Below are 244,770 nucleotides of genomic sequence, written 5' to 3'. Positions count from 1 at the left end.
AGACACCAACTTGTCTAAAAGACTCGCTATTTAATCTGTGGTAGTAAAACCTCAAAAAGGGTTCTGCACACTGGAGACATTTACCTTCAGAGTAAAAGCTGTGCCTCACTGCTGCAACAAACATATTTCAAAAGGTGCAAGTTTTACTTTGAAGGTGAACATTCTCCAGACAAGTTGGCCATTCAAGCTACGGGTGTCCAAAGCAGTCTGCTAGAGGCCAAAGCACTTGCAAGAAGGTATTTGGTGCAGTGCTCGTTTCATGAATGCATTTAGAGAATTTGACCAGACATTGCTGTGTCTGTCAGACATGTCATGCAGTCTTCTCCTTAGAAAAAAGTCGACAATTGGACCAGGATGGTGACAACGACAACACTCAACTTGAAGATTCAAAACAGGACTTTACAATCCAAAGGGGTTGAAGCAGTATAAAGCCCAATGGCTCACAGTAGCTATATCTTGTGTCTTTTGTATATACATGTTTTATACTGTCTATTTATGCAATAGCTTTGCATAACATATTTGTGCAAAAGCATTTCAGAAAGGGGAGGTGGATAAATAAATGGTGCACTCAAACTGTGACAGCCCAGTCTGATCTCCAGTGGTTTTATGATGTCACTCCTGCTGTGCGTACTGAGAGAACAAAGCCACTCCCATCAGTAATGCAGTAAACAGTAAAACTTTCAATCAGAGATGGCAGTGAAACATCCTGGATTAAGTTACACTTTGAGCAACAAAGTAGAGTTTAGGTCCAATATTTACTTTTCTTTAAGCTCTGTTTTGGTCTCCATTGGGGTTTGAGATGATATTCGTTTTTTTCTTAGCCGTTAAATGCGTCGCTGTATTCATTAACAGCGCCTGTCTGCTGTTCGGTGCCAGGCCCTGTGAGAGTAACTGGTGTTCAGAGTGTTTTTCGTGTGGTTCTTTGAAAATGGACGCCTGCTGTGGCTGAAAATGATCAGATGAAAGCTGTGAAAATGAATCAAAGCAGTAAAGTTGTGGGGTGTAAAACCCAAGGCAAAAAAAGGCTTCTATGGAAATCATGGGATACTTTTTGTGGGTTTGTCACCTTTTGGTAGCCAGTAGGTAATTTAAACAATATTTCATATAAAATGTTTAATCTTTAATTACATTTCAAGTACAGGCATCATTCTTGAGGCATCGTACTTTGCACTTCCTGTTATATACCGTAAATATATACAAATTGTGCGTGTGACCTGTCCCGTCGTTACCCTGACTTGTCAGTAAGAGTGGGCTGTTGGCTAGGCTTTGACTGGCAGAGAGCCTGAGAGCCATCTTCATCTGGGCCAAGCGGCTTTAGCTCTTAACCCACGGGCAGCTCTCTCCCCTCCCGTCCCTCTGCCTGCTGCTGCTGCTGCTTCACATGTGGCTCTGGATACTAGAGTTCACCAACTGTTTCACACCTATGTTGATGTGCAAAAACATGCAAGCACATTCAATTTAAACGTATGTTTTCTACAAAGAAAGTATGCACGCACACTCTCACGCAAACATACAAACACATTTCTACGCATGCAGACTTCAGCCCACTGTAGTAGTGAACTTTTTGATGCCCTAATCCTGCAGATTAAGGCCAAAGAGAGCTGGGTTGAAATCCACTTTTACTTTTTCCCTGATCAAGCACAGGGCCTGTCCTACTACTGTTAGCTTCAGTCAACTCTGTCACCCAAGTACTGAGGTGACATCTAAATCGTCTTGCACCTGAACGAGGGGGAACCTGATGGGGTTGGCATAAAAAAAACTGGAAGAAAGGAGACAAGCAACACCACCTGAGGGATTTCAGCATAGGAAATATCACCCTAATAAGTGTAGTTACCAATCATTAATGCACACAAGCTCATTACTGGCGAAGCGAGGCATGGCAGATTAAAGTTAATAATTTATTTGGCTAATTAATTAAAAAAAAAACAAAAAACTACAGCATCAGAAAGATTTAAAGATTTAAGAGCCTCGCCTCTCTTTGCCCCTCTACCTTCTAAAAGAAAAACTCACAAAAAAAACAGATAAATAAATGAAGAGAGGGCAGCTCAGTTAAAAATATAAAACACAGATGTGATGAACAACTTAAAATATTTTGTCAAGCTAAAACACAATTAAATAAGCCAAAGCAAGACAGCAGTAGGGTAGGGTCACCATTAAACAGCCAAACAACCACGGGAAATTAATGTGGTCCACAAATGGTAGGAGCACAATGCCAGAACAGACTGAACGATGGGCCATAGGTGCCACTTAAAGCAAGCTTTGATTAAGAAGCTAGGGGACAGTTCATGTTCATGCTGCGTTCACAAGATAAGATAAGATAAGATAAGATAAGATAAGATAAGATAAGATAAGATAAGATAAGATAAGATAAGATAAGATAAGATAAGATAAGATAAGGTAGAACTTTATTAATCCCTCGGGTGGGTTCCTCTGGGAAATTCGATAAGAACTGCTTATTAATTAGCTTATTTATTTATTGGAGGGATGTAGGATGTTCAGCTCATGAAGAGAGAGAAAAATTCCTTCATTGCTTGCAGGCTACCTTTGGTACTATCAGCTGCACTGGCCCTACGTTACAGATTTATGACTAATATGGTGCTCTGGGAGCAGTTTGTAGGATGGATATATGACAGAGGTGTTTTGAATTTGTCAGCAACCTGGAGCCATTCAAAGGTGGAAAATATCTTTAGACCTTTTCTTCAAACCATCTGCCTGCTATCACCTACAATTTATCACCCTAACCCTAACCCTAAAAGCACCACACAGCTTCAAGAGGCCTGCGTCAATAATATGACCTGGCTTCCTGCTCTGGGTCAATAAAACTACAGGAGTGGTGAGAGTAAAGCAAACTGGTAAAGCTGTGGGTTGGCGTTATTCTGGGGTCAAACCATATCCTGACCAGTATTTTCCTTATATGCCTGCCCTCTGTCCGATCCTATTGTATCACAACAAGCAGTTACCTTATTGTAACCTAACCTATGCCCTTACCTCACATAAGGCAGTTGTATAAAAACCTTTTTGAAGGGAAGAGCAGCAGGCTTGATCAAAGCTGCAAAGTTCAGTAGAAACCTGCTCCTACATATAGTAAATGCTAAATGTGGGGCGACCGTGGGTCAAGAGTTGGGAGTTCGCCTTGTAATCGGAAGGTTGCCGGTTCGACCCCCGGCTCGGACAGTCTCGGTCGTTGTGTCCTTGGGCAAGACACTTCACCTACCGCCTACTGGTGTTGGCCAGAAGAGCCGATGGCGCAATATGGCAGCCTCGCTTCTGTCAGTCTCCCCCAGGGCAGCTGTGGCTACAACTATGGCTTGCCTCCACCAGTGTGTGAATGGGTGGATGACTGGGTGTGTAAAGCGCCTTGGGGTCCCTAGGCAGGACTAGTAAAAGCACTATACAAATACTGGCCATTTACCATATAGTAAGTGAACATGTTTTCCCTTGTTTGAAATTATTGTTATTCCTTACTGAGTAAAGGCTATCTGCTGTTGCCACTATTAGATGCTACACTAATGACTGCATATGGAAATAATCTAGACCATTTCATTTCTTATCACTGTGTGTTTTTTCTATTAATGGTGGTAACTGATGACAAATTATATGCTGCCAATTTCATGATGTACTAATCGCAATTTCAACAAAGGGAGAGCAATTACTGAACATACAGCCTCTCTGGGACTGCAAAACATCCCCTTTTCTTTGTCCTTGAGAGTCTTTAATGAATCTTAATGAATGAAGGGGGATTTTGAAAATGAATTTATTCACAGTGGCTGAGGGATGAAGTGGCAAGAAAGAAGCCCAGTTGATGAATTATGCGCAAGGCCAAGCTAATAGTGTAATTGTGTATGTTCCATCTCTCCAAGGGAGGCCAAATTTCACGTGCGTCCAGAGCTGCTGCTGGCACACACTGCTGTTTAATGCAGCAGCTGTAGCACAGTACAAGCAGTTTCCCACGTTCGTTAAAATCAGGCTCTGCGATGCCACATAAGTTAGCCATTTGGTTTCAAACCTTTTTCATTTTCTTCATGCCTATGGCTATAAGCCGTATGTTTTTTTGTTTTCATGGACTTGTCCCCCAGATGACCTCAGATCCTTGCATATGGGATTCGAGAAAATATGCCTGAAGGGATTTAATAAAAAAGAGGGGTCACTATTGAACAGTATGGCTTTCACATTTTCACACAAGTATCAAGTGACTTGTAAAAGGAGTTTCTCTCTGCTGTGCTCTCTGGATGAAATGTTTGTAGAAAATGAGCTTGAGAGAAAAATCTGACAACTTCCAAGTTGCAAAAATATTTGCTCAGCTTTAATTTTACGACAACACAGGATCATGAAGCACACTGTAAGAGGAACTTGCACAATTCACACAGAACTACTATGTGGTTGATTTACAGTTGAATGGTGTCAGATGTTTGGCTGCACAGACTCTCTGCTTTTTATATTTTATCTCTGCTGTCTGGAAAAGAATGTGAAGGCATTGTTGATATGATATGATATATCACTGAAGAAAAAGTATCCTATTTCTCTTTGGTAACACTGGTATATTGTAGATGATGCAACAATCCAATCATGATTTATCACTCCACAGGCAAAGCTAATAAGAGCTGGATGGCAAAAAACAGCTGAAGTTAGCATGGTAAATCTGGAACAGGTCAACAAATCCTTTTTTTTTTTTGCATATAAATATAAATTAAAATGATGTTCAGGATATGAGTAAGGATCTCTTTTTTGCTCTCCTAATATTTTCATGAGACAGTTATGAGACTACACGCCAGTGTATTCCTGCTGCTGACTTTCATCAGAAAGGGCAACAATGTGGATGCAAAAAGGATGATGATGATGTTTGTATGACAGACAAGGATGCTAGAGATCTGCTGTTGTAACCTCTAGAAGGATCAACTGAAAGATGAACAAGTAGAAGTAGTTCAGGAGTCTAAGGACTGCATGGTCAGCAGTAATTGCGTCAATGAAAATGTAAAAAGCATCAGCATAGCAAAGCAGTTTCATAGCACTGATTAAAATTCCGATATTAGGATAATAGTCATAGAAAGGCCCACAGCCATGCTTTCTGTATGTGGGAGTCAACCAACAGGATCAATCATCCTAACCAATATGGTTATGACCATAACTACCTAACAGGATGCAAGTGTATGTTTATTTCAAGCTATCACATCATTTTACATCTGAAATAAATATCAGTACTGTGAATCTTATGTTAATAACCTGTTTGTTGACTAGCTTGAGACATTAACACATCATAAATGAAGCTGATGGGGCTCTTTATGAGTAGAGGGGGAATGTAAACATTCTTTAAATGAACACTACAATCCAGAGAAATGCTCTGAGTGAAATCTGAGCAATAAGTATGAAAGCCTGTTTCCGCCACAAAAAAAACAAAACAAGTATCCATAACTCAAAATTTTGACTTATTAACTAGAAATTTCGAGTTACTTTTCTCAAAATTTTGAGTTAATTACTCGAAATTTCGAGTTAGCTCTGCCAATCAGTAATCTACGTGAATGAGGTCACTTTCTTGTTACCCGGAAGCATATGGCGCAGAGTAACGCTCTCTCAAAACGGGATTGCAACAAAATGGCGCTTTCGCGAGTACGTTTGCCGATAGTAACGCAATGTGATTTAGCTAATGACACGAGGATTTCATCATTTTTTCAGCTAATACTGGTAGCTTAGCTGTAGCATTTGTACCTGAGGACTTCAGCTTCTGGGTAACAAGGAACTGACGTCATTCATGTAGATTACTGATTGGCAGCGCTAACTTGAAATTTCGAGTTACCTTTCTCAAAATTTTGAGTTAATAAGTCGAAATTTCGAGAAAATAACTCGAAATTTCGAGTTATGGATCCTTTTTTTCCCTTTAGTGGTGGAAACGGGCTTCCATAAATAAAAGCAGTGATTCTTGCGTCTTGTGGAAGAATGGACGCCTTGCCAGGGTGTTAGCCCATCGGTCTTTAGCTAATAATTTCAGTGAACAAATAAACTAAATATGTTTATTTTTTGTTTGGAAATCTGCCACAGATAGAGAGCAATAACATTAACATTTGGTCTGCACAGTGTGTTGCTGCAAGAAATCTTTGTCCTCAAATAATCTTTCGTCTATTTATGATTCAGCAGCATCAATCCCACAACAACATAATCAGCCCCAAAATATCCTGAATTGATCTGCTTTCGTCATTTTTTTCTCTAATCAGTGTGGTTAAGCTTTTTTTTCCCAACCAGAAAAATGCCAAATGGTGTAATCCTAGCAGTGCAATCCTCTCAGAATGGTGACGTGTTGTGCAGATTGTCTGAGGGATCAGTGAGGAGCGGAGGCAGGCATCTCCTGAGGTCACTCTAAACTTTGCAGGCGTTATGTGACGTGCAGAACATTAATGAACAGGGATTTATCTGCATGCATTTATCTCTCTACAGGCATTTTCTACAAATTAGCTGTGGAAGTCCTGTGCTTCCATCGTATTAAGTAGTAAAGCCCAACAACCTTTATTCTTCCAGTGGTGCTACATACCTTTATAAAGCCCACAAACTTCAGCAATGCAATTAAAATAATATTTGAAAGAAGAGTTTGACTGGAAGTATAATGCTATTTTCATGCTCCAAAAAACCCCAAATATTCATCTGACCCATCTTTGCATAAATATTAAACATGCAGACATGTTGTATATCAACTGACTGTTAACACAAATATCTACTCAGTCACATGACAGCATGTGGCATGGTTGCTGTTGCCAGATGGGCTGGTCTCAGCCTTTCAGTAACTTTTGGTCTACTGGGATTTACTCAGACAGCCATCTCGAAGGTTTCGAGTGAACAGTCAAAAAAAGAAAATATCTAGTGAGCAGTAGTTCCCTGTGCCTTGTTGATGCCAGAGGTCAGTGGTCAGACTGCTTCGAGCTGACCGGAAGACGGCAAGTGTTTCCAGCCTCATATTACCAAAGCGTACCTAACCTCTTCAGCCCCAAGCCTAACTGATCTCCTGCCTTTTGCCCCTGTATCGGGGGCGTTGGGGCTTAAGAGGTTAAGTGTCTTACATATCAGATTGTTCAAGGAGCTTGGAATGAAAGTGACTGGACTTCTTTAAGTTTTGCAAAGTAATATTAAAATAATAAAATAATTGAATTGAATTAAAGAGTTGTACCTTCAGAGGGCTGTTGAGCCACTACTAATCATGTGTCTCAACACATGAGCAAAGAAAAAAAAGGCATGGGTCATTATCACCAGAGGTTTCAGGTGAAACCATTGTGAGAACTTGCCTCACTTTATCATGTGACCTACTGAGATCACCTGATTTATGATGGGGATGTACAGCTGAGTTTTGTCCTATCCAGGTGTCTCTTCTGTGACATGTATTTATGGAGCGGCCGTTTGGTTTCTCCTGTGTAGAGGTCTGAGCACTCCTCGCTTGGGATGAACTAGTCTTTGTCTGAGGGTGTGGCTTTGTTTTGTCATGCTTGGAGAAAAGTCCCCATGACTTTCTCTGATAAACATGCCACGTGATGGATGACAATGTTGTTCTGTTTGCCATTCTGTTTCTCCCTAGTTGGTGTCTGACCTTGTTTCCTGTGCATCTTTGCTGGTTTGATTAAAGGCCCAGTTGGGATAACCACATTTTAAGAGCTTTCTTTATTTTCCCTCCCTGCTCCTTACAATGACCTGGGTGACTGCTAAGTAACACAAATACATATCAGACTGTTTTCATTTCAGCATCTAAAATGAAAATAGATCAAGTAAAATGAAACTTTCAATGTAGTTTCATTATTTATTTTCAAGTATAGTTGTTATGCAAACAAAGCCCTGCAATAAACCTTTCAGTGTACGCCTCACAACGTGGATATCCCAGTGGTCTGAAATGTGATTTCTCTGATTCACATCCATCAGATTATTGTTGTTGGAAGCATTTCAATGCATTTCTTCCTGGGCTGGATTTTATTACACTGTTCGGGCCTGTAAAGTGTGACTCAGTCCGTCCTGCAGCTCTGTTATAGGTATTTACTGAAGCATTCCTGCTGTGCTGGCTACTGACCAACAGATGGCGACATAGACTGTGTCTGTCAGTTCTTTGACTTTTGAATTTTTACATTTTGTAATTAGAGGGGTTTATTGTGTACACGGGTATTGTGCTAAGTCCTCAGTAAGTGTGTAGGTGACAAATTTAATTCAATTTAAATTAATAAAATACGAACCCTTAATCCCTATAGCAGTGAGAACTGGTGCTGTGGCTTGGATGCACTGGTCCCCTAAAGGAAATGGGTCAGTGAAAATCAATATATAGTCAATCTAGGTGATTGTCTACATGAATCCTGTGACCTTCCCAATGGAAGTCATGCTTCAACTACAGGGATCCCGGAATGCATGTTTTTCCTGCATAAAGGATTTTGTTTCGGTGTCCTCGAAAAGTTTTAAGCCACCCCAAAAGAAAATCCAGTTATAGACCGGATTTGGTCATTCGATTGCATACGATGGAACAGAAGAGATCACTGTTTATCTAATTGGCAGAACTAACTAGAAAATGTACCAAATTGTGTCAAATAAGATAACACACACATTGTCTTTAATGTGCGAGGACCAGCCACTCTTACAGCCAGGGGTAGTCACCTCCCCAAAGGAAAGAGCCTGTATGAAAATAAAATGAATCACATGTGACAGCCTTTGCAGTCACCAGATCACTACCTAACTGGATACCTTTAGGAGATTTTGTACCAGTGCATTAGACAACAATCTCCACTTTTTCAACAAAAAACACTAAATGAAGAATTATCTTGTAAAAGCATAGACTTCCAGACGTTTGGAGAGTCTATGCTGAGGCCCGTTGAAGCTGTTCTGATGAAAAGTTGTCGCCCAACACTTAATGTTGCCTTTTGCTTTGTCACCTGCAGCAGTTGCTTCTCTTCCTGCATTTTTGTCCAACTATCCGAAAAATTGTTTTTTTTTTTATCTGCTTTCTTTGAGATTCTGACTTGATGTTCTTACCGTTTCGCTCTCATTACATCTCGTCTGGGAGGATTCTTGGAATTGATATTAGCATAATGCTGTGAGAAATGTTCCTGAGAAGTATTTTATTGTTGTGCTGCTTCATGACGTACCAAAAGGGCCGATACCCACAAAGCCTTATTTCATCACCATAGGCAGTAATATTTACGATTATTAATATTATAACTAATCCGCAATGTACGGTTTTTGGTTATTTTCATGATCTGCATTAGAAAGTCAAATCCCTCAGTGGATATAAATAAACCATGATGCTGAAGAAGATCAATATTTTCTGTTGCAGCATCGTACCATTTTTGGTCTTATTTTGTCAGATGTAAACTGGAGCAGCTGTGGTGCTTGAACCTGATGCAAGCACGCAAGAAGCATTGCTGCACATGGATTACGTGATCAGCAACTCTGTTATCTAAATTGTTATCAAATGGAAGGGAGGGGAAATCAAGTTTAAAAAGAAATATTTCATAGTTAATTTATAGTGACACTATAATACTCCTGAAAGCCTGGTAAAACAAAGATCCAAAAGTACAGCATCATTTAACTCGTTTCAGAGTTGATTAATTTTAGGGACTGAAGGGAGGTCTGCGGTCTAACCATGAGTTTGGAATTAACCGCAGGCTTTCCTGTCAGACCAAAGGTGAAACGGAAATAATCCGGCACGGCAAACATCAACATTTACGAGCAGGTCCAGGGCCAACTACAGATTTCACAAATGTTTAAAAACATCTTTCCTAATGACTGGCTTAAAGCCTTATGTAACCTCGGCACCACACAGTAATCACAGTCATATTTTTTGTGCAGTGCTGTTGCCACAGCGTCGGTATACTCAGATATCTCCTCAGTGGGTGGCTGCGAGGAGGAGCAGGGACCCCTGCTGCTCGCTGAGCTAAGTAGAGCCAGATTGCTGTGAGCAGCATGGGAAGAAGACAGTACGTGTGAATTATTAGATGACCCTCCAGAACAGCCAGAGACATGAAATCCTCTCCAGATGAGCCTTCTTACTCTGCAGAGAGCAGATCACAGAACCCTGGTTTCTATGGCAACAGGGAATCGTGTCTGACACGGCAAGCAGCACACGTTTTTTGAGGTGTTTTTTTTTCTTTCTCTCTGGTTCTTCGTACTTTTTAATCTTCTGTCAGACACATGCCTCCGCTGTGATGTCCTGAGAAAGGAAGGAAAGCTTCTGCAAAAGAAAAAGCACGAAAGGAGGGAAAATAGACGAATGCCCAACAACTTTAGAGCTCACCAAACAACATGTCTAATTATCTTAATCTGTAAAGAGTGTAAAAACAAAGTGCTAAATCTCCCCAAAAGACAAATAAGACAATTTGTGGTCACGATGGCTTGCATCTGTACTTTATTTAGGCTGGTTTCAGTGGCGGAGAATATATTTCAAATGTACAGCACTGAGCTATTTCAGAAAATTTCTATTTCATTCCACTTTTTACTTCTCTATAACTGTTGACACTGCTGCATTTAGATATGGTTGTTTTCTTGAGATTGTATCAGATCAACAGCAGATAGTAGGGTGTTTAAATAAAGTTGCGATTAGACTTTATTAATCCCGAGAAGGAGATTCATAAGCCACCCACGACGATGCATCATAAAATAATTAATATTAGCCCCAACTCTTCCTGCTGCACCATTTCAGAATCAGAATCAGCTTTTTGGCCAAGCATGCATACAGGTTCATAGAATCTGACTTTCATTGCTCTAAATGTGGTGTACACATGTTCAAACAAAAAACGGATATTATGTGTCAGTGAATTTGACAGACAGTGACAAGCATCTTTTTTTATTATGGTATAGCGACGGCACACGCTGTGTTATTTGCCTGATGGGACAAATAATAGAGTCAATACTTGGCTGTAGAGTCCATATTTGTCTGATGTCTCCTAGTGAAATAAACAGGTTCCTCTTGGATTGAAGTAAATTTCATTTTAATGTTGATCCTCTTATCTAAGTGGACAGCTTTACTTCCCAACCCACTGTCATTGAGCATTTTTACACCAATGAACGAAGCCAATATCGTGTGTGTATGAACCTGAAATCAGATGAGGCAGACAATTCAATTGTTTTTAAATTTAGTACTATATTAGTCATTAAAGTGATGGAACTTGTTGAAAACAGATTAATACAGTGTATGTGTTTTATTTAAGTTTGGTATGGAGACAGCACATTAATGTTTCCTGCATGTTTTTTCCATTAGTCACAAAACATTTAAACATATTTTATTTTCATTTCAGTCTCATCAGCATCTCTACAGATGAGGCATCTGGAGAAAATGCAGTTTGACTGTGAACCTCAGTTCATTTTTCCTCAAAGGAGCGTGCAGTGTTTGTAAAACAATGCATAATGCACCCACCTGTAACAGAATGCCATTTGACATATAGGGATGTAGATTTAGGGCACACAAAGAAAATAGCAAGTAGCTGAATGTCAAATTATTTGTAAGGTAGTGATTATTTTAAATATTTTCTATGCATATACCGTGTAAAGCATAAGGCTTTCCAGTACCAAATAACATGAAATATGGGAAATGCTTTAAAGAACAGTAGCAGTGGAGGTTACTTCACAAATACCAACCTGTTATTGCAGCGCTGGTGCAGTTCAAATCCACAAACATCCAAATATACGAGTTTGATGATGGGACATCTGACTCAGAATGACTCAGTCCTGGAGCAGCGGCTACATCACTTGGATTGAATGATGAGAACAATGCTGTGTTCCAGGTTCATGCACTGAATTCTAGCCAAATTGGATAAGTCATGGTGGATTCATTCAGTGCGCTTTGTCACAAGTATGTTGTCTCATCAATAGCCTGAGTAAACCCAATAAAGTAGAAATTCAGCTAAAAAGAAGAGTCATCTGTCAGAAATGTATTTTCTTTGCCAGGTGAACTACTTTCAAACAGAAAAAACTCTTTGAACAAGCCTTAATTAATTTTTACTGCTTATGTTCTTATCCAGGCTCAAAGAATCTGTTTAAGGAGGGTAAACCTATTAGGAAAGTCATTCTGAGTCACTGAAATGACTCATTATTTGTTATCTTCACGTTCCTGTTGTAAATGATGTTTTAATGCAGGAATGTGTCTGCATCATAAACCCAAACTGGGAGCTGGTTCCATAGTAGAGGAGGGCTCTGTCTCCCATTTTACTTTTAAAAAATCTAGGACATACAAGTAAAGTCCATTACACACCATTGCAAAAAAGCAATACAAGCTTGCGAATTTGATTTCATTGCATTTTTGTGAAGAATTCATCCCCATAAAACTCAGCGTGAAAAACTGAAGCCTATATCAAGCGATGATGAGCTGCCCCTGGTGCTTGTAAACATGAAAAATGAAGAAACTGATATTCTGGGTTCATCCAGTTATCACGAGAAGGCAGCAGCAGGGAGAATTTCATGATTTGATCCAGAAGTTGAAACTGTAACATTTGTTTCCAAATGCAGTGATCGGTAGAAAAAAGAAAAGTAATCACATGGATTTTATGTAAAATACAACAGGTTTTATGTGTCCGATGTGTAAAGTCTGCAGTCTGAGTAAGATAAGATAAGATAAGATAAGATAAGATAAGATAAGATAAGATAAGATAAGATAAGATAAGACTTTATTGATCCCACAACGGGGAAATTTTTGCGTCACCTCAGCTCAGGTACAGATATATGAAGGAAATACAAAAATACAAATAAGTACAATCAATGAAAAAAGTAAGATAATACACTATATACAATGGTAGCATACCCAGTATGTGATTATGGATATAGTTGGAAATATGGAAGACATAAACTATATAGCTTGGAAGGTCATGGAAGGTCCATTATGCATGAAGTGGTGACCGTGGATGTTCACAGTGTCCAGTGACTTATGACATCGTGATTGAGGAGTTAGAGTCTAACTGCTGTTGGGATGAATGATCTGCGAAAGCGCTCCTTCCTGCAGTGAGGGTGTTTCAGTCTCTGATTAAAGGAGCTGCTCAGCCCACTCACATACTCATGCAGTGGGTGATGTGGGTTGTTCATGATGGATGTCAGCTTTACTAACATCCTCCCCTCACCAACCACCTCCACAGACTCCAGGGGACATCCCAGCACGGAGCTAGACCTCCGCACCAGTTTGTCAATCCTGCTTCTGTCCCTGTCCGTGCATCCACTCCCCCAGCAGGCCACTGCATAGAAAAGGGCAGATGCTACCACAGTGTCATAGAATGTCCTTAACAGAGTCCTGCAGACTCCGAAGGACCTCAGTCTCCTCAGCAGGTGGAGTCGACTCTGGCCCTTCTTATACAGGATGTCTGTATTTGTAGTCCAGTCCAGTTTATTGTTGAGGTGAACACCCAGGTACTTATAAGAGTCCACTATCTCAATGTCTTTCCCTTGGATGTTCACCGGTGTTGTAGGGGGTGACTTCCTCCTTAAGTCTATGATCATCTCCTTTGTCTTGCCGGCGTTGATTTGAAGTACGTTGGTCTCACACCAGCCAACAAAGTCACTGATGACCCCCCTGTATTCCTGATCATTCCCGTCTGATACGCATCCAATGATGGCTGTATCATCTGAGAACTTCTGTATATGGCAATCGTCCGAATTATAACAGAAGTCTGAAGTGTAAAGGCTGAACAAGAAAGGTGAGAGAACCGTGCCCTGTGGTGCCCTCGTGCTGCAGATTACCACCTCGGACACACAGTCATGGAGCCTCACATACTGTGGTCTGTTGGTAAGGTAGTCGATGGTCCATGCAGTCAGCTGTTTGCCTACTCCGGCTCCCTCCAGCTTCCCTCTCAGTAGTGCGGGTTGGATGGTGTTGAAAGCACTGGAGAAGCAGTGGAGAAGCGCTCTGTTGGGATAACATCTAAAAGTTCCCTAAAATCTGACGTCTGCTCATCCAAAATTTTATATCTGGGAAGTAGGATTATAAATTCAGTGTGTCCATCTGTCTGCATGGATGGATAGGCTGGAGCCTATCCAAGCTGTAATAGCACGGGAGGTTCACTAGTCTATTCTCACCAACCGCCAATTTAGAATCCCCAGTTAACGTAACATGAATGTCTTTGGACTTTGTGAGGAAGCATGAGTGCCTGGAGGCAACCCACACAGACACGGGACATCCAAACTACCCACAAAGGGATCAGAGTGGGTCACAACATCATTATTGTGAATTTGCATCCATTGAGGCTTTCGTAACAGCTCCATGACAGATTAATGTAGTCACATTGTTCTAAAGGTGAAGGCCCTGTGGTGGTGCTTGAAAGTGCAATAATGGTGATATATTTTGCTTATATAAATATAACAAGGAGTAAGTAGATATTAGACCTCAAAGAGATATTTCCTATTCAGTCTGTGAAGGTTCTCAGTCATCCAGGTCATCGTAGTCAAAGGAGCTTGCAAAGAAAAGCATCTGGACTTCTTTAAGTTGCTTGAAGACGTTTCACCTCTCATCCGAGAAGCTTCTTCAGTTCTAAGGTCAAATGGTGGAGAGTCCCAGATATAACCTAGTGGGAGTTTCCTCCCACAGAGGGACAAAAGGACCCCCTGATGATCCTCTAATCGCCTGAGCCAAGGTGTGTAACTGGGTGTGGGTCCCAATCAGCCAGAGTTTCGGGTGAGTTCATTGTGAAACCTGGCCCCACCTTATCATGCGAATTCCTGAGGTCAGATGGCCCAGGATGTGAGTGGGCGTTAAGGCGTCTGGGAAGGGATCTCAAAACTGGATTATAGATGGCAGAGAGTTGGTGTCGTAAACCCCCGCCTCTGTTCAAAGATGGTCGCTCACAGTGGACATAGATGGCTTCTTTCACTCCTCTTTCAAACCATCTGTCCTCTCTGTCCAAAATGTGAACATTGGCATCCTCGAAAGAGTGTCCTTTATCCTTAAGATGCAGATGGACTGCTGAGTCTTGTCCTGTGGAGGTGGCTCTTCTGTGTTGTGCCATGCGCTTGTGAAGTGGCTGTTTGGTCTCTCCAATGTAGAGGTCTGAGCATTCCTCGCTGCACTGTACAGCATACACCACATTGTTAAGTTTGTGTTTTGGCGTTTTGTCTTTCGGGTGAACCAGTTTCTGTCTGAGCGTGTTGCTGGGTCTGAAATACACTGGGATGTCATGCTTGGAGAAAACTCTCCTGAGTTTCTCTGATACACCGGCTACATAGGTGATGACAATGTTGTTGCGTCTGTCCTTCTTATCCTCCCTCGCTGGTGTCTGGTCTTCTTTTCTGTGCCTCTTTGCTGACTTTAAGAACGCCCATTTAGGATAGCCGCACGTTTTGAGTGCTTCCTTTACATGTGTGTGTTCCTTCTTTTTTCCTTCAGGCTTAGAGGGAACATGTTCTGCCCGGTGGTGTAGGGTCCTAATTACTCCAAGTTTGTGTTCCAAAGGGTGATGGGAGTCAAAGAGGAGGTACTGGTCCGTGTGTGTGGGCTTCCGGTAAACTTCGATGTTGAGTTTGCCGTTCTCTTCAATGTGCACGGCGCAGTCCAGGAAAGGCAAACAGTTGTCCTTTGTGTCCCTGGTGAACTTGATGTTTTTATCCACGGCGTTAATGTGCGCAGTGAAGGATTCCACTTCTTGTGTCTTGATTTTGACCCAGGTGTCGTCCACATATCTGTACCAGTGGCTGGGTACTCTTTCTTTGAAAGAGCCAAGAGCCTTCCTTTCCACTTCCTCCATGTAAAGGTTGGCTACAATAGGTGACACTGGGGAGCCCATGGCACAGCCATGTTTTTGTCTGTAAAAGCCTTCGTTGTACTTGAAATATGTAGTGGTGAGGCAGAGGTCTAACAGTGTGCAAATCTGATCGGGTGTGAAGTTGGTCCTGTCCTCCAAGGAGCTGTCTTCTTGTAGTCGTTTTCTGACAGTCTCCACGGCCTCCGTGGTGGGTATGCAAGTGAAGAGAGAGACTACATCAAAGGACACCATGGTTTCATCTGGATCCAGGGTAAGTTTCTGGACCTTGTCGGTGAAGTCGGTGGAGTTCTTGATGTGGTGTGGGGTGTTCCCCACGAGAGGCGCAAGGATGGTAGCAAGGTGTTTAGCAATGTTGTAAGTGGCTGAGTTTATGCTACTGACTATGGGTCTGAGTGGGACAGCTTCCTTGTGGATCTTAGGAAGTCCATAGATGCAGGGTATGGCATCCCCTGCGTAAAGGCAGTGATATGTAAGGCGGTCAATAATTTTGTCCTTTTCAAAGTCTTGAAGGCAAGCTATAACTTTCTTTTTGTAGCTGCTTGTGGGGTCTCGCTTTAGGGCTTCGTAGGTATTGTTGTCACTGAGGAGAGTAGTGATCTTTGTACGGTAATCTGTAGTGTTTAGGACCATGGTGCATTTTCCCTTATCAGCTGGTAAAACAGTGATGTTGTGGTCTTTGCTCAGGGAAGTGACGGCCTTCTTTTCCTGTATTGTGAGGTTGGATGGAGGGACTTTGGCACTGGAGAGCGTGGCTGAGACTTTCATCCTGATTTGCTCTGCTTCTGTCTGTGATAATTTATTAATCCGTATGGCAGATTCTGTGGCTGTGATGAGGTCCACTATGGGCAACTGTTGTGGAGAAATGGCAAAATTGAGTCCTTTGGCTAATACTCTCTTTTCAGGTTCAGTGAGAATCCTGTCTGAAAAGTTCTTAACCCATTTCTCCTGACTGACATCAGGTGTGTTTTCTTCTCTGGGTTGTGTAGGTTCAGGATGAGGAGTGTGTGTTTTTGAAAGCAAGGTGTGAACATGTTCCCTCTAAGCCTGAAGGAAAAAAGAAGGAACACACACATGTAAAGGAAGCACTCAAAACGTGCGGCTATCCTAAATGGGCGTTCTTAAAGTCAGCAAAGAGGCACAGAAAAGAAGACCAGACACCAGCGAGGGAGGATAAGAAGGACAGACGCAACAACATTGTCATCACCTATGTAGCCGGTGTATCAGAGAAACTCAGGAGAGTTTTCTCCAAGCATGACATCCCAGTGTATTTCAGACCCAGCAACACGCTCAGACAGAAACTGGTTCACCCGAAAGACAAAACGCCAAAACACAAACTTAACAATGTGGTGTATGCTGTACAGTGCAGCGAGGAATGCTCAGACCTCTACATTGGAGAGACCAAACAGCCACTTCACAAGTGCATGGCACAACATAGAAGAGCCACCTCCACAGGACAAGACTCAGCAGTCCATCTGCATCTTAAGGATAAAGGACACTCTTTCGAGGATGCCAATGTTCACATTTTGGACAGAGAGGACAGATGGTTTGAAAGAGGAGTGAAAGAAGCCATCTATGTCCACTGTGAGCGACCATCTTTGAACAGAGGCGGGGGTTTACGACACCAACTCTCTGCCATCTATAATCCAGTTTTGAGATCCCTTCCCAGACGCCTTAACGCCCACTCACATCCTGGGCCATCTGACCTCAGGAATTCGCATGATAAGGTGGGGCCAGGTTTCACAATGAACTCACCCGAAACTCTGGCTGATTGGGACCCACGCCCAGTTTTCCACCTTGGCTCAGGCGATTAGAGGATCATCAGGGGGTCCTTTTGTCCCTCTGTGGGGGGATACTCCCACTAGGTTATATCTGGGACTCTCCACCATTTGACCTTAGAACTGAAGAAGCTTCTCGGATGAGAGGTGAAACGTCTTCAAGCAACTTAAAGAAGTCCAGACGCTTTTCTTTGCAAATTTCCTATTCAGGTTTTTCTTGTCACTTCTGGCTCCAAAAAACAAGGAGGTGAGGGCCAAACTGACTTAAGGCTTCAAAACAAACCCCCACAAACTAATGGCTGACCCAACTTTGCTACTGTACATTCACGTCTTTTATAACCCTAACATTTTCATGTCATCAGTTCAAACATGGTAATATAAGTGAGTTAAAGGCTGCTGCGTTTGGTGTGTTCACTTGGCAGTCGGTATTATGAAAAACAGCCTGAATCCATTAAGTTTTTCAGTTAAGGAGCAAAAAAAACAAAACAACAAAAAAACAAACCAAAAAAACTCCACCCAACCAAACAAACAAACATATAAAACAAATAAAAATCGTCAATCTATCTAACAGCAGGTGAGAGGTTTCAGCCTGAATCAAAGTGGTCAACTGTTATGGCCAAAGAGCAGGTTATTTTCTTGCTCTGTCTCCTCTTCCTCATCAAAACCCAGATTTAAAAAGATGATGCACTTGGGATTTGTAGCTTTTCCTGCCTGTTCCCTGCTGTTAAACCATCATAAAATGAATAATCACCACTCATCACATCACCAAGCTGTTGATATACTGCCACAATTTGTAAAGTGAGATGAGGTGGGAGTGACTACATGGTGTCCGGGCAATAACTGCGAGTTGGGTGTTTGTAGCTGCAGTTAATGACACTATCTGTGATGGGAGAGGACATGGGCTCTCAAACGAAACACTGGATGGTGACACTGCAAGAAGTTTTTTATCCTGCTCTAGCAGCTGTGGGCATCCCATGTAAGTACATTTCAAAAGATAGTGCAGCTAACTGGTTTCATATGAAAATATTTCACTATTTTAGACCATTTAGAAACTTTCCTGCTGAGTAACAAGTTACCTTAACTGACACTAACCTTTTCTCAGCCAACATCGTCACCTTTCTAATCATCTGGAAGAGGAACTGCACCCTCTCCAGATCCAGTGCCTTGTATCTGATGGCCATCTCAGTGGCAGACAACTTTGTCCTGATGTTCATTGTGATTCTCGAGCTTTCTTTGAAGTACCACCAGCAGGAGCCATTTTGGAGCTATGAGCCTTGGTGCAGCCTGAGGGACATTTTTAATTACGGTGCCTATAATGCCTCTACTTGGCTTGTGGTTCTGTTTACAGTGGAGCGTTTTATTGCCATTCACACGTGGAAAATCAAACCTAAAATCTGCAATCAGAGATGTGCAGCATGGACTATAGCAGCCACGTTTGTTTTCAGTCATCTTTTTGCCATTCCTCACTACTGGTCTAATATCTCAGTCCATGATAATAATCAGACCAGGTGTATTTACAACCCAGAGGCACCGACTCGGTTCATTCATGCCCTGGTCTGGATTCAAACACTGCAAGCCTACATGTTCCCCTTTCTCATCATCCTCACAGTTAACGGGTTGACCTTACAACTGATTTCTCTCAGTAGCCGGGTTCACATCCCTGCAGGATTGGCTCCTGGGGTTTGCAAAGTCAGGCCCCTTCTTCGCTCCCGGAGAAGAAAATCAGTGGTTCTTTTAGTGACCGTATCCATGAGTTTTGTGCTGCTGTCTGTCACGCGCGCTATAACTCAGATCATCCTTCGCACAACTGAGTTGTACACTTTGGATCGTAATGATTATAATCACCAAATAAATATAGCAGCTGATGCTGGGACCATGCTCTGCCTGAGCAATGCTGCTGCAAACATGTACCTGTATGTATGCACCCAGTCCAGGTTTCGCCAGGAGTTCTCGGCTTGTATTTATCAGGCGTCCTTCTATTGCAAAACAAAACTACAGAAAGTCAAAGAAAATTCTCGGTGTGATTAGAAAACACAATCATGGAGATATTATCCTCAGCAAAGCTTTTACAGGTGCAAGCGTTCTTAGGGCAGTCATAACAAGTTAATGACTTTGTTTTTCTCAAAAGGCCACAAACCATTTAACTGAACTAAGACTCCATAAAATACAATTTAATTTTCTTTATTACTTTGCTTTACTCTTTATGTCACCCATCCCATTAAACAAAATATATGGATTTCCTGCCAAATTAACGATCTTGACACACAGCTCCATTGTTTGACTTGCACTTTAAAATAATGAATTAATTTCCTGCGTTTCCAAACCTGGACAATTAAAGCTGGCAAACAAACAAGGAGAGTCACGCTCCAGCAATCAGTTCAGTCAAATAACCATCATGATTTAGGTGTGCTGAATAGCTTTTATGGGTTTTTTTTAATGACAAAACAAACATGTCACATAAAAGTTTCGTTTAATTTAAATTCACTCTGTGTAAAGAAATGATGTTTAAATATTACTGAACTGTTACTCCTGTCATTTGGAATCTTTATTTTAAATTATGCTGCAGAAACATGGATCTGTTTGTTTTCTTTCAAACTTTCTGGTCTTTAATTACAAGTCTGCAATAATAGATGCACAGCAGTGTAACTGCGTGCAAATATGTCATTAGGTTTTGACCTAAAATATTATGCTTTAGGTCAAAGCTAATGGTTGCCACAATCCAGTCTTTAAGTGATGATGTGATGAATCCTGCTTCCGGGCCCAAACTACTCTGCGTTTAATAAGGCTTTTGTGTTTCTTACTTGTTTTAATGCTTTGTATCTTGTTCTATTTAATCTCAACAAGCCCCTAAAACAGTCAGTGATCACTGTCGGCCTCTCTTGGTTTTTATTACTGCTAATCATTTTAAAGCTCAGTTTTTAAAACCTTACAATGTCACTACAGCTCAGCCCATGCAGCAGTATATTGATAATTAACCTCATATTGTGGATGGATTATCTCAGTTGTTCTCCTGGCTGAAGTTCAGTCCGTTTACAGCATCCTGCCATGCGATTGCATTTGTCCCGAACCATCGGGAACCCTCACGTTAACTTTTACAGAGTAGAAAAAAGTTAGCGTTCATCCTCCAGCTTCAGTGTTTATATTATGCTAACATAGCTGTGTCGCTAGCGATCATGTAGCACATCATTGTATACCAGCTAGCCAAACTTCAGTAACCCTACAAACGTCCCTGCTGTTTACTTTCCTGTCTTCATGTATGTCAGAAATGATAGCAGAGCTGTACGTCTTAATTTGTTTCATAAATCCCTCAGTCAGAACATGGTATATTATGACTAGTGAGCTAACTTCCTGCTAACTTCTAACTCTGTTAAATTTCATAAATTTGGTTTTCGTGAATGCATGGATGTTAAACTTAATTGTTAAACCAGGTAGAGCAGCAGCACTGATCATTTTATTACAGATGAAGGGATTTAGACAGTTTTTAACTTTCAGTGATGCCGCAGTAATCGTTTGACTTTGGGACCTGCAGCAGAGTTAGGCACGGCTAATGATGTCAGACCGTATAGATGTAACAACTCTGTTGTAGACTCCAGGGCAGGTAATTTTGGGGCCCTTACCACCACTTCATACCTGAGCAAGTCCACTATTTACCAATTTTACACACACTGTAAATGCAAAAGAAATATCAGGTTTTGATCATCATGGACTACTACCACCATCAGTGAATATGTACAAAAATAAAGAGACGCTGTACACACAATCACACTCCCCAAGCGTACTCTACAAACCGGGTCTAGGTACCCTTGCCCCTGGAGGGGGGAATTGCACCCAGACCCAGGTGGTGTTACCCTTTTCCCTGCGGTGGGGAGAGGCAGACCACCCCGACTCCGCAGCAGCAGGGAGGCCCCACACCCCAGACCGCAGTCGGATGGCCAACTCCTCCTACTAGCCCTCCCGCTCCAGCAGGCCGCAGAGAATGGGGGTGGGAGAAGACTCCAAACCTCCCTCCACCCGCTCATTGTAGTGTTGATGCATATGTGTTCTAAGGTGCAATTAAAACCCAGGAGGGCATGGAGCTACCTGCCAAGGAGCAGCAGGTAAGCGCATAGTCCCTCCTGCTAGCCCTCAATGACTAAGTGTATTTAAAATTGAGAGGTGGGCAACGACGTCAGGGGTGAGGTATACACCCTGATGGTAATTTGGACTCCGTGATTGTGCCCACCCCCAAGATCCTATATGTATGTGTAATGAGAGTGTGAATAATGTGAATGTCTAAGTTGTGGGATAAAATTGAGGCAGAGGCAGCCAGAAGGGGACGGGGGGGGGGGGGGACGGGGGGGGTAGCCTCCTCTGCACCCTGGTGACATACCCCCACTCCAAGGCCCTGCATGTGTGGGTGGTTGTGGAGGAGCGGGAAGAGGGAGGCAGCTGGAGATGGGGAGGGAAGGAAGGGAGGGGCAGGTAACCCCTCCCTGGGGCCAGCTCCCCCGCTGACCCCAGTAGGCACTCCCACCCTTCGCGACCCGCCAGGGAAGGGGGGCCCAGGCCCATCAGACCGGGGCCCAGTGCAGTAGCGCCCTCCGGCTCCACAGAGCCCTGGACAGTCCACCCAACCCCACCACAGAGAAAACTGCACCCACCCCACCATCCACACATCTTCCAGACTACATAAGACGGTAAACGCCCAGGCTGAGATCTTCCTCCACCTCTCCTGTATCTCCCCCTCCTGCAGAGAGTTCCTGAAGAGAAGAAAGCTCCTGCAAGATGTGACCATCCCCCCCACCAGTTGAAGAGCCCCCCAGGTGGCTCGACGCACCGGCGGCACCCTGCTCCAGGGCCGGGCCCCCATGCACCCACCCGCCCACAACCCCGGCAACACACCAACCAGGACCCAAGCCCCCGAGGCCCGGCAGCAGAGTTAGGCACGGCTAATGATGTCAGACCGTATAGATGTAACAACTCTGTTGTAGACTCCAGGGCAGGTAATTTTGGGGCCCTTACCACCACTTCATACCTGAGCAAGTCCACTATTTACCAATTTTACACACACTGTAAATGCAAAAGAAATATCAGGTTTTGATCATCATGGACTACTACCACCATCAGTGAATATGTACAAAAATAGAATTTTGGGTTAAAATTCAGTTAAAAAAACACTGGACTGCATTAATAAAGTTATATTTTGTTCAGAAAATGGAACCACAACGTAAACATATAATAGAACTTTTTCATATCTGTCCAACTTTAACGAAATAAATAATTTAAGCTGTGCATGCTGTGTGAGATGTGAAAAGGGGCACTTTTCTGCTGGAGATTTGGTTCACAGATCTTCTCAAACTTTTTATGAATACATGGTGGTACCTTCAGGCTTTCTCTACAATAAAACAAAAATGAACTTTTTTGACATGTTATTATTTATTGACTTTTTCTTATTACTTACAAACTCACGTTCACTGACTGTTTATGTTAAAATTCATGTTCACGTTTCAAACTACAAAAGAACTCAAAGGCATTAAGAGTATGCCATTATTACAAGTGGGAGAGTGCCAAGAGAAAGTTGTAAAACCTGACAGAGACATGACCCCACATACTGAGGGGAAAATCAGACCCCTTGGGTCCTGGATGTGGAAGAAACTATGAATAAATCTTGATCGTCTACAGGGAAACAACAAATTGGAACAATTTGATTGCTGTACTATAGCAGAATCTTAAAGAAAACATTACAAGCATGATAATGACTTGTAGAGTAAATTTCCCAGTGCTAAACTGATCTCACCACAGAGACCTGACCTCAACATAACTGGGGCTGTGTAATTGGACACAGCTTCAGTTATCACTTAATAAACCCAACGCCAATTGAATCTGATGAATTTTTTTTTTCAGAAATTCTGAAAGGAGCTTCTGTTTTTTTTAAACTGTGGAAACATACATTTTCCTTTGGTGTGGGAAATTCTTTTTTTTTTTTTTTTTTTAAATGACATCAGAAACAGCAGTATGCGACATTACGTGATGGCAGAGCTTCAGTTCATCCTTTGTCATTTTTTTTTTTTTTTTTAATAAATAGGACAGGGGGAATGAATGAGAGAAAGAGGGGGAGAGAAAGAAAGAAAACCAAAGGGGAGAAGAGACGGTGAGAAAGGGGGGGAAGAGAGAGAGAAAAAAAAAAAGAACTCCTGGGTCACCTGTATGGAGAAAAAAAACAAACAAACAAAAAAAAACAAACAGAGGAGACAGCAAACAACAAAGAGCAACATAATAATAGAGAAAACAAAGCACCATCACAATAAACTAGCTAGTCATAGATATCAATATTTACTAAATAATAAACGATATTGTGCAGCACGCAAGATAGACAGCGCACAGTGTGCTTTGAGGCAGCAGCCAAGAAAGCTTTAGTCCGCGTCTGTGAATACCCATGTGTGCATACCTGTGTGGATCAGCATGCTTGCATTCCAAAGGTTTCTCCATGTAATGATCTGCTAGGGAGTGTGGGGGGGCCACAGCCCCGTCCTCCAGGGTGTGAAGCGGGTATGGAGGAGATCAAAACTCCAGACATCCAGAGGCCCCCAGAACACAAGAGACCAAGGAAGACCAACAGAGGGGCAGCCGCGCCACTGTTCCAGTAAGAGCTGAGGAGAGTCCCAGATGAGAGCTCGCCCAGCAGCCGCGGAGCAGAAGTCAGGGGGAGTTGCAGTGACGCGCCCGTGAGCTCCGCCGGCCCCCAGCTGTGCCTGAGTGACCGAGCCCCAGGCCGAGAGGCCGGGGGCACCCCACCTCCAAAGGGGCCCGAGCGAGCCCCAGGCCCCAGGCCCCGACAAGCGGCCGCCCAGGAGTGAGCCGGTGTGTACCCGGACGCCCACCCCCAGACACAAAGAACCACCAACACACCGACACCTGAGGGAGTCCACCACCGGCAGGGGAAGTGGTGGTGGGTGGAGATAGGCCTCCAAACCTTGGAGGGCCTGAGGTGTCCCCAGAGAGGTGGCGTCTGATACCCAACCTGACATATAGACACAGACATACAGGCACACACAGACACAAACATCCATTCCCACCCTCATGCTCTCATATGCACTCACTCCACACTCAACCAGCGTGGAGACAGACATAAAGAGACGCTGTACACACAATCACACTCCCCAAGCGTACTCTACAAACCGGGTCTAGGTACCCTTGCCCCTGGAGGGGGGAATTGCACCCAGACCCAGGTGGTGTTACCCTTTTCCCTGCGGTGGGGAGAGGCAGACCACCCCGACTCCGCAGCAGCAGGGAGGCCCCACACCCCAGACCGCAGTCGGACGGCCAACTCCTCCTACTAGCCCTCCCGCTCCAGCAGGCCGCAGAGAATGGGGGTGGGAGAAGACTCCAAACCTCCCTCCACCCGCTCATTGTAGTGTTGATGCATATGTGTTCTAAGGTGCAATTAAAACCCAGGAGGGCATGGAGCTACCTGCCAGAGAGCAGCAGGTAAGCGCATAGTCCCTCCTGCTAGCCCTCAATGACTAAGTGTATTTAAAATTGAGAGGTGGGCAACGACGTCAGGGGTGAGGTTGTACACCCTGATGGTAATTTGGACTCCGTGATTGTGCCCACCCCCAAGATCCTATATGTATGTGTAATGAGAGTGTGAATAATGTGAATGTCTAAGTTTTGGGATAAAATTGAGGCAGAGGCAGCCAGAAGGGGACGGGGGGGGGGGGGGGGGTAGCCTCCTCTGCACCCTGGTGACATACCCCCACTCCAAGGCCCTGCATGTGTGGGTGGTTGTGGAGGAGCGGGAAGAGGGAGGCAGCTGGAGATGGGGAGGGAAGGAAGGGAGGGGCAGGTAACCCCTCCCTGGGGCCAGCTCCCCCGCTGACCCCAGTAGGCACTCCCACCCTTCGCGACCCGCCAGGGAAGGGGGGCCCAGGCCCATCAGACCGGGGCCCAGTGCAGTAGCGCCCTCCGGCTCCACAGAGCCCTGGACAGTCCACCCAACCCCACCACAGAGAAAACTGCACCCACCCCACCATCCACACATCTTCCAGACTACATAAGACGGTAAACGCCCAGGCTGAGATCTTCCTCCACCTCTCCTGTATCTCCCCCTCCTGCAGAGAGTTCCTGAAGAGAAGAAAGCTCCTGCAAGATGTGACCATCCCCCCCACCAGTTGAAGAGCCCCCCAGGCGGCTCGACGCACCGGCGGCACCCTGCTCCAGGGCCGGGCCCCCATGCACCCACCCACCCACAACCCCGGCAACACACCAACCAGGACCCAAGCCCCCGAGGCCCGGCAGCAGAGTTAGGCACGGCTAATGATGTCAGACCGTATAGATGTAACAACTCTGTTGTAGACTCCAGGGCAGGTAATTTTGGGGCCCTTACCACCACTTCATACCTGAGCAAGTCCACTATTTACCAATTTTACACACACTGTAAATGCAAAAGAAATATCAGGTTTTGATCATCATGGACTACTACCACCATCAGTGAATATGTACAAAAATAGAATTTTGGGTTAAAATTCAGTTAAAAAAACACTGGACTGCATTAATAAAGTTATATTTTGTTCAGAAAATGGAACCACAACGTAAACATATAATAGAACTTTTTCATATCTGTCCAACTTTAACGAAATAAATAATTTAAGCTGTGCATGCTGTGTGAGATGTGAAAAGGGGCACTTTTCTGCTGGAGATTTGGTTCACAGATCTTCTCAAACTTTTTATGAATACATGGTGGTACCTTCAGGCTTTCTCTACAATAAAACAAAAATGAACTTTTTTGACATGTTATTATTTATTGACTTTTTCTTATTACTTACAAACTCACGTTCACTGACTGTTTATGTTAAAATTCATGTTCACGTTTCAAACTACAAAAGAACTCAAAGGCATTAAGAGTATGCCATTATTACAAGTGGGAGAGTGCCAAGAGAAAGTTGTAAAACCTGACAGAGACATGACCCCACATACTGAGGGGAAAATCAGACCCCTTGGGTCCTGGATGTGGAAGAAACTATGAATAAATCTTGATCGTCTACAGGGAAACAACAAATTGGAACAATTTGATTGCTGTACTACAGCAGAATCTTAAAGAAAACATTACAAGCATGATAATGACTTGTAGAGTAAATTTCCCAGTGCTAAACTGATCTCACCACAGAGACCTGACCTCAACATAACTGGGGCTGTGTAATTGGACACAGCTTCAGTTATCACTTAATAAACCCAACGCCAATTGAATCTGATGAATTTTTTTTTTCAGAAATTCTGAAAGGAGCTTCTGTTTTTTTTAAACTGTGGAAACATACATTTTCCTTTGGTGTGGGAAATTCACTGAAGTGAAATACAGCTACGGTCTTGAATTCACCACAAAAATACCAACTTAATTGAAAGTTATTGTATCCATATTCATTTTTGTTTCCTTGAGAGTTTCACACAAAGTACAAAAAGGGGGAAAACCAGCAAAGAAGACTTAGAATCATGAAAATGTGCTGTTCCAGTGTTCAGTTCAAAAGATTTATGACTTAAAAGCGCCTGATATAACCAGCAGGGAGGAATATTTGCCCCAGCCTTATAAGCAAAGCTCTGGATTGTTTTGCAAAATCCTTAACAACAGCGTGTCTGTGGATAAACCATCGCTAAGATGTTATTTTGCAACTTCCAGGCAGGCACCCTCAAACATGGGTTAAAGCAGTTTGCACATGTCAATCTCAATATCTATCCGCCTTATAGTCTCTCTCCCCTTCCCTCGTGTACGAATGATTAATAATAATAATAATAATAATGGATTGCATTTATATAGCGCTTTTCGAGACCCTCAAAGAGCTTTACAATTCCACTATTCATTCACTCTCACATTCACACACTGGTGGAGGCAAGCTACAGTTGTAGCCACAGCTGCCCTGGGGCAGACTGACAGAAGCGAGGCTGCCATATCGCGCCATCGGCCCCTCTGGCCAAAACCAGTAGGCGGTAGGTGAAGTGTCTTGCCCAAGGACACATGTTAAGAAAAAAATATTAGGTAATTTTGGATTTGTTTACACATCTGATCACCTGGGAACTGAGGAAGAAAAAATGTTGTCCTATTTTTCTTTTCCTAATGTAAACATTTACATCTTTCCAGGATGGAAATGTTTACATTCTGTTACTTTGTGTCCCTGGTGCAGGAAGGTGATCAGTAAGCGTAGATCATGTAATGTCCTGGTGCTGTTGCTTGGTGTTGGTCTTGAGTGATACCTCTTTCTCCTGGATGTACTTCCAGTATTCCTCTTTGGGCAGGTATGCCCTTGTTCTATTCTGTCTTTGAAGCTGGATCTTTGGAGAACAGGCCATTTATTCTCTTGGCCTCTGCCAGGGGCGATTCTAGGATCAGAGCTTTGGGGGTGCTGAGCACCCAGAGAGCTGCCCAGCCAGGCAAGATAAACTTTACTTGTCACGATGAGACTTCTTCCCTGTCTCTGTCAGTCCCTCCATCCCTAATTCCTCTATATTTCACCTTTAAAAACTATTTACTTTGCCTTGTTTGGTATCATCCTTTTTCTGAATTTACAGTTACAGTGGCTTGCAAAAGTATTCGGCCCCCTTGAACTTTCCCACATTTTGTCACATTACAGCCACAAACATGAATCAGTTTTATTGGAATTCCACGTGAAAGACCAATACAAAGTGGTGTACACGTGAGAAGTGGAACGAAAATCATACATGATTCCAAACATTTTTTTACAAATAAATAACTGAAAAGTGGAGTTATTGATATGAAACCCAAGGTACTATAGTACCTTGGGTTTCATATCGGCACACATGCACATATGACAAAATAACCAGCTTCAAATGTTGTCGGAAAACACGTTTTCAAAACTGCAGGTTACCTGGTGTAATGTTTTTCAGCTAAAAAGAAACATGGTCTGACTCCTACCTAACTATATAAAGAGTAACTGAAGGTTAAATGCAGCTAACATGTCCTGTTTTAAGCCAGGCACTCACACCTCCGCTCTGCTGCGTCTAGGCCACCATCGCTCTGGCAGAAAGGGCGCTAGAGTAGGGGAGCGGCGAGCTGGAACAGACCATTTTTGGTGGGGGGGGGGGGGGGGCTATACTTTTGTTGTTAAAATATTACTCCAACCAAGTGCTGTAAGGTTTTTATATCTTTAGTAGTGTGTCACACAAACAGCAAATATTGTCAAAAAAGTATGAAATCTTTGGGGGTGCTTTGATTCATTTTGAACACCCCCAGAATGGTGAAGTGCCCCCAAAATGGTCTAAAAGCGCCCCTGGCCTCTGCTTTTTTGATATATCTCTTCAGCACAGTGGCCAGAGCCGTGAGCTTTTGTTTGGCAGTTTCTAGACTCTCATACAGACATCTGGTTCTACCTCTTTTTCGTCTTTTTTCGAGCTGTCTCTCATGATGCCCTTTTGCACCCCACTTAACCGACTAACATCATTCCAGGCTTCCAGCCTTCTTCTCCAAGGGAGGCAACAGATGTTGAATTGGCTTCGCTGCTGGATATGTATTATATACATATAAATCCAGCAGAGGAATCAATTGAACATCTGTTGGGCAGGAAATGTTAGAGTAATACAAAGGAAAAGCACAGGGCTACTCGGTGTGAAGATGAGTGGGTTGCAAGTTTGAATTTCTATCAAGAATTTCCTCCACAGTGCTCGCCACACCCTTACCCTAAGTGAGTTCATTCACCTGCACACACAACATTCATACTGACGGAGTTCTACATTTTTTATTACAACGTTTTAAATGTCACAATTTGGACAAAAACATACATTTCTATAGCAAGACTTTCCTCAGTATCAATTTTAATGTGAACTGTATTGTACCAGCAGGAAAACATGTGGTTGTGGAGAAACTGACTCATCAGTAGAGGGAGCTCTGACTCTGACAGGTGAAATCAGGGCATGACTTGGATTTTTTTACGTTTTTTTCTTGGCATTAAAAAAAGGTATTCCACAGTTGGATTAATAGAAAAAAACCCATATGGTCACACAAAACCCCAGCAAAGACATCGAGCCTGCCTTGAAACCATTTCTTGGTAATTGCAACTATTAAACTTGAATTAGGGATAATGGTATTTATGAGGTTTTGGCAAGATATTATTACAGTTTTTTCTGAATGCTTAAACCCTAACTGTGATTCCTGTAGCACAATCTCTAAAACTATTCAGACTTATAGCAAAACCACTCACTGAGTTTGCAAAACTAAAAGCACAAAAACTGCTTTGCACTCAGTTTGCAATTTTGTAACACACACTTTGCAAAACTGTAGGCACAATTCACTGCACAACACTCAATTACCAAATTTCCAACACACTCCTAGCAAAAGTATATACATGTATGGCTATCATTAACACTAATTTGCCAACTGTCTGGCACACTTTCACATGTGAAAACTTTTTTAGATAATTAGTTCGCTTTGCAATCAGCCTAAGCACTATAATACAGGTAAGCTGTGTGTGCGGAGTACAATGGAGGGATCAGAAAGAGTGAGAAGTAGAGGAGGCCGAGGAAGAGGACGTGGAGGTGAAGAAGTAGGATGAAGAGGACGACAAGGACAAGGAGGAGCAAGAGGAAGACGAGGAGGGGGGAGAGGAAGATGAGGAGGGGGGAGAGGAAGGGTAGGAAGAGTAAGAAATAGAATTGCTGATGACATCAGAGCTACAATAGTGGACCATGTAATCAACCGTGGAATGACCCTGAGGGTAGCTGGCCAACGGGTCCAGCCTAACTCGAGCCGCTACACTGTAGCAAGTACCATAAGGACATCTTGAAATGAGAATCGGTTAGTACAGTCACTTCGCACAAAGATTTGTAGCACTGCCATATGCCAATGAGAAACACACCAATACCACTGATGTAAAAATACTGAAATTGTTACTTTACAGAATTGCTAGATGACCAGATGCTGGGGGCAGAGGAAGCATGTTCACTGCAGACCAAGTAACCCATATAGTCATTATGGCGATTGCAAATAATCCTATACTTGGAAATAAACACTTGTGTTTGTTTTGATGTGTTTGAATAAACACCAGTACTTGAAGTTTGGATCCCTCTATGCTTATGGATCTATGACAGAAGTATGAGCTCAAACTGACATAGCCTACCTTGTGCACAGAGAAAGCAAAGGCCAGATGTGTTTTGTATTCATACCATCAGTGTGCAGTTGGCGCATTGTGTGCTTAGTAGATGATGGCTTGTGTGTACTGTTTGATACGGAAACACCATTTTTACGAAGGTGTGAAGAGTTAATCTAGCTGTGTTTGCTTTTGCAAGAGAACTACAATGTTTTGATTATTGGGTGACAGGTTTTCTTATTTGTGTGAAGAGTTTTGCAAAATTAGCCAATAGTTACAAAAAATGTGCTTAAGCAATCAGAAAAAACTGTAAAAGCAGATTCAGAATAACTTTGGTGGAAAGTAATTTAATGCTATATCTACAACTTCATTTTTATTAATTACACTTCTGATCCTTGTACTTACCAGTGAGCGTTGTTGATAAGCATGTCCATCTGTTTATAACCACAGTGTATCCCCCTTCTAATGGCTGCCTCCAACAGGATGACTCTGTGTCCCGAAGCCAGACTTGTAAACATTTAAAAAGGTCTTGAGCAATAGTTCTGAAACTTTTTGAAGTTTTTATTTGGAAATTCAATTCTTCTTTTTTCTTTCACTAAATTGGTCTTCTACCTGATCATTTTCATAATAAACTTTTTTTTCTTTTGTTAAGCCACTTAACCTTGACCTGTGAATCATTCAAACATAAAAAGATACCTAACTTCACAGGTGCAGGGACGAACCAGTGTTGTGCCTTTACATAACAGAGAGCTTAGAGACAAACCCTTTTTAAATTGCATCTGTAGGTACTGTTTCATAATAGCCTGTCATGAAAACACATCATTTGTTCCCATTTCTTTAGTTCATTCCATAAAAATAATGATATAAAATAATATTGTTAGCCAAAAACTTAAAAGCATTTCTCAGCATGGCACATCGTACAAAGAAAACAAAAACCAAAAATTGAGAAGTGGAAGGAAAGCCTAAACAGGAGAAGGAGAAAAAATTAGTGGCAACTGGACTTATGGGGTAAATTTTTAATTCAAATCATCGTCAGTGGTGTTGGAGAGCTTGTCAAAATTAATGGAATTATGAATGCAGAAAAGCACAGTCAGAATTTGATCCACCATACAAAACCATCTGGGGAAGTATATCTGATTGGCAACAGCTTTATTTTTCAGTATGACAATGATCCCAAACACACTGAAAGTTCAGTAAAAGCATGCCTGGATAGAAAAAACAGATAGTGACAGTCCCCAGAGCCTTGACCTCAATATTACTAAAGCAGTGTGCGATCATCTTGACTGAGAATGGAACAAATGGCAGCCAACATCAAAAGAAAAGCTTTGAATCTTATTCAGGAATCCTGGGGAAATATTCCTGAAGGCTTCCTAAGAAATTACAAGAAATCTTGAGAGCTCAGACTGTGTTTAAGAATAAAGGTAGTCATACCAAATATTGACTGTCAAGCGTGTTAGAATTCTTCATTCTTTGTTTTTGCTTTAAATGTTGTAGAGTATTTCTATCTATTCTTGCACCTATTCCCCATTCATTTGCACAATCCTGCATACGTAAGTCCTTGGCCACCTGCTTAACAGCTTCAAGGTTATTTCTTGAAACAGCTATGTTGATGATTCACAGCTGTACTTTCCCGTTAAGCCACAACCACAAGAGCCTCTACGATTCTACTCAGCTAGTACTATTCAATATAAAATTCTTTGCTTCAAATGATGGTGTTACTTTTGATCAAGATCTCCAAAGTCATCCAGCGTTGCTCTTTTCATCTAACAAAGAAAATCAAACACATCTCTCTTAGTCTGCCATCGATTAGTCCAGAAAGCAGCAGCAGGGATTTAAATAAAGGTGTTTAACTAGTTTAACCTACTTTATTAGTGTGTTTAATTCCAATGCCTGTATGCACAAGATTAAAAAAGCGACTGAGTCTCGCGCAGATTACTTTAATAAACAAAAACCTTGACTATGGCAAGAATAATCACTGTTGATGCTGTGCTTTTAAGTTTGGGTGATATTAAATTACAAATAAACTAGAAATAAATCAGTTTAAAGCAGGTGTTTTTTGTTTCCTTTTGTACAGTCCAGCTGAATATATGACACTTTAATGGTGTGCCTGCTGACAAAACTGCATACAGTCAGCTGTTAGGACACATTTGCCGACAGAGATGTTTCTCAGTACGTCTAAAGCTAAGGAAATTGTTTCCTCTCAATGTTCTTTGTTGCCATCAGAATCCAATTACCTTAAAGTGAAAAACATATTGGTCATTTTGTCTGACCCCATCATCAACTTTAACCTGAAATACATTTGGGAGCCACAGCAGAACAATAATGAGAACTTCATTCATCCACCTTTAGCATTTGACACCAGATCAGCTTTATTTAAAGGACAGTGAAGAGTTTATTGTAATTCTGTTTACACACAATAAAACAGTTAAACACTTCAAACTGCTGGTACAATTTGTTGAAATACTATTTTTTCTTGCCACCCTTTGGAGCTTTTTCTAATCCTTGAATGTATTTCCGAGGAATTTGATAATGATCTGAAAGGAGAATAATAGACAAAATGACTTTATTTGTGCAGATGAAGGAATTATGATAAAATACTGAATTCCCTAAAGGTCCATACCCAGCAGCAATTTGCCAACTTGTTGAATCTGGTTTCCTTGGATCTGGACCAAGACTTTGTCCTTGGCTCCGGGGACAGGCTGCAAGACAGAGCTGGCCTGAACTCTATGCTGCAAAACACTGGCGACAACTGCAGGATCCAACCCGTACACTTCCAGGTTCTTCATCAAAGTCACCTACAGGTTGCATATATAAAACAACTAATTAAAATATTTAATCATTCATGTTAACTAGTGAGGTCATTACTATATACAATCTGTATAAATGGAGGGCACTGACAAGTTTATTTTTCAAAACGTAAGATGCACCTATAATATATCATTCATTACTAGATTAAAAAACAAAAACATATACATGATGTGTCTCCAATGACAGCGATCTTGGCTGGGGTGTGGGGATACCACTTTTTTTAAGAATGAAATATCTATTAGCTGGATTGACTGGAAGTTTTGCACAAAGATTTATAGCTCCCATTTTGCTCATTGTTAGGAAAAGAAGGATTACAAAGTTTAGAAAAATTAAGAGACACCTATGGTTTGGAAAACCAAGATTTTTTCAGATATCTCCATGTCAGGTCCTATTTCAATAGTAATATAAAAACTACAGAAGAACATAGTGAAGGCCTAGTCCCCGTTATAAAAGAAGCTTATAAAGGTCAGATTAAAAATAAATTGATTGCTAAACTCTATCGGAACCTACAATCACTTAAGGATCAATCAACCAATTATATTAAAATTAAATGGGAGACGGAGGCTAAAATCAACATATCAGAGGACAGTTGGTTAAATATATGTAGAACACAGATGGAAACTACTAGTTCAGGTTATTGGAGGGAATTCACATGTAAAATTTTAGGTTTAGGTTTATTAGGTTTTTTATAACACCCAAAATAAAATACAAACAAAAAGGTAAACTGACAGATGGACAATGCTGGAGAAACTGTGGGGAAAACATGGCAGATCATTTTCATATATTTTGGAAATGCCCAATAATCCAACCATACTGGAGTGAAGTGGTCGAATCAATTTACTTGGTGACTGGTCTCAAATTAAATTTGGATTTCTGTACTGTGTATTTGGGCGATATCCCATCAGCAGCCTCCTTAAGGGACAAAGCGCTTAACAGGAGGTGGCTGGAGAAAGAGCCCCCAACAAAGAAAGATTGGATAGGAATAATGGAGGACATATATAGAATGGAAAAACTTACTTTTTTAACCTCAAAATGGACCAATTTCATAAAAACTGGAGGAAGTGGGAGAGATTTGTTGAAGGTGGTAATGTGGGAAGTAGTAATATACCTGTATATTCACACCTAGCCACACTCTGTAACAGTTAGACAGAGGCGGTTGCAGTTAGCCTCCCAACAGTCTGCAAAAGAAGTCATGAAGCAAACAAAAGAGGCTCCCTTATCAAGAGTATCCCAGCCCAAAGGTGTTTCTTCACAAACAGTTAATTCCATTATCTTATCTCATCAAGTATCTACCAGTCTGCAACAGTTAGACTCCATGATTACACATAGATGATTTAACTACATTAGGGGCCAACTGTAGTTCCATACTTTCCACATTTTTTAATTACAAACAAACAAACAGTTAATTCCATTATCTTATCCTATCATGTCAGAGGCCATGTCCAACAGAGTCTCCAAAGACTTTCCACCTTTCTTCCTTACATCCTGCTCTTTTATCTCTACATCTCATAGGTCAACTGAAAGTAGCCCCGCCTATATAAAAACACCCTAATCAGACACCCTGCATTCTTCCACACTACTTCACAACGGGCCCTTGAGAGCATAACACTTCGTTCATCAGCGCGGTCAGCAAACCTAACAGCGTTCTTTTTTAACATGGACAACATATATGGTAAGTAAAACAAGACTATTAATGGATTCTTAAATGTATACCCCAGTATATCATAAAATATTCAAACTGTTTTCTTTTTCTAAACAAAAGCCTGATTTTTAGGAGATTGGCACAACGGGGCACCACACGTGTCACTTACAGAAGGTCTGTGTTTCTTCTTTTTTAAAAACAGTCATCAGTTCACACAAAACGCTCTGTGCCTCATTGTTTTAGAAGCAATCTTACCTGTTTCTCACATAGTAACATTTAAATGTATATTTCTCTTTGTTTCTACAGGATCACAAAGCTATATTGGGCAAACTACACCTCTAAAAAACACAAGGTAAATACGGTGTTACACATGTTTTAAATATATGCGTGTTTGTTTAAACCTTGTATTAACTGGGCTTATCCCCTGGGCACAGGGTCAATAAGTTGTCCAGAAAAACCTACAGAAGCGGGTGCAATAAGACCAAGCCATACGCTAGGTATGTATACAAGTCTCTATACATGACACTCAATTTAAAGGAAGAAAGGTTTTAAATATTTACAAATGTTCTAATACACCAGGCCTGAGACAGAGTACGCAGCGTGTCAAGAACCGGGGCCATCCGGAATAACGCAGAACAATGTGTGAGTATAGGCAAAAATAAATCAAAAGAGCCAAACACATCCTGTTTTTGAAATGATACACCATGTATATATATTTGTTTCTAACACCCTTCTATCTCCACAGTGATCACACAACCCCTTACCACTATGAACCCCATGAAGACCCCTTGATGTTTTTGGAATATTTACGCGATATCGAACTCCCAGAACAACAACAACCAGAAAACCCACAACCTTTGGGCAACAACAGTGACTCGGAAGCAATCTTCATCACAGGACCACACATACCAGTGAGTGAGTGTCTGCCTAGTGATTTCAGCAATGTTTTTGAGTACAGTCTATCAGATTTTAATATAAATGACATACCCACCATTTTTGTATATCTGACCTTTTATAACTGACTGATATGTATGGGTAACTGTATGAAGACTAAACTGAAGTTATTCTTTCTGGGTGTCTGATGTATTGTTGTTGTTTTTCGTCTACAGAATAGCTGCTTGAAATGGGGACCCCTGTGATCCTAAAGATCATCTTGACTGATGGAACCTGTCAAAGGCTCACTCTCTCCAATGGACCACCTGAATCAATTGAGGATCTCATTGTTGAAGTCAAGAGACAGTGTGGTCTTCAGGGCGATTTCAGACTTCAGTTTATGGATTCCTTGTTTGGGAATGAGTTCCTTAATCTTACCTCAGTTTCAGAAGTGGCAGACAGAGGGACTCTTAAAGTTATTGACATGTCAAGACCCACCACTATGCAGCATGAGGATTATATCATTCTTGATCCTGTCCAGGACTCCGAAGCCCTCAGCTGTTCCTCTGTTAACGATTCTTCGTACCTGTCTGGTGGATCTGTGGACACGGATGTGTTGTCATCAAGTGAGTCAACAAGCTCACGATCTTCTTGGCCTGCTGTCTTTTATGTGCCCAAGTTTTCGTATGATGCTGAATTACAACTTCAGCAGGCAAAAATTGCGTACAATCAGAATGGAACTGCACTTATTCCAGATCCCAAGTTGAAGTCAGCCATCCTTGAAGGTTTGGTGCAGGAAATTGTGAAGTATAAAGTGTATGTCAGTGATAAAGAAATGGATCAAGTAGCTCAGAGTCTGATCAAGAAGCATCCCTGTCTAACTGAGACAGGCTCCAACACTGGATTTGGAGGATGGAAGACCAGTTTAAAATATAAACTCTCAAACTATCGCACCCAGCTACAAAAACTGGGCTGCCCAGAGGTGACTGTAAACTCTCTAAAGAACAAACCTGTTGGAAGATGCAGTGCAGCCTTTGGTGTCAAAAAAGCAAAGAGGGCAGAAGTTAACTTTTGCCCAACATACCCACCAGAAGAAACTGAGGAGAGCCTGGAGGCAATGCGGAAAACTTTACTCTTGGACATAAAGAAGAAGAACAACAACAGAGAGTTGGTGAAATTCAAGATGGAAAAGACTTTTGCCTACAGAAGACATGAAGTTGTTCGTGATGCACCAATGGTAGAGGCTTTCATGGCAAGATGGCCTGCTCTATTTGATGTCCATGAGGTAAAGTTTGACTCACACCGGGAGTTCTTGGAAGAGGTGTTAAGCTAAAATACTTTAGGCACATTTAACAGCCAATTTCTTCAGCATTGGTGATTGTGGCCTTCTTCCTGGTGTTAAACATTTGAAGCTCACTCTTTTGTGCTGATGTTTTCAGATCAATGCTGAGTTTAAAAGAATTACCACAATCCCCCTTCAATCAAAGTTCCTGTCTCAGATGGATCTCCACTTAGACAACCTGGTGAAGCTGTTCAAAAGAAGAGGAGGACAGCTTGGACAAAGACTGAAAAAAGTTGTGGCACAAATGGATAATGTAAGTGATAAAGCCTTAACACAACTATGACCCCCTTTGGACAAAACTTTTAATTGGTTAAAAATTGTAAATGTTTTTCCAATGATAAATGCTGTCATCTTGTACTACTTTTACATCTGCTTGTTTTTGTTTTACTCTACTTAGTCAACTTTATTAGTATGTGTGCCTTTACTTTGAAAGCATTCATGTAAAGTACAGTACTAAAACCTAAAATCAATGAGAAGGGCTGACTGAAGATACTAATCACACAAATTTCATTTCAGTGTGAAGATGTTGATGCTGGACGTGAGTGTGTCATTAAGGGAGTGTGTATCTACATGGGTGAAGATCCTGACAACCTTATCCGGGAGTATGTGGTAAGTACTTGGGGTATTTTATTTTATTTTTTGGGGGGGTGGGGGGGTGACTTTCACCAGTACATCATATTGCTCACTTGCCATGGATTGAGTAACATGACTTTTATTTTATTTATTTATGTATTTTTTACAGGACATGGATGAAGACGCCATCAATGAGGCCATTGAAGACACCACTGTTGGAATTTATCTTCTTAAAGAACAAGCTTCAGCAGATGAACAAGAAGACATTGGAGTTGTCCTTGAAGGCATCAGGGTGGTGAAGAATTTGGATAATGTAGCATTTGCTGTGGTAATGCTATTTGGACTCATGTATGCACTAAACCTTGCCTACCCTGCTGACCTCCGCTACACCTTTGAGGTTTTCCAGAAGGTTTTCATGGAACTGGATGGAGCTAAACTCTCCAACAAAGTTCTTGCTCTCAAAAACCGCCTGTTTCACTGAAGGGTCAAAGACTGCACTTCAGTAATTCTTTACTGAACACAAAACAAAGAACTGCAATGTTATACTGCTGATACTGTTTGTTTGGGGTTTTTTTGTTGTTGTTGTTGTTTTTTCTCATGTGACTGCACTTCGAGGTGACACTTTTTTTTTTCTTTTCTTCCTTTTGGTGGTATTGTATTGCGAGAAATGTTTACAGAGGTTTTTTAGCAATGTGCTCTGGGTCAACCTTTACATCCTGCTTATATGTTCAAAAGGAAGATTCCTTTAGGTGTTTGGTATTATGTGACGGTGTCATTTAAGCTTCAATTTATTAAAAAAATTCTGTACAGCTAAATACAAAATGTGACATGTATGAAGATATATCTTATCCTTAATAGCAGCTTGCTGCCTCTTTGAGTTTTGGAAGACCAATTTAAGCTGAAATTGTTCTATATATGTACAGACTTGATCATTCAAAGCAGCTTGCTGGTTTCTGTCTCTTAAACTCCAGGTAACAGGAGTTGTAGAAATGTTAAATGCAAAAAAAAGTTATATTTGTGTAAGCCTGTTTGTTCATGGATGCTTTTTGATTCTTTTTCCAAGTAGGCTTAATTTAGTTTCAAACTTTTAATTGTGAAATTAAATACAAATATGTGTAAGATGACAGGATCATTAATAAGCACTTATTTGTAGCTTTCTTGTATTGCTGCTAAGGTCAGTTTTGAGGGGAAATATTTACAAATGTTTTAAATCTTTCTTTCAGTTATATCTGCAGGCAATCGCTAAAACTGTGTAACAAGTTTATATGCTTGCTGTTTTCACTGCTGTTAAAATAAAGGTGAACTTTTCAGCACTCACATTTTTTTTTTTGCCTTTTTTGTCAATAACATTTAGTTTATATTTACATTATTATATTGTACATAGGCAAGAAACCAAGGACTGAATTTTTATGAAGTTGACTTAAAATAATTAAGTAGGATTTAAAGCCATAATTTGTGTTGCAGGAACATAATTATAATGCCTTTATGTTACACAATTTCATTAAGTACCACTGACAATCAAAAATACGTTGGTGTTAAACTTTAAAATATATCAACATTATGTAATACATTGATATTTTGGTAACAGATAAACAGTATGTACATCGAACATGATTTTTTTAAGTAATCTAATGTGAATGAAATACTTTGGCTTTACAAGTAATTATTACTTGTTGGAAAGTGGAAAATTAAGTCAGTCATACTTATTCATATTATGTGGGACCGATGTACACAATAAAATCAAGTAAATTGAAAGAACTTTTTTTTCAGTGTGGTAATACTAAATATTTTATAGAAGCGTTTAATGATGCCACATCAACAACATACGGGTATCTTTTAATAGACTATAAAGCCAAGACCCCGGACTATTTAAGACTCAGAACAAATTTACTGTCAGACCGTCCGGTTGTTTATATCCCAAAACAAAAAACAGTGAAGAGGTGAAAGGATGTCATCACGCATGCGGAGGAATCTGTCTCTGTTGGAGTTGATATATAAGTCTCCACCGGCTCTACGCAGAGTTATTATTAGCAATGCAGGCTTGGATTTCATCAATGCATTGTGTGAGATAGCCTTTAACGTATTGCAAGGTAACATTCCACTGACCAATCAGCAGTACAAACAGCTAAAAAAGAAAAAATCTCTAATCAGACTGATTGCTGACAAAAAGATAAACACTTTGAAAAAGAGAAAGACAATCAACCAATCTGGAGGGTTTTTACTACCCTTATTAGGGGCTGCAATCCCTTTCATAACCAGTCTGATAGCAAACAGGTGAAAATGGAGCATGTGCAAAAGATGTTTTTGGTGCCTCAACATCAGCTGGACTTATTGAAACAACCGCAACAGTACACAGGCAACATTAGACAACAGGCTCAGAATGACTTGGACAAGGATAATAATCCTGCCCATCATAGATGTTAGTTCTATAGTGTTCATGACCGTCTTTGTTGCCTCAGTAGTAATCCAAGAGCACCTGTCTCATGTTAGATATTTCAATGACTGAATCAAACACGGAATAACACAAGATGTTCATTGTGCGGGGTAGTGGGTTTCTGAAACGGGTTTCAAGCCTAACGTTCCCAGTTTTAATTAACGTATCGTTAATTAAAACTCGCCGTCATTGCCTGAATGTCCTTCGTCAGCTTCCAGATTGAAACAGAATAAAGTATACCCGTTACCAAAGTCGTCACGTGAAATGGCTAGCGACCTGTCCTTTAAATGTCTTCCAGTGGTTTGTATCAGCTGATAGAATTCTCTGGTATGCTGTTTTCTCTGGAAATTTGGCTGGAACGGTTTAGCAGGATAAGCCTGACCCCCAGCGTATAAAGAAATGAATTCTATATCACAGGTTTCGAAATGAAATGGGTTACGGGTTGGACTTCCTGTAAAAGCTTCATTATCAATGAATGCAATGATGACAAATTTAGGTATCCTGCCCATAAATAAATTGTCATTAGTTGATACTCGAGCACCAGCCGGTATGGAGAAGGTCTTTAAAGATACTCTGCCTATAGCATATTTTGCGTTTGCATGGTGCAATGCCTTGTTGTGTGCAAGTCTGACGCTCGGTGATACACTCACTTTCTTGACAAAGAGACTGGCTGAGACAATTTGAACTTTGTATGCATTGGCATCCGCCGTCATGAGAGCAAATTCATCTTTAGAGCGCACAAATTTCAGTGACAGATCAATTCCATTAAGTATCAGTTTTTCTTGAAAAAACAGGTCTGCATGTACAGGCGCTATCAATTCAACAATGCTGCTATTTGCTGTATATTTGCCTCTGGTCACAAGGCCTTGGTTGTCCCCTTCTATGGATGTGTCATTCATGTGTGATGCTGTATCCTTACAGAATAACCCGGTGCTGAACTGTGTATCTAAAGTGTCCTTATTATAATTGATAAGACATTCTATCACGGCTCTATATGGATATGTGTTGGATGATTGACTAATTAGACGGTCTCCCAAATTAACGTCAACCTGCGAGAACAAGGTACATCCGGGATAATTAATAAATCCCACGTTAGCGTCCCTAGCCAGGTTTGAGCCATCAGCGTTTGTGATTCTCACACGCGTGTAGATATATGTGTCATTTAGATCCAGGTAATCTTCTCCAGACGATGAGATGTAAAACTCGATCGGGCCTCCGTCAGTGATTGCCGAAACAGGCGGTATTTCAATAAACATACTTTTCTCAATGCTAGTCTGTGTGTAGGGAACGGTAAACAGATCCAACTCTGTTTTTACACATTCTCCAGATTGACTGTGTAACAGCGCCATTTAGAATATGTCAAACGCTGTAGTTTTTGAACGCCTAGTTTGGGGTCTTTTCACTCCGCGTGACGGTGTCCGTTTGTTGGATGTTCTGCCTGGTTTTGTGGTTTTACGCTTTTTAGACATAGTGCGCGCTGTGGGTGGGGTCTTTGAAGTATAGGGCGTATACACATACACCCCATTACCGTCCTGCTTAGTGGCTGTGGGCTTGGTTATGTTGGATATGACATCAGACACTATGCCTGATGCAGCTGTTTTTAGGTGGGGTTTGACTATACTGACTCCTTTTTTAAACAGCGGTACTGCAAATCTAAATAAGCTGCGGAACAACCCCCCTAGACCTGCGCCATATTGTGTGCTGGTCCCTATATACCCTCCCAACTCCCCCCCGTCTTGCGCGAGGTAATATTTTAGATATTTTGCTTCATCTGTGTTGTAGACACCCATCCTTTCTTTTTAAAAATGCTGTCTTATCGGTCGGAAGTGTAGCTTGACAAACACCTTACTGTATAAAAAGGGTATGTGTTGATTCTGGTCGTCTTTCAAATCAATTTCTATGTCGTCGATTAATGTCTTTGACACAGGTGTGTAGTGTGGGCTGTCAAATTGCAAAATGGTTACACGCCGCACATCGTCTGTGATATTTATAGCCCTTAATAGCCGCGCATGGGCATCACCCACAACTTGGTAGTCGGCAATATCTGCATAAATAAACATGTTGTATTTTCCGCCGTATATGTCAGCAGGATGTGGCGCGTATGTGTTTTTATAATGAAGTACAAACGGTTCTTCTGTTTCAAATCCTAGGATTTCTGCCAGTCTCCCTCTAAATGTGAGCATGCTGCCTCTAGGCCCCATAACACTGACATAGTTACTAACTGTGTTGTATTGTGTTTTAATGTCCGTTGTGCCCTGGTGCTGTTGGCATTTCAAATTAAATTCTTTTATTATTTGCTCCACAGAGGTATAATGACCCACAGACAGCTCGATCGTAGTTACGGCTAGGGCATCATCTTTGACAGGGTTATAAATTTCTACTTGCGAGTCTGGTTGTGGAAAAGACAACCAAGTGCGTGGGTACTGTATCTCTATAACAGCTACCTCATACTGATTATTCAAAACAATAGGTTTTGCTAGTTTTGTTCTAAAATTAGATATCTTATTGCCTGGGTAAACATGAGCCGATGCATTCGAGAAGAGACTCACAGAAAAAGCCTGCTTTGTTGTTCTTTTTATCCATCCTTCTTTACTCCGTCTGCACTGTGATGAATGAATGACTGCAGAGCTGTGTCATCCGGGTTAATCACGCATCAATGTCTTTTTCTGGAATCCATGAATTAAAACTTGCTGGCCATCCTAACCATTTTACTAGAGCCATCTTTTTCCGGCCCACTTTTTTTCTAGCCAATATGCTTTCAATTTTAAATGTTTTGTGTTTAATCAACAATCACACGTTGTATTTCAGGCTCATAAAATTTTCCTTTCAACACCTCTCCTGCTAGATCGGCTAGTCTGTAGACTGGAGGTTGTCTCCCTATACACTCACTGATTGTGAAAATCTCATCGGTGTAGGTTTGTTCGTATCCTTTTCGAAACACTCCTCTCAGTTTTGATATTCGTACGGTGTCGCCAACATTAAATTTAAAATGCACTTTCTTCTGAGGCTTGGTTTTGTACAGGGTGTTAAGGACCAGCTTCTCATTATCCTTATTTACCTCTGCCAGAGCCATTTGGATAGACCTGTGATAAGCATTGTTACATGCCTGTGTGAGCTCAGGGATGACTTGTACATATCTCCTTGAGTTGACGGATGTTAAATACTTCCACATTCTACCCTTGAAGCTGCGGTTGAATCTTTCAACAATACTAGATTTAACCTCACTAGCTGTTGAGAAATGTTTGATGTTATATCGCTTCATTAGCTGTTTAAAGGGTGTATTATAAAATTCTTTGCCTTCATCTGTTTGTAGTTTCATGGGGATCCTGCCCTCGGTAAGTATATCCTCAAATGCGGCTGTTATGGCCGGGCCCGTCTTGGTTGTGAGACATCTAACCCATGCATATTTTGAGAATACATCTATACATGTTAGCAGGTATCTGACACTGTCATTATCTGCCATGTATTCAGACATATCAACCAGATCGGCTTGAAACTGTTTGTCGATTCCATTAACCAATACTCTGTTTCTGGGAAAGTGGATCCTAGCTGGTTTATGGAGTGTGTAAGTGTCATCTTGTTCTAAATAATGTTTGACCTGTGATAATGAGGGTTTTACCCCTGTTGCCTCGGCAGTAGCTAAACGGAGCTTATTTAAACTGGCCAAGCCAGCAGGATGGGCCGGATCATGATAAATTTTATACAAGGTGTTTTCCATGATGTATGCAAGACACAAATGACTAAAATGTTGGTGTTAACACGTCTTTTTATTTCATTCACACAGACAAGGAATACTGAACAGTATACATTAAACCAGGTGTCTCCCAGCCCAGTAGTTACCAATCATGCAAAGCATGGCTGGTTTAACAAGCTGGGCATAACGACTTGATTCTAACAGCAGCCCAATGTTGTCGTTAATTGCGCATGCTATATGTTGTGATGATCTCAGTTCAGTCATGGTGTGTGTTATGTGTCTGCAGGCTGCATGTTTTCTTTCCCTCCCCTTTTGTTTGCCATTCCCTTAGGTCGCAGACTGCAGGCTGATGTCAATCTGTGTGACGTCCAACTAATTAGAGGAGGGAGGCCCTGATTGGACAACCCAGGAGTGAAACCCTTGATAAGGAGACTCACCTGTGGCTGGGCGCGGCTCTCTTCCCTCCTTGAATTATTTGACACATGTGCGATGTTTTCCTGCTGTCTTGCTTTTGTTTGATGATTGTGGTGGGAGTAAAGTGGACTAGGTAAGTTTGGGGACCCCATACACTTACTCACGTAGAGTCTTTGTGTTAGAAACACTAGGTAAGTAGGTTGGTGCCACCCATGTAATTTTGAGCTTGTTTTAAGTTGAGGTTTGGGTCTATCTCTCCTGCTTTTCTAGGATAGTAGCTCAGCTCAGCTAAGTTTTGGTTTTGTCTTTTTGGTGTTTTTTTTTTTTTGGCACAACCTAACTGTCCCTTTTCCCCCCACATTTGTTGTTTGAGTCTGGGTTGTTTATTTTGTGAGAGCGCTGCCATTAAACCTTCTTTTCATAACACCTGTACTGAGTTTCCGGAGTTGTTGTGTTATCCCCTCCTGCCCTCGGGGAGATGTAACAGTGTGTTCTGCAATCCTGCTGAATTGTGTTCCAGTCCCAACGACTGTGTATGCGCGTACAAACAGTCGAATGGCAGGGATGAATCGGTCTGTCATAAGCCTTATCATCACATCGTCATAGTAGGTGTCAAAGAAATACTCGGACAATTCGTGCAAGCAGCTGTGTTGCACCTGACTGGGATGAGCTGTTTGACATCTGTAGCATGTATCCTGTAGAAAGTCATTTAGCGCCAACATCAGCAAGTGGTGGGTTGCAAGCTTGATGTCGATAATGGTTTCCTGACACAGACCCGATCCTGTAGGGTCCTGCGGCAGCAATTGTGGAGAGGGGGTGGAGTTGGTGGGGTCTGGATTAGCAATGCTGGTGGAGGTGGGGAGTCTGTGAGGTCCCATGCTTGCATGTCTCCCTCTGAAAAATGAGAACGATAAAAAGATGTTATATTTTGTTGCATAGATACACGCGCACACACAAACTAAACCTACCATTTTGTTTATTTAGTTGTCAGACGGCCTTATGATTTTAGGTTTGCACAGGGTAGAAGGCAAACCAGTCTTCGGACAAGTCGCAAAATCATCAAAAACAAGGCGTTTTCTAATACCCTCGTACGCAGTGTTGAGACTACCCTCTTGATGGTGTCGTCAATCTGGCTAAACAGACGCAGCATAGGTCTCCAGTCGCACCACTGTATAAAAAAACATGTCCTTAAACCATGTAGCGCGCTCTTCTATGCTCAGAGGGTAAGGATTTAACCTCCAGTTTTCAACCCCTCTGACAGCAATAAGACTTTCCCTGTCATCACATACACTGAGAAAAATAAAGTCATCGGGGCTACGGTTGAAGCGATCAGCCTCGACCCTGTAAAGTTCAGGGCCTGTTGGACTGTTCCACTGGGAAACATACAGCATCTCTGGGAATCCCACACTGTCCAAGTCCGCACAAACAACTGTGCGAAAGACTTTCCAGTTTCTAGTAGACATGCGTTGTCTCCCCCCAAAACACTCCCTCACCACAATCTACACGAAGTATAACTGCTCCGTTGGTATATTTAACGGTATACACATACCCATTACTGCCTCTATATTCTAGCTTAAATTCAATCCCATCTACGGCGTTTTCACAGCGCTGCTTTTTGCGATGAGGGCCCCTGGGGCATGTGCCTGTAGACGTACCTAGTATGGCTGTGGCTTGGGCGATGTCCTGACTGCTCGTCATGGTTGATACAGATGTCATCCTGCACTCCTTAGTTAGAGGTGTCTGCGTTCCTTAAGTCGCTCTGTTGATGCTCCAAATGGTGAAGGAGTCCGTTTTATATGTACATGTGTTAGACTAGCCCAGTAGGTGTCATTACCCCCCTCTATTTAAAACTATTGGCCTGTGAAACTTTTAGAAAAGTGAAATGCCCCTAAAGTAGTTAAATCATCTATGTGTAATCATCGAGTCTAACTGTTGCAGACTAGTAGATAATTATAAGACTAGTTGCATTAAAGCCACATTGGGGTTGATACAGCGCTAGTGTGAATATGTACTTTTAGAAGTATCACAGTTTATTTCTAAAGGGATACATGTTGTTTGTGGTGCTCTATTTTAAAACTATTAGCCTGTGAAACTATTAGAAAAGTGGCAAAAAAAGTACAGGTATATTACTACTGTGGGATGATGGGTGGTGGGTTATATAACCAGAGCTTAACTAAGTATTTTCACACAACTACTGGAAGAAGGAAGGCCTGCTAAGGACGTGGTCACTGGTTTTTTTTTTTTTTTTGTTTTTTTTTTTTTTGTTTTTTTTTAGAAGGCAGCTCATAAAAGAGACTGGAAATACTATTATTAATACTATACTAATATTGTCAGTGTGTATTATGTTTGGTTTTTTGCTGTTTTTTTTTTTTTCCATGTGTGGATGACTGTACCATGAAACTCATGCCCATAATGAGCGCATGTAAGCTTTTTACCACACTATCTGTATGATAAGTGTTAAATATTTTAGTGTATGGGATATGCTTAAGAATTCATAAAAAGCACCAAGGTCATTAATCTATATCAGTACAAACAAACAAATTCATCCAGAAATAGCCAAACTGGAGAAAGAAATTGGCACCTTCTTATTCGACCCTCGAGAAGCCACAGTAATGTCAATGGGTTCAATATGGCCTTTCTTTACTATAGGTGGTTGCCCTGGAAACACAGCTTGATAGCACTCCTGCATTCTTCCCAGTGTTCTGTGGAAAACAAGGTTAACTTTTAGCATTAGCAAAATGGACAAAACAAAACATAGTGTGGATACTATAAAAGTACAATCTGCAAAGATTGCAATGAAGAATTTACTTTCCAAAATTCCCAGTAGTTGTTCTTTTAATTTCACTGCACACAATGCACTATTTGTGCAAACCTTTCAGGCTATGACAGGAAAAACCGCACTGAGAGCAGACTGGGCAGCCACCCATCACAATCCGCCCCTCTTAATGATGCTGGTGACTTGTCCAATCTTTGGTCTGCGGCAACATTGTTTCGTGGATTTGAATCAATTGCTGATCTCTTGTAAACCTAGTGGAGCTTTTGATAACTTTAATTATTTCAAGCAGTTCTACAAATGTGGATAGATGAACAAAATCTTGCTTTTTTGGTTTTGCCTTTTCGTCTAATGTTTTGAAATTTTAAAAACATAAAGTCACCTTTAAAATGAGGAAAACATTGCCCTATCCATTCAATTAACCTTTTCTTAAATCAAATACCTGAGATCTAAGCCAATCATAACCTAGCAACAAACAAACAAACAAACAAACAAACAACCCCCAAATTACTTTAACTGCATTGCAAACTATGTCAGCAGCAGTGATGCGTTAAAGATTTACAGATCAGACCAGGATTAAATGATGCATTAGTACGATTATTTAATCTTTCTGATGGGCAAGGTTGGCCCACTTTAGTAATTAGAGGCAATTTAAATGTGGATTTGCATTGGCTACTTTAACCAGTTAATCTGTCTAATTTACTAAAATACTGATGTATTATATACAATTTACATGCAGTTTCCGTTATTGAATACTACAGAAATAGGGCTGTTCGATATAACGATATATATCGGATGCCGATATGAAAAAGTCAATTGTTCTATAGTTTGTTTCGTGATGTCACAGAATAAACTTTTTATGGCGATATTTTTTCATCGTTTTGATGGTCACTGTAGAATTTCTTATGTTTCTCATATTTAATAGAACCACACTACAGACGGACAAGCGACTGTTTTTATGCGTTTATGTTAGCAACAACCGCGGTAAAACCATCCCGTGTCCGCTTGTTTATTTTCCACATAAACCTTTCACAATAAAGCTAAAGATCCTGTTGAGACTTTTCAAAATAAACTGAATCACATGAAAGAGTACGCAGAGCGTTTACGGATGAGAAGCAAAAAAGTGCTGTCAGGTAGGGCTGCATGATTTTGCATAAAATGAGAATCACGATTTTTTTGGCTTAGAATTGAGATCACGATTCTCTCACGATTTTCTTTTCCAGTATAAATATTTATTGCACTTATTAACTGCACATCAACTTCGTAACAGTTGAGACTGAACATAAAAACAATAAATAAACATAAAAACAACAAATGTCTCACGTTTTGTTGTTGCCGCAAAATGTTGTACTGCTTGAAATTCCGTCTCCACCGTTGCTCGACACTGCGTGTATAGAGCAGGTAGTGCAACAATAGAAAAATAGTTGCGGGACAGCACTGTGTAGCGTTTGTCTAGGGTGTTGATCATTTTCCTAAATCCCTCGTTTTGCACAGTGTTGATGGGAGCCATATCATTGGTCGGGTGATAAGTGATGGCCTCCGTAATTTCTTTGTGCCTGCGGAAGTTCGACGGGTATAGGGAAGCGCTGTATAAGGTTCCCGTTATTGATGTTTGGGTGGTTGTCCGGGACGGATTTTCTCCTGTCACTTTCTCGTCATCCCTGACGTGCTCTTCGTTGTTTTTTTCCTGCTAATTTTAGCATCACACGGCACAGCTTCTGTATCACGTGGTATAAGGCTCCGCCCTTGTCATTTGTTGAGCAGGAAGAGTGAGCGCTTGTTTTCATGCAGATTATGTCCCGGATCAAAATGCGGTACAATCGTCGTTGTCTTTTTTTTTTTTTTTTTTTTTTTTTTTTCTTCTTTAAATCGTTGTCATTTGGAAATGAGATCGCACATAAGTATGAATCGAGATCGCGATTTTCTAACGATTAATCGTGCAGCCCTACTGTCAGGTGCCAAAAAAATAAACCTTAGAATCAAACATTAGAATCAGCTTTTCCCCGCAGCACGCTGTGTAATAAATACTAACAAAGAAAATGTCTAAAAATGTATAGTTTCATGCATCGGTTAAAACACTTGACTCCAGGTACACGACCGGCTAAGAAGAAGACCCCCCCCCCCCCCAAAAAAAAAAAAAACAACCCTTTACCCAAATCGAGTTGCCTGACATTCGCGGAATTTACAGAAATTGTAACATTTTTGTGATATATACCGTTGTTGGGTTGTTGGGAGGATAGATGTCTTATATCGGGATATGAAATTTGGTCACATCACACAGCCCTATACAGAAATGCAAACTATTTTTGTCTATTTCTAGTACAGCTGTTTTTAAGTGTGGGTGGTGTACAGTACTTCAAAAAGCAACATGTTCAATGTTGTACACAGCGCTTTAAAAAAAGTTTGTCTTTACCTGCTAAAGAGGTCATCCCATTTGAGAGAGACTACCTCCTGATACTCTGATTTCTCCAGTAAGCAGTCACACAGAGTTGGGTTGATGGTCACGTAACTAGTAAGGAGGACAAAAATAGTGAGGCTTGAGGGATGGCACTAAACAGGGAGCATGCTGCACTGTTAAGCCATGCCAGCTTTGTGGCAGATAGTTTATTTTCTCCCATAAATCACTGCTAGTTTGTTTCACATCAGATGAGGAACAAATTATTAGAAAAGGAAACATGAGATGTTTTTTGGAGTCTCAGAGTCACATTTAAACATTTTAGCTCATTATAATGTTATTAAGGTCAGTTCTGTATTTAATAGTCAGTGAGTCTGCTGTTCACCACCATGCCCGGTTCAACTCAGCAGCGTGGTCTCCAGGTTTTCAATGTTTAGTTGTTCTGTGTTCTTCTGTCTGTGGTTTTTCAAATATCCACTCTGAATCACAGTAGAGTTTTGAACAGCCTCTTACTTCTTATTATTTTCATCCACCAGCTCATTGTCCTTCACATACTCCGTGACAATACTTCTTACTTCAGCAGGATGCAGTGTAGCTCCTTTCCTAAAGAGGCAACAAAGCACACATTAGTATCACCGATCAATACAAATGAGAAAAACTTATAAAGGCTACCTAAGCTTTAATAAAAATATCTACTTTCTTTTGATGAGTTTATTTCCTAATAGACTAATCTATATAAAGCAACACAGCTAGAAAAAAACTGCAGATTTAAAGTTGAATCAGCAGTTTTACTCATCCATCCATCCATCTTCATCCGCTTTATCCGGGGCCGGGTCGCGGGGGCAGCAGCCTAAGCAGAGAAGCCCAGACCTACCTCTCCCCAGGAGGCATCCTTGTCAGATGCCCGAACCACCTCAGCTGGCTCCTTCCGATGCGGAGGAGCAGCGGCTCTACTCTGAGCCCCTCCTGGATGGCCGAACTTCTCACCCTATCTCTAAGGGAGAGGCCAGCCACCCTTCGGAGGAAGCTCATTTCTGCCGCTTGTATCCGCGATCTCGTTCTTTCGGTCACTACCCACAGTTCGTGGCCATAGGTGAGGGTAGGGACGTAGATCGACTGGTAAATAGAGAGCTTCGCTTTTACACTCAGCTCTCTCTTCACCACGACGGACAGGTGCAGCGTCCGCATCACTGCGGCCGCAGCACCAACCCGTCTGTCAATCTCCGGCTCCCTTCTCCCATCACTCGCGAACAAGACGAACAAGGGCGATCGTGGCTCAAGAGTTGGGTGTTCGTCTTGTAATCGGAAGGTTGCTGGTTCGAGCCCCGGCTCGGACAGTCTCGGTCATTGTGTCCTTGGGCAATACACTTCACCTACCGCCTACTGGTGATGGCCAGAGGGGCCGATGGTGCGATATGGTAGCCTCGCTTCTGTCAGTCTGCCCCAGGGCAGCTGTGGCTACAACTGTAGCTGCTTTCACCAGTGTATGAATGTGAGAGTGAATGAATAGTGGCATTGTAAAGCGCTTTGAAGGATCCTGAAAAGCACTATATAGATGCAATCCATTATTATTATTATTATGACCCCGAGATACTTGAGCTCCTCCACTTGGGGCAGGAACTCGTCCTCTCCGTGAATCGCTACCTTATCGTGGTGGAGGGGTTTGTGTGTCCCAGGGATCCCAGGGGCTATGTTGTCTGGGGGCTTTTGCCCCCTGGTAGGGTCTCCCATGGCAAATTGGTCCTGGGTGAGGGACCAGACAAAGAGCGATTCAGAAGACCCTTATGAAGAAAACATCAGGGGAACAGTTTACCCTGCCCGGGATAGGGTTACCGGGGCCCCGCCCTGGAGCCAAGCCCGGGGAGGGTGCCCGAGGTCGAGCACAGCCCGAAGAGGAGACATGGGCCCACCACCCGCAGGAGGCGCCATAGGGGTCGGGTGCATTGTGTGCCAGGCGACAGCCAGGAGCGGAGGGCCCTGGCAGACCGATCCCCGGCTGCCAAGACAGTTTTACTCAAAGTATTTAAATTAAGGCTAAGAGATTTAAAGCTCAGGAAAACAGATGCAGGGTTGTTGATTATTTGAGGTACTTGAGCATTTTACCCAAACAAATGCTCCTGACCGCCTGTGGCTAACTGAGCTGTTTTGGTAGACCTACACTGGTGGTTTTAATGTTCTGGCTAATTAGTATATAAACAAACAGTCCTTGGAGTAATAGTGTGGGTTCTCCACAGAAGCTTCTGAAGCTAATTTAAATTTATTTAAAAAAATCTCAGTCCAAGATTGTTTCAGTATATAGTCATTTCATTGGATATTTCAAGGGATTGTTTTATATGAATTACACTGCCCTCCAAGAATTCAGACAATAACCCTTTTCAGAATCAGTATAAACATTTCACCTGTCACAACAGGTCACGCACCGTACTAGAAGCTCCTGGATATTAAAACCTAAGCTGGGAACGCCTACAATTCCCACGATGAGTGGTCACCATACAAAGCACACTAGGAGGAAGATCAAACCAAGTTATTCAGCAGGGGGCAGTTCTTTTTAGAAAGCATTGTCATGCGTTTTGCTTTATTCGTGTTAACTTGCCATCTCCACTTTAGAAGACAGATGTGTGGTAAGAGGCTGAATGAGTTGCAATTTTTTTACAATGTGGCAGCTGGGCAACAATTACAGAGATGCACCCATCCACTGAGCTAGGGAGCAGAGTCAGGACAATTTTCTGTGTTCTTGACCTGGACTGGTGACCAGCTGGTCAGCCTGATGTATGTTCGATTATGAGCCTCTCTATTTCATGCATGTGCAACATGTGCAACATGCACATGGCGTCGCAGGCTAATAGTTGCTCACAATCTTACAGCCACATGTTATTAGTGTGAGGCTGTGGCCCATAGCGTGATGAAGACACAAAGTAAACCTAACGCGACCCTTCAATCACCCTCACCCAGCTGCACGGACATTTTAAAGAACCTAACACAGACAAAGTGGCTAAAAGCTAAAGCTATCCAGAGCCACAAGCCAGCAGCTTTGACAAAAACCTCGGTATGGAGGAACAAAGAACTGAGGAAAATCATTTAGATGAGTGAAAAAGAGAAAAGGGTCAATGTCCTGGTATTTGTTGATTTGATAAACATGCTAAAAAAATGATGTTACACATATAAAAATGATGCTGCACCTGCTATTGTTTGGCTTTATTTTCAGAGTTGTTTCAGTGAGAGAAGATCCTTGAACTTATAGCAGTTTGAAGGGAAATTGTAAAGTTTAACAAATTAATTTTATTATGAAAATAATATATTGCATGACAGAAAGGCTGCTTGTAGTTCTTAGAAAGAACATGACAACTGGCAGTTCACTGAATCTTCCAAGAAAACTACTATTTCTGTTTTAGCGCAATTTGCTACATTTGATCTAAGAAAACTCTACAGTACTGATGATGTACTATTAGTAACACATGGCTTTTCATAGATGGGGAAAAAAGCAAATGAAAAACCTTCTGTCAAAAACCCCAATTTACAATGGAAACCATTTTTCCATTCCAGAATTTATGGGTCCCTATGGGGAAAACTACTTAAACTATAGATGGAGCAATAAATTAGCAATCAAACGTGTGATTTCAGACGCAGCTAAAGACCAGGAATTCTTCAGCTTGTGTAAGACAAATATTGCCCTATCAGTTCACAGGTTGGTCAGAGGGTGAGGCCAATTATCAGCAGCTCTCCCGGAGTTGCTTGGGATTCAGTGTCTCTTTTAAAGAAACACAAGCTCCAACTCTCCCTGCTATGTCCCCCTGCTGTCCGACCCATGCGAACAGGAGGAAGTATGAAGAGGCAGGGTTAGGAAAATATACAGACCTCTTGTTTGCATTCAGAAAGAGAGGCTCCAGCCGAGCAGACACAGAGTATAGAGTTGTGATCTCTGGAGGATGATACGGAATTTCTCCTTCCTCTCCATCCGGCAGTGGAGTCGATTCAACATCTGTGTCCTCGGGAAAGCTGAAGGAACGCAGTCTACAAAAAAAACAAGGCAACAGTAATACAAAGTACAAACACAGAGCTAGCCTTGCTGAATGTGGGTGGGTTGCAAGTTTCAATCCCTATGAAGAATTTCTTTATTTTGAAAAAGCCCTCGACTCACTCTGGATTCTTCCAGTCCACCTCCACAATACTCTCCACACCCTTGGTGAGTTCCTTTACTCGCACAATGTTATACCGTTGCTCCATTGTCTGTAGAAACTTGGAGAGCTGTTAGAAAAGACACACATACTGATGAGGTTATGCATTTCATACTAAAATGTGTTCAATGTCACAAGCTGGACACATGATACCTTCTTATAGCTCGACTTCTTGATATCAAGTTGCTTTCCACTTGGGCTGAAAAATACAAGGTGTTTTCAGCAATAATTTTTCTTTCCCCTTAAAACTTCTACAAAGGTGATTTATACATTACCAGCAAGAAAACATATGGTTGCGGAGAAATGTACTCGTCAGTAGGGGGAGCTCTGACTTCTTCACCTTGCTCTTTAAGGCATGAAGAAAGCACTGCAACAGCATGGCGTCCATTACCTCTGTGAAAACAAGGCATGACCTGTATTACATACTTTTCTCTGAGCATGCAAAAAAAAAAAAAAAGTATTCCACAGCTGAATTAACATAACAAAACCACATGTTCACAAAAAAAACCCAACAAAGTCATCGAGCCTGCCCTGCAACCATTTAGTAGTCATTACGTCAATCAGATTTAAATCGGGGATTAAAGTATTTGAGGTTTTGGCGAAGTATTATTAAAAGCAGATTCAGAACAACTTTGGTGGGAAGTAATTTAATGGTAAATCTATAACTTCATTTTTATTAATAACACTTCTGATCCTTGCACTTACCATCATCCTGTTACATCAAGGAAAATATGTGAGAGAATTTGATTACATCTATTCAAAAGTCACCTCAAGCCTCAAGGCGACTTTTGTTGTACATCTGGTACCTTGTGGTGTTTTCTGCTCATCCTGGGTCTCCTCCTCCTCCTCATTGTTCTTTTCGCCCTTCTCTTCATCCTGTTCAACTAAGCTCAGCTCCTCAAAACAAGACTGGGCTTGATCTGTGACCGTTTCCTCTGGACTGTGCTGCTCCTCCACACACTTATCAACTTCCTCCTCCTCTTTGTCACTGATTTTACATTCCTCACCGTTCTCCCCATGTGCTTCACTTTCTGCATCTGGTAAAGAAGGAGGACCTGACTTATCTCCAAAAGCCCTGAAAAGGATATGAAACTGGCATTAGAGCATTTTGACTTTTTGCCTCCACCAGCCAATCAACTTGCAGTTTAAACGAATGCTTGTTCAAACTCAAATCGGACAAACTCACCACAAACAAAATACAGTTCTTTTTACCTGCATCAGTACTTTTATTTTAAACAGTTCTAATGAGTAGCCACTTTACTGGATACAGTTATTCAGCTATTCAGTAACACAAAATGCCTTCTTTATTACAGAGGTCAGAGGAGAAAGGCCAGACTCCTTTGATGAAGAGAACACTTCAAATCAAATAATCACTTATAATGCAGAAGAGCATCTCTAAATGCACAACACGTCAAACCTTGAAGCAGATGTGCTACAGCAGCAGGAGACCACAAAAAGTGAGACTCATGTCAGCTAAGAACAGGAAACTGAATTCACATGGGCTCGCCCAGATTGGACGGAAAAGTGTCACCTGGTCTGGAGACTCTCCATTTCTGCTGCAACATTCAAATGTAAGGTCAGAGTTTGGCATAAACAACATGAAAGCATGGATAACTTTTGCCTTGGTTCAGGCTGCTGGTGATGGAAATGCCACAGCTTATCTGGCTATTGATGGTGACCATGCCTGCCTATTTATCACCACAGGGTATCCACCTTTTTACGTCTGCTGCCAGGAAAATAAATGTCAAAAAGCTCAAATCATCTCAAACTGTGCTCTTGAACAGTTTACTGTACTCAGTTGGCCTCCAGTCACCAGATCTCAATCCAATAAAGCACCTCTGGAATGTGCTGGAACAGTAGATTTGTATCATGGATGTGCTGCCAACAAATTAATATGGACCAAAATCTCTGAGGAATGTTTCCACAACCTGGTTGAGTCCTTGCTATAAAGAATTGAGGCAGTTCTGAAGGCAAAACAGGGGGTTCAAATCAGTACTAGCAAGGTGTACCTAATGAAGTGTCCCGTGAGTGCACTGTGTGTAATGAAGATTAAATTAAACTAATAGATGGGCACTAAATATAAGCATCACTAATGCAATATCTAATCAAATGTGAAATGTCATTATTTCAGAATGTCATTTTATTTGCGGGAATTTTTTCCCAATTTACCAAACTCTAATTTGTTGATGTTTGAGTCCAAATAAATATTCATGCCAAATCTGAAGTTCACCAAGCGTTCCTGATATAGTCACAGGAATGGGATGGACATGAGGTCAAAAGGACCTTTTATAGCCAAAATGTCATGAGTTCATTTCCGAAAAAGCCTTGATAAATTTCAAAGCCACTGCGTTTAGGAGAGTGGGACGGGCAGACATGATGTGCAAAAACATAATGTGCATCACTAACAAACAATGATCAAATGTTATCAGTTTCATCTTCACTGTTTTTGGAATATCCTCATAAGGAAAAGAAGACAGGTGGTCCTTGTTGTGTAAGTGCTTCATTTTTTTTTTCATCACTTTTTTTTTTTTCCATTTTTGCATCACTTTTTGCATCATCTGTCAAACCAATGGCAAATTTAGAATCACCAATAAACTAAATAACCAAGCTGTGAGCTGTGGGAAGTAGCCTACATGGGCAGAGGGAGAACATGCCTGGAGAAAGCCTGAGAAGCAGGTTTGAACCAACACCCAGCTGTCAGAGGTGCAAGCCAGGATACACCCAGCACAGGTCACCAATTTGGCCAACACTGAGAGACACGCAACTTCAAACATTCACTGCCCTAGTTATTGAGAAAAAACACACCAAAAATTCTCCACCTGCTAGAGTCTTCATGCTAAGCTAAGGAGCTGCCAACTGTAGCCTTCAATTTAATGGAGTGAAACGACACTAATCAATAATGCCACTAAACTTAAATTCAAAACAATTCAATGCTTTAAGGTGAAAGCGACTCACCAGAGATAATCCATGTACGTGTGAAGAATGCAGACTCCTCTTCCTTTCATACCCAAACAGTGCATCTGTTCAGTGGACACAGCAGCTGTCCCAACTGCAACAGGTGCTCTAGGAACAACCCGAAGGACACAGTCACACTTACATTTTTTAGGAAAGGTCTTCCAAAAGTGTTTAATATAACATACCTGTTGTTCACTAATGTAACAGCACAGCTGTCTCCCTGTTTCACATCTGGGAGACCACATGAAGGCACCACCACACCTGGGAGCATGAGATCTTTGGAAAAGCACAATATTCTCTCATAACTTTGCACAAAACATTTGCACACGATTCACTGATCCCCCACCTCAAAAAAAAAAGCATACCTGCCCCTCCAGTCAATTTCTGAAGAACAGGAGGCCATGTCTTGAAGGCTGGGAGGAGAGCGGGGTATCGCCAAAGAACATACACTAATAAATATGACAAAAAAAAAAAAAAAGTTACTTAAGAGCAGATCAGTCATCCCATTGTATCCCATATTAGTGCGTTCATTGCAGTTTAATTACCAGTAGGAAAAAGTTTTTTATCCACTTCAAAGAACACTGGATTTTTATGAAGAACATAAACTGTCACAGCATCTCCCTTGTGTGCATAACTCTTGAGAACATTTAGTTCCTCTTTATTGGGGACCAGTTCAGACAGTTCATCAGCAGACAGCAAAGGAAAGGCCGCGGATAAGTCAGCTTTGAGCTTTCTCCTAAAGGCAACAACACAGAAATAGATAAAATACACACGAACAGATGTTTTAAAAATATACCATTTCAATTTATCTGATAATATCTTAACAGATTACCCTGTTTATGCTTGGCTTAACTGCACCATGACCCACACTATTTTTATGCTCAACTCAAGGAAATTGATCCATTTATTTGTTAAAAGATTTTTTTTTTAGAATCCAAATTTATATTTTATTTATTTGTTTTTTTTTCAGCTATCAGCTATAATAGCTTGTCAAAACTATACTTTTCCTCTAAAACATTAGTTAGTGTGAATGCTTGAAAAGCATTCACAGTATTGTTGTTGTAATCTTTATTATTATATTTTATTATTATTATCTATTCCGTACGTTTTTTGAAAGCCTACTCCTTCAAAACCGTTCAACTTAGAAAAACCATTCAAACACCGTTAGATTCCTATTCTTTTGGACAACATTGCTTCTATTTTTTCTCATTTTTAACATTTATATTTTTAATTTTATTCAACTTTTTTCAACAAAAATTTATAATGTATTTCAATGGGGAGACCCTTCAAATTCTCATTCAACTTCCTCCTCTTTAAACTGTATCTACTTCCACATACATTGACATAGAGCCACCATTCAAACTTTAAAACGAAGACAAGACATTCAACTATTCAACTTGTATTTATCTTTTCAATATCTATTATACTTTTTCTTCAGTTCCAGTTTAAGTTTCATGATGTTTTTTCAGCCGTTTCAGAGTTTATAATGGGTGTGTATGGGACGGAATGTTGGGGCTAGAGTGAGACAGCTCAACTTCTAGAGTGAGAGGAGCAAAAAAATTAATCTTAAAATCTTTTTTAAAACTGCTGCTGTGTCCGCAGCGTTTGCTCTACAGGTATGATTTTACCCTCAAAATGTAGCCATCGCTGTCCTCTTTCATCCAATGTGTTTACTATTGTACTAGGTGTTATGGTTCTTTCATAAATGTCACCAATGCACAGCCTCCTCCCTCCAACTCTTCCATAGACTCTAATGTTAAAAGGGCTCAGAAGGTTCGTTTGAAAATCAGAACCGCATGGTGTCTTTCCACTGTCACCACGTCCATATAATAAACTCCACAGGCATGAAAACTGAGAATTCAGTAGACTAGAAGCTGCTGTCGCTCACGGTGAAAGAATTTCGTCAATACGACTTGTACTTTTCATATGGGAACGATTTGTTTGGGCCTGACTTTTCTGTTCATTTTAAGCAGCAAAAGTGAGGTGCATGTCTGTGTCGTGTGTATGGAGCCATTGGGTGCAGTCACTATAGCAACCAGGCTCACACCTGCCTGCTTAACGAGCTCTCTCTCTCTCTCTGCCAAGATTAAATCAAAAATGTGTGTTATATCTAAGCAGTTGTAGTAAGATTAACTTTTTCAATAGGTACAATAAGACAGGTTTGACAGGCTTTTGCCACAGATTAACAGTATGTCAGTAGTTAGTATAGGCTAACTGAATAGAGCCCTGAATTATTGCCCTGTTAAATTCAAGTTGATTGTGTATTGGTGGACTTGTCTTCTCCACACAGGTTTTTCAGATCTGGGCAGTTTGAGTCAGTTGATGACTTTAAAATAATCTTTTCTGACTGGATAATTAAAGCTCACAGCATCTACCTGTCTGTAGTGTATTTTCCCACATTTTAAATAATCTAATCTCATTTAATGTCTCTGTTTTTAGTCTGTATAGTTTATCTCCCCACAAATACGCTCAAAGTAGTCTTAAAATAAAATCCATAAAACAGTTCAAGATGATGACTTTTTATTTGCTCATTTAATGCCAGTTGCCCTCTTTCCTGAGTATAAGCGAATGAGTGACATAAAGAGAAAAAGTACCAATTTGTATGCTGGTAAGTCTTGTGTATTTTTTTCATATGCTCATTATTGATGTTCAAACTGATGCACAAATTTCCAAGCACCACCTGAACGCCTCATCGGTCTTTAACTAATCACTACACCAACGGTTGTCATTCCGCTTTGCTCTCTGCTGTGGTAAGTACAATACATTCAGTACAGCACTGTTTTAATTTTATGATGGTAAAAATACATGTTTGACATTTAAACTCACATATCAAGTCTTTTTAAAGTTCAACAGAGTTCAAAGAATAAAGAAAGCAAAAAAAGAATAACCTTTGCTACTATTTATATAGGTTTATGACTTTTGCTGTTAGCAGCAGTGCTAACGCTAGCTTCAATGCTAATGCTAGCTATAGTGCTAACATTAGCCTTAGCAGTTGTTAACTGACAAAAAGAATATTCTTGTGATATTCCTGTGATATTTATTGGCGGTCAGTGAGACAAAAGTAACAAATGAGATTTATTATTGCCATTGTGGCTCAGTTTTAACAGTAAGAGTACTTCATGACTTTTGCTGTTAGTAGCAGGAATGCTAACGCTAGCTTCAATGCTAACGCTAGCTTCAATGCTAATGCTAGCTATAGTGCTAACACTAGCCTTAGCAGTTGTTAACTGACAAAAAGAATATTCCTGTGATATTCCTGTGATATTTATTGGCGGTCAGTGAGACAAAAGTAACAAATGAGATTTATTATTGCCATTGTGCCTCAGTTTTAACAGTAAGAGTACTTCATGACTTTTGCTGTTAGTAGCAGGAATGCTAACGCTAGCTTCAATGCTAACGCTAGCTTCAATGCTAATGCTAGCTATAGTGCTAACACTAGCCTTAGCAGTTGTTAACTGACAAAAAGAATATTCCTGTGATATTCCTGTGATATTTATTGGCGGTCAGTGAGACAAAAGTAACAAATGAGATTTATTATTGCCATTGTGCCTCAGTTTTAACAGTAAGAGTACTTCATGACTTTTGCTGTTAGTAGCAGTGCTAATGCTAGCTTCGATGCTAATGCTAGCATCAATGCTAACGCTAGCTATAGTGCCAACACTAGCCTTAGCAGTTTTTAACTGACAAAAAGAATATTCCTGTGATATTCCTGTGATATTTATTGGCGGTCAGTGAGACAAAAGTAACAAATGAGCTTTATTATTGCCATTGTGCCTCAGTTTTAACAGTAAGAGTGCTAGTTCTACCAGCAGTGCTAACACTAACTGAAGTGCTAACGCTAGCAGGAATGCTAGCGTTAGCAGCGATGCTAAGGCTAGTAACAGTCTAACAGTAGCCTTATATAAGTACTTAAATAAATACTTCAGTTAATTAGTTTGAATTATAAAATGGCTGCTGTATCAGCTGGTGTGCTATATTACTCTATAATTACCCTGCTGACTATAAGTTCAGTGTATCATGTCGTGTGGGCTTTGTTTTTTTGTTAGTCTGATAACACTGTACAGACAACTAACATGTTATTTCTCGTCTTACACTTTCAGGAACTTGACTCACATCTGTGCTTTGCCTGGTAGGTGTGCACATACTGTTAGAGAAGTACACCAAAATAAAAAAAAAAGAGTCTGACTAATATAAGCTTTAAAGTGATGGGTTCAAACTTTGTGCTAGACCTTTTAAACACATTTTTATAATAAATACACATAAGTTCAGCTTAACAATTGGGCTAAAATATTTTTTTCGTACATTTTTGCACATTACATGTGATTAGTTAACAATTCACTCAATCATATTTGTATTTAAAAATATTATTGCTGAATTTAATTAAATATTTATTCTTTTAAAAAGTGCCCAATTATGCAACTTTTTGCACGTGGCAGCCGACGGCAGTATATTTATTTTGTCCTTTTTCAGTAGTCACAATTAGTTTATACAATTACCATGTGATATCATTTTAATAAAATTATTATTTTTTCTTGTTTTTTGTTCACAGTGTGCAGAAGAAGAACAAGGACCAGATCTCCAGTCTTCTCTCTCACATCCCAACCCCCCAACCCCTCTATCCTCTGTCCTGCTCCACCTGTTGTCTCTGCCTTCTTTCCATCTGTATTTCACTCTGTGGTTTGTGAGAAATTTTGCCAAACCAAGAATCTTATTGCGGTTTGATTTAAAGCCGTGTCTCTCCTGCTCTGTCTGTTCTCTCTGCTAAATTTTCTCTCTACCTGTTTTTCACTCTTTGGCTTGCTGCTGAAAAATGCACAAGCCAATAAAACAATAAAGAGTGCATATTTTGCCTCAACCTATGAACAAACTGAACAAACAAAGAAAACTCTGCGGTTTGATTTAAAGCCGTGTCTCTCCTGCTCTGTCTGTTCTCTCTTCTAAATTTTCTCTCTACCTGTTTTTCACTCTTGGCTTGCTGCTGAAAAACGCCAAGCCATTAAAGCAATAAAGAGTGCATATATTGCCTCTACCTGAGAACAAACTGAACAAACAAAGAAAACTCTAATTCACGGTTTGATTGTGATTTCCCAGCCGTGTCTCTCCTGCTCTGTCTGTTCTCTCTTCTAAAGTTTCTCTCTACCTGTTTTTCATTCTGGGCTTGCTGCTAAGTTGTGCCAAGCCAATAAAGAGAGTGCATATTATTCTCTCGACTGACGAACAAACTGTCAAACAAACAAAGACATCTGTTTCTGAGAAATAAAAACTGAAATATAAAGACAAAGAAAACATTGCTGTGTGCCACTCTTATTTTTCAAATACATTTTCTAAAGACTAACAGAAACACTTAAAGGTGTGTAAAAATGCCAAAAAAGCAGAAAAAGTCACAAGCTGCAAAACAACGCTGGAAGAAGTTCCATGAGTTTCAAAAAGTACCAACATGTGAACAAGCTGAGTGTGATTTTCCTCAGAGCTCTGCAGAAGACTTTGTGTCTGCAAAGACCAATGCTGATGGTGTCAAACAGGCAGGTCAACATGTTCCTGCACATGTACAACAGATATCCTATGCAGATGCTGTGAAGACTGGATTGCAGCATGAATTTAATGAACATCTGGTAAACCACAGAGACCAACATGAGGTTTCAAGTGCCCCACAGGTGGGTTATGCTGATATTGTGAAAAGAGGCCGTCACAGTGATGTGGCAGGACCATCTCATGCAGAAAGACTGAACCTTGAAAACCAGCCCTCTGTTATACATGTCTGTGCATCTCGCAGCCAGGCTCATCCTAAATATGGAGACTCCAGAAACAAGCAGTGCACATGTAACTCACTCACATTTCTTGCTTTCCTTCATGAGAATGAAAACATGACTACAGCTGACCTTAATCTGGTCTTGGATAAAGGTGATGTGATGTACAAAGAGGCCAAGAAAAGATTTCCTAAAAATATTCATTTGGCAACCGATGAGCTGCCAGACAAAGTTGATGCTCGCAGGTCTATGTATCATGTCAACATGACACAGCCTTCCCGGTATGGGACATTTGAAGAACCTCCAGAGGAGGCAGTAGATACCTTTCTGAGCTTAGAAGCAGGACTGAGCTGCCTGTTGTCAGATGTGCAGTATGCCTTACTGATTATGAGTGGATTGTGTATCGCAGTGTTCAGATCCACATCAGGCATATATGGTTTCTTTGACCCACACCCCAGAACACCCATTGGTCTTCCTCTACTACTACAGTCACGTAATCGTGGTACAGCTGTGATGCTGAAATTCACACTCCTCAGTGACATGATTAAGAGGCTCCAAGATTCTTATGAAATGATGGAGATATCACCCTCTTGTAACTATGAACTGAAGCCTGTGCAGTTCTACAGTATGAGCACAGTCAACCTGAGTGATACTATCACAGACACAGTCTGCAGACCAACAGCTGCCACTGCTGTGGCACCTACTCACTCTGATACAACTGTTGATGAAGCAAACCCCTCTACTCCAAGGAGAAACACAACCACTGATCCGACTGAAAATATCTTTTGTCAAATGTCCATTTGTACGCCACTGGTGAAACAAAAAGAAGTCCACATGACTCAGTTCACATCATATGAAGATCAGAATGAACCTCCTAATATACCAACTGAAGAACTATGCAGTGAATTAAGTTTCCTTCCATCAAGTGATGCTTTTTCATGTCAATCAAATGCTGCCATAACAAATGTTGCTGCCTGTGACCTTTCTGATATAGTTTTACAAAAAGTGAAAAAAGTTAATAAACAACAAAGGCAAAAAAGGAAAAGAAGATTAATGGCATCAGAGAAACCCAGAAATCAGAGAAAAGAAAACCAAAAAAGGAAAGAACGACAAAAGTATGCTTCAAATAAAGATTACAAAGAAAAGAAAAAATCTTGCACAAGCGAGACATATAAAAACAATCCTGAAGTTAGACAAAAACAACAACAGTATATGAAAAGACGTTACTGTGAAAATGATGAATTCAGACAGAAACAACAGCAATATATTAGAAGACGTTACTGTGAAAATGATGAATTCAGACAGAAACAACAGCAATATATTAGAAGACGTTACTGTGAAAATGATGAATTCAGACAGAAACAACAGCAATATATTAGAAGACGTTACTGTGAAAATGATGAATTCAGAAAGAAACAAAAACAATATGTTAAAAAACGTTTTTCTGAGAATGCTACAGTTAGAAAGAAACAACAACAATATATTAAAAGACGCTACTGTGACAATGCTGAATTTAGACAAAAACAAAAAAACTATATAACTAAAAGGTATCAAGAAAACCCTGAATTCAGAGAGAGACAGAGATCTCGAGTGACTCAGCGTTATGCACGTGATAACGCATTCAGAGTAAGACACAGACAACTAATGAAACAACTAATGCGAGACAGGTATCAAAGTAATCTTGCATTCAGGATTATGCACAACATGAGATGTGCAATGAAAATAAAAAGGAAATACAGATGGGTGAACAGACAAACCCAAGAGAGTGACAACAGTGTGATCAACGAGGCCATATCTGTGTTCAAATCACAAATCAAAGCTGGACCATCATACCCATGTACTGTATGCTTCAAGGCTTCATTTCCAAACCAAGTGCGACCCTGCACAAGGTCAAAGTATGTCAAAAACCCACATGTAGTTGCAACATGTTTGACTGGAAGATTTGTTCATGTTTGTGATGAAAACTGCAGAAATGAGCAGTGCAATGTTCCCGATGAGAGAAAGAGAGAGTGGATTTGTCACACCTGCCACAATCATCTTAAAAATGGATCCATGCCAGCGCTTGCTGTTGCCAATAAACTGGATCTTGCTGATACTCCACCTGAACTGTCTGATCTCAACATACTGGAGAGACATCTCATAGCCAAGTGCATACCATTTGCCAAGATCATTCCTCTTCCCAAAGGCAGACAAAGAGCAATTAGAGGAAATGTGGTCTGTGTCCCATCAGAGGTACAGGAAACTGTTGAAGCGTTGCCTCGATTAAGAATTAATTCTCAGATCATGAGAGTAAAACTGAAGAGACGCTTGTCTTACAAAGGTCATCAGCTGTTTCAGACTGTAAGCTGGTCTAAACTTGTGCAAGCACTGCATAAACTCAAGCAGATTCATCCACAGTATAAGGATGTGAGCATCAGAGATGATCCTGAGCTGTGTGACCCAACACTTCCTGATGAAGATGATGATGATGATGAAAACATGAATGAGGACGATTATGATGAGGCTGATTTAATGGAAATTGACAGCTGTGAGAAAAATGCACTGAGTGAAGCACAAAATAAAAATGAACAGGATATTGACATGTTACCCTGTGATGGTGAACAATCACATGAACAGATGAGAGATGATTCAGAGCAAGAAGATGGACTGACTAATGGTGGTTTTGCACTCGAGTCCTGTTTGCAGCCCCCTGATGTGGCTGAGGAGATATTATGTTTCAGTGAAGGAATCTACTCTGTTGCTCCTGCAGAGAGAAACAATCCAATAAGTTTTTTCAAAACACCTAAACTGGAGGCCATGGCCTTCCCTGTGCAGTTTCCTACAGGCCAAAACACACTTGATGAAAGAAGGCTGATCAAAGTATCCCCCAGTGGGTATTTCAAATCAAGACTTTTCTGCATTGATGATCGTTTTGCCAAAGACACAAACTATTTATTCTTTGCACAGTTTGTGACTGAAATACACTTGGCTACATCCAGCATGACAGTACAGTTAAGGAAGGCAAAGCCTCTGACCAGAGATGGTAGAAAAATAACCTCAGGCATGTTACAAGATAAACATGAGGTGGAGAAACTGGTGCGAAATAAAGATGCAGTGAGATTCATGCAGCCTCTGAGAGGAACCCCAGCCTATTGGGAGAAAACAACAAGAGATCTTTTTGCCATGATCAGACAGTTGGGAACTCCCACGTTCTTTTGCACATTTTCAGCTGCTGAAATGCGCTGGCCTGAAGTGATCGAGGCAATAACAAGGCAGCAAGGTGAACAAGTGAATTTTGAAGGACTCGACTGGTCAGCAAAGTGTGACATCCTGAGAAGCAATCCTGTCACAACAATGCGCATGTTTGACAAGAGAGTTGAAGCATTATTCAGAGATTTACTCTTATCTCCCGCAGAGCCACTTGGCAAAGTCATTGACTACTTTTACAGAGTTGAGTTTCAGCACAGAGGAAGCCCACACATACACTGCCTCCTGTGGGTAGAAGGTGCTCCTGTGTTTGAGGAGGATGATGAGCAAACTGTTCTTGATTTTATAAACAAATACATCACAGCTCAGCTGCCTGATCCACATAAACAACCTGAACTGTACAAAAAAGTAACAGAAGTGCAAAAACACAGTAAGAACCACACAAAGACGTGCTTTAGGAGTTTAAGCTCCGGGTGCCGTTTTGGTTTTCCCAAACCACCCTGCAATGAGACAATGATCACAAGACCCAGTGAGGATGATGCACTGGAAGTAGAAACGGCAAAGAACAAGCTCAGACCACTGAACCAGCTGCTGAATGAACCTGAAACTGCTTCCATGAGTTTAGAGCAGCTCTTGGAAAGATGCAAGTTGACACATGCAGAATATGAGAGATACCTGAATAAAATGAACATGAGGAGTACGATCATACTAAAGCGTGATCCAAAAGACTCTTGGATAAACGGCTATAATCCACATCTGCTTGAAGCCTGGAACAGTAATATCGACATAAGCTTTGTTTTAGATGCTTTTGGTGCTGCAAATTATTTAATGAAATATATATCAAAAAAAGAGGGCGGGCTATCTGAGTACCTGAAAACTGTCATTGAGAACTCCCATAAGGACAGTGTAAATGAGTGCGATGAAATGAGAGCCGTCATGCAGGCATATTCAAAGAAGCGAGAGATCAGTGCACAGGAGTGTGTTGCTCGTGCATGTGGTCTTCACATGAAGCAATGCTCACGTGCTGTAATATTCATTCCAACTGATGATAATCCTGTGAAAATGAGTCGTCCCCTGTCAGTTCTGGACAACACAACACCTGAGTCTTCCAATGTTTGGATGACATCTTTGAATGACAAATACAAAGCCAGACCTGAAACACCAGAGTATGAGGAGATGTGCATGGCAGACTTTGCTGCTACTTGCAGGATTGTCTATGGCCAACAGAAAAAAGGTAAAGATGTTTTGCCCCTTCTCAATGAGATGGGGTTTGTGCAAAGGCGCAAAAACAATAAGCCTGCTATCATCAGATTTCACCGCTGCTCACAAGAAAAACATCCAGAGCAATATTACGGAAGACTGCTTAAACTGTACCTTCCTCATCGTTCAGACCACGAACTGAAAACACCATCGTTGCCAACCTATCAGGCTTTCTATGGTGCTGGCTGTGTACAGCTACCAGGTACTGACCATCTTGAGTACGTGCAACACATTGTCAAAAGAAACAGAGAAAAATATGAGAAAAACAGTGAGGAGATCGAGAGCGCTGTTGAGGAATATGAGCAGAACAGAGGTGTGACTGACGAATGGTGTAATCTGGCACCTGAATCAGATCTCGTAAGGTTGCCACTTGTCGAACAAGAAAGAGAGCGAGACAATGAAAATGAACAGGAAGATGTGCCCGACTACAGCCGTCAGGCTGATGCTTCAACAGAAGTCAGAGCCATCAGGGAACCCCCTGCTATTGATCCCACATTGTTACGTCAGATGTTTCAGAATCTGAACAAGAAGCAAGCCTGCATATTTTATGCAGTTAGAGACTGGTGCATTAAAAGAGTCTGTGCTCTAAATCCAGAGCAGTTTTTCTTTTATATTAATGGTGGTGCTGGAACAGGAAAATCACATCTTATCAAATGCATCTACTCAGAAGCATCTAAGATACTGAGCAAAGTGCCCAGATATGCAGACGACGTTGACATATCAAAACCCACTGTCCTGTTAACTGCTTTCACTGGGACTGCAGCTTTTAACATTTCTGGAACAACACTGCATTCTCTTCTCAAGCTGCCTAGAAGCTTAAAACCTCCCATTCAGGGACTTGGCAATCAGCTGGATGAAGTCAGATCAGAACTTTTGAATGCTGAAATAATCGTCATTGACGAAGTGTCTATGGTGTCAAGACATCTCTTTGCATATGTAGATGCAAGACTCAAACAGATCAAAGGGACTCGGAGACCCTTTGGAGGCATGTCAGTCATTGCTGTCGGAGACTTCTATCAGCTACCCCCAGTGCGACAGTCTAAACCTCTCTGTGTGCACGACCCGTCTGAGATCGACCTGTGGCGGGAGCATTTTCAGATGATCACTCTGACTGAGATTATGCGTCAGAAAGATGATGTTGTCTTTGCAGAGATGCTGAACAGAATTCGTGTGAAAGGAAAGTTGGATGAGCTTTGCGAAGCAGATAGAAATTTGTTGTCACAGGCCATAACTGAACCAGCCCTTTGTCCAACTGATGCGTTGCACATTTTTGCAACTAATAAAGAAGTGGATGCACACAACTCTGCAACACTGGCTCTGCTCCACACTCATATCATTGACATCCATGCAGATGATTATAGAAAAGATCCTAGAACTGGCAGAATGGCACTTCAAGACAGACCATTGAAAGGAGGTAAAAACGAGTTACCAGACACACTGAAAGTTGCAGAAGGAGCTCGTGTCATGCTCACCAGAAACATTGACATACAAAATGGTTTGGTTAATGGAGCTTTTGGAATACTACTTAGAGTAGTTCACTCTGAAAACGACCAACACATCATCAAGCTTGGACTTAAAATGGATAATGAGACATCTGGAAAGAATAACCGCACACCAGCAGACGACATGGTGTACATTGAGAGAGCAGAGGAGAATCTGAAGCAGAAAGGAGTGGTACGAAGACAGTTCCCAGTGAAGCTGGCCTTTGCATGTACAATACATAAGGTACAGGGTATGACAACTACATCAGCTGTTGTCTCTCTTAAGAGCATTTTTGAGCCCGGCATGGCCTACGTAGCTGTCAGTAGAGTGACGTCTCTCAGTGGACTGTATCTTCTTGATATGGAGGAGAAAAAAATATTCACCAACCCAGAAATCACTGCAGCGCTTGAGAACATGAGACAAGCCAACCTTGATGACATGATGCCTCTTCTACACGTGAGGCAAACACTGAGCAGGTCAGAGGTTTTCACCATTGTTCATCATAATACAGAGGGACTGCCAGCTCACATTAATGACATCAAAAGTCACCATGAATTGTGTCTAGCAGATGTTTTGTGCCTAACAGAAACACACCTGCGGGGCTCTTTTGTCGCAGAGAGTCTCCACTTGGAAAATTACAATTTGTTCAAACGCAACAGACACCTGTCCTACACAAACTTTCCCCAGATGGCAAACAGAAGTGGTGGTGGAGTTGCTGTTTATGTGAAAAGTGACATTCAAGTGCATGAAAAACAGTACATCCATAATGTAACTGACCTTGAATTTCTGGCTTTAAAGGTTGAAGCACCAGTCAGTGCTCTGATTGCAGTTGTATACAGACCTCCAGACTACACTCTGAGGCCATTCCTGAAAAACCTGGTAAGCCTATTAGACTCATTGGAGATCATGGACTGTCATCCCATCATAGTTTGTGGTGATTTTAATGAGAATGTTTTATCCAGTGCAAACAAACCAATCCTGGAGCTGTTTGAGTCTAGGGGATACGCACAGGTAATCACTGCCCCTACCACAGAGAAGAACACACTGCTTGACCTAATTTTCATTTCTCAGTCAGATCGATGTCTCCATTCTGGAGTCATGAAGACCTACCATAGTTACCATGACCCAGTATACTGTGTATTGTCCTGTGATGATTCATGATCTAGATCTTTGAATACAGTAAGTAATATCTATATTTTTGAATGACTTAAGAAAGTAGAGCGATATTTAAAAGTTGACGCTCTGCATTGCAGTATAATGGTTGAATTGTTTACATAAAATACAATTACATGAATTAAGTAATGATATCAGTAAAAGATGACAATTTTATTTATCACAGAAAATCTAAAATTCACTAACAGTAACCTATAAATGTCAGAAAAATCAAATATAGCAGTTTAAAATGAATAGTGTAGGCATATCCTCTCTGCAGCCAGGCTTCAACATCCTGCCAGGCTGCCCCAGTCTCACTGTGGCTGGGAGGGAGGGAGGGTGGACCAGAGGATTGCCTACACAACACATAAATGTTCAACAGCTTCTTCATTGTTTCTGAGAGAACAACAATGACTAAAGGTTGCTTTTTAAACAAACAAAAAAACAAACAAACAAACAAACAAACAAACAAACAAACAAACAAACCTAATTACAGCAATAATGACAGTTAAGCCACTTTATGTGTGCCTCTATTTTGAAATACTATTTACAAAAATGTTATTATTTTGGTTTGTTATAAACTTTAAACTTTTTCAAAAGTATACGATTATATTTTTGGACAAATCTTTCGATGAAACATACATTTTTATGAGCTTTTATCATGTTTCGGCCAGTGCAATCATCAGGGTGGGTCTGGGTTGATAACTGCACATTTCTGGCCAGAAATGTTTCAGCAGTGTTACATAAGTAGTACATATGTAACACTTGCTTTCTGTTACCAGCTGATACCCTACATTTGTATAGACATTGGATAGTGTGAGGTTGGGGAGTTGAGTGGGGGGGGGGGGGGGGGGGGGGGGGGGGTTTACGGTGGGAGCTGAGGGGGGGGGGGGTGTTAGGTTTCCTTTTTTCTTTTTCTTTTTTAAGAGAGACACAGTCCTCCTGTGTCTTCTCCAAGCTTCACATGTAAGATCCAACAGTGTGAAGCACATAGCAGCTAGAAACTGTAATGCCACAGATCAGAGAGGCTTCATCATCACCATCTTCATCGCCGTACGATCAGAGCGTGAGACTTCACATCTGGAGCACAGGAGACATTCTGTGATAAGTCCTCCTTCTAGCTTGTCCCACAAGCAGTCGGTGAGATTTACTCACAACAAAAAGGGTTAATGACATTATTTCCATGAAAACATGTATTCATTCTTTGTGAAGTGTTTAAATTGTGTTTTCACTTGACCTTAGGAGTGTTAGAGTGTATTGTAATGTCTGTACTCAGGTGTTTCCCTCTGTGATCCATCCCCATCAGAGCTGAGACACTCAGGACTGAACAGACTGCACAGTTTCTGTGACCGAGCCTCCAAAACACCTTCTTTGAAACCACTCATGATAGAAGGGCTTCATATTTGCAGCAGCACTACTACAGGTATTCAGTTTATTACAGGATGTGTTTGTTTCTTAGGACCAGCTCTGAGTGCACACTACCTAACATATACACCTTTCTGTTCATTACAAACCAACTACTCTGGATCATATGGCCAGTTGGCAGGAATGTTGCTGCAGGAAAACATCCCTGGAGATCACCATCATTGTCAGACTGACTGTGCCTCCTCTGTGCAGTGTCAAGATCCTCTCTAAATGAGTGTGTAAGTTAACATTTTCATTATTTTATTCCCTTTGACAAGACAAGTATCACTGATATTTACATTTACAACTACATATGTTCCCGTTTTCTGCTCTTCTTTTAAAGTCCTCAGCTATCCTGCTTCTGTGCTGCTTGCCACACATCAAACACTGGCCGGATGACAGGGAGGATCCACTCTGAAGTCACTGGACGTGATGAGGATCATATGGGACTTCATAGTTTCACAGAAACATTGTGCTCTGTGATTACAGGTTTTAAATGGACATAATGACTGCCTCTCTCTGATCAACAGGCTAAAGGATTGTTTTCATTGTTAGTGCTCTGTACAATGTATGCTTATTTAATATTTCATCACAGAGCAAACCTTTATTTATTTAACATTTTTTTTATTTTGTTTTAATGTTGAATTAACTGTGGGGATTTTTTTAAGTGGGCACTTGGGATGTCATATGACCAGAAATGTGGTAACTGGAATTCAACAGTATGGAAGAAAAAATCTGCTGAGAACGAAACACATACAAAACCCCCCCAAGAAAATTCAAATTCATTCCATGTAATCCAATCTAAAACATTTTAAACTGCTGAACAGCAACACAAACAGTGTTAAAAAACAGTGTTAACAGAATGATTATGATGATTTTGTACCAAAGTTTCAGGTCACATGGCACACCTAGTGTGTAGTGTGGGGTATCAGCTGGTAAGTATAGGTTTTTTCATATTTGTGTCCTTAGAGTTTAGATAGATAAAGCCTTGTGTATAATAATTAGTCATAACCACAACTCAAAGTCAGGGACTAACTAAATTTGGGACTTTGTGTCTGAGCCCAGGTTAAAACAATGTGTAAAAAAGCATTTAGTGGCATGGCTGAACAATGCTGTATTGATACTTATTTATCCATGTTCACAAAAAGGACTAATGTGTTTATTTGATTATTTGCATGTGTTAAACTGTGTCACCACCTTAGGCTTTCATTTGAGTTTACTCACAAATCTCTATACAGTTCTCTTTTACCACTGTGTGGACTCTGTTTACATTAAAACATAAAAAAGAATGAGTAATAAAAAGATGTGTAGACAGATCAGAAGATTAAGTAGACCGATAGAAAAAGCTGTTCAGCCATGTTCTAAGAAACCAACACAATTTAAAGGTTCAGGATTGTGGTTTTAAAAGTTGAATTTTCATGTATTTCATATGTTGCTCATTATTTTTTATTTAGTTATTTAATTTAGTTATTTTTCTTTATTCTACCAGTCCTTTTCAGAAAGAAGCTGTAAAATATGACTTAAGATTTTTATGTTATTTTCTATGACATACAAAACAAATTGATGTTTGTAATACTATTAAACATGATATACACATGTGTATATGTCTGAAAAACATCATGCTGTATATTAAAGTTTGTATTTTCTGCAGAATGTTTGTTCATCTTTTAAGTTCATTTCAATTAGAAGAATATGAACTTTTAATATTCATTCAGAGGTTTTCTGACTCTAAATTTTCTTTTGTCATTACTCATCTTTTTATTATTTACATTTTAAACATGCTTAGCTTTTTCCAACTTCTTCTGTGTGAACATCAGCTTTCAAAAGTTCTGCACTTTTATTTTCAGGTTAAAAATTCTGTATTTTCCAGCTCATTCAGATTTTTAACTTAACATTCAGCAATTAATTCATTTCAGTGCATACATTCAGATTCAAGCATTCACACTGCAGTTTCTTCAGAAAATGCACTTTCTAGTTTCATTTGTCACCTTGCCAAAAAATAGTCATCTGCTCCTTTCAGCGGGTTATTATTTACCGCCACTTAGGAGCCAAGTTCAATAAACTCTGAGTGGATTAAGGTCCTCTTCGCTTGGCTCATAAATGGAAATAAATGTTATCTCAGATACATGTTCTCTCTGAGATAATCATGTGTGATTAGTAAATGAAAGTCATCATCAGGAGAGGATGAGTGTCAGTGCGCACCATGATGATAGAGAAAAGGGGATGGGGGAGTTATTTTAACCAGCTTGGTCTAATTGGCCATCAAATGCATGCATAAAATATATAAATCTTTTATACTGGCTATGGTTACGATGTGTCTGATGAAGTTAATTCAATAAGGATGGGATGCATGCGACTGCGACATCTACATTTGATATCTTCCCTAATTTCCTTCGGGATTAATAAAGTATTCTGATTAAAGTGACACTGAGAAAACGCAGGGAACAGAAACTGAATACAAAAGGTAGGTAACTGCTTTAGCCTAAATTCTCTAGAAAATGTGTCATGGTGCAGAATTTGAACTTTATTTATTTTTTTACCTGTCCCGTCATCAGAAGTGTTGTCTGAGAGCCCAACAGATTCAGAATGTGAACTTTCAAACATTATACTTTTTAAAATATTGCTCAACATAATTTAATGGCTATATTTCAACATATGGATTTATTTCAACATGAAATTCAGTCAGACTGTCTGCAGCCTGCTTTTAAAAGCCCACTTTAAACTACATTTGGCTCTGTTTTATCATCTCAAAGTTATCTCTGTCTCATCTTTATTCAAATATTCACATAAAGTTCAAGATCTTAACAGTGTCAGACATTTTTTCCAACTACAACCTCATAAATGATTGTGTGTTTACGTGTGCAAAGCTTTATTTAAACAGTTATTGTTGGCTGATGGTGTGACAGCTGCATTACCCTCCACAGAGTCATTGTGAAAGATGTAGTGTACAGTTTTTATTCTGAGCTGGAAATAAATCGGCAGTGTAATCGCTGCGTCTGTCCTCACATTGATGACTGAGGACTCCGCTAAGTACAAAAAATAAAGACTGACCTTGAATTCTGGTGTTTGGAAAAACATAAACATCATATTAAATCACTCCACTGCATGATTTGATAGGGACCTCATGAGGGAGGAAATTAATCTAAATGCTTGTCAGTTGATTCAGGAGCAGCAGAAGGAGTCCGAGAGAAACTAGGAGTTCATTGAAGAAGAAAACCAGACAGCAAGCATGATAGGTACACAGATTCAGAGTTTATGTTAGCATTCTTTCTGTAACAGAAACCTCAGAGTACCCTCAACTCAGGATTAAGAAACTCGGTTTTTCCTAGGGCCCAAGTTACAACCTGCATGCAGGAGGGAAATATGATTCAAGAGCTCCAAACTCCAAAATGTCCCAAAGGTACTATTCATCTCATAACAGCAATCTTATAAAAGAGATGACATACAGCTCTGGGTCAGAGAAAAATCCACGTTTTAGCCAACCTCTTCAACTGTCTAATAGGGCTGGGCCATATTATACCGTTCACGGTAATACCGGTATAATGTTAGGCAACGATAGGAAAATGAAATATCGCGATAGAATATGAGTAAAACGCGCATGCGCAGTGCCTTTGTTTTCATACGCACATGGCCGATTGTTGAGTGAAACAGATGAACCAGAATTGGTTTGTAAAAATGGTGCAACTTCAGTGATGTGGAACTGGTTTGGTGTTTGTCCGTCAGATACACGACAAAGCACATTTTTTTGCAGAACATGCAAGCGGCCGTCGTTTGTCGGACTAAGATGCTCTTAAATCTGGGAGTAATCTGGGTCCTAAACCCCGGTAGTCTTCAGGTCAAACGAACACTGCAGCATCACTAAGAATTAAAAACTGTCTAAATTCTTTCATCTTTAATAAAACGATCAGCATTGCTGCTTTACCAGGTGTAACTATGAAGTTTAACTTCCAGGCATCCATGAAAACAAAATGTATTACATTTAACGGAGTTAGAAGCTAGCGGAAGTTAGCTCGCTAGTTTCGCTAGTTACCTAAGCATGATATTGCATGTTCTGACTGAGAGATTTCTGAAAAAAATCAAACGTACAGCTCTGCTATCACTTCCAACATAAATGAAGACAGGAAACTAAACAGCAGTGACGTTTGTAGGGTTACTGAAGTTGGGCTAGCTGGTATATAATTATGTGCTACGTGATCGCTAGCAACACAGCTATGTTAGCATAACATACACAGTGAAGCTGGAGGACAAACACTAACACTTTTCCACTTATAAAAGTTAACGTGAAGGTTCTTCATGGTTAGAGACAAATGCAATCGCATGGCAGGATGCTGTAAACGGACCAAACTTCAGTCAGGAGAACAACTGAGATAATCCATCCACAATACGAGGTTAGTCATTAATATACTGCAACAACATGGGAATAGAGCAGCTGCCAGAGAATTCAACATTAATGAATCAATGGTACAGAAGTGGAGGAAGCAAGAAGAATGAGTTTAATAAAGTTTGATTTATCTGACTGCTTTGTTTCGCTTAATGTGCCTTATAATCCCGTGCACCTTATGGTCCGAAAAATACGTACTGCACACTGCAGTTTAATGTTGCAAATAGGGTTGCCAACTCCCTGAAAAATAAATAAGGGACACCTCGTGGCCAGGGCCGGGCGACCCAGTTGTCTTCACCCTTCCCAGTGTGGTGAATTTTCTAGCTCTTTTTTTGTGTGTGAAATTATTTTTTTTAACCCTTTGACTTGAATTTGATTTAAGTAGATGTGTATTCTTTGTGATATGAACACATGTGAAACAAATGATCATTTAGCCATTTATTTTTAGCTCAAAATGACAACATTAACACAGTAAAACAGGTCTCTTTCTTAAACAGAAGCCTGTCATGCTTAACTTTTGAGAATATAAGTAAATCTTTCTTTAAAAGAACTCTGTCCTGCTTAACTTAAAATAATAGAAAACAATAGAAAGAAAAATATTCTTGTAACAGTGCACATTTAGTGCATTTAGTACAATTGGCTTCAGCTGAGGTATTATTTCAGCTTTTCTAATGCTAATCAGCTGCTCCCGTTTGAAAACCCGCTTGTTCCCATGATTACGCATCTTAACTCATCATCATTATTCATCTATGTATTACTTTTATGTATTAGTCATCTATTTGTTGTAATCATCTATCCTTGCAGTCGTTTATTACACAAAATAAATTATATTATCACACTTCTGGCCACATAGCGCTGATATTCACTGCACATGCCCATATTAACTTTTTCCAGCCAGGTGTTTTCCTTTTCCCATTCTTCCCTTTCTCTGAGGGGAACAAACATTGCTGCTCTAACGCTGGGCTCACACTGTGCGGTTTTAGGCCCATTTTGAGCCGATTTTTGAGTGATCGGACCGATTTTGGCCTTCATCGTGCGTCGTGTAGTATACGTGGGGTAACGAGAAGTGATTAACACCTCACGACCAGCTCCCGATCATCAATCGCTCGTGAGCCGCTCACACTGCTCGCGCGCAAACACGTAAACGCCGTGAAAAAGACGGAGCAGCTCGGCTGTGCAGCGTGTGATCTGGACACAAGCGATGGAGGCACAACTTGTAGAACTTTGAAAAGCTCATCCGAGCCTTTTCGATGTGGCCTCACAAAATTATCACGACCACAACAACCGTGAAAATAGTTGGATCTACATCGCTGCTAAATCACAGCTGCCTGATCATGTTTTTCATTAGCAATTTAGCAAAGTTGATGGTGGTGGTGTGTCTGTGTGAGTGAGAGACAGAGAGAGCGAGCGACAGATTTTCTGTTATAACCTTAATTTTATGGACGCACAGTGTGAGCACTCAGGTCGCATCAGAGCATCGGGCGGTATAGTGTGAGACCTGCATCGTGACCTACCAACTTCTAACCCCTGCGAGTCAATCGTGCAGTTTGAGCAGGAGCTGAATAACGCGACTGAAAAAAATCGCACAGTGTCTGCCCAGCTTTAGGTGTACTGTCGTCCGAGACTTGCACCGCAGTGACGGCGTTTGTTCCCCTGTTGGCCATGCTTCTTGTTGTGGTCATCTGTTGTCTTCCGGTATTTTCTCCGTAAGCGACCTTTCCTCGACCAATGAGATGAGCGGTAATCTGAATTGTCATACTCGAATTGTCATAAGTGTGCTGTCAGCTCATTGGTCACAAAGCAGGAGAGGGGCTGGGAATTATGTTTTCAAACAAAGTGTTAATTCCATTAACATTTATAGACTACTTTTGATTCTCACTGTATTACGGGACAAAGTGCGTCCCTTATTAGCTCAATACGGGACGTGTACTTTTGTTTCTAAATACGGGACGATTCCGTATTTTAAGGGACGGTTGGCAACCCTAGTTGCAAAGCACCTCTTTTTAACTTCAGTGGATATTATACATGGTTATGCTCAGGATATGTCAGCCCATTTCTACTGGAAATGCCTTTTGGTTAAACTTTCAGCAAGGAATTTGCATTTGCACTGTTACATTTTTATAAAGCTTTAATGTACATAAAAACCAGCTTCTTGTTTAATTTTTAAGTGAAAATAAATGATAGGTTGTCTTTTTGCGCTAGTAATGTTGTGGAGTTGTATTTTGTCTCGCATCAATTATATCGTCAGTTATATCGTTATCGCAAATTTTCAAATATATATCGTGATAAATATTTTTGGCCATATCGCCCTGCTCTACTGTCTAATTCTGTAACTGATGAAATAAAAAAATGTCATCATTGGTTCAGAAAAGCTGCATCCAAGCATCAAGTTCTCTCCTTGGTTCTTTATCCATTCATGTAACATCTGCTGTCCGAGACCTGAGTGTGATATTCAAATCTAATCACAGTTGTGAGAAACATAAACAAGATTTCCCAGTCCTGCTACTATCACCTAAGGAATTTTGTAAAGATACGATCAGTTCTTTACAAAAATGATTCAGTGTCAGACTATCATTCATACTTTAATTTCCACTGGGTTGGATTATTTTAATAATAATTACACAGGTATCAGAAAGCACTAAATCACAAAATACAACAGGTAGACCTTTTAAAAGAACCAAGAAAACTGAACATATTCCACGAGTCTTAATGCCTCTACACAGGCTCCCCATTTCTTTTAGAACTGACAGTATATTTAAAGCCCAGCCCAAGAATATATATATAAACATAACCTAACTAAGAGACAAACATCAACAGTTGGAGTGGAAGAGAGAGGCTGAGCAGTTCGTCCAGGCCTGCTTTTATAGTCTTGAAGAGACAGACGATCTGATTGGCTGACGATCCTCCCACACGTGCCAATTATTAATATCAGGACTTTTTCTGACAGTGGGAGGGAAATGACCTGCCTGAGGAAATCCAGCTGGTGTTTACTTTAAAATCACTGCTAAATATTTATTTACGTTGAAAACCTTTAAAAAAACATTTAGCATACATTTTAGATATATATATTTTTTACATTCATAGATTAGCTTCACCTTATTCTTTCAACTTTGATAAACGTGATAAATGATATACAAATAAGCGTTATTATTATTGTTATTATTATAAGAGTAAAATAATTATTATTTGTCCTTGTTAAATATTGATCGATATTGACAGTGCCAGCTAATAATGAGCTTTCAGCTCAAATACGAAGATATACGGAAAAACTGATATATCGCCGCTATTTAAATCTATTCATTCACTGACCAGAAGCTTCACTGTAAGCTGAAGAGAAGAACTACTCCGTTTTGATTTATTCCAGTTATATGAGGAGGACAGCGTCTGATACTTGGACAGTTTAAAAAAATGTTTAGAGTCCTCCACCACATATAATAAATGTGAATATGTAGAAGAAGCAAGCGTCAGCTAAAGATGTGAGCAGCAGTGACTCACCTGTCTGATCCTTTGATTGCGGTGTTGGATTTGACACGAAATGGTTTGGCAAACATATTTTCATAAAACGTTAGTCAGAAGAATTCAGCATGACCACTTCTGATTGTACGCCTTTTCAGTACATCAGCACAGAGCATCTAAAACGACTCATCTACAACACATAAACTGATTCTACAATGCTTTTCAGTAGTCAGCTGCTCCTCGTTTGGTGGGATGGTCCGACACATATTTATGACCGATGTGAAACTGCACAGGCAACTTTTGTTCCGCATGATAAACTAAGCACGTAGGTGTCAGTACGGTAATATTTTTTCTGCGGAGTCCAAAGTGTGTGTATATCGAATCTCCGTTACCATCGACAGAATAGGCAGTAATTGTAAAACTTCTTGTAGGCTAAACCAAGCAACTGTTTAATGTTGACTCACATGAACAGTGCTCCATGTAAAATAATGACTTGTTAAAAGTGTCGACAATTAAGCATTTCAACTAGTGAGAAAAATTTATTGTCGTTGCAAAGAAAGACAGTTTTATTCTGTCTTTGCTGTGTAATAATAATAATAATAATAATACTTCTGAAAAAAACAATGAAACTAATAAAAAAAACGATACATTTCCTTTATAAAGTAAATTTTAGCTCTGAAAATATTTACTCAGGCATTTTACTCTCCACTGATTAAAATAGGTACCTTTTCTGGAAAGCTTTGATAGGTAGAGGGGCATGCTGGGAGATATATGACTTGAACTTCCTGACCTTGTCTCTTGTAGTTTTATTCAAAATGCTCATGAAGCTGTTGACGTCAGCTATGCAATAATCAGTTTTTAGGCAAGTGAGGAAGAGAACTGTTTGTGTTTTTGTAAAGGATTGAATCCACGTATGGACTCCTACCGTGTACAATACATCCAGAAAGTGCTCAATTGGTAAGGATTGTTGAATGAGGAATTCCATAAGTGAGTTGGATGCTATACAGTGATTCATCCAGTCAGTCTGTGAGGACCTGTAGTTAATGGCTTATCTTCTTTGCTCCATGCTTATAGACAGAGAGAATGTGAGATGGTGTGCTTGGTCCGGTAAAATGTGGCAGTAAGCGTCTAAAACTGTGTCTGACCCAGGGCTTATCACAGAGTTGTTACACTCGTAGCACCAACTGTCCATGTGCCCCACAACGCAGATTCCAAAGAAGTAGAGTGGGAACGACTACTCGGTTTTCAGGTCTCCAGCTGGCTGTGTCTCTGTCTGCAGTGGAGTATAATGTCAAGTTCAGACAAATGCAAAGATGTTGATATGGCAACATGACACGTGGGCCTCTCTTATGGTTTCCAGATGTATGTAGGGTGCAGAAAAATTTATGTATGAAACCCAGACACATGTGAATGGCTTAAGTTGTCGCCGCCCAGCTTCATTTACATCTCAATGACCATAATCTCTATGAACAATTTCAATCTGGTTTCCGCCCCAATCATAAAACAGAAACTGCTCTGTTAAGGATTACCACTGACCTTCTGATGGCAGCTTATTCTTGTCTCCTATCCATCCTCATCCTTCTTGATCTTAGTGCGGCGTTTGATACCATTTCTCACAATATTCTCCTGAACCGGTTAGCTTCCATTGGTATTAATCATACCCCACTTACCTGGTTTACCTCCTATCTCTCAGACCGCACTCAGTTTATCCAATTTAAATCCCATTCTTCATATCCTGTTTCTGCTGGTGTGCCCCAAGGTTCAGTATTAGGGCCTCTTTTATTCATTACTTACATGCTCACTCTTGGTCATATATTCTGAAAATATAATATCAATTTTCACTGTTATGCCGATGACACCCAGCTCTGCATTTCTTCTAAACCCAATTCATCCCTCCCACCTACCTCCCTCTCAAACTGTCTTATTGAGATTAGATCCTGGTTCTCCTCCAATTTTCTCAAACTTAACAGTAATAAAGCTGAAGTTTTACTTGTTGGTACACCATCTATTATAACCAAATCCCACGGTTTTTCCATTAACATTGAAAATTCTCCCACCCTTCCCTCCCCTCAGGTTAAGAGTTTGGGTGTCATACTTGATAATACTCTTTCATTCCAGTCTCACATTAATTACATAACCCGGTCCGCTTACTTCCACTTACGTAATATTAACCGACTCCGTCCCTTCCTTACTCCCTATGCTTCTGCCATCCTTGTCCATAGTCTTATTACGTCCCGTATTGATTACTGCAATTCCCTCCTATTTGGTCTCCCTAAAAGGTCCCGTCATAAACTCCAACTTCTTCAAAATTCTGCAGCTCGGGTCATAACTTGCACTCCATCAAGAGCTCATATTACCCCAGTTCTTCAGCAGCTTCACTGGTTGCCCGTAGAAGCCAGGATAAATTTTAAAAGCTTACTTCTTACATACAAGTGTATCCATAAATCTGCTCCTTCATATTTGTGTGACCTGCTCCATATCACCACTGTTTCCCGCCTTCTCAGATCATCATCTGCTATTCATCTTACTGTTCCGTCCTCACACCTTATTATTATAGGGAACAGAGCTTTCAGTCACTCTGCTCCTCAGCTCTGGAACTCTCTTCCTCCTGCACTAAGAAATATTGACTCCCTTTCCGTATTTAAGACACAGCTCAAAACACATCTGTTTAAACTGGTGTATTCGCTTTAATGCTGATTTTATCTGTTGTCAAGCTCTGTTTTGTAAGTTTAACTTATTTTGTGTATGTTATGACTACTGTTCCTTTTATTAATTTTGTTTTTTGTAAGGTGACCTTGGGTTTCTGAAAGGTGCCCTCAAATAAAATGCATTATTATTATTATTATTAAAGCAACATATAGGGTCTTTGCTAATATTTACATAAATGACATTAATATATTTAATAAATCCCAATTGTTATTCTGGATCTTACCTCAATTTCTTTCCAGAGCTCATCAGCAAAAATGTGCCCAAAGGTTCTTTACAGTCTGCTGTTTTTACTTAGATTTAGATAAGAAGTTAACTAGTTTTCTCCAATTTTTAGAGAGTCCAAAAATCTCTATTATCTTTAATTTTGACCAAATAACGGGGCTTCTGTTACAAATGTTTTTATTGATAGTAGCTAGTAAGTAGTAAGAGTAAATCAGAGTAAATCGTTTTGGGTAGCGCTTTTCATGGATGTTAGTGTGGTTGAAAATACTTCAGGCTGGATAAAATAAATGTCATTCAAAAGCAGAATAACATAAAATGAACCATTTTTTAACAACACATAGAAAAGTACACACAAAATCAAAAACTAAAATTGTCAGGTTATGGTTTTAAAATTGAACAGATTAAATTTTGTGCTGATTTCAGATGATTTTAGGGGTTATAGATGTTAAAAAAAAAACTAGAGCCGCTAGACTTTTAAACACATCAAAGGCAATAAAGGAACCTTGAACCTTGATACAGTAAAGTAAGTAAATCAAAGTGAATAATGTCTGAGTACAGTTTTTTTAAAAACATTTTTTAAATTTAGCTGCTGTATACCACCACAATAATAGACCATTATAGTGTAAAAACTCAGGTGTTCACCATGGAAATAAATGGCAAAGTGCTAGAAATTTTCCACAGTGACGTTCAATAAAAGAGAAGCTTCTAGTTAAGCAAAAGATTTTGATTATAATATCTTGTATGCATTGCTATTCTTATCTGTTGTAACAGTAGATGCTAGGGTAATGAGGCAACAGCTGTGTTTTATTCATTGTGGCCATAGAAAAACCAACACCTCTGTAAGACCTCAGTAACACCGGTATCGCCTCCATGTGTTCCTTTACCACATTCTTCTGGAACTGATTAGTCACTCATAAGGCACTTAACTACAGAGTATCTGTTGTAATCTGTAGTCTTAGGATGACAGGTAGCATTTCATGTTAGAGGTGAGAAAGGCCAGAGTTCAAAAAGTTGGCCAACTGTTGACGTCAGAAGAGATTTATATATTTTTGTAACTTGTGATTTTCTGGTTTCTGGGAGCTTATACTCACTACACTGCTTTCTCAAAGTCTCAGACTCAGTTCTGTTATCCAGGAGGTCCAGCCTCTGTTGTATCATGTTCAAGGGTTTGTTTTGAAAGAAGAGCACTGACCCATCTTATTCACTAGGTTGTCTTATGTTTTATGTGCTTCCTCATCTTAAAACAGTGTTTAACCTTGTAACACCAAGCGATTTGATATTAGATACATGAGCTTTAGAGACCTCTACATCATCAGTGTAATAGTTTTCCTCAAAAACCTGATGCATACAGCCAGACACATGCAATGCTTCCGTGAGCAATAAATTGCACAGAAATGTAGCAAAGATTTTACCTTTTTTTTTTTTTTAAATTGGAGCTAAAGATGATGTTTTGTTGTAAACAAGTATTTGGACATTTGGACAGTTATAGAGTTTTTTTTTAATTTTGCCATCATATACTAGCAGATGATAAGTAAAGTAATTACAAAAACTAACACAATTTAAGGTGATTTAATCCTCTCAAGGCAGGCGTTGCCGATTTGCAACAGTTAAAAACTAACAACCTGATTACCCCACATACATATTTTATGAGGTTTTTTTTTTACTCAGAAGTACAACTGCAGGACTTGGTTGTGCATTAGCAACAAAAAGTTTAATTTGAGCCTGAGAGGGTTAAAGCTTTTATTGTAGCAAGTTTCAGCTCCTGTCTGTTTGTGGGTGTTTCTGTCTTCAGTTTTAGCTCAAGTAACTGAAAACATGCTATACTGAGTTGAGATCAGGTGACATAATTTCTGTGATTATCCTGTTTAAGTGTCTTCTATGGTTTTCCAGGCTCTTTGGTGTTGCTGAGCTGGCCTCTGCACAAAAGACTGTTGATTTGGGCAAACCTAAAGTTTTTGTTTTTTCTCTGATGGCTAGGGATGGGTATTGATAAGAGTTTCACGATTCCGATTCCATTTTCGATTCTGTTTAACGATTCGATTCTCTTATCAATTCTTTTTTTTAAAAAAAGGAGAACGCTAAGGTCGATTAGCTTAGAACTTTGTTTTATATCTTCTCTTTGAACAAGGTAGAAATTTTGGAGTAACATGGCCTTACAAACCCAACAGTGAGATCTTAAGAGATCCACAGCCTACGGCTCTTCAATGGGGTGTCACAGGGTCCCCAGGAAAAAAAATTGTAAATGTAAAATAATAAAATTAATATTCTTCTGTAGCAATAACAAAGTATAACATAAATTGTTCTGTGGCAATTACACAAGAATATCCAGTAATGTCCCTTCCTACAATTAAACACATTCACTTACCGAAAATCGGGGGCATCTGCTGCGGCAGCCTTTTACTACAAACTTGGTCACTGCTCGGTGACATTCGTCTATCCATGCCTGAAAGGAGATGCTACCGGTAGACTGCAGCGAGAACTGCCAGCATCTGAGCTAGACTCTGTCTGTCTCTCTCATCATGGTCACTAAACGCACAGTAATGGCAGGTTTTGTAATAAGGCAGATTGCGCTAACATAATATGCACTGTTAGTTGATTATTTACCTGCCGCATTAACGGGAGAGGACGCGCAAACGTTACCGCTGCTGTTGGGTTGAGATTCACGAGTCCGGAGCGGAATTAAAAACACGACATTTAAGGTTATCGTGTGTTTTGTGAGCAAATGCTTTTGCATATTCGTAGTGTTTCCTCCCTTAAATGAAATATCTACTTTGCAAGTATTGCAAGTTGCCCTGTTGTCATCCGTTCTCGATGGAGTTTAATCTGCTTGACGTTTATTCAGCTGTGTAAAAACTAACTTTAATCTCAGCCAAACCGATTTAATCAGGAACCAATAAAATACTAAAAAAAAGGCAAACAATAACATTTTTAAGTTATCTAAGTGACTTATATTTATATATCATGTTTAACCTGAGTAGCGGAAGACGGCGGTGGGTTTGAAAACAATTTGCCGGGAGTCCAGTGTTCTCACCGGCTCTTGTGAGCCTTGCCCACGGCTAGCTATCGAGCTAGCGGTGGGTATCAGACATCTCCGAAAACGTCGGAGCGCTTTTGAAAATATGTGGTGTCTTGATGAATTCTGGGACACAGTTTCTTCTTCTTCAGGGTTTAAGGGCAGCTGGCATCCTTGTACATACAGTGCTGCCATCTTCTGTTTCAGTGCGTTTTTACACTCTTAAATCCTACAACTTATTCCTGCGTCTTTTGGGATCTTACGACGTGTCAACTATTAAATTAGTCATCGACGATTTTAATAGTCGACGTAATCGTGACTAGTCGACTAATCGTGGCAGCCCTACTGTGGTGGTGTTCAAAAAGAAAATTTACAAAATGAATTTAATTGTCCATGTGGTGCTGAACCCAGATGTTCTCTGTTCACACAAGTGGAGATAAATACTGAACTTTCCAGCACACTTTGGGGCAGAAAGTAATAAAAAGAAGAGAAAGAGAGCTTTGTAAAATATAATAGGAATGGTGAATACCTAATATCTGTGGTCACCTCATGTTTTAAAAGAAAGCTGAACGTGAAAAGATTGATGTTGTGATATCATTTAATGATCCTGACTGTGTTGGAAATGTGGAATGTTTTCCAGCTATTGTAGTTTTTGATTTATAGACATTTTGACTATAAATTCCCTACTTTAAAAGTACGGAGAACACAGGTGGAATCGATAACAGCTTGGTTTCATTAGTTTGATTTGAGATTGAATCAGCCAGAAAAATGTCCCTCTGCTTATATTATCAGCCATAATCTTATCATCACCCAGCCAGCCAAAGAGAAAACAAACACGTAAAAATATGCCCTGCTTTTACTGCTTTTTAATTTATTTTATTTTTTAAATTTCCAGTAATAATTTTAATATCTTAGGGATGTGGGCTGTTGGATGAAGCATTTTAATGGATGCTGTGTCTCAGCTAGGATTTAGAATTCTGACATATGATACAGATGTGTCATTTCCTGTTTTCAGAATATGATGTCATACCCTGTTGTCACGCCATACTGTTATTGTGATGCTAGTAGATTTCTTGGATCATTTAATATTACGTCTCAGAGATGTTTAGTTATTATTATTCTTATGTCACAGCTCTGCACTGTGTACAAAAAAATCACTTAATGCACTAGTTTCCCCGGACCCAAGAGCAGGTAACACGATCCTCTGCCCCCTCCCTGTTAGCTTAGGAAGACTTGCCAGAAGGAAGCATAATTTAAAGCTTATGCCCACGGTACACAGCCATCCCATTCACACTTGAGACTAATTTTTCCCAGTTGCACAGGTCTAGAGTGCGGTCAGTAATCCTCTGGTAATCAGTAGTTGCTAGAGAAAACCTTTGGTGGTTGCAAAGAGCTGGTGGTGCACTGGAAACCCCCTTTCAGGTGCTTCTTCTATGCAAACACCCAAGACCTGGGTGACCTTTATTATAGGAAGTATATCAGTAAATTGCAGCATATTCTGACACACAGATACTAAAGTAAAAGATCATCATAGCTGAAATCTGAATCTTCTTAATCACCCCAAAGATACCATGGTTGTGTTGTGGTTAGCACCATTGCCGCACAGCAAGAAGGTCAAGGCTTTGAATCTTGTTTGGGGCCTAGCTGTGTTCAGTTTGTATGTCCTCCCTGTGGTTGTAATGTAATAGCCACTTGTGTGGTTAAAAAACAACCATCCTTTTTTGTCTAGTTTGCAATTCTCACTGTGTAAAAGGTTTTCAACTCAACAGGGCACCGTGAAGTGAGTTACATTAGTTTTTTTCATTAATGTCTCCTGAATCTGATGTTTCATTTTAATATTTCTGTAATAATCCATGTTCCTTTCATTTCTCTCAGTGAGGCCCGAGATGTCGACATCGCAGACTGATTGCAATGTCTTGGCAATCTGTTTGCATTTAAAAATTAGATGTAAATTTGAGGATCACTGATCAGTGTGAGCCAGACCGTCATTGCTGTGTCCCACCAGGACATCTGTGAAATCACCAAAAAAGTACTCAACCTCTGGGCAACCAGCTAGTCACTGTAATTACTGCAGTCAACAAATGTGAAAAACAAAATCAGTGCAATAACCAGGGAACTGTTGATAGCTCCCCTCCTATTTTATACTAGTGAGCTATTAGACGGAAGCTATTAGCAGAAGATCCAGCAATGGATCTTCTGCTAGAGACAGAAAGCTGGAAACATGTCTCTCTTCACTACTGATCGTCATCAACACTGTCTGATCAATTTGTCACAGAAATTTAATACAGTATTTTCTCTCTGTTTGATGTCCTTAGTGAAATCACTGATGTGCAAGGGCCCAGAATGGGGCTGTATATGTAAGGACCTTTGTTATGAATGGTCTCTAACTACACTTCTTTTTTTCTGTTGAGAAAAACTTTCAATATTAAATCATTTTTATTAAATAAAAAAACAATTAATTGAATTGCTGTGCTGTTTAAATTATAATTTATTATAGTGTGCATGTCAAAGACTCAGTTAAGGTTAGGTAATATAATCAAAAAACATAGAAGTGGGTTATGAAAATAAACTCTTCCAGACGTCTGCATTTAATGAACGCTCAATTGTTTACATATGTAGCCTCAGCGTACGTTTACATGCAGTGAATGGTCGCTGAAGAAGACTGATTGCAGACGCTTTACTGTCAAACAAACAAAAGTTTTTCGCCGAATGCTTGTATGATTTTTTTTTTTGTGTGCCAATTCTTTATTTCCCGCTGTTGTATGGAAGCACATCAAAAGTATGATTTTATAAAAGGCATCTTGTTTAGGAAAAATTGAGCAGTGTATGTTTAAATTATTTCTCATTATCTGAATTCTGTCACCCAGATGCGGGATTGCGGTTCCTTCCTCTTTCAACCACCAAAAAAACCTGCTGTAGGCCTCCAAAAGACCAGATGTCCTCGTCAAGCTGTTTTTGGTTTTACCGGCAGCGTCATCTTTTACCCCTCGTATTGAGAGTAAGACTAAAGTACATGTAATTTTGAAAATGATTACAAGAGCTGGAGGATCTTTCCATTCGGACAAATGGATTTAGATTCAGCGTCAAATGTGTGGCTTATATCAAACATTTTTTTACCAACCGTGACGCATCTAGTCGGCACTCCTGAGTAATCTCTGTGGGCTGATTACAGCTGTGAACATGTACTTCTGCTTTGATAAATGTCACAATCAATCGAATGACTTCCTCAGAGATTAGACTTTTTGATATTAGTCATAGTAACATGTAAGCAAAAACAGCCAGGATATTCTCACTTATACACATATTTGTGGCTGCAAGGCATTGTTTTGTGAAAGGACATTAAACAAGCTGCTTCTATTTTCTTGACACAGCATGACTTGTAAATAATCCCCACTTTGAATTTGTTTTTTAACGAAACCCCAAAACTTGAGCCGGACTTCTAGTCAACTGTTTTTGCTTCAAGACTTTAACAGTCTGTAGAGGGTTTGCTGTGGTTATGAGAGATTACATTTGGTAACTTCTTCAAATCCCTCATATGCTGCTTTAATGACCTCCTGCTGCAGTCATTAAATGTCAAGCACCAGCCAAGTAATAAGTCCAATTAAAACTGTGTGTGCTGGCTACAGACCTTCTTGGTACAGTGGAGTACAACATTTCCTGTGAAATATGGTGTCTGGGTGTCACTTTGTGTATTTTTAGTGATTTTATTGTTGCTATTATGGAGTAACGTGCCTTTGCATTGCAGCTTTCTGGTTGCTTCTAATAAGATCCATCTTGTCATGAGGGATTTTTTTTCTCTGTCTTCTCACAGACACGCGTTTCCCTTTTTTGCCACAGGAATGCAAAGATGGGTCTGTAATAAACAATATGAGTACTCTGATGTGCCTGAGCAATGTGAGAAGAAGGCAGACTGGAAATTTAAACAAGTAGTTCATACTTCAGTGAATTACTTACTTGATTTACTTTTTTTTATTCTTCCTTTTTCCACCCATATGGAAAATATATATATAAATCTTATAAAGTTTGTATCTGTCTTGTGTGAAACTTGTATGAAAAGCATACAAGAGTGAAAACAGATATAAGATCCCTTGAAAAATTATATAATGAAACTTGTATGTTTTGGATGCTTACTAAAACAATATGTGAAAGTAATAAGGAAGTGGCCACTTTCATGAGTAAATCATATACGTTTTTACTATTTCTTTTCCATATGGGCAGTGCAAACACATGATCCGTTCTGTAGCCTCAGTTTAAAAAAACAACAAAAAAAACAAAACAAGTAAAGCAATGCAGATCATACTCATATGACAATATTGATGTTCACCTCGATTGATAATATGTACAAGCTTAAACTGACACACATTTGCAGTTGCTCTGTGTCTTAAACAGACATGGCGCATGACGTTGGAGACACATGTGGACACTGAATGATGATTATTTCTTATTGCAGCCATATGAAAACTGAGCCCACCCAGACAATTAGCATCAATGAGTCCATAAACCATCCCTGGATTAATGTAAGCCTGAATCTGTTTATGTTACTGCTGCTTTAAAAAGATGTCTTTGAGATCTGGAGAACAGTTATTCAATATTTTGTTTCCTGCAGGAGTCAGTGGAGGTCCCTCAAACGCATGTTCAAACTAGTTCTAGGAGCAGGATGCCTGGGTGAAGGTAAAGGTAAGTGTTGGCACTCATGTGTATATATTTAGTACTACATCTTTAATGCTGATGTTTTCCAGTACATTTATTGCTTTTTATTTAGGAAAATCATTTCCAAACAATGAAATCTGAATTCATGTATGGTGTGTAGTATTTTAACTGGTTGCATTTGAAAGTGAATGATGATACTCCAGCAAGAAGTAAGTGAAAGATTACAACGAATTAAGACTCAACCAGTCCTAATAAGGATAAAAACTAAATACACAACCATGTAGCATCCAGGCTGAATAATTTTTTCAACCGTTACCTAAATAACATGTATTAGAAACAAATGTTTTCATTAACTCTAAGGAAGGTAAATTATAGTATCAGTCTTTAGTCTGATAGTTTACAGTTTTTTCTGATTGCTTAAGCACATTTTTTGTAACCATTGGCTAATTTTGCAAAACTCTTCACACAAATAAGAAAACCTGTCACCCAATCATCAAAACATTGTAGTTCTCTTGCAAAAGCAAACACAGCTAGATTAACTCTTCACACCTTCGTAAAAATGGTGTTTCCGTATCAAACAGTACACACAAGCCATCATCTCCTAAGCACACAATGCGCCAACTGCACACTGATGGTATGAATACAAAACACATCTGGCTTTTGCTTTCTCTGTGCACAAGGTAGGCTATGTCAGTTTGAGCTCATACTTCTGTCATAGATCCATAAGCATAGAGGGATCCAAACTTCAAGTACTGGTGTTTATTCAAACACATCAAAACAAACACAAGTGTTTATTTCCAAGTATAGGATTATTTGCAATCGCCATAATGACTATATGGGTTACTTGGTCTGCAGTGAACATGCTTCCTCTGCCCCCAGCATCTGGTCATCTAGCAATTCTGTAAAGTAACAATTTCAGTATTTTTACATCAGTGGTATTGGTGTGTTTCTCATTGGCATATGGCAGTGCTACAAATCTTTGTGCGAAGTGACTGTACTAACCGATTCTCATTTCAAGATGTCCTTATGGTACTTGCTACAGTGTAGCAGCTCGAGTTAGGCTGGACCCGTTGGCCAGCTACCCTCAGGGTCATTCCACGGTTGATTACATGGTCCACTATTGTAGCTCTGATGTCATCAGCAATTCTATTTCTTACTCTTCCTACCCTTCCTCTCCCCCCTCCTCATCTTCCTCTCCCCCCTCCTCATCTTCCTCTCCCCCCTCCTCGTCTTCCTCTTGCTCCTCCTTGTCCTTGTCGTCCTCTTCATCCTACTTCTTCACCTCCACGTCCTCTTCCTCGGCCTCCTCTACTTCTCACTCTTTCTGCTCCCTCCATTGTACTCCGCACACAGAGCTTACCTGTATTATAGTGCTTAGGCTGATTGCAAAGTGAACTAATTATCTAAGAAAGTTTTGACATGTGAAAGTGTGCCAGACAGTTGGCAAATTAGTGTTAATGATAGCCATACATGTGTATACTTTTGCTAGGAGTGTGTTGGAAATTTGGAAATTGAGTGTTGTGCAGTGAATTGTGCCTACAGTCTTGCAAAGTGTGTGTTACAAAATTGCAAACTGAGTGCAAAGCAGTTTTTGTGCTTTTAGTTTTGCACACTCAGTGAGTGGTTTTGCTATAAGTCTGACTAGTTTTAGAAATTGTGCTACAGGATTCACAGTTAGTGTTTAGGCATTCGGTAAAAACTGTAATATAAACCTTCGTTCTTTTGTAACAACATTATTATTGTGTCTTTGAAATGATCAAACTTTGTGGTAAAAATCCATTAAGCTTTATTATTATTCATCTTTTTACTATGTAACATTACTGTATGTTCTTTAAATATGAAATTATTAGCTGTTCCAGAAAAAAAGTTTCTTACTTTAAGGATTTTTTTTGTTTCCTAGCGGTGGTACAGTATATAGCTTTAATCACGCTCGCTTTCTCTGATTATGGGAAAATAATAACTGCTAATGATTCGGTACTAACTAAGCTGTTCAAGTTTCTAGATTATTTTTCTCCATAGCAGAAATTGGAAGCAGTAGATGAAGGAAAACAACAGTAAACCTTTAGATAAAGATAATAGTGCTGGAATATGGTAGGAAATGCTTGACATCGCTATTATACACTCAATTTTTTGCTATGAAATTTCTTTGTTTTCCTCTGAGGTTTTTTTTATGTTGTGTATTAAAATCAGTGGCTTCCAGCTTACTTGTAGTATTTTATATAAATTTTTTTGTCTTGTAAAATGTAAATAAAAACATTATTTCTGTCAAATAATGAGACTAAGGCCTATTTAAATTTACAATTTTTAACTATTGAAAGTAAAAATTCTCAATTTTAATTTGATGCCAGAACACAATTGAAAAAATTTGGTAAATCGAAAAGTTGTTAGCGCAACAGAGAACTTAAAAAAATATCCAAAAGTGGATAAAAGCACCAGAATTTGCAGGGAAAAATACTTTCCTTTTGAATTTTGATTTTTAATGCTTTAAACTGTAGTAAAGTAAATCAAGGTAATTGCATTGACATATATGTATATGTCAATGCAATTACCTTGATTTACTTTACTACAGTTTAAAGCATTAAAAATCAAAATTCAAAAGGAAAGTATTTTTCCCTGCAAATTCTGGTGCTTTTATCCACTTTTGGATATTTTTTTAAGTTCTCTGTCACTTGGCTGCTCCAGTGGCCCACTCACAGGTGCAGCTGCACAGTGCACTGCGCATTGAGAAATTCCTCTTGTACTCCTTTGATATCTCTAGGTTTGCATCTGGTGTCAATTTATTCCTGTGTGATTGAAAGAATGTCATGTATGTGATGCATGAAGGCTCGTTTACTCTTCACTCAGCTCTTTCATGCTTGCACAAACCAATTTTTTTTAAATCACTTATTCAATTGACGAATCCCGGAAATTGGGTAAGAGACATTATATTGGTGAATCAAGTTAATGAGGTTAGTTATCTAACTCTAAACCCTAAGAAGACTCCCACCTGTGATGTCACTAGTGTCAGCTGATCTACTGTGGGAACTTGTAAATTAAATTTTCTATCCAGATGTTCTGTGTTCTGCGCGGTCCATAAATAGTCTGCGATGTATTTAGTCCTTTTTTACTCGACTGCGCTTTTACACTGCAAATTGCATCCACAGACATATTTTAAAGTCTTGCACACACATAAACCCAGATGGATATTTGAGGTGCCTCTTTCACAAGGACACTGGGATGCAGGAGCTGGGGGATTTTGCCACTGACCCAATGAATAGTTGACATCCTGCTATAAATCCTGAGCCACCACAAACAACAAGAATTTCTTGGGAAGGGGGGGCATGGCATACGTGAAGATTTGGTAAACAGTGAGGAATGTAAAAATGAAATAGTATTACTTAATATTGTACCACATACCCAGTTACCAAATTATATATTAACAAACAAAAAAAACTTCTGAGTAAATTCAAAAGATGATTTTTCGTAATTGTATCCACTTGTGAATGATTTTTCCCATAATGTAAATGTATTTACTGCACTAATGTGCAGTAAATACATTACTCAAAGGTCACACCTTGTGGAACTAATTAGGTTAATTGAAACAAGTCAGAGAAGAAAGTGTTTTTGAGCATTTCAAATGTCAACATGGGAGGGTTTCCCAGCTTTGTGAAAGGCCAATAATTAGGCAATTTTAAAATAGCATTTCTCTTAGCGAATTCCAGGAATTCTTTACTTTTTAAACTAACTTAGTTACAAAATATGGCCTGGCCAAAACCCAGTTGTGAATGGACGTGATCTACAGGCCCTCGGGAGAAAGAACTCTGCATTAAAAACAGACACAATAAACTTCTGAAAAGCTTTGCCAGTAAATATAGTTTGTGGCGGTATCCACAAATGCAAGTTAAAATTGTACCAAGAAAAAAATATATATAAACAAGATCCAGAAATGCTGGCGCCTTCTCTGGGTCCAAGCTCATTTATGATGGAATGAGGCAAAGTAGAAAACGGTCCTGTGGTTTGGCCAATTAAAATTTGAATTTTTGTATTTTTTTTTTTAATCATGGACACAGCACTATGCAGGGTAAAGATGAGAGGGAATGATTGTTATATTGGATAGTTCAAAAGCAAACATCTGTGATGGTATTCTGACATATTTTTCAACGAAGATTGTGCTTATTTCAGGAACACGATGCCAAACCAGATTCTGCACATACTACAACAGCATGGCTCCATTGTAAAAGACTCCAGGTGCTTAGCTTACATGCCTGCAACCCAGACTTCTCACTCACTGAAAACACTCGGTGCATGACGAAATGAGTAATATAACATAGTAGGCCTTAAACCTTTGAGGAGCTGAATCTCATATCAAGCAAAGAATGTTTTTAAAACTACAGCAGTTGCTCTCCTCAGTTCCCAACAGCGTTGTTAAGAGTGTTGTTAAAAGAAGAGGAAATGCAACACAGTGGGAAACATGCCCGCGCCCCAGGTTATTGCATTTAACAAAAACTAAAGTAAAGCAACTTGTAAAATAATTAAACCATGGGTAACTAAAAATTTTTTTTTAAAAAGACAACTTAAACAATATTGTGCACTAACAAAAATAATATAGAGAAAAAGTGCTTTAGTTCTCATTAATTTGGCCAAATGTACCAACCCAATTAACCTCAGACAACATTAATATCTATACAGAACTTCTTATATTTAGCTCTTTACAAAAAGATTATTCACATTAAAATTATAAAAAAAAGAAAGTAAAACTAATACTGGAGCCAATAAAACGACAAAGCAATTATAACTTTGCTCTGCCCCAGCTTTTCTTAGGGATGTCCATGCTATGTTCTGTTTCTGTTTTCTTTATATTGAAGGTAGGACTTAAATTAGACACAGCACTGAATGGCCCCTGGGCCACTTCATGCCTGTTGGTTGCCTCTGATTACCCCTGTTATGTCATTGAGAAATAAGGTTCAAATTTTCAGCCAGTTTGATACACTCCCTATCAGAGAATAGTTTACTGTTTTATTTTTGCAGTTTTGTGGGAAATCACAAAAAAATTTATATTTTGAAGCCAAATGCAGATTTTTAACATTTATTTTTTGAATTTATATAAGCACTGTGAATGGAGTTTTACTGTAAATGCATTGAAACTGAAAGACCTGAAAGATTAAAAAAGAGTTTTTAAATTAGACATAACACTTAAAAGTATTTATTTATTAAAGTCAGATGTAAAGCCCTATTCATAGTTTGTGTTTTGCAAACCTTAGTTTAAGGATTGTTTTAATCACCATTATAAGATTAAACTTGCAGAGAAATACCAGAACTTCACTGATGTAGAGTGGAACCTTTGCTAGCAAGCTTTCCGGGCTCCACACATCCAGGGATGGAAAAGTCTAGATGAGCTTTGTGATTTCACGCAAATGTCATATCTGTGATAGAGCTCAATCGGAGGAACTGGCAGATATTCATTCAACGAAAGGGACTATGAGCAGGAATTCACACCAGCAGCTAATTTAGAATAACTAATTAACCTAACACACATTTTTGGAGTTTGTACTATTATTATGGAGATGTGTGGAGTTTGGAGTTTGTGGGTGCAAAAGGCCCCAGCCAGGCAGACCTAGAACTATCTTGCTGTAGGCAACAATGCCAACCACAGCGCCACTGGTCATGATTTAACAAAATAGCTGCAAAGTCACTGTTATGGTCGCTAACCAGCTTGCATCTCTAAACTGTTTGGAATGGTAGCATGCCCATGTTAGAACCATAGCATTTTATGTTAGGATTAAACTTAATGACATGAACTTCCCCCACATCCAACAGTTTACTGCCCTCAGTATAAAAACTAGTGTGTCCATATATACATGAAAATTAAAAACTGTTCTGCGGTCTTTGCCTACTCTTTCTTCCTCTAACTCTTTTAAGAATTCTTATTCAGAAATTTTCAAATTAGCATGCTTACTTCCTACTATTTGTATTCAGTACTGAAATTCATTTACAATAAGAAGTATCATATTTACCTGTTGTTGTCAGGTCACGAAGCAGAGAATGGGTCTGCTGAACATTTATTGTGTGGTGTGACGTACTCATGAGTGTAAGCCACGGTTAACATTGAGTCAGATGTTTTGGATTAAACACGACGTTCACATTATAAGAAAATACCTTCGGTTTTATTCAAATCCTGTTTTAATTCAAACTGTCTTTGTTTTGTACTCAAAGATACACAGAGAAAAAACAAAGCTGTTTATCTCATACTATCTAAAAATCTGGGTTGTATAAAGAAGATTAAAGTGAAATCTGGATTTTATGTGACAATGATTGATCAAGGCCAAAGTTTTCACACGGACATGGTTCTACTGGAAAGATTTTAATTTCTTTCACCAATATTTCTACTTTGGAGGTACTTTGTGATGAAGCATAGCCATTTTTAATTGATTTAGCAGAATGATGAGTAGTGCGGTGCTCTGAACGGATAATTGGAGGTGAGCTTCCCTCCCTCCAAGACATCTACAGGAAGCGGTGCCTGAGGAAAGCGGGGAGGATCATCAAGGACTCCAGTCACCCCAGCCATAAACTGTTCAGACTGCTTCCATCAGGAAGGAGGTTCTGCAGCATCCGGTCCCGTACCAGCAGACTGAGAGACAGCTTTTTCCATCAGGCCATCAGACTGCTGAACACGTCATAGACACCTCAGCTTCACTACTGGAACTTCAACATTATGCACTCCACACTGTATATAAATGCCACTTGTTTTGCACATATTCAACTCTGTATATTTTATATATTTTATTATTATTATTATTATTATTATTATTTTATTTTATTTTTTTACTATTTAATTTGTAAAAATGTGTATACACACACACACACACACACACACACACACACACACACACACGTAGGAAAATATTTAGTATACACATCCAGAAATGCATACACTATTATATATTGTACATATATTTATTAGTTTCAGGTTGGCCATTCTTGTATTTTGCTCGTTTGTGTTGTTGTGTTTGCACATCTCTGTTGCTTGTGGGGCTCGCACACAAGAATTTCACTCGCATGTGCTGTGCCAGTGTGCCTGCACATGTGATGTGACAATAAAAAAAAAAAAGTGATTTGATTTGATATTTGATCATCGGGTCTTAGAAAATGTAGCTACTTAGTTTGATAGTTTAGAAAACGAGTTCTTTAGGGATAGAGCGTCTTGTTGTTTCAGAAAAAAGGGGAAAATCTTCCAAGTCTTTCCTGGAACGCTTCCCATCTGTTATCCTCAGGTTCCCTCATCTTTCATCTAAAATCTAAGAGTTTGGTTAAGGTATGTTACGTCTTGAACCACTTCCATCTTAAATCAGCACATTGCCTCTCACTGTCTCAGAGAGGCGCAGAAAGAAGACTGGAAAGACACACACACACACATAATCCCTGAAACTCTGCATCCAATTTGGAGGAGGACATGAATGAAAAGGCCTATTCTGAAATCTATCCGCTGCCTGATAATGATGCACTTCTGTCTGCAGATGCCAGCAAAAACACATGTTATCTTTCTTCACCACTTGAATACAGTAATTGAGAAAAGTAGTGCTTGTAGGCAAAGATAGTAAAAAAATGACAGGGTTTGACATACTTTGTTGAAACATACTGCATAGTATATACTAGACAAAAACATACTGCCATTTAAAAACTGTACTTGAAATTATACTTAACTCTTCCAGTATTTCCAAGAAATAATGGCGCTAATTTAATTATCAAGGCAACAGTGCAATTCCATACCATAACCTCCACCCCAATTTTTCCATGACCACCACACCACAATAGTAAACATCAAGCCAGACTGCATGGCTGTACTAATGATAAGGCGTGACGCAGTAAAGGAAAACAAGGCTGTTAAAAAGCAGATGTCCATACTAGTTCACACATGGTATTGATATTTGCATAGCTGGAGGTGATATGTTGATGTGTAGATAGTGGAAAATATATGTGCACTAATGAGACAGAGTGGCTGGGGCCACAGGGGCTACAGCCTCAGAGAGAGGGGATTTACTCTATACGACAACATTTTCCACTTATTCTGAGAAACACACGGGCAGCGTGAGCAAGGGAGGAAGCATCGTCTCAGATCGGCCAACTGGTAGGTATACTGCACCTACCTTACATTTAAAAAGTGGATCAGGAAGAATGAGATCTGTCTGAAGTTAATACAGCAGCGTAAGTCAGTGTTAGTTGCCAATCATTTCCACAACGATCAGTGTTGTTAAGACTTATTATTACCTTTTCAACTACATAATTTCTCCCCGTTTTTCCTGGGTTTTTCAGAATGATCATGTGGACATTGGTGCTCCTCACAATAGGAATAGTGGATTTGGGTATTGGCCAACACTACAGCCAGATCCAGTGGCTGTCCCACCTGCGCAGGCGACAATGGCACGCTGGTTTGCAGGCTGAGGATGCAAATTGCCCCCTGGAGTGTAATTGCCCCTCAGTCTACCCCACAGCCATGTACTGTCATAGCCGCAACCTTCAGCATGTTCCCTATGTCCCCTCGCATATAAAATATGTCTACCTGCAGCATAACCAGATCACAGGCATCCAGGATGGGGTGTTTGACAACGCTACCGACTTGGTCTGGATTGTGTTATTTCACAACAAGCTCAGCTCAGACAAAATCGGCAAGAACGTCTTCAGCAAGCTCAAGAACTTGGATCGGCTCCTCTTGGATCACAATGACCTAACACACGTGCCTCCTAACTTGCCCACTTCAATCACAGACCTGCGACTTGGGCACAACAAGATATCAAAAGTCCTTGCCAGCTCATTCAAGGGGATGACCAACCTCACCACCCTTCATCTCCAAGCAAATGCCATAGAAGACGTTGGAGGTGTGTTCAAGGGGTTCAAGTCTCTGACAATGCTGGATATCAGGAAAAACAAGCTAAGGAAAATCCCTGACAACCTCCCTGTGAGGGTACAGCAGCTATACCTGGAATTTAATAATATAGAAAGCATTCCAGCAGATTTTCTCACCATGTATCCCAAACTGCAGTTTGTCCGCTTAGCTCATAACAAGCTGACTAATAAAGGACTTCCTTCCAATGTCTTCAATATCAGCACGTTGGTCGAGCTTGACCTGTCCTTCAATAAACTGGAAAAGATTCCTGTTGTCAGCATGAACCTGGAGAACCTTTACTTGCAAGGCAATAAGATTAAAGGTATGAGGACTTCTATTACTTTAAATTAGATAATGCCTTGAAATATTTTATGGGCACAGAAAGACAAAAAGGTTAAAAATAAGCAAAGAAGAGTAATGTGATTACATACACCCTCAGTGCAGAACTGATTTCCTGAATGTTGCAGGCTGTCTTTATGTAAGACTCGGAGCTCTCCAGTAGTTTAGTGATTTTACTCAGCGAGACACACACGATGCCACTCATGCATATAAAGCGAGTGATAATACAGAAATCTTGAAGACTTTAGATGTAATGTTTAAAAGGACTGTGCTTTGTCCAAATATGGTTTGTTAGTCAATTTGTTATGCTCCAGGATGCCTCCAGTGGTGTAATCCTCTCCCATTGCTTGGTTGATAAAGACTCATGCTAGTTATCCTGTATGCTTCTTAGCTATATTACTCAACTTAATTCAAAAGGTCATCCAGCTTGTATGTATATATCCACAAATGTGTTTATTTGGCTTATCAACTTCCTAAAATTTAATTTTTTTCCCCCAATCTTTAAATAAGAATCATTTACAGTTTTTACCGAATGCCTAAACACTAACTGTGAATCCTGTAGCACAATTTCTAAAACTAGTCAGACTTATAGCAAAACCACTCACTGAGTGTGCAAAACTAAAAGCACAAAAACTGCTTTGCACTCAGTTTGCAATTTTGTAACACACACTTTGCAAGACTGTAGGCACAATTCACTGCACAACACTCAATTTCCAAATTTCCAACACACTCCTAGCAAAAGTATACACATGTATGGCTATCATTAACACTAATTTGCCAACTGTCTGGCACACTTTCACATGTGAAAACTTTTTTAGATACTGTGACTGTTAGAGAATGTATTTGTACACCAGATGTTGAACTTTTATCTGTGTCACTGCGCCCTTTTTATCTCCCTCGTGAGTTTCCACAACTTTTTATAACCGTAGTTTACATTCACCCGAAGGCTCACCCCGCCTCCACTTGCAGCATCATTTCAGATGTAGTGCAGAAGCTGCAGGCGCTTTCTCCTGATGCACCAAACTTTATAATGGGGGACTTTAACCATGTCTCCCTTAAATCAACTTTGGGCAATCTGTATCAATATGTATCCTGTCCTACCAGACGGGATAAAATGTTGGACCTCTGTTACGGATCGGTGAAGAATGCTTATAAATCCCTCCCGCTTCCTCCTCTGGGATCTTCTGACCATAACTGTGTGCATCTTCTGCCCATCTATAAAACTGTCTTAAAACGAGAGAAGACAAAGACTAAGGATGTTGACATATGGTCAGAAGAATCTGTGCTTACCTTGCAGGAATGTTTTAAGTGTACAGATTGGGAAGTTTTTATTCAGTCTTGTGGAGATGATCTCGACGCTTTGGTGGATGTTACTAGCTCTTATGCAGTATTTTGTAAAGACATGATTATACCCCGTAAGCGCGTTAAAATTTACGCTAACAATAAGCCATGGGTCACTAAAAGTGTCAAATCCTGTTTAAGGAAAAAGAGACAGGCCTTTAAAGAGGGGGCTGTTACCGATTTTCAGACAGCCACCAAGGAAATGAAAATCGAGATCTTGAAAGCAAAACAGAGCTACAAAAACCTTCTTGAAAGCAAATTTGCTGCAAAAAATTTGGGGTCTGCCTGGACTTGTATGAAAACCATAGCAGGGTTTCAAAATCCCCAGAGCAGCAGTCAGGTCATTTTAGATGGTTTTAATTCAGACAGAGATTTTGCAAATGCTTTAAACAGGTTTTATGCTCGTTTTAGTTCTTCTGATTTTAGCGAGGATATTTTGGAACTGAAACAGAAACTGAGAGATACTCAGCACTTTATCATTGAACTCAGCGATGTTAAAAAGGCCTTTCATACAGTCAATGTGAATAAGAGCCAGGGTCCTGATAATATTAGTGGCCGCCTAATTAAATCTTGTGCTGATGAACTCAGTCCTATATTTCAGGTTATTTTTAACAAATCCTTGCAAACACAACATGTGCCCTCTCTTTGGAAAGAAGCAGTCGTGGTTCCTGTCCCTAAATCTAGTCGTCCAAAAATTCTAAACGACTTCAGGTCTGTTGCCCTCACTTCAGTTGTCATGAAAGTCTTTGAAAAAATCATCAGAAATGTGATTATGAAAGAGACTGAAGGTCAGCTGGATCCAATGCAGTTTGCATACAGGCCCAACAGAGGAGTGGAGGACGCACTTTTGACTTTACTAAATCTAATTCTTAAACATGTAGAGAGTAAAGGGACTTTTGCAAGACTTCTTTTCATTGATTTTTCTTCGGCTTTTAATACAATACAGCCCCATATTTTAATTAAAAGACTTTTAGAACAGTTTGAAATCAGGAAAAACCTGGTGGGCTGGATTTTAGATTTTCTAACTGACAGGTCACAAAGAGTGAGAATAAATGGGGTTCTGTCTGACCCAGTGTTCTCCTCCACAGGTTCTCCTCAAGGCTGCGTCCTATCGCCCTTATTATTCACTCTCTATACAAACATGTGTCAGGGTAGACATGAAAACAGGGTCATTATTAAATATGCAGATGACTCTGTTATTGTCAGCTTACTGAAAGAGGGTGAAATTAACCACGGTCCAGTCATTGATGACTTTGTTCAGTGGTGTGAGGAGTCTTATGTCCAGCTGAACATATCTAAAACAAAAGACATGGTTGTTGATTTTAGGAAACAACAAAATGGGCACGGAGTCACTTTAATTAAAGGTCAGAAAATAGAGCAAGTACAATCATATAAATATCTTGGGACCATAATCAATGAAAAACTGAACTTTGATCAAAATTGCAAATCAGTTTGTAAAAAGGGTCACCAGCACCTTTATTGCCTTAGGAAACTTGTTCATTTCCACATTGACCAAAAAATTTTAACTTTGTTTTATCGTTCTTTTATTGAGTCTGTTTTATCCTTTTGTTTGGTGGCATGGTTTGGTCAGACCTCTGTCACAGAGAAAAACTCTCTAAATCAGATAGTGAGATGGTCCAGTCGTCTGATAGGTGAGCCACAGTCTTGTTTAGCCTCCCTGTACTCTAAGCAGGTACAGAGGATGGCTTTATCAATCCTTAAAAATGGTTCCCATCCTCTAAGGGGTGAATTTCAGCTTCTTCCCTCAGGACGGAGGTTTCTATTTCCGAGATGCAGGACAAAGCGTTATAAAAATAGCTTTGTCCCCGTTGCTGTCACTGAATTAAATAAGAACTGTTTTTGATTCGAAATATTAAAGTATGTGTCACAGTGAGTTTTATATATTTACTAGGTATGTGTGTTTTTAAAGGGATGTCAAATGCTGTCATTTTTCTGTAAAGCAAATTTACCTTGCCTTTAGGTATAAATAAAGTTACCTTACCTTACCTTACCTTACTTTGCAATCAGCCTAAGCACTATAATACAGGTAAGCTGTGTGTGCGGAGTACAATGGTGGGAGCAGAAAGAGTGAGAAGTAGAGGAGGCCGAGGAAGAGGACGTGGAGGTGAAGAAGTAGGATGAAGAGGACGACAAGGACAAGGAGGAGCAAGAGGAAGACGAGGAGGGGGAGAGGAAGACGAGGAGGGGGCAGAGGAAGCATGTTCACTGCAGACCACGTAACCCATATAGTCATTATGGCGATTGCAAATAATCCTATACTTGGAAATAAACACTTGTGTTTGTTTTGATGTGTTTGAATAAACACCAGTACTTGAAGTTTGGATCCCTCTATGCTTATGGATCTATGACAGAAGTATGAGCTCAAACTGACATAGCCTACCTTGTGCACAGGGAAGGCAAACGCCAGATGTGTTTTGTATTCATACCATCGGTGTGCAGTTGGCGCATTGTGTGCTTAGGAGATGATGGCTTGTGTGTACTGTTTGATACGGAAACACCATTTTTACGAAGGTGTGAAGAGTTAATCTAGCTGTGTTCGCTTTTGCAAGAGAACTACAATGTTTTGATGATTGGGTGACAGGTTTTCTTATTTGTGTGAAGAGTTTTGCAAAATTAGCCAATAGTTACAAAAAGTGTGCTTAAGCAATCAGAAAAAACTGTAATGCCTGCATGTGATGTTCGGGATCGGAGCTGCACATGCAGCAAAGAGAACATTTCAACCACTAGATGACAGCAAAAGCAAGATTTTCAAACTGTTTACCAGTTATTTAAATTATTCCGTTGAAGCAGGAATTTTCCACGAACTGTCTCTCAGTCATGGTAGAAACTTTACGAAACACCAGATATCCTCACACTAGAGCTCTCAACAGAAAACAATGCAGGTTTTTTTTTTTTTGACAAACTCCAGAAAATAACTCTTTACTGACTCCATTTAAAGAAAGGTTTAGAGAAGATCTGCCCCTTCTGACACAGTCATACATTTTGGAGTTTGCACGGACTAATATGCATAGGTATATGTAGCAATGAGCTTGGTTTGGTAACACTTGTGGTGAACAGACATCATCAAGACATCATTTTTTGCTTCACATCTCAAAAGATGAGAGTAACCTATTTTCTCGCCCCTTTCCTCTTTCAGAGTTCTCCCTGAGCAGTTTCTGCAGTGCTGTTGACATGTCAAACTTCTCCAGGCTGAAGATGCTCCGTCTCGATGCTAATGAGATCAGTGCCAAAGACATTCCTGCTGAAGCCGCCTACTGTTTGCGACATGTTGCTTTCATTGATGTGTAGAGGTTTCCGAAATGTCTCTATCTGTAACACATGCCATGCTATTATGCTTCATTGCATTTTCCTTATATTACTCACTCTCCTCTTCATTAAAACATGATTGCATAATGTTTGTTTAAGCTGTTATGAAAGCTGTTAGCATTATTGAAATTATAAAACTAACCAAAAGGAAATACCATAGTTTTACAATCACATATCCGGGTGGCAGACATGTGGATGACAAAGAGTGAAGAGATCTGGTCTAACGAGTTACATCCGCTCAACTAATTAATTGGTTCCAGTTGTCTGGTAAAATGGTTAGTAATAATAGTGGTCAAGTATAATAGGAATATAATATAATATAATATAAAATATAATATGAAACTGCCAGCCATTGGATTTTTGCCTCCATCATGTGGCACCTGGTAGAAAGGAGCAGTAATTATCATCAATATGTTTTTGTGAACATTTTAAAATTATAATCAGTGATGCACACTGAGTAAAGCATTTACACTTTGTCTTCTGGTTATTCAGTCCATAGGACAATTTTGATTTTCTCCCTGTTCACATTTAACATGTGAAATTGTCTGGTTAAGTGTGTCTCTAATTAAATATGTATTCTACTTCAAATGAGCCGTGACTGTTATGTCTCACTGTTATCTAATTGTTTACTTCAGTTCACACAGTGACTTTTCAAGACCCTATTGGGCCACGTGACCCGTCAGAGTTTTTGACAACAAGTTAATTTGGTTTCCTCTAATTTGAAGGTAAGAAGCAGATGAGCTGGGAAAGAGGACTGTCAAAAGGTATCTCCACTTCTTCTAACTGATCTTAAGCAGTTCCCACATATTTATTGTTGAAGACAACTTGCCTTTTCATCTTCAACAGCTGCCTTTAATCCCTTGCAGAAAGGCACTAAATTGAATTAGAGAAATGCTTTACTTGTTTTGTAATGGTGCAGTGTCTTGGGATAAAGAATGGATCACTGCCATGCAACGGTAGTTTGCACTCTGATAAGCGGTAGCATGTGAAATTAAGTGTGTTATAGATTATGCTGTATTGCAGGTTGCAGTTGTTACTGCAGACGATGGGTCGAAGAGCTGTGTTTTCCGTCTCTGTTTTCTTCAAAAATTCATTGAAAACAAAACAGAGGCCAGCTCACATGCATATGCACATCCTTCGACGTGATTTACTGATTTGGTCCTCTCAAAGCCACATGCAAATGTTTCACTTTTTGGGGAATTGTCCAGTTCTTCTGAAAACCATTAAAGTATTTATTAACACAAATAAAACATTTGGCCTGACCATCATGGAGTAAATACAAGTGAATACAAGCAACTGACAGCATTAGAGAAACCCACGTGCACAAAGCCTTTCTGTTTTCTCAGTATTATAACCAGTTATTTGTCATTACCATGCAGTAATGATTGTAATGTGTGCGTATGAATAAATTGTGTTATTATTCCCACTAAAATCTGTCACCTCCATATGTAATAAAACACATTTCCTTTGAAGCTGCAGCAGTGATATGCATCTATTGTAATAATTTCCTAACTATTCTCGTAACCAACAACACATTATTGTACAGAAGTCATATTGAAACTGTTTGTACAGTTTTGAAATACTTAAAAAAAACAATCACATAAAAAATCGAATTCTCTTAACAAAAGAGCAACTATGTAAAGACTTTTTAGATTGATAAACTTTGCAAGTTTTTGCAAGAGAAAAAAAATTCCAACACAAAATGTACAACAGTGGACACTATGAAGTGGCTATAAATCCTTTAATGAGAACATGACCCGCTCTTTAGATGTGAATGTACTGTGTTCAGTTATGAACTGGACAGCTGGTTAGCTAAATAAAGTTTCAGCTGGTTATTGATGGTTAACTTTTATTACCAATACAGTGATTGAATAAAGTGACGATAATAAATAATTCTTGGAAATGTTTGGCAAATAACATTAAAAACATGATGTTAACTTGTAGCAAATAGAAACACATAATTCAACATACATAACTGCTTTAAAAAACACTTTTTTTGTGAACTTAAAAAGTTATCTGCAATAGAAAATGCATAAACATAATATACATACCACATTATTAACAATAAGTTCCATCTTTGGTCTCAGATCAAGCAAAGCTTCTTATCCAAAAGGTGTGCATGATACATTACACACATACTGACACAAAAACTCAGGTTCACAAGTGCTCTGTCTGCTGCTGCAGTGACTACCTGGAGAGAGAAAACAATACTGAAAATACATAAAGACATATGTGCAGTTATACTGCTGCACACAATGCATTTGTTTAACGCATTTAAACAGCTCCAGATGCTTAACTGTTAGCAATGCTTTATAGGCCAGTAGGATACTCACATTACTGTCCCTCAATTTCTATGTCCTGCAGGTCTGTGCTTTAATAAGACCACAGAAGCATGCTTTAGCGTCATTTCAGTAAAAAAACGCAACGTCAGTCTTTTTGCTTAATTAATCCGTATATTCTCACCTTGCGTTTGTTTGTAATCTTGATCCATAAGGGTTGTAAGTTTTCTGTATTGGGAAAAAAAAAGCACATTTTTTACACATCAACATATCTGAACACATAATACAAACAGTTGGACCTGTCTTTATTGAAAACACTGCATAATCACTCACATTGCCAGCTTGTAAAATGTGACTTATTCAAAAACTTCTTCAAGAAGATGAGATGCGTGGGTTGTTTGAGGCATGCAAAGTCTTGTTCATGGTTCACTACTTTTTTCAAGAAGGATTGCATTGTGAATCATGCCGCAATTGTAGAAACTTTCACAGAACTTTAGAAGAAATATTGTGAAGATGCACTTAGTAAGGCTACAGAAGTGTGTCTGAAAAGCTTGATGTTCATCAATTCACAATAAGAGAAAAAATGTCTTATGTGAGCAAATATAGGACTTACACAGTGCTATTTTTTATTTTTATTTTAAAAGGCACTACAGCACACAACAAAGCCTCCACCATGTCTCCCAGATGTTAGACATGGTGGAGGCACCGTTGTAGTTTTGGGCTGCTTTGCTCCCTTAGGGCATTGCGTCCATTGAGGGAACAATTCCATGTGGGAACATTTAAACAGCTTTTTTTAGGAGAAATAGAACAACATGTATTCACTGTTGTCTTAAGTCTTTTAAACCACTTTGAGCACCATGTAACGGAGAAAAGAAGTTTATATAAGTTACTGAAGCTCAACAGTTTGTAGCAGAGTATTTTCAGTCTTCACTGTGCTTGATTGCTCATTATGTTCAATAAAGACATGAAAAGTACAACTCTTTGTTCATTATTAGTTTACCTTTAAGATGAACTAATATCAGACCACATTTTTGTGTGTAGTCAACACAGAAATTCTCCTAATTCCAAAGGGTTCAGAGCTTTTTCTGGGAACTACAATGTCAAGTCATAAGAGATAAAATCAGTTCCACTGCTTGAAGTGGTCTTGTTAGAAGGAGGAGAATAAAGACTAACAGAAAAAGATACGTTTTTGATTAACAACCCCAAGTAATGAAACACACCAAGGTTCCTGTCAGTATGCAAAACAGTTGCGAAGATTAGCTCTCACTTCCTTTTTGGCATCCTTCTAAGTATGGCCAGAAGTTCTGTTCCAGTTGTGGAGCACATTCCAAGATGACTGTCCTGGGAATATTTTTAGATATTTCATCGTGATCCACTGTGACAGTCAAATTTGGTAATTAGAAGAACATTAGAAGTTCAGCCTCCCACTTTTCAACAGACAACAAATATTTGTTCAAAGCAAAAAGAAAACAGCCAAAATGTTATTTTGCTCCCTAATGGTTAAATACCACATTTCATGCTTCCCTTTCTGAAACTTGGTATTATATGTGGCACCATGGTGCAGTGGTTGACACTACTGTGTGCATTCTCTCTCTGTGCCTTATTAGGTACTCCAGCTTTTTCCCACAGTTCAAAGACTTGCTCAGTTAATAGGTGATTCTTGGCTGTATCTGTTTTTCTGTCCTGGACTGGTTGATCCAAGGTTTAACTCAACCAAATGACATCTGGGATAGGTGTCATTTAGTGCCCCAAATGCTTTGAATTGTGGCAGCTTTTCTGCTCTTTCATTTTGTAAAGGAAAGCCCAGAAGCTCCTATGCAAAAAAGGCAAGTAAGGAAGCACTGAAGCACCTGTCTTTGAACTTTCCTTTACTGAATTCATCTAACTTTTTTGTGTCTACAACTGAACTGCTTTGCTTTTAGTGTGACTGATTGTGCCCATTTTTTGTGGTGTTGCTGGCATAATTTGGCATAAACCTCCTTAAACTTTGAGAAATAATGTTTTCATGAATTGCTGTATATATCTGTGAGATAACCTAAATATTTACTTCAGTCCCCTTAGACCCAACACCATTGATTAAGAAGCTACTATTGGCTGCTCCCTTTTTCATATGTGGTTACCGCAACAGGCGGCACTGCATTTTACACGGAATAAAATGCGATCGTGGCTCAAGAGTTGGGAGTTCGCCTTGTAATCGGAAGGTTGCCGGTTCAAGCCCCGGCTTGGACAGTCTCGGTCGTTGTGTTCTTCAGCAAGACACTTCACCCGTTGGTGGTAAGAGGGCCCGATGGCGGCAGTGTCCAGCAGCCTCGTTGCGCCCCTGGGTGGCTGGGGCTACAATGTAGCTTGCCATCACCAGTGTGTGAATGGGTGGATGACTGGTTGTATAAAGTGCTTTGGTGTCCTTAGGGACTAGTAAAGCACTATACAAATACATTCTTCCTTATGCAAACCCAAAGATATGTGTCTATAAAACACAGGAAAAATGCTAGCGAAGGTTACTAATGATATTCTGATGGGCTGAGACAATGGAAAAGTCTGGGCTCTTTCCTAACTTCAGTGCATCATTTAATATGGTTGAACAAACTTTTTCCTACAAATACTAGAAGATACTGAATGTGCTGTGTTGGTTGCGATCATATTTGTCTGATAGATTACAGTTTGTATATACAAATGGAGAGTCGTGAAGTTCTACAGGATTCTTCCCACATAGCAGATATGTCTGCCCCGGTTCGGGTGTCAAGGCGGCACTGCTGGCTGACTTCTGGCATGTTAAGTGCTATGTCATCCACTTATGGGCCAGGCCTGGGTTAGATGGCACTGTTTATGTGATGGCATGCCACATCTGGCCCAATTGTGGTTTGGTTTATGTGGCCCAGGGTCATAGACCTGGCACTTCTGACTGACTGGTGACTCATGGCAGGGTGTATGTCAACCAGATGTGGCCCAGGTCTGGCAATGATGGCACTATTTATGTTCCTATTTTATTATTTTAGTTAGAAGACCCAAATCCCAAATGTTGCAATACTATACTGCTATGGTAGCCAACGTTTCAAATGCAGTTTTGACAGGTTTGTGAGTGTACACTTTATCCAAAACCTAGTGAGGGTTTACTCATGCTTACCACTAGGTGGCTGTAGCTCAGGACGTAACCCTACTAATCGGAAGGTTAGCGGTTTGATCCCTGGTTTCGCCAGTCTGCATGTCGAAAATGTGAATGTGTATGAATGTAGTTAGGAAACACTCGCTTTACAGAAAGTGTTTGATTGGGTGAATGTGGCATCTTGTATAGAGCAAGTACAAATACGCTATATAAGAATCAATCCATTCACTGTCTCAACAGAGTTCCGGCTTCTTACTTTTGCACTATTATGTTCTGGCACATGTTGTTGTTACATGGCTTGATTAAGGTACACATTAGGCTGACATCTGGGACCAGAGCTGAAACTGTTCTGGGCCAGTACAGGACCAGCAGTGTGTCTGTAACTGGCCTTGCGCTGGCCCATGTGTGGGCCACCTCTGGCAAACCAGATCTGGGCCACCAAAGGGCCATCATTCAAGCACATGAATGGCCCAGATCTGGGCCATTGCAATTTCCGCTATGTGGGTTAGGCAACACTATTAGAAAACACTGCATTCATATCAATTGCTGCCTAATTGTTACCCAGTTAGGTTAATCAGAAAAGCCAGACCAGATTAAAAATGTGTCTAAACAGACCCATTAAATAAATCACTTCTTTCATTTATATCATATAAAAATTAAGAAAATCCTGTGTTAGAGAAAACTAAGTAATAGAGCTGAAAACATCACATTTTACTTATAGGCTGGGTTGTTCTAATCATCAATCAAATGTCCTCAAAGTTCTCTCACAAGCCTTCAGCTAATCCAAAATTCTTACTTAAAACTAGCTGATATTTTTCCCTAATATTAACTTATCTTTATTAGATACCAGTTATTGCAATGTGGGTGGAAACCAAACTATTGATGAAGCCCACACAAAGGTACAAAGAGAACATGGAAAAGCCACAAAGGCCACAGCTGACTAAGGGTTCAAATCAGGAACCCTCTTGCCACCCCTTTTTAAAATCCAGAAATGCTATTTAAATCTTTGATCATGCGCCATCACATCTTAACAACTTCTTGTACCCTATTATCCTAAGAGAGCACATTGTTCTCCGAATGCAGTCTTACTTGAGGTTCCCAAAAGTATAATGGAAGACAGAGCTGTAACCTGTCAGTCTCCACTCCAGTGCAAACAGCACAAACACTTGGAGAGAGACACCCTCTATACTTTTATCATTAGCTTCTAAAAGTGTGTAAAACAAATCCTTGTTAGGTTACTAGCACCACATTGCTGGAAAACAGATGTATACTTCCAGGTTATATTATTGAAGTGGCTTATGCAAAAACGGCTATTTATCAGCAAATGTTATTACAAAAAACTTTCTATGCAAATTGGCTACAGGAGACTCCCAAACAATAATGCAGGACAGGATTGTATACACATAAAGATACAACAGCTGTATTTTCACGTATTTTACATTAAATTGATAAAGTTGAACGATACTGTGCAGAAAAATTTGAGTATACAAGTGCTACACAAAGCTTCTATGTGTGATACAATATCTTTTCCACCTTCCAAACTTCCACTATTACATTTTCAAATCCAATCTTACTGCTATAAATTAAAAAACGCCACTGCAGCCTCCATGCTCCTCAGCTGAGTAACTTATAGTCTTTTTACAGCGATTTGTTAGGTTTAAGGCTTTGGGAATGTAATGTTTATGTTACTGTTATCTCATCCCTGTAGACAAAGCAAAGCTACAGTAGATCTTAGTTCTCAAGTGGTGAGTGGTGGCCCAAGGTCACAAATCATATTTACCAGAATTGTAGCCAAAATGATCTTTTGAAGTCAAACATATTTTCATTGGATTTTGATCAACTTGAGGAAGACTGTTTTTGAGAGACATTTTGTTTAGCTTTGGTTGCTAAAAACAGCTGTATGTTTGTCTCCTGTTTGGATCTTTATTTATGCAGTTGGAGGTTTGAATCAAGCAAAGCTTTACATCAGAACTACCATACTTTCTAAAAAGTGGACAGAGCATGCTTATATTACTGTTTACAACAAAGCTATAGTTTAAGCCATGTGGCTCAGCAAGCTATGACAGCCTATAAAATCCTTGAACATCTGACTTTATTTTCACTTTATTTGCCTTGACAGTTTTTTCCCCAGTAAAACATTATAGAAAAGCTGCATACTGTAATTAAACAGCCTACACTACAAACAGTATAAGCACCTTTAAAATGAGGCATGGTGATTTATATTCACTAATCTACAATTCAAGGTGAAATAACTTTGCATCCATGTATCAAAGAGGTTCAAAAAAGAAAAAAAAAAGCTGAACAAAGTCCAAGCTCCAAAATGCGGTTAGTTGGTTAAAAATAGCGTTCCACAACTGTCCAACACATACAGCACTTCACTGAGGTTACCAGTTGTCAATGTCAATGTTTCTGCACTCACCGCCAGCCATGCAAGATCCCTAATAGTCTGCTGCATGTACTCATGTCACCACATGTAATTAGCTAAACAACCATGCAAAATCATTAATTCCTGGAAGAGAAGTCAGAAGTCAGTTCCACTTTCTCATGCTGTCTGGTCTCTTTTCATCTAATTGTCTTTTTTTTTTCCTTTTAAATGCATTAGCTGCAGCATTCAGTGTAATTTCTGGTACACATTCCTTATTTGTTTAGCAATTACTGGTGAGTGTCACTGCCTAAAAACCTCAGTGTCTGTCTGATGTTGGATTTGATATCGGACATCAAACATCAAATCTGAAGTTGGATTAATCAATCTGATTCTGAATCAGCTTCTTAGTAATAATTGTCAAATCAAAATACTGATAAGAATTACATATGGACTTGAAAGAGCTACTTAAATTAATACCATTTGTTTGCCTTTATCCTATCACTGTGGAGGTCTAATGTGACTGTAAAATTCTCTGCAAGGATTAATAAAATTGAGTCTGTCTAACATGACACATGACGCTAAGCAAAAACATCTTTGTCAACTTTCATTCCAGTTTTAGACTCTCCTCAAGAGCTAAACCATTCACGGTTTTCCCTTGAGTATACATTCTTGACAGCTGCTGCCTGTAAGAAGCAGAGTGCTTTGTGACCATGTTTGATTTCCACACAGAATCAATGTAAAAACAAAACGCATGTCGACTGCAAGAAAGCTATAGAGCATGGGTGGCCAAACATTTATAGTTCTGGGCCAAATGCAGAAAAATATGTCGAGTCTTAGGGGGGGAAAAGCCTATGTATTTCACACTTTTGTGCTTTTGTAACTTGAGAGACAATAAACCTTCACTGTAAAGTATTTTATCTCTTTTGACTTAAACGCTGTTCTGTTAGAGGTCTTATTAGCATATTATTGTTTTCAGTGTTCTTAGCATGCCATTTCATTGCTTTGCTTTATAGGATTTCTTATTAAACTTTGTGTGTGTGTGAGAGTTTTTAATAAGCTATTCAGCCTTTTCCAACATGCATTTGTTGCATTTTGAAGGAATGAGTGAAGGTTAAAACCAGCATTATGTTAAAGTCATGACTTAGAGTCTGTGAATAAAGTCACTATAGATTGTAAGCCTCAGCCAGCTAAAAATCAGTGTACTCTAAATCATTCAGCTTCTCAAGCTATAGCTGACTGCACTAAATACCCTCAAATCCATAAATGCAATGCTTGCATTTGTGTATTTTTGTGCATGTGCTGCTGCAAAGTAGGTGCCAGCCTACACGGTATTTATTAGTGAGAGAGGGCCGGTGCTTCTGCAAAAAAGGAGTGCCCCGGAGAACAGAGCTGACTGCCAAAGTCTACTCATTTGCAATATGACTTGAATGCCTGGCTAACTTGACAAGGGCACATGCGATCTTGTAAATTAAAACAAAAACAGAAGCTCGGATACCTTGTGTGTGATGAGGCAGTAGAGAGTAAGAATGAACAGCAGTCCTCCACAGATAGATGCGATGATGAAACCCAGCTTGTACAGGTCACTGACTGGTTCTCTCTGAGAGCCCTGCACAGAATCTCTGTCATAACTGTCTGTAGGAAAGGACACACGATTTGTGATCTCTGCAGTTGCCGCAGACATCTGAGTGTTTCATCACAAACTACCCAAAAAATTGAGATTCTCACCTGTAAAGTGTTGTGTGATTGACTCTGTGTATAACTCTGTGTATAACTCTGTGGTAGAGCCAAAGGTTTCTGTGTATTCATGCTGGCACCTCCAGTCAACCGGTGCATCGCTCGTCGTTACCAGCTCCCAGTAAACCATTAAGACTTCTAAGACCTTCTGTAATGCATCCGAAGGAGACCCTCTGTAGAGCACTTCAAAACTCTCTGGTTTATCCTGAAGCAGATTCGAAGAAACAAGTATTTCATATGTCTTTAAGGTACTGCAGATTCATGTGCTCACACTATTCATATGATTTGTCATCTTCATATGACATTATAAAAGAAACAGGCTGCAAGTTCAGCATTCGGAAACTCACGCTGACCTCAATCTCTTCATTAATCCAAGGCACACATTTCTGAGAATAGATGTTGAGGATGAGCGCCCTCAGGGACTGAACATAGCCATCATTTACTGAACCCCGAATGTATTTGAAGTGGGTCGTAAGGAGCTCCAGTATCCAGGGTAATGCAGCTTTTACAAAGCAACATTTGCTCTGTTGGAAATCAGAACACAAGGTAATAAACACGAAAAGCACAAACCAGTTAATGGAAAACCTAAATCAAAGGTGTTTGGGGAAAAACAGTTGCATAAGGTTATATTACCCACCAAACTCCTCCGTTCTATGAATGTGTAGTTTATTGAACACCCACTTCTTAACTGGTTATCCATCTGCGGAAACAACAATTGCAACATCTCAGCCTGGGACGTGCAGGGTGATTGCTTTAATGTTGTTTCAACACCTACCAGTTGCCTAACTGTCAGCAGGTGTTCCCTAGTGATGGAGTGTCTGCATGGGCCAGGGACCTCAGCCATAGTCAGAGGGAAGCTCAGGAACATTATCATACACAGACACTTTACCTGCAACTAACACAACCACATAGTGTATTCATGAGAACTACAAAAACCCATTAGAAGTACTATCTGTAGACTAAAAAAACCCACTCAAGCAGACAGTCCTTGTAGACAGTGTGAAAAAAAAACCTAAACTGAATAATACACTCGAAAAAAACAACTAAACCACAACAACATTCTGGGCAGCCTTTCCTTAACATTTCAACATGCATGTACTCCTCACCCTGTAGCAGTCCAATTCAGTGACCCCTCCCAAGTTGTGCTAATCTAAAATTATTTCCAAGAAAAGAATAAGTTCAAAGCAAACCTAAGTTGAATTTCCACCTAATTGAGCTATAAAAATTTAACAGTAGTAATTCTTTCCATCCAAAATATCTACATTCGAAACGTAACAGCAATACTTTCTTTCCAGAAAACACAGTGTTTGTGTTTAACTGCTCTACGCCGTCATCTGGATCTCAGCTCAGATAAAATATCAGGTTTCAGATTGAGTTTGAGAGGAATGCATAGTGATTCCTTGCTGCAACACTACTAGTGACTGATGTTTAAGTAAGTGTGGAGGACTGTGGCGTGGGGGTGGATAACCTCAATTTTTGGTCAAATACTGCCCTCTACCATGGAAGCCTAAGCAGGGAGAACAATGTGCACAGGATCCAACTGTAGCTGATGTATGTCTGCTACCAAGCACCTTTTGGCAACAGTAACAGTCAAATGGGCTCCAGATGGAATTAATGCTTCCACTAAGGATTAAAACATGGTGATAAGCACATGTTCTTCACACTAAAAGCTAAATGATTACACAGAAAGGCATTTCATAGGTACCTCTTTGACTCACTTGGCTCCTAAAGTTTGATGCAGCTTTTGCAATAAATAGTCAAGATAGAGGGAAGTGAATGAAACAATAAAACAAGATTTATTTGTCTCCAGTCAACTTCTGAGATGAATTAAGGTAAATGGTAAATGGTAAATGGCCTGTATTTATATAGCGCTTTTCTAGTCCCTAAGGACCCCAAAGCGCTTTACATATCCAGTCATCCACCCATTCACGCACACATTCACACACAAAAGACAATTCTTTGAAAGCCGCAGAGACAAGAAATAATCTTTTTATATTTGGTTTTCTGTTCCTAATACAATTTTGAGCTGCTGAGTTTAACTCTTACTTGGTTTTCTGGACTACAAAGCACTAAATCAGTGCACATGGCAGGAAAGAATTATTGCCAGGACCAGGAGGAAAAATAAGTTCCGTGCCATCAAAGTTTTAAGTTTGATGCTTTGATGTAGATTTAAAGCAACATGCTGAATAATAATAACAGAGTTACTTTTACAGTAAAGTGGGATGGTACGTTAAAGACTAACATGCCATACTAATAATAGTAACCAGCATAAATACTTAATGATTAAATTAATGATATTAAATAAAACTATTAATGGGACTGGTACTTGGCAAATGCAGGAGCACATGATGTAAATGTCATCTATCACATGATTAATTTTCTCCATGGTGTCCAAGATATCTCTATGTAGGTCAGCAAACGCATGATCAAGCAGATAACTTCATATAGAGACTAACGCAAGCATTGCGCTCAGTGTAGTAGCGGTGTTTTTGAAAAAATTCTGATTAGAGAAATGTTCTCACCTACCTTAGCTTTGCTCTGAATCAGCGTGGACACAAGGATGGTCATCTGGTACGTGTTTGACAATGGAAAACACCAGACTCCTCTGTCAGACACATTGAAGCAAAGAGATCCTTTTCAAAAATTCACCTCCACTCCACCGAAAGGAATCTGTTATTAAGTAAATTTGACACTTCGTCATGTGGCGCTGTTCTTCAAAGCATTGCTTGATGTGTTCCCCCTCTACAGTGTGAGTTCAAACTGAGACTGTTTCAGCTGATGGACAGCCCTTTTAAAGACCTCCCACCTCACTATGTGGGACAAGATACACATTCCTGAGTCTGAAGACCAATGTTTTGGGGACTACAGATCAATTGACGTTTCTTAACAATTTCATTTTTTTGTATTTTAACATATCTGACTAAAACATTACATGTAAATATTAAAACTAAACGGGCAAAGAAAATTCTGTGAGCTTGAGGTGCATACTAACATCTGTTCTTGTCGAAATGCTTGAAGCGGGTTGAAAAGTGATCATAGTTTTTCCTCGGGAAATACAGGCTGTGAGTGAGTGGACCCAACTGAGCAAATGCGAGCAAAGAAAAACAAGATGTTCTGAGCACTCAAGGAGAATTTTTCTGACGATCATTTGGGGCAGAGGTTGTCAGAAGCAGGTGATGTTTCATGCTGCTTGAGGAATCCAAAACTCCTTTTTAAAATAACGTCACATTTTTCCAAGCCCGAACCTAAACCAAGGGAGAAGCACATTCACATAAATGCTTTTATGAGCTCTATTTTGAAGGGAAAACGAGGAAGAAAGGGAGAAGAAAAAAGAGTGGTTCGAAATTCAATGCCACGGGAAGATTTTACATTTTTCTCACATGCTTACATCTAATGTCATAAACGCCTTCCTCTTCCTGCTATCAGCCTGAGAAATGTACTGTCACTTTATACAATTCAATCAGCATTGGAAAGAAACCATTTAGATTAAGAGACGCCCTCCCCATCGTCTTGGAGGTGGCCCTAGCCAGAGTTATTATAGTTTTGTATTTTTTCAATAGTTTTTTTTTTTTTTTATTAAATTTTGACTTTCAGCTTTTCAGATTAGTTTCAGTTAGTTTCCAGATTTTCTTGTTTCAGTTTAATTTTTATTGTTTAAAAATGTTTAGTCTAAATCATGTTAGCTTCAGTTTTAGTGTTTTATAATTATTATGTACGGAGAGCATATGCCAGAGGCAAAATTCTGGAAAAACAGTACATGTATTGGAAGTGAGGAAGCCACTCACTTATAGACAACCAGAGTCTCAGCAGAAACGTCCACCAAAGCCTCAGCAGGCAAGTAGTAAAATCCTTTTTACCAAATTAACAAATATTAAAACTGAGATAGCTTGAGCTACCCAATAAAGGTTCATTCACTGTCCTCAGACCAATCAAGTTTGCCAATTGTGAATTCACACCCCATGGTTATGTTGTCAGCCCTCTTCTGTAATAATCTAAACTGTGGTGTGTTAAAACACAGCAGGCCAGACAGTCTTCACTCACCACCAGCCAACTTGCTATATTTTCCTCACTCAAATTTAATCTGCTTCCCGAACATTAAAATCAACTGGAAGGTTGAAGCTGTTTTGACTTACTGGAAAAGATCCAGCATGCATTGCCAAGGCACGAGTACAAGGGGACAAAACAGGACCTCTGTGGAGCGATCTACAGATTTTAAGTCAAGGGTTTGAAAAAAAAGAAAAATTGGGCCAGTTCCCAGAACTGTTGGGCGCTGGGGGTGGATACTTTAATCTTTATTGACTTAGTTATGGTTGATCTTGGAAGAATGCAGTATAAGTCCCAGTTTTCTTTGGTATGGTTTTTTGAATGATTATGGCTACATTATGCTTTACATGAGCTACTCTTTGTAGGCTGAAGTGGCTGATATACAGGAGGCCAAACAAGATGTTTTTCATTTCAAAATATGGCATTGTCTCTAGAGTAGGGCTTTCATGATACTAGAATTTCAAAGGTGATACCAGTCTCCAGGAAATCCTCAATACTTAATGCTATGTTCAATATCACAGGAGGAAAAATGAGTAAATTAAGATGTGCATATTTAAAAAAAGAAAAAGAAAAAAAGAACATAATAACACTGCTATGTGCAAATGTATACCACTACAGCCCTATTTACTTTCTATGCTTCCAGCAAATTCGGACCATATTGCATTGCTTAGCAAATGGAGTTGAAAGGGTAGGTTTCTTTCTCAGATTCAGTCTGGGAGTTCAAGAGGAACACAACACCACTGTTGGCACAGAGTATTTGAACTTGACAGGCAAACAACTTTGATGGGTTGGGCATTTGGGTCAAGTCACTTTACTATTCTGCAAAAAATAAAATAAAAAATACAAACAAAAGTAAAAAAAGAGTGCATCCATGCTGTCATTTGCAATTTTTAAGAAAGTCCATGCTTTAAAACTACACCACATGGATTAGAGTATCTTCACATTACACCTACTGGAGTGGCTTCACCATGAAGCTCCCAGCACACAGTTTTTGAGCTGATGTTAATGCCAGAGGACATTTGAGCCTTAGAAGTTACCGAGTTAGAAGAGGGCTGGCGACTTTTAATCAACGTGCACCTCAGCAGTCTCTGCTGCTCTGTCACTTTGCTTGATCAACCACTTCTTAGCTGAGTTGTTATTGTTCCTAAATGCTTCCTCTCTGCCACAAAGAATTGATTGTGGAATATCTCAATAATTATTTCTTGCTTGGGCTACAGTAACTAATTAGCATTGGGTTTTTTTTAAATCTTTTCTCCTAACTTAATGTAACATAAGTTAGTTGTGTTTTTATGATGTGCCTGAACCCCCAAGACTTGTCCATAATGCTGGTGCTTAATAAAATTTTTTTAGACATAAATAATTATGTTATCCTGTTAAATTAATAGCTCCTACAGTTTTATTATTGTTATCTAGCTGCTTTGTTTATGATATCTTAACAGACAGCTAATGTGGCCAAAACTGCCATAAGGTAATTGCTAAGAGTTTAACGGCTATTTTTAATGTGCACTGGCCAGGTTAATGTTTATGATAAATGCTTAATGCTCAATGTTGAAAAAGAAGCCTTATTGGCCTCTTGAAATTCTTCATAAAACCCAGGGGTTCTTTAAGATTCTTGGCTAGTGTTGTTGCACTACTGTTCCTGTGTTTGGCTGCTAGTGGGGGGAGGGGCTTTGCACTTGCCTATCTGAAGTAGTACTGTGTGAAGTAGAGCTGTGCAATGCTACAAACTGCAAACTGCTTATACCAGTAATGATACTTTTAAAGTATAAAGGCAGTTTATACATGAAATAGCAGTGTGTCATTATTTATGACGTAAATCATCATCAGTTTTAAGACCATTAAAGACCACTAAAAACATTTCAAAATAATTTGATTTTCAACCAAAGGAGGTGAACACAGCACAACTGGTATTGATACTGTTGCAAATGAGTGTCTAATCTGATGGTCTGTATGAGTATCTTTTCTTTTTCTGGCAACCCTACTGTCTAGAGAGCATTTCCAGAAGGTTGCCAGTTTTTGGTTGGCCTGTAGTTCTGACCAAAAATGGGTCTCAAGAACTTCAGTTAGTCCCATGGTTTAGATTTTTATGCAAGATTTTCCATTGGTTTTCTTTTTGGTTGGCTAGTGAGGCTTGTTTTAGAGAAACCTTTGGGTATGTTATTTCGGTTTAGTGCTCATGTATTAACTCCAGTTTCTTTTGGTTGCTGGAATTTTGGCAAAACAGACTGTGGTTTGTTTTCCAACTGCAGGCAGTGTGTTTTTTGAGTTGTAATGAAGAAACAACTTTTTGATTTGTTGTAGTGGTGGGCGGATGTCAGAGATTGAACTCCTTTCCAGCCTATAAAAGCTGTACCATATGTTCACTTGGCCTCCCTCTTCCACTCTTCCACCCACCAAATGTTTTTGTTAATTTATTTTCATAAAATTCTATTTAATCTATTTCAGTGACTTTCCTCTTGTGCTTATCTTGAATCACTTTGTGTTAAAGGGTACATTGCTTTTTGCAGCACCGGGAAACTTTTGTTGCTAAGCAAACTGGGACTAACCATGTAAACACCAAACACTGATTACCCACAATGCTAAAACCAAGACTTAAGGGAAGTCTCACCTGTTGGAACGTGGACGCTGGTTCGCTATAGTGTTGTCCTGTGGGTAGTAGTGTCCAGATACTGGGAGGTGGTAGCAGATGCTTGCAGATATGAGCTTAGTGCATCTGGCTTGTTCTGGTGCACATAGCAGTAGCTCAGATCTGGGGAGCTTGGCCATAGCGTCTAACCTCTTTGCCCAGCTCGTGAGAAGCATCTTTTTTTTCCAGTGTGGCTGCATTCTGCTAGGGAGGAGGCTGAAAAGGGCAGGTCTGGTCAGCAATAACATTTCATTAGCTGGGAAGGAGCAAGACATTGCACAACACTATCCATATTGTCAACATCAATAGGTTTTTTTTTATGAGAGTTGTTTGGTGTATGGTAAATATAAAATATGGAGGATCCTGCATGAAAAAATACAACAGTAGAATTACGAAGGTTATACCATATGTAATTTATTTAATTTTTTTCCTTTTCTTAAATGCACACCAGGATGAAACTTCAAGGGTGGGATGGGTTATTGTCAATTCTAAAATTACATCAATAATTACTGCACCAGCTGCAGACATTTCTTAAATTTAAAAGGCTCACTTTGAACTGATATTCCCTTTTGGAACACAAACTCCCACTGCTGAAAAGAAAAGATGATGTCTTAAACAAATTCCAGTGTGTAAGGGTAATCACCCATCACTTAATTTAAGCTATAACAGGAATCTCTGACCTTTTGAAAATGCTTATTGGTTAATTGTACACAACTAGATGAAGGGAAGCAGCTATCCCAGCTCTGTTGGTTACAAATTCTGCACATAACCACCGGAGTCTAACATTTCATGGTTTTGCTTTTCTGCAGATAATAAGATGGCACTAAATACTAATGTCCCAACTAATGTGCTTTAAAAGTCGTGCGAGGGAGACTTGGTTAGTTCTTGAAAGAAAATGTGTCTTAAAAGAGCTTGAATTAGCTTAAAAGTACAGATGTATAAACTACTGTCTTTTAGTTTAATGTGTACATTTTAATTTGTGATAAACTGTTTTTCAAATGTTTATTGTATCACATTAGACAAAACTATTAATGTTACTAATACCAAAGACCTGTCTTCATTTTGAAAGTTCAAAAAAACATTGCGTAACAGTAAATGGCCATAGCATGGGATCTCTTTGAGCAACATTGCTGCCTGCATGTTAATTTTAAGTTTTTAGTTTTATACAGTTTACGGTTAGAAAAATATTTGGTAGGATTAACATAGATTGCATCTTACAAAACATTGGTTGTTTAAGTAGGTTTGCAGCTCAGATAGTTGTTGACTCACACTAAAAGATACATTTTTGCAGTTTTTTGACTCTTGATCGAGTGCCAGTATCAACCCTCGCCTCTCTGCACTCTATCAATAGATAAAATCCAAAGCAGACAATTCATGGATGTGAGGGGCGAGGAAGCATGACAACTCCACTGTCGCTCTGCTGTAGTATGAGAGGACTTCCTTAACCAGTTCAGAGAAAGTGGAACAAAAAGATCTGACCCGAGAACATGACAAATCTACATTTTTAGATTGTTATCTATGTTTTTTTTTTTAATCTGCGTGTCCTCTGTCTGCTAAGCAAGCAGAAATGCCTTCCTTTTTTATTCACTCGTTGAACGACCTTAAAGGTCGGCATTTTGTTTTGTTTTTTTCTCCAAAGGTTTTGTCATTCAGAGCGTTTTATAAATGAGATTTACTCTGGTAAAAACAGCTGAAGCAGAGTAACTTGTTTTGCTGCAGAAAAAGGCAACTCCCAAAGACAGGGATCGTACACTGCTGAAAAACTTGAAAAAGCATGATTTGAGTTTGAAAACTAACTGACATGACGCCAGCTGGGTTTCACTCCTATTGTAACTTTTAGTTGCGTAAATGAAAGTCCCACTTTGCCGACATAACTGGAATGAAACAGAGCAAGGTTTCACATTACACTTTCTAGCGCATACTCTATGGCTGACATTTAATTGTATACCCAATAGTCACCTAAAAATAGGCATCCTTATATTATTAAGCGACAATGACAAATATTTCTGTGAAGAATGCGGTGTGGTTGATTAAATCTGCTACAGCAATCTGTTTCCAAGTTCAGCCTTGACTTCCACATGGTCATATAATGCATTAGCCAGACCTAGAAGGAAAAAATGCAGCAAATTTAGACTCAAGTTGAAACTTCAATTTTATTATTTCGTCAGAACAATATATATATAATTTGGTTGTGGCTGTATGACAAATACAAGAAGCAAGTCACACAGAAAGAAACATTGTATTTGTTGGTGAATGCATTTCAGAAGGGGTTTAGTGCAACTGATTCCCAAATATAGAATAGAAATGCATGCATGCATGCAAGAAATGTGAGGATGACATTCCTTACAATTTCTTTAATACGACTTATTCAGGTCATGTGTTCACGTAAAAAACAAGCAAGGGAAGACCCGGACTAAAATTAAAAACATCGGGAGACAGCAACGAAAACAACAAGAAAACAGAAGAATGTGGTGAATATTTAAATTCCTGTCAGACTGCTGTGGCAAACCCTATCCGATTATTGCGGCGATCAAACTCTGTGTAGTAGCGTGCAATGAAGTTGGCTCCCAAAATCCATATGGGACCTGTAGGAGGCGGCACATCCAAGCCCCTGAAGGTAACGGTGCAGACTTCCCCTTCGATCTGTGATTGCTGGAGCCACAAAGAACAGATGTATTATAACACAATAACACACCAAACAAAGTGCTAGAAGTAAATGTCTACTATTAAAATTGTACTCAAAAGTATTATCTGCATAAAGGGATTACTGTTGTGGTCCTTAATTTTCATATTTTATAAGCCTAATATTACAATTCACAACAGCAGAATTAAAATACACGTAGTGCTGCAAAAATTTATTTAAAAAAATAGAAATACGTCACTAAAGTGCAAGTACCACAACATTGTACTTGGCTGTAGTACTTGGGTAAATGAACTGATTTACGTTTGAACAATGCATGCCTATGTTAATACAGTTCAGCATCCATCAACACTCTCACCCATAATATATAATCCTCCTGTGTGAGCGAGTATTCCTGGCCACCGAGGAGGAACGTGACACTGGGTAGCGTCTTCACAGTATCACACTTGACTTTGTACTGGCGAACAACAGAGTAATAATTGGTGACAACTCATGAATTTCTGCAAACATGCTTTTTTGTGGGAAACTGTGTTGCGTGTGTAAAAGCTTACGCCACTTTCATCCAGCTGTGCTCCGATGGTTTTCATCAGCACGGACACAGAGGAGGCCGGGCCTGTGATGTAGGAGGAGCCCGTGTCGATCACAGCTGTGCAGCCCTCTGCGCAAAACATCATCTCCCTCCCCACAGAAACACTAAAAGAATGAAAGAGGAGGTAGAAATGAAAACACATGTACTTTCTGAATGGCTGCACCTTTGTACTCATGAAAACACATTACATGATAGCAAATAAAGATCATACCCTTTCATGGTAAGTTCCCATTTGCCTGTCTGTCTGGTGTTAATATAATTAAAACTTCCAGTGTAGTAATTTGGATCTGTTCCACCGAGGACAAGCTCTCCGCCTGGGGAGCGTTTTGGGTCCCTGAAAATGATAAACAAAATACCCTTAAAGTTGTGCATTTTCTCTTTGACAGTAGAAATTGTAATTTTGCTGGTTCACACAGGTTGCTGAGCTATATCACATATTAAAAATACAGTACTGTGCAAAAGACTTGAGCCACCCCACATTTCTTTATATTTTGTTTCCAAGGAGTCAGACTTTCTTGTAGCTTTTGAAATTGGTATTGAGCAATATTGTTCCAGGATTTCTGAAGATCTTTCAAAAATTTTCTTTGGACATGTGCTTCTTTCTCACTCACTTTCAGTCCAGTGCTTCAGTCCAGGTGAATGTTTTTTTGTGTTGCTTTTTTATTTGTTTGTTTTTTAAGCCATTTAACACTGACCTATAAATCATTCAAGCACACAAATGGCATCTAACTCAAGGGATGAACACACATAACCGACAACTCAGAACAAAGAACACACCCAAATCACAATCAAAGCTTTGGGCGTGTTATTAAGCGTCTTGCAAAAGCACAGTTTGTTCCCATTTCATTATCTGTGAAAAATTTCAGAGACAGAATGGTCTGACAGGCATAAAGTAGTATTTTTTTTTTCAGCAACAAGGTGATTCTCAAAGAGCTAGTAGCCAAAAACTTGGAATATCTCAGCGTATTGTGTTGTGTGTCCATAAAAAATGTGAGAAAACTGAACAAGTAGAGGACAGAAGAAAAAGTGTCACACCTAAAAAACAAAACAAAACCATAAACAAAAACAAGCATAAAGAAGAAAACATCTATAGCAGATAAGCAGGATCTGAAAGTCATGTCGTTAAGAAAAAATACACCAAGGACCTGTCACAGGATCTGACAGATGGATCTGAACCTTCATCTGATCCATCTAACGTTCCCGGAAGCCTCATCAGAAATGGTGTCATTGCACAGCTGTCAAGAAGGGGAACACAGAGAAAAGACTGAGGTATGCTGCACTAACATCTGGAAATTAATTAGCAATGGCTTTATTTTTCAGCATCACACTGATCCCAAGCACACTGCTATTGCAGAAAAATCACATTTTGACCAAAAATGGAGCCAAGGTAGCCAACATCCAAAGAAGAGTGTAACAAACCACAGCAGACCTGATGACATTTCCATGCTTCTCAGCATACTTTACTTTATTACTTATTACACGGTTGCTGTTCTAACACTTCCTGGCTGCAGCTTCCCAGCTGCCAGCCACATGTACATAACAACAATAACTACCGACAACAAGCACCGCTTTTTATGCCGGCGAGGCGTGATTGTAGATGCCGTGCAGGTGAGATGAACTCACCTGCACAGCATCACAGGCCATGCCCCATTACAAAGAGCGTTAAATATCCTTCAAGAAGCCAGAAGAACTATTTCTGAAGACTACTTAGAAAAATCCTGCCTAAGAGAGTTTAGGCTGTTTTAACGAAGACAGGTGATACCAGTATTAACTTTCAAACTCACTGGTTTTCACATGTCTTATATTACAATCAAACGCTGCAAATATTTACCACTTTCCTGGCAAAATGTAGAGTGATGAGGAGTGGCTCAAGATTTTTGCAAACTTCTGTAAATAATAACAAAAAATCCAATTCCCTCTGACAGTAAATAAAGATCGTTTACAACTTAATCATGAAGGCACCTCAATTTTTAATATGTTTATTTGAGTTATACCTACTTCTTAAATCTTACATAAAAATGCAAGAGGCAAATTTCATGAGTAAAACATGGGTTGATGCATGTTTCATGAGACATCCAACACATATAAAACACAAAACATTTATTATATCTTTTCACTATTTCATTTCATATGGGACGTTCTTTTAGCTTAAATTGATTCTTTCGTATGGCGCTTCCCACAGTAAAAGAAAACATCATAATATTTTTTCAACTGGTTTATTCTGGATATAACCAAGTATAATAAATGACAAAGAACTATGAGAAAATACACATAAATTTTTTTCTCTATTTTCTCACAACACCCTTGTGTCTCACACAGATCCAAATCCATTTCGTATGATCTTCTTCAGGTTTGGGTTTTTCTTCTCATTCTAACTTTTTCAGCTCAACAAGCAGAAATTGAAAAAACGTGATCCTAAAATCTAACAGATGTCCTGACGAGACATTATTTATAGTTATAGTGTTTTTCTCTCTGATTGATCGATTCAACACTTGGCAGCAAGTTCATTTTTTCACTGCAGCATAAATATCATTGACAGCTTGATACATTTTCTTCAGCATCTAAATTATTGTCATTATTATTTTTTCCTCGTGCAAAAGCCTTTCATATAAAATGTCAGTTCAGTTGATTTACTTATACCCACCTGCTGTAGTAGATGGAGAAAACTTCTTCTTTGAGGACGTGTTGAGACATGATATGATCGAACACTGGGGTTATGCCATCAATGGCCGCGTTGGGGTATCCCATCCCCAGCACTCCATCAAACTTGGCAAAGATGAAGGGCATGGCAGACAGAGCCGTGGCTTCAGCAAACACTTGCACTACTGGGATGCCACCAACCTGCAGCAATAAAACACTGCTAATCAAAAGTTTAAAGTGTAGTGTGCAAGAGGAAGTTTAAAAAAGAAACAAAACCCATTTAATTTGTAGGTTTCAGACTTGAAACTCACCACAACCACATCCTCGCTCAGGAATCCCCTGACATTTCCAGAGGCATACTGGATGGAAAATCCTGTTCCATTCTCAATGTAAGTCCGGGATTTGGAAGCATCATACCTGTTGTGAGTAACTGAAAGCATTTAAGCATTTAAGTCCAACAGCGAATGTTTACCTGGGAAGTTTTAATGAACAATGTTCCCTAAAATATTGCATCTATTTTTTTTTTTTTATTTGGCCAGTGAGCATAAACTAATGTTGGCATATTGTCAGTTCATTAAGTTCACTAAGTTCAGAAAAAAATGTTTGAATATGTACACTTACAACAGGCAGTGGAGAACGGTGAGCAGCTTTGCGAAGGCACCCACAGGTTGGCTGAGCCTGTGTCAAACACCACATTGAACATCTGGGCCGGAGAGCCAATACTGATTTCTCCAAAGTACTGCGTCTATTGGAAGTGGAAAAATGTCCCACGTCATTGTTGTTTGAATAGTTTTTCATTCCAGTGTTTTATAATTTTTAAAAAAGCAAAAAAAAACACAAAACCCCCCAAAAAAACAAAACAAAAAAAAAGAAAAAAAAAAGAATAGTTTTTCAAAGGTTTTCCCACATGTTAAATGTCACTTTTAAGGCCAATGACAGAGAAACGTGGAAAGTCTGACTCATAAAAAGAGAATATTTCAAGAGGCTAATTCAAAAGCAAGTTCATCTGCTGTTGTCGTGAAGACATCTCAATGCTCATCCAAGAGCAGAGATGAAACCTTTAATCATAGAGGTTAAAGTCTGTATCTATCTTCAGAACTGAAATAGAAAACGCAGGTGGTTTCAGTGCTACATTTTCTATCACATGTATCATCTGTAGCTCTAATCAATGGATCACATTAAGGTTTCTCACATCCAAATAGTTGGTTAGCGGCGTGGGAACAGTTCCGTTGTTGGTGACAGCTATGCTCTTCTGGGCCAGCTCAGTCATCACCTGCTCTACAGAAAATCCCAGCTCCTGCAGAGTCTCTCTGATAGATGGCATCTTTTTCAGGGCAATTCTGGAACCAGAGCGGGAAAGAGGAAACATTCTGAATGAATGCAAAGAGCAAACTCGATAGCTAAGGTCATGTTAAAAATAATTTCCCCCAGGGATCAATAAAGTATTCTGATTCTGATTCTGATTCTGATTGTTAAAGAGGTACATGGAGTTTATTTTCTGTGCTATGTATCTATTACATATGTCTGGGGATAATCTCAGTATGAACCTTTAACAAAGTACAGACCGCTTTGCTCTCAGCACCCAGCCAATCAGATGAACAAAAACACATGTGAACCCAAATGCTGAAATCATTAGCTTTTGTAATGAATCAATAAAACACATTGTTTTCATGTCCTTATATAATTTATGGTTTACTGTCATTACGTTTCTCCAGAATGTTATCTATAATGCTGGTGCAGAAATCCAGCAAGTTAGATCCTTTAAGCAAATCAGGTAGGCATGTAAATGATTCTTTTTTTTTTTTTTACCTTCTCAAAGCATGGCTCGTGGTCACTGTCAGTGATAGAGCAACCAAATATATCCACTGATTCATCAGTAGTGCCATGGCGACTTCTCGGACTTCACTGATGTCGGTTCTGTATATAAAAGTTGGTTTTCCTGGCTCTTCTTCTCTCTCGCTCTCTCCGATGTCGTGCACCTCAACTCTTTTTATACCATGCCCTCTTTTAAGTGCTCTCACCCATGGGCCTGGCTCTGGTTGGGAGCTTTCCTGGAGGTGACCACTGGAAAACAAGCCCTTCTTCCCTCCCCCCACCTTGCACTCTACCCCTCTGCCTTGATCACACAACCTCTTCTGTGATAAACAGGTCCCAGTGAAAGATGTGAACTCTGACCCCTTAAGAAACACTGATGACAGAAAGCAGGGGTGAAGAGGTCTGCATATTAGTGACGTAGGTAACCTGGAGACCCTGTGTGAAGGGCTGTGAGAAAATTCGAAGCAACCAAATGATGCTTTGAGTTGTCAGGACAGATTAGCTTGTTTACTAAAGTCACGTTAAATCCAGATCTCGCTGTGCACTTTTACATTATTTCTCTAACCTGCTGATGATTTCATTTAATTAGATCAGGGGTGTAAAATTAGTTTTTGATCATGGGTAGCCGGCCCAGTGTGATCTGAAGCAGGCCAGACCAGAAAATCTAATCCGTAATAACCCTCATAAACACCTACAAATGGTTCCCTTTCGCTTTGGATTAAAGAAGTGCATTTTTGAAAAATGTTCACATTTATTGAACCAACCATTTACATAGGTCATAGGTGATGTTTTTGTCAAAACACATGACAGTCAAGACAAAATTGAGAAATTGAGCACCTGTGTAACTCAGTGAGTGAGCAGGTACTGATATGCCACGTGGCCCAAAAGTAGTGGCCTGGGTTCGAGTCTGACCCGTGGCTTTTTGCTGCATGTCTTCCTCTCTCACTATCTAATAAAGGCAAATGCTAAAAAAATAATATTAAATAATATTAATATTAATTTTCTGGCAAGTGATGAATGACCCTTTGGGAAGCCAGCTGTGTCAACATTAGATGGGGTTTTGTTCTTGAAAATAACAAAAACAATGATAAGAATAATGATAAAAGAAACAAGATGCTTGTCTGCATTTAACACACCTTTGAATTTCTTCTATGTGAAACAGTCAGTTAGTCTTTCTGAAAGACACACACACTGTTTAAACCTCTGAATACAATATCAATGCTGCAGATTATATTATTAATGCAATGGTAATGATGATGATTATTTACCAATAGCAGTAAAATAATTTCCCTGCTCCACAAGTGTTTACTGGGTTTTACCACAGGGAGGATTCCCATGGTATCTTGCCTGTCACAGCTGTGTGGTGAGTTGGTACTGTGCTGACCACCAAGTCAAGCCAGGAGATATGTGGAGGTCCATGTCTGGCGCAAGCTCAGACAACCGTAACAGAGGCCAGAGGTCAGCAGCTGAGATACTCCCTGTTGACAGATCTTCCAGGGAATGATGCCATGTTTTCATACAGATTATAGAGGCAGAGATGATTTACAGCAGAGTTATATTGCACTATGTTTGCTTAATAAACACTGGAAGATTCTACCGCCACTATTACCAGCATACTTTCTAAATAAATGCTTTTTTTCATAGTGATGACAAGTGACAAAGGGATGATTTACAATAATAAAAACATAAAAAGACTTTTCAGCTGAATCTGCAGCTCTCCTCAGCTTTACGGGGCTTTATGGGGCGTTTAAGCCCATCGTTTATACATCCGGCCGAGCATTACTGCTTTGGTTCACTCTTACTGCAAATGCAGATACATTTAGACACCAGCAATTCCACACAAAGCAGCATTCAGCTGCTATAGAGATCAAAATCAGAGCAAATAGAAGCAAGAGAAAGGGGAGTGTGTCAGGCTTATATGCATCTTGTTGTGTTTACAACTGTTTCAAGTGGCCAATAAAATAAGTTATTGCAGGTTCAAAGCTTTAATGATTGATTTTTTAGGCTTCTTGGCACATGTGCAAAAAGCCATAAACACATTATTATTGTCTAATAGAGCTGCTGTGGTGAAAGTATTACCAAACTATTATCCATTTACCAGTTTTACCAGAGGCTTGTTTTAAAAAAATAAAAATGAATAAAGAGGAGGATATGGACAAGTATTACCATCAGTTTTTACATTTTTAAGACACATATTACTTAGGAGGCCCATGCCTGTTTATTCTTTAATACCATTAGGCCTTACAAGCAGGTTTTGATAGTGCACTTTGGCAATCTCACAGACACCTGACTCTTGACCTGCTAGGTTAAATGGATACCCATAAGTTTCTTTCCCACACTGCCTAGGGAGACCCATGCGTCACTGCTGCATGGCCTCCCACCTCTTCACTTAGGCTACTCCACTGGTGCACATGGGAAATGTAAGATTATCTCCTGCATAACAATTTATATCAGTTTTATATTTGTTTTTTGTATGTCATTAATATTTCCTTGTAGGCCTTCACTTCAAGCCAAAATTTAGACTTTGGTCATGCAGAACTACTCAGAACCGTATAATAAAAGCTGTTGAAAAAGGTGCAACTGAGCAAACCTCAAATGTGTTCCTGCTGACAGATGCATATCAGAGGCAGAATTCGTGCGAGAAGCTATAGCAGGGTTGCGTAGGGACTGTGTTATCTCTCATAATAAGAATGATAAGAAGCAGAGCAGTGGTTGTTAGCAGGAAACGAGACTCAAGGAAGTTATCACTCAAACAAATAAGCCTGACTGCCAAAGCCACAAAAATGCAACATTCTGCCCATCTGGCATGCATATAAATGCGACATGTCACTTTTTCTAATTAGTTAGTTCATATAATTAGCTACAAAAGAGCAGCGAACAACAATTTGGTTTCACAGATTTTATACCCAGTTATGTTTTCATCATTTGAAATCCATGAACTTCAAATTAGGAATGATGAGTCTGTGATTCCATCTGGAGACAATATGTATGAAAATATGTGGGGCAGTCTTCACATCAGGAGGTAAAAAGTGTCGAAATTGAGATCAAAGGTGGCAGTAAAATCATGTTTTATGTACAACAGATTGATAGCCATCCTCAAAAGCTTGGTTGTATGATTACATTTGATCTTACACATTTTGTTTTTATTTTATATATTGATAGTTGGAGTTATCGTCCTGAATTGGTGCTTGAATTTTCACTAAGGAGCAGGGTTTTTTTTTTTAGACCTTTTTGCTGCTTGATTTCCGACCAGCAGAGGGCAGCAATTGACTGAAAAATCCACTAGGACAACTCTCAGGAGTTCTTCCTGTTCTTTGATCACATGCAACTCAGAAGAAAAACATTACTTATTAATCTCCGTGAGACTGTTTGTAGGATATGCACGTGTGTCTTCATCCTTACACTTCAAGATAAAGACTGTCCAGACTCATCTTTAAGCTGCACTGGGACAAGCTACCTCCAAAAGAATTGACATGATGTCTGAAAATCCCTGTTCTTTATATTCAAGCTTTTCCATTCTAAAATATTTATAATACATTTATAATTTAAGCATAGAATGGTATAACTCAAGGGATGCACAGTGTTAACAGACGACTTATTAGAAAAAAAACAACTAGTATTACTAGCAGCCTGTCCCAAGAAACAAATGTGGAGTGCAGAATGCTTGGACTTGAATGCAAGATACAGCAAAACAAGGTTAAAAAACAACAAGTGAGACATTTATTTGTCTGGAAAAGTAAAACAAACAAACAAACAAACAAACAAAGAAACAAAACACCCAAAAGACAAAAACAAAAACAAAACTGAGGTATAACATCCAAAGTACAAGGAGCCCAGGGAAAACACAGAGGAAAAGTACAACACAACAAGGGAGAAGTAGAGGACAATATATACACAGGAAGACAGTGCCCACTAACAAGGGAAGCGGAAACAGCTGGAAACAGCTGGAAACAGCTGGTGATGACAATCAAGACAGGAGGGAAGAAGCAAAACTAAACATGAGACTAGAGACAAATGACTATCAAAGTAAAGCAGGAAATGAAAATCATCACAACTGAAACCCAAAGAGAAGAACATAACAAACTTAACAATGTACATCAGTAAATGGGAAAAATAATCCCAAAAACTACTTAAATAAATTAAAAGAAGGCTTGTCTAAAAAGGTTATTTTCAAGCTCACTGGAGTTAGATGACGAGATATGAAAAGATATTGTGGGAAAAAAAAAGTTTTGCGCTCTATCAACATTAACTGCAATTCCCAGAGAGCTCTATTAGGAAGCAGGTGCACTGTTAGGATAAAACAGCTGGAGAACACACCAGAAACCATGGCAACTGCACTTGTTTTGCTGCTCAGCGTTTGCGACTCAACACAGTGTGCCCATCCACCTGGATCAATGAATATTTAATAACAGCAGTCACACAGTACCTTAATTATAGTTAAACAGCTCTGGTTGGTACTTGCTTGGCTCATACTGTACATCTGAATTACTCCAACGTATGTTAATTGGTGGTAGTGGAGTGCATAGATAGATACTTCCTCACCACTGCTACCACTCTACTCCTACCACTACAGCTACTGCTAATACATCTCCTAATGAAACTCTTACTACTAGTGAGAAGTTACTCATCCAACATGTTTAATTCACTGGTCTTCTACGTGTGATTTCACACGGTGATGCTTTATGATGTCACATTTTGTATTGTTAGGGCCCTCTGCAGGCCTGGATGCTAAAACTAGTTCAACAAATAAATCCTCATTCAACACCATACAAAAGGTTTTCATTTAGACATCATATGCTTGATGTAAAATAGAGGCATAACAGATAAACATATTTTATTAAACCACCACACCGGAAATACACTGATTGACTAATAGGTTGTATAGTATGGCTTACATTCTACATCAATCAGTAGTAGTAACATGTAATCAAGTAGAAAACAAACTCACAAATGGCAACATGGATACAAAAAATGTAAAGGTAAAACTATACAGACCACACAAAGACAATCTTGAAAGACTCAAAACAAAATCGTAAATGACAGAGCACAAACCTCATAAACAAACGTTTAACAAGTTCCCCAATTCTTATGCTCTTTCACTCTTTTTAAATAAGTGCCATTTTTAATTCTTAATATAATAACAAGCATTAAATGCAGTATCTGTCAAATCCATTACATTTTTACAGAATAGCAAGCTGAAAGATGTTGTGGTTACTGCAATCACAGCAGGATTGTGTGTACAGGATATCCTCATTTAAAAAAGACATCCTCCTCTAATTGCTTAGCTTTGTGACTTCCTGGACAACAAGCACACATATCCTTGCACTCACCAAACATCCTCTGTGTGGCGTTAACAATAATGGGCTGACTCATCTCTGAAGGAGAACAATGGAAATCTCTTATTGTATCAGTCTGATTGTTGTTATCTGTCTTGTGTGCCTGTTTTTTGTTTTTTTCCTCTGCTGCTACTGTGACTGTCATTACTCATCCAGAAACACAGTGCTGGATAGATAAAACTGTGACATCAGACCAGAGTAAAGCACTCTCAGACTGCCTTAAGTCTTTGCTCCATTTTTAACAATCAGTTGGGCTAAACTAATATGTTCATTTTGACATGCCTTCAACTATGTTCAAGAGTTTATTTGGTAACTCCCTTTAATACAGCCCGTGACTGAGGGCATAATTCCCTTTAATTAAATATAATTACATTGGTTTTTACAGGAAGCAAATAAATACTTATACTGTAAGTAAATTTATTCTGTAAATAATTTTTAGTACTGCATAAGTTAATATATTTTAGAGAAAAGAAGAAACAATTACATTGTAAGTAGCGAGTCTACATAAAAGTAGCGTCTCTTTTTCTGTAAAATACATGGAAGTTAGGCACGGCATCCTGATATATGATATAAGTTAAGCTAACCTAAGCTAATTATCTATTAGGGAATCACTTTGTTGGAACAAATGCTTTGTACCCATTATTGTAGCTACTCTCATTTATGAAACTTTATAGACACAAAGACTGGACTGAAAATCAGTGAAAAAGCAGCCAATATCCAAATAAAAACTTTGAAAGAACTTCAGAAAACTGGAGAAACAGGAGAACTATTGCTCAAGGCCACTTCATTGTATTAGAAGAAAGTCTGGCTTCTTGGGAGCAAAATAAAAAGAAGGGAAGGGTGGCTTAGGAGCTAGCTGCCAGCTCAGCTTTGCAAAGAGACTGGGAGCAAAGACAAGGGCCTAGCTCTGCCCAAATGTAATAAACCCAGCCTACCAACACTCACTATAGAATGCTCACATTACATTTCTTTATATGCAGAAACAACTTTTGGTTTTTATGATTTTATAGAATATATTGGCTTAAAAGACTACAGTTCTATAAAGACTAAGTTGGAAAGTAGGTGACTCAGAAGAGCAGCTGGCAGGCTGACGGGAATCCATGAAGATGAAGAGGGATTCAAGGGTAGGCATGCAGATGAGTTACAGGTAAGTATTTTTCCTTACAGGTAAGGAGGCAAACTGGAAAGTTCAGATGAGTGGATTTAAATTAATTTTCATATAATCAGTCCATAAATTGTGGCTCATCTCTGTACTTTCTCTCTTTTCTTTTTTTTCAAATTTCTATCTGGTGCTCCAATTGTATTATATTTTATTATTTATTATGTTTTTATTTTGATGAGTGGGTTTTCATGGAATTCATGGAACCTCTGCAGTAATTTGGACTTCAGACAGGTTACTATGGAACAGACAAGAAAACAGGGTTGAAAAGTCCATAACACAAGGGCTACTGTAGATGAAGACACAGTGAAACACAATTACCATCCACAAAGGTGCTAACGATCCGGTGGGGAGTACCTGCATAAGCCGGTCCTAAATACCATGATGAACGACTACAGAACAGGTGTGAAGGTGAGAGCCCAGGAAGAAAGGATCTTCTCCCTGTAGGCTGTCCATCGAGGAGAGCCAGCCCACAACCTCAGTGTAAAAAAAAAGAGAAGCAGCGAAAGAAAGGGGGCTAGAGAGAGAAGTTATGGAGAAAAAATGAGTGAGAGAGAAAGAGACGCAGGGAGAAGGGAGAAGAAATCATGACAGTGTGTGGTTTTTCCAGATATCTCCACTTTGGTCCTGTCTGTCCCAGGGACATTGTTCCGGATGTTTTGCAGTTTATTCAGATGCAACTTTGCAAATCCAAGCTGTGCTGCCATGTTCTTTTTATTGAGAAGAGGCTTTCTCCTGGCACCTCTTCCAAACAAGACATGCTTGTTCAGTCTTTTTCTAACTGTACTGCAGTGAACCTTTAAATTTAACACTCTAACTAACACCTGTGGTGTCTATTGCTCTTGAGTTTTTGCAGTTTCTCTGCACAGTCTGACTTTGGAGTGAATTTGCTTGGATGTTAACTCCTGGGAAGACTTTTACTTTAAAAAATGCTATCAGTTCTCATTACGTAGATTATCAGTGCCATAAAAGTAAAAAATACTGTTAACTTATATTTCACACAACATAATTAATCACAGGAAATTAAAACATAGTATGAAATGTTATGGTTTCTCTGAAGCTTACCATATTATTTAAATCAGACAAACTGTTGTTTAATCATAACTTTGATTACGATACCTAAAACAAAGCTGATGCTTAAATTCTTTGGAGGATTAACAGATGCATCATAAACAGAGCAAGCTAGACAGCTAATGTTATTTAACATAAAAAAGACACATCCATACCAACTGATTCTTCATTGTATGCCATGAGCTGAACATGGCCTCCTCTCTTTCAAAGATTGTGTCACACTCCTTTGAGACAGGCAGTCACACAGCTGATCAAACAGTAAATCTGATTTTGCCTAAACAGCTTCACTAACTTCCTCCTTCCAGAACTCCAGAGCTTGCTTTTCTTTTCAAAGGAGAACAACCTCAAGTTAATACCCGATTAGCTTAGCCACCATAAAAATAGCCGACAAAGTGAAACACTGGAATTCTTCTATGAAAGAATATCAGGTCTAAACTGCTCACTGTTCTTGAAAAATACATCATAATTTGTGGTCTGTGCCAGCAGCTGAGTCGGATTGTCTGCTGCCTATTTTGATCTGTGAGTAGAGGTGGAAGAAAGTCATATTATCTTGTTTGGTGAAATATTTTTAAGTCAAGCATGAGATCTGAGGGGGATGAGAATCTCGTGGTTGGTAATAAAGTGCATTAGACTGGGATATGTGGTTACGTGTTAGTCTGGAGGCAGGAAATGTGTCTGTGAGCATGCCAGTGATGTAAGTTAACTTATCTTTGGAAACCTCATGGCCTGTATTCAGAATCTTGCTGAAGTTAACAATAAAAGTAGATTATCATTACACAATGACGCACTGGCAGATAAACAGCCTTAAAAGATCTTAAAAAGTGTGGAGTTTGTTTTTTTCCTTTGACTGCAGCAGAAACTGTATGTTTTCTTTTATGACAACCTTATTAGCAAATATTATTTCTACAATAGGGTCACTATTTACTGAATTTGCTCAGCTTTGACATGTTGTATTGAGTAACCTTTGCAGGCTGTATGTAGCTCCATGGTTTGCTCACATACACACTGATGGTCCTTACACAGTTTTTATGGTAATGTGCAAAATACATATTTTTTTTATCCTGCATCAGATTTTGCCAATAGCTATATTTTAATGATTACTCAGATGTATTAACTTTTCCAAGAAAGGTAAAATGTTTAGCTGTTGTTTTGAAAAAATAAAATAAATAATAAACCAGGATCTAACCTTTCTGTGCACATAAAAATCCCCCTTCATGTTACGCATCCATCATTTGTTTGTTTGACATGAAGTGCAAATCACAAAAATAAGCGACGACACCGAAGCTGCAAATGGACGTAGCATGGCTCTACAGTATTTAGAGGCTGGTAAGAATAGAAAAAGGAATAAAGTGGGGGAAAAGAGTTAACAGCTCTATGAAAACTGTATGTGGGTCAAGCAAAAAAAATCCAATATTTACTTATCCAGTATCTGACGTTGTTATAAAATGTTAGAATTAGATTCAATAAAATGATTGCCTGTCTTATGTGGATTTGCTATTTTTGTGAAGTCATGTTTTATGTGCATAAACAAGCTAAAACACCTGCATTTGACATGTTACTACAGTTAAAATCACATAAAAAAAGTCATTATTAAAATTGATGCATTAACATTTGCATTATTAAAAGATACTCTCTGTTTTTGTCATGATCCTGGGTCCTTTTGACCCAGCGTTTTGTGTTTTCTCTTCGTGATTTTGGTTCTGTTCTTCCTCTGGTTAGTGTTTACTCTGTTCTGCCCGTGTGTTCCTGTATCTAGTCCGCGTTTCTTAGTTTGTGTCCTTTCATGTGTAAGTTCCTGTTTTATTGTGAAGGTCTGCGTCTTATGTGAGTGTTTCAGTTTGCCTCCCTAGTCTCGTCATGTTAATCACTCCCAGCTGTGTTTCCCACCAGTGTGTAATCTCCCTGTGTTCTCTGAGTGTATTTAAGTTGTGTTTTCTGTCTTAGTAGTTGCTGGTTCGTCTGCATTATTTCCCCTCCGCCATTCTGTGTTTATTCCTCTGGCTTCCTGGTCATTCTCCCTGCAAGGTACCCTCGTTCGTGCTCTGGTTTTGTGTTTAGTTTAGTTTTCCCAGTTTAGAGTTTTTACCGTTCTGTTTCTCGCCACCCCTTTTTGTTGTACTTCTCCGGTTGTAAATAAAGCTCACCCTCCACTTAAGCAGTCTGCATCTTGGGTCCGTTATTAATCCACACGGCCTGCCTTGGCAAACCGTGACAGTTTTTCTTTCAACATTTGAAAGTTCACTTTTCAATCTTTTATCCTGCAGCAGATTCTACAATTAAAGATATTTTCTGTGATCACACAGATGTCTGCTCTTTTCCTACAAGGATAACGTGTTTTGCTGAGAGAAACTCCAGTTTAAATCTAATATTTCCACTGACTGCTGCACTCCACAGTGGACTTACTTTCCACATACCGTACTTTCTAGGGAACAAGATGAAGAGATTGGGAAATATTAGATTTAAACATTTGTTTTGCCTGGAAGCTAACATTTTATCCTTACAGTCAAACTGGTATATACTGTATTTCATGACATGAAAGACCCTTGAAGACATAGCCTGCTACAGGACAAAAGGACTGAACTGATTCCTACATAGAGGTTTTCTACTCTGCTTGAGGACTCAAAATGCTTTATACTCATTCACCAATAAACACACACTTTCATACATGCGCTTTTTTCTATGCCTAAGTGCTTTCTAACATTCAACATTCATTTACCTTGTGTCACAGGTGTCCACACGTGCAGAATAAACAATTTCACAACAAACAGTGCACTAGATTAGAATTTGCATAAATAACCAACTTTGTCTTTTTAAAATCTCTTTGCTCTGTTTCCCAGACTAAAGGCAACACGAGCTTCTTCCCTCCGCTGCTGCAATGTTCTCTGTGCCTGAATAATTCAATATTGCTCACTGTCTGCTGCTGTTGTGTACTGCATGGTTAAGAGCCAGTGAAGGGGAAGGCTCAATGCATGGGGACAGGCCTTGTTTTCTACGCCCGCAGCCAAGCGTGCATCTTATGTAAGGGAGGGGGTTGGATGGCCAAAGTACAACATCCACAGCATAAAAATTCATGTCGCTTTGCCATCATGTCTTTTTCCAGCCCTACTCTCACTTTCTATAGTACAACCCTAGTAATGCTCTACCTTTTTAATGTTAGGTCAACATTTTCATCACAAATTCTAAGTTGTTCTGCCCTCAGTTCTTCATCTTTCATCGCTGGCTCCACACCCACCTTGTAGTGAGTGAAACAGGCAGGAGTTCTGACAGGACATGAAAACCATTTTAGACTTCTCGAGGAAAATTGCATTTTAATAACAGTGTTCTATGTTCTGATCATGCAATTTTGCTATGTTAAAATAAGATATAGACTTTTGTTTTAAATGTAACTGTGACACATTGAATGTACTTCTCCAACTTCTCTAAAAGGGAAGAACCTTGAACCTTGTCTCCTCTGAGACATCTGTGATGTGAGAATTCAATTGGTATTTGCATTATTTAACAAACCCTCTGGTCCTCTGATCTTTTGCAGGTATACCTGAGTCTGTTTCCCATGATCTCCCACTTCACAAACAGTATGCCCCTCAAATATAACCTTGAAATTCAAATAACCATAGACTTCATCTTTTCAGCAAAGACTTTGCTCAAACTTCAAGTTTTTTTTCAGAGGTTGTCTGTTTAAAATACTTTCACAACATTAAAATACAGCTTTTAAATGCATTTGCTCTCAGATACTCATAAATGTAGAGCAATATAGCTCAACACAAATGAAGCACAGTGTGTGCATTGCACAGCCAGGGCATGTGGGCATTTTTTTCATGAGCAGCGGAAATAAATCTCACCAAAGTCCAATGACCAGCTGTTCATCTGTGCTCTAATCTCTTTCACATGCACAAGAAGGCATCAGCTTGCCCACATTTCACACTGTTGTCCTCCACAGTAACATGTAAAGCAGCTATAATTGGTGTCTTTATAACACACATGAATACAACTCTGTATATTTACATAGAGGAAATTATTACTTTAAAAAAGCAAGGGAAGAAAAGTTAACACTGCCTAGTAACCGCAGCAAACAGTTGGAGACTAGATTTGAATCAGTTGGATTTTTGTTTTGCAACTAACATGACAGATATTTCCCTTGTTTAAAAAGAAAAAAGTGAATATTTGACCAATCACCAGTTTTCCTGTGTTTCAAATTGCTGGATGTTGCTGTTAAAAAGTTCCAAGACTAATCCTGTTCCACTTCAATGGCACTGCACTGTCACGCACATGCAGATGATAACGGCAGTGACCTTTTTGTGACCTTTTTTGCTCATGGAGCAGAGAAAACACCATGTTGAAGCTTGCAAGGATTTTTGTTAACAGGTTCAGAATGAGCAGTTTTCATTCTGAAAGAGTTCACTGTCCTCTGGGAGAAACAAACCATGTCAAGTAAGTTTCAAGAGATGAGCTTATTCTGTTATGAACTTTTAGCACAAAGGATGTTGTGGTGTTGGTTTAATACTCTGCTTGCTTACTATAATTTGAAAATGTTACATTTTTAAACTGCAGTATAATTACAACTACACACCTACCACACTTACCAGATTCAGCTCCAAGAGCTACATCAAAAGCTTTGCCCTCCTTTTCAAAGAGAAATGAAAACCCAAGGGTCATTGTTTGGACACCTAGGAAGAGTTCCAGATCACTACGCAACAAAAGACAGTTAGTAAAAGAGTAAAACAAGATTTGTTGCTTATTTTACCAAAAACAACCTTATAAGCAAAGTAACCAAACTGTTTAATGGCAACTCATTGATAACTGCATGCTATCAGCTAAAATTTTATTACATAGTGTACTGTATGTCAGTGTTTTTCAGCATTTTTCAGTAGATATTTAAACACCTAAACCTTCACTTGCTCAGTTTAGCTAGTGTCTATGTCAATTTCGATCTACCAAGGTTAGCTCAAATTAAACTAAAATTAAAAATTAACACAGAAAAAATATTCTGATAGGATTAAAATATAAATGTTTGAAAAGTTCCACTGCCTATTTGATTTTTTTCCTCTCTTTCTCTCTCCCAACTTGTAAAATCTATGTCGATGGGATTTTTTCTCATCTGTGTTTAGACAGCAGTACCTTGTGAAGGGCTTATGCTACCACGATTCTTTATTGAGAGTGAGATTTCTACATAATTTAAGGTCTTTGTTTTGTAATAATTGTTCTGATCTTATTAAATTTTGGCTTACCATACCACACATTTCATAATAATAACAAAAACTACATTGAAAGCAGAAAGTCCACTTTGAAAACTAAGTGAACTCAAATAAAACCGATAAACTCAAATTTAAAAAACCGTAACAATGCTGCCTCCCACACACACCAAAGACATGCCTTTTATCTTAACACTTTCATGCATTATGACTACCTCAATCAGGATTTTTTTCTTGAGTATTTTATTCATCTTTAGGCATGAAAAGATGAATAAAATAAAATACTTTTTTAAAAATACTAAAAAATCCTGATTGAGGTAGTCATAATTCATGCGTGACAGGGTTAAATAACAATAATTTCAATGAAACACATCATGCATCTATAGTAACATTAAATGGGTGGCAGGGTATGGAGGGACACATCAGTGTCCAGTGTAGTGGTTTATGTGCAAGTATACCATCAACACTGAGACAAATACAAGCAAACAGCCTTTGAATAGCTGTCCACATGTGTGAAAGGGTTAAGAGCTAAATCTGAGTTGACCTTGGGTGTAGGTGTGAATGATTGTCTTTGTCTCTGTGATGGATCAGTGTATGCCACCTCTTTCCTGGTGTAGGCTATAACCCCCTGCAAAGTTGCACAAAGACTTAAAGATAAACTTTTGTCTCATGTTTTCTGGCTATAAAAGTTTTTTACCTCTCATATATTATATTTTTATTGGTAAAGTTTCAAAGTAATGACATTTAATTCAATGTGTAAAAGAATGCACTCGCACAATAAGGATGTACTTGCAGAAGGACTTGTGTTTATGGTGCAATGCATAAAAGCACTTTGAACAGATCAGAACAGAGAATTCTTTACAAAGCGAACAATGGGGGGGTTCAATGAAACACCTCGTATTAGCACACCGCGCTCTCCTTGATACGATAGATTTTTCGCCCTGGCGGCCACAAGAAATCTGTACAATCTTTGACTTGCTGGTTAACATTTAGCAGCTGTGTATTGATTGTGAACTTTATGTACCACTCACAGTCAAGCCTTTGTCATTAACAAAGAGATTTACTTTACTTTCTTTTCATATAAAATAAACTGTTTGTTCAAATTTTTAATGTTGTGAGTTGAGTTATCTAATTATTATTATTAGGGGCGATCGTGCCTCAAGAGTTGGGAGTTCGCCTTGTAATCGGAAGGTTGCCGGTTCGAGCCCCGGCTTGGACAGTCTTGGTCGTTGTGTCCTTGGGCAAGACACTTCACCCGTTGCCTACTGGTGATGGTCAAAGGGCCCGGTGGCGCCAGTGTCCGGCAGCCTCGCCTCTGTCAGTGCGCCCCAGGGTGGCTGTGGCTACAATGTAGCTTGCCATCACCAGTGTGTGAATGTGAATGTGAATGTGTGTGTGTGAATGGGTGGATGACTGGATATGTAAAGCGCTTTGGGGTCCTTAGGGACTAGTAAAGCGCTATATAAATACAGGCCATTTACCATTATCTGCCAAGAGTGTGTGGAAGAGTTTGTTTTATGCATTGCTGTCTTTAGGGCATGCATACTTCTTCCTTTTGCTTTCATTTGACATTAACATCTTTTAACATGTCATATAATGTTCACGAGTACAACTGGTAAAAAAAAAAAAAAAAAAAGCACACATGTCAAGGGTTTCTTACCTCTCCTTTGTTTTATGTTTTGGTCTCTGACAATTATATAAAATAAGTACACCAGTAAAAAGAAAGATAAATGTTCTCTGTCAGTAGCGCTGGAATTCTTTAACCCAGCAAAGTTATGTAACACTGCTCATTATTTCAGATTTAAGCCTTACAAAAAGTACATTATTTAATTTGGGTTCAAAGATTTTATAGAGTTTAATCAAATTCAAAGTATGCTCACACACACACACACACACACACACACATGCATACAGACACAAACACACACACACGCATGCACGCACACACACACACACACATGCACACACACACATGCACGCACACATGCACACACACATGCACGCACACATGCACACACACATGCACACACTTGATCCTCTTCAGAATTTGAAAGTCTGTTTGCCTCAAAAGCACCCTGTTATGTTAGCAATCAGTCAGACTTTAATAATGTATTGTGTACTTTGTAACCAGATTATGTTATTCAGAGACCTGAAGCTACCCTCTACTAAGGATTCAAAGCAAAATAGTTACGCAGTTGGAGATGTAAACTGTGTAAGTGTTAGCGTGTTCTGTTGGTGGGTATAACAGGAAAGATGTGAGGAGTAGAGGCAGTGAAGATGGACATGTTTAAATACCTGGACTTAAACATCCAAATAGCAGATAGTGCACAAGAGAGGTGAAGAAGCAAGTGCATTCAGGGCACAGTGGCTGGGGTGATTTGTGACAGAAGCATACAGCATCAATAGTGAAAGCAAATGTTTACAAGAAGGTAGTGAGACCTGCTGCAGTGTGATTTATGGTTGAGAGACAGTGACACTGTTCAATAGACAGGAGGACGAGCTGGAGGTGGCAGAGTTTCATTTGGAATGACCAGGATGGACAGAGTTAGAAATGAGTATAGAACAGGAACAGCTCATGTTTAGCATTTTTAAGGCAAAGTTTGAGAGGATAGAAGAATAGAAGATACACTGGACAGAGGATCTTGAACAGAAGAAAAAAAAGAAAAGAGAAAGAGCACAGAGATGGAGTTCATGGATGTAGTGAAGGAGAACACGCAGAGGATTGGAGTGACAGAGGCAGATGCAGTCACACTGGAAAAATATTACAGATAGTAAATCTAAAAGTCTTCTTACTATAATGCTCCTTCATAAGCAAGAACTTGTTTCTTTACACAAGAAATGCTCCTTATTAAAGAACATTATGAAAGGGGATCAGATGCATTTGTTGGACATAAATCAGCATAATATTGCAACATGCAGTCACAAACTTATTGAGTGAGGAACGATATGTGGTAACTTTATCTGCAACATAAACAATAAATTGTGTGGGGAAAAATCAACAGAGTAAATAAAGTTTTGTAATATCCTTAATAAAACTCCAGAATTGAAATGTTGGCATATTTCATTTAACAAAAAGGTTAATGTCCACAGCTGCCATTACATGGAAGACAGGAGTGGTTTGGCATTGTCACCTGACTTCATATTCTACCTCAATATATTTTATTGAGTTTCCCATTTGACTTACTTGACTGTCATATGTATATCATGGTATACACAAAAAATGGTATGGTCCCAAAAAATCCCTTTACATTTTTTTTTTTAATTGATTATCTTTGGCCTGTCAAATTGTCTGGTGTGAAAATGAATTATTGACACCTCTCATTAAATCTAATCTCCACTTTACCCCCAGAACAGGTTGAAATAGTTAAAATAACTCAAAATATCTGCGTGTGTGTGTTCAGGGCATTTAAATTTTACAAATGCAGTAAAATGTGGTTTGATTGCTGGTTTGAGGGTGTATGAAAAGTGTCTGAAACATTAAGCTTTATTTTATTTTTTGAAAACTGGCAACTTGAATCAGCATTTCTTTGATTTTTCTTTCACCTTGTAAGTGATCAAACAGCAAATGAACCATGTACAGTACATTGTTTCATTCCAGACAAGGCCCACAAACATATATATGCAGTGGAGGTTTCAGATGGTGATGTAACTGAAGTTCTTCATCTAGGAAATAGTTCACCTCTCCACTCAGAATACAGCAGTGCCAGGGATGTGTGCCATGCACCATGACTTGCAGCTATTTATGCTGACTTCACCACCACACGCCCACTTGTTTTGAGAACGTCATGCAGGCCCGGCCCTAACCAATCTGGCGCCCTAGGCAAGATTTTAGGTGGCGCCCCCCTACATCGGCAGTGTAGTGTATGTACTCACAAGAAACCGAATAGCTTTGTCTTTGACCTTTTTTTTTTTTACTTAAAGAAAGCAAATTCACAATCAGAATAATTAACAAGATAAAAAAAGATATGAATAAATAAATGAATACAAAAAATAAAAAATGAATATATGAAATACAATAAATTTTACATACATAAACACAATAAAACGTGTCAACAAGTTGGATAAAATAAATTAAAAATACAATATAAATAAGGCAACAGGAAGACCGCTTGATGCTGCTGCATCATGGCTGGGTTGTGCTGCTGATGCTGCATCACTGGTGGGTTGTGCTGCTGAAGTGGAGGCAGCAACGGTAGATGTGGTAGATGGCCCAGGGGTGGGATTTAGAAACTTCAACAGTGCGTCTGAAGAGAGGAGTATGTGACACCACTGAGTATTAAAGTCTAATAATAAAAACATATGATTCCAGGAATAAAATGAAATGATATAATATAAATGAAAAACCAAAGAGATATATGTATGATGTTAACTCTTATGCAAATTAGATTAGATTCAATTTATTGTCATCATTACAGTGAAATGCTGAATAGCAGAATGCAAAGTAACAGTATAATATCATATGAGAATGTTATGTTATGATTATCTTTGACCGAATCACAGCAGTGCTCATTAGAGATGGACCGATCCGATATTACGTATCGGTATCGGTCCGATACTGACCTAAATTACTGGATCGGATATCGGAGAAAAATAAAAAAATGTAATCCGATCCATTAAATATCATGAAAGCACCTCACAAAACTTGCAACACCCGTAACTCACCTCAGAACGTTAGCACGTCGGAGCAGTATGCATCATGTGATAGAGTGGCTGTGGCATGCGGGACCTGGTGGTCTGGATAGCATTTGGAGCTTCGCTAGCAACCCGGCATTTCATCTCCGACAAAGTTATCCCCGAGAGAAGTAAAGCAAGTGTGTAAGTCCATCTCTGAATGTTTGTAAAGCATTCCTGCGTTAAGCTTAACAAGCGACTGCCTCTTCTTGTTGCTACTTCAATCATGAAACTGCTTAACGATCAGCTGATCGGCTTTTCTGTCGCGAGTCCGTGTCTCTTCTTTGTTTTTGGCCCACTTTGCACCAGAAAGAGGAAACCAGCGGCTGAACAACAGCAGCACGTTTAAGCTTGATCAGCTGTTGTTAGAATGTATTTATTATTACTTTCTACTCGAGGATCTTTTTCTACATAGCTGACGCTGGTAACTGTGCAGGGGCGGATCTAGCAAAGTTTAGCCAGGGGGGCCGATAGGGCATTAACAGGGAAAAGTGGGCACAAAGACATACTTTTCTTTCTTATTCTCATTTAAAATGTCTAGCTTTTAATAAATAATTATCTGACACCCAAAGTTTTAATTTGATGTAAAATGAATAGAAGTCAATTACTGTATATAGTAACTATTAAGTCTAATATATATACCCTAGTAAGCTATAGTACTTTTTCCTTTGGGAAGGTACCATCTGTGCAGTCTGCAATTTTGTTGAAGAAAGATGTTGAATCTATTTAATATTTCTTGAAAAATAATTGATTTCTGTGCATTTTTTTTCACACTGCATCACATTAAGGTTGATTACGTCGATTAAGCATCATGAGGTGGAGCGTGAGGGGTGGTTCCCTATTTTTTATTTATTTATTTTTGTTGTTGCTGGGAGTTGGAACCCTATTAGTTAGGTTGCTTAATATTTATGCTAAGTACTCTTTAAAATACCAGAATAGGGAGGATGGTGTAGGTTTAAGTTTATTAGATTGATCAGTATTGCTGAACTATGAAATATTTTTTTTTTGCATACAGGTATAACAGAATAGCTTTAGTGTAGTTGTTGTTTTAAACTTGAGTATGAACTTATACAAAATGCAGCAAGATATTTAAAAAACAGTTTTGTTGATTAAAAAACACTATATCGGATTCATATCGGTATCGGCAGATATCCAAATCTATGATATCGGTATCGGACATAAAAAAGTGGTATCGTGCCATCTCTAGTGCTCATATTAAAAAACAGCATTCCCTCTCATGTGATATTGCTTAATTAACATTAATGATGTGCACTTTAACAACTAGGCTTACAACTATAATATATACAGGGGTGGAAAAGTGACTATTACCTGCAGGGTAAACGTTAGCTAACCAGAAGGCAATAACAATGTAAACAAAAAACACCTGCTTAAAAGATGAACACAAATGAGGAATGGTGGGAAAGGTGGGAGTACTGTAATTACCTAACGTTACATTATTATTTTCCATAACAATTTAGCCCTCTCCACAATATTAACTGACGTTAAAACAGTTAACTAGCTATTTATTGATTAGCAATTAGCGAATCATGTAACATTAGCTTAATGCTAAAAATTTAGGTTACTATCACATTCAGACAAATAATTTCATGTAGGCTAACGTTACCTACCTCTGTCTTTTTCTCGTTTCTCCTCCTCTTCTTTTCTCTTTTTTCTTCCCTGGCCACCTGACAGTTTTGGCCGTTTTGACATCTTGTGTTGATTTTTTGATGTGGTGACGTCCAAAAGGAACCATGATACGGGAAGGGAGGGGGCGCATCGTACGGGGAGGGGGGGCGTAATGTTGTAACAAATAATGTTTCTAGTAAATAAGCTTTACTTTGCATTTTAATTAACGTGGGATTATTTTTTGTATTTAGAATTAATAGTACCAACTTTTTTTTTTTTTTCAACATTTATGGCACTGGCGTGGCGCCCCCTGATGGACGGCGCCCTTAGCATTTGCCTATACGGCCTATGCCACGGGCCGGCCCTGACGTCATGTGATGTGTGACCATCACAAATGAGCCCACTTTGCAACACACAGAGGAAATGATAGTAAAACACGTAAAAACATTTATAAATCAAGTAAATTTAGATCTTAAAAGAAAAGGATTGATGCCATTTCCTGGTCATTTGAAACGAACACTTTATGAGATAAACAGGAGAGGTAAAAAGTGTCACTGTTGCCTCACCATGAAGACTCCCAGCACTCACCAGTAAGATGAAATGGGATGGAAAGCTGCCTTTCATGCACTGCTATCCAGGCCACTGCCCTCACAGTGGTAGAGTGCCAGTTACTGTACTTTATCTGAAGAGGCAGGAAACACAGAGAGCCTGTTTTTCCCTTGCTGTGCCATGTGTTTCTCACCTGATCCCTCCTCTTTTTTTCCAAACTGCAGAAACCACAGCATTGCTCTAGGTAATGTGAATGTGGACACTGCAGTCCATTGACTGGGACTCTGTTTAAATGTCAAAAATCACATTTTGTTTGGTCAAAGGAAGCAGAAAATGAAAAAAAAAAACTTTCCCCCCAACAGTAAAGACAAAATTATTTGTGAGGTTAATAAAAAAAAAAAGACTCATTAACTTAAATATCTTGTTTCACTTGCAAAGATTAGGCAACAAGCTTGTGAGACAGTTAAGTCTGCCTGAGTTTGGTGGCGAGATCCAAACTCTCTTTGATTCTTTTGAGTGACTTCCTCTCTTTGAAGTTGACAGGAACATGGTGGAAGTTGCTCTGGTACTCTCTTGTGAATCTGTTTCAAGGATTTTCATGAAACTGCTACTTTAGGTTTTTACTTCCAAAATGCATGTTATGAATTGTTCTTGGAAATGGTGACCAAGCAGCATCCTCCACAGGTTCGCACATTCCTGCAAGCCACAGTGTTTATACCACCAACTCAACAAAAGGGTAACATTCTTAATAAGCAGCAACTGCTTGCTGTCTGGGACATAAAGTAATACATGTATCTACCTCTGAGATCATAAGTGCTGAAAATTATATATTTTGTATGTATTTTTTTAGTAGAGTAAAAAAAATGTAGAATAACACTGGATTTGGTTTTCTCCACTAATAATCTAGTTTAACTTTACAGATTGTGATTTATATGTTTGGTTAACACATTAAATATTACATGCTAAAACACATTAAATTCTTTACTATGTATAAAGTTTTACTGAATTGTGCTGATCATACATTTTTCCAGTTTTCTTTTCTGTGACTCGTTAATGTCAGTCTATGCCAACTATAATTGTTCTATAACATTATACTCAAGTAGTTTTTTTTCTTAAGTCAAGGCATTTACTTACCGTTTATTAATCTTTTTGTTGTTTGTTTGTGGTTTCCTGCGGCGATTTTATTTAACTATACGCGGATCTTTCGTGTTTCAGAACTCTTTAACAACTTAAGGCGACACCACTGAATGTAAAGTACAGTTTTAACTTGAGTTTGTACTGCATTGAAACACCAGTTAACAGCCAAGGTGTGACTGAATTTACCCGTTTATGGTTCATGATGTGTTACATAACTTCCGGTTTTGGACTTTGAACCAAGAGCGCTAATAAACATGCAGCTCTTTCGTGTTCAGAGAGAATCGGCCCCCACTGTGTGTTTCCTTTATTTGTGAATAAAGACAACAGGCTGGATCTCGCGGGGGATTAGACGCAGAGATCGTTGTAATCCGTTTGCGGGCCGGCAGGCGGGGAGGAGCTTAGGACCCGGTAGGTGTGGGCCGGGTAGGATTTTTCCTCGTGGAGTAGCAGCTGGACGCATGCGCCCCCTTCCACTAGTTGTCGATCCCCAGCCCCAGGAGCAAATGAGATGAATTGTCGTGTTATACCTGCTTAAAGGCGCCGCTGGTTTGTGTGAAAAGCTCAACCTGCTCACGGGATAGGTGAACATAAACATTTTTATTCTTAGTAGAAAGTTTAAAAAGTGCCAAATAGTTAAAGGAAGGGGGCAGAATTAAACGATGAATGAGGAGAAGAGTCTTTGAATGTAAAGCTGACAATCTGAGAGCGGATTAGATCCCACTGCGAGGAATCAGAGCGTGTGCTGTTGTGAAAGATGCGGAAACAACATCAGAAGCAACAACCATCTGGATTTTGAGACACTGTGATATTTACATGCACTGGCAGGAGGATGTCTTGGCTCAGGAGAAGAGTGAAAATTCTCCAGATTGGACGCAAACACACTAAAGTTTTCTTTCTGGGACAGTTTCAGGGCTGTGAATCGGATGATTTTTGCACCGTTCCTCGGATCTAACGGGTTTGGTTTGGACCTGAATCACCATGTCAAAAGTCATTCAGAGGAAGAACCACTGGATCACCAAAGTAAACGAGTGCGCGGTCATCCGGGACGCGTACGGGGAGCTGAATGTAGAGCTGCGCGGCGGAGCTGAGAATGGAGAGTTTCCATACATCGGGCAAGTTAAAGAGGATGCTGTGCTTTATCAGGACGGCAAACTTAGCGAAGGAGAACTGCTCTTGGAAGTCGAGGGGCTGTCTGTGTCTGGATTACCTCTGTATGACATTTTTACTGTGATCAGTTGCTGCAAAGGTCCCGTAAGATTGAAAACTGTGCGCCAAGGTAAGTCAGCCATTTAAAAAAAGTGATGCATGTTTGCATACATGCATGCACGCGCGTGCGTATGACAGGTGTGTGGGAGAGTGACTAATGTACACATACAAAGCAGCTGATGAAAGCCAGTGGTGGCTGTTGTACAGCTGTGGTGCAAAAAGCTCATATACAGTAACAAAATGGGGATGTGAGTGAATTAGGGCAGAGGAGAGCTGCTGATGCTGCTGCTGCTTCTGCTGCTCATCCCTCCTCAGCAGCCTGGAGTCTTCACTGGATTTGACATGAAGCTGCCCTGACAGTCATCCTGCCCCCATTTGTCTAATATTGCTAAAGCCACTCTGGGTCAGACTTGGAGCGTCACAGATTAGACCACCTATAATACTCCAACACTTTAAAATGTTCCTGTTTCTAGGGCTGCCACTAATTCTAAATCTTGTCTCTTTATTTGTTTATTTATTTTAGATTTTCTAAGGAGTAGAACATGTGAGACAGTCCTGAGGCCTCAAAGTTAAACTTGAACTTGTTTCTTTGTTTGTTATTGGATAAGGTTATTTTGGAAGCTGCAATATTCGGAACACCCCCCCCCCCCCACCCCACCCCCCAAAACTATTTATAAATCAGATTTTATTGTGATATTTTTATTCCGAGCGTCTCTTTCCAAACATTCACTGTTTAACAAAGCTTGCAGTGCCTCCTCTCTGGGGAAATCATTAACTGTGTTATATAACTGTGGGTAGTGTCAGTGTAGCATCTTTGTACTGTATGTCCATTAGTGGCTCCACAGTGAATGTTTCACCTCTGAAACTGAAGTCTCGACCTCAGGGACAAGAGCTCAGCACTAATGCCGCTCTGTGTTTGCAGAACTGGCATTTGTTTGACACATAATCAGAGCATGTTTGCATCATGGGACATTTTTAATATCCACAGTGATCCAATAGTTTTCTAATTATTCTTAACTCCTATGGAAACACTCAACGCATAGACATAAAGGATATCTTGGCCCATCTGTCATTAGTTTCTTGCATTAGTCAGCAGATTCTCCTTGTCTCTTAATTAAAGGAGGGGGATAGTCTTTGATTATCCGAGTAGCTCACAAGGCTTTCATTGTGCCTGGCAGTCCACTGGGCTCCCATGCAGAACCGGTAAGGGATAGCGATCCAAGTTGTCCCAGACCAGATGACAGGCCGTTGAGACAGATCAGATCTCTCTGCTTTTCATTCCAGAAAGCTGTGGGTCGTATTACACGAGACCACATCACCTCGGTACTGTAGGTGGAAACACAATCAGCATGTGCAAGTAGACGGTGCCCACAGGTGTGTCGCTCCCTCAGAGGAATGCACAAAAAAAACACCTGAAATAAACCTGAGCATTCCTGCAGAGAGTGTGGAATATTAAACTTGTGAGATCTTGATGCCTGACGCTTTAAAAAAAAAGCTGTAGAATACTCAGCAAATAACATGTTAAAAAACCTGTTCAATAGAGGTCAGAAAGATTTTTAAAAAGGGTGATTTGTTTTGGTTTTCTTTAGTTAGTTTGTTTTTTACTTACTTTATTTACCCAGAACAAAGTGGTAAAAAAAAATTTTAAAAAGGAAAATAAGATAGTTATCATATGTGTCTAATGACTATTGACAGTAAATAACTGTAAACTTTATCTTTGGATTGATAATTCTTTTTATGGTTATAAGGCAGAGAGGGTGTGCCCAGTAAATGTAAATTGTGGCTTATAAGTACAACAGGCTTCAAAGTAACCAAACTGCAAAGCGTCTAGTATCACAGCTACAGCTGCTAACTCTGCCAGATCACAATAACTTTACTCCTTTGGTATTTACAACAACTGTATCCATCTGCCTCTTTCACCTCATGTTGAATGTTTGCTCCGCACCTCTCCCCTCTGAAAACCTCCAGCTCATTCAACCCGAAATAAAAACAAAGTAAACCATAAAGGAAAACACTCCGAGGCAATTGGCCTATACTTTCCTTTTTAGCCCTTCCAGAGGGCTGTGGTTACTTCAGATGTTTTAACAACAGTGATACTTACAAAGGTCAGGCGAATAAAATAGTTTTCTGATGTGGCATAACTTTCAGGTTAAAGTCCAAAGAAGGAGTTCTTTGAGACATCTTATGACTGTGACCTACTTACGCAGCTCTTCTCTGTTATCATCGGTTGAATCCAGCTCAGTGATGAAAGGTTTTGTTGTCACTGTGTTTTGAGCTTGAATGGCTGCTACCTTGGCCAGGTCTCCCTTGTAAAGGAGATTTGCTCTCAATGGGACTTCCTGGTTAAATAGAGGCAATTATAATAGCCTGACATCTTTTAGTGTCTGTAAAAGCGCAACAGTTCTATATCAGGTCATTTAGTAATACTAGACTAACAAGAGTGATAGTGAATGAAACTGTTTGGGTGTGAACAGTCTTCTCAACAGTTGAATTATTTGTCTTTTAAGAGAACCACGATGCCCTCCAGCAGCCAAGAGTCTGGGGGTTTATGATCATGAGAGGGTCTGGGCCAGGTGTCAGGCTGTCTGATCTCAAGTAGCCCTTACTCCCCTTAGATCTTGTGTTGAACCTTAGCCAGACAGAGGGGAATCAGGCCAGTCTGCTAGATGCCAGGCATTCCTGGGAGGTGGAGATGAGCTCTTAATGGAACACTCTGATGACACTGGCTAGACTTTTACACATAAAATTTTAAGTTTTTTACCTTTTTAGTTAGTCCTTTAGACCTTCTCTTGCTTTCTGTCATCACCCTGCTCAGTCCTTGGATGCAGTGTGGTATAGTTATTAACAAGATTATCTGTGTAGTCCTTAAACGATTGTGATAGTAAGCATCTGTCCTTACAAACAGTCACTAACAGCTACCTGTGTGTACATTTAGTATCACCAGACTCACCAGTTAATCATAATTCCCATTTGGGAGCACACCTGGCTGCTTTGATTGAGTTTACTCATTTCTATATGCTAAACACATAATGTTTCCATTTTCATATTTTCTTCAGTGGCAATAAAACACTATTAAAGATATATGTTGTTCAGTTCTTTATTTAAATGTTCTTGTAATGAAATATGAGCCAATCCAGTGTTGCGTTATGCAAATTTTAGAAGTTGTGCACATCTAGATAAATAGCTTCAGGCACAACTTTTCTAGCTGGGTGCTTTTCAAACCATTGCAGCAGAAGTGGGCACAACCAAATGATAAAAGCCAGTCAAACATCACATGGTTGAGGACATTCACTTTATTTATTCATAACATTATATACTCAGACAGTGATGAAAACTTATTTGATATAGTTCATTCTTTTTTGGTCAGATTTCTGTTACTTCCACTCAGATTTTTGATGCTCAAAAGAAAATTGCAGTTATTCAAATGCAAACTTTAGTTTGGGTCCACACAATAGTACAGAAATAGACCCCTGTTCAAGTGCATAAGTTTGTGAGTTTCTATAAAATTCACAACTTTTTGTACTAAGGGTTAAAAGTCGCCTGATGATGGGCGTGACCACTTTGGATGATTCGTGGTTCTGCTGGATGTCACGTCAGCTATGTTGAGTCACTGGACTCGACCTCTTGACTGTGTTGTTACAACGCATTCTCTCTCCAGACTAGTTTTAAACTGATGCATAGTCAGGAACCCTTTCTCACCACGGTTAAGTTACCTCCTTTCAACACGGGGAAGAAGAATAACCTACAAGTCAACATCGAGAGGCGATCATATGACCTTCAAACAGAAGATAAGAATTTGACTCCTTGCTGGGACAGTTTTCTTTAGTCACTTACTTACATTTTTGACTATACCTTTGCCGATCTAAACCTAACCTACCTTGTCAGATTTAGTCTTCACTATGTTAAACAAACACTGCATTAAAACTCCCATTTGCAACAAGCTTTTCTGACATTGACCGATTATGACGGTCCCAAAAAAAGCATTTTTGCTGTTTTTGCCGTTTCTATTTCAGATGTTGAGGGACAACCATTGACCTTTACTGGACCTCATACTGAGGCGCATGCTGATAAATGTCAGTAAAGTAGTACAGCGTGAAGCCTATGGGTCCTGCCTTTTGTATGTGATGATTTCAGAGCGGTTGGTGCCATTTGATGTGTTGTTGATGGTCCTCACATAGACAGACCAATAGTGTGTTTCTAGGTTTACCTGGTACAATAAGTGTAATATTCTATTTATAATTAATTAATAAGCAAATGTATGTGTCTGTGCAGTCCATACAGTTTATGGATTCAACTTACCTCACTAGTATTAGCTTATGATGGATCAACCCGCCTCTTATCCAAATAATTACTTCTAGCTCTAAAAATGAAGACTGGCTTCAAAACTGTATTCACAAATAAATGTGTGATATGGCTGCATCCATCTGTTATAAATAGATTATATGGGGAAACAAATAGAAAGTATACTTAGCAAAACTGGATTTAATTGTAGCTTGCCTTTAAATTCTATGTTTAAAACTGACTGGGATTTAAAGGTTACACTATCTTTTATGTGTGGTTAAAAAGGCTTACAGGCATCATGACAGTGTTTGCAGACGCAGAGCTCTTCCCTTACAGGCTTATTCCAGAATGCAAGTTCCTTGCATTTTTTAAGGACGAAGACTTTGTCAGTCTTGATTAAAAGCAACCGACTGCATGTAAGTATATCCTTGAAAGGCTTGTCAGGGGCTCTGTTCCTTCTGCTTTTTCCTTTCCTTTCCTTAATCGCCTTCTCTTTAAGAGCTCTGTTTTAGACAGCAGTGAGGCCTCTAAGATGTTTTGTGTGTTCCTGTCTTTTCACACTTATGCTTTTTGTGTGTGCACAGAATAAGATTTTGACATTATAAGAAATGTTACTGTGGATGTCTTCAAAATAAGTGTAAATATAGCCGTACTTTCTTGTGACTCATACTGTATGCTTTTTTATGGTTTATATGCTGCAGTTTTACTTGATGAATGTTAATAAAGGCAGCGCACCAGTGAAGGAACTATACAAGGAGCACATAAGCAGCTTGTGTCATTCAAGCTTGAACAAATGGCTGTGCAATTCACAGACTTTGCCTCAGGTGTCGTAACAATGAGGTTAGGATGGAGTGCAGGCCAGAAGGGTTACAAGAAAAAACCAGTGCTGTGCATGTGATGCTCTCTCAGGCAAAGACATTCATTCTTTGTACTCTTTAGCCTTGCAAAAGTGGCTTGTCGGGTGTACATTATTTTTGCATATATCAAACCATACAAAACCTGACATACAGTGTCAGATGTATAATTCGTGCTTTGCTTATTCTTTGCTTGTGTTTTGATATTTAACTTTACAGAAGGCAATTTACTGATGTTAGTGTTATATTTTGGCATGAGGACTAATACTTATCGCACTATCAATGAATCAACCAGATATTTTCTTAAAAAATCATTTAATGTATTTTAAGCTGAACTGCTGTCAGTATATTAAAGTATGGCCATGTTGTTTCACTTCATAAGTCTCAGGACCATATCAGTAAATTTTTTGTGTTTGAAGGTGAACCTTCTCAGTGGTAAAATGTAAACTAGTGTCTGAGTATCAGTTATTTTGACAGTCCTGCTTGGTAAGCTCGCATGGTACCTACAGTACTAACCACCAACAGGGGGGTCAACCAACAGGCTCACGCTCCATGGTCATTACCAATAAGATTCTGATCATCCCCGTCTAGCGAGATGCAAGTGATATGCAAAGTCTTTGACAAAGTGAGATTTGAAGTTATCATATCATTTGATATTTTATGAAGTTCTTCTCGTGGATCATTTTGAGCATGCAAAATTTATCAGCATCAAGAATTGTTATGTTAATGACTTTCCAAGTTTGAGGGGAATACTATTCAGCTGATCATTAGCAACAATTATGTAGTGTGCATGAAGGTTATGCTTTGAAAATTGAAAAGTGCTTGTAAAATGACAAATATGACCTTGAGTGTAATTTGAGTGAAGATCCATTCGGTGATTTCTGTGATCACTGAATTTATTTTCAGTGCTTGGAATAACAGGAGCTTTTTGACATCTACAACCAGCTTTCATAAGAAAATGCTGTGTAGAAAAAAACATATCCAAGTGTATGGTTGATAAAGTGACAGCTTTTCAGACTGTGCAGTTCTCATCATAAAAAATGTGCTTCATTTGTTTCCAATGACCTCAGCTTGAAAGGAATGCCGTGGTGATAAAGAAGGGTAAATTCATGTCATTAGGTTCATGAAGAGATACTCCTCCACAGCAAAGCTGTAACAAGCATGAAGAGCCTTCTGGGTGTAAAAAGTGCTCACTGATTTACTCTTGCTTATCATTGCACACAGAAAAAGCATTGCGGGCAGTGTGTTACTGTATGTAGATTTGCAAAATGCATTCAGCTAAATGTCTAACAAAAAAAAAATACTCATCACTTTCCTGTTTCTTCAAACAGCAACTTCAAAGACTGAGAAATGAAGCCAATAAAATAAATAAATTAAATGGCCAATTGAGGTTGGCTATAAAAAGTGAGTCAGATGTAGTACCACATGTTAGGTTGGTTAACTCCAAAGAAGAAATCGGCAACTTTTGGAGGATTTTTAATTTAATTTATCCGTCTGATCAAAAAAAGTTTAAAGAAAAATGGTTTGCAGTGTGGACAAATGCACAAAGAGCAAACGTCTCCAGTGTTGGTCATTTTATTTTATTTGCTGCTTAGAACTGATTAGCAGACAATACATCCATAGATCATGAACCAAGCACACTGGCTGATAGCTTAACAATTCATTTTCTCAAAAATGTGGTCTTTTCAGACCTCAGAAAACAAGATGGTGAACTTGAAGCTTCAACATGGAAATTCTCTGCACCAGTGTGTTACTCCACGATCTCTAAGCAAATCTTTTACAGGCTTTTTAGTCACAATTATGGAAAAAAAAAAAAAGAGAGAGACAAATTTCAGCCCAAACTAAAAGGAAAAATGTTTTTTGTTGCAGAAATGTTTACATATAATGTCTTAGTAGTTTCGAGACAAGAAAAAATGAAACCCAGTCGTAAAATAAAGAACACGAATGATAACACCAGGGTGAACACATGTAAATGTGCAAGTAAATTTGGAATCAGAAAAAATAAATCAAATTTTGAATATCTATTTTTAAATTGGTTTATCTATTATTGTTACTTAGAAATGACATATTTCTTCATAATTTCAAATGGTTTATATTTCAGGACCAACTGCAGACTCTATGTTTGTGGTTTGTCCCCATTTAGAGGCCACGCCTGTGCTTCTGATAGTTTTACTTAATCTAAAACTGACATTATCTTTTTTGAGATCATTATTTCACCTTCATCTGCATACAGACATGCACATTACCAGTAATACTTGATCAGTATAGGAGTTTGAACTCAGCTGAGGTTATTTATTTCTCTCTGTGTTGCTGTCTTTTTTCTCCTTTGTTACTGTGCTGTTTTCTGGAGTACCTCTCATATGCTATTATCTATCTGAATATATATAAAATCTTATTTCACAATAACTAGTATGTGAAACCATCAAAAAACAGAGCTAAATGGCAAATACGGGCCCTTTTTGGTCATGTGGCTAAATAAGCACCTGCAAACATCAACATGTAGTGTTCAGCTACAATATTTAAATAGTGTTTTCAGTGTCAGCAATTCTTTATGATACACATAAACATCTTGGAGTGCTTAGTCATTTTTTTTGAGCTCCATGGAAGCAGAGTATGATTCGGTGTAAGGTTGAAAGGCCTTCAGGTGTAAGCAATGTATTATATACACTAAACATGATACCAGATGCACTAAATGTGTAAAAAAGCCAAATAAGCCTTGTTTGCACTGGACATTTTGCAATTTGAATCATCACTGATAAATAGAGTGGGTGTTATAAGACCTGTTTAGATAGATTGGATTTATATTGCTTTTTTCTTCCTGAGTACAGTTGGGTTGAAACAGGGAAGTGGTGCAGGTATTTGGTAATATGGATACGCTCTTTTAAGTAATCTATTGTTTTTGGTTTCTACAGAAACTTTTGTTCCTTGACGTTTGCCTGTAGGGCTGTGCGTCTTCTGGGAATTTCGTGAAGAAGAGCTGTCCGAAGAATATACTCAGCACACGAATGTCTTTGATTTGTCCTGCCATAGCCTGCAAACATTATAGTGCACACAAATATTCACTTTTTCAGCCTGGTGACACAAGTAGCAAAATAAGAGGTTTTTAGATTTTAAATAGTATCACAAGAAAATACTCATTTAGAGCGAAAAGCGCTGATCAACTGGTAAATAAACTATGTGCTGCACATGTGTATGAAATAGTCCCTTGTTAGGCATCACTTCATTGAGTTAAGAACGTGACTATGACTCAGCAAACTCAGCAAACGGCTCTGAAGCTGTGAGCAGGATGGATTCAGTTTCAGTGGAGGTGCTTAGATTTATGTACTGTGTGTTTTAATAAACTGGTGCAGTAGCCAGTCAGAACAACCTATTTTACATTACTGCTGAAAGGTTTTTCCTCTCAATGCTACTGACGTAGTCTATCTTTGCTCTGATTGGCTGCTTGAAAGCAGGTGATCCAGGGAAATAAACACACTGATGAAGTTTTAAGGTCTTTCCACTAGATTTTCCCTTTCAGGCAGTCCCTGCACATGCAGTGGCGCTCATACACGATCCTCTACAGTCAATCAAGCACACATCTGCATGTTCACCGCAAGAGTCTCATACACTGGATATTAATTGACATTTAAGCTTCGCTCCTCAATCATACATCTGGAGTGAATCAAGTACGATTAGAGCTCTTTTTTTATACACGTGAATCACAGTTCTACTTTTAGCAAGTTTCTTTGGTTTTGTTGTGGTTTTTCAGGCACAGTAATTACACCTTATATAAGAAACAAATTGCATATACTGTGTGAAGCATTCTAATTTTCTTCAAGCTCCTCTGTCATCAGCTAGGTTTCTATATCAGCTGGGCAGAACATCATGCTGAGATGAAAATATTTCAGTAAAGCGCTCATTTGATTGTTTGTAAAATAAGACACTGCTACAAATGTACCATTATTTTTATTATGTGAACTGAGGGAGAGGCTTTTTGTTCTGCTCCTTATCCTTTCAGTACTTCTAGTGTGTCAGTCACCAGGGACTCGGATGGCTTGTGAGTGCTTGAGAGGCTAACCCAACCTTTTAAGGTTTTTGCAGCATATAAAACAAGTTATACCATCATCTCATATCCTGGCTTTAATGTTCACATTTAATCTGAAAGGTCACATGTTCCTGTATGTAACACACATTAAGCTGTTGTTCTACAACTCATCCTCTGGCCGCCCTGCTTGTTGAAATGTAATGATTTACAGGGTTGGTGAGTTCATGCTGTAAGAGGTTAACTTGCCTTGGAAACCGATTTGGAAATTCCCTCTAATGTCTGTTTCTCTATCACAGAATCAACACCTGTTTTATTGAAACAAATTAAAACAGAAAGTTTGTGTTAATTGACACCAGTGCACAAACTTTTATTACAATGATATATCATTTCTGGGTAACATGTGAGTAATTTTGACATGAAATACTTTTCCTGGAACATCATCAGCAAGCTGAGCTTGTTAATTCTGCTTTGGTACACAGAGTCCAGGCTTTTGTTTGGCTTAGCAAACATTTGTGCTAACCTCAGTCTCTTAAAGTGACAATCAAAATTGCATTATCTTTTTTTTAATGACATTACCTTATTTGGATCATAAATAAAGACTTTGTGAGCACGCTGGCACCATGTGGATTTATTCTGGAGAATTTTCTTATTCGCTGTTGTTTTTGCATAATTTCTGAACAGCATCATTTCAAATAACACATATTTATATAAACAAAACAACTGGTTTCTATGGTTTTCTCTCAAATTTGTTGCGTTTAAATGTGCTATAGAAATAAAATTGACACAAGTAGGGCACCTTAGTGCTAAATTCATCTATGATAACGCTGAATCCAAAACATTGCAATAAAATAATGCATATATGCATGGCATATACATATACATATTGGCATAGTAGGGACATAGTAGTGCTTATTTTTACATTCCTAGGGCTGCTAATTCGAATTAAATGTCAGCTGCAAAACTCAATTAAAAAAAAATATTTTCTCTGTAATACTGCTTTGTGTTACACAGTTGAGTTTTAATCATTATTTGAAGCTTACAGCGCACACTGGAGCACAAGACAGAAGTGTAATCATTGTTTTTAGTCACGCGGGTGTTGTGGCTTACAGGCGTGTAAACTCAAAGGAAAGGTTTCTCTTCTCGATGTTACACCTAAACCCAACCTAATACACAATGACTGGAGTCAGTAAGCAGAGCTGACTTTGATCTTGGAAGTGCAGAAGACCCAGCCTGCTTTTCCCATGATCTTGTTCCCTGACTTTTTGCCCTGTCAGACCATTGCCCTGACAGCTTTGAACAGGTGGAGAAGAAGGTTCAAACACCTTTATGAACTCTGTGCATCTGTGTGTGGGTCCCAGTGTTCACATTTTCCACTCTATTCCCAGTCATATATTTGTGACTTGTAACGGGTGGAAGGACACCTTATCTACATCAAAGCTTTGCAGGAACTGGCTTCCTCCATCTGATATTCTCATTACTGTTGTGATGCTTGAAGACAGTTCCGTCTGTGGTGGTCTGAGTTAGTCACAGTAGGAAGGAAAGGAAGGCCACAACAATAAATCTGATTTGTGCTGCAGGGACACATCTTTGGTAGCTTCACGAAAGAGTGACAGAGAAATAATGAAAGAAAAACATATGGCCGACTGCATTAGTTAGGCAAGTGTTTTTCTTGACATAGCCATGCTTCAGAGTTGCTAATGGTCAGTCAATTCCAGGTATTACTGTTTGGTTTCAAAATATTAACCAGACATTCTGCTTTGTGACACGTTTTATGTGCAATCATCGTGGTCAAAGTCAGTCTGCTTCTTATCTGTCTTTATTTGTTTCTGTTTGCACAGTGTTTCATTGGTCCATGTTTTGGGTCATGATCACTACAATATTCTCCCTCAGTCCTCTGGCCTGAGAGGACTGAGGGAGAATATTGTACAAATTTACTACAATCTGACGCATGCGTCCAGATATCAGACCACGTGCTGTTTTTCTTACAGCTGTTCTGAAGCACTGTATTGTAAATTTAGACTCCTTGTCAAAGTGAGTTAATTGATGGAAGCACTTTTACCAGCTGTCATTGTCAGCTAAACTTACTTTGAACATCAGCTTGTGTAACTCACTCTGTGTCTCTTCTTTTGTTACACTGCCTTTATAAACCTGACCTGAAGCTGGCTCGAATCTTATTAAGTTTGCAGAAGAAAAATAATGTTGTACTCTTTTATGTTTACTTCTGTTCTCAATATAGAGCTTCTGTGTGAGGTTATATATGGTAGCTTAGTCCGTTTAATCAGTTGAACATCACTGCAAGTCTGACCAAAATATCCTCAGATAACTGTTTTAAAATAAGGAGCAGACACGGAGGGGGGATATTTTTAAAACTCTCAGCAGAAGACATTATACGATGATAAAAGCTAAATATCGGTTCCTGCTGTTCTTTTAAGATAAAACAGATCCATGACACCTTCTGGGACTGTTTGCATGCTTCTGCCTGTACAAGGGAAGGACTGACCTTGGGCTGCAGCTGTTCATCACAATTTGGCAGCATCTGGCTGTGCTCAGGGGTGAGGTGTGCCCATGGGGGAGCTGGGCATACAGAGAGTAGAAATACTTTGTTCTGAGCTGGTTGCATAGAGGATAGGACTAATTAAAGCATAATCCATATAGCTTTCTAGATTAGAAAGATCTATTTCTGTCCTCCAATTGTACATTTAATACACTGAACATTTAGTTCTTCAGTCCTAAAGTTAGCAATTCTTGTACATTTGCAGAATGGCGGAAGAAAAAGAAGTTTGGCACGTCTTTAAATTAAGTACAATATAATATAATATGGTATAATATAATATAATACTGCATGATTAAATCCCAAAAGGTTGATTGTGTTCATCTAGACGTAGCGTTTTCAGTGGGGGAAACATTTCGTCACTCATCCACGTGACTTCTTCAGCTGACTGCAGGTTTCCCCAATCTTATAAACATTACATTTGCACAATAAATGAAACTAGCACCACTGAATGAACAATGGGCTGGGAGGTCAGTTCCTTGATCATTAACATGGAAATTCTCATGACCATTGATCAAAGACCACTGATCAGTGGACACGAGTACCATTCACAGAGACTTGGGCAATGGCTGCAATCGCAGCATTGTAAGATGGCGAAAGATGTACCCTTAAGCCCCCTCCACGATTCAGACGTGGTCTTTCCCTTTTCACGTAAATGGCCTCCCTGACTCGCTGCTCACACTCGTTGCTCTCTGTCCAGGATGTGTACATCCTCATCCTTGAAAGAGTGTCCACTGGCCTGTAGATGTATGGTTTAATAAGTGTATAATACTGTGGCTCTCAGTAGTGTAAGGTGTAAGCAAAGGATTTTCTGTGCTGATTATTAAAGTTTGCATGCATGACTAAATGAATACAGGGTTTCAACCTTTCTATTTCTGCTATTACAGATGTTTTTTTGCAACCCTTTTAAAAAAATGATCAAGTGTTTGTCGTACAGGTGGATTTAAAATGGATTTTTAAGTTACTTTTGTTTAAATCGAGCTTTGCCCTACCTTTAACAATTGTTTTAATGCCATGTAACAGTTTTAGTGAAGAATAGAACTGAAGAGTTTATTTAATTCCTACGATAAAAATAGAAGCACTTGGGTGTGTCACAGTTATGATTTCGGTGATTAAAGATCCTTCTCTGTCTGCAGTTATGACAAAAATGAAACCTGGACTTTCTCAGATAAAGCTGTCGCCTGACATTCAAACAGAAAATAACTTTGCTATCAAACTGAACACAAACAGACTTTCTTAGGTAAGTTGAAGATGTCTGACACGTTAATATATACATTTCTTATTTTAATTCGACAAACTCAAAGGCTATGTCTCTAGCGTGACTTTGCGGCAGATGAAGTTTGCACAGCTGTCATGGTGAAATAAGAATACATATATAAAATGTAACAATTTACATAGAGGATTTCCACCAGACAGGTTGTTCAACTCTGAGGGTTCTTTCTTTAATTCCCTTTTAAGTCTTTTTCATCTTTTGATTTAATTGGGAACATAGTTTCATAAGATACATTAGCAAAGTTAATAGTTGTAACTTTTGTCTATAAAAAGAAACCTCAAAGTCTTTGGAGAAGCATGGAAAAGAGGAAAGAGTTGCACAATCAAAGATGCAACTGGAAACATTGCAAATGATGAAAGCAGCACTCAAAATGAAACACTGAACAAACTGGTCAGCAATAACCACACAGTGCAATCACACGCCACACAAAATGACAGCTTCATTATCCATATGTAGCTTGTCGTGCATGTTTTCAACAGGAAAAGCTGTTAAAAAGCCACAAGGTCTTAACTATGTTTGGCGACAATTAAAACACATCCTTCCTTGTATTATATCTTGAACACACCACTGACTTGAATATGCCTGAGTAAGCATTGGAAATGGTCCAGTCTTATTGTCATGGCCCTTCTTGTCATATTAACGTAAAGTATGTGGGAAGGAAGGGATTACAAATTAGATTTAAACATTCATGTGACAATAGCCTTGACTACAATACACCCACAATGGAAGTAATGACAAAAGACACCCAAGAATGTTCTTCACTATAATCTGAAAACATCTGAAAACCTATTTTAAAAAAAAAACAGATTCCTTCATGAATACTGCTCCTACTTTTGGTTGATATTATAAGTGTTGATATGCAGTTACCCATTACCAGCAGCCTCATTAAAAGAGAGCTCAATAGCACAAGTACTTGACACATTATATCACATCAAACACTACGTCGTATTAAAGCACTTAAAGCATTCGCAGTTAAACTTAACAGAAGCAGAAGTGATTGGGAAGCAGTGCTTAATCTCATTGTAGTGATCTCAACAGACTGATGTAATATGTGGTTAAATTTCTAAATGAAAAACTTGTGATTTTATTGTGTTTTTTGACCCCCCCTTTCTTACTTTTAAGTCAACTTTAATCGCTTTCACATGTTGTTAAGATCTTGTTTTATTTAATGTGAGTCCAAAACTGATTTGCTCTCTTATATGACTGAAAAAAGCAACAAATAGCTTTAAAAATAGCTGAAATATTAAGTTTTATATTAATAATTTCCATTGCAGAAGACTTCCCATCTTTAGGCTCACGGGTCCACATCGCCACTCGCTTGGTACGGCAGCATGATGAACCCCGCAAACACTGCCTCTTCATGTCTTTAAAGGCCCTCTGATCCAGCCTTTTTTGTGCTGTCCAGCTGTGAAGGAGAATCTGTGATTTCTTATAGTCTGAAGGTCGGGGAATTGATGGTTTGATGGTCAGTGATGTATGAAGGACTGCAGTCTACCATTATACACAGACATATATTGACTTTTAGTCTGAAGCAGTTCAGCACCGATGGTTTATGTGCAGAGAAAACCTTACTTGACGTAGGTTCTTGTGTTGCTTAAAATGCCATCTTTTTGTGCATCATGTGGTAAATCTTCCAATTTTTTTTGTCTTCATTATTTTGTCTCTTGTTTGTAAGAGTCTTTTTTATCTTTTTGGGTTGAAGTCTGTCCATTTTTGCATGTTTTCTACACTGCGCTTACAAAACGGGACAAGCTCTTCTGTTCTCTGGACCATCTGTTAAATTGTCACCCATGGGGATGCTTAGATTTAACCAACCAATAAATCACATTGCATCACCAAAAGCCAGAAGCGGTGCATGAGTTTGGGAGGCAGCATCCTACAACAGATCATCCGATTTTTTTTCTGTTCACGCTCTGCTGCACCGTTTGATTGACTGATTGTCTCTTCGAGTTCTTTTCTCTAAACATAATGCTTTCATACTGTCCCGTCTGTCTTCCCGTTGTTTTCTTGTGTCTTCTTTTTAAGGAAAGAGAGCTTGTGTTGTGTGTTGAGGATGATTCTCTTTGAATAGCCAGGACTGAAATGCACCTGTGAAGGTTTTCAGCATCATAATAACCACACTGGCTGCTCAGATCTAAGGACTTTAGATCTGACTCAGGCTTTAATCTTATCTCAGCTGCTGATCCCCAAGTATCAGTCTGATGTGTGTTATGTGTGTTTGTGTGTTCATCTGTAAGTGAAACATTCTTGCTTTTTTTTGTTGTCCCTTATCGGTCTGCAAGAAGGTTTATTGAACCCACTTTATATCCTGTAATTCCTGCTCACTTTCTGGTTGGGAGTACTGTTTTTTCAGTATATTAGCTAAATCCTCTGACAAACTTGCACAGCTGACATTTCTGAGATACTGCCACCTCTCAGCACAAAATCCTGGTAGCCATTGCATTACAAAGTGAGGAAATTCACATGACGGTTATAATTTAATGAATCTCCCTGTGGGTCCTCATGTTTTTCAGCTATACAGAGCCCTGTATATTTGATGGATAACCCCTAAGTTAGGAAGGGTATCTTTGTAAAAGTAGGGCTTCATATATGGTAAATTCATTATTACTTTAACATAGCAGAGAGTTTTTTGGATGTCCCGTCTCCTCTTCTCCCCTTCGAGCGAACTTCACTGGTTTGTTTGTGTGCTGGATCAACAGCACAAGCAGTCCCTTCAATTACAGCCCTCAAGGTACAAATTAGTGGTTATTACACTGGGCGGAGAAGCTTCCCATTTTCCACTCCTTCATCTAAATACATATAAACCATAATTCAAGCCTAATGTGGTAATTTCTTGTCTTGTGTTTTATTGTGTTTCATCATATACTGGCTGGTGATGAAATGTTCATCCCTCTGGTGTGATGTGCTCCAGACTGCTGCAGCAGTCGACAGGTGGGGGAATTAAAAGAGGAGGTGGGACACGTATCTCTTCCCTGTCTCATTGCCCGTGGTCATTGGCTCCTGTGAAAGAGGGGACATTAATGACAGAGGGGCCCTTTGTGTGTGTCATGACCAGGCAGGCAATGACATTTAACAGAAGCAGCCAGTTAGAACTGATGGCACGCTTGCATACCGACAGCTGTAGCCTGATGCTCTCTATCAGCATCAGGGAGGATTCAACTGGCCCAAAGCATCTTTTTTTTAACATATGTTGCCCATGGGAGGAAAACAGATACAATGGTGTATTAAAATAGTTGCTTTGTGTGCATTTTCTTTTCTTTTTTTTTTTTTAGAAACGTGGCACAAAGAAATGTTTTTCCTTCACATTACACATGAACTCGAGGGATAAGAATAGAGATCCTGCCATCTGGAGTGTGTTGAGTTTGGTGTTCCAGTATTTGACAGGAAAATCTGTCCGTGTTTAGTCTGTGTTAAAATATTTTTGGCTGTTTATCTTGGATCGTGCCCACATCATTTAAGATCGACCCTTGTCTCAAACCTCAGGTTTCTAGTCTTTCTTTTAGTTTTCATAGCTGAATAAACCTTTGATTCGCCTCCTTGTGCATGTTTTTTTTTCATTCTTTCTTCATCCTTTGTCCTGCTCAGCCTGTAACACAGAGCAAAGGGAAGAGTAGGCCTGGGTTCCTCTGGTTATATTTAGCAATGAACAGATGCAGCGCACTGGAGTGGAACATACTGCCTCTGTTCGCTTTGCTGTGTGCGCTTGTGTGTTTTTGCGTGTCTTTGACTGTGACTCTTCCTTCAAACCCATTCTCCTATCATGCTCTGCTGACTCTGACTCAGCAGCACAACGCAGGACAACTGGGTCAGGACTGGGTTCTGCATATTAAACTACCTTGACAAAAAACAAAGCTTACTATTAACTATGTGCTGCTAACTTTTTAAAAAATGACTTTTTCATATAATACAAATACAAAATAATACTGCATAGAGGAGAAGTGTCAAACATTTAGCCCAGATGGGTCTGACTGGCTTCCTGAAATGCTCCAATCTAGCATTTAGGAACTACAGAGAAGGACAGCATACAGTTAGAAGGCATCAAGTTGTGAAAATGAATCATGTAAAGAGTGGCTAACTAAACTGTGACGACCTGCCATACCACACCAAAGTAAGGTGACCAAGTTATGCGACAGTGTTTCCTTGGTTAAGGAGAGTTGAGTTTGTTTGCGATGACCGTACCGATTGATTGTTCTTTTCATGAGAAGGTTTTTTTGTTATGTTTTTTAAAATTTTGCAGAGAAAGGGGAAAAAAAGTCATAAATACTTTCGGCTGCTTCTTTATTCACGAGGAGCTGCCACATGTTATGGCATATTTTCATGCTGGGTGCCCTTCTTGATGCAATCCTTGCGTGTCTCCTCCCAGAACTGAACAATGTGTAAACGCTACACTGTGGAGGCACCAAGTCCCCTCTGAGAGGCATTTTTTAATGTTTGTCATTTTTCATGTTTGACAAAATAATTGTCAGATTAATAAATACAATGATTTCATTGCCATTCAAGCCGCTCTGTCCCCCCCCCCCCTTTTTTTTTTTGCATTTAAAAAATGTGTTATTCAAAAAATATGCAGCAAAACACAAACACAGTTTTTGCTTATTGTTGTTAGCAAAGTTAGTGTAACTTTTAACTTTTGTGCAGTCGTGACTCTTGCTTTTTAATTGGCCAACAAAATATATATATATGAAAACAGATATAAGGAAGACAGACTGAGTTTTCTCACTTTAACATTGTGTCACTGCCCAGATGGTGTTATTTTGCTGAATATGATGCTGACACTCGGGTTCTCCATGGTCCCATTGAAAGCAGGATGTTACAGTGGGAGTAACATAAAAGGAGTTCTGGGTGTGGCTGGTTATGGAGGTAATTATAGGAGGAGATGGCAGAGGACCAGTCCATAGCTGTATGGCAGACCTATCTGTGATTGTTGTTTTTTCCTCTCCATCCCTGGCACTCTGATTGCAGGGCTGCTAGTGGTGAACATGTGCAGATGACCCTAAAAGCACTTCCTTTCTGTCTCTGTATGTTCATATGGCTATAAAGGAGCGACAGAAATCGTGTGTATGCATTCAGTTCCCATGAGAACAAAAATGTGAGATCCATGTTTAATATCACTACTATCAAGTCTTCTGTATCAGCTGTCATTAACTGGGCAGGGTAATGGATGTGTAATAGCTGGAGATTGCAGCTACTTTATCACACCGAGAGAGTCAAGTGAAGCACATCACTGAGAGCAGGAGTATTTGATTAGTTTTGTCTCTTGCATCCCACCCGATGTTAACCTCTCTCAGACAGCCCCTCCTTGTATTACTGGATAATGTAGAGTTAAATGCTCTCATCTGTAACTGGAGAGTCTAATGTTGACTGACGGGATGTGCTGAGACCCACAGGAAGCTGCTTAAACAATGGAATTTACTGTTTAAGAACCAACATTTCCAGTTCCTTCTCTGTGGCTATTATTTGGAATCAGCAGAGGAAATACAATATTATTTGTCACCTGGAGGAAATACCATTTCTTTGTTTAAGCTCAGGGTTATCAACCTGAGATTGCTTGAAACATTCACAGAAAGCATTTCGGTCCATGCGTGACTTTGTGCCACAGATAGAAGGACGCAGCCAGAGTGGAGCCTTCTCAGTTAAGCTGTGATCGAAAAAGCTATTGAGGCCTTCGCAGTTTTGCAGGACGTTTCTCTTTGTTCATCTCATCCTGATGTAGACCGTGTTATGATGGGGAAGAGCTCTAGATGAACTGTCTGCTAGCTTCTGTAAGTTACTGTTTAAACAGTTGGTTAGTACTATAGCTGAGATGAGAAGGTTAGTGCTACTCTGTGCTGTCACTGCTAACCTGCAGCAGCAGGCCCTTAGCGCACCATTAGGACTAGAAACAGTTAGGCCGGCTTTGACTGAACACAACAGAAGTTTGCACTAGCAGTTCTGCAGCTCTCTGCGTTTCATACCAGCCTCCCTCTGTTTCCAATCACTATGCTCAGCAGCTCAGCCAGCCAACAAAGCCATTCAACTATCAGCAAGGAAATTAACAGGAATTAAAACTTTCTTTAAAAGACAACATATTAGGTAATTTGAAAGAATGACTGGTGGCACCTGGAATTTTTATACCCAAATATCTTAACACGGTCACCTTTGCCTAACACCCTCTGCTTGGAAGTAAACCTTTTCTTAAGCAATAATCCGTCTGTCATCACCACAGGTGCCATTTTATAATAGGCAGAAGTGTGTGTGTGTGTGTGTGTGTGTGTGTGTGTGTGTGTGTGTGTGTCCGTCTGCATGATTGACTGTCCTGCTTTACACATAAGGGCAACTTGCCTACCGTTTAACATCTAATCGGTGCCAGCTGCAACTTCCTCTGGAGAAGGGAGGTTTCTCCAGAGGCTTGCTGGTGTTACAGAGTTATCTTTGGGGATGTTTATGTTTGTTTTGAGTCTACTTTAATGTAAATAAAGTGGAAAACAAGTGTTTAAAGTTTCCATTATTACCATCTTATCATACAATACACACTTTTCTTATGGTAATTACCACTTGCAGAGTATAAACTGTGCAGCATTCTCCCAGAGAGCAGCTGTAATTTAGGGATTCTTTCTGCTATGGCCAGCATGAAACTACGCCTGCTTGTGTGGTCTTTATCTTGGGATTAAACAGTTGTGTTGATTTTTTTTTTCGTTACACATGATTTGTCAGACCTTGGTTGCAGACAGTTTTTATGTGCTGTCCAACTCTTTTTTTACTACTACAAACACCTTTGTGGCAGAGGTGGAAGCAAAACTAAGGTCACTAAGTAAAAGCAGCAGTAGTAGTACAGTATTTTTAAAGGATTTTTTTTTTTATTACATTTTCCTGTGAAATGTGGTAAAGCAAAATTACAAAGTTACAAATGAAGTGAAAGCACTCTGGTCTAAAATCTCCACATCTTTTTGTTTCTTTTTGTTTATGTTTTCTTATTAGAACTCACATAATTGAGATCCACCACTGGAGGGCAGCATCCTCTAATGACCACACATGGCTCATGTCATTTGCAGGTTGGCTCTGTGTTGCCATGGTAACGGATCTGCTGGAATCAGGCTTGCAGGCTATGAGGATTGGAGACACAGAGGGCAGTGTTGAGCTTTAGGATGGGAGATGAATCCCAATCAGCAGCTGAGCAGAGCTTCACAGGCAGACAGCAAACACACTGATATGGTGGATATTTCCTAAAAACTGATGGCAAAAGCTGCTGACTACTTTTACATAAAAAACAATCACAAACACCTCCACAACACCGCTGGTGTTTGGATGCCTAAGCCTGTGGTTTGAATGGCATGTTTATTTCCACACGCTTGATTGACACGCAGTAGCAGTGACTCGTAGTGACGACAGCTGCTCTGTGGTACTATAGTCTGCAGCTGCTTTGCACAGTCTTCTGCTGATGTTTTAGCCAGTCACGGCCATATGTTTGTGTGCTCTTGTCATCTGGCCAGCATGTTTTAATGCATGAGATTTTCTTTTTATCCTCTTCAAATGTCTCTTCTAAAGACAAGCTCTTATGATAGCCTCTCCAATTAACATCACATGATCACGACGTGGATGCATTTTGTGTGTATTTATCTCTGCTTTCGCAGTCAAGTCAATAAATGTGAGAATGTGTAAATCTCTATCTCTTTAGATGTTTAAGTGCACATGCTGCGTCCCCCAGCCTCCACCTCCATTTCCAAATTGAGACAGGGATGCATAACTAGATTTAAGGTTATGTAATGCTGACTGGAGGCATGGAGGATGTGTATAATCCACTCTTATTTGGGTTAAATCCATCTCTCTCCGGCGCTCTCTGTCAATCTGGAAAAGGACAGGGGCCCTTACATATTCACACATCTCTCTTCTGCCTCATCAGACTTGAAAAGCACCAATCTCTGTCACACACAGTCTTTTACCAGCCAGCTTCACAAACTCCCAAGAACCATCTCTCAAAGCGCTAATGTCTCTGGTGTCTCAGATTTTTCCCTGATGGAGTGATTTGATTGTTATGAAAATCAAGAATATCTTCTTCAACTTCTTAAAGGATCTATCTTATCATTTAGACACAGATTCTCTGTCATTTTCACTGACAAAATGGTATGGCATTTTTTGGGCTGCATGTGTTCGTGAAAGACATTTATACTTACTATATTGCCCGTGTTTACCAAAACTAAGGTCTGATATTCATTATTAAAGTAAGACAGGCATCATAATATGTAATTAATTTGATAATATGCCATAATAACTTTATATTACAGAAGATAAGATCAGAAAATATTCATATTTTACATAATAAAACTGTGACTATTGTAAATATGATCTTTGAGGAAAAGCATTTAACCATTGTCTTTTAACTAATTCATTGTCTCGCCTCAAATTCCTAACTATCCAAGCAGTTTTGCTGTAAGGATAGCAATGTTAGTCAGTCAGTCATTAACTACTACAAAGTAAATATGTCCTTTGGTACAAACATTTAGAGGATGAACGCACTATTTCTTGTGATCCTCTATTTTTTTTTTCCTGTAGCAGCTGCAACACATTCATGGATGGAGCCTGTGTCACTGCTCTGTGTGTGGCTTATGTATAGATTTAAAAAATGCACACCAGGCCTAGTAAAGAGTACAAGCATCACAGTTTTGCTACTGTTTATTAGCACTGCTGCCATCCTGGATCTGTGGACAAATCAGGGTTGGAAGGGTTTCTCCAACTTTCTGACTGGGAAGTTCCATTTGAAAATTCCAATTGCAACTCGAGATTTCTGACTTTCCACTTCCATAAGCCCTTGGTTCTTGTTTTTAGACTTCTTCTTTTACCAGAGCAGTTTTTACTTGCTTACATATCTTCTTTTCTTAACCTGATTAAGAGACACCCATTCCTTATGGGCCATTCATACCCACCACACTGGATGCATTATGCACAAACACCAACACAACCAGCTCTGTACCAGTTACATCAGTACTGAGAGTGTTGGTACTTGCTGCAGTATTCTCCTGAACAATAGGTGTCACCACTTTGACAAAACCTCAATAACAGCACTATTACAGGAGGAGAAGAAACCAAACACAGATTCAAGGAAGCTGCACATTTTTTTAATCACATAATTTTCTTCCAGAAAGTTCAATCTGCTGCAGGATCTCTCTCTGTATTATCTATGAATCATTGAGAGGTACACAACCAGCCAAAACAACACCAAAGTGGAACTTGTGCAAGTGGATATGACAGATTACTGTGCAGAATTCAATGACTCTGTAGACTTTACACTATAAATGTATTTTTCACATTACATCACAGATATTAACATTTTCCCATGTTATAAGGTATCAAATCAAGTATGTGCCTTTTTAAAAAACAAAACAAAAAAAGAACAACAGCATTATAAAGACTGTGTTTAGGAGAGATTAGTTGTGGATTAGCAGTAGCTGTATGAGAAAGTCCAGTACATTCCCAGTAACAATACAGCGCTCTTAGCGTACACAATACAGGGATCTCCATTCAGCTCATGGTGAATTGAACAATTCACCATGTCCATTGTTCAAAAAATCTGTGGAACACTGCAGCGCCGTCGTCGCTGAGATATTATCTCCACTTTTTACACCACATCTGGTTGTTTTTGTTGCATTTTAAAGCTTTGTGTCACATGCTGCTGGAAAACCGCTTTAAATAGGTCAAGAAAAAAATTGTGTTTTAGTTAAAGTCCTTGAACATGGTAAGAAATTGAAAAAAAAAATCCAAGGCCCCTTTTTCTTGCTGTAATAAAAATATATCAGAAATTGTGACACGGCTAATATGTATCAAATCAAACCATGAATTTTCCATGAGAGGAGTGCTTATTTGTTCAACATCTTTATAGAAATATTTTTTAATTTTACAGTTTAACTTGCAGAAGGCTGCATCTTCACCACCAAACCATTTGCTCATTTGCTTTGCACAACAGCATTTGTAATTCAAAATTCAGGTAGAATATAAATAAACGGCATATAAAGTGCATGCACACACACACACACATACGCATGCCACAGTGGTGCAGTGGTAATCTGTGATCCACATGCCTATAATCCTCATAAATATTGAATATTTGATGACTTTCTCATTGATGGAGCATGACACCTAGGCGGCCCACCCTCTGCTAACTGTAAGACCCGTGGGAGGGGGGGTTGTTCCCGACAGCGGTCTAATCTCAGGGAAAGCATCTGAGCCAGCAAAACTGACAAGACAGTAAAGGCGCCCGCTAATGTATGTGTAACACATCTTATTTTAGATGAAGCATTGTTTGTATAAATCAAATCGCTACAGACATGAAAACAGCAAAGGATGCAGTGATTCAAAAAGATGTGTGCATGTGTGTGTGTGTGTGTGTGTGTGTGTGCTTGCATGTCTGAGAGAGTATGCTGTTGTATCTGTTTTTCCTCTTACAATCTGACTTCTGCTTGCCTAGCAGGGACCGTAATGATGGTCGTCAGCACTGGCTGGTTGCTAGGTAACAATTACCTGACTGTGCTTTGCTTGCACTGAATTACACGGTGGGCTATGTGTGTGCATGTGTGTGTGTGTACGTGTGTGCACAGAAACTGAAATATACAACAACATAGAATCTTAGCCACTGTCTCCAGTTTTAGGGCAGAAAACACCCAGGAGCAGAATCACTGTGGTATTATTAGCCCAGCACTCTTTCTGAATCTTAGCTGTAAACTTATTCTCAACTTCTATTTTAATATTGTTTTCACAGAGCTTCAAATTTGTGTGTAAACAAACTGTTTTGCAACTGTAATCTCATTCTTTATTCATGTTTGATTTAGATGTTTTTTGTTAATTCTCTGCGCCTTGCATTATTGGTTTTACTTCAGTGTTCAAGTGTTTATGGTCGTGTCCAAGTAGAGGGTGGTCGGGTGGATGTGACGAGGGGCAGATGATGATGTCACGTTACACGAAACCTCAGGATAGATGACCAGTAGTTTTGGTTTTTTTTTTTCCTTCTGATGATTCTGCTTTGTCTCTTTTTTTGTAATGTTTTTCCTACTTCTGAATAGAATTTTTTCCAAAACTGGAAAACCTTCCTGCCTCCTTCCTGGCTTAGACTTCTCCACCCTGAAAAGCCTTTACTGAAACTAAAGGGTTTTAGTAAAAGTACTTCACTGAAACTCTACGGCTATGGCATTTCCAGGTCTAACTGCTCTCTACCATTATGAAGTTCTTATTTGAACTCAAACCATTAACCATTCTATTAACTTGAACAAACTTTTATCTTTTAAATTTTGCTTAGTCATTGTCAAACGAAGGTTAAAAATATGTGCTGTATGACCTGCTCCTTGGAGGTGTACTAATTCAGGAAACAATCATACTGATCTTATTCATAGATTAGAGATACCCTACTGACACTGATCGCTTAGGTCAGCAGTAGTTAGTCACTTCATGGATCAGCTGGATCCCAGTTGACAGAACAATTGGCCCTTTTTATGTTACTGTAATGTTAAATTCCCTCCAAGTCCCATCAGTTGTAAAGTAAACAGTACATCCTCAGTAAGGGCACTGACCCTGGCATCAGGAAGCACAGATCAAGGAGAGACTCCTCTACTATGAACTGATCCCGACAGGAGGCCATGGCACCTCCCCCAAGAACTGCGTGCCAGCTCTCCCAGACATGGATGATATATTTGGAGATCATTAAATGGTCCTAAATGAGACCCTGGCGTGAGAGCGAGCTCTGACCATCTGGCCCCATTGTGAGCGCCGGAGCTCTGTTCAAACTCAGCCAGCAGCATCCTCACGCCTGATTGGATGGTTGATGAGTGTGCATGAATATTCCAGCCAATCAGACAGCCTTATAAACAATTACCCAAACCTCCCTCAGTCTCTACCTTTCCCAAATAAACGGACCATCCTAGTACATAATGTGTGTGTTTCCCTGCTGTAGTCAAACTGTTTATAAGGCCCCAACTCTTTTTTTACATTAGCCCCATAGTAAGCACCACTAATTCTCTTGTGATAATATGTGATAATATTATCACATATTTACTGTATTCTTCACTATGAATCAGATGTATGTGTAACAAGTTATTGTTTATTTACTGTCTGAGAAAGGTCTGGTCCTCTGTCACTATTTGAACAATGGAAATGTCGTGGCCTTTCATGACATTACTTGAGGGTGAATGAAAGCATGTCAGTGGTGAAAAGATGTCCTTTTTTTAGGTTTATTTATTTGAGCTGTTTTTGTCTGGCCATGTTTTCCAGGTCACAAGCTCAACAAGGATCTGAAGCACTATCTGAGCTTGAGGTTTCAGAAGTCTTCTCCTGACCACGAACTGCAGAAGACAATCCGAGCCAACCTGTATCGTCATGCTGTGCCTTGTGAGTATTACTTTTTGTTGTTTGGGTTTTGTTTTTGTTTTTTACATAATTTCTTCATCACTGGCTTATTTTATGGCTTGTTTACCATCTTTTTTTATTTAATCCTTTCCTTTTTTATATAAATTATTCTGTTAGTCTTTATGTTCTTGTCATCATTTAAAATTCGCACAAGCTTTGCTTCTAATCAGCGAAAGGGGAAACATGTATTTTTCAAACACACTCGCTGTCATTTTTCTCATTACTGCCCATTAAAGCCACTTGTGTTGACCACGCCAGAGTACCATTTTTGCAGCTGTCTCACATCACTGTGAAAGATACAAAAAACATGGCTCAAGCCAAACACTCCGCGCTGTGCCAGACTCCACAGCTGGGCTCACTTACGTCACAAACAGTTGGATGTGCGGCTGGGTAACACAGCCCAGCTTTACTCAGTTCATTTTCCTACTGTACTCATGTCACGTTTGTGTTTCCAAAGCATTTGGCTTGAATTGTGTCGGCCACGAGGCTTGAGGCCTTAAGTGTTTCAGCAAAGCAGCACAGTAGATGTTTTCAGCTTGCAAGTGTATGTTAATGTTTCCCCCTGAGAACTTTATCTGATTATGATATGTACAGACATTAATTAAACAGGCACAACAGAGATCAGCATCACCATGACCACTCGCTCCTGTTTCTCTGAAATGGGACTTGGTGTTGGTTTGCATGTGTTTGCATTGCAGTGCTTCCTAATAAAATGTGGCTTCTAGTCTAATGGATTTTTTTCTCTCCCTGGGTCACTCTCTTGTTCTTTGCCTTTTCGCTCTTTGCTCCCCATCTCTGGGTGTCTTTCTCTTACTCTCAGCCATGTGACTGGTAAATCTGCCTCTCTGAGCCTCACCCGGTGCCCTCCCTGGGATTATGATGTTCTGATATATTGAAAATAGATTCCTGTCCGATTATGTGATGAGCATGTTGGACTCTTACGAAGTTCATTGTATGATGGAGAGGCCCCTGTGTGCTAGGACAGTGCTGACATAAACATCAAAACGAAAACTAAACAACAAGAGATTTTCAAAAGAATGCTACTGTAAGGTGGTGTAAGAGAGACCCAAATGATTGCAAGGATTTGTTTCTATTTTTTTTAACTTTTTTTCCCTAAGAAATTGTGGATACAAATAGAGATACAAAGATCACTTCCTTTTTAGAGATAACTGTCGGCAGATGTAGTAAAACTTTTTAAGATGTCTTTAACTGCAAGAAATTAATCTTTGGGTCATTGCATACTGGTTTTTATTTTTGCAAGAGCGCTTTTATTAAGAGGCTGCACTTTTATCATAGCTGACTGATGAAATCCACAAGAGAGGAAATGTACCAGTGCAACTGAATTGTCATCATGAAGGTTGGTTTAAGTCTCTAAGGTCAGTGAGGAGTGAGATGTAGGCAGGACTGTGCCTTGTATGCTCTCTCTCAAAGACTCTCAATGTTTTTAGAGCTCTTATATTGTGCTTTTATGACTTGTGATACAGTGTTTAACTGATCCGTCATTGACCTTAAAGACTCTCCTAACAAATGTGTACAGAACAAACCTCTACATAGCTAAACTTAGCTGTTAACAGGACTAAATATCAGTGTCAGGGACCAAACAGTAAGGCACATGGGGCAAATATGTAAGAAGCATTTTTTTTTTAATCATTTTTAATTAAATGAAAAATTGTAACACTGTCCACAAAATCCCAAATGGTGTAAAGACATCCAAAAACTCAAAATAAATTCAACAAAAGAAAACCCAAGCTGAGATTAGGTTTATATATCTAACTTCACCTAACAATTCAGGCACACGGATTTAATGTAGACACAGGTTAGACAGAAAAGGGTGGGGCACTTAGCCAAACAATAACAACGAACAAACTTAGAAAACTTTAAAATAACATCAGTCAACTAATATTTCTTACAAATCAAGATTAACTTATATCAGATATAATCATATTTCTAATATATATCTATATAGATTTTTTCAAGTCTCCCTCCCAATTTCATATCCCCTGTTTTCAGTCCACTGTTGGACTCTTCCATTTCCTGCTCATATTGTATAAAAATCTCTCTAACCCAGCTGGTCAGTTTTTTGGAGCATGGTGGAAACACTTAGGGTAAATGTTACTAGCAAATAAATAAAAAAGCCTAAGACAGAACTGGTCACTATGTACTCAGATTCGAAAACAAATGCTTTGAATAAAGGTATTATCAAAGCAAGATTATGTGCCAATTTTTTTATTTAATTATGTTTGTGTGAAAGATAAATAAAAAAAAATGAACACTGAAGGGTGCCTGGTGGAGCCACTACAGCCAGTAACATGTTCACATTGGTAATGCTGATATGTAGCTGGTGTAATCTACCAGATTTGCAACAATAATTTAGCATGTGATTAGCACTAAACACTAGGGGTGAGGAAAAAAATCGATACTGTGTAGTATCGTGATATTTTGTTTGCTAATAATGTATCGATACAGGGACAGCAGAAATCGATATTTTGTTACAAAAAAAGTTTTTGTGGAATGGAACATGCTCTGACTTCAGAGCATGTTGTTCAGCTCCTTTTTCTGAGCAAGAATCCTGACATTCCTTCACTGTCCAAATGTGTTTAACTCTTTTTTTGGCAGCAATAAACATGACAGTTTACTTATTTTAATTTAAGACATGTTTTATTTTAATTAAGTTTAAAACTTTTTTATTTAATGTAAAATTATATTTTGTTTTAATTTACTTTCAAATTCTTCAGTTGCTGAAGGGGCTGCATAGTTTTCATAAACTGCATAGTTCACAATAGCTATAATTGTACCAGATGGTTGCATTCAGTTAAGTTGGACTAGACTGTAATACAAACCGTTCAAGTTTGTCAACAATAAAACTGACTGAAATGAGAGAAAGACTGAGTGTGAAACTTTGATATTAGATAAAATGAATATTGATAAAGTTTACCTTTATGTACAGAATCTGAATATTGCAAAATATTTTTAAAAATTGCAATAATATCGTATCGTGCGTTAAGTATTGTGATAATATCGTATCGTGGGATGTATGGTGATTCCCACCTCTACTAAACACACAGACTGATCAACCAAGCTATTGGTTTTGCTGGTTTGGCGTCAAGGTTGTTGAAACGACCGATAAAAATATGAGAAACGGTCATAATAGCAGTCAAATATAATATATACTGACATGGCACTTTGCTGAATATAATGTAATCGGCCAATTACATGGCAGCAAGCTAATGCATTTTGACGTGGTCAAGATGACCTGTTGTAGTTCAAAGCAAAGATCTGAATGAGGAAGAAAGGTGATTTTAAGTTCTGAAAGATTGTTGGTGCCAGATGGGCTTGACTGAATATTTCGCTCCACTGGAATTTTCCCACAGGACCATCCATAGAGCTTGCAGAGAAACACTGGAAAAACATAAAAATATCCAGAAGGCGACAGTATTTTGTATTGTCCTCAGAAGAGAATGGCCAGACTGCTTTAAGCTGATGGAAAACAAACAGTAGCACAATCACTTGTTGCACTTTCTGTATGCAGAAGAAAATGTAAAATTGGAAAATGTTGCTTGGTATGAGTCTACTTCTACTTCTGCATCTAGCTGGTAGGATCAGAATTTAACCATGAAAGTATGGATCCAACCTGCCTTGTATTAAAAATTCAGGCTGATGATAGTGGTGTAATGGTTTTGGGATATTTTCTTGGCACATTTTGGGCCCCATAGTACCAGCTGAGCATTGTTTAAACATCACATCCTGGATGACGATTGTCACTGACCCCGTCCAACCCTTTATGGCCACAGTGTGCCAATTTTCTAATGGTTGCTTCCAGCAGAAAATGTCACAAAGCTCAAGACAGATCAAACTGGTTTCTTCAACATGAAAATGATTTCACTGTACTCAAATGACCTCCACTGTCACCAGATATCTTGCACAGGAAATTTGCATCATGGGTGAGCAGCCAACATGTTTGCAGCAACTACTTGATGCTGTCATGTCAATATGGACTAAAATCTCTAAGGAATGTTTCTAGCAAATTGTTGAATATACATATATTCAACAAGTTATATACCACAAAGAAGGCACTTTGGAAAGCAAAGGGGGTTAAACCCAGAACTGGTAAGGTATATCTCATGAATTGTCTGGGTACGTTGTTGAGGGGACATAAACATCTGTCATTTATCTGAATTTTTTGAGTATTACAGAGTATGTTACAGACTAATTTTTGACACATGACGTCAATATCTTCACACATTTACTATAGATTAAAATCCCCTACTGCTCGTTCACTGGGCATATCATTAATTTGTCATTTTAAAACAATACTATAATGTGACACTTACACTCAAAAATATTTTCCACTACTAATCAGTCGCTGCTTATATTGGATGCTCTTTCAATTCCTTTATTTGGTTTGAAGAAAATATTGAAACGGTGTCCAGACCTGTTAGCCTTTGGCTGGTAGTTTTTGGCTGGTATCCTTAGATATGTATATAGTTTTGTATATATTATCCATCCAGGACCTTTTTCTTGTGACGTCTGCCCCCTTGTTAACCAGCTATTTTTTTATTTTTTTTATTTCCAACCACCTTCTCCACAGACCCAGGGTCGCTCGACCCAGGACCATGACAACCTTGGCCACATCGTTCATTCTCAGCTCAGCAGATGCTACTGCTACAGCAGTTAGGTGGGCATTACGTAGCTCAACTAGACTACTCCAGTCTATCAGGGTCAGCTCATTATGTCCACACTGCTCACTACTGTTCATATTGTTCTGTACTTTGGATCTTCAGCTTCAATAGTAGCTTTCTTACACTGACGTTATAGCATTGAGCTACCAGGTCACTGTGGATGTTTGCCTTCCACTTATCCATAGTACATGCATTGTAACATGATATGGCTTGGCTCGACTTGGATAGTAGCATTCCATTAACTCCTTGTCCGTGACTTGTTCCACTAGCCCACCTCTCATCAGTATTTGATGGTTCTCCAATACCTTGCTAAGCTGGGTAACAACTGAACCAGTATGACTTTAGTTGCATCTCTTGATCATCTTCCAAGGTAGGGTTGGGGTTCTAGCCTCGAGCTCCTTACTGGATGCATGGTTTGACCAGGATTCGAACCCCAACCTATTGTTCCAAAGACTATCCCGCTGCTATATAGTAAGCAGCTGGAAAGACACACAAAGACACACAGACATATTGTCTTGTGGCCCTTTTTGGGGCACAACACTGTGTGTGTGTGTGTGTGTGTGTGTGTGTGTGTGTGTGTGTGTGTGTGTGTGTGTGTGTGTGTATATAACATTGAAACGTTTATATTGTTTACCCCCTTTCTCCCTTTTCCTGTTCCGTCTGCTCACTCTTTAGTGACTTACTATCCCTGCCACCTCCTTTATAGTGTCTCTACCACAAACAGACGCACACATGCAAATATAGTCTTAGCATGACAAGGCAGAATAACAAAAGCAGTCAAATAAAGGACACACTTCTCAGCCCTGTGCTTCCTTTGTCTGTGTCTCTCGTGTCTCCTCCCCCTTTCCTGGGTACATGTGTTGCTCCCACTCCACTTGGTTGACTCGAACAGGTGCCTTTAGCGCTGACACTATCTGAGGTATTTCTTTTTGCTTTTGGGCTTGTGTGTGTGTGTTTGTGTGTTTATAGTAAGAGCACCTCTGCCTCAACCCACCCTCTTCTCCCGCATATCCCCGCTGATACAGATGGCCATTGTTATCATGTGCAGCAAATGTCACAATTGATAGACAAGTTGCTCTCTCGTGGGATTCATTTCTCTCTCACATCTACAGCTGCTGCTTGCGGATGAGGGTTATCTCAGCGTTTTGAGCAACAGAGTGAACCAATCTTCCCTCCCCCACCTGATCTCTCCCTCCCTCCGTTGCTCTCTCTCTCTGCTCCCTCACTCTGTCGTTCTCCTCTCTTCACATCAAATCCTCCTGTGAGTGTCAGCGTTCCTGTGGCTCGGCGGTGGCTGCTGCCTTCCTCAGTCTCTCTCTGTCACACTCTAGCTGCTCCCACCGTGTCCCTGCCTCTACTGCTCTCACCCACCATCTCCTGCTCTCTCTCTCTCTTTCTCCCTCCCCTCCTTGCTATCTTTCACTCCCTCGCTTCCTTGTTTTCCACTCCACTGCCGATCTTGGGGAAGTCATTGTGGGAGACAAATTTCTCTGTTTGCCGTTCACACAAAGAAAGGGATTACGGGTTGATTTGTTGGCTCCGGGCTCTCTCTGCATCCAGGCAAGTGGCAGCTCCTTATTCTATCCTTATTCGCTCCTTCTTTTTTTTCGCTCTCACCATCATCCACAATCCAAAGCCTGTGATGTATGCATGGTAGTGTGTGTGTGGTTGATGCTGTGTATATAGGCTAAGGGAATCAGGGAAGGTGGGGGTAGGGGTGGGAATTATGTGAGGGAAAGAGGGGGGGCAGGCACACTTGGAGCAGGCACGTCCAACCCAGAGGGACAGATGGCCAGTAGCCCTGGTGCTTTTTCCTCTTTGGTTTTCTAATTCACCCTGCAGGCTTTGTATAAGGCCCACTAATACACAGACCTTCTCTTCAAGAAGCAAGAGATGGCTGCTCTCTTTAGCTAGAAGAAGGAGGGGGGGCATCTGTATGTGATGAACGGACAAGGTATACGAGAGGAAGGAGGAGGGGGCTGCTCTAGAGGCAGAGCAGGTTTTTAAGAAGGGGTTACTACAGGAGAGAAGAGAAGATATGAGGAGCTGAGAGGGAATGGAGAGGGGGGTCATCAGCCTTGAATACATGGAGGTCAGGTCCAGATGCTGCTCAAACAAAAGGGCTTCTCTGGGGGAACGGCAGGGGGAAGCGTGGCACTCGCCATTGTGTGTGTCGCTGCATTGCAGGGTGCTGCTGGGGAGCCTCATGCTAATGATGGCCATTCATTCTTGTAACGGATGAGTGGGCCCCAGCTTCTGTTTGCCTTCTTTTCACATACACACGGTTCATATTTCTTTCGTGACCAAATATCAGCTGCGTTAACACACAATTCTCTCTAGAAAAGGCAGAGGAAGGAAAAATGATGGCTTCTAAGCTCACTGAGGAAGCTGGGCAAATATGTGTTTTTGCATAGTAATGATGCATGAGGACAGGTGCAGCCTCTGTGTTCAAGGACTTTGTGAGGTTTATGTTTAATGCATGTGGTGTTTGTTTTTAGTACATTTTGCAGATACAGTCACAAAAGACTATCATTTCCTACTATTAGAGTAAATAACAGAACCAATTTTCAAATCTACAAATGAACTGCAGATCTTCTTCCTTGTTTGTCACTGTGATTGGCAAGTGGGTGAAAGTCAGCCCTGGAGGCTATGGTCCTATGTTGTTTTGTTACTGACAATTTCCTTCAGGCCCTTTTCTTATGGCACACTATTCAGAATTACCATTGTCAAAGCACAACCTCTGTTTCTCTTTTTATTTCTGCACTTGGAGGTAAGAACAAACTGTACTCTGAGCCTGGTCTTACATCAACTTAATCAATACTGCTGAAGAACCACTGTGATCATGAATATAAAGTGAGGCTCACAGTAATGTTATTGTTATTTAAAATCCTCATTCTGCTTTCCTCATCAAGCTCATCCATGTAAGACGGCCATGCTTTGATCGTGTGAATACTCAAGTAAGGATGTGAAAACCGTTGAGAGGCTAGTCTCAGTCACTCGGGTCAAGTTAAGGTGATCAGGCCCTGATTATTGAACCACTAGCTTGTTCTTTAACTGTAGAAGTATTCATGTACTGTAGTTCTCTCAGTTTAGCTCGGGGTGATTGCACTCCCTGCATGCTCAGACTAGACTCGTACTTCAGCAAAAGTAGAGCCCTTTGCCTCACATGAAGGAAAAAAAAGCTTGTGTGTTTAGAGAATATTTTTGACTAGCTGGCAGTCAAGCTAGCTGGTTAGCTGTTAGTGTTGTGTGTGACAATGACACCTCTTTTGAACTTTTTGAGTTCAATGAACTAAATTGTGTAAATAAACTGGCTGAACAAGGATTCTTTGTTGTGATCATGAAGACTAGTCTGTGTCTGTCTGTCTCGTGATGATTTGGATCTGCTGTGGTGGCCAGCTAGTCTACATTCTAGCTAGCCAGTTCCTGCAAGCAGTGACCATGACTGTGGCTCAAAATCTCTACAATCAGATAAAATCAATCTTCAGATTACGGTATCAGAGTTTGGATCAACACTCCCTTACTCATGATAAAGCCATAGTTGTTGTCAAATTGCACCCAGATTATTGCCCGACTGGTGCATTAACTACATGACATATTAAAAATGGACCAAACCTCATAATGTCCTTGAGGGCTTTTCTTTTTTATATCGTAACTGGTTAATTGAGTAGTGCATTTGTCCATTTTGTCCATCATGTAAGTGATGAGCACAGTTTTATATGGCAAATTGGTTGTGTTTTTAGAACTATTTTTAGAAACATTACATTTCAAGGTTGGCTTGAAATCCTTTAAATCATTGATTTTTGTACACAATAAACAAGTTATTTATATTATTTATGTGATTATATTCATCATATATATATATATATATATATATATATATATATATATATATATATATATATATATAAAAACACCCAGCACGCCCCTGCGGGCGGTTTATCCTTCAAGCTCGGGTCCTCTACCAGAGGCCTGGGAGCTTCAGGGTCCTGCGCAGTATCTTAGCTGTTCCCAGGACTGCGCTCTTCTGGACAGAGATCTCCGATGTTGTTCCCGGGATCTGCTGGAGCCACTCGCCTAGCTTGGGAGTCACCGCACCTAGTGCTCCGATTACCACGGGGACCACCGTTACCTTCACCCTCCACATCCTCTCGAGCTCTTCTCTGAGCCCTTGGTATTTCTCCAGCTTCTCGTGTTCCTTCTTCCTGATATTGCTGTCATTCGGAACCGCTACATCGATCACTACGGCCGTCTGCTTCTGTTTGTCTACCACCACTATGTCCGGTTGGTTAGCCACCACCATTTTGTCCGTCTGTATCTGGAAGTCCCACAGGATCTTAGCTCGGTCATTCTCCACCACCCTTGGGGGCATCTCCCATTTTGACCTCGGGACTTCCAGGTTATACTCGACACAGATGTTCCTGTACACTATACCGGCCACTTGGTTATGGCGTTCCATGTATGAATAGGATGAGGGACCTATGGATATATATATATATATATATATATATATATATATATATATATATATATATATATATATATATATATATATATTTATTTATTTATTTATTTATTTATTTATTTATTATTTATTTATTTATTATTCTGAGTATATGGTACTGTTAGACATAATCTCTGTTTAGAATGAGCCTTCCTGCTCCTAGTCATTAAGCTAAACTAGGCTAATCTGCTTGCTATAGTTTCATTTCAGTGTGCATATATCAGAGTGCTTTTGATCTTCTCTAACTCTCACTAATTTTTCACTGCAGCAGTGCTATTATAAGTTACTTTTTTACTTCTAGTTGTGGTACAATGAGGGCTTATGTTGAAGTTGGACCAAGTGAATCCGAACAAAAAGCTGCAGTCCTCTTCCCTCAGGGATGCTCTGGGGTTTTGTGATCAGGATGCCTGGGCAGCAGTCCATGTCTGCACAGGTACAGACCTGTGCTTACAAAGGTTTCCTTTGGTTTCCTTTGGAGCTTAATCCCTGAAAGTTACTAATTAAGTCAAGCCTCTCCGGACTAGTCTGGTCAAAGGATAGTAAACGGATCCAACCAGCAAACGCCGTACATAAGCATTTAGTAGACTATATGTGGCAATATATGTGGTATTGTTCTTCTACTGTATTCCCCTCTCATCTTTCTGTGCTGTATTCCCTTCTTTAACCCAGTGTTCAACCTTAGGGAGGTTTTCTCAGTCAAGGCACCTGCACAAAGCTGGCTGTATATCACGAGGGACCATGTGTTAGGTAATGCCAAGAGTCTATATTTATGACTAAGATAGCTGGAGAAGGGTAGAACAGAAAGGCAGATGAGAGAGAGAGAGAGAGAGAGAGAGAGAGAGGCAGGCAGTGGGCGGGAGTATGCAAGGGGCTGTGGGGCTGCAGCCATTGGCCTCAGACAGGAACTGGAGTGTGAATAGCTCACATTGGCTTAGCCTCTAAGCTGGGCTGGACCTCTAATTTGCTCTGCTTGTGGAGCTTTGAAGAAAAACGGCAGCTGCCTACTAGCTGCCTGCCTGAATGAGTTTGCAAGCTGGGAGCTAGCACTTGCTCACAGACAGCTGGATGATCCATGGATGGTTTGGATGGAGCAAGAAAAGCAGAATTCATCCTAGTCAAAGTCATCCTGCTTGGATTTATCTTTTTGAATATTTCTGTGGAATAACCAGAGAGAACGGGCACAGAAGCAGCGGCGTAGAGGTAATCTGTGACATTTACTACTTCTCCTGGGAATGATGCCGTGTCTTCCGGGATTACGTTGAAAGAGATGTGGGTGGGGAGAATAGATGGATACACAGAGGCAGAAATGCAGGCAGGTGGATTTTTAACAGACTGTGGGAACCGGTGCTTATGCAGATTTGTGGTGTGATATTGATAAGCTGTGATGTGTTGTGCTGTGCGTCTTTGATGACGGCGTCTCTCAATCGCACACACATGCATTATTGTCAGTCTGAGCTGATGTTTGATTAGCGGCTCACTTTAAACGCTGATCTGTTGACACACTACCATAGGAGGACATTTTGCCCTGCCCCTGGCTCCTGCAGCTACATCTTTTTCTTTCTGTCATCCACCTTTCCATTTCTCCCCTTCTTTGAGTCACCCTTTCTTGTGCACTAGCTAATCTGTTCTCCTCTCAGCTTTGCCTTTTAAATGAAAGCTCCTTTCTTCCTTTCCAATTTTGGGTTTTATTTCTGCACCGGTTTCTAGTAGAAGGCGAAAAACCTTCTACTAGAAACTTCATTAGATTTATAGCTAATAACGCTTCAGATTTTATATGCTTGCCCACTATTCATTTTCAGTCCTTATTCTTCGTCCCCACATTGAAAAGGAGGGAGCTGTGGAAGCAGCAGGAGAGCAGTGGCTGGACTCGGCAGTGAGGACTGTTGTGGCGCGAGCTGAAAGAATGCCCTGTTGTGCTGGGCAGCAGCAGCATTGTGTGTCTGGCCTCCTTCTCTTTAATGGGCAACTCCGTCATTCCTTTATTGAAACAATCACAGCGAGAAACCTTTTCTATGTTTAATAATAATTAAATAAATAGGCTCTTTGATACACAACCTGGCCTCTTCATAAGTAAAGGGCCGGGTATTGTTTGAAAACTTTCTATTGTAGCCCCAATAAAATAAAAGCGCTACACACTGTGCTGGTAAAATACTTTCTTGTGAGAGCATGATTTTTCCATATTTCATGAAAGCAGCATTAAGGTCTTTGACGTCTTAAATGTTCAACCTCATCTAAACATTAATAGTTGTAAGGAAAAACACATCGGTTGTGAAGATGGTTTCATATTTTATTTAAAATGTTACCATCTGATCAAAAATCAAATAAGCAAAGGTATAAATCGGAAACTGTTCAGGTTGAATAGCAGGGCTATCCAAGTTATTTTCCTAATACCATTTTCATAATAAATATTAGCTTATAAAATATTAAAAACTAGAGATGACAAATGTCATTTCCAAGTCCTCCAGGCCCTGTAGTAAGCATTCTGTCTGACAAACAGTCCAGAACACAAACATATTTAGTTGTGTAAAACAGAGAAGAGTGAAATATTCAGATTTGAGAAGCTGAGACTGAAGAATCTTTTGCATTATTACTGAGGGCGTTTTGTTTTTTTGGCATTTCATAGACCCATTAGCTGACAGCCATCCATACACTCACACAGTTTTACTACAAAAATAGTACTGACATACATGGTGACACAGATACTCTACGCATTTGTTTTTGATAGTTTTTCAAATTTGCCTTTTTTTGCCTCTATTTTCTTGTATAAGACAGGAGGAGGCATTGCAGCACCTTGCTGAACCATCCCCAGCACACTGGTAGTTAACCGAACCTGCTACAGCATGGCATGCTCCCAGCAGCTGATAGGATCTGGAGTGGGATTGCTATTTGCTTAATCATTAATCTGAGGGCCTCCACTACATTGATTCTCTCCCTGTTCCCCTTCATCAATCATTATGGGCCAGCATTTCCTTTAATGGGGGATAGAAGTGCTGATTGAACGCAGCCATGGTACTGGGGACATAAAAATCATCTTGGTCCTGATCAGGGCTACAAAAAACAGGTCCAGAACCTGTCCAACTCAGCAACAGCAGCAGACTTCTAGCCTTCAAGCATCAGAATGAGGCTGGATCCTTTAATTAATTTTATGTTCAAATTATGTTCCTAAAACGTAAAATAGAAAAATATCTTATAATATGATGTATTTGTCCTATTATCTTTGCTAAAGACTTGTCCAGCTCACACCATAATGGATGCAAATGGCCACCTAACCATAGTTTGCGGTTGAGAAGCTTCCATCATCTGACCAGTGTATTAAGGGACTACTTGTGTGGATGAGGCCTTAAAGTGCTCCCTCAATCAATGCAGCTCCAGTAATTGGCTTAGAGGCCCAAGACAGTTCCATGCTAACTCCCTGCGCGACTGTTTGCTTTCTCTGCCCCGCCTCTGCTCGGTCTGCTCTGAGATGTTCATGTAATTTCTTCTAACGTCACCTCTCAGCCTCTGTTTTCATAACACACACCTTGCCCATCAACACAAAGATGTGTGTTTATTCTGGAAACAATGCCCCAAAATATGCTCTCGCTGTGGTTTAGATGCTGTACACAGGACTGTTACGAGCACGTATGATAAGATTGGGTTTCTTAAGAATATAAAGTTTGTTCTTTTATTTTATTATGACTCTAATTAAATAAATAATCCAGCTGCTGTTTTCATTACTGAAACACTCAGAGCATGGTCTGACATTAATTTGCTAAAATCCAGCCATCAGGTTAATCTTGCTCTCAGGTCAGTGCCTGTTCTTTTGTGTTCTCCCTCCTGCTATGCTCACGCTCACAACCAGCAGGGGTTAAAAACAGCAGATGTTTGGCTGAAACGGTGTGCGTGTGTCCCCGTGTGTGTCTACAAGTTTGCCTATGTCTGCTAGACAATGAGTGGAAGCTCCTCAGACCATCAACAGCAGGAAGGCGATTGAGGGTATCAGATGTCACCAAAGTGCCGTTGGCCTATTGTTAATACTCAGGACGGTTTTCACCTGGATTTGTGTGTTTGTGTGCGTTCGGATGCGATTGTTGTTGTGGTGGCAGTGGCGTGCGCACACAAGGAATGTTTTTTTTTTTTTTTTTGCGTCATTTTACAAACTCATTAAGATTTCGCTGTCACTGGCCATTTGTCTTTGATATCTGATATATACATTTTATATATGGGAGAAAAGATCTCAGCAAGTCAACAGAGTTTGAGGTCATGTAATTGCAGTCAGAGAGGTCATCTTGGCCCCAGGTAACTGAACCATACTGACCCAAAGGTCAGAAGAGGACAACGTGAGCACGGGACGTAGTCGGCTTCTCGCACTTTGCTTGACATCCTGCATTTCACCTTCCAATGTAAATAACAACATCAAAAGAAGAACGATTTTGCAGTGAGAAGCAGAATCTTATCAGATGGCTTCACATGAGCAGAAGACAAACTCTTCAAACTGCACTTTTTTGCTTGGCAGCCTCAGCCCATCCTAAACTGTTATAATAATAAACATGTTGTTGTTTTTCGGCTTTTGAAAAATTCTTCAAATGGCCCACAGGAGCCCTTTCAGTAATGTACCACAAACCAAGTCTCAGGTGAAACAGCTAAAATATTCTACAAATTCAGGGTTTGGGTGGGTCTTCTACTGATTGATTACTAGACTTAGTGCAGATTTACAGTAATCTATAAACTGTGCTGGTGTTTTGTTTTGCTACGCATTTGTGTTCATATATAAAATACAGGTGAAGTAAACCTCAAATTTTATTTGCTATACCTACAAATTGCTGAAGCAACTAGATTATTCTCTTTATTGGGAACCCACCCATATCTTCACCTGGTATCTTGGGGTAAGCAGGATTTCACCCCTATACCTGACGAGGTTAGCTACGACCATCCAGAACCATCTCGAGCTGATGTTGGCTGCTGTGATTACCTCCCCAGTGGCTTTCTTCAGTTGTTTGTTCGGACTCCAGCTGGGTTGTCTGAAAAAATAGCACAGTGATGATGCGATCCTTCGGCCTCATTAGGCAGATCTTAGTAACTGTCTTTCTTCAGTCCATGAGATGGATAGCCTTTCACAAACTTGCCCCTCCCAAGGCATATATATTCACCATAAGCAAGAGTTCATGCAAGTGGTTGTTTCTGTTTTTTGAGTAAAATGCTAATGTGAAAGCAAGATCGTGTTTACAGTGTTCATCATCAAGTCGTTTTCGTCACCTCTGAAAAAAAGATTTTTGTCCTAGGTTTAAATCCAATGGTTAGCATGGTTAGCATGTTCTCCCTGTGAGCACATGGATACTCTTGATTCCTTCCTTAACCTAGCAAGCATGTCTTTGGACTAACTACTGATTTAAAACACTAGCCTTCCATGCTAATATTTGCTAATTAGTGAGTTGCCATAGAAATCCATTCAACAATTACTGAGGTGAGTTAATTGAAAACCTGAACATACTTTATTTCTTTATGCAGTAGATGGTGATGCTAATGGAAAAATCGCAGATCATCATTTTGGAGTTTTTATCGTCAGAAATCCAATATTTGTAATATTTCAGGTTGGACAAAGGAAGATGATCAGGTCACAAGAACCTTACCATGCTGCTGACATAGTCTACCCATAAAACACTATAATTATAATATGTAATTTAAATCAAATATTTGAAAAATGTCCATTTCAGATATTCTCTACTTCCTTTCCCCCTTATTTTTAGCTTGTAAGTGCAACATTAGAACCAGATCTCCCCTTTATTCCTTTTACTCATGTATAGTGCATTATGTTAAATGTGGATATCCCTGGTAGGCCTGAACCACTTTTATACAATACAAACATTCACTCAGCTACATGAATGAAATATTTAGTCAGCCTCCACAGACAACAGCTTCTCCCGCAGCACAAACTCTCATAGCTTTCATCAGGCCAGCAGAAAAGGCTGCTGTGCAACTTAATTGCATGCAAAAAAAATGTTTCTTCTTCTTTTTTTTTTCTCTTTTTTTTTAACAGTGTAACGTAAAAAGACTGTTTACACTGGTCAAACCTTTTTTATGTTTATCTGTGACCTTTGTGCAAACACTCACTGGTTTGGTGGTAGCTCAGTATTTGTGTTGATGATGTAGAGCGATATAAGATGAAAAATATGGATTTTTCACTGCCAAAACGGTGAAAGTTAAGCCTTGTGCATTGTAAAAGATTCAGAAGCCAGATGGCCTTAGAATCTGCTTTTCTCTGAAGCTAGATAAAATGGCCTCTAAATGTTTTGCCGCTCATCACTCGGGTGGGAGCTCATTTACAGCGTGCAGAAGTGTTCAAATAAATCTGGAGACTGTAAACTCTGAATTATATCCAAGTCAAACTTAAGATAAATGGAAGTGGAAGTTGATGTGAAATGTAGAAATAAAGTTCTCTAAAGCAATTCTCTGTATGACTTCATGAGAAAGCTTAAATATAATAATCTTGGCCAATGTAATCCTTGAAGTCATGGAATATAAATAAATCAGTCATCATATTTGTGGCCAAGACATGTCAAGGAAGAGGCCTAGAGATGCTAAGACCAGCACAGTCACTCCAATAGTTGCTGATAATACGATTTCCTTCTATTTGTGGCACCTAGCTGAGAGAAGAGGTTTCTCTTTTGAACAATTTTGAGTCTTTCTGAGCTGTGAGCCTTCATCGCATACATCCTCTTAACCACCATACGCTCCGAGACAAAGACAGTTGCTATACGTGTGAATGAATCTCCACGAGGATGTCCATTTAACATAACTATTCCAGTACTCAGAGCATCTACTCTAAGGTGAGGACATTCCTCTAAGGTGTGCAACTTCAAGGTCTGTAATTAATTTCATAGCACAGCTCAGATGCTCCTGCAGTTTATGGTGCATGTTCAGTAGCAGTGAGTGAGTGGCCCAGTATTAGGAGTGAGGATGTGGGTCAGAGCATGCACTCAAACAGGCCACTTCAGGGACACATGTCCCTTGCTCCAGAGCTTTTTATGAACTGCCAGTGAGGACAGAAGCTGGCTTTGCTAGCTTGATATTTATAGTCCATATTCTGAATACACTATATATATGTATTTACATGCTACTTCTGCCCTCTATCTTTGTCTTATGTAGCTGAAAAAGGTTGGGACACTGGCCACATACAGCTCACAGCTGCTCATAGCAAGTGATAACTTGTTCAGCCAGGTTGTCACTACTGGATTCAGCATGCAGAAAATGGGCACCGGATGACAACTCTAGCTGTTAATACATTGGAGTATTACCTGCTTTATTCTCACATCAGCACAGATCAGCACACTCAGACTTCACAGAGACTTTGTAGTAGGGAGCTAAAGACTGTTTAATGTCCTTACTGATTGCATTTCATACTGATTTGAGTTCTCCCAAGCTCCCCTCTTGGGTAATGTCAAGAAAAGTTCATAGCTGCAGCGCATGTGTGAGAACAGCTTCTTCTGTGCATATGTCAGTGTGGGTGCTCAAAACTGCATGTGCGTTCTTGTTGTTAATTTGGTGTCCTATACAGATCGGAGCTAAATTTAGATCAAAGTGCAGCAGTGATAAACGTAGGCAGACACGCAACACTCTTATGGTTGTACTTCACTTCCTATTTAGGAAGGTCATTAAAACACAAACGCATAACAATACCATCCAGTCTATTGCACAATAATTTAATCACTCTGCAAACTGGAAAAATCTGCTTTACAAATCCAGCATTACTGCATTAGATTGCTTCGAGTTAAGTGAGCAGTGGGTCTCTTTCCTAAATGCTCAAGTGCTGCAACTGACCACTTTTGTGTTACTGAACAATTTGTTGTGCTTTATCTACAAAATTAAAAAAAAACAAAAACTGAAGTCTAAGATAATTTATTTAAATTACTTTTAAAATTATTTTTTAATGAAATACAAGAATGTTTTGACATTTTCACTTGATTAAATAACAATCTACCGGCTTAAGTCTCTCAAATGTGGGTTTGCAACTTTTCGTTTTGTGTATTTGTAAATTAAATCTATCAGTCGATTTATGAATGTTAATTAATTGTTTGGGATTAAAGAAATCACCTTTGGCTCTGGAAAACTGACAGCTGTGTTAATAAAAATACATCATATAACAGCATATTAAATATTATTTAGCAACATGTAAATAAAGCATTTTTTTCCCTTCAAAAAGGCAGAAACGACTGAGCATTAAGTGATTTTGCTTGTTAAAGGACCTGTAACTGATTATCCGAACTGACCAGTTCATTTTTGCCAGTCATCTAATCAGTTCATTGATATTGCACAGAAAGGTGTTGCAGCACTACAGTGGCACAGTCACAGAGATAATGTTAATGATGTGGGAGAGGTGAGGACAGGCTTGCCTGGACTCTTTTATCCTTTTAGCAATGCTCTGCGTGTCACACACTCAAACATGCACACATCCAGCTTCTTAGAGAGTGAGATGCAATTCACTCAACATCACAACACCAAAACAACATGACAGTGGAGATGTGAGGAAAACCAGAGGCGTGGTTGTATGTTTGAGTGAGAAAGTGTGAGTTGTTTGTTCTGCAAGAGATGTCACGTGGCCATTAGGTGATTATTTTTGTTGTGTGTGTGTGTGTGTGTGTGTGCTGTGTATCTGTGCTGCCTTCATCCTCCTTCACTCTCTCATTCTCTTCTGTGCTGTTCCACCATTTGGCAGATGCTCTCTGTCATAACAGCCTTGTACGTCCTCTCCCTCTGGGAACAGACCGGAGCGGCTGATTGACATTAAGCGAGAGCTAGGTACTGATTGGATGTTATGTGTTTGGTTTGTAAACTCTGCAAAGAGCTAGCAAAGATACACTTTTTGTGGTGGACACCTCAGCTAGAAGTGATTTGCCATTGCCTGCCCACTAAAACCCAGAAACGTTTTCAAAAGTATCAAGGGAAATAGACAAATTAACCTTACGTGAAGTGAAAAACCAAGATAAAAAAAGAGTGGAGGAGTTGATCTTTAGGCACAGACCATTCACAGCAACAAAAAACGTTTAACAAATAAGGAATTAGGAAAATGTGTGAGATACTAAGATTCTTAAAAACAGTTCCAAACTGAGAGTGACATTTACAATTATTCATTTCAAACTAATGTAAAGTGCACTGAAGTGGATAGGTGAGTGACATGGGTACAAATTTTTCTTGATTCTATTCCATATCACTAATGGATATGATGTAAAAAAAGATGTAAAAAGATCCAAACCTCACTTTAAACAGTACAGAAACCTAATGCTTTAAATGTTCTGCTCTATACCTTATTTCAGTGTATACTAAAGTAAAATAACTAACACTGACTAACGGTGGAAAATAACAGATAGAAAAGTTCACAGTATCCTCAACAAGCCTCAGTATCACTATCATCAGACAGAAATTACCTTTACTGACTCATCCGCTTATATTAGAATTTTTTCAAAGTTTTACAGCCTCCTCCAGAGTAAATACATCAGGTAAATAGCAGACTGACAGCCTACAGTTGCTGCAGATGAATAGCGGCCACTTGCTTGTTCTACAGTGGCCACCATAGCTAAGATTATGCACTTGAACTGGGAGGGATGGCGAAGCAGACTTCAGTTGACTGCAATCTGTAATCCACCCACATCTAGTGGTGGATTTTTTTACTTTTATTTTTTATTTTTTTTAAAGGTTTTGTTCTAGCAAGTCAAACAGTGATTTGTTAACCACAACACATTGCATCACATGACTCTTGGTGAACTGGCTGATCTTTTGTATTTTGTGCAGAATCTTCTTTAGAAAGCAGCAGTCAGGCCTGCATGGTAGCATAGCACGGTCTACTACTTTGACACCGATATGATAATGAAATGTCTGGTTTTAGTGAAATATTTCAACAACTGTTGCATTAATTTTTATGACAAATACAAGTCTCCATCAGCGTGAACTGGAATCTTGGTAATCTTGTCACTTCTTATCCAGCTTCAGCATCAAATCAAATCTCCAGCTGATTTAGTTGTTTTGGTTTTTGACCAGATAGTGGCAACATTGATTTCTAATTCCCATTGGCTGTCTTTTGTGCTTATCTACTATAATGGTTAACATAAAAACCATTAAAACCATCAGCTGCTTGCTTGGCAGTAGTCTCTTAGTGCTCTGTCCAAAATCACTTCCTACTGAATGTATAGTCTGCTTCATTTAATGTGCACTATTATATTTAGCAGCCTGAATTCTGAATGTGTAAATTTATCCATGAGTGCACAATAGAACCAAAAAAGGGTGCCCACAGCAAGTAAGTACGACTATTTTTGCTAGAGCCCCACAGTGCAATGGTGTTAAAATGACAATGACTCAACCGCAGACAATGATGATGCAAAATTACAATGGTTTGAGTACATTGACAACATTCTCAATTTCCTGCTCACTGCAGAGCAAACATGCCAGCCAAGCAAATACTTATCTGGAAAGCATCCTGGAAGTTTTTTTAAAAATTTTATCCACAATGAATTTCTACTTCTCTGTATCCCGCTCTTGATTTATTTTCAAACACCTCAATATTCTCGCATCTACTACCATGCTGAGATTTGCATATTTAAACCCATATATGTGTTGATAGAAAAACTCTCCTCAAAGAAGTCATTAACAGTGGCTAGGAGGCTGCAGAAGTTGTGAACTCAAACGCAGATGAAATTACACAAAGCTGATCTGTGACGGAATACAATTGATGGAGTTCCTGTTTGTTGTACGAGGCATACCCAGCTTATTTGCACAGGATACGCCTCCAATAATTGTTATTTCAGCCCTCACTGTGCAGCTTTAGATAAAGGTTTGTTATTCCCGCTAAAATCTTGGGTTTGTCCCGTGAGCTGAACTGAAACTGAAGTACTTCAGTTCACTATTTTGTACCTTTAGGATATAGCCAAAGACACCTTCAGCTAATATGTGACCAAGGTAGACATTTAAACCTTTTGGGAGGAGGCGGTAAAATTTTGTGAAGTAGTATTCATGATGAATAAAGAATCACAGAATGGTTAAGATTAACGACTGTTGCGTTTCACCCATGTAAAATTCTTTTGTTTTTGAAAATGTCTCTGTTTTTATACATGAATGAATATTAAGTAACCCAGCAATAATTGGGGATAATAGAAAAGACATTTTGATACGTTTTAACCAATTATATCTCATTTATACATATGTGTTGCATATAAGCCCTATGAGGTGTATCATTTACTGTTACAGACACTGCAGCCTGCACCATGCTACTCAACTCGTCCCACGAGCCTGTACTATAATTTAACGTTGTACCTGCAGTAATATCATATGCATGGGATATACAGAAGTTATGAATAATTAAGTATGGTAAAGTAATATTTGTATTTGCTGTTGCATCACTCAAGATATGCGCTGTTACAGACATTACAGTTCTGAAAAAGTCGACAACGCCACACATAATGTTGGAGATTTTCATACATATATGCTCTAAATAACATATCAAAAATATTCTCATTAATTATAAGCTTTTTTGTTTTATTTAAAAAAAAAAAAAATCTAACATTGAATTGCTCTTTAAAAAAAATCAAGGAATTGTGAAAAATTTCAAAGTGGGTAAAAATCCCTTGCTTATCACGCTCCAGCCTGCAAAAGTAGAAATATCAAGGTTTTTTTTTTTCTTTGTTAAATGTTGTAATTAAAAACTGACATTAGAGGAAATGCAAATATGTTATATATCATAATTCCAAAGGTATTTACAGTCTCATAACCCATAAAACCCTCAACATTAGCTCAAAATAATATTATATACTGGGAAATAATGTGTGTTCAGCAGAAAACTCCCGTGTCTGTGTGTGTGTGTCTGACCTGAGCAAGGAAAAAAAAATATTGTTGCATATCCTTACTTTGTTAGTCAGTTAATATTCGCTACTGAATAGCAGCCTGTGTTACACTAAGAGTGAGAACTGATTGATGGAGTTTCTTTCTAATATTGTAAGATCTTTACCTTACAATAGAAACCACCTTGACTTAAATGTTATTGTGAATTGGCTATGTAAAGAAAACTGAATTAACAATGTTAGCAATTTACTAAACCAACCCTATGTCATCATATATATTTTTTAACATTGAGTGGATTTAAGACAAATGTTCAAACAGTAGTGAACACACAGTCAGCAGCAAGTCCCTGTGGTAGCTTCAGTCTGGGTGAGATTAGTATGTTTGAGTTACTGTTGAAGGAGCTCCTGTGTAGCCTGACATGAAGCCTCTCTATCGGGAACAAGCTGTCTAAAAAACAGTCTCAGCCCGTCACTGTTATATAATGCTACGACTGTGTTGTTTATGAGTAGCACAAAACGCATTGTGCTAGATTTAGGTTTTACATAAGCCATTTTTAATGCTTATTGCTGCAAATTACAATAATTATGTAGCACAAAAAGCAAAGCTTAGAAAATGTATATAAGCACTGCCAGTATGGTATCACTATTAACAAATAATGATGATAACGGGAAAAAGTAGTGAAGTCAAAAATTTAATCCACTGTATAGTCTTGCAATAGTGCAATGAGTTTGTGAAGCTTATAATGTTTGTCGAGAGAGCTCATCCATCCATTTGTTTAGTTTTAAGCTTTGGATTGTGCTGCTGTACTGCCTTGATTTATTTATTTTTTATAAGGGGTTAGTGTTTATGTCCACCCTCTGTACCAGACTTGGTGAAGACAGAGTATTTACACTTTTTCATATGTTCTCTGAGCAAATAGTGGCTCAACTTGTATAGGTTAGTGTTAAAAGTGAAGGCGTTTCCAAATGTGCTTGTTTCTTATTTGCCATCCGTGCTTGTACAGGCTGTTTTCTCACAGTAAAACAACAAAGTCCATTGATGGCCGACAGAGTTAGTTAATCAGAGTTGGGGTCAGGACTCACCATGGCACTGTCATTGTTTAACTGGACAGAGAAAATAGACACTGACCACACTGATAATTCAGAGTTGAGTCTGACATCACTGCTACTGTCCTACAGTGAAAGCATTGAAGCTGTCTGTGCTGCTGTTTATTCAACAGGGATTATTTCCTACACTTGATAAAATGCCTTTAGTTTTGTTTATGGATCTGGCGGAATAGACTTTTCTAGAAAGACATCAGTGATTCTTAAGAGCACAAATCTCCTCATCAAGTAGACTGTCAGACGCTCAGTTTTTAAATCTTAGCTTTGCAAAGTAATTTGTTCTGTGGAATAGCAAAGGGGAAACATGGCGATGTAAACGAACACACAATATTAATTTGTCAACTGTCAACTGGATTTCACTGTCATATTTAGATATCTCTGAATGTATCAAGGTATTAGGCACTGAAATTAATAAGTAAAGCTCCTTTATAGTGAAACGGGATTTACAGGAACAGGAAATGTTTGGCATTTTTCCTTTAGGAATTAATAAAATGTTTCCTTTGTAATATGACTTTTACAGTAGACTACAGTACTGTAAGGTTTTTCATTGCTGGATTTTGACAAAACAAACATCACTGTATTCGTTAACAATGCGACCTTTGTTTATTTTATTAAAACATGCAAAGCACTGACTGCTTCTTGTTGATTATTATTCACTGAGAGGGACACAGACTTTCACATGGCTGTGGAAATAATAAAAAAATACATCATCATCATAAATTTCAGAGCAGACGATTAAAGGACAATGGCAAAGTGACTGTTTTTCTGGTAACTTAAGCTGGTGTAAGTTTGTAAGGCATAACTGTGGAGCTGTGTCATTAGATAATTGTTAACTTGACTCCCATTCCCTGGTCACTAGATTAATAATCCATCCATCCATTCGCTTCCACTTATCCTTTCCAGGGTCGCAGGGCGTGCTGGAGCCTATCCCAGCTGTCATAGTGCGAGAGGCGGGGTACGCCCTGGACAGCTCGCCAGTCTGTCGCAGGGCTAACACATAAAGACACAGACAACCATTCGTACTCACAGATTCACACCTATGGGCAATTTAGATTAATCAATTAACCTATCCTTAACTGCATGTCTTTGGACGGTGGGAGGAAGTACCCGGGGAGAACCCACGCAAGCACGGGGAAGACATGCAAACTCCACTCAGAAAGACCCCCGCCTGATGGTGGAATTGAACTCAGGACCTTCTTGCTGTGTGGCAACAGTGCTAACCACTGTGCTGCCCTCTGTAGTGCACTGTCCAGTACACAGTAGTGTAGAGAAATCAACTACAGCCACTACAAGAGTATCAAGTTGGGCTCACTCTTGGGAACAAGAAGATACAGTAGTGTGAGACGTTTACTGCAAAAGAAAAAGATCGTGGCTTGGATTAAAATGGACCCTCTTCACAATGTTAACCACGTGTTAAATCTGATGTTAAAAAGCTATTTTAACCATTTAAAGACAACCTTCTTCTCTGCAAAAAATAGGTTTATCTGCATACACCTATTCCTTTACAGTGCACCTACTACATGATATAAATGATTGCGTTCTACATGACACTTTTACATTATTTTTAAGGTAATAAGTACTTTATTTAACCCAAAATTTGGGATAGTACTCAACTAGTTTAAGGATGAGGCTTTTCATCCGTACTGTAGTGTTTGACTAGTCTTTTTATCCTGAGCCATTATAAACAAGACATCACATCATTGCGATTCCTCAGTTGCAGTGATGGTCCTGGAGCAACATTGGTTTTGACACGGCCGTCTCAGATCGTTCCACTTGTTAATTCTGCTCATTTATAATGCTGATAACACTGACCAGTGATTCAGCTACTAAAAGATCCAAGCGTGATGATGCTGGTCATAAAAAGATCCTTTAAATGTTAGATGTTGTTTATTTAATTGATTTATTTCATTCCAGAATTAGTTTAGGTGTGAAAAATGTAAACTATAAATTTCCAGTAAAATTCTTCTTATAGTTTCTGCTTTAATTGACTACAGTGTAAGTAAGCAGTGAGCCACGGTGACTTTGTTTGGATTGAGATCCGGTGCATGGGGATTTATGTTTGCGATTTTATTAAATGCACCCAAATATGATGGCATTTTGGGAATGGATTGCTCGCAAGCAATAAGAGTGATGCAGTTCCACTCATGGGGTTTAAAAGACAAAAATATTTTAAGAGAATGTTGTTTTATATATGATGGTGTGCTGATGTAACAAAAGCTTTAATATTTTATACTGCGGGCACATCAGAATTAGTCAGCCTATCAGAGCTCTCTCTACTGTGGGGAATAGCCCTGAATAACAGCTCCATTCCCAGCTCAGCAGACAGTGTCATTAGAGCACACCGAGCCTCAGAAACATCATCTTCCACCATGGGACCACCCAGTGGTATGACTCAAACTCCCAGAGACGGTTACTTTCATCTTATCGTGATCCACTAAGAGGAATAAAAAGCATCACTTTGCTCGTGCATTGCTGCTGTATACAGACAGTTTGATGATTTATCATGTTTTCTTCGTGTGAGTATTTTTACTCATGGTTTAAATCTTAGACAGCCTTGTGTAATAAAATTTCCTCCTCCCTTATCTATTTATCTCGAGTATCATTTTCAAAATGGCAGAAAGGAAAGCAAAAAAGAATCGGCGTTTCCTTTGCGGGGCAGGTGTGGGACTGAACAGTGCTTGGTAAAGACTTGTTTATTACAGGGTGTTTGTGGGCTGGATGCACCTTGAGGGATAGGATGCGTGCTTGCATACTGCATGGGCTGAGGAAAATAAACATGAAAGAGTCTTTTTGTACTCCTCGCTCGACTAGAACAGTGACTTTAAACTATGTGAGAAGCACAATTGCTGCACCCGTCAACTCAAAAGCAATTCAGTGATCCCCTGACGACAGAGATTAACATTTGTATTTTTGCCCATACACCTATATTATATGTCCAGTCTTGATTAAATGTAAGTAGTAATGTTAGTAGTGAGTGCATTATCAGATTGAATATTCAGTTTGTTTTTAATGTTAATTAATCTGAAACTATTCAACCATCCAACAAGCAGTTCTGAAGGATTATACTGATAGCTTCAGTTGTGTTATAAGGTAGCGATTTCTTTTCAGGTTTGAACTCCTGCTTAATTCAGTGAGGTTCAACTGAATGTGGCCTGCAGTGCTTCACACTGGTGCAAGGGTTGCATGTTACATTCAAGTCTCTTGTTTAAGACGGGTTTTGCAGTACCTGCTGTGTGTATGTAAATGCTCCTGTACTGATCACAGATGGGTTGCAACTTCCATCAACCATCTGGCACGTCATCTCATCTCCCTTCAATAAAGTCAAAGACACAATGGCCCCTGCCTCCATTGTCTGGTGTCAGCTTCCTCCTATAAAGTGTTCTCAATACAAAGCAAAACACAGCAAACCGCTAATCATTAACTCCAACAGGAGATCAGGCTCAGGGCAGTTGGGCCAGCAAGAAAGACAATGATCAGACTTCTAATGAGCATTTCTTTCTGAATATACTGACTTTCAGGTATAAGCTCCAGCTTTATTTTGTCTCAAATTAAAAGGCATTTGTTGTACTACGGTTAAACCGAACGGCACCTCAAAATGCAGTGTAGCTTCCAAGCAGTGAGCATGCATGCTTTAACAATCAATAATAATTTAGTTAGGATCCCTTTGGCAAAACGACTCTAATAGTATTATGTCAGTCCATTTTACAATTTCAAACTCACCATGAAGAAATTGAGAGATTGATGACACTATCAGGACTAGTGTATTGCTAAAGGTGACCTTTTTTCATCTTAGCGGGCAGCACTTTCCCATGAGATGAAGCGATGGCTCAAGATGCAAAGCCTTGATTTAATTTCCTGACGTAATATTCACAGCCACTCAACAGACACTGCGCTGCCAGTGATGGCTCTGAATTACAATCACACCCTCTTCATTTCAGAACACTTTGCTGTGGCTGGTCATCATCTCAAAAAGCTGAATGAATCTTGCAGCGCTGGCTGCATTTCTAACATTAATGACAGATTTTTCAGTTGAGAGAGAGAAGTATATTGAACATGTTGCGCAAGGAGGAAAAGTCTTATTTTGCTGTCATTCTATCCTAAAGATAAGGGTTGACTTCAGCAGCTTATTTTGTTTTTTTTCCTACCCCTAGGTACAACCCGCCCCCCTAGAGACGGAGAGGTCCCAGGGGTGGATTACAATTTCCTGTCTGTGGAGGAGTTCCTAGAACTTGAGGAGAGTGGCACGCTACTGGAAATAGGAACATATGAAGGTGAGGAGGAGGAGGGTGATGATGATGATAATGATCATAACTGGCACTTCATGTGACTCATGATTGCGCAGGTGTCCTCATTCTCCACAGATACAATGAGCGTAGCAGCCATCAGTGTTTCCTACATGTAGGCAGGCTACAAAAGCATGCATTCAGTTGATTCTGATTATACAGTGCATGATGGGAGGAGATGCATCAGGAGACAGCAGGTCACTCCACATCTGGCCCTCTCACTCTGATTAGGACGGTGCTGTGCAGCGCTAAGTCTCATACTAACACAAACCTGTGTGTTTGTGTGCGTTGTTGTGGGCGCGTGCGTGCCTGTTCACAAGGCAGTGTGTTATGCACACAGATTTGTGTGTGCGTGTGCACGGGCTTGGTTGGGAGGGAATGTTACGACATTAATCTGCTTGGCACCGACTCTGCTCTGTGTTGGCACGTTTCTTCCTTTCACGCAGACAATGTCAAATACCTATCCACAGGAGGCTGTGGCCATCCATGCTAGTAGATGAAGATTGGATGATTGATTCTCAGCAAAATCTGTTTGAGATGTTCAAATGTCTCTAAATATAACTATAGAAATAACTTTAGAAAATGCCACTTTTTTAAAATTTGATTTTAGTGGAAGAGTTGAAATGAAGGGAGGGGATATAACCAAATTTAAATGATGGCTTGACCATCTGCCAAATGTTCTTGTCTTCCTTTTAAGTTTAAAGATAGAAGAGTCATACGGGTCACATGCATGAAAATGTAAAGCTATAGAATCCACATGGGTAGCTCAGCTGAGCATAAATTCAGAATTGCAGTTTGTCTCTGGATAGGGCAGGTTACCCTTTTCTCCCTGCTTCCAGTCTTAAGTCAAAGCTCATCAAACTGGCTGCGGGGTGTAACATACTGTATTGATTTATTGAGTTTTGCAAGAAAGACAATGAGTATATTTTTATCAGGCAGGCAAGCAATAATTCACTGCTTCTGGTAATAGCTGGAAGTGGTTCTTGTTTACGGTCAGTTGCTTTTTTTTTTCTTTTACATCTCAGATAGGCTTGTAGGTGGGGGATTTATTTATTTATTTTTTTGTAACCCATGGACGGAGCTAGTTTAGTTGTTTTTCTTTTCTAATGCAAAGCTGCGCTAACTGGTTCCCCTGGCCAGTTTCAACTGCAGAGTAGTTAATTGATTGAATGTATGGCTATTGAGTTCACACTGGCATTATGCGGTGTACATAACACTATACAGCATATACATTATATACTAACTTGAAGAGTACTTTGAGGACTCAGTTTCCCACAAAACCCAGACCTTGTGATCAGACCAGCGTTATATTGAACAAGCTGTTTCTTTGTTTGTGTTAGATTTTGCTTAATCTTTGACAATCAAACACTAAGTAGCTTGTCACACGATACTAAAAACATACTCAAGGATGTAATATTGATTCCCACTTCCCCAAAACAATTTTTTGGAGCTAAAAAGTGGCTAAAACAAGCTGTGTGCTGAGCTGGTCCACAGTTTTGATCACTATGCTTTAAAGCCTCAAATCCAAACTAAAATCTTTTAGCTTTCCAACCAGCTTCTTATTTCTGCAATTTCTAGTCACATTGTGATCCAGCTTTATGTCTTTTCCTCCTAGCGTAAGATTAGGAGGTTTCATAGATGCTCTTCCTGCTTATCTTCCTGTCCCCAACTCTTTCATTTTTATCCCCGTCTTCCTTTCTCTGTTTCTCGCTCTCCCTCCTTCTGCGTCTCTCTCAAGCATACTAATGTCCTCCTTGTTGCCTAGGTAACTATTATGGGACCCCCAAGCCGCCAAGGCAGCCCATCATTGGGACAGTGATTCTCAGTGATGCAGGCTCCCATCAGTCCACCCCAACACGCACGAAGTCCTACAATGACATGCAAAACGCCCGCGTAGTGCCTGCTGACGACGACGATGACGACCAGGCCACGGAAATGAACAACAGTTTTACAGGTGAGGGCAACGCTGCCGATCCCAAAGTTTGGAAATCCAGCTTTCCTTGGTTTCCGCATGTGTAGCATTCCCCGCGTGTGCTTTGCTTCTTCTCCACTGGATGTTTGTTTAAGCGTGTCTCGGTAAACATGTATGTGCCCAAGATTAGGAACACAGAAGGAAAGAGATAATGTGTGTATGTTTATTATCCTCTCCTCTGCTGTACGGTGATGGGTGTCTGGCGGTTACATCATGTCTTTGTGATGCTGATTCCTTTTCTGTGAGCCTCCAAACACTGCCATCTGCCTGTGAGGAGGGGTGTAGTGGGGGAAGGTTTAGATTACAAACTGCACTCAGTGTTCAGAATTTTCTCCTTGCCACCACCTTGCTCTGGTTTCAATAACTACACTATTTTTTTTTTTAAAGCTTTCTCACTAAATTGCCCCTAACATTTACTCACATACCAATTCTGAATATTTGTCCCATGGCTGATTGAAATCATGTTTATGCCTGCTGATTCTCAGCATATGTCAAGAGATTAGCTGCTGTTATAAACTAATTCCTAAACAAAAAAACTAAAGAATGAGCCAAAGTTTTTCACGATTTTCTTTCTTCTGAGGGGGTTTATCCTGTTTTGAGTGCAAGACATGGTGTCTTGTTTTTTTGTTTTTTTTAACTTGATCCTGTGAAACTATGCCCTCTCTGTGTCCCCCTGCTAGGCTGCCAGAGTGTTGAATTTGCATTTGATCAACCCTGAAAAGCCCACGGAAGTGGTGGAGGATATTTGGCCAAAACTGGGGAAGGAATGGCAATGGGGGTTGGGATTGACTAGCTTTAGGAGAAAAAGGCCTGTGGGCAGAGAGGTAAAACGGGTGGGGGTCAAAGTGAGTTTGAGAGACAGTTGCTGAGGAAATTAGCATATTCCTGTGACCCTTTTCAATACACTAGAAATGGGCGGGAACCAAGCAGAAGAAGGGAGAAGTGCTAGCACTTTAGTGTGGCTAGAGTTGCCTGATGTGGTCTAAAGAGAATAAAGACTGAGCATGTTTGCTTTTTTTAATCTCTTCCTTTCCTGCATGCATGAAATGTGATTATTATTTTGTTTGTTTTCTGTTGTTGTGCTGTGTTGTTGTTACGTCACCCAGGATCCTTAGTACGTAGTCTCTTTCCCTCTCCTTTGCTGTGCACAGGTAACCCTAACGACCAGGATGAGAGCCGCAGCGGCATTCTCCGGCCGTACCCTGCACGTGACAATGCTCTATCCTGTGTTCTGAACAATGCGGCCACCTCTACTGCAGAAAGCGGGCAGCAAACCCTTGCAGAACCACAGGTCTCTCCAGAAGACCCGCTGGGACCAATGCCTGAAAACTGGGAGATGGCTTATACTGAGAACGGGGAACTTTACTTCATAGAGTATGTATCAGCAGACTCTCGACGCCGCCTGTTTATACATTTTTTTTTTGGCCATGGCTCACGCTGTAGTCGGTGTTTTCTGCATTTTACCTGCACTATTATCCCTTTTGTTCGTCCAGTTGCTTGTCTTCCCACTTGATTTGGTTTTTAGGCCTTCCCAGCCAACCTGCCCAGCCCCCTGGGTGCTACTGCTTTCCTGTTAATCCCTGCATGTCCCGATCTCAAAAGGAGATCACATCCTGATCACCTGACTACCTCCACCTCTCTGTCCTCTCTGCAGCACGGCAAAGGCACAACACCAGGACATGGCTGTGTATTTTCAGAGCTTGTATGTTCATTTCTGCTATCACTGAATTACAGAATGTTCTTGTTTAACAATTGAGGGAAAAGTCAGGTCGCTTACTGTTTATTTCCTTGCTGTGCCTCTCTGTTCTTTTCATTTGTGTTTGCAGCACACCTTCTGTCCGCTGTAAACTTGCTGACGTGTTTTTCCTAATTCTCATTGATGCATTCGTGTCCCCCTGCTGTGTCAGTCTGACGGCCTGTGTTGAATTATTCGGTTCTCTTGTTTGCTTCCTCTCAGCCACAATACAAAGACCACATCATGGCTGGATCCTCGGTGTAGAGACAGAGCCTCCAGACCGCTGGAAGAGTGTGACGATGATGGTAAGCTTCTATTCCTCATTTATTAAATCAAAGCGTTCATCCACACTCCTGTGTAGTGGTTCAGGAACAGCAGGGGATGCTCGGGGTCTCAGAAGTGAGGCTCCTCTTGTTTATTGTTGTGATGCTGTTGTTAATTTCTGGTGCTGTTTTTAGTACACTCATTTGGTTTTGATTGAAAGATTTGTTAGAAATTGGAATGTGCTACATTTGTCTTGTTGTTAGCTCTACTGTCATCAAAACCTGACATAATTTTCAAATAAACAGAAAAAAACATTTGATTAATTCCAAATGACACTTTGTTTACAGCTCACTCCAAACACAAATTGCATAATTACCCCATCAAGTGGTGAAATCTAGAATGGCACCCCAAGTCTCACTAGATTTCTCAGGGCATTTTGAGATGTTGTTATAGCCCAAGTCAGTCTTTTTCTAAGGGTTTTCCCTTTTTCTTTGTCTTTCTCTGACTGGTCACGTCATTCCTTATTTGCTTTGGATTCCTGCATCTATGATCCACCTTCCATCTGCTATCATCCCTTTTTTTTCCTCTTCATTTTCTCTTCTTTGTTTCATCCTGCTTTGTCCTTGGAGAAGAAGGGATACATACAGAAGACCTGGAGAGTGATCTAGGTAAGGTTTTTGGAGGTTTTATGGAGGATGTTTTGCTATATTAAAATTATATTATTTCAAAGATGCCATTCAAAACTGATCATCTCAAAGAGGAAATTTAATTGGGCATCGGTTTCAAATGCAAGGCCCTGAATTCTGTAAGGAAGATATATTAATTTAGTTTAGAGCAAAGGTAGCTGCAAGGGTTTAAATGAGTTGTTTTTAAAAAAAAAAAAAAGCAAAAACAAGCATGCATGATGCTCTAGTGCAGGGGTGTCCAACTCCAGTCCTCAAGAGCTACTGTCCTGCAGCTTTTAGATGCATCCCTGCTCCAGCACAGCTAAATCAAATGGTTGGATTACCTCTTCAGCATGCCATCAAGTTTGGCAACGGCCTGATAACAAGCTATTCATTTGATACAGGTGTGTCGGAACAAGGATGCATCTAAAAGTGCAGGACAGTAGCTCTCGAGGACTGGAGTTGGACACCCCTGCTCTAATGCAAAGTTATATTTTCATCTCATGGGTGGCGAGGGATGATGACCATAATATATTCTACTGGATTTTGTGGAAAAAAATATGTTTTTTTTTCTCGAATATCTCACAACATTATCAAGCAGAACTATTAGTAAGAATACATCAGAATGGATGTTCAATCTTTAATCTGCCCGCTCCAAACTACAAAGCCTGTGTAATGTCTGATTTCACCCACGTGAGAATAGTGCAGTGAAGATGGCGTCAGTTCAAGGATAGCAAATAAATCCGTCCAGTGTACCATCATAACTTGCATCTTAGTACATGTCGATTTTTGACTGTTGGGTTTTATATTTCTTGCTCTTCTATCTAGATATATCTCTATAGGCTTTAGGCTTGTAATGAAATCCCAGTATTTATCCATCACATGCATTACAGTGAAATATACTGTATGCTATTGTTGGACCTGAATTTTTTTCCAAGATTCTTGTTTGTTTTAGGAGATCTGACTCATGTAATCTGCATCGGATGCAATAAAACGTGATATTTTACTGCATGAACAAGAAGAGTTATTAGCCCTAAGTGCACTAGTACCATTTGTAATCCGTTATACTGAGGTTTCACTGGGGACACAGGTACATATATGCACTCAGAGTTTTCTCGCAAGCAGGCAAATTGCTCAGCTGCTGATTCTCATCCCATTTGCAAGTAACACAAACAGCCATGCAATGGAACGCAAGCTCGGTCTTAAACAAGACTCTGAATGTCTGGCTTCGAGCCTTTATTATTCCAGGCTGCTCAGATGCAGACGGTCTGTGATTATTGATTGTGAAATCTAGACTCTTATAAAAGTGTTTACTGGACTTCAGAGAAGCCCACAGGAACACAAGGAGGTAATGTCTTTGTCTGAAATCAAATACAGCGAGATAGGAGATCTGAGATGCCAACATCTTAATGGGAACATGTCAGTTTAATAGGCGCGTGGTCATGAAATGTGGTTAGGTCTGTGTACAATGTGTAGGGGTGTGTTCACAGAGGTAGTGATGTAATGTATGGTAATACTTAGCAAAATAACTGCATCATGCTTTTCAGTTATTTATTAAATGGTCAGACTACATTTGTAGCCACATGTCTTTGCGGTCTTGTTTGAAGCTGTTTGGTGTTATTTTCTCAGTTATTGTGTTTTGGCCATAATGAGGATGTTAAAATTGGTTACAGGCAGCTGGAGAGAGATCCAGCTTATTATTTAATAATACTTTATTACTGGTACCCATGGATTGAAATCCTTACGATGTAAAAGGAAAAGAGAAGAGTTTGTGCTCCAAGCACAGTTTTACAAAAAGTAATAACCAGGGGTGCACATAAGTGGTCTGCAGCTGCACATTCGCTGTCAAAATAAAAGACGCGCACCAGATAAGAAGTTGCAACGCGCGTTTGCGGATTTTCACAGCATATTCTGCACCACATCTCTGTGCGTTCATCATTTGTTTGAAGCCAGCTCACCTTCTGCAACCACTTGTCCAAGAATACGCGCTTCTTTTGCTGTTCGGACTCCTTCTGACATTTCTTTGGAGGTGGAGGAACACCAAAGTAACTGCTTAAAGGAGCTTGCTTCTTCGACATCTTTAAGAGTTCGAAACAAATGTCTGTCATCCTCCAGAAAATCTTATGTACGCAAACGCGCGTTGCAACTTCTTATCTGGTGTGTGTCTTTTATTTTGACAGCGAATGTGCACCTGTGACCACTTATGTGCACCCCTGGTAATAAAGCTGAAGTTTTAACATGGACGATGAAAAGTGTTTTTCAGTGGTCAGCAGGACAAAACCAAAACTACAATTTCATCCCCTTTTGGCATGTATGTTAAAATCCATTGTTGGGATAAAGGCAGCATGTCCTTTCTAGTGAAATAGTTTTTCTCCTATAACTGTGGGACTGAAAGACTGTGTTACCCAAACCAAACTATCCCACTGAGCTCTGCTAAAATGTAATTTTTGTCTTCAATGCTGTGTACCTTCTCTATTTCAGAGCTGCCTCCAGGATGGGAGAGGATAGATGACCCAGTGTATGGGGTGTACTATGTAGAGTAAGTGAATCTCCTTATTGGCAGCTTGCAAAGACAAACGGGGTTTCTCCAGATGAAACACCCTTTTACAAATCTCTTCTCTGCTTAAGTGAATCTGAGACTAATCAGTCTCCAAGTTATTATCTTGTTCTCTCTCCCTCTCGCCCTCTGTCTCAGTCATATAAACAGGAAGACTCAATATGAGAACCCGGTGGGGGAGGCGCGGCGTCGAAAAATCCTTGAGCAGCAGCAACAGCCGCAGCCTCCAGAAGGTGAGCGGTATATTCGAGGTTCGTTTCCTGCCCTGGCACGGCACCATTTCTTTCTTTCTTCATGTCTGTCAGTGTCATGTCCTTATAGTTTGTCCACTGCTATCCAGGGCTTTGGCCAGACTTCTTGTCTCTGAATTAATTCGACTTTAACGGGGGGGGGGCAATATAAATATATATTATTGTTACTGAAATCCAAAGGATTAAAAATGGATTCTCATAAGGACGTTTCACAAAAGTAGAACTGGCCCAAGCCAGGGGTTGTCTTTGATGTTTAGGTTTTAATTTATGTGATTTATAGTCATAAGTGCCATTTTGTATTTGATCATTTATCCTGCATTACCATGAAAAGGCAAGAATGATGTTTGCTTTAGAGATTCAAAAACTTTGAGTTGGCAGTCGAGGGTGAAAAGACTGAAAGAGGTGAGGCAAAGATACATGCATGAGGATAAGGGCTCACGATGATGCACTAACAGTAATAAAATGCATTGAAACGCAGTATATTAGCAGCAAATTAACTGGCCTGCTTGCTATACTAATGCAACAGTATTCTGCCTTTATAGCCATATGCTCTATTCTTATTTCTTAGCTGTGCCAATCCACGAGCAAATTCAATTGGTTCCAGTATCTCTTCTTTTTTTTTCATCTCAGAAGTAAACTTTGTCTATTATTTATTCATTCAAACTCAGATATGATCAACTCAGTTTAAGTCACTGCTGTTCAAGGTACGCAAAAAATTCAATACAGTGGCAGACAGTCTAGTCTAATGGCAACGCAACACAGACACAACTGCTGTGATTTAAAAGCTGCCTGTACGTCCATAAGAACATCGGAGAACAGAAGTGACTCACTCATAAGTAACTCAGCATATTTTTAAAAGTGCCACTGACTGCATGAAAACATTACTCTTCACACGCTCCACAACCCACAAAATGTGATAACTGCATTTCACAGTTTGCATGATGTAAGTCAAAGAATAACAGAGTAACAACATCCATTTCTATTAATTGTTTTCATTTGTTTTAACAGTACTAACACTCAGACTGTGTAAAGTGTTTGTAATATGACGCTTTTGCGACAACGGATATAATTTTGCTGCATAACATTTGCTGAGATCAACAGTATGATATACACGACAAAAAAACACTAGTAGAAGTACAGATAAGTATGAATAGTACTTCCTTTCAGCTCCGTGTTTGTGTGTATTTTGCTGTTAAGTGTTTCTGTGTGCATGTGTGGCATGTAAATACACCTCTGTGTCGCGCGTGTGTGGATTAACGTTTGGATACAAATGTGTCTGTGCAGAGTGGATAGAGGAGCACTCCTCTGCAGCAGCTCCACTGGCAAACTACGCACCAAACCATCTGGAGACCTACAGGGACCCACAGGTCCCACCAGCTCTACCTCCTGTCCCTACAGGAGTCAAACGTAAATCATTATGTTTATAGACTTTATATATTATTACTCTTTGTTTTTTCAAAAGAGTTGTTTCAGCTTGCTTTTTCTTTGTCTGTTTGTGGGTGGCGTTACTCAGGAGGTAATTTTTGGAGTCCATTTGGATCTGGATGTGAATCCAGGAATTTTTGGAAGGATTCTATACAGTTTACAATAGAGCAAAATTGGACTTTGCACACAATCTTCAGAAAAACAAACTGAAAAAATATGATCATAAACCAATCCAGAAAGCTTTCTGGAACTGATTTTGTGTCTTTGTTTAGGGAATTTTTAGCTTTGGCTGAGAAATAGCCTTTTACTACTTTTTTTTTTTTTTCATTATGCGTTCTTAAGAGTCCCAAAACTACATCCTGTACAAAATACTGTGCAGTCCACCTAATAGCCTTAAATGGTACATTTCATAGAACAGTCAGTTTCCGAGAAAACAGCTCCTTTGTCGGGGATTAAGAAATCTTGCCAATTTCCCAACTTCTGTTATTATACAAAGCATTGAAGAAAAATGTGTACCTCGACCATCAATGCATTATTGTGAGATGGGAAGTAGTACTGCAAAAAGGCATACTGTATATTGCAAACAAATACAAACCAAAGAAAATAATAAAGTAAAGAAAGTAGGATTCAAAGGATGCCAGACGAACACAGTGTCCAGTTTTAAAACCCATCAAGTTGGTTTGGGATGAACTGAACAGAGCTGTGAAAGCAAAGCAACCTAATAAATGCAACACTTTTGGGAAAATTCTGCAGTAACATTAGGGGCATATTCATTCAGAATACATGTTGTAAAATGATTTTACACCGAGAAATGATGAAAGCTGCATCGTGTAAATTTCAATACCAACTGGAGAAGTGGGTGTGGTTTGACCAGTAGTGTTGTTTGAGTGAAAACAGGAAAGTCATTTCAAAAACATTCATTTTTGTTTTCATTTCCACTAAAAATTACAACTGTGCCTTTTCTTTCATTTTTATAGTCATCACATATTTAACTGCAGAAATTCATGTGACTTCTGAATCTGAAGGACAAAATTCCCAACATGCCACCTAAAAGTTATTTGTGTTCTGTAATGTATGTTATGCAGATTGATACAAGAGTTTTTTTCTGCCCCACTCTGCAGGGGGGAAACCTTTCTTTACAAGAAACCCAGCAGAGCTGAAAGGAACCTTTATCAACACAAAGCTGAAGAAAAGCTGCCGCGGCTTCGGTTTTACTGTGGTTGGAGGAGACGAGCCAGATGAGTTTCTACAGATCAAAAGTCTAGTGCTGGATGGGCCTGCAGCTTTGGATGGCAAGATGGAGACAGGTGCAGTACATGACCACCATCCACAGAGGGCACTGTTTTCTTTTTAAAAACGTTGTGTTGTCGTTTTCTGAATGCATCTCTTTATTCTTTGAGTCTAACCGCCACACAGCTGTGATTAATGCCAGATATCACTAACAGTGTAATGTGAATCTGGCCTGGTAGGGGTTTTAACTGTAAACGGCAACATTACCAATATTGTGATCTTTCTTTGTGCAGGTGATGTCATAGTCAGTGTGAATGACACCATTGTGCTGGGCTACACCCATGCTCAGGTTGTGAAGATCTTCCAATCCATCCCAATCGGCTCCATGGTCGATCTGTCTTTATGTCGTGGGTACCCGCTGCCCTTTGACCCTGATGACCCCAACACTAGCCTGGTGACCTCGGTCGCAATATTGGACAAAGAGCCTATCATCGTCAATGGACAGGAAACGTTTGACCCACCTTCCAACCAGGCCGGACCCATTAACGGCTTGCGCGAGCCACGGCCGCACAGCCCGTCAGCCGAGGTGGCGTCTAACGGCTCACACGGCTACACCAGCGATGTGGTCACCTTGGCCTCGTCCATAGCCACCCAGCCCGAGCTCATCACTATCCACATGGAGAAGGGAGACAAAGGTTTTGGCTTCACTATTGCTGACAGCCTGACAGGGGGGGGTCAGCGGGTCAAACAAATAGTGGACTATCCGCGATGCCGTGGCCTAAAGGAGGGAGATATTCTGATGGAGGTCAACAAAAGAAATGTCCAAAATATGAGTCACAACCAGGTGGTGGACCTGCTGAGCAAATGTCCCAGAGGCAGCGAGGTCACTATGCTGGTGCAGAGAGGTATGTATTACATGTCTTATAAATGTATATCAACAGGGGCGGAGAAACAGATGCAGGTAGTCAAGTTTTGACATGAAAGGCTATGAGATCAATACACAAAAGAATATAGTGCTGAACAGACAACAGCTTGAGCAGTTGGCACACTAAGAGTAATAAGGGGGGGAAAAAAGCAGCAGAGACAAGTGAGGAGGAGAGTGGGTGGCAGAATGAAAATTGGACGGACCAGAGCGGATGAAATGAGAAGAGGTAAAGAGACGATGGGATGAATTAGAATGACTGTGGACGAGCAGATGAGTGTGGGAAGGAGTGGGAGGACGGGTAAGAGCTGAGATGAATGAATGAGAGGGGGGAGGAGCACGTTAGGTCAGGGACTTGTATATCAGAGTCGGCCTTCACTTTTACTACCTGATGTTAGTTATTTGACATGTTGAGCGATTGGTGTGACTTCTCATCTTCTGTTTTGATGTGTTTTATTTCCAAATTACCCTGGAAATTACTTTGGTCCTGAAAGCATCCTGAAAAGTCATTGTTGAACAATTTCGATTCTGGCTTCAGCTATAATGGTTGTTTTTTTTGAGGGGGGGGGGGGGAGGGTGTTGTGTTGACGTGATTGTGGCCGTTTCATTTCTCAATCTGCTCCCTAGCCAATCTTGTTCCGAGATGTTGCACTTTTGACCTGAAACGACCCGGAGTTAAACGTTTCTCTCGCTGAAATGTCAACAAATCATTTTGCGTGACAGAGTTTAGAGTATTCACGTGGCTACTGAATGACATTCAAGGTCCCTCGTTTGTGTTGAGTCCTTATTGTTGTTAAATTGTCATTCATGTTGGCTGACCCAGATCTGTATTAGTGGCAGGTTGCACCCCACATCAATTATGTCCTCTAATGAGCTGACCTTGTGCACTGCAGCTGGAATAACACCACTGTATTGTGTTAAATGTCAGCATCATTATGGACCAGTGTGGGAGAGAGAATAATATGGATGCAGAGCAGTATTTCCCCCTGACAGAGCAGAGAGGGAGAGGTGCAAAAGGAAGGAGGAGGCCATAGGCAGTCACTGGTGACTGACAGCAACGTAGATCATCTCCATTATGTTTGATATCAACCTGCCATTACTGTTGGATCAGGTGAGTGACCAGGTGATGAAGGACAAAGTACACAACCACAGGCTGCTGCATAATACCTTTTATTAACAGCTGACATCCAGTTCAAGGTCACGGGGTACCTGGAACCTATCCCAGCTGTCATAGGGTGAAAGGTGGGGTACACCCTGAATAGGCTGCCAGTCTAGCGCAGGGCTGCTGTCTGAGAATAACATTGATAACTGTGAGATAAACCTCGTAAAAGCCTCTAAACAAAGACTGCCAGTTCAGAGCTTTGATGACAAAAGATGACCTCGAGCAAAATTCAGAGAGAAGGACAAAACTGTTACAATGTGACTTACATCTGCAAGCATGCAGTGTGCGCTGACCAATGCAACATCTTTGAAGTATGTTTAATGCAAATTTCACTAAAGACCATCTTATGATACTATCAGAGTAGCTGTTCAAGTGACTATTGAGCACACATTATATAAATCTGCCTTTGCATGTTTCTTTCAAGTAGTCTTCAGGAATAGTTCTCTAGGCTTCTTGAAGGACACTCAAAGCTCTTCTTAGGAAGTTAGTTGGCTGCCTTTTGTTCCATTCTCTATCAAGATGATCCCACAATCTTTAAATAATGAGGTCTGGGTTCTGAGGAGGCCAATCCATGACTGATAGTGTTCCATTATCAGTTTTTTCTTCTACCCAGATATGCTTTTCCTGCATTAGCAGTGTGTTTGGGATCATTATCATGTTTGAAACTTAAGCCGTTGCCATTTAGATAGATAGCACTGATCTGATGATACTTTCCTGCATCCATAGTTCCATAGATTCTGACACCACTGTCTGAAATCCAGTCCCTAACCATGGTTCGATCTGCCTTATGTTTTACAGATGGCTATAAAGGCTACACATGGTCACACATGGCTTCTGACCTTCCATTACTGACAATGATTTGAACCAAAGTGGGGAAAAAAACCTGCCATTAATACCTGTTGCCACTGATTTTTCAGTCCAGATATTTGTAGTTTGGCACTTCTCAGCCAGTTTCCCTTCCTAAAGAAGTCAAGCTTCTTGACAGCCCGAGACCATTTTTGATGAGTAAACAGTAGATGGATCAAGTGAGGGGCCGAAAAATCCAGCAAAGATGATGAGTCACATCTTTGCTGAATTTTTTTCCCTGTTTTCTAGAGACATACTTGATTGTGTTCATCTGCTGTAGATAGGTGTTTGTTTGTTTTTTCAAATTGTATTTAATTTTTTTTAAAGACATGTGCCAAGCTTTGCATTAATATCTCTTTGGGAATAACTCAATTTCTTGTGCAAAAAATCAGACCTGTTAACTTCAGGATTGTTTGTTGATTTTAGATACAAAATTGGTAACAAATGATGTGTTTTTGCAAAAAGGTTAACGCGCCTAAAGACACAATTTAACATTGGTTCTTTGCTAAGTTGTTTGACACGAATACTGGTTTATCCCAGTATCCTCAATTAGGTGCCTTTTTATATTTTAATAGTTCATAGGTCAGTATTAAGTGGCTTACCCAAAAAAAAGGAAATTCCTCAGAAAATGGTCAGGTACAAGGATGGGAAATCCTGGAGAGCTATTGCTCAAGACCACTTTAAAAATTAGAAAGTCTGATACATTTGGAAGCAAAATGAAAAAAATAAAAATGAGAGATGACTTTTGCACAGAACTGTATGTAAAAACACCTGCCTCAAACAAGTACCAGTCCTGGTTCTGCCCTCCATGCCAAGCTGGACAAGAGTATAGCAGGAGTCTTTCCTTAGTACTAGCATGAGAGATGCCCAAGTTGATATCGTACAGTATTGTCAGGTATAGCTTGCACGTGTTTAAGAGTGTAAAAAGCCACCTTTAGTTGATCAAAAGAAAATTAACTTTGAAGGCATTTATCAAAAAGCTGTCCGTTCGATAACTAGATCACGTTAACTGTCGATTAGGTGATTTTAAAATGCCATTATGGTAAATTATGAGTAGGTGTACGTGACAGATTAACCAATAAATATGAAAAATAGTTTATGGTTGTAACTGTTGTTCTGATCGAGATTTGTGTTCTGTTTTCTAAGACTTATGCTGTGACCTTTCAAGGATCGCTAGTAGCTAGCACATAATTGTTCCCAAACAACAGTTATAGGAGGTAAAAAGAGTGAGATAAGAGGAAAAGCAGAGGATGAGAAATATGAGAACTGGGGATCATGTTTTGAGAAACTGGAGGTGGAGGATTAGAGGAGAGAGTGTGAGATTTGCTGAACAGCACTGAAAGTTCAGCAAGGGGAGCATATATGAGGGGATTGGTTTTTGAGATGGAGAGGAGGAGGAGGAGGAGGAACAAGGTGGACTTCAGCTAGAAGAGAAGTTTAATCGGTTCATCTGTGACTCATCAATCTGCGTCGTCTGACTCAGTCAGCAGAGTCCGGTTTTAGGAGAAGGCGCAAATCACAAGGTCAGAACATCACAGTGATTTATCACCAGGATTGTTTTCCATTCAAATATGACAGCTATTTTTCTGTTTCCCACGCCGGCTGCAATTTTTAGTCTGCTTTTCTTTTAATACAAAATATTCGGTGGCAAAACTAGAAATAGATCTTCATAGGTTGAGAAAATGTGCAAAACAAAACCGAACGTAGTTTAAGGGTTTTTTTTTTTTTTGTTTTTTTTTCTAAGAGTCAGATTGAGTTGTCTCTATTATCGCATATGCCCAACAAAGTGAGAAAACATCTTCTGGAGTCGTACACTCGTTTGTCCCTGTCGCTCTGAGGCAGCATTGCTCTGAACTGTGTCAGGGCAGTTTGGTGGTGGTTAATGTGAGATAATGTGCACAGTGAGTTCAGAAGCTCTGTGACAGAACACATTGGGTGTGCATTTGCAATAACTGTAATGCTCCCTGCAGTGACGTAACAGTGAAATGAGCAGAGCCACATTGGCAATCGCTGCTCCTCCAAATGTGTAGTTATCGAACATCTTGAGCAGAGGATTTCAAAGTTCTGGTGACTGATTTTTAGAGAGCCTTCATATTCTGAATGGCTTCACAGAATAAAAATGCTTCATGTAAAACAAAAAAACTTTAGGTGTAGGTGGATGGTGGTTTATTTTGGACATTGTAGGTTTTAGGGTTGTTGTTTTTTTTAACATTAGGGATGTGGTTGTTGCAGTGTTTTAACGTCTGCTGTATTTCTGAGATGGGAAGGTTCACTTTGCTGTGAAGATTAAAACAGATGTGAAGTAAAAACCCTCCTTTAGTCACCACCTGTGCTGCTAGATAGTAACATGACATGAACTATGGATGATTAAAATGTTCTTTCCTCACTACACTCTTGCTGCACTATTGGCCTTACAGGCTACACTTTGAAGAGTCTAGATCTAGAGGAAGGCAGAATGTGTGTGCAATTAAAATTAGACGTGCAAAAGTACCCTGTACAGGTGAAGGAAGTACATGTTAAACTCCTGCATAGCAGAAGATATTAAAAATCCAAAACATAGTTGTGGATAGTGTTCTCGAGCCAGGCGGGTATTTTTCTAAAATCGAGTCTAATTTCTACTAGTTTATCACTTTACCTGCCCTGATCTAAAACCACTGTACAAATAAATCCACTCTCATGTGACTAATGTGCAATGAGGAAGTGTGGATTGCAAGATGTACCTTTTAGCATTTTAATAGATTTTAATTTTTTTTTTCTTAGAAAACTTTAAAGATAACATCTGGTGTTCTCAACTGCATGATTCTTCTATGTAAAGGAGGCCAGGCCAACTATGACTCCATCTTGTCTTCCCATCGTTGTTGCCATGACAATCGTGCACAGAGCTCCTGTCCCCTGAGAGACAGAGAGAAAGACGAGAGAAAATGAAAACCCGGAAGAAAGGAGAAATAAAAATGGAGAGGAAATAAAGGCATTAGAAGGAAAATGCAATAAGAGATGAAGAGGAAGTGAAGGCAATATCATTTAGGGTAGATGAATGGAGAGAACCCCATTGGATAATGGGACAATTCTTATATGTAGTGAAGGGACAAATATTTACAGATTTGTCTCATGCTGTACACCCTCTGACCATGTATATAGAAAACCTGGAGGAAGGACCATTCGCACTCTTCACGCTGTGTGGGCTCTGCATAGACCCACCAAGGCCACAGCATCAGTTGCACATTGAAATAGTGGGCCACTCACAGTGCTGCAGATTCAGTTTAAAAAAACCCTCAAGCTGTTTCACTGCTTGTCACTCCAAGATAAAAGAACGCTCCCCCCTGCATGCATACTTTCTACCTACATGACAATGGGGGGGGGCAAACCTTATCTCAGGTCAAACCTACTCCATCATACAGAGGATTTTCTTTCACATGCATACTTTCAGTCTACTGAACACAAATGTCAACTGGTTTGTTGTAATATTGCAGCTTTCTAATGTGAAAAGCCATTTTCACATTTTCTCGCATATACATAGACAATATAAAATTGAAAAATACAAAAGTACTATTGGACACTAAACAGTCTTTAACCTGTCGACTTCCCAGTACAACGTGCATGTGATGCCCAGTTACGCCAGTGTGAGAATAGAGTAGCTAACTGTCTGGGAATCCAAAGCAAGTGAGTAAAAAAAACTTGTGTGCAGCTTGAGAGTCGTTCAGTAATTATGCCATTAACGTCTTTATCTGTAATGCTGTGTGATGTCACAAGCATACTTCTCTACTGTAAAAGGAGAGGAATCTGCCTTCTAGACACTGATACTCAAAGCCACTTCTAGATTGTTTACATCCTTTCCCATATGAATGCTAATGGATGCTATTTTAGTCTTTCCGTCTAAAGATCGTCTCAGTATTAATAAATGCTTACCTTTTAAGTTGGCCTTTTGTTCTTAATCATCATTTCAGAGTCTTTTAAAGAGAACTACGTTTATTTATGGAATATTGAGCATGGTTTTACCGGAATACAACAGGATTATGGAACAGGTGCCTAATGTAAATTGTGTGTGTGTGTGTGTGTGTGTGTGTGTGTGTGTGTGTGTGTGTGTGTGTGTGTGTGTGTGTGTGTTCTCTGCATAAATAACCGCTCACCTTCTTGAATGTGTGCCGTCATCACATATAGCGTGTATCGCTCTACGTATTTATTAATACTTCTCGTGAGCTGCGTGTGTGCACAAACATGCAATCAGCATACTTATTTCGCTGAGCCTCGGCTGCTCGTAAATGTTACATTCGAACAGATCCAATCAACTTTGAATTCCATGTATACAACACATCAACATCACAATGCTAGATTAAGTTAAGCAGATTTAAAGACTGCATCACGCATGAAGATGCAAAGCTACCGTTCTAGCTGGCACACACTTCGGTGGGTGAATTTAGAGCAGGGGTCAATATGAGTTTGTTCCTCTAATTTCTATTCCCCTTTAGTTGCGTGCTCAAATTTATCAACCGTACGGCCATAGTTGAGTTCAATTTCTATACCCTTAATGCTGATTATGGTGACGTTGTTGCCCGCTTGGAGATTTTCAGAGGTTGTTTAAAAGTTAAGGATCTTCACTAACCTTCCACACTGGCTCCACAGTGCTGTAAAAAGAAACCATTATTATTGACATCTGACCTTGTTGTGTATGTCCATCCTGGGCTAGACACACCCACACATTCACTCTGACGCTCTCTCTCGCTCAAGAAAAAAAACCAAAAAACAAGCATCCCTCTGCACGTCAGCAGTTGTGAGATGTTCTACTTGCTCCAGTAGCTGCCCCCCTATAATATGAGAGAGAGGGAGAGAGAAAATAGGGATAAATTATGAATCACGTAGAGAGAGGGGCTTTGCAGCAACAGAGTTTTAACATTTAATGATTTTTTTGCCAATGCAGCAGAAAGAGCCTAAGATGGATGCTTGCATGTTGTTGCGTGTTTTCATGTCACTGGAAGTTTCCATTAATAATCCCTGCATGTGCCGGTCCGTTAGCTGCTTTATATTTGTATTGGTCTTGACAGCATAGATGGAGGAGTTGTCTGCAACAGATCAAAGGTCTGCAATTAATATAGATATGTTGCACTGCTGCTCAATTCTTATGCTTAACAAAACGGACTGCCATCGTTGTATACGGAAGGACTTGATTGCCGTGGCAACAGCAACTCCTTGTCCCGATCCCGCCTCACGTCGTTCATGCATTCATTTGTCTATTTTTGTCTCGGCGCACTGTGCCGTAGTAAGAGACGGGCAAAGGTGATTTAAGACAGGAAAATAGCGTTCTTGGAAAGCGATTCACAAGCTGTGTGTAGGTCAAAGCAGTCAGGTGGAGTCTGAGCCGATAGGTTGGTCTTAGAGGTAAAGGAACATACCCACTGAATAACTGTTTGATTGTGATGGATGTGGGGAAAGGCTATTATGTGGGAATGTATATTAGTCTGCTGTGAAACATCTCTCCTGACAGCTGGCCCCATGTATTAATATTTCATTAGCACAAATGAGATTGATCGTCTTGGTGATTCTTAACACTGTATTAACTGGCACATATATGAGAGAGAGAGGGAGAGAGAGGGATAGAGGCACAACAAGTCATGGTGCACATATGAAGAGACGGGGGAGGGAACAAGAAGAAGGGCAGAGAGGGAAACCTTCTCATTGTAAGCACTGAGTTAAACAGTGGAGTTGAGAAGAGAGAAAGCGGCTCTGTAGTTACAAAGAGGATGTGCATAGTAAGGCAGAAACTCGGGCTTTCCTTTGACATGATTCGTAAACTGCTGAGCCCTTACTCTCGTGCCGGAGACGGCTGCTGTGCAGGCTGTGGAGGCAGGACTGTGGCTGCTTATGAGGACCTGTAGCTTGTACCAGCAGTACAAGGCTGCGGCAGGCGGTCAGCCTGTCTAATGCGGATAGATCAGTAGCTCTTCTTCTAGCAGCACGGGTGAGAGCGCGGAGTGGAGCGTAGGGGGGCGGAGATCACTTAGATTAGCGAGCAGCCTAGCGCAGTGTGTTGCTCAGAGAGAAAGCAACAGAGAGGAGGAGGAGGAAGAGGAGACAGAACCGGGCCAGTTGCGCTCTGCTCTGCAGCAGGAATCAAGGGTTCATCCGTTTGTCCTGGGGAGTTTTTAATAAGAGGGGACAAGTCAAGAGCACCGCAGGTCATTAATGCTCTCTCTGTCTCTCTGCCGATGTTTTGCAGGAGTGGTGCCAGCCAAGAGGAGTCCAAAGCTGGTGGTGAGTACTATGAACTCTTTCGTGTTTGTGCATTTCCTTGCGCTTTCCACTGAGTGAAATGAGTTCTATTTAAAGAACAAAAGACAGACATATGATAGCTAACTCCCGCTTTTACAGTTTCAGAAATTCTTCCCATTGTTCCTACTGCCATCATATCTCTACTTCATTCCCAGTCTGACACTTTGGCTCTCCCTACATCCTTCTCTCAGGGTTTTTTTTTCTGCTTTTTTGTCATCTGTTTTTTTGTCTCGCTTTCTCCTTACATCCCTCCGCTCCTGCCATGCTGCCATCCTGTGACTGATTAAGCATAGCCTAGGCAGAGCAGTGTAACATTGACCAGCTGTTGGGGAGGGCACACAGCCTCAGACGAGGGAGAATGGGAGAAAGAAGCATGAAGAAAAGATAGAGAAAAAGGAGGAGAACGAGAAAAATGGATTGGCCCACAGCAGTGAATGCCTGTGATGGCCCACAGATAAAAAAGGGAGCACTGAGGCTAACTCGGAGAGAAAACGGGGCAATGTCTCCAAAGTGCACTGGAATCAAACAATTAGGGAGCTGGGGAAGCTGGATGGGGGACTTTGATAGATTGTAATGTGTCTTGTAGATGTTATTTATAAGAGAAAAGAAACTAGAAAAACTGGATGGGCAATGTGAGGGGTCTTTTGTGGGCCAGTGCAGGTATTCAAGAGTCCAAAAAGCAAATGTTTCTTTGTTTTTGCAACTCATCAGCCTGATAACAAATCAGTACAGTCTCAAATTACTGTCACCCTGTTTTACCCCCTGAGAGCCACCAAGTTGAGTTGCAGGTTCAATTCCTCCCACTTGAGAAGCAGAAACCCTTGCACCCTTGCAGCAGTTTCTCTTCATCAACATTAAAAGCCTCACCTCAGCTTGCTGGATATTGGGATTAGGATTAGTTTCAAAATGGCATTCGTCAGAGCTGTGGGTGTCACCTACTCAGATCACATGGTGTGGCGGATGGAGGAGGGGGTGGGCACTGTAAGGGGGTTGAGTGGGACCAATAGTGGCCTAGCCTGACTGTCACTTTGGATTAGCTTTCCACTGAGGAAAAGCCAGTTTTCCCTCCCTCTGTGTTATGTCAGTGAAATGTCACGCTGCATGCGACTTCATGTCAGCCCAGAACAACCGCTTTGCCTCCAGTTCAGCATCTAAATAGATGCTCACAGTAAACTTCCATATGCAAGAGAGACCGTGCTGTCTCAACTCATTAAGCAAGTCTGCAGTGATCAAACAAGAAGTCAATTTCACATGGCTGTAATGCAGTGCATTACTGGAATTTGACCCTTCATCTCATATAGTGTGATAAGTGAGAGACTGGGAGACTTCTATATCTTTTCTTTTTTTGTTATTCATATCAGAAAAAGTGATTAAGTAGTCACATTTGTGCTTTTTCAGTATTAGAATTATTATTAGTAATTTTATCCGTAGGAACATTTTTAAAGTTATAACCTGTTAAAAAAGAACATCAGCAAATAATAACATGATAACATCTATGCACGTTTTCTGTTTACAGGAACAGAACAAAAGGTTGAGGTATAGAACTGCATTATTAGACCATAAAAACGTAGTTCTCTTTATCTCAAACCAAGCATTCAGTGCTATGGGTGTTATTTTCATTGATGCTTAAACAGATAGAATTAACTATGGCTGTGTTTCATCTTATTTTGTCATGTGATTATGACCGTGAAGTAAACAAAACAAAAAAAAATTCCGTTAAAACGACCGACTCTGTACACCAATTTCAGTGGGTTATTTTCTCTGCAGCTGAGATTTTAGTTTGCTTTCAAAGCAGATGGCACACATTCCTGTTTCAACTCAGACCAACCTTGATTCTGTTTTCATGCAGAGAACCTTCTGCAATGAACAAAGAATCACAGGGTTTATAAAAGGCAATATCTTTGTTCATTAAAATTCCCTCATATTTCTGTCTGTCTTTGTCTCGCAACCATGGAAACCAAGGCGAGATTTTTCTTTTTTTTGTCAAAGTGGGAGATGTTCTGCTGCATCTAAAAAAGATGACCTTGGATACTTTTCTCTCTTTTTGTCCTCCAACTCTTTTTCTAAGTCGTCTTGTTTGTCCTCTATGTCACCCTTAACATTGACTCACTTTCTACTCTTCCTTTCTTCTCGTCTCTCTGCCCTCTATCTCCGTCTTCTGCATGTATGTTTATATCCGCCCCCATCGCTTATATACACACACCTCAATCTCTCTCTCTCTCTCCCTCTCTCTGTTCTGTCCACCCAGCACCAGCTAGAAAGAAAAGATAGCCAGAGCAGCTCCCAGCACAGTGTGTGCAGTCATCGCAGCACCCACACTGATTCTCCCAGCCACCCACCCTCTGTCATGCCCAGTGAGGCGGTGGTTCCCACTCCTGCTGCCCCCACCCAGCCCCTGCCAGGTCTGCCCCCTCAGGATCCCGCAGATGGCACCCTCACCCTCCAGAAGAAGCCAGACCCCTTTAAGATCTGGGCACAGTCCAGGAGCATGTATGAGAGTCGACGTGAGTATTTTTTTTTTTAATTTTTAATTGAAGAATATGAAAATTTTGCAGACTTTAGAGTTTAAAAATTCAGGAGGACTTATTCTTTATTCTTTTTTTACCGTCTGTAAGAATGAGTACCAGCCTGTCAGTATAGATGCGATGGCTTAGATTCAAGATGAAAACGAAAAGGAAAAAATAATCTTCTTAAAGATCTGAGGCTTTTCGCTACATATTTTTTTTATGTTTTCCTTCCTTTGTGTGCGGGCTTCTATTCCATAAATTCTATGGTATGATATTTAACATTATTTAATTGAAGGTAAGTAAGCAATGTCAGTTTAGTGGTATGTAAAAAGCTCTACTGTGTAAAGGTAGGTAGGAGAAAAGATTCCCACTACGCTGACCCATATGAAGCAAAAAAACGCCCTGGACAAGGCTCTGATTGTTTAAAGTAGATCAGCAAATGCATTTACCTGCGCATTTGTGTCCATTAATGCCTTTAGTTTGTTTGCTCAACAATTGTGTGCTTACCAGTCACAGCTGATCCTGTGACAAAAGGTGCCTCCAAGAGAGAAGTGTCCTTGAAAACGCACAAAAGCAGCTGACGAGTGCTGCTGTGACGCTTGTGCATGTCAGTCGCACACACACGATATTATCCCCAGACTCTGGGATGTGAAATGCGAGTGCACCCGGTTTGGTTTTCCAAAGGATGATGTGCAACTACCATAGTCTTTCCCTAAAGTTTATAAAAGAAAGTGTTTATGTTATTAGTAGGCAAACAGTTATGTGCTGTGCCATGTTTACTGAAGGGAAAACAGAAAATTCAAAACTGGAACACTAGAAAGTGGGCAGTCTCCACATAAAATTCCACAATATCATTTGCAGTCACGGCCCACTCTTGCATAATTCATTGGGTAACACTGTAAGGGTGTCAAACCACTTATGTGTTTCTAATGGAAGAGTCTGCAAGAAATAGAGGAGTGTTGGATATCCTCAAAAAGAAGCACTCCACTCGCCCGTTCTGGCTGAATTACATCGTTCACGCCTCCTGTACTTGGACCACTGGTGATACTTAAGAGGAGGATGGATTTGTATGGGCTGTGAAATAAACCTCAGTATTGCCAGAGATTGCATTGTAATAGAGAGAGTGATGTCTCTGGCAAGTCTGTTGCATTAGCTTGTCACACATTTGTGACTGTTCCCAGCCAGATGTGCAAGCTGCCCACATCCTGTGTATTGCAGTGCATTAACAATCATGGCTGCCTGTAGAATCTAGGACTGCTGCTGATTAAATATTAACTGGGCCTGGAGAGGTCTGCTTTAAGCTGTAGCTGATTGGTATATCTGTTTGATAACCACTGAAGGAGCTCTAGCCTTTTTTCCATTGAGTGGGGGAGGAGAGGAGACACAATGAAACAAGAGAGGGAGACGCCGAATGAAAAAGAGGCCCAGATTCTGTGTGTTTCCATGTTTATTCATGTGCATGCTGCCACATAAGAGTGAACCCAACTTGAATTTTTGAGTAGGTGCATTCATGCGTCCACCAGAAGAGCACAGTTTCAGTGGCAGAGCAGTGTGGCTGAAAGGTGAGCTTTTGGGAATTCATGTTACCTGTTGCATGATGAAGCGTCACAAAGCAGCACTGTTAGTTACATCGAGCTTTGATCACTACTCTGTAGTTGCGGGTCAGCAGAGGGTTAATTACAAGTCCAACAGCTGCAGTTTAATTCACACCAGGCAATTTATCGAGGGACCTAGAAAGCTGAAACGAATGGGTTCACTGCTGGCCTTGCGTGGCAGCCGTGTAGGCAGCAGGCAGAGCAGGAAGAAATGGCCTGTGCCTTCTGTACATACTGGCCCTGTGGGTTGAACAGACTGACACCAAATTGCCTGTGTCCTCCTCCACAGTCTGCCCTGTCCGTGCATGCAACTGTGAGGGGAGGTGTGTGTGTGTGTGTGTGTGTGTGTGTGTGTACAGAAATAGTGCATGGGAGGCAGATGCTATGAATTAATGCATGCAAGAAAGACTTGACTGTAAATGAGAGCTAATAATAGGGCTCTGCGTTGAGTTCTAGATTTCAGGTCTGATGAGGTGACAGCCCGAGACCTTGCAGCCTAGTTTGCGCTCTGAACATGAGCATGAGGCAGGAGCAAGCAGCTGTTGATCCAGCCTGCTCTCATTCTGACACTGTTAGAAATGCAAATGCCTTATTGATCAGCAGATTTGCCATAATCAAGTGAACATTTGATCAGAGAAAAAAGGATCCAGTGATCAGTCTAAATAGATTCTAGCAGGAAAAATTGAGCAGAACCTGCAAATCTTTGGTTTGGGTTTGGTTGTTGATGTCCATGGAGTCCTTACTGTTTCTCTTGTGTTTCAGTGCCAGATTGCCAGGAGCAGGACATTTTCCTTTGGCGGAAGGATACAGGCTTTGGCTTTCGCATATTGGGAGGAAATGAGCCTGGGGAGCCTGTAAGTCTTCCTTCACTTTAAGTCTCATCAGTTTATTATAATTGCTTGTGAATGAGAATACTATGTTTACATATACATCCATCCACAACAACCATTACTAAATGCTCTGTTCCCTAACAGTTTCTTTGCTTCATTAGTTTCCGCTGTGTTTTACATTTCCTGTGCCTCTTTCAGTCTGCCTTTAAACCAAATAGCAGAAAGACCTAATGCATCACTCTCTCTCTTTAACTGAAGCTGTTGCTCTCTGGAGATTTGTATAGATAGCTTGTTAAGAACAGCAAAGGCCTTATCCACCATTCCTTCTGGTTGTGTGCCATATATTTGTCTTAAAGAAGGTTTCGAGAAGACGAATGGAAGGCAGATAGTGAAATAAAATGGCAGCAGGTTTCAGGTCTGCCCCACAGGAGTTAGTACTTGTTGTTTGTGCCAAACATGCTGCATGGTATTTGTGCACTTGTTTCTGGCAGGCCTGTGTACTCTCCCACACAATGCCTAGAGCACACTAGTTTCTCCACCGCCCCAATAGGCTGCACCGGCCTTTTTGGTTTTTCCTGTGTCAGCCACAAATACTTTGAAGTACTGAAACGGGAAACTTTGAAAAGCTGCTGTATAAATCACACGGATTCAGTGCGGTGTGTCTTGAATGATCTTTTGTTTTCTAAGCTAATGCAATTACTCTGTAGCAATGCATTTAATGTGCTTTCCCTTTGGCAGATCTACATAGGGCATATAGTAAAGTACGGGGCAGCAGATGAGGATGGTCGCCTGCGGTCGGGCGATGAGCTCATCTGTGTGGACGGCACAGCAGTAGTGGGCAAGTCTCACCAGCTGGTGGTGCAGCTGATGCAGCAGGCCGCCAAACAGGGTCATGTCAATCTCACTGTCAGACGCAAGAGCCCTGGATACGGAGGTGAGGAAAGTTTTAGATAAAACTTAAGCGTGTGCATTCATGCATGACTCACGCACAGTCACATGTATTTTATGCAAATATATCACATGCTTCTTGCTTGAAATGTAGTCTAAAGAGTCTATTCTCACTCCCCTCATCCCAAGTTTCAAAAGGGGAAGGTGATGTCCCTCCATCACCAGCATCCTCCCACCACAGCAGCACCCAGGCACCGAGTCTAACAGAGGGCAAGCGGACCCCCCAGGGGAGCCAGAACTCACTCAACACTGTCAGTTCTGGAAGTGGATCTACCAGCGGCATCGGCAGTGGTGGCGGAGGAGGCAGCGGTAGCGCAGTAGTGCCGGCCTCCCTGCAACCGTACGATGTGGAGATCCAACGAGGAGAGAACGAAGGATTCGGTTTTGTCATCGTGTCATCAGTTTCCAGGCCCGATGCTGGAACCACCTTTGGTAAGTGAGGCAGACTGAGCTGAAGCTAGTTGAGATTGACAGCAACTTCAATTCAGTCTGACAAGAGAAATTATTTTGTTTACTATAGCCTGGCTCTGTCTTCAAAGCTACAGACAGTTCAATTTAGACATTAATCAGATTTAACAGTTTGATTGTTCGGGCATTTGTAATTTGAATTGGTGCAAGTGATGTTTTCATCTTCTTCTATCCTCATGTCTCTGTCATTAATTCACTTTCTGGCTGTGAGCAGGATGGGCAAAAAATTCAAAAATAAGCAGAATTCCAGTCATGATTATATACAAACGCACACGTGTGTATGCCAGTGACTATTAAGAATGTACTGAAATGATTATAATGAGTAAATGACGGAATAAATGGAAACTTCTGTAATTAAAAAAAGCACCGAACAGCATCTTGTGCTCAATTTAGTTTATAGATTATCCCCTGATCACCAGCTTCAGAGACAAAAACAGTGTATACCCAGAATTACTGCATTTTGAGGGCAAGAAAAAAACACATCAACACTTTTAAAAAACTTTAGTACGTTCTAGAGTGTGTGTGTGTGTGTGTTTTCTTTATTACAACTAAAGCCAAAACAGTTCATCCCAAAGAAACTGACAGGTGGTACATGAAACTGCCTCCAGCAAAACACATCCATACAAAGTATGAAAGCACTACAAAGTTAAATGATTGACGCTATCTCCTGGCAGAATTAACATATTTTTTTATATTTTTATCACTGAGTTTCCCCTGCTTATACGCAGCAGGGGGGAGGTGTTTAACAGGAGGGTGCTTAATGCCACAGACTGAGGTCACGGACTATCATAAGCTTAAGGATAAAGGAACCCTTCGTGTGCGAGTGCACTCTGTCAGGATCGAACCGGCTGCAGCTTTATCACAAACGCCATCATCACACATTGATGCCTCGGAGGTGCCCTCACCAATTCATTCAGCATGTAATTGAAATATACTCGGCACAGTCCATAGCTGTCCGTACCATTTATGTATCGCAGCAAAAGAGCAGAATCACATGTATTAACGTGAGGCAGGCACTGATGAGGAATTGTAGACGTCCTTGAACAAATTTGGTATTAACCTCTGAGTGATGAATTTCAAACATGAATGTCATAGCAAGGTCCCCTGTGTAGTAGCCATTATGATGATGTACTGTGGTCTGTCATAGGCATAACACAAGAATGGATGACACGTTACCCATGCTGAGTGCCTGGGGAATATTTCATTGATCCCACAGGCTGAGGGCGTCGCTCTGCAAAATGCGATGCAAGAATTAATGAGTTATTTATAATGACACCTGTGACGGTGCTAGTCAACAACCACGTCTAGACTACTTCTACTTTTCAGGTGCCTGTTTTTGCTGCTTCCTCGCTGTGCTCCCCCCCTTCTCTGCTCTGTCACTATTCCTCTCGGGAGAATGAGATGAATTGACTTTGTGCTTTCACTCACTGATCTAGGATCACGCTGTAGCATCCTGCACTCACTGCTCTAATGGATTCTAACCATGTGGGACACGAGCTGAAATATGAAAGAGGAATGTGTATTACTAAAAAAAAGCCCAAACAAAAATAAAAACATGGCATGACATTGCTGCAAGGATTCTTCCAGGAGGCTAGATGGGTTTTTTTTTAAAGCCCTGGTGGAGAAAATAGAGCAATTTCAGCTGATTCTGTCTTCCATACATCAGTGATGCATAAATCACTTTGCACAAGTCCATTTGCGCCCCCCCCCCCCCCCCTCCCCCCCATTTCCTACCCACATGACCTGGGGGTTGGTGTTGTGCTTAACAGATTGGGTATTAAATCCTTGACACACCCTGTCCCATATTTCCTTTTTTAAATAGACTGACAGAATACAACTGCATTTTTTTAAATCGAGACACAAGAAGGGTAAACTAAGGTGATGTAATAAATATGGATGCCGCAAAAAATACTGGAGGGAAAAGTGTCGTGAGCAGCGGAGATAAAGGGAAAAACATGGAGGGAGGGTGAGAAGAGCTGGAGATCCCCTGGGTCTGTTCAAAGCTTCTGTGTAAACGAGGCGTGCAGTGTTGAAAACTGTCAATCTGCTGCTGCAAGTATTTCTTGCAGCATTTGCACTGACTAAACTCCAACTGCAGTATAGTCTGAACATCTACATATCCAAATTCATCTGATTTCGGAGCTGGTCAAGCTCACTTAGTTGAATATCTAACAGGAGTGGTGCTCCACCTGCTTCACTGCGCATTGATTACCACATCGCCCGCATTGTCCCAAAGAGCCTGTAAATTATATTGTTCTCCTCATACTTTACAGTGCATATGTATTTTTCAACAGGTCCTCAGCTTTATTGGTTTTCTGTGGGGGAACTGGGACGCAATGATTTGCATAATTAACCTTTCTTCGTTCTTTCTCCCTGTTTTCTTTCTCTCTTCTTTTTTTTCCAAACCTATAAATCGATACAACCAATCAACACAATCGAAAAAATCATCATGATGTGCAAAATGTACACACAAAACAAACATGTTTATTAACACAAAAGCTGGAAATGCTTGTGTGGCCATGCCCCACAAAATAGGACGCATCATTGAGGGCAGCCCGGCGGACCGCTGCGGGAAGCTGAAAGTCGGGGACCGAATACTGGCCGTTAACGGCTGCTCCATCACCAACAAGTCGCACTCTGACATCGTCAACCTGATCAAGGAAGCCGGGAACACAGTCTCGCTCAGGATCATCCCCGGTGATGGTAAGGCGTGCAATGGCTTCCGGCCTCACGATGGCTGTTTCATAATGCATTGTGATGTGACTTATTCATGGTTGTGGTGGGAAGCAAAGGGCACTGACTCTGTTCACAGGCGAGAGCACTTTTCACGAGGGTGTGAACCCTCGTCTCCTGAAAGTGAGTCACTGAGTAGGAGTAAGGTGAAGTTGCCCCCAGAAATTGCCATAACACTTCCCGAGTTTCGTTCCACCCCCCCGAGTTTCTGGTTTATTTTATTTTTTGGATTTGTTGTCACTTTTAACGGATTAAAAACACTGCTCACATTTAATCAAGTGCTTCCTGATGGTGTTAAGCTCTTTAGCATAGCCTAGAAAAAGAAACGGAACTGCACAATATTGCAGCACAAGCAGTTTGTGACTCAAAGCTCCACGTTTTGGCAAAAATATGTCAAGCGCTGACACAAAGTGCATGTTAAAGACTGAGCCATTGGTCAGCTCATGCAGACATCGCAAAGAGCCACGCAGCTACATACTCCGTAGAGACATAAAATTAAGCTTAATGAAGATGGGAGGTGACAGAGGTGGGAACAAACTCCCACGCGCACATGTTCAGCAACTCACTCATGAAGAATCACAAGGCAAAGTTTGGTAGTGTGGCTTTAGAAAACCCTGTGCCTCAGAGAAAGTGAGAGGTGGCTGCAAGGAAGTCGTATTTCTTTAAGTAATGAGGGAAGTAGGCATGAGTGAGTAAGGAGTCTAAGACAAATGAGTCAGGCTGATGTTCTTGCAGACAGAGCTGTACTCCTATCAGTGGTGCGGGTAACTTATACATGTGCTGCTTGTTTGTGATACAACAGAAAAGCAAGAAAAGACGGTCATTCTTGCTCTTATTAATTTTTTTTTTGCCCTCCTGGAACAACTACTAAATCAAAATGATACATGTCCTGTACATGTGGCAGAATTGACAATAAAGTTGACTTTGACTTTTTCTTTTCCTTTAATGCTATTTTTCTTTCGTGCAGTGGGGCCAGTGTTGTACATGAGTAAATGGCAAATGACAGCATCACAGGCAGTTAGCATCAGGTTGAATAGAACTGCCTGTGGGTGGTTCGGGGGACTCTTGTAGACTAACATTTTGTTCTCCAGAGTATCTTTTTAAAACGCAGCTAGAGGCAAATGCATTTAACAAAAGTAGTCACTTTGTTTTCTATTGTTTATCTCTTTATTGTATTTTCTCTTTTCAGAATCTTCCAATGCTTCTCTGCTGACAAACGCTGAGAAGATCGCCACTATCACCACCACACACACACCTCAGTCTGCAGACTCCCGGTAGGTGACGATGTGGTTTTTTTTGTTTTTGTTTTGTTTTTTAATTTCCACGAATAAAAATCATCTTTAAAGAGTGCACACCAATCGGACTTGTCTTATGTCACCAAAACATCATTAGAATGTTACTGTTAAACTAAAGAAAAGCGGATGGAGATTGTGGCATGTCCAAAGTTTATGTAAACATGCGCAAAATGTGATCCTACTTTGTTTGAAATGGTTGATTGAAAGACTGGGCCTGCAACTACTTGCTGTCTTCAGACTTAGGAGCATAAAGACAGCAATATTAAGACAAGTCAGTGTCTCACTCTGCTACTGGTTTGCAGTTAAAAGGAGTTAAGTTGGCAATTACAAGCAATCCTTTTGTGATAATACAGCAGTTAGCTGTGATAAATCATTGAAGATTTAAAATCTGTTGCCATCTGTTGCAGCTCTGATTACAGAGAAATTCACATTAACTACTTAGATTCACAGTCAAGCCAGAGCCTTGTAGATTTGGGGCTAAAAAAAATAGAAGTTCTTCCACAAAGATTGACGTAGTTTCTGCACAGTGGCAATTAAACTGCAAAAATGACATTGTCAATAAGCGGACTTTTGCAAACAACTCATTACTGATTCAATTTAAATTTATTTATATAGCACCAAATCACAACAACAGTTGCCATAAGGCAAAGACTCTAAAATATTAGAGAGAAACCCCAACAATCAAACAGCAAGCACTTGGAGACAGTGGGAAGGAAAAAACAAAACAACCTTTTAACAGGAAGAAACCTCTGACAGATTCAGACTCGGGCCCGGGTTGCCAGAGACACGGGACAAAAGGCAGACTGTAAATGGTAAATGGCCTGTATTTATATAGCGCTTTACTAGTCCCTAAGGACCCCAAAGCGCTTTACATATCCAGTCATCCACCCATTCACACACACATTCACACACTGGTGATGGCGAGCTACATTGTAGCCACAGCCACCCTGGGGAGCACTGACAGAGGCGAGGCTGCCGGACACTGGCGCCACCGGGCCCTCTGACCACCACCAGTAGGCAACGGGTGAAGTGTCTTGCCCAAGGACACAACGACCAAGACTGTCCAAGCCGGGGCTCGAACCGGCAACCTTCCGATTACAAGGCGAACTCCCAACTCTTGAGCCACGATCGCCCACTGTGAACGAGAGCCAATCATTTGCACAGCCAAACAGCCAAATCATGAAATTCAAAGCAAACAAAGAAAAAAAAGAAGCAAAAATTAGACTTAAGAGGGCCTAGACCCTGAGTAAAGAGAAAGTTATCTACTGGGTCACGCGTGCAGTAACAGTATGTAGGTGGCAGAATATTGCACTGTAATGAGATAATGTTTCACTTCACCTGACAGTGGTTTCACTGTTGTGGCGAATGATGAAGCCATAAATACAGCACAATATCTATGCATTACATGTATTAACAGGTTGTTGTTGTTGTTTTTATAACCCAAGGAATAACCCAAAGTCAAAAGGAGCTCCACCTCCTCCTCCCACACAATCTCTGATCACACAGGTAAGAATGGATTTTTCATCCATAGTTAAAGGTCATCACCATTTTACTTCAATCTATCAGTAACATGCAGATATGCTACAGTTATTATCAAAGGGAAATAAAAGGATCATTATGGCCGCAATAGAATCTTCCACTCCTCTGTGGAATGTCACCTTAATGTATTTCCACTACTTGTCAGCTGAAAAGTAGGTCATACTGTAAAATTAGTGGATAGTGGTTTTAAGGTTGCACGAGAAAGAAAATGAGAAGAGCCCCTACACATGTGTGATGCATTACAAAAAGCAGGCAGTGGTACCACGCTATTTTCTGATCAATAGATGGCAGTAACATGCCAGCATGTGCTGCAATATTCCATTTCAGGCCAGAAGAGGGAGGAAGAAAAGCGCAAGTAAACATGGGGAGATATGTACCACATGTGGATGGCATAAATATTTTTGTGTCAAATATTCAAATAATCCTTATTACATACAGATACCCCCTCATACACACACTACCATGCGCTGGAAGATTCCATAACTCTTAACTTTTTCATGAGTAAGGTAAGTTTTGGGTCCAGCCCTTGCGGTGCCCTTCCCTCAGTGATCTGTACCCAGCTCACAGGCTCATGCATCATTAATTATTCATGCATTTGAAGGTATTGCACTGCCATTGACACTTTGAGTTTTTTCTGGGACAGGGCTTGATTAGCCCTTAAGTTTGAAATCACCTTTCGACTCTTTGAACTTAGTCACTCTGGTGTCTCTGTGACTTTCTCTTTGTCAACCCTTTTCTATCTTTTAGGATGCAGAGTTCTACTCTGTGGACCTCGAGCGAGACAGTAAAGGTTTTGGCTTTAGCTTGAGAGGCGGCCGGGAGTACAACATGGACCTATATGTGTTAAGACTAGCAGAGGACGGGGCTGCTGTAAGAAATGGCAAGATAAGGGTAAGAATCTGGGTTGTTTTATTTTGATTCTCTGTCAAAATACATTTTCATGTACTAAATTTCTTTTTTGCAGTGTCGATGAAACCCTACCTTTAGCCAGTTGCCACAGTAACATGGCCTCTCTGTTTTCAGGTGGGAGATGAGATTTTGGAGATTAATGGTGAGAGCACAAAGAACATGAAGCACTCACGTGCCATCGAACTGATCAAGAATGGTGGTCGGAGGGCACGGCTCGTCCTCAAACGGGGAGATGGATCTGTACCTGAATATGGTAGGTAATGCATTATGGTGTGGCGCTGAAACTCATCACTGTCACTGCTGAACCGCAGACTAAAGTTTCATATCTTTGTAGTGCACCAGAAAAACTTTATATTCCTTAAAAATGATCTTCAGCTGCACTGCTAACCTAACTGATAAATGTTTAACAGGAAGACATGTTCAAAGTGTGATTAATATGTAACAACCTGTCATTTATTGTTTATCCACAAAACTGATCTTTCAAATATATATTTGATCTTAAAGAGCTATTGCACAGATTTCCTGTGTAGGATTCTTTTTCTCATTGTCAATTTACTGTTATTTGCTGGTTCAACTGGGATTTTAATTTTCTGACACTTTCTTTTACCCTCAGATTGTTTTCTTTTGATGCTTTATAAAGAGTTTGTGTCAATATTCTTTTGTCTTTGACAAAAAATAACTTCCTCTCTCTTAATAAGATGTACTGTAAAACAGCCTCCTGTCTGTTTTATTTGTTTTCTCCTCTCTGCTCCTCCTCCTTTCTCTCTCTGATTGTCTCTCGTTGCTGGGCTCTTCCTCCTCTCTCCAGCGATGATGGCTCCTCATCTCGCTGTTGGTACAATGAGAAATGACAAGATGGGAGAGCCCTGTTTCTACCTAATGGGCCAAAATCAGACAACGGTTTGTAGCCAAAAGTCTGTCCCACTCCACTCTCCCTGTCACCGTTTTCCTTTCAGTTATATTCACCCCTTCTTTCAGCCCATACCACCCTGCATCCCATTGTGTGTGCGTGTTGGCGTGAAGACCTGTTGACATTGTATACAAGCTTTGTCAGCCTCATTTAACCCATGTTATTCAACTTCTGTATGCATATGATATCCCTACCCATGTGCCAGCTTCAGACCAGACATTTATTAATGGGACTAATTTAATTCAACCCGTCATCACACGCTGCTGCCACCTGCAACCTGTCTGTTTTGGGGGGGGGTTGGCAGACTTTCAGCCAAACAGTTTTTTTTGCTTTGTTCCTCCAATTAATGTACATTAAACTCATCATTTTATTTTGAATGATTTCCTAGGTGCCTGCTGTGTTATCGATAACCCCCTGCCCTACACTTGCTGATGTGTTGCACCTGCTGTTGTTGCCGAAGTCACCTTGTGTTTTAACCTGCAGCCCTTATAGCGAAACCATATTGAAATCATGTATAACTTCAATGCATTTTTTGTGTGCAGATGTGTTAAAGTGTTACACATCAGCTTACATTAGCCGGATTTATTCTAAGAATAAATGCAGCAAATGGAAGTATACCAGTATGCATGATTTCCATCAGTATCTGCTTTGATTTTTTTTGTTTGTTTGTATCATGTCAATGCAAGAGCTCAAATCAGCCAACAAGGAAAATCATGTCTGCTGATCGCAATTAATTTCACGTTTTTGATTTTTCTTTTTTTTTTTAAGTTTCTTTCCGATACTTGTTGAAAAGATATTTCCCGTTCTTTCTTCCCTCCTGCAGACGGCAGCAATGACGGGCACCCTTCCGCACCCGGGGCACAAAACACTCCGGAAGTGAGAACGCTGCCACCCAAAAGCCGATATCACACCTCATTGGAGTCCAGTTATCCACCAGACCTTCACAAACCATCACGCCAGGAGGAGGCTGTGCGTGGCCGAGACATGGACAGGAACAGGGACAGGGATGGGTCAAATCAGATGGACTACCAAGGCTGGCAATTTAAACCCCATCATCATCACACCTGGAATAACAATCACAGTCAAAGTTCCCCCAGACAGCAGTCTCCTGACAACAGCAACAGCAGTAGCAATGGCAACAAGAAGAGCCGGGGCCGCAAAGTCAAGAAGTCTGAGTCGGAGAGCGGCATCTCTAAACTCCTAAAGACTCTGAGGAAGGACAACTCGGGGAAAAAAGCTGCAGCTGCCGAGAAACTGAGGGAGCGAGAGCTCTCAAATAGCAGTTCTACTCTGGACGGGAGATTTCGTCCGCAGCGCCGCGGCTCCCTCGACCGCTCACCGACCCGAAAGCGCGCCTCGTCCCCTGATCACCGGCGGGCCAAATCGATGGACCGCAGGGCAGAGCGAGCACATCGCGACCGTACACCTGAGAGGGATTACGATGATGGAGGGTTCCTCGCAGTCACCCCCGATCGGAAGTACAATGAGCGGAGGCTCCTCAAGGACTCGCAGATGACTGGGCAAGTCAGGGAGTTTACCACCCCGGAGCGCACCAACAACAAAGGGGATTCCTTTTCTCAAGCTAGGGGCCGCACATACGACAGAGCCACAAAGAACGGCAACCTTCTGCGAGACTCTTCATCGGAGAGGAGAGAGGAGAGACATCGGACAAACGGGAAAATGGAGAGACTGTACAGAGTTGAGCGGGACTCTTCCCCTGATAGCACCTACAGCCGGGATGAGCTGAACTATGCAGCCGCACCAAGACTAAAAGACTACTACAGCATGATGAAGAACAACGCTGCACACAGTAACGCTGCCTTCAACAACACCGGCCACAACAATAACGCAGTAGGCCGCAGCCCGAACCAGCTCCCTGAGCCCAAGAGAAGGCTGTACAAAGAAAGCCCGAAAGACCTCAGCATCTAGAGCAGAGCAGAGATCCCCCTCACCACTCTCTCTATCTGTGCAAACTATGTACCATACACTGGAATTGGACTTCTAAGGATACTAACTCTCGTGCTTTATTTGGTCGAATGGTTTGATTTGATTAACTTTACTACTTGTGATCCCATCCAGAGATTCATAAAACAGCAGGAGTACAATCCTATCAGTTCACACTGTTTTTGTCATTGTTTTGGTTATTTTGAGCATAACAAAGGTTGTTGTACTATAGTAAAGGTATTGTATGTGCCTGCATATGAAATCAGTGATATTGCTTTTTTGTAGGCATTGCTGACTCTAAATATTTGTTCCCTCAGAGGTATGAAACATGCTTCCAATTGTGGTAACTACTAAGCTTGTTTTCAACTTGTTTTTAGATGTCTTTATCCATTCCTGAATTGCTTAAAAAAAAAAAAACTATAGCACAAGACACTGGTGGTTCACGAGAACTGTGAAAATGGACTTTGCAAAAATCTAAATGTTAAGATTTGATGGTGAAACTAGAATGATAATTAGATAATTAATATATGACATTTTTGCATTTGCTCACTATTTATTTTTGATTCGGCACATATCTCCAGTAAGAGTCATTCGATCTTTTATTAAGGACCAAGGTAAAAGTATACAACGGACTTGGAAATGCATGCTGAGGCAGTGTAACCTCTTTTGCCTAAATACACGCTTCCAAAACTCTAACGAATTATGTGAAAATTGGCAGTGCTATTATTAGATTTCCCCCTGGAGAAGGATTGAGGAAAAAACTGTGTGTACTGATGCGATGGGAAAGGAGCTCGACTCGCTTTCAGCTACAGGCAACAATGTTCTCTGTTGTGGAAAAATGTAATTTCACCTTACACAAGTCTGCATTATGCCATAATACCAGCCGAAGCTGCCATGAAATATGATTTTTGAGATATGCCAAAAAAAGTAAATATGTAAATTATCCCTGTGCAAGATGCATGTGTAAATTAAAATGTAGTGTGATCACTTTATTTGATGGGTCTGAGTGAGAATAATTGATAAAGGAACATGCACTGTAATCCCACAGTAACTTTAAGCCCTGTCCTCATGTTTATTACAAGCACGTTTGTGCACCGACCACCTCCTGGGTACAGAGGCGCAGAGCCCATGTGGTTACGTGTGTCGGTAACATGGAGATTCCCGGTACAGGGGACAACTGATCTGCCATGCTGAGCCATGCTGTCATGCCACTGGAATCTGACTGCTGCTTTTTACTGTTGTTTTGTGTGTATTCTCTGTTTTATGTTTCATTTACAAACTAAAAATATATTGGGAGGAGGGGGGAGAACCACAACAAATGCATTGTTTAATCACCATTGTCACCATGGTACTGTATTTAACAAAAAAGAAGCGAATCTGAGAAGTGTTGGCCATCGTCTGTAAAGATTTTTTTTTTTTCTCCAATGTAACTACAAGGAACCTGTGGAGGAATAAAATGTTGCCTTTTTCTTGTACAAAAGAGAAATTTATGAAAACCCTCAGTAGTGAGGAATGTGACATTGTGTTTATATCTCTGAAGTGGACCTGATGATTTGTGGGGAAATATGTTGATTTACTCTGGATCAGGTATGTAAAGACATTTTAAAATGAAAGACTGTATGTGGTCAATCAGAAACTGTTTAATGGTTTGAATCTCTCTCAATGGTTAGCCTGCCTTTGTATTATAAAGCACTTGTATGCAGTCTGTGTTCTTCAAGCATTATTTCTTGCAACGTGCTCCAGACATAATGCTGTCTCTGTGTTGATAAAAGCAGTACATGTATATGGGCCAATCTTTTTTATATAACTATGCATATATAAATACTACATTGTTCATAGCTTTATTTGACCCATGAAGCTATACATAACATTAGTCAAAGTACAAGTAGATGTGGACTTATCCAGCTTCTTTCCTTGAGATGGATTACAATGTATATGTAGCTATCAAAAGAAGTCTGTGAATGCTATTTTTATTATCAAATAAAGTTTTCCATACAAATTCAAAAGGATTTCTTTTTTTATGCCTGACTGCACATCTCAGGATAAGCTTTTGCGTTTGTTCAGGTTTTTTGATCACGTCGCTGGTGAGCTGGTCGTGGTTTTGATGTGCAAGTGTAGAGACTGGCAACTGGAAGAAAGAACAATGGTGATTGTACAGTCACTGGCCACTTCTTTAGGTGCAGCTGCACAACTGCTCGCTTATGTGAACACACGAGAGCAACTCAATGGGTTTAGGAATGCACACATGGTCAAAACAACCTGCTGAAGTTCAAACTGTTTTAAAAACTGCTTATCTGTTGATCACACACATCTCTAAAAAAAATTTAAATACCTTCTTCAGAGGAGGAGAATGTGTCTACTGACTCCCACACACAAAAAAAAACATGTAAGATAGTAGTCATCGATGTGGGCCGTTAGTTATATTGCTTCATAGAGTTCATTCTTCTTTATCAACTACACTAGTAATTTCTGATCAGTTTTATCTGTGTAAAAAATACTGGGGGTACCCAGTGGTACCCATCAGCCTCCTAGTACAAACACCTATAGTATAAATTTGAAAAGTATAGGTGATTTCCTTTTCAACTTATCCCATTCACAAGACTTTCAGAAAACTTAACCTCTGGCGTTAAGATCAAGATCACTGTGATTCAAACGTAGAAGCGGCACTGATGGTATCAATCTGAATCTCAAACGTCACTTCGTTCTCGAGTTATCGCATTAACAAACTCGGGTGTCCACATTGTCTGCCTGGGAGGGTGACAACAACAACACCACATGAGCCTTTTATGGCTGAGGGGTAAAAAACTGAAGTTTACACAGATTGTCAGTGTCTGAAGGTTGTCTACTTATGTAAATGCTGGACACTGTGCAGAAAAGCAGGAAAAAGGCAAGTAGTTGTCCAACAGGTCCACAGTCATAGGTTTCATGTCTTAGTTTTAATTTGTAACTCAAATGGGTAACTTGGAAAAAAACAAAACAAAAACATAACATGGCAGCATGGATACAAGGAGCTAACATGCTGTTATGGGTGCTGTTTTAATACATTTGGACAATTTGGAACTGTGAAACGGATAATTACTCATTGCCATATAGGAATGAGTGTACCAGTTTAGCAAATGTATTACACCACAAGGTAGTGTACAGTTTAGTTACCCTTAACAACAGTAACAGTAAATAACCAAAATAATATTTTAAGTGTTTCTGTAAAAAATTAAATTTTATTTTTAATACTAAAATATCATTGCTGTTATCAATGAATTTACAATGTTTTTAAAAAAAGTTAATTACTTGCAGTCCTGAACAGAAAAAATATTTTTAGTGATTGAATGTTGGTAATTAAATGCTTGAGTAATTTCTGATTTCTTAGAGAAGTCCAGTGTGCCAGCTCAAATTTGGCTTTAAAAATGTAAATTCAGTTTTATTATTATTAATAATAATAATAATAATAATGACTAATATTACTTTATTTTATGTTTCATTCTCCCCAAAGAGGAAGGAAATTTGCTCTGGACTCCAACTACAAGTTACCAAGAGCACAAGCATCACAATTCACCTTGTTCAGTAACGTATCTGTGATGCAAAAAGACCTGTGCTCATATTGTGCTCATGCAGTTCCACTGCACAAGCACCACGCTGTGTGTGTGTGTGTAATACTATTGTTTATGTAATATACTATTATGCTATTAAAACATTAGAGAGTTTTATAAACCATTAAATATCAATACTCCTTATTAATACTAATTAGGTTTACGTGTAATAGAGTCTTGATTGATTCGTCCTTTCACACTACCTGTAATGTTTCCATTGAATTTGCATGAAGGTGTCACTTGGTTAGACTCATTTGGTCATCTAATAAATCTTTGTCAACCTTTACATAATGTGATTAATATCTATTATCAGATAAAGTTGTGTCTGGTGTCATGCATACTCACCGATAATAAGATCTTATAATGTTGTAATCTCTTTATTAGGCCAAGTTCTAAGCCCAAGGTGACCTGTGACTGAAATGAGATTATAGAGGCCACTTGTAAACACTAAGTACTAAGTTTTTGTGTACTGTTTCATCAAGTTTAACAGTAGATGAGCAGTAGTAACTGCAATAACAGCTCTAAAGTCTAAACTGACTCAAGACATAAATGCATTCTGAATAGGTCGTTCACATTTATTTATTTGATTAAATATACTACAATCATATGAACTTTGCCACCCAAACTGTAAGTAAAACATAAACAGGATGTGTCATTTGCAAAGTGCGTTTTATTTTACGTTGCCTTGATTACATGCCTCTACATTCAAAAATAAGCCAGTATCATTTAGGATCCAACTGTGAAAGATTAGCATTTTTCCTTTTCCTCTCAGGAAAAAAAAATCTCACCGATTGTTAAGTTGGATATTCTGTACATACAGGAACAACTCTGTAATGGGCTGACCTTTACTGCAACTGTCTTTAGGTTGAATCAATTCGTTTGTAAAAATACAAAAAGGAAATTATTTCTGTAGACATTAGCCTTCAGTAGTTTCCCTGGGGGAGCAGAAGTCTTCGTCTTGGATGGCGGATCACGGAGCCGTTGCTTGACGCCCCTTTTATGCAGGAGACACAGAGCTGGAGGACACAGAGGAAGCCTCGGTCTTGGAGGCAGTAGAAGATGCTCCCTCCTCTTCTTCAAAGGGATTTTTCCCGCAGCACAAGGTGGTGATCATGCAGTGGCGGAACTGCTTGTTCATGCAGATGTAAATGATAGGGTTGTAGATGGAAGAGCTCTTGGCAAAGAAGGCTGGGAGGGTCATGAAGACTGGTCCAAATTCAGATCCCTGATGTGTGAAGATATACCAGGCCACTCCGGCATAGGGCAGCCAACATACCAGGAAGGAAATAACCATCATAATAACCATGCGGGTGACTTCCCTTTCAGCCCTCTGGGTGGTTTCAGACTCCTGCTGGGCAGCAGCAGCCTCCTTGACAGCACAGAGCAGGCGGCCGTAGCAGAAAAACACAACAGCCAGTGGAATTATGAAGTGGCAGATAAACATGTAGATAACAAACGACTCGTTGTTGAAGCCTTCTGCACGTGTGTAGTAGTCGACTCCACATGAGCACTGCATGCCCTCAGGGATGTAACGAGACCAGCCGACAAGAGGGGGTGCAGCGCAAGCAAGGGCCGCTAACCAGGTGAAGGCCAAGCCCATAATAGCGTGGTTCTCCCCAAAGCGGAAGTTGCTAATAGGCTTGCAGACGACTAACCACCTTTCAATAGCAAGGACAACCAGTGACCAGAGACCAATCTCACCACCGAGGGTAGCAAAGAATCCTTCCAGATTGCAGCCAAGGCGACCTAGGACGAAGTAGCCATGCATAGAGGTGTAAACCGTTGTGGTGAATCCTCCAAACACCATGAAGAGGTCAGCCACCGCAAGGTTCAGAAGGATGTAGTTTAGTGGGGTTCGCAGCTTCTTGTGTTCAATGGTGACATAGAGAGTAAGGAAGTTGATGGGAAATCCAACAAGGATGAGAAAGAACATGTAGGCACCCAGAGCAGCATAAGCTGCTGGGCTGACAAGGTAGTGCTGAGGGTATTCATAAGGACTCCGGACAATACCAGTGGTGTTTACCATAGGGACATAGAAAAAGGGTCCCTCTGTGCCATTCATGGTTGCGGCTTGTGGTTGCGATCAGCCCTTCAGAGGTGTTTCTTCTGGCTGTTTGGGAGAGTGATGGTACAAATGCTACAAATGGAACCAGGTAGCTACAGTCTGGCTTTTAAAGGCACACCTTGGATTATCACTTTCCCAATCTGTCAGCACAAACTGATTTAGGCCACAGTTAATAACTAATCCAGCCACCACTGCAAACATTAATGACCACTCATCAAGATATTAAGGTTACACCTGCTCACGTCTAACACGGCGCTATCCAGTGACTGTATGTTTTGAAGCATGTTAACAACATCGTGTCTAGCGAGAAAATAAGCTTTTAGTGCACAGTCAGCTTTAAACCTACAACTGAGGGAAACTGTTCAGTTCAGATGTCTCTTAATATCTCTGCAAGTCTCCTCCACATGGCTCAAAGTTATAAAGCTCTAAATTGGAAGTTTTAGGGGATTTTCACTAATATGGACATCTTTTCCTGTGAGTTTTAGGAGAAATCTATTTTAACTGTGTTAATTTAAGGTGCTTACGTTTAGCCAAAATATTAAACTTTCATTCAATATTAATTTGCATAGGGCTGCTAATGGATAGCATCTCTCTATATTAATCACATCCATTTACAAATTCAATTCCATCATCTAGTAAATTCCTGAATAATATTGACAAATATAGGCATTGCAGAATGATTAATTTTAGACTCTTTATTAAATACTGGATGCTGATTTCGTTTTATTTCATAGTTTTTTCTTTTTCCAACATAGTTTCCTGCAACAACTGCTAAACACTGGAGAGAGAAAATAATAGAGCATTACTATGATGCCAAAACTTACACTAAAGTAGTAATAGTAACTTCAAAGTTCATACAGTTTCATTTTCATGTGCTACCCAAAATCAAAGCAAACAAAAAAAAGACCAGGAAAGAAAAATAAAGTATCACATCTGAGTCCCACAGTATCCTACTGAGTGAGAGTGACCCTCGCAACATTAAATCCATTACAGGCTTGTGAGAGGAACACATCCATAAGCCCCAAATCTCTTTAATACAACACCCATTAGGAAAGTGCTGAGCTCTTTACCAACAGCTAAGATGGTCCACCACTCAGCAACATTACTGCCTCTGCTCTACATTCAGTATAGTACAGAAAAGCACAACTTAGAAAACAGTAATATATGAGATAAGGATACGTTATGAGAAAATTAAAAAGCCTTTTTCTTCATCTGCTGTCTTGGTCAGAAGATATAAATAATAATTTGCACATGAGGCAAAGACAAAGTGCTTTGTGTAAAAAAAATCCACTTGGTTACAACTAGAGTTAACATGTATGAACCCATAGATAATCCATAGATAATTAATCACTGGGCAAAAGTGTTGAGCAGTTCTTCAGGGCAATAGTTCTCAAGGCTTTCTGCAGCTCTTTCAAAGTTTTTCTTTGGACATTGGCTGCTTTCACACTCATTTTCTGTTTATTCTTGTATTTGACCATTTTCAGAGGAATCTTTTCTTTTTTAATTTTGTTTGCTTATTTCTAAAACACTGAGGATTCATTCAAACAATAAATAAGTAGGCTCGAACAAGAATATGTCCCATTTCCAATGTCTCAATCTACATAAAAGGTAACAAGAGAGGCATAAAATTGTATTTTTGCACTGTGAAGTGATTCCCAAAGAACTATTAGTTACTCTTAATCCAAAACTTGATGTCTTGACATGGTATGCAGCACATCCTAAAAACAAAACAAAACAGGAAACTGGGCAAGAGGAGGAAAAAACACAGGCTTAAAAAACTAGCTACAGCAGCATGCCCTTAAAAAAAGGAAGAACTCCAGCAAAGACTTGACACAGGACCTGGGAGATACAACTACACTCAAAAAACTACTTGAATGGAAATTTAAAAAAAGAAGAAAAGGATTTCCATGTGATTAAATTGCTTTATTTTAGCTTTATGCGATTCTGGTACTGTATTCCAATTGGAGCCTATCCCAGCTGTCATAGTGAGAGAAGCAGCATACACCCTGGACAGGTCGCCAGTCTATGGCAGGGCTAAAACAGAGAGACAGTCGACCATTTGCACTCACATTCACACTTCTAGGTAATTTAGAATCACCAATGAATCTAAGCTGCGTTGAATTTCATGCAGATCGTACATGATTTCATTACGTTTACCACAGAAACACGAAATTATTTTGTTCAACAAAAAAAATTCAAGAACAGAAAATATGTGTTATATAATATAAATTTGTGAGCTTGCCTATTAAGATTGCAGATCTTCTCATACTGAGCTGGTCTTTGGAATAAAATACTTATTTCTAGACTCTACTATCCTGTTTAGGGTGGCAGGACTGTGGATAATAGTCAGTTAAATGTGTAATCTTTCCAAAACACACACACACACAAATAACAAGGACATCTATCCAATTAAGCAAAGATTCAAAACAAGTCTAGTATATTTATTCTAGTATGGTTTGAGGGAAAATGTAAAAAAAAAATAGAAACTGAATCTTCAAATCTTGAAGGATGGTCAGCAGAATTTTTGCTTCCTTAGCAAACTATGCTCTCTGGTGGATGATAACTGAAATTATTATGTGGATACAAAAGTGGATTCTTCATTCGATGATGACAAAAAGACACAGTGGAAACTGTATTCAGTGACTCAAGTATAATATATGTTTAAGCAAAAATATTTTTGCAGGTTTGAGGTTCACAAACATGAGCTGAAATTTATCATCGTACAAGGCAAGCAAGATCAAATGAAAACTGATATTATTTCTACTGAATGATGCATGTGTCTTAAAACAAATCCATCTTACACCACAAACACGGTGTTGTTCTGTCCCATATAAAACACATCATCCAAACATCCATAGTGTGAGTTAGTCATGGGAAATTACCTCCTAAGCTCAATAATTCAGTTTTAAAGGATGGAAGCATGGTGTTCATGACCAGTAACAGTATGAGACCTGTGCAGTGGGCTTAAACAAAGCAGGTTTATGAGGAATAATATTAAATAGAATCTCCAAAACGTTGAGAAGGTTTAATATGAAGACATTTTTTAAGGCAATGATACCAAATGAGTTTGGCCAGCTGATCAACCCAATGGATCCACTCTCTTTTCCCCAGTACCGTGAATCCTTGTTCCATAACGGTGGTAATGATTGATTGTAAGTGATTGCGCTTCATTAGCATTGGGGCGCATTATGTTTTCAGCACTTGTGACTTAGATAAAAATCAGAGCACGTTTTCTAGAAAGCTGGACCCAAAACTAAACGGTACCAATCACAGAATAAACTGATAAAATAAACTGCAAAACCATAACAAACTCAAAACTGGGTCAAAGACCAGGGACCATTACACACTGTGTACAACAAACAATACATCTTCTGGTTTTGAATTGTTTGTTCAATAACAAGCCACACAAGCCATTGCCATGCACTGTAGCCCCTAATTTTTCACATTACCCACTGTTCTGTGTGAATGAAATGCATGACACATTTGTACCGGACTTTAAATAATCTTTAACCTGC

General features: G+C 39.9%; 9 protein-coding genes and 1 pseudogene across 34 annotated transcripts; 5 read left to right on the top strand and 5 right to left on the bottom strand.

Annotated features, from left to right (window-relative positions):
• Positions 1 to 18,355: 18,355 nt before the first annotated feature.
• LOC146550895 (putative G protein-coupled receptor 139) lies at positions 18,356 to 19,486 on the top strand. The gene is made up of 2 exons (XM_085259999.1): positions 18,356 to 18,434; positions 18,561 to 19,486. The coding sequence occupies exons 1-2, from the start codon at positions 18,356 to 18,358 to the stop codon at positions 19,484 to 19,486; spliced, it is 1,005 nt and encodes a 334-aa protein (XP_085116125.1).
• Positions 19,487 to 31,526: 12,040 nt separating this feature from the next.
• eif2d (eukaryotic translation initiation factor 2D) lies at positions 31,527 to 78,952 on the bottom strand. Of its 3 annotated transcripts, XM_085258659.1 has the most exons (15): positions 78,711 to 78,952; positions 57,149 to 57,339; positions 56,969 to 57,052; positions 56,789 to 56,879; positions 56,604 to 56,711; positions 54,455 to 54,723; positions 53,924 to 54,041; positions 53,802 to 53,847; positions 53,612 to 53,718; positions 53,329 to 53,484; positions 49,987 to 50,076; positions 49,492 to 49,587; positions 46,887 to 47,007; positions 33,146 to 33,320; positions 31,527 to 33,059 (listed from the first exon to the last, which is right to left on the bottom strand). In XM_085258659.1, exons 1-15 carry the CDS (start codon positions 78,764 to 78,766, stop codon positions 32,989 to 32,991), a joined length of 1,779 nt encoding a protein of 592 aa, XP_085114785.1. In that variant the 5' UTR covers positions 78,767 to 78,952; the 3' UTR covers positions 31,527 to 32,988. The 3 variants fall into 3 exon arrangements, 2 of the variants coding, with proteins under 2 accessions (XP_085114785.1, XP_085114787.1); XR_014890109.1 differs by lacking the exons at positions 31,527 to 33,059; positions 33,146 to 33,320 and adding an exon at positions 44,524 to 45,199 and having other exon boundaries at positions 45,961 to 47,007; XM_085258661.1 differs by lacking the exons at positions 31,527 to 33,059; positions 33,146 to 33,320 and adding an exon at positions 44,524 to 45,199.
• On the top strand, positions 36,176 to 39,138 carry LOC146550894 (uncharacterized). Its single transcript, XM_085258662.1, has 4 exons — positions 36,176 to 37,133; positions 37,288 to 37,443; positions 37,707 to 37,799; positions 37,933 to 39,138. Exons 1-4 carry the CDS (start codon positions 36,249 to 36,251, stop codon positions 38,242 to 38,244), a joined length of 1,446 nt encoding a protein of 481 aa, XP_085114788.1. The 5' UTR covers positions 36,176 to 36,248; the 3' UTR covers positions 38,245 to 39,138.
• LOC146550893 (uncharacterized) lies at positions 45,208 to 46,021 on the bottom strand (annotated as a pseudogene).
• Positions 59,242 to 72,744, top strand: LOC146550892 (uncharacterized). 6 transcript variants are annotated; one of them, XM_085259119.1, is made up of 5 exons: positions 59,368 to 60,732; positions 61,153 to 69,157; positions 70,739 to 70,853; positions 70,970 to 71,073; positions 71,178 to 72,744. In XM_085259119.1, exons 2-4 carry the CDS (start codon positions 61,964 to 61,966, stop codon positions 71,026 to 71,028), a joined length of 7,368 nt encoding a protein of 2,455 aa, XP_085115245.1. In that variant the 5' UTR covers positions 59,368 to 60,732; positions 61,153 to 61,963; the 3' UTR covers positions 71,029 to 71,073; positions 71,178 to 72,744. The 6 variants fall into 6 exon arrangements, with proteins under 6 accessions (XP_085115244.1, XP_085115245.1, XP_085115248.1 ...); XM_085259122.1 differs by lacking the exons at positions 70,970 to 71,073; positions 71,178 to 72,744 and adding an exon at positions 69,241 to 69,289 and having other exon boundaries at positions 70,737 to 70,843; XM_085259118.1 differs by lacking the exons at positions 70,739 to 70,853; positions 70,970 to 71,073; positions 71,178 to 72,744 and adding an exon at positions 59,242 to 59,353 and having other exon boundaries at positions 60,704 to 60,732; positions 61,153 to 69,748.
• An 18,365-nt stretch (positions 78,953 to 97,317) lies between the features above and the next one.
• On the top strand, positions 97,318 to 104,585 carry fmodb (fibromodulin b). 2 transcript variants are annotated; one of them, XM_085258627.1, is made up of 3 exons: positions 97,318 to 97,369; positions 97,555 to 98,447; positions 102,963 to 104,585. In XM_085258627.1, exons 2-3 carry the CDS (start codon positions 97,556 to 97,558, stop codon positions 103,112 to 103,114), a joined length of 1,044 nt encoding a protein of 347 aa, XP_085114753.1. In that variant the 5' UTR covers positions 97,318 to 97,369; position 97,555; the 3' UTR covers positions 103,115 to 104,585. The 2 variants fall into 2 exon arrangements, with proteins under 2 accessions (XP_085114753.1, XP_085114754.1); XM_085258628.1 differs by having other exon boundaries at positions 97,346 to 97,446.
• Positions 104,586 to 104,854: 269 nt separating this feature from the next.
• Positions 104,855 to 147,734, bottom strand: csf1b (colony stimulating factor 1b (macrophage)). Of its 5 annotated transcripts, none has more exons than XM_085258622.1 (12): positions 147,704 to 147,734; positions 146,609 to 146,702; positions 119,266 to 119,499; positions 115,140 to 115,218; positions 113,389 to 113,508; positions 113,251 to 113,313; positions 112,967 to 113,137; positions 112,605 to 112,818; positions 112,375 to 112,511; positions 105,596 to 105,639; positions 105,466 to 105,503; positions 104,855 to 105,323 (listed from the first exon to the last, which is right to left on the bottom strand). In XM_085258622.1, exons 3-11 carry the CDS (start codon positions 119,481 to 119,483, stop codon positions 105,467 to 105,469), a joined length of 1,083 nt encoding a protein of 360 aa, XP_085114748.1. In that variant the 5' UTR covers positions 119,484 to 119,499; positions 146,609 to 146,702; positions 147,704 to 147,734; the 3' UTR covers positions 104,855 to 105,323; position 105,466. The 5 variants fall into 5 exon arrangements, with proteins under 5 accessions (XP_085114748.1, XP_085114749.1, XP_085114750.1 ...); XM_085258623.1 differs by having other exon boundaries at positions 104,855 to 105,319; XM_085258624.1 differs by having other exon boundaries at positions 105,466 to 105,498.
• Positions 121,450 to 147,740, bottom strand: ren (renin). Of its 2 annotated transcripts, XM_085258621.1 has the most exons (10): positions 147,704 to 147,740; positions 146,609 to 146,702; positions 126,346 to 126,493; positions 125,775 to 125,898; positions 125,465 to 125,583; positions 125,158 to 125,354; positions 122,725 to 122,847; positions 122,476 to 122,617; positions 122,283 to 122,381; positions 121,450 to 121,935 (listed from the first exon to the last, which is right to left on the bottom strand). In XM_085258621.1, exons 3-10 carry the CDS (start codon positions 126,475 to 126,477, stop codon positions 121,774 to 121,776), a joined length of 1,098 nt encoding a protein of 365 aa, XP_085114747.1. In that variant the 5' UTR covers positions 126,478 to 126,493; positions 146,609 to 146,702; positions 147,704 to 147,740; the 3' UTR covers positions 121,450 to 121,773. The 2 variants fall into 2 exon arrangements, with proteins under 2 accessions (XP_085114747.1, XP_085114746.1); XM_085258620.1 differs by lacking the exons at positions 146,609 to 146,702; positions 147,704 to 147,740 and adding an exon at positions 126,963 to 127,144.
• A 300-nt stretch (positions 147,741 to 148,040) lies between these two features.
• LOC146550887 (membrane-associated guanylate kinase, WW and PDZ domain-containing protein 1-like) lies at positions 148,041 to 237,609 on the top strand. 13 transcript variants are annotated; one of them, XM_085260896.1, is made up of 24 exons: positions 148,041 to 148,982; positions 174,124 to 174,240; positions 200,501 to 200,620; positions 202,398 to 202,586; positions 203,711 to 203,978; positions 204,562 to 204,644; positions 205,224 to 205,271; positions 207,750 to 207,807; positions 207,964 to 208,076; positions 209,361 to 209,483; positions 210,623 to 210,808; positions 211,025 to 211,636; positions 219,873 to 219,907; positions 222,174 to 222,429; positions 224,790 to 224,881; positions 225,596 to 225,791; positions 225,935 to 226,237; positions 228,773 to 228,976; positions 230,196 to 230,280; positions 231,747 to 231,807; positions 232,588 to 232,731; positions 232,864 to 233,002; positions 233,558 to 233,649; positions 234,483 to 234,671. In XM_085260896.1, the coding sequence occupies exons 1-24, from the start codon at positions 148,685 to 148,687 to the stop codon at positions 234,537 to 234,539; spliced, it is 3,879 nt and encodes a 1,292-aa protein (XP_085117022.1). In that variant the 5' UTR covers positions 148,041 to 148,684; the 3' UTR covers positions 234,540 to 234,671. The 13 variants fall into 13 exon arrangements, with proteins under 13 accessions (XP_085117022.1, XP_085117015.1, XP_085117024.1 ...); XM_085260898.1 differs by lacking the exon at positions 233,558 to 233,649 and adding an exon at positions 204,259 to 204,306 and having other exon boundaries at positions 148,046 to 148,982; positions 205,233 to 205,271; positions 234,483 to 237,609; XM_085260889.1 differs by lacking the exon at positions 233,558 to 233,649 and having other exon boundaries at positions 148,045 to 148,982; positions 228,809 to 228,976; positions 234,483 to 237,609.
• Positions 237,610 to 239,842: 2,233 nt separating this feature from the next.
• Positions 239,843 to 241,350, bottom strand: LOC146550886 (rhodopsin). The gene has a single exon (XM_085260932.1). It carries the CDS (start codon positions 241,250 to 241,252, stop codon positions 240,188 to 240,190), a length of 1,065 nt encoding a protein of 354 aa, XP_085117058.1. The 5' UTR covers positions 241,253 to 241,350; the 3' UTR covers positions 239,843 to 240,187.
• Positions 241,351 to 244,770: the final 3,420 nt, after the last annotated feature.

This window comes from Mchenga conophoros, linkage group LG20 (genome assembly GCF_057382185.1).
Source record: "Mchenga conophoros isolate Kocher_MC1m ecotype Shallow Benthic linkage group LG20, M_conophoros_male_GT1.1, whole genome shotgun sequence".
NCBI lineage: Eukaryota > Metazoa > Chordata > Actinopteri > Cichliformes > Cichlidae > Mchenga > Mchenga conophoros.
Note: the sequence above shows the minus strand (reverse complement) of the source record. Positions and strands in the feature narration are given on the sequence as shown.

What these genes read in the sequence shown, in the direction of transcription:
- LOC146550892 (XM_085259118.1), top strand. Translation starts at nt 61,964, where the DNA reads ATGCCAAAAAAGCAGAAAAAGTCACAAGCTGCAAAACAACGCTGGAAG.
- LOC146550894 (XM_085258662.1), top strand. Translation starts at nt 36,249, where the DNA reads ATGGATTCCTTGTTTGGGAATGAGTTCCTTAATCTTACCTCAGTTTCA. An exon ending in CTCTATTTGATGTCCATGAG is followed by an intron (nt 37,134 to 37,287) that starts GTAAAGTTTGAC and finishes TGATGTTTTCAG; the next exon opens with ATCAATGCTGAGTTTAAAAG. An exon ending in TTGTGGCACAAATGGATAAT is followed by an intron (nt 37,444 to 37,706) that starts GTAAGTGATAAA and finishes ATTTCATTTCAG; the next exon opens with TGTGAAGATGTTGATGCTGG.
- csf1b (XM_085258622.1), bottom strand. Translation starts at nt 119,483, where the DNA reads ATGCAGCCACACTGGAAAAAAAAGATGCTTCTCACGAGCTGGGCAAAG. An exon ending in CAGCGTCCACGTTCCAACAG is followed by an intron (nt 115,219 to 119,265) that starts GTGAGACTTCCC and finishes TGTGTCTGACAG; the next exon opens with AGGAGTCTGGTGTTTTCCAT. An exon ending in ACTGCCTCATCACACACAAG is followed by an intron (nt 105,640 to 112,374) that starts GTATCCGAGCTT and finishes TTCCCAATACAG; the next exon opens with AAAACTTACAACCCTTATGG.
- LOC146550895 (XM_085259999.1), top strand. Translation starts at nt 18,356, where the DNA reads ATGGGCTCTCAAACGAAACACTGGATGGTGACACTGCAAGAAGTTTTT. An exon ending in AGCAGCTGTGGGCATCCCAT is followed by an intron (nt 18,435 to 18,560) that starts GTAAGTACATTT and finishes ACCTTTTCTCAG; the next exon opens with CCAACATCGTCACCTTTCTA.
- eif2d (XM_085258659.1), bottom strand. Translation starts at nt 78,766, where the DNA reads ATGTTTGCCAAACCATTTCGTGTCAAATCCAACACCGCAATCAAAGGA. An exon ending in ACGTACATGGATTATCTCTG is followed by an intron (nt 54,724 to 56,603) that starts GTGAGTCGCTTT and finishes TATCCTTTTCAG; the next exon opens with GGCTTTTGGAGATAAGTCAG. An exon ending in AGTTGGCAAATTGCTGCTGG is followed by an intron (nt 33,060 to 33,145) that starts GTATGGACCTTT and finishes TTCTCCTTTCAG; the next exon opens with ATCATTATCAAATTCCTCGG.
- LOC146550887 (XM_085260898.1), top strand. Translation starts at nt 148,685, where the DNA reads ATGTCAAAAGTCATTCAGAGGAAGAACCACTGGATCACCAAAGTAAAC. An exon ending in GTATCGTCATGCTGTGCCTT is followed by an intron (nt 174,241 to 200,500) that starts GTGAGTATTACT and finishes TCCTACCCCTAG; the next exon opens with GTACAACCCGCCCCCCTAGA. An exon ending in GGAAATAGGAACATATGAAG is followed by an intron (nt 200,621 to 202,397) that starts GTGAGGAGGAGG and finishes CTTGTTGCCTAG; the next exon opens with GTAACTATTATGGGACCCCC.
- ren (XM_085258620.1), bottom strand. Translation starts at nt 127,039, where the DNA reads ATGGCACTACTGATGAATCAGTGGATATATTTGGTTGCTCTATCACTG. An exon ending in CGCTAACCAACTATTTGGAT is followed by an intron (nt 125,899 to 126,345) that starts GTGAGAAACCTT and finishes CACTTCCAATAG; the next exon opens with ACGCAGTACTTTGGAGAAAT. An exon ending in TGGGAACTTACCATGAAAGG is followed by an intron (nt 122,618 to 122,724) that starts GTATGATCTTTA and finishes TCATTCTTTTAG; the next exon opens with TGTTTCTGTGGGGAGGGAGA.
- fmodb (XM_085258627.1), top strand. Translation starts at nt 97,556, where the DNA reads ATGATCATGTGGACATTGGTGCTCCTCACAATAGGAATAGTGGATTTG. An exon ending in GCAAGGCAATAAGATTAAAG is followed by an intron (nt 98,448 to 102,962) that starts GTATGAGGACTT and finishes TTCCTCTTTCAG; the next exon opens with AGTTCTCCCTGAGCAGTTTC.
- LOC146550886 (XM_085260932.1), bottom strand. Translation starts at nt 241,252, where the DNA reads ATGAATGGCACAGAGGGACCCTTTTTCTATGTCCCTATGGTAAACACC.